Raw genomic sequence first — 269,329 nt, forward strand, 5'->3', positions numbered from 1 at the left:
AGGGGTGATGGAATGTTCCACATCTCGATCGCTGCAGGGGACTGTATACAGACGGAAGAGATGATTGGAGGTTCCACATCTCGATCAGGACAGGGGTGGGAGGGTGTATACAGACATGTACCTTTGTCAAAACCTACTCAACAGGACAGGTAAGGCTATGCATTTTATTGCAGATAAAGTATACAAGTTGAGATTTTTTTAAAAAAGAAGATTCCAGCAGACGGACAAAGGCAAGGAGATTTTGCCCTGCAGTAAGGAGGAGCGTAAGGTGTAGTAGAATATAGAAAGCAGGGCTGAGCCCTGGCTGGGGTTTGGGGAAAGCTTCTCACAGTCCTTGATACGTGAACTGAGCCTTGAAGAATAAATATGTTGGAAATAAAACTGCCACACACGAATGAAAAAGACAGGAACTCTAATTTTCGTTTGGCTCATTGCATTAACAAGTTCAAACACATCTATTGCAATGCATTTTAAGGCGTTATACAAATAAACACAAGTGTATTCTTATAAAAGAGACAGCATCCAACCATGTGGAAGAACTTGGGCTTTGGAATGGGACAGTTCTTGGGGCTTTTTGTTGGTTGTGTTGCACTGGGCAAGTTATGTAATTTTTCTGAGTACATACGCTAACATCTGTATTATCTGGTAATATCCATATTATCTGGTGTTTGCAAGATTACGTGAATCAATGAATGTGAGGTTCTTAGTTCACAGTACGTGTCCCTAAGTGTAAAGTCATGATTTTATTACATAACAATGGCGTATGTTTAGTATTAAAATAACTGCTAAACTAACATGCTAAATGATGGTTGTATAGTTATATGCTTTTTCTCTCCAAATATCTGAGGTCTGAATGTTTTAAGGTTGGTTTTCTCACCTGTGAACCCCTGAGAACCTCTTGAATTTAATTCAGGACTCTCTGAAGTGTCTTAAGTTAACTCCCAGGGTGTTAAACATTCATGGTATGTCTAAAACAGAAAACATTCTGACCACACGTGCGGGGTGCACGTGCGCGTCGTGTGTGCTGGGGGCCTGCTTTTGCCTCTTCAGCTAAAAGAACACACACAGAGATCACGCGTGTCCCCGCCGCGTGTGTGGGAGGCAGAGAATCATGCTGCGGCTTCCAGAGACCTGGCCCTGTGGCGGGGTCTGGAGGCCAAGGACATCACAAACATGAGGATCTGGTAGTTTAAAACATTTCTTCTAGAAGCGATGAAGCCCCTGACTTATCTCGCTAAAGGTGCGGCCCACGTTCACGTGTCCCCAACCCAATCTCGTGGACCAAGGACGTCGTCTGTCACTCTGTGCCGGGACCACTTAACCACTGCAGCTCCCACGTGACACGTCCCGGGGACTTGCGCCCGGCATCTGTCGCCCTCCCAGGGAGCTGTGCCTGACTCCGCTTGCCAGAGCATCCCAGGGAGAGAGAAGCCAACGGTGGGCACGGATCCAAGTGACAAAGGAAGGGCTGTCAAAACTACGGGATATTTACAACAGTCCGCCTCCCTCCCCAGCCTCAGCTTCCAGAATCCTTGCAGAGACGGTCGGGTTTCCGCGTTACTACGGGTGGGCATTGGTTTACTAGCATAAAATTATAAAAAGCCTACAGGGTGTTTTTACCTTTCTCGTGGGGGTGGGGGTGGGGGTGGGGGTGGGGAAGGCGGTGGCTTCGAGTTTCCTTACAGTCTGTTACTGACTGCAATGATGAGAAGTGTCTCATAAGTGGAAATCACACGTATCCCCGAGAGCTAACGAGGGGCGGATTTCCCTCACTGAAGTGAAGGCCAGACTGGAATGGAACACAGAGCCTGAGCATCTTATTTGAGGCAACGCAGGTGAGTGGAATCAGAACTATTTCTGCGTCTAGGAAGCAGCGCTGTCGAGAGGAGACGCGTGTGTCAGGCTGGAGCTATTTCCCACTGCAGACTGGGAGGCAACCTGCAGAAGGAGGTGTTCTGGAGGAAGTCATTATGTCTTCCCCTGGAGACAGCCTGGAAGTGTCACAATCCTGTGACTAACCTTGGCTCCTAGGGCTTCAGCATCTTGAGCCAGTATAACCTCTCAAGATGCCTTGTCTATCTCAGACCCACCATGCACTGGCTACGCAGCACCCGGCATTCCGCTCCTCTTACCAGCCCCCGAGTCTCATCCGCGCTCAGGCGGCAGCGCAGCGCGACTCCTCTGGATTAGGGGTCAGTCCAAACTTCAGCTCTGCCATTTAGTACAGGGTGACATCTCTAGTACCACAGAAAGGCTGAGTATTCATTATCGATTGCTGCGTGTTAAACCATTCTGAAATGTAGTGGCTTAAAACCCATAATCATGTATTCCATCTCACAATTTCTTTGGGCCAGGATGCAGACAGGGTGCAGAAGGAATGGCATCCTTGATGTGTAATATCTAGAGCTTCAGCTGGAGGACTTAATACTGGGGATGAAAGCATATGAAGGTTCGGCTGGGTGGGAGGATTCACATTCAAGGAGGCTCACTCACACGGCCAGCAAGTCGGTGTTGGCTGTTAGAGGGAGGCCCCCGTTCCCTTCCCTGTGGGCCTCTCCGCAGGGCTACTTCCCCCAGCGGCCGTGTGCCAGGCAGGGCTGACTCATCACTCAGGACAGCCTGCTCCCTCTCTGTCCCTCCTGCTTTCTCACTTAGTCCAGAATTAACCAACTGGCTCCCTCCGTCTCTTTTAGAGACAGCCCACTTGCTACCCAGAAAATAGAAAACATCGGGGGTTGCAGGGGTTTCAGCCAGTGGCCATGACAGAAAAGAAACAGATAGGGCAAGAGGAAAAGCAGGTAACAGGAAGTGGGGAAGAGGTCCGGCCAGAAGAAAAGGGAGGCAAAACAGACACAGGGAACAGGCACGAACCGCTGCAGCGGAAGGAGCGGCAAAGGCTCGTGGCAGGAATCACAGCCGACCGCATTTGACAGCGGGAAGACGGGGAAGCTAAACGAGCGCACAGGGATCCAGATGGAATTTTCATTCCCACAGACTTTCCCAACGAGTGCTACAAGGAGAAAATAAAAAAGAGAATGGAGACAGAAGTTCAACTATCAATTCGTGTGGAAATTAGCATGCGCCCCGGGTCCCAGGCATGGGAATTTGCCTTTGCGCGATATTCCTAAAATGTTTGCCTGGCTTCTCAACTCAAGGAACAAAAGACCAAGGTCTGAAGAGGGGATCCTTTTAAGGATGCATGTTAACGAGGCCAAATGTATCAGCCTGGAGGAGCCTTCGTTGCAAACAATGTGACTTAGTTCTGGCCAGTCTAAACAGAAAATGCATTTATTAAGGAATCATAAGTAGTTCCCAGAATCTCCATATGTCAGCCGTGGAGCAAACAAGGCCAGGAAGGATGCCGAAACGTCCCAAAACAGCTCCAGCATTACCAGACTGACGGCAAACGTAGAAATGAGACCACGGCTTGACCTTGACTAAGAGAGTAGGTACAGGAAAGAGAGTCCATTTCCAGGTAAGGGATGGTGTAGGGCTGCATAGCTTGATGTCCATCCTCCTGTCCTGCTCTAGCAGCGGTTCTCAACCTGGAGCAGTTTTACCCCCGGGGGACATCTGGCAACGTCTGGAGACATTTTGCCTGTCACGCGTAGGAGGCGGGATGCTGCTGGCACCTGGTGGGTAGAGGCCAGGAAGGCGGCTACACGCCCCGCAAGGCACGGGACAGTGCTGTGAAACAAGGAGGCATCCTGACCACACTGTCAGTGGTGCTGTGTTGAGAAACCCTTGTCTGCAGGAATAAAGCCTGCAGTTCTTCGTGGCGTCCCTGGCCACCCAGCATGCATATCACGTCCCGCAGCCTCATTTGCAGCTATGTGTGTCCGCGGGCCACGGACGGAAATGATGTGCGCAGAGGAAAGGGGCGGGCCCTGCGATCTTCATCGGCTCAGGCTGCTAAAGCAAACCACCATGGCATGGGGGCCTGGACAACAGACATTTATTTCTCCCAGTTCTGCAGGCTGCGAAGTCCAAGATCAAGGTGCCGGCAGGTCCACCGTCTGCTGAGGGCTCACCCAGAGGTTCACGGACAGCTGTCTTCACGCTGCGCCCTCCCTGGTGGAGAGCAGAGAGAGGAAGCGAGATCCCTGGTGTCTCTTGCTGCATCCTTGCTACAAAGGCCACCTGGACTAGGGGGGACAGAGGCTGCCTGGTGCACGAAGCCTGATGTATTCACAACCTGGCCCTTGACAGAATGACTCTACTGACTCCTGTCCTATACCATAAAAACCTTCAAAAGTCAGCAAGTCCCAGGTTGTACATATTAATAGTTAATATCTTAGGACTTAATTAACTCTCTCTGGAAACAGTAGCACAAGTCTTGATACCATATCCAGTGAGCAGGGCCAGCTCCACAGGCAGCTTCACGGGTCGGTGCAGCTGCACGGGCCGTGGCACACTCAGGGGACAGCTCGGTGGGTGTGCCAGGGGTGAGCCTCTCACCCTCTCCGATTCAGGCACCTCACACTTTTTCCTGCTTTTGGAACAAGAGACCCTGCATTTGTGTTCTGCACTGGACTACAATCACGTAGACAGCAGTGCCAATAAATATTCGTATTTTTCATTCCTGATTATTGAAAGGTGCTCCAGTTGTACCTCCCTCCATGTCATTCTTCAGTCGGTCATCATTGTCTTGAAAGAACCACAGGGGTATTTCTTTCTTAGGGCTTCTGTGTGAGTAGCCGGCTAGTGCTGTGTAGTGGCTCAGGCTGCTGGGGCCCGTCCGTGTTTCCTCGCCGCTCACCTTGGCACACCAAGGGGCACGCCTGGCCCGCGTGCTGAAGAGCTGGGCGCCTGGGAGCAGGACTCGACCAGTGACTCCTGGGAGTGCGTGTGTGAGTACCCAGCTCCCTCCCTGCTCCGGTGGAAGACTCCGAGGCATGTTCTACACTGTCTGCTCTGGTCCCCGGGGAGATTGGGCCCCAGATGCCCACTGTGGCCACAGGCCTGGTGATTCCCAGTCCCCGTCTCCCTTCCCCAGCTCCCCATGCGTCTCCTGGGATTAGCTGGCCCAGCAGACCTGCCTTGAGTCTGCTTTCGGGAAAACCCAAATCCAGACAGTTACCTAACTTAGAGCCCAGCTAAGACATGAGGGGAACTTGGATCAGTTAATATTTTAAAATAATGGTAATTCCACAAGACCGAGCACAGGCGGGCTTTTTGCTCATTGCTGTGGGAGTTAATAGACTCTTCTCCCCCATGGTCTGAAAAGAGGGTGCAGCTTTGACAAGCACAGAGCAGCTCTAGGCAGCAAAATCCAGGCGTCAAATTAGATATATTTAAGGTGTGTATTTTTCCCTCTATGGTTCATAAGTGTAACATGTGAAAACTAAATCAATTGCTCTACAAAACAGAAATTTGACCCTTCTGAACATAGCATCTTTGTGGAAAAGAAAGAGCCACAGGAGAAGGGAGCCAGCATGGGAGGGCACATGACAGTGTCGACGACCCGGCAGCCTGGTCAGAGGTCTCGAGCAGAAGAGATCAGTACTGATCCTCAGCAGGGCAGGGAGGGAAACGCACCTGTATGTCTCTGCCCCCTTCCCTGCCCCTGTGTCTCTGTCCCCTGTATGGGGGGAATTTTCCACTCACCCTCCGTGTCCATGACAACTCTCCACCTCTTACAGGATAAATGATTTCTGGAAAAACCATCTCACTGAGATCATTTGCCCTAATTGACACCGAAAAAAATGATCACAGCCCCCCCTGCAGAGAAAATATATCTTTAGGTAAGTGCAAATGAAATCCGAATGTCAGAATTATTAGCTGTTAGCATTAAAACTTAATGCACATGTTCAGAGTTGAAATGACTCTTTTATGATCTCTCGTAGTCTTGGGCGGACTTTGTTTTTTAAAAATGATTTGTTTCTATTGTAACAGATGGGGAAGCTGGTATTATATATAATTGATAAATGATAAAAACAAAATCAGCTAGATTTAAAAAGGTACTTCGAAAATCTGCTTCTCATCATGCCTTTCTTCTGAGCATTGAGGCAGATAATTTCCATTTTGAGCAAGGACACACATCTGTTTCCTGCTATAACTTCTTCAGCTATGAAATAGGCCATGGTGGCTCATCTCAGCCGTTTGAATCTTTCTATTCCTTTCCACTCAGTGGTTGTCAAACCCTAGTCCACATTCACACTAAAGATGATTCCATTGAGGTTTGGAGTGATGTTTTCAGCATCCTCAGATGCTTCTGCAAGCACGTTAGCTCGTGGCGTGGATTTCCGCAGGGACTGTTTTGCATATTTGCAGAAGTGTACCGAGCTTGCTTTTCTGCTAATCACAAATTCCAACGAGGACAAAGCAGCTAACATTTGCTATTAGGAGACTTTCCAAGCTTACTTCAGAGAAGAAGGCAAGTTGAAAACGGATTACTTTTCAAGGCAGAAAGTATGGGGTTTGGGGAGGCCCATGAAGTGAACTTCCTGCTTTCTGCCTTTTACTCAAGCCTATTTGGGATTATAAGATAGTTTGTATCCTTCTTGAAAATAAAAGATAATCCAGAACCTTGGCTTTTTATTGGGTGCCTGGCTGCTGCTAACAGCACGCTTGGGTAACTCAGTCTGCATGAGGAGGAAAGCAAGTGCTAGTGCACAACTGAGCCCAGCCAAGACACGAAGAACCGCCTGGCTGAGCCCTGGCTCAAACTGCAGACCCACAGAACCACAAGCTCATCAAATGGTGGTTGTTTTACACCATAAAATTTTGGAACCATTTGTCAAAACAGCAAAAGCTGACTGATACAAATACTTCAAAAGATTCTAATCTTCTTTAGTGAACATCCAAGAGTGGTGATCTGAAAATGATTTCCCAGCTACTCAAAACCAGTAGCATTTTTAATGATTAGGAAAATTTAATTCTTAAAAACAATTTTTTAAAAAAATGAAATGATCATAGAGTAGAAAAAGAGAGGAATACCACCATATAGCACCATCTAAAACATTGTCACAGACCCCGAAGCCTTAAATTGCTTCATCCTTTAACCATAGGAAACTAGGTATTTATATAAATTGTCCTCTTATTTTTTTGGTGGCTGTGAATAAAACTGCTATGAACACGCCTGCCCTAGGCTTTTGTAGCCATATACTTTCATTTCTCTTTACCTAGGGGTGACATTTTGGGGCATACAACTGATGTGTGTTAAACATCTTAACATACCACCAGTTTTCCAACGCGTTTGCACCTTTTAAATTCCCGCCAACTGTGTGTGTGAATTCTGCTTGGACGACATCTTTGCCCTCGTTTGACACGGTCAATAACAGCAGCCAGACTCGCTCACATGTGGTGGTATTTCCCTATGCTCTAAAAGGCTCCTTTTTAAAGTTTTGTTTGCGGACAAGGGTTGAACAACACTCATTTCATGAAACAATAATGTGGATAAATAATTTTCATTATAGAGGTGGCTAGTTCAGCACTTTGAAAAGTCTGAAGTGATAGGAATCTAATTCTTAACATAAGTACTCATCTAACCACATCCCATTTCTAAGTAGTTATGTACCAAACCAGTGCACCTTATTTTGGTCAAACACGGCTTCTATGTGACAGATTAACTATAATAAGGTTGAGCACCATTGGGACAGGTGTAAACAATAAAGAAACAGAAATAAGCATGTTAGGCCGGGCCCGGTGGCTCACGCCTGTAATCCTAGCACTCTGGGAGGCCGAGGCGGGTGGATCACTTGAGGTCAGGAGTTCAAGACCAGCTGAGCGAGACCCCATCTCTACTAAAAATAGAAATAAAAATTATCTGGACAACTAAAAATATATATAGAAAAAATTAGCCAGGCATGGTGGCTCATGCCTGTAGTCCCAGCTACTCGGGAGGCTGAGGTAGGAGGATCGCTTCAGCCCAGGAGTTTGAGGTTGCTGTGAGCTAGGCTGACGCCACGGCACTCACTCTAGCCTGGGCAACAAAGTGAGACTCTGTCTCAAAAAAATAAAAAAAGAAAGAAGCATGTTGGAGGGAGGAGGTCATGTCAGAAACTAGGCCACCGATACCAGGACTGAGTGTGTGTGAAGCCTCTTAATCACCTTTGACTGCCTTGCTTTAGTCACGGGCTGATGGTTGCACCTGGCGATTGAATCCATTCAAACATGTCCGGAGCCCCTACCTCGTGTTAGGAATTGGGTGCAGGGTGACTAACAAGAACAGGGACTGTTCCTGCCCTCATGGAGCTTACAGTTTAGTGGGGGAAACCAGGCAAAGAGTAAGGAATCCCAGGACAGTGCAGGGGGCTAGGATCAGGGCTGCACACAAGAGGGACCCTTCTGGAACGAGAGGGGGTCGGGAAGGCTGCCCAGAGAAAGTCAGAGAGGGAGAGGGGTATAGACAGGGGCGCAGACCCGGTGTCCCAGAGGAGAGAGCAGCGTGTACGCCGAGTAAGAGCACGTGGAGAGAAAGCGGCACAGTCATGCACCGCATAGTGACGTTTCAGTCAATGACAACCGCGTAGACCATCTGGGGGCAATAGGCCATTCCAGGCAGCCCCGGCGTGTGGCAGGCTGCACCACCTAGGTTTGTGTCAGTGCACTCTGTGACGTTCACACGGTGACGGTATCGCCTAATGACAAATTTCTCAGCATCTAGCCTCCTCATTAAGTGACGCATGGCTGTGTTGTACCAGGAGCAAGGAGCACCATCTCTGGGGCCGGGGAGGTGGCAGGGGCAGGTCTCCAAGCTCGTGTTGGCCATGTTAAAAATACGGACATCGCCTGGCGGGCACTGGGAGGCCACAGTTTGGATTTACAAAAGAGTGTCAGTGGGACCATCAAATGGTGCAGCCGCTGGGGAGAACAGTGTGGCGGGTCCTCAATGACTTAAACACAGAATAACCCTAGGGCCTGGCAAGTCCACCCCTGGGTATACATGAAGAGCACTGAACACAGGCGCTCAAACAAATACATACACACAAATGTCCACAGCACCACTATTTATAGAAGCCAAAAAGTTGGAAACAACCCAAATGTCCATCAACAGATAAACAAAAAAATCGATATTATAATGGAACATTATTCTGGTATAAAAAGGAATTAAGTACTGACATACCCTACAGTGTGGATGCACCTCAAAAATATTGTGCTAAGCAGAAGCCAGACACAAACACCTGTGTGGTTCCACTTATACGAACTGCCCAGAGTCGGCAAACCCACAGAGAGGGCCAGTAGGGTCAGGCTGCCAGGGGCTGGGGGGATGCGGATAGGGAGGGACTGCCTGCTGGGAAGGGTGTTTGCCTTGGGGGTGATGGGAATATTCTGGAAGTGGGTAATTGATGGCTGCACACAGTGTGAATGCACTAACTGTCACTAACGGTCAGTTTCATGTGTATTTTACTGTAAGTTTTAATGGGGTTTGTGTTCCAGATCACTCTTGTGCTGTGAGTTGGAGGATGAAAGACGAGAGTCAGGGAGCGTGGGCAGGACCATCTGATTCTGGAGGAAAGTGGTGGCGTGGTGTCGGGGTGGGAGGAAGTTCCCGACAGAGGCAGTATCTGGAAGTTAAGAGAGGGAGGGAGGGAGAAGTTGGGATGGAGCGTGGGTTTCTGGTCTGGGCCCCAAGGTCACCAGGGGTCAATAACATTTCAGAAGTGATTTTGCTTTTTTCACATTTCTCTGTCCCTTCTTTAAACCTGCAAGCGTCTGATGTACTATTGGGCAGCACAGATTTCCATTTTACACTTCCCTTTGTTTCCCCCGAAGCACTCTGGCTTTCTGCGGTGGAGCGAGGGCTACATCCACATGGAAAAACCAGGATCAGCCAGGGCCACGTCTGCACACGCTGAGCTCTCCCAGGTACGCAGATGTTTAGGACTGTAACTCTGGGTCTGGAGGAAACAATCGCTCTCGTGACACAGCGAGCCGAAGTGTCCGACTACTCACGGTGCGGCAGGCGCCATGAGATGCGCTGTACTCCAGGTATCACATAGGACCTGTAATAATCATCGCAGAGCAGAGAATTGCTATTTTTCATCAGTTCAGACACACCCGCAGCCAACAAGAGCCAGGGCGGGGATTTGAACCTACTTCTAACTCCAAGGCTCATATTCATCCATCCCCTCCTTGCTCAACTGGGCAGAAGACAGGCTAGACCCGACTGAGTCGGAGGAGCTGAGTTCTGCGCAATCAGACCCTAATCTCACATATTCAAAGGCCCAGAGCCAGAAGGGATTATCTGCTTTTGCTTCTTGTCTTTATTTGTCTTCCTTCCCTCCCCTCCTTAAGGTAAACAGAGCAGTCAGAAGAAGCCGCCTTCAACTGAGAGGTTCCACAATGCTACTGTCCTTTTGCCACTGAGTGATCGGATGTCACCGAGGTGACAGCCTGGCCAGAGGCTGCTCAGTGATGTTCCACTCAACAATGCCCCAGCCCTCCTCCAAGCAGAGGAGAAGAAAGGAAAATCATCCAACAAATTAATTCTTTGGTCCCCAGCAATTATACCAGCCAGAACTACTGAATTATTTAAAACTAAAAATTAATTATTCAGTGAGAGTTCACCAGAAGCATTTCTGGCCATACAAGCACAGAGAAAAGCAGGACAAGCTGCCAGGTCAGGATTCAGATGCAGTCGAGCAAGGGTCTGAGCTCCCGCCTGCCGGGTGGGCCTGGGAAGGAACCCGGGGAGGGAGGCACACTCAGCCCGGCGGGGTAGACAGGATATCCACCAGCTGTCTGAATGCCAGTGCCCCTTGCTGTTAGCAGACTAAGACTCTGAGGGCTAAAGCCTCTTTCGTTTTTGTTTTTCCTCTGTATCAGTGGCTGCTTCAGGAGAATATAATTTTTAGACAAAGCTGTGTTAGGCACTAGCTTCTCTTAACATGACCTTGCCAAGTCTTTTTCTGATAAGCTGGGCGGAGCAGAACATGATAATCATTCATTGCCAGGTGAATGTTTTGCAAGGCATACGAATGAATTTATTCAATAAATCTCTTAATGATTTGCTTAGGAGTCAATATTTTTTCACCAAATTAAAAAAAAAATTTTAATGTTCTTTAGAGATAGGGTCTCACTCTGTCACCCAGGTTGGCACAATCATAGCTTGCTGCACCCTCAGACTCCTGGGCTCCAGTGATCCTCCTGCCTCAGCCTCCTGACTACAGGCACATGCCACCACACCCAGCTAATTTTTTAATCTGTGGTAGAGATGGGGTCTTGCTATGTTGCCCAGGCTGGTCTCAAACTCCCAGCCTCAAGCAATCCTCCTGCTTCAGTGACCCAAAGTGCTGGCATTAGAGGCATGAGCCACCATGCCAGGCCTCCGCCAAATTTGTAAAAACATTTTATTTTGAAGTAATTATAGACTCACAGGAAGTTGCAAAAAATAGTACAGAGAAGCTGCTGCTTCTTTTTTTTTAACACTTATTTTACTTCAAAGTATTACAGGACAGAGAAGCTTCTTGTGCCCGTCACCACCTTCCTCCAGTGGTAACTTACATAGCTATAGAGCTTGCAGAAACCAGGAAATCAACACAGGCACAACACGATTACTGACTCTACATGGATTTCTCATTTTTCACGCACTCACAGTATTGGTGTGTCTTTTTTTTTTTTTTTTTTTTGAAACAGAGTCTTGCTTCTTTGGTCTGGTAAAGTGCCATGGTGTCATCATAGCTCACTGCAACTGCTAACTCCTGGGCTCAAGCAATCCTCCTGCCTCAGCATCCCACGTAGCTGGGACTACAGGTGCATGCCACCATGCCTGGCTAATTTTTCTTTTTTTTTTTTTTTTTTTTTAGTAGAGACTGGGGTCTTGCTCTTGCTCCGGCTAGTCTCAAACTTCTGGCTCAAATGATCCTCCTGCCCGGGCCTCCCAGAGTGCTAGGATTTCAGGCGTGAGCCACCATGCCCAGCCCATGGCTATGTCTTTGTGTATAACTCTATGAAATTGTGCTGCATGTATAGAGTCATATTATCGCCACTACTGTCAAGACATGCAACAATTTCATAACCACAAGGGATGTCCCCAGCCACCCCTTTATGGTCACATCTTCCTTCTCCTCCCCCACCCCAGGCAGCCAATGATCTGTTCTCTGCTATCATTTTGTTATTTCAAGGATGTTCTTTAAATGGAATCATACAATGTATAACCTTTGGAGACTGGCTTTTTACCCTCGGTGTAATTCTCTGGAGACTGATCCAAGTTGTGTGTATCAACAATGGATATGTTCCTTTTTGTCACTGAGTCATATTCCATTTCTTGGACTTATGACCACTCACCCCTTGAAGGACATCAGGGCTGGTGGCAGTGTTTGCCTACTACAAAGCCTCCTGCTATGGACGTCTGTGGACAGGAGTTCATGGGAACCTAAGTTTTCATTTCTCTGCAATACATGCCCAGGTGTACTGCAGGGTCACGTGGTTAGTGTTGTTTTCCAGATTTCCAGAGAAGATCCAACGAACTTTTAACCATTTTATTTTTGTTCCCCTCTTGAGGTCCAAAGAGAACCATGTTTGCACACCAACTATTTGGGCTCCTAGTGAGATCTATCATTCGCCTCAAAAATCTTAAACCGTCTTGGCTTCAGTGATTGAGCACCACCCAATCCATTTATGTTGTGCAAGAATCCTGGATTAGAAAGAACAGGTGGCTGGTTCAAAATCTTGCTTTAAGAAAGTGAAAGAAAAATAAAGAGCTTCTAAGAGGTAATTTTTTTTCAAGAGCCAAAGAAGTCCAGAAAACAACGTAAGCTTTCATTTGGCAGAGCCCTCGTGAGCAGGAATTTCCTGGGCAGGCTTGGATAATGTATGGCAGGATCCCACAGGACCTCCTTGCAGTTCCTGCTGGAACCAAGAGTCACTAAAGAAATCAAACATTGGTATAAACAGCCGTGTTTCCTTTCCCACGTCTGCATGCAGGACTCGGGTCTGAGGCCAGCAGCATGGGCCGTGGCATCTGTCGGGACTGCCCGAAGAGCGTGGCACTCTCTCCTACCCCACCCCCACCCTGTGCCACGCAGTCACACTCTCTGGTCATTTCAACATCAACTCTTCTTTCATGATGAGTTGGCAAAAAATGCAGGCACCAGCCTCAAGGTTAATTTTCGCACTACAGTTTGATTGCATTGTTGCTTTTCATTGCCCACAGTAAAAATTTAGCAACAATTTTCACCCTCCAGGGGGAAAACCATGCTGAGTGAGAAAGCATGTTTTCAATGCCTCCCTTCTGGCCAGAAGGAAATATCGTGTCCCCCACTCCTGGAGGCAGGAAGGGGACCAGGCCAGCCCGAGTCACTGATGTATGCATCACCCCAGCAAGAAGTCTGGCGAGGACCAGTGCGGAAACACTCCCATTGCATTCTCCATTTCCCCTGCCCAGTGGGCATAAACATCTGGAGGGCCCGTCTGAAGTGCTGAACGGGCACTGTTTCATTTTCCCCTTAAATGCAGAGAGCAAGGGCTCTGTTTTGTTTATTGATGCAGCCCCATGGACAAGAAACCTGCTGTTCCGTCATAGGTATTCAATAAACATTTGTGGAATGCATTCTTCAGGCATTTGAGAGCTACAACAATACAATAATGTCACAGCTCTGTATTACTCTGTCATTCTTTTTATCAGTATGGCGAAATGGTCATGAGCACAGAACTCAGGAATCAGACTGCCTGGGCTCAAAGACGCCTCCACCGCATACTAGCTATTCAGGCTCTTATGCTAAAACTTCCTAATGGTAAATCAGGATAAAAATAGAACGTTCTGCTGGGTGTGGTGACGCGTGCCTGCAGCCCCAGCTACCTGAGAGGCTGAGGTGGCAGGATCACTTGAGCCCAGCCTGGGCAACGCAGTGAGACCCTACCTCTTAAAAAAAAAAAAACCAAAACTTTCTCCTGTACTGGTTAAGTTGGATCACCCCAAAAAGATATATTCAAGTCCTAATCCCAGTACTTGTAAATGTAACTTTATTTGGAAATAAGGTCTTTGCAGATGGAATCAAGTTATGATGCTGTCATACCAGATTAGGGTGGACCCTGACCCTAGGGCTGATTATCCTTTTAAGAAGAAGGACATTTGGACACAGAAACAGGGGAGACAGACAGACACACACACAGGGAGTGAAGATGGAGGCGGACACTGGAGCTCTGCTGTCACAGGCCGGGGAGCTCCTGGAAACCAGCAGAAGGCAGGAAGAAGCAAGGAAGGATCCTCTCCTAGAGTGTGGCCCTGTCAACGCCTTGATTTGGGACTTCCGGCCCCCAGAACTGTGAGAAAATACATTTCCGGTTTGTGATAACACGTTACTGCAGCCACAGGAAACTAATACATCTTCCCCGTGAGATTACGGGGAGGATGAAAGGAACTGATCTGTGTCAGCTGAGCAGCCCTCCCTGGAGCCCCCAGCTTGCATCTCCCCCAGCAACACCCCACCCCGCTGGAACGCACAAGAGAGGTTCGCCAGAGAAGACTGTGTTGCGTTTCTGTGGCCTTGACACGTATCAAACCATCGCTTCCTCCTCCTCGCCACATTTTCAAGGTAGTATTCACAATCCCTTTACTGCATGTGGACACTGTGTCCCAATTCTTGCATCATTTGTTTCCTAAGGCACAACTGGTTCTGCTGTGACTATCTCCAAGGTGAGGATTAAATTGTGCAGGGTTACATGATCTTGCAAAATGACGGAGCCATGGGGGTAGGCGGGAGGAGGAGGGAGAGGGTGGAGAGAGACAGGCAGAGAGGGAGGGAGGGAGGGGAGAGGGAGCGGGAGAGAGAGGAACTACAAATAGAAGGCCTTAATTCCAGCCATTAAAAATGGTGGTTCTCAAAACCCACCAGACTGTCAGAATCTGCCTTATCACATGTGCTCACATCCACACAGAAAAGACGGCAGGTTTTTTCGAGGTGAATTCATGGCAAATACCGTCAGTGGTGAAACACAAGACGTGAAAACTCTTTCTCTGAAAATATAGCTGGGGGGAAAATCATGCAATTAGGTAGAGAAATAGCTGCCCTGGAAAATGAGTTTCCTGAGTGGAAGAAACACTAGGAGAGGGAAGAGGTCCCCTCGTGTGTCTTTCCCAACTCTGTGTTTATTTTCCAGCCCCGACTGATTCCTGTTAAAATATGCATGCCAAAATTTCATTTTTAACAAATGCTACCCCAAGTATTCATTAGTGTCTTTTCCACGGTCTCCAAAATCACGTACAGTGATATGAATCGCCGGGGAATGGCAGGAGGCCAAAGGCTTTGGAAGGACTCATCACTATGGCGATGAGTGTGTGAGGGGGGGTCCCCGAGGACAGCACCTGGCATCAGCCCCTCAGCAGAGAGAGCAGAACAAAGGTGGCTCACAGCAGCTGCCATCAGCCACTGGCTTGGGATAGCAGTAGCTGGCAAAGGTAGCGTATTTTCGAAATTTCACCTTTCTGTTGTATAAGGAGAAACAGATAATAAAGCTCATTATTCTGGTAAAATTCCATTTAATATAAGGAAGCTCCCATGGTGAGGAGTCACTGTGTGCTTTAAAAAATAGTTATCAAATCAAACTAAAGTGTGCACATCATTAAATCAAAGAGTATTATCAGCTGGGTGCGGTGGCTTACCCCTGTAATCCCAGCACTTTGGGAGGCCAAGGCCGGAGGATTGCTTGAGCTCAGGAGTTCGAGACTGAGTAAGAGCGAGACCTGCTCTCTACAAAGAATAGAAAAATTAGCTGGGTGTGGTGGCACGTGCCTGAAATCCCAGTTACTCTGGAGGCTGAGGCAGGAGGATCACTTGAGCCCAGGAGTTGGAGGTTGCAGTGAGCTCTGACGATGTCACTGCACTCTACCCCGGGTAACAGAGCAAGCCTCTGTCTTGAGGGGGCGGGGGAGGAAACTATTATCAAGGCCCTGTTCCATCTGTCCTCACCCCCACCATCCTCACCACTCACCACAAGGGCAACAACCTTCCACTCTTATCTGTTTCTTCTAGAGTTTTCCTCCATATTTCTAAATAATCTGCGTAAACTGTTATTTCTCAATTTATTGATTTTGGCCATTTTATCAACTTTTGTTGTGATACTGGATGGTTTTTCTGGCCTGATTTGTCCAGTTCACCTGCCCTCGTCCCCTCAACTTAGATACTGTAAATTTTTATAGTCTTTATATTGTTATGGTTTCACGTGTTCTCTGCTGATCTGAGCAACAAGCTATGACCGCATTTCGTTTCTTGTACATCTCTGAATATTTTCTGGAATTAATGTAATTGCTTAGTTTTCTTGATGCTTCCCCAAATCCTTGGACACAGTAAAGAACCTAAGTTGCCCATCCCCCCTCCTTCCCGCAGGGACCAGAGCCAACAGCCCTGACCCTCTGCTCCGAATGCACTGGCTTGATCTTTAAACCCAGCCCGCGGCCGCGTCCTGAAATGCCCCGACCTCTCTCTCTCTCTCTCTCCCTCTCTCTCTCTCTCTCTTTCTCTCCCTCTCTCTCTCTCTCTCTCTCTCTCTTTCTCTCTCTGCCTGGCGTGGGATCTGGCCTCCTGGTTTCCTTGTCCCTCTTGGTTTACTGTTTTATGTTGCTGAGATACATACTCCAGCAGCTCCCGCCGAGAGCGTGCACAGAGGGACGCATGTTTGTGCCCGCACATTCACTGACGTGTTCGCTCTGCCCTCGTTGTTCCAGCTGAGCGAGAGCCGCTGGCGCCGGAGGAACCTGCTGCCCCTGGACTCTCCGCGTGACCTGTTTTCCCCCCTAGAACTTTTTAGCCCAACACTGCCCAAAGTCAGTTTCAGTTTCCTAATAGCCTTAATTCAAAAGGTAAAGAGAAAAGTGAAATTAATTTTCATAGTGTATTTTATTTTAATCCTGTATATCAAAAATGTTATCATTTCAAACCGTAATCACTATGAAAATGATGCGTGTGACACTTGACTTAAGTCTGCGATATCAGGTGTTTGCTGCAGGCTCACAGCACGGCTCGGTGGGGGCCTGCCTCGTGCCACTGGGGCTGATGGCTGCTGCCCGACAGTGCGGTTCTAGCATCTTCTCTCCATCCCTGGAGTCCTGGGGCCCCCACAGTTGTCCTTGTTGGCATCTTTACTCTCTGGCCTTGTCCCTCCAGAGTCACACCTCTTATGCCACCGTTGCCGGAGTGCCCCTGTGCCGCCAGAGGTCCTCCCGGTTGGGTCTGAGGCTTCTTAACGCCGTGGCATTTTGGATTCCTGCGCACACTAGTACCTAAAGCTGCAAATTCCCAGTGCTCAAGTATTTGAGTGGAGAGGACGGTCTTTTAAGGATATGCAGCAGGCCAACCTTAGTAGGTGCTGGTCACACTGGGTCATGCCATTGTCCCAGGACTTCTCAAGTCCCCTGACATGTGGCCTGCAATTTGAGATGTGCTCTTGGGATCCTGTAGGATTTCTTAGGATTTCAACATTTCCTCTTAAAGAGCCAGCAATTCCTGGAAGGGGAGCCTCTTCAGCTCTCACTGAGTAGCAAGCAGAAAGAAACTGGTGTCCAGCCAGCAGGGCAAGACCCGGCCTCAGTGAGTCTCAGGTGTGGAGCGCGGGGCTCGGCCGGGAGATGGAGGGAGGGGCAGAGGGCAAGGAGGGAGGCACGAGGGCAGATCCTGTCTCCTTCCAGTGTTGTTGGAGACCTCAGGGTCTCTAGGTGCGCTCTCCCTCCCACCCTCCCTCCTTTTCTCTCTCCCTCTCTCCCTGTCTTCCCCTCCTTCCCTCCATCCTTCCCCCTCACCACCAATCTCTCTCTCTCTCCCTCTGGTTCCCATGACAGACCGGATCCAGAGGTCCCCACGAGACTTAAACATAACATAATCCCTCTTAGGAGGCAGAAGATTCCTCCCTCATATTGGTCATCGTAAAGCCACAGACAGGAGCGAGCATGCCTCATGATGTACTTGCCAAATACTGTTTACGATCAGCTGGGCACTGTGGTAAACACGTCTACAAATAGGAGCCCACTGAATCCTCATAACAACCCCAAAGGAGGCAGCGTTCCTCTCCCCGTTTTGCAGATGAGAAAACTGAGGCCCAGAGAGGGTCAGTGGGTGGCCTGTGCGTGTCCCCAGGCGGTGGCACCACCCTGCATGCTCTCAGCCATCAGTGGCAGCTCCCTGTCCCTGCGGGGTTACTGTACAGTTGGATGGAGTGGCATACAGGTTTGGGTGTTTTGCCATGAAATGGTTTACTCCAAAAATAAAGCAAGCCCGGGGGTGCTGAACTGAATTTTGCAGAGTGGATTTAAGTGCAGAACTTGAGAGCAAGTACTGAGTTCTAAATGCTCCATCCGGCTTCCACCGTGACGAGAAATGAAAGCCGATGGTGCGACTGACTCCCCCACCCCACCCACCCCACCCTGTCCCGTGATCACCCTGAGTTTAGTTCCCTCCTTCACCCCACTCTGCTGGGACCCCCAGGGAAAGCCAGCCACGTACCTGAATGTCCTTTAGCACCTTTGAATGTGAAACTCCCGCTTAACTATATGCCAACCAAATTTTAGTCCAACTGTGAGCACATTTTTTTTCTTCCTTCCTGCCTTATTCAGCTTTTCTGCTTTCAGGGTTTACAACATGCTCATGAATTGCAAACCCCTGTATGTTTCTTGCGAGGTGCCAGAAAGCTCATAATTAATGAGATCTAAGGAATCCACTAATTTGTATCGTGGGATGATTTTGACGGGAGCTGACAAGATCGAACCTCAACCACACGAAGGAGGGGCTTGCTAATCATTTTAATGGCGTCAACATGGCAGAGACCAGATAAGCATATGTTTCAGGTCATGGAGCTATGACGATTGTCTACATGCATGTAAACAGTTCATGTTGTTTTCTACTTTCTGTTTCGTACACAATATCTGATCTTTGGTTTTCAGGACTCAGTGTAGCTACCCCATCCTTGGATAACACAGTCTTACCTCCTAAAATCCTACAATTTCAGCAGTTCTGCAATGCTAGATCCTTTATGTAAGGACCCACCCCAGGGCAGAGACTGATGAAGGGGGGAACATGTTTTCGGAACCAGTGAGCAGGCCTTGCTGCCCGTTTGCTGAAGAGGGCACAGGCAGGATAAATAAATATCCCAAACTTGGAAAGAGGGACATTCGAGATAAAGCCTCCAGAGCCAGGAATACGTATTCTAGTCTGAAAGAAAGAACTGGTAACTGCTGGTCTGTTCAGGAGCTGCAAGGCCTCCCGTGCCGACCTTTGAAGTAACTGTCAGGAAATAAGAGTACAGAAATGTGATTTTTGAGTCTGAGTATCATTTTTCAACAACCATCTAGGAATAATTAGCTAATTCAGGGCAAGTGTTTTTAAAAGTGTGTTTAAATGGAGCTCTGATAAATTAATTGGCACAGGTTCCCCTTTGTCAAGGCTAATAAATTATTTTTCATGCATTTAGTCAATATTAAAATAACTAGAAATTGAGTTTTTCCTTACTGTGGCCCTGATATTTTTAGCATGCATCCAAAAATGTGACATTAGGTATTCCAAATATATTCCTGGATTCTAGCAGGAAGCCAACACGGTGAGGATACAAGAACGGCAGTGGACGCGGCAGCGCCCAGCAACGGCCCACAGGCGGGGAGAGGGGACGTCCTCTGCTCCCGCCCCGCGCCTGCAGGGCCCAGTCCCGCCCCCTCTGTCCCAGGCCTCCCCGGCTCAGCGGCGGAATTCCGATTTCTCCACGTCCTTGCCAACGCTTGTCACTTTCTGTTTGTTGGTTGGTGGTTGGTTGTTTAATTACAGTCATCCTAGTAGGTGTGAGCAGCAGGGCTGAAGGCCTCCCCTGGGGGCTGTGGAGCCCTGGGCCTGGGTGAGCAGGAAGCCCCGAAGCCCCCGGGATGGAGCCTGCAGAGGAGCATCAAGGGGAGGGTGGGAAGGGCAGTCCCTCGAGTGTCCACAGAGCTGCCCTTAGTGGGCACAAACGCACAGGACAGAGGAGGTGAGCTGGGCGCCGGGTTGATGCTGTCATCAGCCTTGCCGGGATGTGGGGCCTGGCCTGTGTCCCTGAGTCGGGGTCTGCACCCCGACAGGAAGGAATGCACCCTTGCATCTCCTCCCTGTGCAATGACCCGAGCGGAGCAAGAGAGCTCAGAGAGAACGGGGCCAGCTTCTGCTCAACTGACATGAGCCTGTCATGAACTCCAGTCTCTGAGCAATACGGTGGGCCTCGAATTCACTCTCAGTATTGTCCCCACAAATGTGATCAATGTGTAGCCGGAGAGTTGGAGACAGCGGGGGAGCGGGATCAATAGGCCATTACACAGCCACTGCGGAAGGCAACGCGCTGTCCGGCAACACGCCCTCCGAAGAGACATCAGGAGAAAGAAATAGGTGTGTTACACCGCACAGCGTGCAGCCGGCACACGCAGTCACCCACGAGGACGCGCGCCTCTGGTCTTGGTCCTTTGTCACTGTGATAGACAATTAAACCATAAGCAGTTTTAGGTCTTTAAGAGATACAAATAGAGGAAAATCAATGGGATTTGGGTGTTTTTACAGTTACCTTTTTATGTGTGAGGGGGAAAAAGACACAACATGAAATTTACCATCTTAACCGGTTATATTAATAAATGCACAGTTGAGTGGTGCTGAGTATATTCAGAGTGACGTACGACAGATCTCCAAAACTCGTTCATGTGGCAGAACTAAAACTCTGTGCCCATTAAACGACTCCCCTTTCCCTTCCTTAAGCCCCCAGTAGCCACCATTCGTTCCACTTTCTATTCCCATGAATCTGACCACTTCAGATACCCCACGAAAGTGAGTCATCCAGTATTTTTCTATCTGTAACTCGCTTATTTCACTTAGTACAACGTCCTCAGCATTCATCCATGTTGTTGCAGGTGACAGGATTTTCTTCCTTTCAATGGCTACGTAATATGCCATTGTACAGAGGGGCCACATTTGGTTTACCCATTCATCTGTCCATGGACACGTGGGTTGCTTCCACCTCTTGACTGCTGTGAGTAAGATGCCTATGAACACAGGTGTGCAAATACCTCTTCGATGCCCTGTTGTAATTCTTTTGGGTTAATGCCAGGAAGCGGGATAGCTGGATCACCACGGTTATCTTTATGGACTGCAAAACTCAGGAGAGAGGGCATCACCAGACGCAGGAAGCTCTTCCCCTCACTACCTCCCTGACCTCTCACACCGAGATAGACGTTGCCAATCCTCCAAACACAACAGAAACGGAACTGTGCGGCACGTACTCGCATGCCTGGCTCCTCCCATGCAGCATAACCTCTGTGGGACTCATCCTTGTTCCTGCAGGTGGACATGGGTCAGTCACTCTCACTGTTGTACCGTGTTCCGTTCGACCACTGCTGGGTACCTGGGGCATTACTAATAGTGCTGCTATGAACATTGCATAAAGCGTCTTATGGCCGAAAGATAAGGGTGTTTCTGTCGAATATTTACCTAGGAGTTGAATTACTGGGTCATGTTTAGCAATAGTTTCAAGAGAGACCATGCAGCCATCCTCCTGAGTGGTTGTGCGCCCTGAACTCTGTTCCCACCAGCAGCGTGTGAGCGTCCCCGGTGCTCTGCAGGCAGGACCTGCCTTCTGCATGTTGGCCATTCCGCTCCTGTGCAGTGCTGTCTCATTAGGGTTTAACTGCCTTTGCCTGACGACTGATAAGGTCGAAGGCCTTTTGCAATGTTGGGTGGTCACTGGTAGCACTTCTGTGAGGTGCCTGTTCAAATCTTTTGCCCATTTCCCACCTGTGCCATCTGCTTTTTCTTAGCGATTGTTAAGAGTGCGTCCCACGTTCTTGGCAGGCATCCTTGGTCACATGTGGGCTGCAGACAGCTTGCCCTGCTCATGTGCAGACATTGCATTCTGCTGATGGTGCCTTTTGATGAATGGAAGTACTTGATCCTAAGATTACCGAAGCTTTTGAGAAAATCAGTTGAATTTAATTTTGAACATGTAACTGAGCGGCATGAAACTCAGAGACAAGATACTCTGCAGCGATAAGTCCATCCCCCTCATCCACCCATGTCCCCCAGATGCCCAATCCCCCTTCCTAGAGGCTGTCGCCTGAGTTTTTGTGTATCTTTCAAAGATATTTAATGTACTTAAAATACATCTCCCATTTATTTTTTTAATTTTTAAATTTTCATTTATTTATTTATTTATTTGAGACAAGGTCTCACTCTATCACCCAGCCTGGAGAGCAGAGACATGATCATGTTCATTGCAACCTGGAACTACTGGGCTAAAGCGATTCTCCCGTCTCAGCCTCCCAAGTGGCTGGGACCACAGGCATGTACCACTATGCCAGCATAATTTTTTGGTATTACTTTTTGTAGAGATGGGGGTCTTGCTATGTTGCCCAGGCTGGTGGAACTCCTGGCCTCAAGCAATCCTCCCGCCTCGGCCTCCCAAAGTTCTGGGATTGAAGGCATGAGCTACTGTGCCTGGCCTCCCCTTTATTTTTAACAAAAGCTTTGAAAGAATCCTGTCCTCATACATACATGATTAACATTTGTATGCACTGGGAAAGGTCGAGATTTTTCTTAAGTTCACAAATGCTCCAACGCAGGTCAGTTGTGTCGCCAGTCCTGCGCATGGCCCTGTCTTGAGCTCATCTGCTCCAAGTCCCGACCCTGCCGAAGGGCTGTACCCCGTGAGTGGGTCTCCACCCACAGCCTCTAGCAGCAGCACCGCTGCGTGACCACAACAGGCCCAGATGAAGTTGTGAAAAAGCAAAACAAGGAGTCAGCAGAAGCCGCAAGGGGGAGAAAAGATGCACTTAGCAGACAGACCAAGAGCTGGGAGCCAATGCGCAGGAGCAGGGACATGCTGGGGACACTGGGCAGCCCCTGGGGAGGAAGTGGACAGCCTGCAGCTGCCTCAGTCCCTGACCCGGGTCCAGGCTGGGTCCCCCTGCATGGGCAAGACTCACATGCAATCTTCTTTCAGAGTCAGCTTTGGTTCTTGCAGCTAAAAGATCGGAACTGCTCTGCCGTCAATATATTCATGATCTGATTTCTTTGCCTACTAAAACTAAACAAAATTTTAAAATATTAAATTGGGACTGTAGGGCCAGACTGTTGAAATATTGGGAGCTTCTGTTTGTTATTTACACAAGTGAGGCAAGAGGGGAAAGAAGGAAAAAGAATGTAACAAAGGAAAGAAGAAAGCAACCCAAGTTTCGAGATCCAGTCTCTCCAAAGCTGTGTGACTTCAGGCGACTCAGTTGACAGGTGACCTGAGCTTTCAGCTTCCAGGCTCGGAGCACCTCCTGCGCACCCCGCACGGCCAGCTCAGCGCTGTTGTGAGTGCCAAACACAGCACCACGTGGAAGCACTTTATGACTGGCAACGGTGGGACCCTCGTGTTCCCCACTCTTGGTGCACAAGGTCCTTCCTCCCAAGCAGGTCTCTTCGTGTTGCCTTGAATCTCGTGATTTTCTTTCTCTCTGAAAACTCAAAACACTATTCTCACTAAGGTATCAGTGAATGACGATAGTTTACGTATTTCGGGAGGTTATTTACGTGTTTGCAATCCCACAAAGCCTTATATTTTAAAAAATGAAACATGAATTGTTGAATTTTAGCAGGAGGAGAGGAAAGTTAACTTTTAGGAGGAGGGTCTTCCAGAACTCACTCTGCACATCCTCCTGGTGAACAGCCACTATGTGCCCGGTGCCCTGCTAAGCATTTGCATCACATAGGCTGATCCCTATCATGGGAGTATGTGGCCATTTTACAGATGAGAACACTGAGGCCCAAGATGGCATATCTACTGAGTGGCAGAATGGAGCTTGTGTCTCTTTGCCAAACTGCTGACGTAGAAGGCTGGTGCAGAAGTGTTTTAGAAACTTGCTCTTCCACTCCGTCTTAGACCAGAGCAGACAGCAGCCCCTGCATTGCCCACCTGAAACAGCCCTTCCCTCTCTCAATCCTGCAGTCTCCCCTGGAGCTGAATCTGTGCCCTAATGGAAAAAAAAAAAGGTCACAAAAAAAGTGAAACTACCTTTCCAAATTCCATTTCCACTGCAGCCCAAATCCCCCCAGGCCAGGGGTTCTCAACCAGGGTGATGTTGCCCCCAGGGGCCATTGGCAATGTCTGGACACATTGTTGGCTGTCACAGCCAGGAGGGCGCTGCTGGCATCTGGTGGGTGGAGCCCAGGGAAGCTGCTCACCCCGCGACTGTGCACAGGACGGGCCCTCCACACAGCAAAGAATGATCCAGCCCCAAGTGTGAAGAAGCTGGCTCTAAACTCTAAGACCTTTGAGGACATGCGTCTTACCCTCTTTGGCTGTATACCTTCAGAATCCCTGACTGTGCCTGGCATGTAACTGTCTGAAAAGTCAGATGATGGGATGAATCTCAGCAAGGGAAAACTGCTCCAGGCCTCACAGCATCGCCCAGCTATCGGAGTTTATCACAAGGAGGACAAGGGAATGGCCTCTTGGGATTTGGTGTCCTGGGATGTCAGGGCCCGGCTCTGCTGTTTAGGATGGGAATTGTGGTAAAGCTCTGGTCTCCCCATCTATTGGAAGCTTCTGTCGGATTGTGCTGGAGGAGAAAGGAAAGAAAAAGAGAGACAGGATCTCAAAGCCCTCCTTCCCGTCCCTGAGGGAACTGCGCAGCCTGACCTCAAGCAAACAGGAAAACGAGGAGTGATCGATTCGATGCAGCGTGAGGTGAACAGCAGCCCTGCAGCTAGCGAGTCTTTGTGGATCCACGTGGCTCTTTATTTCCACATTTATATTTAACACAATTTCTCAATGTTTCATTGAGCAAGAGGTGTGATCATTCCCCCACCCGTGGATGTGTGTAAACGGAACCGTTTTCTTACAAGGCTCCATAAATAAGGGCAGGAGCCTTTCTGAAGAGCAGCGATTGTCCACACACGTTTATGGCAGGGCCAGACGCCCCTGTGGCGGATCCATGCTCTGCAGTTGCTATTTCCCTCCTTTCATACTGAAGCAGGTGCTACCAAACCCTCCTTTTGGGCTTAGAAGTGAAAATAAGTTCCCTAAAGCATCCCATGTTATGGGAGATGACATTTCAGTTCATGATCTATGGCGTGCTAGTAGCCATGATATTAACATAAGCAGAAATAAAAATAGGACTCCATAAAAATAGCTCAAATTCCTGAGTTGCTAACGAAGAACTTTCACTGACATTTGCTCTTGGATCCTCAGGTAACCAAGTTGGTTTTGGGGGGAAAAGAAAATCTCGTTATCCCCATTTTACAGATAGTCAAAGTGAGACTGGGAGTGGCTAAGTGACTTGTCTAAATTCACACTGTGGGTAAGTACCAGGGCCTGATCTTTAAAAAGATGTCTTGTGTGTGTGGCTAAAAAATCTTAAAATCAACAAGACCAAGAGCTACCTAGGATGTGGAAAAACTAGAACTCTCATATTTAGCTGGTGGGAATGTAAAATGGTACAACTACTTTGCTGTGTTCTTTGATTATTTCACAAAGTTTGTTTCTTAAAAAGTTAAACATACACCTAGAGTAGGATCTAGCCATTCCAATCATAGGTATTTACTCAAAAGAAATAAAAACATAGGCCCATAGAAAAACTTGTGAGCAAACGCTCATAGCAGCTTTATTCATAATAGCCAAAAGCCATAAAAACGATAAGCAAACCAATGCCCATGGGTAGATGGACCGACGGACAAAGCGTGGTGCAACACACAATGGGGCGCTGTTCAGCAACGACAAGGAATCATTGATCGGTACATGGAAGAGCAGGAATGAATCTCAAAATTATCACACCAAGGAATGAAAGAAGCCAGGCAAAAAATAATACAGACTGTCTAACTCCATTTATATAAACTTGAGAAAACATGACAGCAAGCGGATCAGGGGTGACTTGGGAAACTTTTGGAGGGGATGGCTACAGTGGTAGGCAGGATAATGGCCCCCCACAGAATTCCATGTCCTGATTCCCAGAACTTGTGTGTGTGTTACTTTACACGGCAAAGGGGAATTAATGCGGCAGATGGAATTGCGGCTGGATTCTCTGCATGGGCTGATGTAATAACAAGCGTCCTTATACGTGGAAGAGGGAGGCAGAAGAGTCCAGAGTCAGAGGGAGAGATGACTTAGTCCATTGGAGTTGCTATGACAGGAGCAAACGTGTATTGGGATCATGACTCTCATGGCTGGAAAGTCCAAGACTGGACAGTTGCATCTGGTGAGGACCTCAGGTGGCCTCCACTCGTGGTGGGAGGGGGAGGGGGCATGGGTGCTGCAGAGAGATCCTGTGATGAGAGAGGAAGCAAGAGAGAAACCAAAGAAGCCAGACTCTTTGTAAGAAACTGATCCATTTCAGTGAGAGTGAGGGAGGGCATTAATCTATTCATGAGGAATCCCTCCCCATGATCTGAACACCTCCCACTGGGCCCTACCTGCAAACACTGCCACAGTGGAGATTAAATTTCAACATGAGGCCAGCTGCATTGGCTCACACCTCTAATCCCAGCACTCTGGGAAGCTAAGGCGGGAGGATTGCTTCAGGTCAGGAGTTTGAGATCAGCCTGAGCAAGAGCGAGACCCTGTCTCTACTAAAAATAGAAAAAGTTAGCCAGGTGTGGTGGTGCACCTGTAGTCTGAGCTACTTGGGAGGCTGAAGCACGAGGATGGCTTGAGCCCAGGAGTTTGAGGTTGCTGTGAGCTAGGCTGATGCCATGGCACTCTAGCCCAGGTGACAAATAGAGACTCTGACTCAAAAAAATTTTTCAACATAAAGTCAACATGGAACAAACAATGCCCTGCTGTCTCAGTTTTAGCCCTCTGAGATCCATATCAGACTTCTGCCCTCCAGAACTATAGGATGATAAAACCATGTTATTTTAAGTCACTAAATTTGTAGTGATTATAGCAACCATAGGGAACTCTTATGGCTCTCCTCATTATTTCGAATGTGGCAGAGGCTTTGCAGATGTGTACATATGCCAAGACTTATCAGATTGTACCTGTACACATGCACAGTGTCTTTGATGTCAACAAATATCTCAATACAGCTGGTTAAAAAAACACTGTTTACAAAAGGAGCCCTGGCCTATAATCCCAGCACTTTGGGAGGCCAAGGTGGGAGGATTGCTTGAGGCCAGGAGTTTGAGAACAGCCTGGGCAACAGAGCAAGACCTTCATTCTCTACAAAAATAAAGTTTAAAAAAATTAGCTGTGCATGACGGTGTGTACCTGTAGTCCCAGCTACTTGGGAGGCTGAGGCGGGAGGATCGCTTGAGCCCAGGAGTTGGAGGCTGCTGTGAGCTGTGGCTGCACCACTGCACTCCAGCCTGGGTGATTGAGGCACACCCTTTCTCAACAAAAAAGAAAGAAAGAAAAAAAAGAAAGAAAAAGAAAAAACACATTTTACAAAATGGATCTTGGTGGTTCCTTTTTTCACCTGTCATATGCACTGAATACACAGGAAAATCACCCACGTAAATTGCTTTATTGTGAACATTATGTGTTATGTATCATTATACCTTTTAGTCAATGAACTTTACTAATGCTTGTGCCTGAGGGATATTTTAGGCTTGCTCAACACATCTGACCTTGGATTATTTATAAGAAATCGATCTCACAATAGCATAAACTTTTATCTGCATTTTTCTCTCTTCTTTGGCATTAAAATAACTCAACTAATTTACTAAATTGCATCAGAAACTGAACTAGAAATTGTCCTAAAGGTTATAACTGAAACCAAAGATTGTCAACAGCACTAAAAATCTAAGTGCACTTATAGTATAAACAAGAGCTCTCCACAGTGAAAGAATTAATTTCTGTGTGTGCTCGTGCTCATTACGGATATACTTCATTCGAGTAAAGTGGAGGTCTATGTGTAATAAATTGCTAGCTGCATAAATACAGCCTTTGAATGGAGCGTCAAGGCAGCAGGCAGATCCCAACACGCTTTCAGGTGGGATTCGTCCTGGTGTATCAGCTAGGGTCCCCGCAGGAAACAGATGGCATCCACAGAGGGGTCAGCGGAGAATTAAATGAGAGCTATTTACAGAGAAAGGTGGGTGGAGTTAAGGGAGCCCAGCTAGAAGCTGGATGTGGAAGGTTGCACTGTTTGTTCTCGATTAACCCATTCTTGCCAGCCATGTCATGTGCCCCTGCAGAATATGCTCCCCCGCCCTTTGACCTTGAGCTTGGCCATATGACTTGCTGTGGCCGGTGGAATGCAAGGAGATGTGGCAAACACCACACCTAAGCCGCAGCTGTAGATGCACTGCTGTGGTTGGCCTGTGCTCGAGTGCCTGCTCTTGGCCTTGAGAAGAGCAGGCGCCAGGTAGGATCTGGCTGCAGGTGTGGGAAGGGTACGTGGAGCTGAGCCCAGTCTAGTCTGGTGGGAACCAGCGAGGTCAGAGCTGATGCGCAGCCCCCACGCCTGCGAGCAAGAGCTGAGTGTCGGCTGCAGGTGCAAAAGCTCGCCTACAGGGACCAGCCTCCGCAGCACACAGTGGGCAAGGAAGGGCCGAGAACAGGCGTGGGGGCGATCAGAGAAGAAGCGCTGCAGGAAAGCATGGCAGGAGAACAGGGAGATTTATTTTCTTGAGGAGCTGACAGCAAGAGACTTGAAGCTCTGTGGACGAGGCAGATGCCTCGGGCTGGATGAGGGGAGGCCGGTGAGGACAGGGCTCTGAGCACAGACAGCGCCATGCTGACACTAGAATTTGTCTCCCGGTCATGTTTTTCACTGGATCCATGTTCAAGTGCTATGAGGAGAGGGGAAGGGATCCCACGAAATATGCAGAGATACCCTGGAATACCCTGTGAAGCGGTGGGCACGTGGCACCCTTTGAGCAGAGGGTCACACTTGCAAGGCCACCCTCAGCTCTGACCTGTGGGGGCTGGCAGTACACCTGGGGCAGTGCCAGGGGAGAGGGCAGCACAGGGGTGCCCTGCATGATGCAGTGGTGCCTCCAGGAGGCTGAGGACATTCCCCGACCCCTCTGCGAACTTCTTAAAGTCAGGAACACACCCTTGCCCCTCTCTGTAGACACTGGCAGTGCAAACTTTAATAAATGTGCACTAGTAAATACTTATGGCCTTGCATGTGAACCTCCCCGTGCAAGAGATGTAACAAAGACATGAGATACAGGGGGAGGTGGGGAGGGTAACTTGGGCCTTTGCCAGGCAAGGTCACGTACCCGTCCGCTCACTGGATTCTCTGCATAGTTTATGCAGGAAAGAGGTAAGAAAAAGGATTTTCTCCTTTGTCTTGGTGCCAGTCCGGCCTCATCTTTGCTTGCCCTTGGAGATAAAATCTTCTGGAGGAATTGGATTTTCTGACATTTTAAATTAGGATCTTATACAGGCTCAATAATATAAATAAAATAATAATAAAGACAGAGATTAGGATCCTACACCGGAGCAGTGCGGAGTCTTAAACAGGAGGGCCTGGACTAGCAGGCAGAGTGCGGCAGGCTGTGCAGCAGAGGCGGCGCGAAAGGCGAGGGCTCACGGGCTGGCCCCGTCCCAGGGCGCGGGAGGGAATGGGCACGCATAATTCCGAGGCAATCAGCACCTGGATCATTCGCAGGTCTCTTCCCCCCAATTTTTTTATAGCTGCTTTATTTCATATTTTGCACTGAATTCTGCAAAGTCATATCATTAATATTGTGTCTGCTCACCTTTGTACTAATTGCTCGAGAGACATATTTCAGTGGAACCCTCAGAGCTTCAATTCATTGAGCACTTACTGTCTACTAAGCACAGTGCTGAATACATACACTACCTTGCCCTCGCATTTGCCCTGTCAGAGGCGATGTTGGCCCCACGTTTTAGAGGCAGAATATGGAGCACAGCTGTTTAAGTCACTTGCGCACGTTCCCATAGCCGGTCATGCTAGACTCAGAGCCAAGACGTCTCGCTCCAAAATTGGTGCTTGTAACCCCAGACTAAATAGTCTCAGAACCTTAGACTCTGTCATATAAAAGGCACCAACTCATTATGGCCTCCAAATATTTTGCAACAAAAAGCAGCCTGACGGAGCTAACACAAAGTGCCGCCGGTCCGGGTTGGAAGAGCATCACACGGGTTCCTTCCCGTGGCATTGTTTAACCATGAGGTGTGTTTTTTCTGCAAGCTTGTTTGCAGAGATTTTTTTTATTTTATTTTATTTTTGTTCTGGGGAAGCCTGACGCCTCTTTAAGGAACAGAGCTGAACATGCCAAATGCAATTCAAGACGTCCTTATTGGAGTCAATCTGGCGCCCTGTGGAAGTCTCCTCGCCACCTAGCTGGTCCTTGCCACCCTCTCCCACTGGTCCCCTCCCCCGGGGTCTCCAAGCTGACCCTTCTCCTCCACTCTGGCGTCCACAGCGTTTGGGGCACTCACCAACCGTCCGTCTGGCATTGCCTGTGGCGCCACGATTACATTTGGGTGTCGTGGTGTCGTTAAGCAAACCCCAGCACAAACACTGGCCGTCCCCTCCTGCCCTCTGGGCCTCTCAGCCATCACTGAGAGGAGCTGTAACCGGGTGCCTGAGCACCATGGAAAGAGGAAGAAGCATGATGCCACCACCATGCTCGGGGGCTGGGGAGGCCTTCACCCACTTCCATTTTCAGGATTCCCCTAATAAAATGGAGAAGCAAAGCTATCACTCTTCACCATATTATTTCCAGAACAAGGAGGGTAGTTACTGGTGGGTGGGGGAGAGCGAGGGATGGGATCAGTCAGCAGACAGAATTCATTTCCCGGGGACTGCAGGACTCAGGGCCCTGGCGTCCTTCCCTCGGGCTGCTGGCCGCAGGCTTCCCGGGGCTGCCTTGGCTCCTTGCCACACGAGGGAGCCTCTCTGCAGGGGTGGCACCTGCTCTCCTCTGCATGCTCTCCCGCAGAGAAGCCAGTCACAGGTCCTGCCCACACGCGAGGGGTAGGCATCTTGCAAAGGGAAGGGGTCATAAAGACCCCCTAGAGTCTGTCCCGCACACCTGGTCGGTGGCAGAAGTAAGGGAAGAAACAGTTACTAAGCAAGGAGGGAATTTTGTTTCTTCATGAGTTTGCCCGAGGTCGGCCCATGTTCCATCACCAAACCTCCGAGATATCTAGGCAGCCCTTCACCCCCAGCAAGCTGGCGCAGTAACTGGTTTCCAAGCACCTTAGATGAAGACTGTAATAAACCAAGATCAAGGGACAGATTGGTTTTAAGTATCACTTAGTCATCTTCCTTCACCTGCAATTTTCAGCCCCAAAATAACTTGGAGAGGGAAAAAAATCACAGGGTATTTACATTTACTATTTTTAACCACCTTTCTGTTTAAAACATTTAGTATCTTCTGAAGTCCTCCTAGAGCCCATTTAACCTGTAGCAAGATATCGTATTTATTTTTGCAGCTATTTTCATCTGCTCAGAGAACTTTTTGTTTCCATTTGAGCTTTTAGAAGGAAGTTAAGCAAGGTCAACATGCCTGGCCCACTTGTCAACTGGTTGTGCTGGGTTCTTAATAAGAAAATGGAGCTAAATTCAGAGCTACTTATCAGGCATCCCCTTTTTTTTTTTTTTTTTTTGAGACAGAGTCTCACTCTGTTGCCTGGGCTGGAGTGCTGTGGTGTCAGCCTAGCTCACAGCAACCTCAAACTCCTGGGCTCAAGCGATCCTTCTGCCTCAGCCTCCCGAGTAGCTGGGACTACAGCCATGCACCACCATGCCCGGCTAATTTTTTCTATATATATATTTAGTTGTCCATATAATTTCTTTCGAGTTTTACTAGAGAGGGGTTTCGCTCTTGCTCAGGCTGGCCTCGAACTGCTGAGCTCAAACGATCTACCCACCTTGGCCTCCCAGAGTGCCAGGCGTGAGCCACCACTCCCAGCCCAAGCATCTCTTTTTATGTGGCTCAATTTTTCCATTACTTGAAGTTCCCAAACACTAATGTGCCCTAATGCACTATTTTTGGTGGGAATGAATGCATTATGCTTTTCAAAGTTGGTGTTTTTGCGTAACTAGATAATGTAACTAGATAATGTTCTGCAAGAGGGAGGAGAATCGCTCCTTGTAGAGCACACAGCAGTTGGATTTTTCCCTGCTGATCCGGAGCTGCTGAAGCAGGGAATGGGGGAGGTGGGAGAAAGGGGAGCTGGGCAAACAGGAAAATCGCCTACAGATTCTGTTCACGTCTTCTACCTTACACTCTTTGGGCTGTAGGTTCTTTTTGCATTGTTTATTTTGCAGCCACAGAGCATTCATTTTCAAGTGGTTTCAATGAAAAATGTGTTTAGAAGAGAACAAAATGACTCTATAAGAGAATACATTTGTTATTCTTTCAGCCACAGTTAGCATAAACATTTGACCCTGGAGACAACTTAGTCATGCGAAACCAAAAGCCTTCATTAAAATCGGAACTAAAACAGATTTATTAGCAGACTTATGTGGAAATATCAATGAGGGGTGGGGGAAGGGAGATAGAGGCCCTTCTAGAATGTTCCATGTTTTGATGTTCATGAGTTATGCAGGTGTATGCAAGCTAGTAATATGCAGATTATTTCTGCATTGAATTTAAAGACAAAAATGCAGCCTAGCCAAACCCAAGGCTGGTACCTTAGACACTGCAACAGAATGTGAAATCAGTGACTAAAAGCCAACAAGAACTATGCAGAAGACCTATGATCTGGAATATTCTGTTTCACCCTCTTCCTCCTCCTCTTTCTCACCCCTCCATACCTTTGGCCTCTAAGACTTATTTTTGTTGTATGTTACTTTATTCCTTTCCAACCAGCTTTGGCACAAAGATGCATCTTCAGAGTTTAATATCAGATTATTTATATTTCCCTCCTGGCTGTTTTGTAATTCCATTCTTCAGTGTTAGACAAGGAAACACAAACTGTATCTCTACTTTGGTCTTGTTCAGCAGGTGCTTGTTGCCAGTGGCTGCTGACCTGAATTTCTGTGGATGGTGAAACCTGTAGGTCAATGCAGTTTTTATTATGTTACAAAAAAAATCTGGTGTTGTTTATGGTTTCCCTGTTAGCTAAGTTGTTATCATTTACTGTTTCTGTGAAGGAAGAAAATAGTTTTTTGCGTATGAAGCTCAAGCAATCAGCATCCCGGTTTCAGAGCAGACAGCTGAGGAATCAGTTCTGGGCACCATCTAAACCTACGTGAATATGCATATTTGCAGCGGGTTCTCATTTCAGGTTGTGGTTCTCTTTGCTACTTCTGGAATGGAACCTTGGCCAAACAACAAGTGGAAGAGGTTTTTGTGCTCTTGCAGTCCTGTGGGGAAATGGTTTCTTATTACTTTTTCAAATATTTAATTACTTTTATTTTTTAAAAAAGTTTTATATTTTAGTAACTTTAATAGAATTTTTCTCTGCCTTTTTTTCAGTTGATATGAAATTCACATAACATAAAATTAACTACTTTACAGCGTACAATTCAGTGGCATTTAGTACGTTCGCACAGTCGTGCAACCTTCTTCACCTCTATCTGGAGCCAAAACGTTTTCACCAGCCCCCCAAAAAACCCATACCCATGGAGCAGTCTCTCCCCATCCCATTCTCCCCTCCTTCCAGCCCCTCACAACCACTCATCTCATCTACTTTCTGTCTGAATGGATTTACCTACTCTGGACATTTCGTGTAATAAAATCGTGAGATATCTGATCTTTTGTGTCTGGCTTCTTTCTCTCAGCCTAACGTTTTTGACATTCTTCCACATTGTAGCATATGTCAGTAATCCACTACATTTATTTTGAAATGAAAATATAATATCTGAGGGCACTTTCCTGTGTCCATCTACTTCCCGAGCACCTGCTACGTGCTATGTGCAAGGGACTGCACCGTAGGTAGCATGACATAAGAAGTGGCTTCTCTCTAAACTAAGCCTGGCCTGCTAATTGCAGGGCAAAAGCATAGGAGTGCCCCACCCCCATGCCTCTGTCTCTGCCATAAAACTACCGGAGGTGGCAGGTTTCCAAATCAGCCAAATCTTTGTGACTCACACGCTTTCTCACCTTTGGGGATTTATTCCCCCTCCTCTTTCACTTTTCCTCAGAGCAAGCTCCATTTCCCCCAAAACCACACATGCCTTTGGAATTGTTTTAGCTCAGATATGTCGATGAACAGAAAACATAGCAGTGGGACTGCCACAAAGCAGAGTCAGCCCTCAGGAGACCCACCAGCTTGCAGGGGAGAAACACAACATGCAGACAGCAGTGGAACCGGGGACACAGGCTGCCTGGCTGTCTCCAGTTCAGTGGGTGGCCCCCAGGGCTCAGGCCTGTGAAAGGCCCCACGGCCTCACAGGAAGAGTCAGACTTGAAGGAAAGGGGCCGGGGCCTTGGAGAGACAGGGCGATGGCCTTCATGGCCAAAGGGAAGATTAAGACAAAGACTTGGTTGCTAGAATAAGCGTGGCCTTTTTAAAGATAGGCACAAACCATTTTGTTTAGAGTCAAAGATTTCTCTGGAAATGAGCCTGCCCTGGATGTCAAAATGCGTCCACACAAAGGGGAAGCCACAGGGAAAATAACACGTCTCACGTTCCTTCCTTCGCCTTCCCTGTAGGCCTGCCTAGGGCCTGCCGGCTACAGCTCAGGAACCATCACAGCAGCCCGCCCAGGGCTCTTCCTGCCTCCAGGCTCCCTGCTCCAAGCTGTCTTCTGCTGCGCTGCTCCACAAACACAAACCCGGATGCCCTCAGACCTTGCACAAAAGGACCCACTGGGAGAAGGTGTCTCAGCATGGACTCCAAAGCTTGTGGCATCCCAATGTGCCTCCAAAGGAGTTTCCCACAATGCTTCTCTTCCAAAATAATTTCCCATCATCCTTCTCTCCTAAAGCAGTCTACCATCATGCCTCTCTTCCAAAGCAGTTTCCCATCATGCCTCTTTCCCAAAGCAGTTTCCCACAATGCCTCTCTTCCAAAGGCGTTTCCCATTATGCCTCTCTTCCAAAGCAGTTTCCCATAATGCCTCTCTCCCAGAGGAGTTTCCCATCATGCCTCTCTTCCCATCCTGCCCTAATGGGGCCCAGATGGTTCCCTCAACAGGCCTTGTGTTAGAGACCTTGTTGTGGGTGTTTTCTTCTCTTTCACACTTGTACTGTCTCCCCTCTCTCCTCTCTCTTCAAGACCCATCTCTCCACCTCTGAAGCAGAGCTGCCCTCTCTGTCATATCCTGAGTGTATCATACTCTTGGAATAACCACTCAGCCAATCAAAGAAAACATATTTTTCTCCACCCAAGTATACTTTGGGCATCTCAAATGTTGAGGGGGGGTGCTTCATGGACCTTCCGACTCAGCCAGAGAAGGAGGTGTAAAGTGAAAGCCTCAGTGGGGCCCCAAGGCAGGTTATGGTAACTTCCCACGGTTCTTAGAGACCCTAGGCACTCCCGATATTCGCAGAGAAGATAGAAACAACTGGGCACAACTGGGAAAGGAGGTGGCAAATGAAGTAGGTGAGAAGAGCAGGAGGCCAGGCCAGACACAGGGGCCATCTGAGAGGACAAGGACATGCTACTCGAGGCTGGAGGCAGAGGTAATTCAGGGGCTGTTGTAGAGTGCAGTTGTGAGGAACAAGGTCCTGAGTCGGGCAGCGGGAGTGGGAAGAAAGGCAGGCAGTGACAAGCACCAAAGTCTGGGGGCTTGGGATGGGCAGCTTGATTGGATGTGTTGGGGGTCACTGGGAAGGGAAGTAGTCACTGAAGGAGTCAAGGGTAAGCTTTGGGTAACTAGGAGAATGTTGTTATGTGACAAAAATTGGAAATTCAGAAACGAGAACAGAGTTTCTGTTGGGTGAATGGTGTGATGGGGAGTCCATAGACACAGCCCCAAGGCCCTCAGGGTGAGTTTTCCTCCCTTAGCACTGGGAAAGAAGGCAGCAACAGGATGCACAGGCAAACAGTGGCTGCTCCTAGGTAGGAAGCAGGACACCTGTCACATTTGCTTATGGAATGTTTAGCTCTCTGAGGCTCCCAGAGACTGAAGCCTGTGCCTCCCGACACACCCCAGGATGCTGCCCCATTTCTATAGACAGGCTAAATGAAGCATTTGCTTCAATAGTGGAAATGGCGTCTAACTGCTAATGCCCCATGCTGTGCACAGACCTGGCAGGCTTCTCGGCAAGGCCATAGTCTCTCAGGATGTCATTGGTGGCCATGGCAGTGGGGAGGAAGAAGTGAGCTCTGTCATTCTTGGCCCTCCCCGGCACCCTCTCCAACCCAACAGCTAGAAGTGTCTTATCCCTGCTTTTGTTCCACAGGGACTGAGTAAGTTCTGATAGACAGTGAGCACACACCAGACCCCCCACGGAACCTCCCAGAAAGCCAGCCAGCCCATGAAAGCAGGTAGAAGGAGCAGAAGCCATAGAGAGAAACATTCCCTGTCATGGGACAGGCGTGTGCTGCTTTTGAGTTCCTCATGCCTGCACTGCAATAGGGACTGTGGAATTTGCTGGCTTCAACATTTTGGTGAACACGGTGACTTCAGTTATCCAGAATGGATAAAATTATAAATAGAGCAATTTCAAAAAGAAAGGAATATAGAATAGCAAGCTTTTAGAACACCCACCAGGCAAAGTCCAAACTTAGAAAAAAAAGATAAATAAACCTTTATGAGATAATTAACCTTCTCCACACCACACACACATTGGTTTCTACCATTTATCATTCACAACTTTTGTTAGAGTTTAGAGTTTGTCTCCTAAAAGAGTGTAAGTTTCTAGAAGGTAGGGTTAGGACTTATTGCTTTATCTTTTCCCCCCACAGATCCATAAAATACACTCAGTAAATGTTTGTGTGAACAGAATTAAATTTACATTAGTAAAATGGTTTCTGTTTTCTGCTTGTTTATTTTGCTAGAGGAGCCACTGAATTGCTATTTTAAGAACAGTTTTGAATCATTGCTTATGAAGTCATAATTGCATTAAATAAAGTAATAACTAAAAACTTCCTGGTCCATTTAGAAATTATAACTAATGCAATTTGAAAAGACAGTTGGGTCATTCATTTCATAAAAGTCTCAGATTTCAATGACTTTAGTGTAAATGTACCTTGAGAAAAATTATTACCTGTTTTCTAATTAATTTACCTCGTGGTGTTTCCTCTCTAAAGTATTTTTCATGGCAAATAAAATACACAACTTTGTGCTTGTAACTCTGTTTCTGTCCTATTTATATAAATTCTGAAATTTGCACATAGGTTCTGGCGAAAGTTGTTTTTTTCACATCAAGTGAACTGACAGTTAAAACAATCTGAAGCATTTAAACCTGAAGGATCTCCCAAAGGAGGAAAAATCCCTTACCTTATGTACAGTCTCTTTCACAAATACATAATTTAGAGAGGATGTATATAAATTGCCTCATGCATATCTTTGATCTAAATTAATTTTGCATATAATGTCTAATGCAGTTATTTCATGAAAGTGAGAAGGCATTATTATTACTATTATTATTATCATCGTTTCCCTATTTACAAACAGCAAATCTTGGAATTCAGAAAGGTTAGGTTGCATGATTCGCTCCATCCAACCAGCTACTGAGTGGCAAAGCCAGGTTAAAAAGCTCCAACCTCCATGGTCCGGTCCAGTGTAAAATATTTAAACCTGGATCCTTCACAAGCCTGCAAGTGCTTTATTGAGGAGAGCAGAGGAGAAAAGGAGAGAAGAAGAGAGAAGGGGAGAGAGCTGTCATCCCAGCTGTGCAGAGAGGGTCCGTCGGCCCGCTGAGCACAGCCTGGGTGTCTGAGCGCCATCCTCCGAGTTCCCTGCCCATGGGGACCTCACACACGCTCCGCACTGAATTCTCTCTTTGCACCAAGGGGAGAGAACGTGCTGACCAGTCGCCGTGATCAGCAGACGCCTGACTGCGATTTCCTCCCTGTCGATAATGAAGTTGGCTTCCGGCACCAAGCAGACAGGTCCAGGGGCCCGCTCAGCCTGGCGGCCTGCGCACCCTGGACCTCGGCCCTGCACAGCACAGCTCAGCTCAGGGACCATATTGGTCTCTACCAGGAGGAAGTCAGGCGTCAAAGGATGCCCAGTTGGCCACAGCCTGCAACACACACACATACACACACACCCTCATCTCCTGGGGCCACTCAGGAGGCAGGCAGAACCCCCGGAGGCCCTCAGCAGCCAGTGCACTCCAGCGGAAAGGTGCCCAGGGGCCCGTGCCCCTGGGACAAGGGCCACAGGGACTCAGGAAGCCTCAGTTGGCCTGGATTTGGGGGTCATCCTTCGATATTGCAGTCTAAGCAAACTCTGACCCCATTTGAGTGGCCCCTGTGGCCTCTGTGTCTGGCACCCCTCTCCAGCCATCCCTCACTCTCCTCATTGTTACCGCCTCTCATCAACCACCTTCTTTGGAAAAGCACTGGTTCCCGGCCTTTACTGCCAACCAGTCCCAACAGCCACCCACATCTTTGGCCAGCTCCAGGAAAATCCTAAAAACAATACCAAATTGGAACCAAGACTCTGATGTGATTGTTTTAAGATGGTAGTTTATAAGTGATCTGAATCTAGAGGCTCAGAAACACGTTATGGCATTTGTAAGTGTTTTTCGTTTTTAAACTTTTACACCTTGAAGGTTATTTATTTGTGATTTTTCTTTATGCATAGTTTGGTACCTTTTTTTTTTTTTTTTTTTTTGAGAAATAGTCTCACTCTGTTGCCTAGGCTAGAGTACCTTGGCATCAGCCTAGTTCACAGCAACCTCAAACTCATGGGCTCAATCAATCCTCCTGCCTCAGCCTCTTGAGTAGCTGGGACTCAGGCATGTGCCACCACGCCCGGCTAATTTTTTTATATATATTTTTTTTAGCTGTCCAGATCATTTCTTTCTATTTTCAGTAGAGACAGGGTCTTGCTCTTGCTCAGGCTGGTCTCGAACTCCTGACCTTGAGCCATCCTCCCGTCTCGGCCTCCCAGAGGGCTAGGATTACAGGTGTAAGCCACCACTCCCGGCCCTACGTGGTTTGGTATTTTCATCCACAGTATTCTGGGTTCTACTAAAGGCACGTTGTAAACATTTTCATACAACTTGCTGTTACAAATAATTTTTAAAATTCTACTTTGTGATCCTGTGTGTGTATCTCTGAGAAATTCAAGGCAATTCTCCAATCCTGATGTACCAGTCAGTATTCAATCAGAGAAATGGAACTAGTAGAAGACATGTGCCAAGACATTTATTGCAAGGAACTGGCTGATGCCACTGGGGTACTAGCCAGGGAAGCCCAAAGTCTGTTGGGCAGGCAGTTAGCAAGGGCAGGCTGGAACTGTCTTGCACATTGACTGACTCCAGGAGGGATTTCTTCTTCTTCAGGAAACCTCAGCCTTGCTATGAAGGCCTTTCACCCAATTATTCAGGATAATCTCTCCTCTGGCTTAAAGTCAACTGACTATGGACCATAGTCATAGCTACAAAACACCCTCACAGCAACACCTAGATTAGTTTTTGTAGTGAATTAAATTGTGTCCCTAAAAAGGATAAAGTACAGGCTGGGTGGGGTGGCTCACGCCTATAATCTCAGCACTTTGGGAGGCTGATGTGGGAGGATCACTTCAGGCCAGGAGTTTGAGACTAGCCTGGGCAACACAGCAAGACCCCATGTCTACAAACACACACACACACACACACACACACACACACACACACAAAAGATAAAGTAGCTATGAATGGGAATTTATTTGGAAGTGGGATCTTTGTAGATGTGATCAAGTTAAAACAAGATCATACTGAATTACAGGGGGCCCTAAATCCAGTAAGTGGCATCTTTATAAGAGAAAGCAGAGGGAAATTCAGATACGCGCGCGCGCACACACACACACACACAGACACACACACACAGACACACACAAACATATACATGGAGATGAGTATGTGAACATGGTAGCAGAGATGGGGATGATGCAGCGTCAAACCAAGGGGCACCAAGGACTGCCAGCTGCCACTAGAAGGTGGAAGAGACATGGATGGATGAGCCTTCAGAGGGAACACGGCCCTGCCATCTCCTTTCTTTCAGACTGCTGGCCTTCAGAACTAGGAGAGAATAAATGCACGTTGTTTTGAGCCATCCATTTGTGGTTCTTCATTGGGCAGCCCTGGAAAATAAACTTGGTGTTTGATGGAATAACTGGGGACGATGGCTGGGCACATGGACACAACCAAAGACCATTGCACCAGCATTCCTTTCCCTGCCCTCCACCCCAAGGGGGCATATGGCCTCCCCTGAGCTCATATTCTAGGTGGCAGAACACACAATTAAAATGGATGAGCAAATGAGCATGAACCTGTTGGTCCATGAGAGAAAAAGTGCCCCAAAGAGGGAGAAGTAGGCCCCCATCTGAGCAGAGACCCAAATCTGTGGACAGGCCTGGGGTCCCTGCAGGAAGAAGGGGAGTGGATGGGCCGGGACAAAGGCAGGCAGGAAAATGGGGGAGATAGAATCTCCTACCCCTTGTTGATTTTTAATTTGTCTCTAAATATGCAAGAAATACATGCATGTATACATCCTCTGTCTGTCTTGTTGTGTTTTTTTTATATATAAAGCTTTTCTTGTGCCAGCCCAAGACCTTCTCTCCCTGCCCAGAGTGCACCATTTTTATCAAGTTGCTCTGGTTTCTTAAAAAATGCAATCATGTATGTGTGTGCACATAGAAATGTTTTATATTTTAAAATAATTATTTTTCAAGTCAACTGCAATGGAGTATTCTAATTTTTTTAAGCAAACTTGTGAGCTTTTAGAGTAGTTTCAGAGTTACAGCGAGAGGACTGAGCGTGCCCGTGTATCCCAAGCTCAGATCCCGCATGGTGAAAGCCGCACATCACCGCGGTGTTCTGTTCCATCTGTGAAGATGCCTTTGGTACACGGCTATCAACTAAATGCCCTGCTTGCCCGTGAATGTCCTTTTTCTGCCCCAAGACCCATCCGGGATCCCATGTTGCATTTATTCATCGTACCGCAGTGGGCTGCTCTGGGCTGCGGCTGGTTCTCCAACCTTCTTTGTCTTTGATGCCCTTGATAGTTTTGAGGCGCACTGGTCAGGTATTTTGCAGAATGTCCTTCCGTTTTCTCATGTGAGGGCTGGGGTTATGGGTTTTTGGACATTCTTAGGTTTTTATTGACAACATTTCATGGCATACCTAATCTTTCAACAAACAGTCTATCTCAGAAATAGAATCATACATTTAATGCAGTCACTGTCGTGTCTATCTTTGTCTCCTTTATATAAAAATACAAAGAAACTGGGCTCGTACGTGAAACTTTCCATTTTAAACTTCTGGGAAGATCTTTAACATTAAAAATTCAAACCACTTTGGAATTATCTGGTCAACTGGAAAAGTTTATTTTAGTCATCCAAAGGGATCTACACAAAGGAAAACTTCCTTTTGGGGAGCATCCTTCTTGTCTTCCCATCCCAGAAAGCATCCTTACTGAGGACTCTGACCACTGCTGAGACCAGCCCTTGGAAAGCCTCTCCCCATGAATCAACCCAGCCAGTACCAATACCCATGCGACTGCATAGCTGTGCGCTGGTGCGGGCTCTTGTGGGTGTCGGGGGCGGGGGGGGGGTATTTGAAATAGTTATTTCTGGAAATGTGACCAATTCTCATTATTATCTCAAAAATACACTCAAAAGTATGATAAAATGTTCTTTCCCTTTCTGTTTCCTTAGGGACATTTCTTGAATTGTATAGGACATGTATCTGGTCTTATCAAATGACTGTGATCTAGTGAGAATAACAACAAACCACAAAGACTTCCTCACACAGGGACCAGAGAAAAGGCCAGCGTTCAGAATCCACTTAGCTTTAGAGTGCTTTTCTCAAACCTGCTGGCTTTTCAATCAATTTCTTCCTTCCTTCCCTCCCTCCCTCCCTTCCTCCCTCCCCCTCTCTCTCTCCTTCTTTCTTTCCTTTGAGGCATAGCTTATATCCAGTAAAATTCACAGTTTTAGAGTAGCATACAGTTGGCCCTCCATATCCACGGGTTTCATATCCATGGATTAAACCAACCTCAGGTGTGCAGCCCTGATCCTATCAAGTGGCGATAGATAGATAGATAGATAGATAGATAGATAGATAGATAGATGATAGATAGATAGATAGATAGATAGATTTCCGTAAAAGCAACATCGTCAAAGAGGTTTTATGACAAAGGCACTGGGGAAAATGCAACACTCCTGTCCTCTTGAGTTCCACCCGTGCTTTTCATGAAGGATTTTCTTTGTCAATGTGGTGTCAAGCTTGACTGTGTGGGAGATGATTTTTGTGCAAGAACTATTTATAAAATCATCCTGTTTCTCATGCTCGTTCTCTACCGTGAGTGTTAAACATGAAATGCAGAAGTGGAAACAAAGGGGGAAAAAGCACATAACTTCTTATAATAAAATATGGTCATCAAAAGAAAGAGGGGAGGGGGGTGGACTTTTGAAATGATAATCTTCTGTTATGTTGTAGCTGTAACAGCCACGTGTTATTTGGGGAGAATTGGAATGCTTTTCCTGTGTGCACTTTGAGTAAACACAGGCAGCATTGTTTATCTATTTATTTTTTGGTTTGTTTTTGGTATTGGTGAAAGGGTAGGCTCTGAATTTATTTACAGCTTTAGAGGCACCATGGCTGGTGTTACATAGGCCACAGGTTTTGGAACCAGAGGAGCTGGATTTGTGTGTGTTCTGCTTCCTTTAGTGGGAGATATTCTACAAGGCCACTGTGGAAGGCAAAATGTGGTCCCCTGAATATGTCCGTGTCCTGACCCCTTGAAACCTGTGAATATCACCTTCCATGGCAAAAGGTTTGGCTTTGCAGATGTGACTAAATGAAGAACCTTGCAATGGAGAGATTATACTGGATTATAGAGACTATACGCCCTGGGCTGTACAGGATCTTTAAATTTAGAAAAGGGAGGCAGAAGAGGAGGTCAGAATACTGTGATGTGAGAAGGACTTGACCTTCTGTTGCTGGCTTTGAAGATGGAGAAAGGAGGTCATGTGCCAAGGAATGCCATAGCCTCTCAACACTGCATAAGGTAGGGAAACAGATTCTCTTCTAGAGCCTTGGAAGGAACATGGTTCATCTGACACCTTGATATTGGCCCAGCGCGTTAGTGTTTTCCAGAGAAACAAAATGAATATGATATATATAAAGAGATTTAATATTGAGGGTTAGGCATGGTGGCTCATGCATGTAATCCCAGCACTTTGAGAGGCTGAGGCAGGAGGACAGCTCGAGCCCAGGAATTTGAGACCAGCCTGGGCAACATAGCAAAACCCCATCTCTACAATAAATAGAAAAATTAGCCAGGCATGGTGGCATGCATCTGTAGTCCCAGCTACTTGGGAGGCTAAGGCAGGAGGATCCCTTGAGCCCAGGAGTTGGAGGTTGCAGTGAGCTGTGATTGTGCCACTGCACTCCAGCTTGGGTGACAGAGTGAGACCCTGTCTCTAAAAAAATAAAAAATAAAAACAATGAAGAGGTTTGTTATTATGGTATTGGCTCATGAGATTATGGAGGCTGAGAAGTTCCATGATCTCCTTTCTGTAAGCTGGAGCCCTAGGAAGGCTAGTGGTGTAGGCTGAAGATCCGAGAGCCAGAGAGATGGTGATGTAGACTCCAGTGTGGGGCTGAAGGCCTGAGCACCAGGAGCATGGATGGCAGGAGATCCATGTCCCAGCACCAGCGGTCAGGCAGAGGGCAGGTGAATGAACCTTCCTCTGTGTTTCTGTTCTACTCAGGCCCTTAGTGGGCCAGAGGAGCCTCCCCACGGTGGGGAGGCCGGTCTGCTTAACTCAGTCCACCAATTCCAAAGCCAGCTCTCATCGGGACACACCCTCCAAGACACACCCAGAGATAATGTCTAATCAGATATCTGGGCATCCTGTGGCCCAGTCATAAGATTAACGTTATACCCAGTGACACCCACTTGGGACTTCTGATCCCGAGAACTGTCAGATAATAAACACATGCTATTTTACACCACAAGGTGTAATTTGTCACAGCAGCAGTGGGAAGCCAACCCAGCCACTAACCCCTCTGAAAATAGCTCTTCCCTTTTGTAAACTGAAAATGATCATGAAAATATCACCCAACCTCTTCCTACATTACTACAACAATCAGTGAGAGAGTGTTGGAAGATGTTGTGAAAACTATAAAAACTTTGCTAGATGAAAAAAAAGTCTGCAGCTCCCTTTGATGGAGCACTTTTCCTCCCACCCCAGTTCCTCCTTGGCTCCTCTCCAGGGCATCCCCTCTCTGAACATGGCCAGACCCAAGTCACTGGCCATTTCTGCTCTTTAGACGCCATCACCATCAGCAAACAGAATGGGCTGTGTCAAACATTTTCATATTTTTGTTCATGATGGAGTTTTTGCATGAATTTTGAGTTTTAAGCCATGGCATTATAATATCATTTATCTTGATGACTGTGTTTTTGGCACCTCCTTAAGCCCCCTTCACCCTAGTGTCCTGTCCCATGGGAGGGGGTACGCGGTGGTGGGATTAATGAATCCAGGTGCATATGCGGGCAATAGAGGACCAATTCCAGCTTGCACTTTTCCCCGGGGCAGGAAAGGTCCTGGGAGAGATTTTGGGAGTCTGTGAACTTGCACAGGGAAAAAGTTTGCAGCTGTCTGGTTGTGAACCACTAACTGAAACTTGGCGTTTCTGGTAAACATAACCACAAAGGGCAACGACAGGAGCCTTTACAGTATTTGTACTTTGTTACCAATTTGCACCAATAGAAATAGAATGTGTGTTCACAGCAGGGTGCAGTAGCAGCAGACTTTGTTTAGGCTCACAGCTACTTGGAAACAGAAGTTATCAGAACCACCTCTAGAACTTGCAATCCAATGTACTGAAAAAGAAACACATATGTTACCATATTAGAATTCTCAAAAATATTGGATGACAGTATTTTAATATAATTAAGTGGCTTTGTAATCTTATGTACGATTGGATATATTTATGCACCATTTTATGCCTATAGAAACGGTATCCACTAGATTGCTGAAGAAGGCCTGAGGTATAGAAATGGCTACAAACTCTTCCCTCAAGCCTTAACCTCTTGAGTCTGGTTGTTTCCTCTGGATATTGAAGATAAAAATCTCCGACCTCCAGAGAGGATCAAATATGATACAGTACACAAATACCTGCATGCCAAATGGAAAGTGTCCTCAGTATTCAAATGATAAGAACTGAATACAAAATTCTAAATGGAAAAAAATAGTAAAAACTCACGCACATTAGTTTTCTGGGGCTGCTGTAACAGAGCATCCCAGACTGGGCGGCTTAAACCACAAATTTATGTATTTTCACAATTCTGGAGGATAGAAGTCCGAGGTAAAGGTGTCAGCAGGGTTGGGTTCTTCTGAGCCGTCTCTCTGTGGCTTGCAGATGGCTGTCTTCTGCCTGTGTCCTCATGTAGTCATCCCTTCGTGGGCGCCTGTGTCCTAATCTCTTCTTAAAAGGACTCCAGTCGGACTGGATTAGGGCCAACCCTAATGACCCATTTTAACTTAATTACCTCTTTAAAGACTCTGTCTCCAAATACAGTCACATTCTAAGGTGCTGGGGGTCAGACTTCAACATATGAATTTTGGTAGGGACACAATTCATCCCATAACATCAGATTAAAAAAAAAAAGTACTGGTGCCAACCCAGGTCGAGGATGCAACTGTCTTCCTATTCCTTTCTTTATTTAAAAAATATACTATTTTTTAAAGAAAGGTTTTAGATTTACAGAATAATTGAGCAGGTAGTACAGTTACTATATCCATTCCCCCACCCCCCAGCTGCCAGTGTTATTTACATCTTAAGTTAGTGTGGTATATTTGCTACAATTAATGAACCAATATAGATACATTATTATTAATTAAAGTTCAGAGTTTACATTAGGATTTACTCTGTGTTGTACATTCTATGAATCTGGACAAATATATAATGACATGTATCCACCATTACAGTATCATATAGAATAGTTTCATTGCCCTAAACATCCCTGAGCTCCACTTACTCATCCCTTCCTCCTCCTCAAAACCTTGGCAACCACTGATGCTTTTACTGTCTGTGTGGTTTTTCCTTTTCCAGGATGTCCTGTAGCTGGAACCACACATATGTAGCCTTTTCAAGCTGGCTGCTTTTATTTAGCAATACACAGTTAAAGTCCCTCCATTTTTTGTTGTTGTTGTAGTTATTTATTTATTTATTTTGCTGACTTGATAGCTCCTTCTTCATTGTATGGATATGCCATAGTTTGTTTATCCATTCAGTTACTGAAGAACGTTTAAGTTGCTTCCAGTGTTTGGTGATTATGAATAAAGCTGCTATGAATATCTGTGTGCAGGTTTTTCCGTGGACATAGTTTTCAACTTAATTGGGTAAATACTTAGGATCTTGATTGCTAGATCGTATGGTACCACTATGTTTGGGTTTGTAGGAAACTGCTAAGCTGTCTTCTGCAGTAGCTGTATAGTTTTACATTCCCACCAGCAACAAATGAGAGCCTCTGTTGCTCTGCATCCTGTCGGCATTTGGTATTCTCTGTTTTTTGGACTTTAGCCATTCTTTTTTTTTTTTTTTAATTTTTTTTTTTTTTGAGACAGTGTCTCACTTTGTTGCCCGGGCTAGAGTGAGTGCTGTGGCATCAGCCTAGCTCACAGCAACCTCAAACTCCTGGGCTCAAGCGATCCTCCTGCCTCAGCCTCCCAAGTAGCTGGGACTACAGGCACATGCCACCACGCCCAGCTCATTTTTTTTTGTCTATATATTTTTAGTTGGCCAGACAATTTCTTTCTATTTTTAGTAGAGACAGGGTCTCGCTCAGGCTAGTCTGGAACTCCTGACCTCGAGCGATCCACCCGCCTCGGCCTCCCAGAGTGCTAGGATTACAGGCGTGAGCCACAGTGCCTGGCCATAGCCATTCTAATGTATCTAGTGGTATCTCATTGTTATTTTAATTTGCTATTCCTCAATGATAGATGATATTCAGCATCTTTTCATATGCTTGTTTGCCATCTGTATATCTCTTTAACCTTTTTTTTCTGATCTTTTGCCCATTGTTTAATTGGGTTATTTATTTTCTTATTGTGGAGTTTTAAGAATTCTTTGTATATTCTGAATACAATCCTTTACCAGACAGGGATTTTGCAAACATTTTCTCTCAGTGTGTGACTTGTCTTTTCATTCTCTTCACAGTGTCTTTTGCACATTTTAAAATTTTAATGATACCCAACTTGTCATTTTTTTCTTTCATGCATCATGTTTTTGGCATCGTATCTAGCAGTCATCACCAAACCCAAGAGCATCTAGATTTTCTCCTGTGTTATCTTCTGAGAGTTTTATAGTTTTGTCTATTACAGTTAGATCTATGGCCTATATTAAGTTAACTTTTGTTTTTTATAAAAGGTGTAAAGTCTATGTCTAGATTTTTTTTCCTTGACACGTGGATATTCAGTTGTTCCAGCACCATTTGTTAAAAAGGATGAATTGCCCTTGTTCCTTTGTCAAAGAGTAGCTAAGGACATCTGTGTGCAATCTGAATGCAATCTGACTGCCCTTTAATGAAAATTTTGAGTACTGTTTATGGGGAGTGCTAATAGCATTTGTTGCAAGCGATTCTTGTTTTCTCCCTGTTTCCTCAGTAGCTGGAAATAATATGAAATAAAGTACAGTGAGTGGAAATCATTGTTCCTCTCTGTTTGCATTTAGTTTTCTCAGAATACACCTACTCCTGCCAGCTCTACTTTATTTCCTCGTTTTTTCTCCATTACAGGACTGCACTTTTGAAAAAATCACCAAAACAGAGTAAATAACCCTCTAATTTACCAGCTACCTACCAGCCATCTAGCATTTTGAAAGAATTTTGGTGATTTCATGATAAACCTAGACAGTCTCTTTTCACGCCTTAGGTCTCGAACTGTCCCTTGGGGCCTGTGAGTCTAAGTTAAAAGCGCCTGACTCCTTAACAGCAAGATCTGTGGGTTTATCCGGAAATATCAAGCAGGCAAGATGGATCCTGAGCTCTTGCATTGTTGGTTACCAGAGATCATCCGCAAAACCCGGCCACACTGGGCTCCCGTTTGAGAGCGAGGATTTCCACCACTTTCCCACACTTTACATGATTGGCATCTGTCAGGTAATCCGAACATACAAAGAGGCCTTTTAACCAAGTTCAGTTTGGAATTTCCAACTGCTAAGGACGAGCTGGGCTGGCAGGCCAGGGCGCCAGTTTTGCTGCGCGGCTACTCGAGAGTGTGCGGTAGCCGAGGGCCGCGTCCCCCAAAAGCTGAGAGCTGTAATGAGTCAACTTGTTGTTTACTTTCCAAATCTGAATGACTGAGCTAGGCGAAAGAAGAATCAATCAACCACAATGTGACCCTACAGGCGGAAAAAACGCAGCGCTCCCACCAGCAGGCGGTGGGGGAAGGGAAGCACGTGTAACCAGGGCAGAGTTGCATCAGGAGCTCACTCGGGTTTTCTATTGCACCCTTCGTTTTTCGATTGCATGTAATACCTCAGCATCAGTCTGCACGAGCCCAGGGAGCCCGGGAGCAACGCAGGGCAGGCTCAAGGCAAGGCCCCACCAAGTTCTTTTGGGGGGCCTTAAAAGGCTCCTGATACATAATAAGGCACAAATGTATTCTGCTGATTCACAATTATGGAGACTGTGTAAGTGTATTTTTTATTGATGTGCTCTAATAATGGTGTAGCAGCAGTCGTTTTACATCACTGATGTTTTACAGCAATATTTTTGGGTCCACCTTTTTGATGGCGGACCGGCCCCTTAAAAACTCACCTCGGGTCCCCCCTGCCCCAACAAGCAGAAGAACAAATGGTCTAGTGTTCCAGGAAGGAGCAAATGAGGTTATAGTTTAAATTGCTGAGTGTACTGGGCTCTGAGCACGAATTTCATTAGATACCAAAGGGAGGGGCGAACTGATTTAAAAAATTTTCAACGAGGCAGACACCAAAGGTGCTGGGGAGGAGAAGCGGATATTTGTCTAATTGAATTAAGACCGCGAGTGGTGGGAAGCCGTCACCGACGTGGAGGGGAGGAAGGAGAGCTGGGACTTGGGTGCACCAGGGCTGGGCCCTATAAGCCATTGCAACAGAAAACACTTTGCAAAAGCCCGAGGTCCGAAGCCTGGGGGTGGGGATGGGGGTGGGGTGAGGAGGTTCGAGGGCTCAGGTTCCCCCAAACCCTCCCCACAAGCCCCCACACCCGAGTTGCTGGTGCCTACCCCTTCCTCTCTAAGCATTTCTGGCTCTTCCCAGGAGGTGTTAGGTGTTTTGCAAAGATCGAGGCTCCGCCTGAGCCCCCACTTTTTGAAGTGGGGGAAGACAACTGTGGTGTCTTCTAAATCCCGGGTTTTGAGGGAGGTACACCCTCGGACAGATTGCCGGGGCTACGGTAGGGCCAACTGGGCAGCTGGGGGAAGGTAACACTTTAGCAGTGTCCTGGATTCCCCTTCTCCTTAGAGTCCGCGGGGGTGGCCCGAGTTTCAGTCCCCTCCAGGCAGTGGTGGAAAGCTTGGGTTTGGGACTGGGTGGGATTAGGCCTGGGTTCTTCTGTCCCCACAGAGGCCACGGGGAAGGGGCAGAGATCGGAACAAGTAGGGAGAAGCCCGGGTTCCCCACACCCACTCGGCGGGGGGGTGGGCTTGGCGCGAGGGACTGTAGGGACGCAGGTCCCCAGCCGTGGGGGAGGGGCAGGGCTGAAGTCCCTACTTTCTGCGGGGGAGGGGCTGGTTTGGGACGCGGCCCCCCCCAGGGCGCAGGGGAGGGGCCGTTGGGACGCGGGTTCTCCTCCCCCCAGGGGTTGGGGAGGGGCGGCCCGTGGTGCCTGGGCACCCCCAGCAATCCTCCCGGCCCGGGTCGGAGTGCTCGCGGCCGCTCCCCGGAGGTCACTGCCCGTGCCGGTCCGTCCCGTCGTCCCGCCCTCTCCCGCCGCCGCCACTCCCGCACCAGCCTGCCAGCGCTCGCGAGCGAGGAGCCGCCGCCGCCGCCGCCCCGCCGCCGCCGTGCCCTCCGGCCGCCATTCGGCACCGAAACTTTCCAGCGCCCGCGCCCTCTCGGGGACTCGCGCGGCGGGGCGGGGGCGGCCCGGGGGCGGCGCTCGGCTGCTCCGGGGCGCCGGGCCCTGCTCGGCCGCGGCACGGCCCCGGCTCGGCGACGCCCGGCCGCAGGGAGGCGCGGAGCGCGGCCGGGCGCGGCGGCGCCACCACAAGTTGCGCTGCTCGCGGCGAGGTGAGTGCGCGGGGCTGGGCGCGCCGGGCGCGGGGCCGGGGGGCGCGCAAACTTCTGTGGCGAGCGGGGCTCGGCGTCACCCCGGGGTCCGGCGGCGGATCGGGGCGCCCGGACGCTCCGCCCGCCCCCGGGGTTCCTGGAGGGGCAGGTCCCCCACTGTCCCCGCGGCGCTCGGGCCGGGGTGCGGTGCGCTCCCTGGAGGCTGAACAATACCCCGTTGCGGTCGCTCCCCAAAGTGCGGGCGCGGCGGGTGCAGACGGAGGCTGGCGGGGGGCGCCTTTGTTTTGGGGAGGGGGAGGCGGCCGGTAAGTTTGGGGAAGCGCTCGGTCTCCTCCACCCCCGGTGCTCCTTTGTCTGCCGATCCTGGGGCTCGCTGGGCAAACCTGCGCCCCCGCGGGCTGGGGGGCCGAGGCGGGATTTCCCCCTGGGGGAGGGGAGCCCCGGTCTTCCGGGGCGCGGGCCGGCCCCGAACCGGGTGGCGGCTCTGCCGCGCGGAGAGGAGTGAGGCGGGCGAGGCGGCGCGGGCCCCGCGTCTGCTCAGTTTCGGAGGCGCGGAAACTGTCAAGGAAGTCGGAAGCCCCCTCCCCCCGCCACTCCCTGCCCAAGCGCGGGGACCGGGCTGGGGGCGCCCCTGGTCTTCGAGCATCTGCAGAGCCGCCCGGTGCAGACCTGTTGCTCCCGGGTTCTGGCGGCGGGGGGTTGGGGGGTGTCCCCCAGATCCGCGGTCCTGGCCCTGGGGGGACCTTCCCTAACGGAGGGGCCGGTGCTCAGAATGGGGGGTGCGCCTTCGGGTGTCGGTGATCGCTGGGTTGGTAGCAACTTTGGGTCGCTGGAGGCCTGCCGCTCTGGGATAGGGCCTGGAGCTCACGTGCGTCGCTTGTGCGCGGTCAGGCCGAGGGCCCCGGCTTGCTCAGTGCTCGGCCTCTTGTTCTTCGACCAACTGCGTCGGACAAACACAAAGTTAGGGTAGGACGGGTTTCTTTTCCAGCCGGTGATGTTCTGGAGCAAAACCGAAAAGGAAACAAAAACCCACCTCCTATTGTATCTACAACTGCTTCTGCTTTGCATTGTCATGTGTGGCTTGACCTGCCTTCTGGGTGTTTTCCTCTCTGACACGCCGCGCGAGTCCCGGGTTTAAGCTGGGAGGGGAGGGCCGGGACTCGAGAGGGGGAGGGGGAGGGGACGGGAGTGGGGGAGGGGAGAGGAGCTCCGGTTAAGGTCCCAGGCGGTGGCTTAGCTGTAGGAAATGGCTCTTGACGATTTTATGAAAAGTTTACAAGAAGTCATTTCTAGAAAAGAAGCAATTAGATAAAAAAAAAAAAAGAATGTTGAGCATGACGCTTTTGGCAGATTTTTGTGGAAAACCACCAAGCAGTGTTGCTAATACGGGGATAAAAGATGAAATTCATCCCTTGATTCAATTATTAAAATGGCCCCTTAAGGCGATTGCAGGCTTTAAAGGAACGCACACCTGAGGGACAAAAATGGAGACTTTTGGTGTAGTGCTGTGGTCCTCACTCCTTCATCTCTGCATTTTCCTCCCTTATTGGACTCAAGAGAAGTACACACTGACAAGAAAGAGTAGGACAAAAAATAATTGTTATCGTAGACACACTTAGAAGTTAATGTATCAAAATCTGGAGTTTTTTCATTAATTATGACTGTACCACTGGTTCTGTACAGGAGTGTCTTAGAAGATACATTTCTCCTTTATGGTCATGGACAAATATTCATTCGAAAATATACTGAGCTGCTGCTAGAGGCCAGGTCCTCTGCTAGGCCCAGGAGACCCAAGAGCAAGGCAGAGGCCCCCCTGTTGGACATTTAGAGTGGGGGTGGGGTGAGGAGGTGGCCCGCTCACCGACGGCAGGGTGTGCTACTAGGATCCTTGGGTATTCTCGGTTCTTATTCTTCTTTTATCCAAGGCTTGGTCGGTCCAGAAATTATGAACATCTCCCTTCAGTTTTCACACATTGATCCCTAAATCTCCCAGATCTTTTCACTGCTCCTGAAAGTTTGGGCTTTTTCATGAACTGTATAGGGATATTTTGTGATGTGCGACTCTGGAATTGCATTTGGTTTTGAATTCCACTTTTATGTAGCAGAGCCTCGGTTTTCTCATCTGTATGATGGCATCATGAAACTGCCTCGGTGGGCTGGTAGGACAGTTTAAATGGGCTTGAGAGCTGACGGTGGTGAATAGAGCTCCCTGAGTTCATCTCCACAATGGCAGGTAGCATCATGACAGGTAATGTTCCTTGAGAAAAGCTGCCCCATTTGGCCTGAACTTGTAAAAAGGCCACCATGCTTGTGCTCTGCCATTGACCAGTTACGTAACCTTGAACTCCTGCAGCTTTTCTGAACAGCATTTCCTATGCGTAAAAATAAAATCGTCCTACTGGATAGTTGAAGGAGCTAAAGAGAATGCACGTGGAAGTTTTTTAAAAACATAAAATCTCTTGCAAATTTTAGTTGTTGCTCTTGTGCAAATAGAATAATTGCTTGTATATTACTCAAATGCCCTGCACTGAGGCTTTTGTAGGCATTTAATGCCCTATGGGTGGCAATTATTGTTTCCCTTTTGCAGCGGAGGACACCAGTACTCATAGATATTAAGTAACTTGCTAATACTGTACCTAGTGGAGGGAAGATTGTCTGATTCCCAAAGCCCAGCACTTAAGCTTGGTGATATTTTGCCTTTTTGTCCATCTAGTGTGGATTTTCTCACTTGGAGACAAAAGATGGACCAATTGTACACACATACATATCCAAGAGAATCTACGTTGGTTATGTTCAGAGAGATCTATGTATTATGTATAGACATATCTCAACAGAATCACTGAAGGTTGACCACAGTGGAGTGATTGTTTTCTTCTACAGCTTTGTCATTGCATATGGCAGCCACTTGCCACATATGCGTATTTAGACTTAACTGAAAATAACAGTTCTGTTCCATCAGTTCCACCAGCCATACTTCGCTTAGTCCATAGCTGCATGTGGCTGAGTGGCCACCATATTGGACAGCACAGAACTTGCAGGAAGTTCTGTTGGAGAGTGCTACTCTAGTTACTGCAGTGAAGCCTTACTGAAGAAGACAGTCAAGAGAATTGGTGTGCTTTGCGGGGGTGGGGGGAGGAGGGGGTGGGGGAGTGGCGGGTAATGGAGAGCTTGATAAAGTTTGAAATAACTTACAGATAGACTTTTTTTTTTTTTTTTGAAAGACCCATTTCAGCCAGCGCTTTGCCCAGGAGACTGGTTTCTGCAGAGGGATTCTGAACCTGAAATTGACAGGTGTGAACTCTAGATTGAGGTGCTTTGGGCCAATTTAGAGTTAGAAAACCAGAGTGCCAAGCTTGAGTTCCCCGACTGGGTGTTGTACTTTGGGCAAGGCGTTCAGCTGCTCTGTGTCTCGGTTTCCCCATCTGAAAAATGGCACTGCCAGTTTCCACGCTGCCTGCCGGAGTCCTTGGGATGGTGTAGGTGGAGGCTCATGCCAGGCAGAAGGTTCCCGCCAGTGAGCGTCCTGTGCCGAGGACCTGTAGTGCTAAACCGCGTCTGATATTGTCAAGCCCTTGCTTGTCCTGGGTGCCTCGGGCTCCCCTGTCTCCTCCTTGGAGTTTAAGTCCTAAGTATTAAGGTTGAATCTCTTGAGGTCAAAATCTTCCCTATTGAAAGGCCGATAAGGAATCCTTCCCCCAAGGTGAGATTCCACAATAGTCAAAGTATTAAAAAAAGAAAACAAAACATGGCCGAGTGTTAGCTGTTTCCTGCGCATGAGACCCTGAGTCAGAGTGCTATTTTTATTTCTTTAGTGGATGTGAGGTTTGCATAGTTCTTTGTAGAAATTTTATTTGCTAATGAGGCTGGGGGAGACCCCCAGCTCTGTGGGAGAGGTGACTTCCCAGAAGTGTCCTGCCATGAGCCTCTCACTTTGGCTGCTTGTCAGGATCTGGTGCATCCTGCCAGCCTTTGGCTGAAAGGACGCACACACCTGGGTACCCAAGGTTCTTCTCCAGTGGCAGGACAAGGATCCCTCCAGGGGGAGGCCGTCTGCAGTGGGCCCCGAATGTCAGGAATGCAGATACTTGGCCCGTTACCTGCTGGGTAGGCGAACACCTCAGCTAAAACTTGGGGCCGTCTCTTTCCAAGTTTCCCGACAGGCTGTGTACACAGCTGCACTGTGCCCTCGCATGGCCCTGTGGCCCTCCGGCCTAGCAGGTGATCATAGTTTCTCTGCCCAGCGGGATAAGACCGTCCCTGCCCTGCTTTCCTGATACCTTGCATTGGCCCTTTCTTTATTCCCCCTGCTTAAAAACAAAAAGTAGTACGCTCCATCCAATGCGTTGTTAATCTTTCACCACCAGATACATTTAAAAAATAGCTTCAATCAGGAAGCAAGACTAAGGGCATTTTGTAAGCACTTTTTTTAAGTTGTAAAGATAAACCTTTTTTCCCCCCATAATTATTTCCAGTGTGAAGGAAGTACCTGACCTCTTGAGCCGGAGACTGGGGCGAGTTTTCCCTTGGGGTCTCGGCCCCCTCTCCCTCCGGCCCACCCTTTCCATGTGCTGGCCAAACTGGTGAACCTGAAACCCACCGGGACCAACATAGAAGCTGGATGTTGGGAGGGATGGAAAAAATCAACGTGTTTGTAAAGGGCAGTGAGCACCTTGCCTGAGAAAAGGACTTTGAAATCTCGAGGGAGAAATGCAGTTATTAAGGAGTCACTCCCCGGCTGCTGCGTGGCGGCCAGCGGGGACCTGACTTCAGAGGACCCGTGCTGGCACCCTCCGGCGGCGCCCTTCTGTGCTTTATCTTTACCGTCAAATATTTATGGAGAATCCCCAGTGTGCCTGAAGGTTAAGAAATGGAATTGGAGCACATTTCAAGTTAAGACAGGAGAGAATATGTTTATTGTGCAAAGGAAGTTGCGTACCATTTCCTTTGCTTGCTTAGGTTTATTCTTGCCAGTGGGATCAGAGTGGTCGAGATGGTTAAAGAGAAAAGGAATCATTCCTTAGAATTAAAGATAGAGAAGAAGGTTGTTTATGGGAGTGGTGTCTTCAACGTGGAGCTTCAGAATGTTGCAGCCAAGTAATGGTTCTCATTCGGGGCAATTTTGTCCCCATTGTCAAAGGGCATCTGCCAATGTCTGGAGACATTTTGAGTGGTCACAGCTGGGGATAGGGATGCTCCTGCTATCTAGTGGGCAGAGGCCAGGGACGCTGCTCAACACCCTGCGGTGCACGGGACAGCCCCACCACAGAGAATGACTTGACCCCAAATGCCAATGGTGCCTGGGTGGAGAAACCCTGAATTGTATGGTCAGCCATGCAATTATATGTATCAAGTTCTATAGTTGTCAAGGCACACACGTTTTAGGGAAACTTTATGTTAGGGAATAAGCTACAATAGCTGCTGATGGATTCAGTAAGAGTTTCAGGTGCTCATAGGAGAGAGAGAAGGGGGTGGTGGGAAGTGGACTTTCAAGAATGATTTTGAATAAGGCCTGTGAGTGTTGGCAGGACGGGGCTGCTCATCGCCCAAGCTCTGCCTCAATGCCAGTGTCTTAAAGCCCCGGGTGCAAGTACACCCTGAGTGCATAGTTCTGTTTCTTCCTTTTGGTTTTACTCATGTCATCACAGACTTCCTAGGTCTTACTTTGGGTCAGCTTCTTGGTGCTCTTGGAAGTGCCAGTAGGAGAAAGGCATCCAGGGTGTGGTCCTGCTGCGGCCGGTTGTCCTGAGCCAATCCCTGGCCCCCACATCCGCATGAGCCCCAAAGGAGCTCCAGGCCCTACCCGGTCGGGGGGATTCTGGGCTCCTGATGGACCCGGGAGCTGGGGACAGTTGTGAGGGAAACCTGGTGTGCAGCTAGCTCGCCATGCAGACGGGACTACATCTCTGAGCAAATCGGTGAACTCTAGCCGGAGCTTTCTCATTGAGAGAGGAGAAAGAAGAGAATGAGAGAATAAAATCTATTTCTCAGGCTTGTATTAAAAGAGAGAAAATTATTATAATGGTTGGAGCCCCATGTGCTTATATTTTCCTTTTTTTCAAAGTTGGGCACTGGGTCTGGCAATGTCTCTTTATCAGTTAGGATGGTCTCTAGTAGTTTGCTGCTTTTTTTTCTTATCTTTCTTTTCCTTTTTGAATTTCAGGGCTAGTTATATATATATAAAATCCATATAATTATATCTGTATAATTTTATTTTAAATCACCATATGGTAACATTGGCTGTTTTTCTCCTTGGGTGTACAGTTTTCTGTGTGTAGATTGGTGTGAGCACCACGGTAGTCGGGATGGAGAACGAGTCCCTCACCTCCCTCAGTGGGGAGACGTTGGTGCAGCCACCCCGCCCCAGCCCCTAACCTGGGGCGCCCGCCCGCCCGGCTGCTCTGCTGCCCAGGTCTCCGGGATCCTGTTTTGTTTAACACATGAGGAAATGCCTTGTGTGAGTCCCTCTGCTCATCCAGCACCTTCCCAGACCCTTCCCTCTGGTGACAGGTGAACTTCATGCCTTTGTGCGCTTGGCCACCCGGCGTTCCTCAGGACAGCAGGTTTTGTACTGTGGATGTTATCAAAAGCAAGGACAAAGAGCTCATTGCTTCTTACTGTGTGTGAGAAAGTATGAGGGGGTTTGCTGAGGCTGCTAAAGATCTGCTGTTTGTTCTGTGCCAGGGAGTTGTTGCAGCTGTGGTGGTAGAGAAGGGACGGTGTGGGATGTGCTTTCAGAGGGCACACGGTACTGCCAAAAGACACTGTGTGTGTAGAATGTATCAGAAGGTTAAAGACCTGGTTTAGTTTCACACCCAGGACTCATGTTTGTTAAGAGCCCTTTCAGTTTTCCCAGTGGGTTAATCATGTAAATACAAAATAGGCTAAACATATTAGATGAATTCCTGCATTTGTGCTTCTGTGTAGCTGCTGTCTACATTTTACATTGGGCCATCATTTCGCTTTTTGTGATCTCAAAGGAAGTGGCATGTTTTCTAGAAGAACCCTTGTCGTGGCCTTCCTCCGGTGGTTTGCCGGGCTGTGTGAAGTCGCAGAATCTGTGCACGTCCTCCCGGGTAGGGTGAAAGGGCTGGATGAGCGGCTTCAAGGCTTCTGCCAGGTGTGAAGATTTTAATGTGGGAGCGGGAGCCTACTTCAAGGTCGGGAGGCCACTGTTTTTCTAGACTGGTTAAGGATGATGGTGGTTTTATGTTAACTAAATGTTAGGGTACACTGACAGTTATTTATGTCCTCTGCCTAGACCATTGTTTTTCCCACGATTGAAATAAGCAATGTTTTGGTGAACATTGATAAGTTGTGTATTTTTGTTAAAAAACAAAACAAAACCAACAACAATTGAGAAGACGGTTTGGTTGGGTGCCTCTGGATAATTCTTGGGAGTATTAGAGTTTTCGGTCTCAGGAGACACTGTAAAATAAGCACAAACAACACGGCAAAACTCACAGTGTTTATTCTTGACCAGGGTGTCTGCCTTGAATTCTTGTCATTTTTTCCTTTCGTGGTGGATGTAGCTGGAATGTTGAAAAGAAAACATGAGAGTTTTCTTTGCTTGTTTCCCTTAAGGCTGGAACCTAGAATGTGACCCCAGATAGCCTGCGCCGAGCTTTTTCCACCCGCGCCCGCACGCCGGTGCAGAAGCAGCCTCGTGCCCGCCCCAGCTCTCCAAGAAGTGGAAAGCTTTTCTCAGGTCTGTGGAGGACTGGATCCCCAGCCCCATCCGTGTCATTCAGGGGGCACTTCTCCCCTTCTGGGTAGCGTGACTCTTCCCGTTACCGACTTAACCTGTCGTCATGAGGCCTAAGTCTGTGTGAGCGTGTGGCATTGTTCAATTATGTTTGAATGTCCTGGTGGATGGGAGTTTGGACAAAAGGAAGCTTACTGTATGCGGTACCATTTTTATTTCTTAAATCAATAATAACAAATGCTTTATTATGGCCAGACCATATAAGGTCATTTTAAGAACTGGAGAAAAATTGAGCACAGCTGAGCCGTGATTTCCATTTTTAGTTGTGTTGTGGGTAATTCTCAGTCTCGACCTGAACAGTTCTGCTCCTGCAGCCGTCCTTAATATCTTGACATCCACATGAAGATGAGAAATGAAGTTGAGTGGAGGTCTGTCACCAAAAAAGATCAGTAGTGCCAATATGCAAACGTAATTCCCGGCATCCAGAAACATCCAGGTGTCTTCATGGGTTCAGATTGTACTTCAGAAAAGAATCGATGTCCCACTGCTTGGTTCATTTCAGGGACGGAATAACCTTGGGCTCCTGCCTTAAATTCTTTTTTCAACAGAGAATTATCAGGCATTTTAATCCTACTCGACTTTAATGCCAACTCTATGTTGGTAAAAACTCAAGAATTCAAAATTATAAACTTGAAAATGGTAATTGCCAATTTCTGACAGTTGCAGGTCAGTCTGACACATGGTTTGGCTTAACTCCCAGCTTAATTATGAAAGAAATGTCACATTTGGTTTGCATTTCTAAGTCACTGCTGATTCTATGCCAGCTCCAACCACTTCCAGTGATCTGTATCGTGATGTTTCAAAAAGGCTAGCCAGAAGAAGCAACCTTTGATGTGCACCCAATGATACAATGAAATGGGTGAAAATAAGATACAATGAAATAAGATACAATGAAAATTAGATACAATGAAATGGATGAAAATAAGAAAGAATAATCTCATATGTGTCCAGTTCTTCACAGAAATTATTTAGACCACATGGAGAAGCTTGTGGAAGCTAGAGTTACTTTTACATTTCATGGGACGCTCATAAATTTTGTGGGACCCTGAGTATGTTTTCTTTAAATTAGTAGTTTCCAAATTTGGGGGAGGGGGACAGAAATGATGGGTCTCAGGTTTATTTCCCAAAAGGGCCTCCCAGGTGAGTTTCATGCCCTCTGGCTAGGTACACAACGAGATTTATTGGAGTGCAGGAAGAAACTATGAAAATGTCTATTAAAAATTAATGCTTATATCTATTTTTATCTGTGAAAATGCATTTAATGTTTTGTGTATATTTAATAAATAAATTTCATGAGTTGGGGGCACATGCTCAATATTTTTTCACTGATACGAATATGCAGTGAAAAACATTTTGAGATCACTGATTTAGGTCTGTAGAGGCTAGACGCAGGAGTAATAAAAGGCCCTGGATGTAGACAGGACACAGTTGTACTGCACTTTTCTTCCAGCTCCAGCTGCCAACGTGTGTGTGCCTGAAGTAACTCTGAGATCCACCAGCTTGAAGGTTGGACATCACTCCAGAGATACAGATATTGGTGATTTGACTTAGGGATAAGGAAGAAGGAACATGCAACAAGAGGATGTTGTGCACATTTTAGATCTAGTGGATTTTGTATGTTGTTTTTAAAGTTGAAAAATATTTATGTTTTAGAACTAGGTGACAGTATCTCGGTTGCAGGTGCACGAGGAAGCCTTGGAACAACCTGTGCTTTTTAAGCATTTTATGACTCTGCATTGTTTTCATAATCACTTAATTCTGTTTATAAATCAGCTCCTTCCATTGAGGATGCCCTCGGGGCTCTGGAGAATTTGGTGCTTTTGTTGAAGAATTGGTTCAGATTTGGGTTGTGGTAAAAATTGATGGGTGCCTTAAATTTGGCTGTTTGTTTGTTGTTTTGTTTTCAGAGATATTTCATCCATCATGGTTGTTATTAAATCCCTTTTTATATTTTGGATTTCATATTACAGGTTTTTTTTTTTTTAAGAGAAAACTCACTTTAGTTGATGCTACATTACTGGTGTAGTGGTAATGTATGTGTGAATAAACGTAAAAATTATATACATGACTCAGACCACATTGTGGAGGTGAGAAGTAGGACTCACCTCCAAAGGTAAGGTCTTTTGTCTGAGTTTATTTGCTGAGAATAGCTAAAGGTTTGGTTTTTGTCAGACTGGAAATGCCAACCTCAAATAGTGGCAGGTTTCCAGACCAGGTTTTTTGTTTGTTTAACTTGAGGGGATTGACTTGTCAGCTTGTGTGTGTGTGTGTGTGTGTGTGTGTGTGTGTGTAATTTTTGGTGTTTGCCTCTGTTTTCCCCATTGTGAATATTGAATTTACAGTATAACTTTGCATATAAAATGATGATCAGATACTTGCCTAGTGCATTAAAAAGCCTATGGGGAACAATACTTGTAGATTGGTAGATTTTTATATACCGACAGGACACCTTATGCCAAATGTCATTAACACTTGTCAGGATCTATGTAGACATTTCATGTGAACTTTGGTAACTGAAATTTTTATGTCTGCTTAAAAAACCCTGTTGCTTCTCTTTATAGTAATATTCACAAGGCACTCACCGTAAAGAGAGGAGAAACAGGAAGTAGAATTTTTTGCGCTCTGGATTTATGCACCTGTGTCTGCTCTCCAGAGGTCAATACATTGACGCTCCAGTGAGAACTTGCATTATGATGAAGTGTAAAGCAGAGGAAAAGGTGTATTTGGGAATGTGCCATATCTGCCCCCATTGTCCAGCCCCTGTAAGAGGAGAGAGAAATGACACAGAGTATTTTGCTGTTAGCCAGACGCCTTGCCCCTTAGACAGGTGGTCTTGACTTCATGTTGGAAGCAGGTCAGCTGGTCAGCACTGAATTGCCACAGCTCTGCACTGGAATCCTCTGTGTCTTTGTTGTTGAGTGATGATGCTAATAATTATTTGTTTGATTATTTCCCAGCCAGATCATCTGATATTATATTTCAGAATGTGTCTCCGAAAATGGCCCTAAACACACTGTTCTCTGAAGCCTGCACCAGAGTTGATTTTATTTCCTAAGTGCACACTTCATGCACCTGTCAAGTGCATCCATCTAGGTGTAGTTTCTGGGAGTGTGAGGTAGAGGTATATGGAGTTGGAGTGTAGGGGACTGGTAAGGACAAATGGTAAAACCCCAGGGACGTGAAATCTATGAGTACGCTAACCTTCAAGAGAGACTATAAAAAGAAATTAGTTTATAGTGTTGTTGAAGTGCCGTTTACATAATTTACAGCAAGGAAAGCGGTTACTTCTCATCAGGAAGAATGGGGTTATTAAAATTAGCTATCTTTATCTTTCCACAGAAATAAAAATCAAATGAATTTTAGTTCAAGTAATTATATGTGAAGCTTTATAATTGGAAATTTGAAGTTAGCGAAATTATATAATGTTCATTAATTACATTAGTGTACTCAAACTAAATATAAAATAAGATTAGGTCATGCAAACATTTCATTTTTATCTCAGTCAGTACAGTTCACATCCACCCAGTAGTTAGTTTCCAGTTACATTTCATAATTTTTTTAACATCCTGGCCATGTTTTCAGAAAAGATAGTTGAAACAAGAGACTGTGTGTATTAATGATTTCCCAAGTCATTTTTAAGTGTAAACAACACAGGGTAAATTGTCCTTTTTGAATTTTCTTTCCTTTATTATATGCCTGGCAGGGGAGAGAAGCAAGTGAGGGTCATTAATCCCATTTTCCTTCGTGGCGTTTGTTTTAAGGGAGACTTGGGCTCAATTCATAGTTTGCTATCTAAAAGTAAATGTTCAGCCTTCTCTCATTTCCTGTTGTGTTTGCTTTTCCATTCAGTGTTGTATATTTGGACAACAAATGTATTTTTCTTATGGGTTTCTGGTAACCCAGATGCTCACTGGAGTGGATTTCTTTCTGTCCACGCCTCTGGGTTGGGCAGTTGCGAGTGTTTGGCTTTCTGTACCTCGTAGAGTTGAGTTAAATAGAGATGTTGTCCATTCCGGTTGGATAATAATTCCCTTTGTAAGCTACCCGGTGCTCCGTTCCATTTGGGTTTGCTGTAGATGTTTGCGTTGCCTTCGGGTTGCCAAGATGTCAGCTTTATGGTGATGTTTGCTTTAACACAGAACTCTTAAGTCTGGCTTAAAATTCAGTTGGTTTTCTTAAACAAGGTTATTGAGGTATGAATACATACCATAAAAAATGCCCCTTTTTAAGTGGTATAATTCAGTGATTTGTCTTAAACTTACCGAGTTGTGTAAACATCACCATAGTGCAGTTTTAGAACATTTCATTCCACAGTTAGGTCAGGACAGGAGGTCGGGGTGTCGTCAACCTCTGCTCCCACCTTCCAGCCACGCGCTACAACTAATCTCCTTTCTGTCTCTATACAGTCCCCTTCTGTGGATATTTCAGAGTTACATTTCCGAGAATGAGTATCTCTGTGCTCGGCTGGACGTTCTGGGTGGTGAGACCTGCCTCCTGCGCCCCTCCCGGGGAGGGGTGGGTGGGAGAGGGCAATGAGGGTGAGTATGACGGTGTAAGCTGCCTCCTGCCTTCGTTCCCTCACCTGGAAGATCAGAATGACAGTGGATTTGTGGCAGGCTGTAAATGTGAAACCTTGTGGGAAGTAATTAGCTGGCACACAGGAGGAGCTCGTTGTATGTGTTGGTGTGAACAGTGGGGAAAAGTGCATAAGGGGCCCTGTTTGACAGGCAGGGGACCAGGAAATGGTGGGCTGAGGACACGACCACAGGGCAGACACCCCCTTGTGCATCCGCCTTGAAAGCACCTGCGTGTGTCTTGCAGGCATCGAGCCTCAGGCTTTCAGGGAAGTTGGACATTGGCCCAGGGTTACCGCAGCTTGGTCCTCAACCAGGGGCAGTTTTGCTCCCAGGGGACATTTGTGATTGTTATACATGAGGGAGGGCTGAACTGGCATCTAGTGTGTAGAGGCCAGGGGGCCTGCTGCAGTGCAGAGGATGGTCCCCTCCGCCAGCAAACACCTGTCCAGCCCACAGGGTCAGCCGTGCCAAGGTAAGAAACGCTGCCTTTGGTAGTGTTGCACCTGCTGGTCGTTGTAAGCGAGGTACTGAGATCCTCCAAAAAGACTTAATGAAGTTGAAGAAATAAAAAGCCCATCCGGCTTACAAAAGAAATATAAGCTTCTTAATCAGTCTTATACAGATATTTAGAAAAAATAGGGATTTTTTTTCCCTAAAGCAAAAAGGATAAACAAGACTTTGGAGCTCAGTTTAGAAGGAAAAAAAATGACTTTCAAATCCTTTGGAAGTATTCGTTTACAAGTGAACAGTGAAATGACAGTGTAGACAGAGCCACGGGGGCGCTGCTTGGCTTTGATCTGGTGGTCATGTCTAACCTGTGTCTGGGTCCCTACACCTGCCTTCCTGCCTTACCTTAGCGCCTGTCCCAGCGCTGACCCTCCTCTGTTCCTGCCTGGGGGCCTTTTCCTCCCCACCCCACCCCTGTCTGCCTCTGCTTCCCACCTCTTAAGAAACTCCTTTTCCTGATTCTTTGGTTCTTTTGGCCTGTCTCTAACCTCATTCCCCCCCAGGTAATCCGTGATTATATGCTAGTTGCAAAGAATCCAAGCAGTGTGGGGTCCTGGTTCTTCCTCCCCCACTCGCAGAATCAACAGTCTTCGCAGTTTAGAGTGCAGCATTGCAGGTCTTTTTCTAGGAGTTTCAGTTGTCCAGACACAAGTGTGCAATCTTACGTTTCATCTAAATGTGCTCATGTTATACTTGCTCCCGCTCCATCTGCTTTCCTTATTTTTACAACGTTATTGAGGTATAGTGAAGTACAGTAAACGAGGCATGTAAAAAGTGTGTGGTTTAATAACTTTTCCGTACGCACACACATATTTGGAGCACCAGTGCCACAATCAAAATAATAAAGCGTATTCTGCCACTCCCCAAAGTTTCCTTGTGCCTTCTTGTGATCTCTCTCTGCCACCGCGGATGTGCTTTCCATTCCCATTGGGTAGTTTGCGTGTGTTTCCTAGCATTTTATGTCAGGGAGGTCATACAGCATGCGCTCACCATTTGCCCGACATTCACTGGCACCGTGCTTTTGGGGCTTCGTCCCTGTTGTTGCACGTGTCATTCATTCATTCCTCTCTGCTGCTGGGTAGGATTCCATCCTGTGTGGACGCACTGAGTTCATTTATCCATTCGCTAGTGGTTGGGCGTTTGGGTGGTTTCCATTCTTTTGGACTATTACGAATAACGCCACTATAAATATTTATGTGGTCCTACCAGGTTCTCACGCTTCATCATGCATCAGAACCACCTGGAGAGCTTGTTAGAACACAGCGCCCAGCCCCATCCCCAGAATTTCTGAAACAGTGGGTCTGGGTGGGAACTAAGACTTGGCCTTTCTGACAGGTTCCCAGCGATGCTGGTCCGAGGACCACACACACTTTGGGGACAGCTCCCTTAAAAAGGAACTCTTCACACATTGTGATAGTTGCTCCTTTGTTAGTTCCAAATATTTCTCTTGGACCATTTCTTGTCTTGTAATGTTGCTTGTGGTTTGAATCATCAGCACACCACCCCCCCACCGCCCGCCGCCCCTTTCATTGGAGACTGGGTCTTGGTTCTGTTGTCTAGGCTGGGCTACAGTGGTGTGATCATAGCTCACTGCAGCCTCAAACTCCTGGGACTCAAGTGATCCTCCTGTCTCAGCCTCCTGAGTAGCCGGGAATACAGGTGGGCACCACCACACCTAAATAATTTTTTATTTTTTGTGGTGACAGGGTCTTGCTATGTTGCCCAGGCTGGTCTCAAACTCCTGGCCTCAAGTGATCCTCCCACCTTGGCCTCACAAAGTGCTGGCGTGAGACACTGGGCTCAGCCCAGGCTCCTCCTTTTTGTGTGGTTGAGTGTCAGTCTTGTCTTTGGGCTTCTGGGCTTGGCTTTCTTATGGCAAGGGGCTGACACCGAGAACTGCTCAGGGCATGTAGGTCGCTGCTGATGTTGCGAAAACATCAGCTGTGATTTACCCCAAAAGGCGAGTTTGCCTTCACTGGGGACCTAACGTGTGCCCTCACTCTGTCTCTCTCTGTTGCTGATCGCTGGGGTCCCCTTCTGATGGAATGGCCAGGCCATGCTGTCAGCACCCACCTGTGTGGGGTGGGCTTGTAGCCATTCTGTGCTAAGGACTCCATGGTGCTGCTGTGCCCCTGGGACTTTAGGGTGAAGTGGGTCACACAAAAATCTATCCTTTGTCCATCCACTCCCAGCCCCCTAAAACAACCAGTCCCAAACCAGTCAGTGAAAGGGGCCCACTGGCCTTTCCGGAGTCTGATCTAACAAGCCAGCCATGTGGCAGCAGCTAGAAGTTATCGCTCTTGCGCTCTCTCTCTCTCTCTCTCTCTCTCTCTCTCTCTCTCTTCATCTTCTCTCTTTCTTTCTTTTTCTTTTTTTTTTTTTTGTGAGACAGGATCTCATACTGTTGCCCAGGCTGGAGTGCAGCAGTGCAGTAATAGTTCAATGCGAACTCAAACTCCTGGGCCCAAGTGATCCTCCTGCCTCGGCCTCCCAAGTAGCTGGGACTACAGGTGCATGCCACCACACCCAGCTAAGTTTTCTATTTTTTATTTTTTGTAGAGATGGAGTCTCATTATGTTGCCCAGGCTGGTCCCAGAGTGCTGGTCTCAAGTGATCCTCCCACCTCGGCCTCCCAAAGAGCTGGAATAAGAGCTGGGATTATAGCCAGGAGACACTGTGCCTGGCCTTCTCTTTTTTTTTTAATGACAGCTTTCTTGAACACACATGTAGCTCATTCTTCTAAAGTCTATAACTCAGGAATTTCCTAGTATGTTTACAAAGTTCTGCAACAATCAAACCATCACCACTATGTAATTCTAGAATGTTTTCATCACCCCTGAAATAGACCCTGTACCCATTAAGACATCACTGCAGATCCCCCCACCCCCAGCCTCCTGGCACCCCCTGAATCTACCTTCTGGCTCTGTGGACTTGCAGTAGATACTGTAGAGAAACAGAATCGTGTGATACGTGGCCGTTTGTGTCTGGCTTCTTTCACTTCGTATTTTTGAGTTTCGTCCATGTCGTGGCACGTGTTGTTCTGGTTCCTTGGCAGCGTTCTCTGGCAGAACCCCGGTGATCACGGAAGGGCTGTGCTGCAGGCTGGGCGTTGAGGTGGAGGAATGTTACTGGGTGAGTCAGCCGGGGACGCAGGCTGCTGCTCTCTCCGATTACATTTAAAATGTGAACTCCTTCACAGATGGAACATTGTTCATAAGACTGTTTATAGTTCAGCCTCCAGTCTAGCACAGACTGGAATTTTCTCCCTTCCCTTTCTCTTCAGTTCCTCCACACGTCTCCCACTTCCCTGTACCTGAAGGTCAGCACAGAACACCACCTCGGGCCATCGGAGCTGTGCGTGCTGATGTCTCTCTCCTGCTGTGTAGTTTTAGGAAGTCCTTTCTTGGGGACAGTTAAGAAGGTCGTCCCAAGGGGGCTGTGGGATGTTCCTCCTGGCACCGAGGTCGTGGGATTCCTAGCAGCAAGAGTTTGGCTGTTTTCTGGGGCGTCTCCGAAGCTGCAACCGTGACTGACTCAGTAACGGAATCATAGAATTGTTTACTTTTCTGAATTTACCAACCTTTTGTCTGTGTATGACCAGAATGACTGCTCCTGGGTTGGGTTGGAGAATATGGAGGCTGACTTTCTCAAACCATCCGTGGGACATGACTGGGCCATCCGTGCTTGCAACAGAGGGCTTACTGATAAGGCTGAAGGCCGTGGGTATTTTCCTGGTTGATGTTGTAATTGACTATATTAGTTTCCTGTTGCTGCCGGGGCAGATGACCCCAACTTACTGGCTTAAACAACACCTATTTAGTATCTTACAGTTTTAGAGGTCAGAAGTCTGAAAGGGGTCTCACTGTGCTAAAATCAAGGTTTCAGTGGGGCCACTTCTTTTCTGGAGGCTCTAGGGGAGCATCTGTTTCCTTGCCTCTCCAGAGGACATTCTAGATGCTGCCCCATCCCTGGGCTGGGTCCCTTCTTCCATCTTCAGAGGAGCAGGTGGCATGTCTCTGACTACTCTGTAGGCACACCTCTCTCTGACCATAGCCTGCAAAGGTTCTCCACTTCGGAAGGCTCATGTGTTGACACTGGGCCCACCTGGATAATGCAGAATAATCTCCCCATTCTAACATCCTTAATTTAATCACATCTGCGAAGTCTCTTTTGCCATAGAAGGAAACATATCCACAGGTCCCAGGAATTTGGGCGTGGGCATCTTTGCGGGCCAATATTCTGCCTACTACATGATTGGTCTTCAAAGAGAGACTAATTTCCTTTGTTTCTGTGTCTTAATTTGCTCCCCGGAAGCCTGCAGGACTTGTGTATTTATTTAGTATTCATTTTTTGTCTCTGGAATAATTCAGACATCTGGGGCTGTTGGACCATTTTATTGGTGTGTCTCCTCACTCACTGAGTCTTGATTTGCCTCTAAGCAGAGCCAGGGTTTCACTTGCCATCTTGGAAAGCCCTGAGGTTGTTGGTGCAGCTTGGGGACACACTGTTCCCAAGCGTGCCTGGACCCTCTTTCCCTCCCAAGAGCCCCACACTCAGGGCCCCGCTGCCCTTGGCTTGGGGCTTTATCAGGGACTGCCAGAGCCACTTCCCTGGACTTTGAGTCTCAGAGTCTGTATCAGCTCTGGATAAGGGACCAGACTGCCATGGTGCTTGCAAACAGAGGTAGCAGGTGGTGCCCAGCCCCCAGGACTTTGTAGATGCCGTGTGTCTACTTCTGGGTCTAAATCAATAGCCTCTGGGCTTGTATCTCCACAAAATGGTTGAGGGGGACAGGTGGCATAAGGGACAGAAGGCTTGTAATAGCATGGGCTCATTAATCAGCATTTTGGCTCAACTATATTTTGGGAGTGTATTGGTTAGCTTTCTGTCATGCTAATGTTACATAACAAACAGCCCCCAAAGTCAGAGGATTAAACCATTTCTCTATTGTTCCCTAGTCAGTGATTAGCTGTGGCTCTCCTGGGCTTAGCTGGGAACAGGAAGGCCTGGTCAGGTTCTTGGCTGGGTTTAGGGCTGAGGTGATGTACCTTCCTCATTCTGGGGCATGTCTTTGTGTTTCTCCCGATAGATATAAGAAGCCAAGCTAAACCATGCAGGCACAATGAGGTCCAGCGTCCACAGGGTGGGGAGGGCTCTTCCTGCAGAGACACAGGAAGGAGCAGACGTGAACTTCCATTATGGGGACGGAGCAGCCAGCTGGGGTTGTGATGCCTTCTGCCACAGTCGTGGGTGGGAGGGCAGTTTGTGGACACATCCAGTCGTAGCGTGGGAAATCAGCTCTGCAGGTGGATGGTAGAAGCCTTGGGTGCTTGTTAAATATGTAGCTTCCTCGGTTCCATCTTAGAACTGTGTTCTTAACGGGGGCGGGGAGGGGGGCGGCACTTGTGCCTCTCAGGGACTTTCTGCAGTGTCTGGAAACATTTTTTTGTCACAACTGGGTGGGGTGCTGCTGGCATCTGTTGGGTTGGAGCCCGGGGCGGGGGGAGGCTGCACAGGACGCCCCCACAACGAGAAATTACCTGGCCCAAATGTCAGTAGTGCTCAGGCCAAGAAAGCCTGCAGAAACAGACAATTTCCAGGTGATTCTCATGCACTCTGGAGTGTGAGAACAGTGCCTTGCAAGATTGTCCCAGTGGGGAAGAGGAATTAGTGATCCTTTCCATAGAGAGACCTACTGAGCAGGAAGAGTTTTTACTTCCTCGCTGACAGCTGTGGCGAGAGACAAATTAAAACCCAAGGGCTTGGCCAGGTCTTTATTATTTCTGTGATTTTTAAAATCTTTTGCTGTATACTCTACTAATTCCTTAACTTTTATTAATTACATGCTGTTGTTCAGCTTACTAAAGGGACCATTTATTTTGTGTGGAAAAATCTGTTTCTTGGCCGGGCTAGGTGGCTCACGCCTGTAATCCTAGCATTCTGGGAGGCTGAGGCGGGAGGATCGCTCAAGGTCAGGAGTTCGAGACCAGCCTGAGCAAGAGCGAGACCCTGTCTCTACTAGAAATAGAAAGAAATGATCTGGACAGCCAAAAATATATAGAAAAAAATTAGCTGGGCATGGTGATACATGCCTGTAGTCCCAACTACTTGGGAGGCTGAGGCAGGAGGATTGCTTGAGCTCAGGAGTTTGAGGTTGCTGTGAGCTAGGCTGATGCCACTGCACTCTAGCCCAGGCAACAGAGCCAGACTGTGTCTCAAAAAAAAAAAAAAAAAAAAAAAAAAAAAAATCTGTTTCTTTAGGAGATTTTCACTACGAGCTTAATTTTTTTCTCTCGAGGTGGCCTTTTGCTACCTGCTTCTTTTATCCATATATTTCTTTTTTCCTCACCAGCAAGATTGTAAATTCTGTTTTTTGTTTGTTTTTTTCCCCTGAAACTTGCTCTGTCACCCTGGGTAGAGTGCAGTGTTGTGATCATAGCTCACAGCAACCTCCAACTCCTGACCTCAAGTGATCCTCCTTCCTCAGCCTCCCAGAGTGCTAGGATTACAGGCGTGAGCCATCGTGCTAGGTGTAAGTTCCTGATAGCAATGATCATGCCTTAGGTTTTATTTCTGCTCTGCACAGCAGTCGGCATACAGAAATGGTCAGTCAGTTGCTAAGGGTTTTGACTGCAATGTGAGTGGCACTCTGTGGTTAAGATGTGTTTCTCAAGTGTCCGTGGACCAGCCTTTTCTATTACCCTTGCCAGACATCCTGTCTCCAGGCTTTAGGAGCTGACGTGAGTTGATGTGAGTTGATGTTCGATTGCTGTGCTGCAATTAGGGGAAGAGGGACAGCTGCCTTCCTCCTCCTGCCCTCAGGTTGTTTTATTTTGGTGATTGAAATGTTTCAGGTGTGAAAAAAAAAATCAGAGGAATTACTTGCTGATTGGATCACTGAAGCACAACGTGGTGAGTTAAAGCCTCTCCGTCCCCCACCTTCGCTGCTCATGGCAAACGAATGCAGGCTTCTTTTCAGAAGGCCAGTCAGGGAAGCGTTTCTGCAGAGGATGCTGTGTCGCCTGGAGTTTGCTACGATTCAGTCAGCCAGGTATTGCCTCTGGGGGCTACCCGCACGTTATAAACATAACTTTTCTGTAAAATACTTTTTCTTTTTCTTTTAGTTTAGTAATTGTGCATTGAAATGTTTGTGTATATCTGCAGTATGGCAGTTGTGAGAGCAAGGCTGCTGTCCTTCCTGGTTCCCCGCGTGGGAAAGACACTTAATGGTTCGTGGAATGCAGGGGAGGGTCAGGGTCCATGCAGGTGGCTTCATCCATTCACTTGCTCTGTGGTTGGTTTTTGGTTTTTTTTTTTCACCATTCTCCTTTTATCTCCTTGGCCGCCAAGACACCAAGTCGGTGTGTCTGACAAGCGGATGACCTAGAAATTCCCATGTAGTAAAAGAGAAGATGAAAATAGAAGTATGTGAACTAAATCAGGAGGAGGACTTGGCTTCATTAAAAAAATAGAAAGCCACCTTGTACGTATTTTACCTGCAGCTTTTCTGAGTGTGGGGCTAGCAATTTCAGATGTCATTATGCTACCAGTCTTGGAAATTTCCAGTAGTTATTTTGTCTAGAAAAAAATTTACGTTAAAATAAGCAAATCTCTTTAAAGTCATAATTTATCTGTCGGAAAACTAATGTCAGTTTTTGGGAGAGGAACCCTGACCTCAGTCGACGTGACCTTCTCAAAGGGGCCTGGAATGTTTGTGACTTGTGCCAAAGGACTTGAGCCAGAAGAGACCTAGGAGGAGGTCTAACTTCTCTTTCTGTTTTGCACGTGTGTGTCAAGACATTCTGAGGATTAATTCATGGCACAGCGATAGAAGGTCCCTGGTGTCAGATACAGCGAGTGGAATGTTGTTGAGATTGGGACGAGGGGTGCGTGTGTGTGTGTGTGTGTGTGTGTGTGTGTGTGTGTATGAAGGGGAGGAAGGAATGGAAGGTGAAGCCATTTGATAATATGTTGGAAGGCATGCCTTTAGGACAAGCAATACGATTTCGGCATTGGGCTGGGTTTCTGAGCCGGTGATGGATGTAAACGTGGCGTTTTTCTGTGACTCAGTGTGATGGAGAGAGATTGTGCCGGTCAGTTACCTCCACCATCTTATCAGTGCCATGGGGCAGTGTCTCAGCGCAGCTTGCCAGAATGCTTTCCAGGAACTCCCTATGCTTGACAGAGATGGTATTTTCCCGCTTGCTTCACTCTGCTTTAAGGAACTAGGAACTGGCATTATCAGATAAGCCATCTCTAAGTCCCTTTGAAGAGTGTCTCATTTATCAAGGGGGAGATGGCCATGATTTTCCTGCCCAACTTTTCCAGGAAGTCTAACTTCTTGCAGGGCACCTGCCGTCAAGCTGCACCTGGTAGCACCAACGAGAGCAAATGAAGCTTTCTGGGGATTAGTTGATTCTCCTGTTTGGAATTTGATGTTATTTGAGGCCAGTTTGAGTTCCTGGTCTCTTCTGTGATTTACTGGTCTGAATAAAAGAAGACCCCTGTCATTGTGTTTTTTTGCCTTCCAGTATACAGACTGATGTTTCTCTGCAGAGTCCTTGAACATGTACGGAATTACTGAATTTAGTCCTGATGCTGTCCCTAACCACCCATGTGACACTGGCCCCACGAGAATATAGGAATTGTCTCGCTTCTTCTGTTAGCTCAGGACTTGGGCCAAGCGCTCTCTGAGGTCATTCCAGCACTGCAATGTGATCCACCTTTGAGACTGTTCACAGCCCCTGGTTTGAATTTGTGGAATCGTGCAGGTTCACTCTGCTACTCACAGTGGTGACAGTGGCATATAGTGCAGCCCAGAGGCTAGAAAGCTGTTTTGGGTGTCTTCACTTTGGCACCATGGGGGACATCATGTAATTATTGTGTTCACTGGAATTTATAGTGACTGAATTGCCTTGAACATGAACCAAGAAGGAAAAGGGCCAAATTCCAGAAGGGAATTTGCTGAAACCTTCCAGCAAATTCCATTCTCCAGGGTTGTTTTATAGAGCATTTCCTGATTATTTGGCCATGTGGGTCTGACATAATTAAAAGCCGATTTGGACTCTATCAGAGAAAATCAAGTTCAGACACTTAGTCTAAATAGAAGTAAGGAATACGATTACCTTTATCTTGTTATCTTAGTTGTCTTTGGAAGATATACAGGCTTGTACCATGGTGACAAGTGTCACATATAGAGGATTTTTTTTCTTCTTTTCTTGTGAAGTCCTTGGAGAATCAACTTAGTCTTCAACTTTAGAAAAAAGGTATTTTTTGTATTATTGAAATGTTTAGTCTGAGAATCTTCATTGAAAGTGGGTAATCTTTGTGAGTTTAACACATTGACTACCACACTAGAAAAGAATTTTTTTCCTTGAGGCCACAGTGTTTTATTATGAAAATAGAATAAAAACTTGAAAAACAAAACGATCCTTTCTAGTTTAATGAAAAATTTGTTATGTTTTATTGTTTTCTGTGTGTGAGTTATATGCAGTTCAATTGTGGATATTAATTGTAACAATAAGAACATCAACAAGTAAGATTCACCAACAAATGTGCTTACATATGCTTCTTGAGGCTGTGGGCTCAAAACTACTACGAATACAAGTCTCACAGCAGTTAACGTGTTAAGCAGGCTTTGGTACTTTTTAAATTAAAAAGATTCTTTCCTGCTTGGCATACTTGATCCTTTCAGAATTTGGGCCAGCACAATTCTCTGTGAAAACAGACGTGTTAAACTATTTGGCTCGCTGTTAGGATCGCTCATATTACAAAAGAAATTTCTGTCTTGAGCCCTAGTTTTTGCTTGTTTGCTTTCTTGGAAACGTTTTCACATCTTGTCTTAGAGGAGTTGTAAAACAGGACGGAGGAGTTGACCTACTGTGTTTTGTAACCAGCATTCACTTCTTGCCCTGGATACTACATTTTTTCCATCCGTTTCCCACTTAAAGAATGGAGACAAACAGCCGAGCTGCTCTTGAGAGATGCTGAGTCATAGGCAGGGACCAGCCAGTAGGGCCTCAAGAGCCATCAGTCCATGGAGGGACAGGGTCTGTCTCTGCCCCTGGCTCTGCAATTTCTCTTCCTTGGCTTTGACCTTTTCCATTCTCAGCTGCCCTTGATGTTCATTTTAACCAAGTTGCAATATATGAAGGACTGTGGCAGGGAGGCATGTGTGGGGCATCTCGTAGCTAATTACTGTGCAGCCGTGATTTAGTGGAGAAGAGACAGGAACGATCCAGGACGGAGAACAGGGGAGATGGGCGGAAGTGGGGGGGATGGGGACGTGCCATTCAGGGACAGCTGTGGAATACTGAAAACATGCCGGGATGGTTGTAGGTTTCTTTCTTTTCTTTCCTTCTTTCTTTTTTCGAATATGAAAACATGCCAGGATGGTTGTAGATCTCTTTTTCTGTTTCTTTTTCTCCTCTCTTTTCTTTCTTTCCTTCTTTCTTTTTCTTTCCTGTCTTTTGCAATTAAACTAGACCCAGTACTTTTATCTGTAGAGTTCTCAAATCAAAAGTAACAAATAATTATATATCAGGATTGTTAGGAATATCAAATGTTATTTCACAACTGCCACTGTGTGTTTCTTCTTCCCTGACGCTTTCTTTTTATTTAATTTAATTAATTAATTAATTTATTTATTTTTGAGACAGAGTCTCACTCTCTTGCCGGGGCTAGAGTGCCGTGGCGTCAGCCTATCTTACAGCAACCTCAAACTCCTGAGCTTAAGCAATCTTCCTGCCTCAGCCTCCCTAGTAGCTGGGACTACATGGTGGGCATGCGCCACCATGCCCTGCTAATTTTTTTCTATATAGTTTTAGTTGTCCAGCTAATTTCTTTCTATTTTTAGTAGAGACGGGGTCCTGCCCTTGTTCAGGTTGGTCTCAAACTCCTGAGCTCAAATGATCCACCTGCCTCGGCCTCCCAGAGTGCTAGGATTACACCTGACTCTTTTTAGAGACACAGTCTCACTCTGTCGCCCCAACTAGAGTGCAGTGCTGTCATCATGGCTTCCTGCAACCTCCAACTCCTGGGCTCAAGCGATCCTTCTGCCTCAGCTGCTTGAGTAGGTGGGACTACAGGCTCACACCAACACACCTAACTAATTTTTTAAAATTTTTGTTGAGATGGGGGTCTCACCGTGGTTGCCCAGGCTAGTCTTGAGCTCCTGGCCTCAAGTGATCCTCCCGCCTTGGCTTCCCAAAGTGCTAGGATTACAGGCGTAAGCTACTGTGCCCAGCCAAAATTTATTTTTTTAGCTCCAGTGGGGATTACTGGGATGGCTACACCTTCTTATTGTGCTTGTGGATTCCATTATTCTTGGGAGCCTTGCCCCAGGGTAAATAGAGGGTGAGACTCTTGCAAGCCTCTGGCCACAGGTTTGTTGGCAACCAGTCAGTTCATGACTTTGTTGTACATGTTTCTGTTTAATGTACGCATGTTTCAGTTGATTCCTTCCCACTGAATTCACTGCCAATAGCAGTGTGACTCATACCTGGGTGTACCTCATCTAACTCACATGTTTTCCCTGTAAGATGGATCCTGGCCTTCTTGTGCCTGGGGGACACTAGACAGCACTTCCGCACTATGCTTGGGGGCCATTTTAAACAGCAAAACCACCCACAAGAAAGCACAAAAATTCAAAAAACTGGCACTGCATGGACCGAGAAAAAGACACTTGTTGACAGAGTGAGAGCTTTGTTTGACCTCAGCTGCAAACGTGTATGTTGGGTGACATTTTTAGCTGCTCTGTGTGTTCTCAAGTGACTATGAAAGTGCCTCAGGTACTGAGTTTGGGGCTACAAATAAATATTAGCCAGTGGGCAAATTCACAAACACGAAGTCCGGGAATAATGAGGACCAGATGTGTATATATACCCAGGATAGTGTTGGTGCATGTATATAGACACATACACATTTATATCTTGAGGATGATTTTTAGCAACTCAAAAGAAGTCACCGTTAAAGCTGCCCTGTCTGGCCCTCCGAATGCACATGGTGTGAGGGCGTCAGGGTGCAAGTGTTTCACCTGGGGAGATGGCTGAGAAGATGAAAGGGAGGTGATAGCCGGGGCCCCGGGGTACCTGATGAAGGCCTGGTCTACCCCCTTGAGCTCTGGAGCTCAGATTGCCCCTCAGGTAGAAGTGGCCTTGCTGAGTCCTTGCCTGGGGCAGCTCGGGCAGGGCAGGGTGGATTTAGCCTTTAGCCAGGCTGGCTTCCGAAGTCAGTTCTTTCTTGAAAGGAGATGAGAGTTTTGCTCTCTTCCCCGAGAGGGCTGCCACCGTTGTACACCAGACTTTTGATTTTACTTTTACATACAGATTGTTTTGCACCCACATGAGGTTGCACCTAAGTTGCCAGGGTTTTTTTGTTTTTGATCAAAAGCTGTCAAATACTGGCAGCCTGTTGTGGTTCAGCTCTGTAGAATGTTTTAAAGGTATGATAATGCTGTTTGAAATGAGGATAAGCCTGTGTCTTGTTTGCTTGTTGAGAAAAATCCACTCTCCCCCATCTGAAACGTGGTTTGGCCCACAATCGTGATCACGATGATTCCGGGCTGGTTGATTGGATCAGGACGCCTCCCTGTCCCAAATAGGATGGAAAGGGACTAAGCGATTAAACAGAGCACTTAGTTTATGAGTAGGCGTTGGTCATGTGTATGTGTTTAAGGTTGTTTTAATCCACGAGAATGAGCTTTTCCTAGACAGCAACTTTCTTTTCCTTCTGGTTTGTGAGTGCTAAAAACTCAAGTCCTGTATTGTAAGGTTCTATCTTTGAAAAAAAAGTTTCCAGGATAGACAGCAAACTTACAATTATAGTTTCTGAAATGATGGGAATATTAAATAACATTTGCGTAACGAGTGACCACCACTGCCACAAAGTAAATAACCCCTCAACTTGGTCCTAAAAGCAAACAAACGCAGTTCATGTCATTAAAAGTATCCAACAGATAAGTGTTTGGTGGCTTTTCACGGTAATAGGGTCAATTTATAGAAATTGGGGGAAAAAAATTCCTCATTCTTATTTAGAGTTCATATAAGCAATTTGATTTTTTAAAAAAATTTCAGGCTTGGCATGGTGGCCGCCACTTGTATTCCTAACACTCTGGGAGGCCAAGGCTGGAGGCTGACTTGAGCTCGGGAGATCAAGACCAGCCTGAGCAAGAGGGAGACCCTGTCTCTACTTAAAATGGGAAAATTAGCTGGGTGCGGTGGCACATACCTGTAGTCCCAGCCACTCGAGAGGCTGAGGCAAGAGGATTGCTTGAGCCCAGGAGTTGGAGGTTGCTGTGAGCTATGATGATGACACTGCACTCTACTCAGGGCAATAGAGTGAGACTGGCTCAAAAAAAAAAAAAAAAAATTCAGGTGAAACACGTTTTGTCATGCAGTTGTGTTTATCTGCTGTCATTGGTGTGGCCAGTGTCCTTTAGCTGGTGACCACCAGGAACACGTGCACCTGTGGTTGGACAAGGTTGGGCTTGTGTGCAGTGATTTGGGGAGGGCTTAAGGAATCCGGGCCTCGCCTGAGGTTGGCAGTCTGTGAAGTTGTGCATATTCAACACGAGAACAGCACAGCCTGTCTGTGAGTGCCCGCCAGTGCCCGGGGACACACTGAGCGAGGCCTGGATGATCGGGCTAGACCAGCTCCCAGCTGACAGGGGCTGCTTTACTGTTTCCGTGGCTGTGTTTTTGATTGACAGAAGAGGTGGGTGATCGATTGAATGGATGAGGGTTTAAACTTCAGAAATGTGCGTGCAAATCAGAGAATCCTTCTAAGAGGACTTAATGATCACCCATTTACAAAGTAATACTTTGGAACAACTGTGTGGGCCCTGGTGTCCTCTACTGGTCCCTGTGATGCAAAAGGAAGGCCACCTTGTCTCCCACAGACCCCCACGAATACCGAGGCGGAGTGGGAGTCAGGGTCACGGGAGCTTGAGGCGCCATGATGCCACTTGTTTGCGGCTCATGTTTACAGCATTGGATGTATTCTTACTGATGGTCTCGAGAACGGGTTGTTTTCTTACCTTGGCTTTCAGACCGTTCGTTGCTACTACACAGAGATACAGGTTTTCGCATTTTGAATAGAGTTTACTTTTTAGAGCAATTTTAGGTTCACAGCAGCATTGAGCAAAAAGAACAGGGAGTTCCCCTGTACCTCCCTGTCCCCACACATGCACAGCCTCCCCCACTACCAACATCCCTCACCGGAGTGGGGCATTTGTGACAGTTGGCAGACCTGCATTGACACACCGTTGTCTCCTAGAGTCCGTAGTTCACACGAGGGCGCACTCTTGGTGCTGTACGTTGTGTGGGTTTGGACAAACGTATGGTGACGTGTATCCGCCAGTACAGTGTCGTGCAGAGCAGCTTCACTGCCCTGAAGATCCTCTGTTCCCCCTCCTTGGATCTGTACGTCGCTGCTAGAAATAGGACGTTTCCGTTATTTCATTAGTGAGAAAATGGGGGCCTGGCTGGGGCCAGTGATTCTCGGGAGGTTTCCCGGCCTGTGTCCCCAGGAAGTGACAGCCTGGCCTGTTTCCACATCCAGGCTTCCTGCACACGGCTGCTGCTGGCTTGCTTTCCCTTTCCTCCTCCCCCTTCCTGGATAATGCCCTTCTGAAACTTGGCTAAAATTAATTTTTCTGTTTTCATCTTTTATTCAAATGATTTGATTTCTAGTCTCTGTTGGGGTCATTTCAACAACTTGGGCACTTACAGAAGTTGTACCAATAGTGGTCATTGACATAGTGTGTTTGGGAGCAAAGGGGTAAGGTCCTCTTTTAAGCTTATGTGTTATTCCTCTTCTGATGAGGCAAAGAGGAGAAGGACGGCATCCTGTGTTTAGGTTGGTGTTCAGTGAGTCCCACTGAGAGGGCAGCGGCGTGCACTGAATTCCAGGCGGAAAGAGGGTTTGTAGATTGCCCCCGACCCCAACCTCGAGCACCACTGTGGAGAGAGGAGGAGGCTACTATGTGCCCCGTAGCCTGGTGGGGAGGCCTGGCCCCTGCAGCCGGGCGCTGTTCACTTCCTGGTGGGTGGTGCCTTCGCGTCTTCTCAGGTTGAACCTCCCGTGCTCCCTGATGCTCCTGGACGAGACTCAAATGACACGACGTACATGCAGACCCCACAGCCCTACGCAGGGCAACGTCAGCTCGCCTCCGTGGCTACCTGGCCCGGGAGGCTGAGCGTGCTGGGGCCCCTGGGCATTTCCATCCGGACTGAGTGCTGCAGCGGGCGGTCATGGAGCCCGTGCCTTCCTCTTGGGCTCCTCACGAGTCCGCAGAGATGGCAGGAGCCTGGCTGCCCCTTTAGCCCACCTCTCTTTGAGCACTCGCTTGGGGGGTTGACATGCCCGCCGACTCTAGTGCCAACAGGGGATTTGTAATGAGGGCTTGCACGCCGTCCACCTGCCGGGTTGCTCCTTTGGGCTACACATCTCTGCAATTCCAGTGAAAGGCAGTTGGAAAGTTAGATTAGAGATGGCTTTGCAGTATTTGTCACGTGCCAGCACTGCTTTGCCCGGCGAGATGCCCCCGTCCTTTTTGGGAGCTTGGGCTTGGGTTGGGGTTCCGGAATGCCCGCCCTCCAGCGGCTCTGCCTCCTGGGCTCCACGTGTTGCCCAAGGCAGAGAGCAGCGTGGGGGCTTTGTTGAGAAACACACCAGATTTCAAAGACTTAGTTCAAAAAGAGAGACTGTAAACTATCTCGCCAATCATGTGATACGGTTTGTGTGCTGAAATGATCACTTGCATGCATTGAGTATGATAAAATATATTATTCAAAGTAACTTCACCTGTTTTCTTTTGACTTTTTCTTGTGGCTACTGGACAGTTTATAGACAGAGGTGTCTTCCTCACACGTGCTTCTCTTGCTCAAGGCCAGCCTGCCTTCCCATTGGCTGGTAAATCAAATACCCGTTCCGTCTCTTCCGGTTTAAGCTGTCCGTCGTGGGGTCACCCATTATGTGTCCAGTGTCACCGCTCAGTGCGGGCACAGGCAACTGGGGTTCCTGTCTGCCCTCCTGCCCAGCCCGCCTCCTGCTGCCTGTCTTGAGTGCAGCCTGCCGAGCTCCTCGCCTTTCTTCCCGTGCACGTGGGAGCTGTCCTTCAGGGACATCGGGTACTTAACTTCCCCTGCATGTGAGATTTCTCCTTCAGGGACATCGGGCACTTCCTTCCCCTGCGCGTGGGACCTCTCCTTCAGGGGCATCGGGTACTTACTTGCCAGCTGGTGAGACCTGTCCTTCAGGGACATCGGGCACTTTCTTCCTGTGTGCATGGGACCTCTCCTTCAGGGACATCGGGTACTTACTTACCAGCTGGTGAGATCTGTCCTTCAGGGACATCGGGTCCTTTCTTCCTGTGTGCATGGGGCCTCTCCTTCAGGGGCATCGGGTACTTACTTACCAGCTGGTGAGATCTGTCCTTCAGGGACATCGGGTCCTTTCTTCCTGTGTGCATGGGGCCTCTCCTTCAGGGGCATCGGGTACTTAGCAGCTGGTGAGACCTCTCCTTCAGGGACATCGGGCACTTTCTTCCTGTGTGCATGGGACTTCTCCTTCAGGGGCATCGGGTACTTAGCAGCTGGTGAGACCTGTCCTTCAGGGGCATCGGGCACTTTCTTCCTGTGTGCATGGGACCTCTCCTTCAGGGGCATCGGGTACTTAGCAGCTGGTGAGCAGCAGAGCTGCACTTCACGTCCATTTGTGTCTTGCTCCAAGCCCATGTTCATAACCAGTAGACTACTCTAATTGTTTTGTGGATATAAACAGATAGTAAGCTCCCGGAGGGCATTTTTATTTCTCACATCTCTGCTGTTTAAGACCTTTCTAAAGCTTTTTTGAGAGAATCAAGATTTCTAGAAGATCACCTAAAAGGATGCCCGGATGAGGTCAGACAGACAAGTTGGGTGGGACCCCGGACGGCATCATTTGTACGCATAGAATCACTTCCGCTGGATGAGTTTTTGCTGTTGCTGTTACAGGTGAGCATTTCCTAGATGATTAGAGCGGGCCTGCATGCTGGGAGGCCGTGCTGTGACTGTATTGCTATGTTTGTGGAGTGCTCGAAAGAGCTGTCCCTACCATAACGTGTGTTTTGTTAATACCATGGGTGCCGTGAGTTGCCTTCTAGAGAGTTAGACCCACAGTCTGGTCAGCAAGTAAAGGTCCCGGACCTGACAGCATTCCCTCTAGCTGTGATTGAGGCATAATTTACATACCCTAAAATTCTCTTGTTCGACTTTTGGCAACATCTGGAGTTTTTGGTTGTCACAGCTGACGGGGGGCTGCTCTGGGCACCGAGTGGGTAAAGGCAGGAATGCTGCTCAGCACCCCACGCTGCACAGGAAATCCCCTGCCCCCGAATTACCCAGCCCTGATGTCCGCAGTGAGTACCAGAGTCGAGACAGCCCCGCTGTAGGGTAGATGGATTTGACAGGAGTGGAGAAACCGGATCCTGGGGTGAGTGGGATTTTGATTGCAGTGAGTGCAGAGCCTGTTTGTGGAAGGCCTTGGTCACTGACAAAGCTAGGAAATGTGGTGGGTAGGAGGGGGCTTTTTCTTTAGGTCCTGGGAGCCATTAAAAGCCTTTGAACAAGTGACAAAGGCCACAGTTTGTGAACTGGTGTCAGCTTCAGAGAGCCACGGAAGACCCCCCCATATCGGAGACCGAGGGTACAGCCAGGTGCACGGGCTGGCGCGTGCGGAGGCGTGAGGCGGGGGCGGGTGGGGAGCGGTGGAGCTGGGCCCTGCGTGGACAGTTTCCCGGTCAGCCGCATCCCCGTGCGCTCTGTGCGGTGCCAGTGGGACGTACGTGCCAAGGTGCTGGCCCTTTTCCTGCTCCACATTCATTGTTCTGATGGTTGTCTGTCCTTGCGCCTAGACCGGGGAGCCCACACGTGAGGGAGGTGCCCTCATTCTGCCTTGTCTGTGCTGCGCAGAGCACGCGTCCCCCCAGACACGGCACTAGCCGTGGTTGAGACGCACAATGCCACGCCGTGCGCTTGCCTCCGTGGGGTGTACTACTGCTGCGTTTTCATGGGCATTTTGCAGTTCAGTTATCTTGTGGGCTTCAAAAGGCCTTGTCCAGGCCAGCTGTGTTTCTACCAGCAATGTTTCCAGGAGAAGAACATTTCCGAGGGAGAAACACGTGAAGACTTGGCCTTGTGTCCCATTGTAGTTCAGAGACTGTCCCATTTCCAGAGTTCTTCTTTCCGCCTGTTTCCATTCTGATGTGCGTAGTAGGGAGACAAGGTGTCTTTATACGTCAGCCATGGTGTTTTCAGTGAGGGGCTTCCTCCCCTTGCATTTCTTCCGTTTCCGTTTTTTTCCTCCTTTGCGAAGCATCTAGCCAGCCTCCCACACGCTTCTGGTGGGGGATTGCAAGGGAGGGGGGCTGGGAAGAGAAGGAACAGGGATAAAAATTATTGAGTATTCAAAAGCCACAGTGACAGCCCAGATAATTTTTCGTGCTAACCTACTTTAAAAGCTGCCAGAACAATTGTAGAGTGGGAAATCTCTCCTTTCTGCTGCCCTGCTCTGACAAGAGCTAAAAATAACTGGGCGAGAGATGGGCGCCTGGCCCTTTGATCTCCTGGCCTGGAGTATTTCTTGGTGGGAGCAGAGCTCGCAGGAACTCGGTGTTCTTCAGAGAGTGTGCTGGCTGCTGGGGTGTGGCTGGGACCGGTTACTCTAATCTCCCTTCACCGTCCAGCCACTCTGCCCGTGCCTGGTCTCCGTGCCTGGTCTCCGTTACTGCTTCCCTAAATGCTCTCTCTCCACACCTTCCTTTTATGGGACACAATCGGGAACACGCGTGCGGAAGACCCGAGTGAGACAGATCACACTTCATCGAGAACCACTGGGCTGGCTTCAGCAGCTTTTTCTTGAGCGCCTGCCGTTCCAGGATAAGTAGAGCCAACCTCTGAGCCCCAGAGGGACGGTGGGCTAGTTGGACAGCACATCTGATAGCAGAAAGCTATCAGGTAGCGAAAGGGGCAGGCAGCTCCGGAGGTAGGAATTTGAAATGGTGGAGAGTGATGAGGTAGCCTGGGGCCAGAGGCCAGGGAGGTTGGGGGAGCAGAAGTCCCCTGGGAAGGGAACCTTAAAGGGATGTGGCCCTAAGAGATCCTGAAGAGGGACAGGAGAGTGGCAAGAGAGCAGGAGGGAAATGTAGCCTTACCGGAGTTGCAGAGCTAGAACTTGGCACATAGAGGCCCTCGATGACTTTTGGGAGTGCATGTTGGTTTTTGGGGTAGGGCAGTGTGTCTGCAGCGGGCTGAGGAAGGAGTAAATGGGCTGATGAGTGAAAGTTGGGGTGGTGGGTGCACACTGCTCCTTGGAGAGGGCCGGCCTTGCAGGTGAGAGGAGACTGGTGGGGAAGGATGTTTGAGTAGGGGAGACTTGCGGTTGGGCAAAAGAGGTTTGCGAGATAAAATTAAGGATGGGGGCAGGGGGTGCATTTTTTGCAGGAGGAACATTTTGTGGGAAAATGTGCAGCAGTGACAGAAAGTGGCAAACATGAAGACTCTCTGGAAGCAGAAGGAAGATGATGATTCTTTTTAAGGTTTTGCCAAGAGATGTCCTGTTGCAAAGGTCTTGGTTTTCTGAGGAGAAGGGAGTGCTGACTCAAAGAAAGCCGGAGGTGGTGCAACCAGCTGGGGTGGGAGACAACGGGGGCTTTCAGATCGTGCCTGGGGAGCGGAGGGCGCGTGCTTGGGGATGGGGTGGCTGGTGGCCAGGGCTGACTTCCCTCCTCCCCCTCACCACCAGTGCTCACAGTGGGCGCAGGCCTCATGCCGTCTGCTGTAGGCCATTCAGACCAGGCCTGCTGTTCAAGAGCTTATCCCAACTCAGTACAGTTGTCCCTTGGTATCCTGAGGGCATTGGCCCCAGGACTGAGTGGGGATGCCAACATCCACGCACACTCCAGCCCTGCGGTCTGCCCCGCACAGTCCGTGGATATGGAAAGTTGGTCCTCTATGCACACAGGTTTCGCATCCCTTGGAAAACACTGTGTTTCCCATCCGATTTGGTTGTGAATACAGAACTTGCCAGTATGGAGGGCCGACTGTATTTATTGGGAAAAATCATGTATAAGTGGCCCCACATAGTTCAAACCCGTGTTGTTTAAGGGCAACTATAGATTGACCTACAAAAAAAAAAACAAAACAAAACACCACCACCACCACAAAAAACGCAAAAAGCCCACAATATCCCAAATGTTTAAAAAACCAGTGGACTGGGGCATAAAGCAGGTGGACTGAGGAAGGCCTGCACGAAGATGGTGTAACTCGGCACAGCCCAGCAGAACTTTCCACCACTGTGAGTACGCTGTCGCTGCACTGCATAGTCTGGGAGCCACATCTGGCAGTGAAGCCACATTGGGTTGCTTCCACCTTTTGACTGTTATGAATAACAGCTGCTACGAAACTGAGTGCACAAACACCCCTTCAGCATCCTGCTTTCAGTTCTTTCAAGTGTGCTTTTTTAAACATTTTCAGTGGCACACAGTGTCTTAACTGCTACCATTGTTTCCAAGTAGTGATGCATGTCGGAGACATTTTAAAGTACCTGAAACCTCTGTAGGATGATATGAAAAGGTCTGTGATTTCTATTGCTGAAAATCTCAGGGGGCTGCTAATTCATGCAGGGGTTTGCCTAGGTTTGGGATGGAATTCGGTGAACAGTTAGTGAAAATAAAACTGCTGCCATCTCCCCGCATCTGAGTTTGAGAACATGGGCCTGCATGTACCCCCTGGCCAAGCTGAAGACTGACTTCCCCCGACTACGCATGGAGCTTCCTGCTTCTCCTTTACCTTCAGCTGAAATCCCACCCTCCGAAAATGCTCGCTTGGTCAGCGGCTCCCCCCTCCATTTGTTCATTCAGCAGATGTTTGATCGACACAGTGTGATCAGCTCTGCCCTGGTACTCGTGATACAGCATGAGCAGGACGGAGTGATGTGTGTTGCCCCGGCGAGTGCGCACCCGCAGCAGGGGGAAGGAGTAGCAACTATGTTCGCACACACGGTATTGGGTTACAGCGGGGCAGAGTCTCGCCGGGAAATCCAGGCGGCTTGACGGTCTCTGGGAAGAGCATCTGAATCAGTCACTGAGGCGCGGACACTTAAGATGGGGCCTGAGGGGTGAGCGGGCGGGGAGGGAGTACGTTGGCTTAGCGTGCGCAGAGGCCCGGAAGTGGGAAGAGGAGCAGAGGCAGAGAGAGATGGACCAGGGCCCATTCCCAGGAGTTCCTTGGGGAGAGTGGCTCGTGCCATGGGGCATTGGGCAGTGCTCGTGAAGGTGGCCCTGGCCGCTCGGTGCAGAATGACTAAGAGGGTGTCCGCAGGGGAAGTGGGTTGACCGCTGGAGCCCACTGGAATATTCCGGAGGGATGGTTCCTTGGACCAGAGGGTGGCCCAGGAGCTGGAGAGAGGGGGATCACTTGCAGACAGGACGCTGGGATTTATTGGGGTTCTTGGTTTCCCTCTGTTGTGGGAAATTCCGCTTTCTTCCCTCAACCCAGAACACCCCGGGTCCCTCGTTGGCATTTGTACTCCAGTCTTGGAGAGCAGCTGCATTGGCCTCTTTCTACATTCCTGTGAGGCTTGAGGTCAGAGCCTCACTGTATTTGTTTTGAATATTTAGAGTATTTTACCTAATGGCTGAATTAAAATGTATGTCTTTTTCTTTTTCAACATTGCTAGATTTGGACAAATTTCTCAGCAGGAGGAGTGAAAGCATAACTCTAACTCGTGACAGCAATTCCTGCAGGGAGCACTATGAGCCACTTACGCTCCCGTTAAGATATTATTAGGCCTTCCCTGGAGTATCCAAATGGTCTGTCATTGCTTAATAAGGAGACATTTATGCCGAGATTTACATTATAGAGGTTTGCTTTTTACAAAGAAATTATCCAGATTTGAATGGAGTGATCGCATAGTCTCCCAGCTGTTGTTTCGCCTTTGATTCTGTGCTGCTGGAGAACTGATTGTGAACAGAAGAAAATGACTCATTTCAGCTGTAATGTAAATGTGCAAGTTGCTGTTATGTATATGTGACATGTAAAACAATACCAATTTGGCCAGCCTTTAAATCGTTATGTAAATCACGTCTTTGGACATGCACACCCCTTTCTGCAGATTTCCTGATTTGTTTGCATAGATAAAATAATTTTTCCCAAAGAGATTTTGTGTTAAAACAATCCCCGATAGCTGTTGGAAGTGTGAGATAACTTAGATTTGGTTTTTCGTTTTTTTAGCCTAAGACGGTTGAGTCCTTAAGCATCTACTGATGTTTGCGTGTGGGGGGACTTTCCTGCCCAATTTTCCTTCTAGTCCTATTTCCTGTGTCAGAAATAAGACTAATGGGTGCACCTGCACACACAGCTCAAAATGAAGGGGTGTGCATGAGAGAGAGAGAAAGAGAGAGGGAGAATGTGCGAGAGAGAGAATAGAAGAGAGAGAATGTGTGTGTGAGAGAGAGAGAACGCAGGAACACAGTGTCTCTGCAGTACCCAGCGGACTCCGTGCAGTCTGCCTCTCTGAACTTCCTGTACGAAACTCCTCCTTACTCACTTTGGGCCTGGAGGTGGAGATGCATTCAAAATAAGCAAACACAATTTGCTTGTCACTAAACGAGGAGAACAGATTGTACGTAAGCTTTTGTAGATTAAGCCTACATTTTCCCCCATTCTGTTCTCGAATCCTCTCGGAGTAAGGTAGATTTCAGAGTGAATCACAGTATTAAGGTGAGAGAAATGACAATGACTCTGGTATGCTTTTTTATTTTCGTAGAAGTGGAAGCTACGGGACCTGCCTAGGGTCCCTGGGAGGCAGAGCTTGTGCCAGGATGTCACTTAAGGGTTCCGAGGCCTGTGGTCTCATCCAGGACAGGGTATCCCACGGATTCCATGGGATTCCAGGAATACTTGGTGAGCATTTTCTTTAAAGGGCCAGACAGTTTGTGTTGTAGGTGTTGAGGGCCAGTCCCCGCCACTGCTCACCTCTGCTCACCGCCGCCCCCCCCCCGCCCCACGTTATGTGAACTAACGCGCGTGTCTGGCTCCTGTTAGGGCCACTGAAATGTGAATTTCTTAGAATTTTCATGTCTCGTGAAATATTATTCCTCTTTCAATTCTCCCCGCCCCCAGCCACTTACAAAACGTAAAAGCCATTCTTGGCTCTTGGCTGTATGAAGCAGGCTGTGGCCCTCGGGCCGTAGCTCCCCCACCACTGTCCTGTGTCCTGTTGACGGTACAGCTGTGTTCTCAGTATCTGCTGTGCTTGGAGCGCTTTATTTCCCAGAGCAGTCTTTCCTCGTTTCCTGATGTGCTTGCGGCTCCCCGTCCTTGCTCAAAGGCGATGCTGCATTTGTTGCTGGGCGGGTTCTGGAAGGAAATTTTGCTCCATTTCCGTGGGATTCCTGGCTTGCTCTATCCGTGCCCTGGTTCGTTGGATGCATTGGTTGTTTATTCAGTAGGTACTTGCTGGTGGCCCTGTCTGTGCAAGCCTATGCTCGGAGTTAGTGAGGCCCGGAGAGTTGTTTTCTGCCCTCCTGGAGTCGACAGACTCGGGGAGGCAGATTTGGAAGACAGGGAGTCCTGTGTCCTGGGGGGCCGCCCTGCTACCCTTTAGGAAGGCGTGGCGTGGAGGTTGCTGGGGCTTGACCAGGGCCAGGAGTGGGCGAGGGGATGCAGGGGTAGAGGGTCCTGTCCGTCCCCAGCCGCACGCTTCCCTTCCCCCTGCTGGCACTTGCAGAGGGGCCTGTGTCTGAGGAATGGCCTTGGCTGCAGCAGCACAGCACTCTGGGACAAGCTGCCATCTCCACTCCTGTCACAGCAGTTTGTTTTTAATAGTGATCAAGGTAGATTATTCAGCGAAAAGGCTAACAGACACGTTTGCTGCACAGAGTGAAATTACTGTTCAGAGTTGTTGCATTAATTGCAGTGTGACTTCTTTTTGTTTTTTAAAAGCAATTCACCATAATCCCTGTAGGCTATATTTATCACTGACCTTAAATGTGCATTTAAAAAGTTCTTGGATATTTTGTTTTAGTTTTGTCTCAGGCGCCAGCAAACCTTTTTTATGTCAAGGGCCAGATGATAAATATATTTGTTTTGTTAAGCCCCATGGTGTCTGGGTTTCATAGCAGTTGACAGTATGGAAAGGAAGGGGTGTGGTTGTGTTCCAATAAAACTTTCTTTATGGACCAGCACCGAGATGCTCTGATCCCATATTCACACTGTTCTGCAACCATCGCAGCCATCTGTAACCCTGGAAATTTTTGGTCATCCCGAACTGAAACTCTGTGCCCTTGAAACCCTAGCCCCCCCTCCCCCCAGCCCCAGCCGCTGGCACCCACTGTGCTACTTTCTGTGCCTGTGGGTTTGACTCCTCTAAGGCACCTCGCACAGATGGGCTCCTGCAGCGTCCGCCTCTGTGTCTGGCCTCCCTCCCTGAGCGTGTCCTCGAGCCTCATCCACGTTGTAGCCTGTGTCAGCATTTCCTTCCTTTTGAAGGCTGAACCGTAGTCCACCGTATGGGTAGACCACTAAATATGCGTTGCGAACACATTTTATCTTTGACTTAAGATAAAATCATTTTTAGCTCCTTGTCATTTCCCAGGAATTGTCATAACAGAAGGAGATCTAAGGAACACGTGAAGTCTCATTTCCCATTTGAAGAGTGAGGAGTTGGAACACGCAACGCAGTATAAACTGTAAGGCGCTGGCATCCTGAGTGAGGGGAGGTGTGTCTGACTGCTGTCAGACTGAGAGGGAGAACCCAGGGTGGGACCTGCTCGTTCCTTCCTTCTCCCCCCATCTCTAGTTCCCACTCCGGGCCCCGGAGGAGGAGCCCGCTGCGGCTGGTGGGGTTTCCTGGGAAGCAGGCTAGAGGGGTCGGTGTGCAGGAAGTTCCTGGGGCAGTGTGGGAGCTGCAGCTTTGGGGATCAGGAAGAGCTGGGCTGTGATGGGGTCACAGATCCCCAGCCGACCCCAGGGTGCTCTGGGGCTGGGCCTGATTCCAGTCAGGGGGGCCAGGCCTTCTGAGCCCCCGCATGGACCATTCCGTGGGGCATGACTTTGGGTGAAGGCGGTTCCTGGCATTTGTGGGCAGACGGAAACCCTGAAAGGGGACCTTGGCTGCCCACTAGAGCATCCATGAGACCGTGTAAAATCCTGTAGGTTGCTGGCCGTTCCTCGGAAACCAGCGCTGAAAAATATTCAGTGGAAAAGTCTTCTGATTTTTGTTGTTGTTGTTGATTTGTTTGTTTATTGGAAAACGATTTCAAGTTTGAGTGATTGAATCTGTTAAAGTTAAATCACCAAGGTCATGTCCACGGTCGGATTTTGGTCATGCTGTGTCCTCGAGAAGTACTTCTGTGGCTCCTATATGCAACTCTCATGTAATCGGGACACAGCCATGCCCATTTGTTTCTGTGTTCTCTGTGGCCGCTTTGGCGTGACAAGGGCAGAGTTGGGTTGTGGCAGCAGAGACTGCATAGCCTGAAAAGTCAGCTGTTTACTCTCTGGCTCACTTGTCACTCTGATCGTCGTGCTGGTCACGGTTTTCTTGGATCCAGAAGTCAAAGGTAGCCAGTCGCCTGGGGGGTGATGGCCTTACCTTCGAGTTTGCCTGGAGTACTGGGTTCCGGGCTTGTGCAGGGAGAGGTCCCCGTCATCGCGCCTGATGCTGTCAGACCACGGCGGGTGGAGGGTACGGGACGGCAGCCTGGGCTGCTGTCAAGCGTGTGCCACACTGTCCACGGCACCGCCGGACGGAGACTGTGGTTTGGAGGGCTGAACTGCCTTCAGTAGCCAGACGCCTTGTTTCCGAGTAACAATAACGTGGACGTAGGGGGTCATGAGATTCAGGGTGAAACTTTTAGGAAACCTCCGTTCTACATGCTGTCCCTTCTCAAAGCGCAGAGGCATGGGTTAATGTCTAGGGACAGGCGGCAGCGAGGCATAAACAAAACCTGCAAAAGAATAGAAAACCTCTTGAATGTGGGGAAAGCATTTATGAATTCCTCTAGTCTTAGAAGATTTAAAAAGGCAATTTTAAAGCCAAACAGGAGAAGATTCCTTTTCACTGTGAACATCTTCCAAAGTGAACGAGCACTTATAAGCCAAGTGTTAGTTTAATGTCACGCGGGGGGATCTTTCCTCTCATCTGTCTCCTTCGCTTTTGTTGAAGTCGGTAGCTTCTGGGTCTGCTTGACATTGTGGAGGACACCAAGTCCAGAAAACTTCGTTGTATTATGATGATTTGATTTTTTTCCCCTTACTGTATTCCAGTGTGCCTGCTTCCAATAAATCGGCAGGAATGAAGAGCTTTCTCAAATTTTGCCAGCACCATTTAAAAGCAATTAAAGCAAATTTAGTTATTAAATTTGAAGTCATTGTCTGGGTAAATGATAGTTTAAAATTCAATTTATACTGGCACTTACACTTTAATGAATAGACCACATCACACATTTTTATGTTCTTAAACTATCTGTGGCCTTAAAACTGTAAAAACATGCTGATTTTAAAAAGTACTGCATGTTTCTCCTTTCGTTTGTACTTCCTCAAAAATATTTACATTTTTCTTCCAACGTAAGGTGAGAAAATTCCCTTAGCCTCTCAAATTTAGGGAATTATTTTTCTGTCACAAATGTTCATTCATCTGTGTTGGAGTCAACCTGTTAAATCTTGAAATATAATGGGAGGAAGATGTTTCTGGATTTTTTTTTCCTAAAATGCATATATTTTAAAATGGCACATTTTATGTATTGACCTTAATTCTTCCCTCCCCCGTTATATTTTTAGGTGTGTTCAATTAGAAATAGGTACCCCCCGCAAATGGACCAGGTTTTGTGAGGACGCCACTGCAAAAGCGTCTTACCTGTGCTGCTTGTGCAGCCCTGCGTCAGTGGCGGGTCATCCCTGGCGGGGTGTGTGCAGGGCTCTCCGCTTAAGCAGAGCTCAGGGTCCCGGCGAGGCCGTGCCTCTGCCGTGCTCTTCCCTTGCCCTGCTCAGCAGCTCTGCCTAGATGCCCATGGCAGGTGTCCATGTCCTTCAGGCCTGCCCGGCCCTCTGGGGGTGATGTGTCAGCTCTCAGGATGCCGGTCACTCTGCTGGGTGCTGGAGCCTTGTCACCTGCTGTCCTGGAACGTCCCTGCTGGGGCATCCATTGGGCTCAGCTCACCTAAAACCCTTTTTCCTCCCTTCCTATCCACTGCCACAGCTGCACCTGCTGTTCTAAATTTGGGCATCATAGTGGCAGGGACTGAACAAGGGCGTTGTGAAGGCCCAGGTCAAAAACCTTTGGACACTCACAGAGTTACCCACTCTGCGCTCCAGCTCCATGCCTGTCTCTGTCCTGCTGTGACTTCAGCCCTCTGATCCTGACCGTTCTGTGCCTTCCGTCTGCCGTGCCTTTGCAGAGGATGCTACTCCTCCTACCCTGGGGTTGCCGCGCTACCAGGCTGCTTTTCTGGACTCCTGGGAACTTTACAGATTTTTTGATTCCCACCTCCAGAGAGTCGAGTTTAATTTGTCTGGGATGCTGCGCATCTCCCGGTTTCAAAGATGTTAATGTTTATCATGCCCTGCAGCAGGCCAGGAGCTTCGTGAGGCACCACACGTTTGAAGCACAGGTGCACCGAGCCGGCCCACAGAGAACAGAGGGGCAGGTGTCTGGGCCGCAAGTTGAACCTTGGCCTCCTTCTGTTCCTGCTCTTGACCCCTGCCTTCCAGCACCCCTCACGCTGCCTGCAAACCTTTAGTGATGAGTATTTGAGGACCCTGTCTCCTGGCTTGGATTTCTTTTTATCAGTACTTTTGAAAATTATTTTTAATTTTTTTTTTTGGAGACAGGGTCTCGCTCTGTCACCTGGGCTGGAGTGCAGTGACACAAGCACAGTTCACCGCAGCCTCAAACTCCTGGACTCAAGCATCCTCCTGCCTCAGTCTCCTGAGTAGCTGGGACTACAGATGCCACCATGCCTGGCTAATTTTTATCAGGATTTTAAAAAGCTCTGTGGGTGATGCTACTGTATAGCCAGGGCTGTAAGCCCTGGGCCTAGGACAGGGTCCTTTCTTTCCTGCTGACTGCTGATCTTCTAGACTGGCTCAGAGCCCACAGGCCCTGCACCCCGTGCAGGGGAGTGAGAGTGTCAGAAAAGGCTGCCTGCGGTCAGCACCTTTGGTGCAGAGGTGGGAAGTATTGGCAGGGGGAGGACAGGATGGCGTTCTGGGTGCGCTCCAATCCCCAGCACCCCCTGAGGCGAATTACGAAACCTGAACAGCAAATGCACCAGACAGAGGGCAAAGGGAGGGAGAGAAAGAGGAGGGAGAGCTCCTTTTATTCATGACATGGTGGACTTTGAATGTTTCAGAACAATTTACATTTTTCTTTATTTCTGGATACTTTTTTGAACTCATAAGAACCTGGAGAGAGAGAGTGTGTGTTGTTACTGTTTTTTCCCAATAGCTGGTAAATATTTTTTGGTTGATTAAATGTCAATAATCTCTCACTTCTGGTGAGCAAAGCTGTTACCTGGTTCTTTAAGACTTTTATAAGTATACCCACTTATTTAAGAAGAGTAGATCTGGCCTTGCTAGAAGATTCTTGAAGCGGCCTCCTGGCATGTGTGCGGATAAGAGTGAGTCTAAGGTGACCGAGTCCCTGGAAGCACCTGCAGTTCTTGTTCTCAGGAGCCTTGTGTGGGTGTTGGCTGTGTGTGTGCCTGTCCACACCTGCACAGGGAGCCCCTCGCCAGTGAGCTTAGGCTGTATTTATTTTATGCCAGTTAACTGATTTCTGTGTCTCCCCCCTCCCCAGGGGCATCGGAGCATTAGTTGATCAGTAAGGGAGGAAAGAGAAAAGGAGTAAGTCACAATTCTAGATCTTAATGTCATGGGTGAAGAATTAAACCCTAGAGGAATTATATCCAAACCCATTTTCAAAAAAATGTAATAAGGGAACCAGGGCCAGGGTGAGGGGACAAGAGCATGCACCTTCTGTTTGTCCTGTCCAGGAACTGGAGAGAGAGTCATTTTGCTCAGCATTCCTGCGCCTTCCCCGGGCCTGGCACCGGGCCCGGCAGAGCAGGCAGAGCGTGCATGAGTCGACTGAGGGTGCCGTAGCAGAGCACCACAGGCTGGGCAGCTTCGGCAGCAGAAGTGTGTTGTCTCACAGTCTGCAGGCTGGAAATCCATGATCAAGGTGTCTCAGGGCTGGTTCCCGGTGAAGCCTCTGTCCTTGGCGTGTAGATGCCGTCTTCTCCGTGTCGTCCCTGTGTGTGTGTCTGTGTCCTCATCTCTTCTCATGAAGATTCCAGTCTTCTTGCATTAGGGCCCACCCCAGTGACTTCATTTTACCTTAATCACTTCTTTAAAGACTCTCTCTCCAAAAACAGCCACATTCTGAGGGATTAGGGGTTAAGGCTTCAACATAAGAGTTGGGGGAGGGGACACGATCCCTTCTGTAACATGTGGAGTACCTAGAGCATGCAAGTCCTTAGAGAAAGAAACCAGATTCATGGCTGCCTGGGGCTGGAGGATGGGGAATCAGAGTGCCTGCTGATGGGGACAGGGTTTCTTTTTGAAGTGATAAAAATGTTCTGGAATTAGTGGTTGACAACTCTGCATGTACTAAAAAACACTGAATTGTCCTCTTTGAAAGGGCAAATTTCATGGTATCTGAACTATATCTCAATAAAGCCATTGTAAATAAAAACCATGAGGGAAAGAGGTAGACAGTGGCATCAGGACATTCTCCCACGAAAGAGTGTGACTCCTTAGCGTAGCTGCGTATTGAAGACACGAACGTGCGCTTCCTTTCTGCACCCTTTGGTGCAGTTGCTCTGCTTTCTAATCATACATTCTCTTCCCTCTCCTTCTCACCAGCTTTTCAAAATGTTTCTTCCAGCCCATAACTGTGTCTCGATAAAATTCCGTAAACAGAAATGCTCCAGTTCGGAGAAGTGGTCTGATGTCAGGGAAATAATCTAGAAAAACACTGCAAGTGCCGGGAAGCTTTGGTTTCCTCCTGAGTGAAAACCCTCCACGGAAGGGCCGCTTCTGTTTTTCAGGTGTGGAGAAGATGCAGTTTGCAAATGCTCCTGGGACATCCTCGGCTGCTGCTTGTGGGAGAGCTGCACACAGGACGATTTACAAGGCAAACATGGACTGTATAGCATGCAGCGGACCCGGAATTAAGACACACTGAGGGTTGGTGTCCGTGCACGAGTTTGGAAACGTGAAGGTCAGGGATGGATACTGAGTTACCAGGCACCAGGCCAGCATGGCCACAACACCAGAAATGAAGACAGGGTACCCGCTCTGCTGTGGTTGCTCCTTTGAAAGGGGGAACAGCCGGCAGACTTCCTGGGCTATGGTTGTCTGCATCGAGCATGATGACCGCTATATGTGGAAGGGCTTTGCTTTGTGTGCCATGCATGTGACGTTGTTGTTGTTGGGGAGATGGGGAGGAACCTTCCAGTCCTCTGTTAGGAAATGAAGTCATCCCACACCAATGTAGGTCTGTTGACAGGGCACGAGGTGGAATGTGTGTAGCTTGCAGCTGGGCTTGGGAATGCGCAGGGCCATGTGCACTTTGCCTCCAGAATTTTAACTGGAAACAAATCTGAATTCCCCCTCCTGTGCACACTTGGTAACACAGGTCTCTAGGTACGTAAACAAACACAGCCTTCCTTGTGTGGACTCAGCACAGGCTTGTGAAGACGCAGTGATAAATTCTATGGGAGAAATAATTGTGGCTTTGTGAAAACAACCATGTACTCTTTAAGTATGCCCAAATGATAGAACCTGGCTTTGATTTCTTGTCAAAATTAATACTAAAGGACAGTGTCTTTCATATTTTGCTTGTTTGAGTGTAAACACCCTCACCTTTGAAGTTTAGTATCTATGAGTACCTCTCCACTGGATGACTGTAAAGAACGGATAGAGCAAGATTTTTAAGTGGGATGAGTGGGCATATAGCACTCAAAGTGGTATAATTCGAGTCACATTTCACAAACGAGGAACTGGTAATGTTGGTGGCAAGGACTGGTGAAACTAGGGGGTGAGCGGGAGGGAAATGAGGGTCTGAGGTCACACATCATGTATTCCCTAGGCGTTTTCGAATGATTCACCCTTTACATCAGATTCATGCTTCACACCTGTGGTCCCCAACCCCTGGGCTGTGGACCAGTACCCGTCCGGGGACTGTTAGGAACTGGGCCGCCCAACAGGTGGTGAGCGTTGGGCGAGGGAAGCTTCATCTGTATTTATAGCCGCTCCCCATCACTCGCATCGCCACATAAGCTCCGCCTCCTGTCAGGTTAGTGGTGGCATTAGATGTTCATAGAAGCAAGAACCCTACCGTAAACTGCACAATCGGGAGATGCTCTTTATGAGAATCTGATGCCTGATGAGCTAGGTAGGGCTGAGGCAGTGATGCCAGCGCCGGGGAGTGGCAACAAATACAGATTATCATCAGCAGAGAGGTTTGACTGCACAGTAAATGTAATGCGCTTGAATCATCCCAAACCACCCGCCACCTCCCCGCAACCCCCTGCTCTGGAAAAATTGTCTCCCATGAAACCGGTCCCTGGTGCCCAAAACATTGGGGACTGCAGCTTTACAGCATTCTGATTTGAAATCCATCAGCCTGAACCAGCTAATGTGGGCTTTAGCACAGAGATTGTCATACTGAAAACACACAGTCGAGCTGTGCTTTTAATGACCTCTGCCACTGGAAGTGAGCAGTAGCAGGCAGTCTCCTGTCCTATGATAACTAAGTACACGTCCTTTATGTTTTTTTAAGTACCTTATGAGCTACAGTATTGCGGTAGTTATTATGGGGCCATTACGTAAAGCTATTGAATTGTGAGTGAACTGAGCGCTTTTATCGCGTGGTCTTAGTGTCTTGTTGGCAATGCCCTGCAAAGTTACGTAACTTCTATTTGTTGTGCGCAGGTAACGATTACGAAATAATTTCCATGGGATCCGAGTGCCCACCGGCAGCCTGTCTGACTTAGTGATATGGAAGCAGAGGTAATCCTAACGAGGCCGGGACACACGTTACTCCCAACGTGGGCCGCCTCCCCCCTTCTTCGTGCCTGTCACCTCCCAGAAAGGGAACGGGGCCACAGAGTGTAGTGACCTGGAGGTCAAAGACTGCTGATTGAATTTTTATGATAGGAGAAAGTTGTTTTCCTCTGTTGGATCAGGGCAGTGGCTTTAATTTCTCTTCCAGTGGCAAGACAAGAAACTGAAGTGCAGTATCTGTTTACTGAAGACTTTCTTTTAATTTTGAATATTCCTAGAAAGGTTTTGAGGTTGTAAGTGACCAATCCTTCTCTTTCAGTCTCGAAGCAGTTACCGTAAGGTCAGTGCACTGATTCCTTCGGGGTCCCCAAAGACTTCATGCAATCACGGGGAACTCGGTGGGTGCGGCCAGTATCTACTGAGCTGAGCACAGAGCCGGGGGCGGGGTGGGCCTCTGCAGGGATCCTTCCCCGTGAGGCACTTACGGTCTTGAGTAATCTACATGTGTTAGTGATGAACATGTCCTGGCATCCTTGTTTGGGCATATTGAAGAACTAGGTAGGTTACCCCCCACCCCAGCCAATTTTTTTTTATTGTGGTAAAATACATGCCACACAAAATTCACCATCTTCACCATTTTTGAGAGTACAGTTAGTTCAGTGGCATTAAATATATTCATGACATTGTGCAACCGTCACCACCATCCATCTCCAGAACTTTTTCATCATCCCAAATAGAAACTGTCCCCATTCAACAATAACTCCTGTTTCCCCCTGCGCCCAGCCCCTGGCTTCCACCATCCTTTCTGTCTCTGCGATTTTGACCACTCTAGAGACCTCACATAAGTGGGATCATACAGCGTTTGTCCTTTTGTGACTGGCTTCCTTCACGTGGCACAGCGTCCTCAAGGCTTATCTGTGTTGCAGCATGCAGCGGCCTTTCCTTCCTTTTCAAAGATGACTTGTGGATGGACCACACTTTGTTTATCCAGTCCTCCGTCCAAGGATGCGTGAATTGCTGTCACCTTGGGGCCGTTGTGAGTAGTGCTGCTGTGGGCCTTGGTGTGTAGTTACTTCTAATGAATGTAAGTTTACATAGCTACCACATGGGACAGGCAGCCCTAGGCCTGAGGTCCCTGGGGACGCAGTTGGGAGGGAAGGCAGGGAAGGCCTGCAGCGAGGTGCTGGTCCGGGACTGTGGGCTTTGGTGAGAGCCCGACCTGGGTTTTCAGGCCACTCGAGGGAGAAGGGGGTGGCATGGTGGGAAGGTGAGGTCTGAAAGGAGAATTTCAGAGTTGAAGGCTAAGGAAATAATGTAATTCTCTACGACTGTGACCAGACCTTAGGTGAGACCCTTTGAGGTGGCCAGAGTGCGTCTGAGTCAGGGTCATCGGCGTGCGTGCCTGGTGGGGAAGGCAGCTCAAGGTGTCGGCGAAGTGCTCGCTGCGGGGACATCTGCGCTCTGTCTGCTGTCTGACGTTTGGTTAATAATTTAAAAATAGTGATTATGGGGCCTGGAGATGAGATTTAATCTGTCTGAATTGCCCTCCCCCAGCCTTCTTCAAAGTCCCGGGTCTTAGTCGTAATCATGCCAGTCTCCATTTTAATCACTGCAGCCTGGTGTAAGTTGCTCGATCGCAAAAAGCGGAGGTCAGATTTCCGTGGGACCCCCCCGGCCGTGTGCTTGCACACCCCCCTTCTCACCGGGAGCGATCGGATGGGGACAGGGATTTCTCCAAAGGCGCCGACCATGAATGTCAGTTTACCAAAGACAAATTGAGTAAAATGAAAATTTTTATGTCTGCTGTCCTTTAACTAAGGAAACTGAGACGGATCCGTTGAACTATCAGGATGTGCCCAGCCTCCCCGCCTCTGCTGAACCTTAGCACTGTGCATACTCAGATATCTCGGTGCTGTTTGGGACCTGATTAGCCTCACACTTCCTGGCTTATAAGACTGCTCCCCTCTCTCTGGCTCAAAGCTGCTCTTGTAGCGAAGGGTGGGTGGGAGGTTCCGGCTCTGCCTTCCCTGTCAGTTTCCTGGGTGACATTTGTTTTTGTACTTTTTGCTGTTGGGGAGGGTGTTACGTGTTCACAGCCCAGAGGGTGTTTCCTCTTCGCTTGTGAGCCCAACGTCTACACGCTAGGCCTCCGGTAGGCAAAGATGGCGGGGCAAAGGTTGCTGGGTGCCGAGGTGCGTGTCCCTCTTCGCACGAGAGAAGGCCTCAGGGCGGTGCAGCAGACGGACGGCTTAGTTGTCCTTGTGCGCAAAAGCTGCCGGGAACACAGTGCTCAGAGAACAGGATCGAGAAGTGGCGGGTTAGGGTGAAGGTGGTGGGAGATGCTGCGAAGAAGGGATGACAATCTTGGTTTCTGTTCCCTTTGTGGATCTTTCAGTGGCCAAGATGAGAAAAGGATAGATCATGTTTGAGGGTGACAGGGAGCACTTAGGTACATTGAGTACATGTTTAAATGTACAGAGACCTTCCTGTGACCTTCATCTCCGTATTGCTGTTCCATGAAAGCTGTAGATGTAATAGAAATGGCATTGGTCTGGGAGTGACTCAGACTACGATGGATTGTGGCACCACCGTTGAAGACCTGTGCCCCCTTGTCAAGTTGACCTGTTTCTGAATCAGCAGAGTAGAGCTGGCAATATCTGCTCACACGGCTGTTGTGTGAGTTCAGTGAGATCACACAGGGGAAATCTTGGTGCATGGGCACTTGGTAAAGATTAGTCTCGGTTATAAATTTGGTGTAGTCTGTGATGGTTGCTTCTCCCTCTTTCTCCTCGTGGCTTTTGCTTTTTATTTATTTATTTATTTTTGAGACAGAGTCTCACTCTGTTGCCCGGGCTAGAGTGCCGTGGTGCCAGCCTAGCTCACAGCAACCTCAAACCCCTGGGCTCAAGTGATCCTCCTGCCTCACCCTCCCAAGTATGTGGGACTACAGGCATGCGCCACCATGCCCGGCTAATTTTTCTATGTATTTTTAGTTATTCAGATAATTTTTTCCTATTTCTTTGGTAGAGACAGGGTCTCGCTCTTGCTCAGGTTGGTCTCGAACTCCTGAGCTCAAACTGTCTGCCCACCTTGGCCTTCCAGAGTGCTAGGATTACAGGCGTGAGCACCTGGCCAGCTCTTGCTTTGTTTAAAGACTTGGCTCAGGTATCATTTCCTCCGGGAAGCCCCTGTCTCCTGCCCAGGTAACTTGTGCTACTCACCAATGTGTGATAATAATGTTGAGAGTATTTTGTTACAGCACTTCTGTATGATTTTGTAATAGTGTTTTCACATATCTGTGTCCTCACCAAACTGTCCTCACCGCCATGGCTGGGGCCATGTCATCGTCATCTTTGTAGCTGTGCACCGGGCACATAGTAGTCACTCAGTAAAACAGGTGAAGACTGGGTCATTGAGTCTTCCCATCCCACCCCCTTCACCATCAAGTCATGGGCAGGGCATACCCCATCAATTGCAGGTAATCCTCTTGGACTGTAGACTGAGACGTGGAACTAGACTGACCAGTGGACTCCTGGTTGGCTCTGGGTAGGGTCTTAGGAGACATCAAGTTGCAGGCAGAACAGAACACGCAGAGACTATCAAGAATACGCTCAGGATAACCTGGGAGAAGACAGCAGGTGGTAGTTACATAGTGCAGGAAGAATTTGGTGCAAGAAGTGGGATCATTTAAGATGAAGTCATGGGCCCTTTCCACACTGTGGACGGAGGTCATAATAACTAATCGTCATCATCGTCACTGTCCCAGTGTCAGAGGTAACACTTATTGGGCTCTTACTGTATGCCAGCCAGGGTCCTGGAGGCTCTGGTGTGCTAGGTGGGTTACCAGGACAAAGAAGCAGCCATGGGCACAGCTGCCGCGTAGGAACAAGGCCTGCAGGAGCCTGGTCGTTCCAGAGGACGTGGACAGAGCAAGGCAGCCCACGGCCTTTCCGGTGCCCTCCGCTGTGGAGGTATTTGTTTTTGTACCGGAGAGGCCAAGTCAGCCGGTGAGGGTCAAGGCAGGCCAGAAACTGTGAACTGGAAAGGCCGACCTCTGACACTAAGAATGAAGTCTGCCTGCTCTGTTTTGCTTTTTATACAGTGAACCATTTTACAAGGGAGGTTAGATTAAAAACTCTGGGCTCGTTAGCATAAGCTAACAAAGTCACTGAGGGAAGTGACGCCAAAGGCAATTGTTGGTCTTTCCTTCAAATATGCTGACTTAGGAATAGCAAAATGTTTCATATTTACAGTTGACAGAAGGCTAAGTCTTTCATCACAAACAAGTCTAATTCGGTGGTTTGATCAGGATTACATTTTCCTATGTTTTTAAATAAGATGCTGATGTATTCACTAATGTTTTGGGTGTTCTTTGGAAAACCCTCACATTTAGTGACAAGCCCCAAGGAATATTACTGTTAATTGGTTCAACATCCTATACAGTTTGTGGATGCTTCTTTTATTGTCTTTTAAAGGGCATAGAAATGCTTTTTCTGTCGCCATAATCAAGTAAGGAGGCAGCATTAATTTTCCCCCAGTTTCTAACTCAGCCTCTCCTTTCTAGTTGAAAACAAAGTCAGAAGTACTTTTTGCATGAGGCGTTAAGTAGTGAACAATTAAAGAGAACCTCACTCACCAGGGGAAGGACCAGAGCCTGAGAATCAAGCGATATGAAAGCACAACCAAACAAAAACACACAAGTGTTGTTGGGTACAATTTAACTATAATTAATGGTGCTAATTTAACATTGTAGAAACGAATGCTCACCAAGCCATGGTGGTGCAATCCATGTGTTCATGCATGTTTCATTCATTGAGTGTTAGGCACCTGCTGTGGGAAAAACCAGTATGTTGGGCTTTCACGCTACCAGGGCTCGGTTTGGCCAGTTCACTTCTGTTTGTCCAAGGAGAGGGAGAGCTTTGTGTCTTGCTCATGGAAACACTGCGTGGTTAGACTGAATTTAGCCCGCAGGTGGAGACTGGCCCGAGACAGCTATTGTCAGAGGGCATTGCCATAGCAGGAGGGGAAAAAAGATTCACACGGTGAAGGGTTTATTTAGTTGAAATTTAAAAATTGGAACAGGACTGAAGGGCGTAAGAAGTAAAAGCCTCTTTCTCCCTCTTAATCCCACATCCAGAGTAACCACCGTCAGTAGTATTTTGTGTATTTTGCCAGCAGTTTTACATGAATCATAAGGGGGTGTGTGTGTATTTTACAGCTTGGTTCTGTTTCTCTCATTGTGTCTTGGGTGTATTGGTCTGCGAGGAGACACAATATCCCCGTGCAGACCCAGCCAGTCCCTGTCAGGCTTCTTGGTGTTGAACAACAGAAACGGTTTCTGGCTAAGCTCGGCTGACAGGGTTTATTAGAATTGTTGGAACCTTTGGGAGTTGATGGGGGACAGGGAGCCAGGCTTGGGGTGCAGCAGGAATCGAGGGGCTTTGCAGAGCTGAGAAGCAGGAAGCAGGGAACACGGCCGCTGTTGCTGTGGCAGGCGCAACATAGCCTGGACACCATTGCATCCGTACAAGAAAATCCAAACACATCTCTGTCCTGCTGTTGTTACCTCAGGATTCAGGGTGCGTGCGTGTGAGTGTGTGTGCGCAAGTGCCTAGCAGCTAGTTGGTTGTGCTGCGGTTCACGTGCCCATCTCAGGGCCAGACCGCAAGACAGGTTGTGCAAGGATTCGGTCACCCCTCATTGCCGTATTTCCACAAGGAATTGCCCTCTCTTGCTTTTCAGGGGCCCAAAGCAGCCAATTACAAGTTTTAAAAAGTTGGCAGCTATGACAAACATAGTCTGGGAAGGTGTTTGTGAATTGATTGCATGGTACACCGCTGTATCTTTTTTCTCGTGTGTGTGTGTGTGTGTGTGTGTGTGTGTGTGTGTGTACATGTGAAGCTGTGTAGTTTTAGATCATCGTGTCAGTGGTTTTGCAATAGCATTTTCAGTAGAGAAAGTAGAAAGATCTGTACAAAGCTTTCTTAGAGGAAAAACAAAACAGAGAAAGTAGAAAGATACCCCGGGTTTCCTGTAGCGGGGTGACTGACCAGTTTCATCATTGCTGTTCTTACGGGGGTTCACAGCTTGTTCCTGGTGACGGCGTGTTGACTTTTGGCTTGCTCGGTTTTGGGAGCTCGCCTGTAATTCAGTCGATAAACGGTAAACACTGAGGGTGCTGTGCTACGTGGTAGTGCTGCGGGAGAATCTTCTATCAGCCCCTTGGCTGTGATTCTTCCCAGCCTCAGCTGTCCTGCTCCCCTCCTGCCGTTCATACCGTGACATGCTGTCTGGCCCCGCTCACGCGTGTCCTGACACCAGGTCATTTATTTTCGAATGAAGTGTTCCTGGAAGCCGTTCCTACACCATTACAGCTGGCGGTAGCGCCGCTGTTGGGCGATACTCGCAGGCCACGTAGATACAGCCTGCCAAAGCGGAATGGAACATTTCCATAACTCACTGCCCCGTCATTTTCTTCAGAGTGGGGGAGCCGGAGCTGAAGGAGAAGGGGTCTTAGCTCATAACTGTGGTGCATGTGTCTTTCTTTTGTGAATTTCTATCATCATATGAGCTTGTGAGCGCTCTGCTTGGACCCCTCCTGATACCTTGGGGGAGACTGGAGCAAGAGTGGGCGGAATTTCTTTAGCTCCGTGGTAGATTCTCCTCTGTCCTCAGCAGCATCTGTAAGGCAGGGCAGAACAGAGAGTTCCCCCAGAAGAAACTGGGCTACTCTTAGGCAGGGGGTGGCCCGGGGCAGTTAGAACCTAATAAACGTCCGTGTGCTGGACTGTCTTAGCCTGCACCTGGGTTATGATGCAATTCTCCAGGACTGTGGTGTTGCTCAGAAGAGCCCTGCATCATGTTGAGTGCAGTTGCCCTAGAAGCTGCGGTGCACTGAGAAGCGGTCACCTACCAGTCCTGGGAAAGCACAGCCACTTGGTCCCGGGACCCCTGCTTCGCAGGGGCGTGCGGTGCCAGCCCGAGCCGTCTCCCCCCTGCCCTGCTCATGTGCCCTGCAGTTCCCACATGCCTTCGTCTCCCCTGACCTCGTGTGTGCCTGTGAGATAGGTGGGACGGGCACCGTCGTCCTGCTTGGTGAACAGGCAGAGAGCAACGTGCCACGCGTAGCCTGGCCTGCCCCACGGCCGTGCAGTTACAGAAGGCAGGGACCCGACACTTGAATCCGAGCGGTGGGAGGCTGGCGTGTGCCTGCTGGGCACCCTCAGTGCAAACCTGGCTTCGATTTTGTGACTCTTCTGGGTGCACGTGTGAATGTGCTGTCTGTGCGTCTGCTGAGGGGTGGAGCAGGAAATGGGCCGTCCTTATCTTGGCCAGATCTAAGCCCTATGTGAATCTTGCTTTGCAAGGCAGCAGAAATGCCAGGGGACTCTGAAATCAGATGTGTCTTTTCCTGATTCTGAGAGACTTGGCCTCCTCCTCCTCCTCCTCCCCCCCTCCCCCTCCTCCCCCTCCTCCCCCTCCTCCCCCTCCCCCTCCCGCTTTCTTGCTGGCTCCCATAGTGAGTGGGCCTGCGAGCCCACCTGCCCGGGGGCTGGGGGCGGGCCTGGGAGGCCAGGAGCAGGGAAAGCAGAGCCTGTGCTGCCCTCATCCCGGGGTGTGCAGGTGACCGCCCCGCCCCTGGGCGGCTGCCCTGGTGTATCAGTGGTGCAGAGAAGATCGCCTGTGCCTCACAGATCTACCCCCATCCCCACCCCTGGCTGCACATACATCCTGGCAGGGTTTTTGCAAGGAGTTGGGGCTTTTTATTCCAGTAGATGCCCTCACCCAGCATGCCAAGAAATGTGTGTAAATGCCTCCCTCCATGGATTATTTAAAAATATTCCAAACTGCCACTGATTATTAGGTCTTTGGTCAGTTAGGAGCAGCAGAAATGCACCATGACTACCCCAAGGCATATGTGAAACTGTGGCCCGTCTTGTTGGAGACTTTGGGAGGGCATGGCGTCCAGAAAGCAGGCTCCACTGGAAATTCCGGCTCTCTTCTCACTCTGACACACTGCAGCTCCCCTGAATAATGCCAGGCCTGCCTGAGTGTGCAAAGGTGAGGGGGGTCTCACACCTGGCCAGCTCACCCAGCTCGTGTCATGTCTGGGAGACTGCAGAGGAGAGGTATGAAAGCGTGCTGTTACCTAGACAGCCAGACAGAAATGAAAAGTGAGTGGGGGTTTTTAGAACGACTGTGAACTTTTGCAATATTTTATTCAATATTAAGACTGATGTAACTAGGTATTTTGTTGAAGGAATTAGTAGCAAAGTGGACCTGGTATGAAGGAGCAGAATAACTCGGTTAAATCCAAGGTTCATGCAATTCTTTTCCCCCCAACTTTTTTTTTCCTTGAGATGGGGTTGGGGTCTTGCTGTGTTGCTCAGGCTGGTCTCGAACATCTGGACTCAAGTGATCCTCCCACCTCGGCCTCCCAAAGTGCTGGGACTGCAGGCTTGCGCCACTACCTGACATCTCCCTCAACTTTATATTTTGAAAAATTGCAAACCCTCAGAAAAGCTTGAAGAAAGGATTCATCAGTTATTGACAGTTTGCCAAATTTGTTTTCTCTCTCACTACTGAAATTCTTCTCCCCTCTCCCTTCCTTTTGCTTTATTAGTGTGTAGGACTTTCTCCTACAAAAGCCCTGTACTTAAATTCTTGAGGTTGTCACCCCTCAAAAATTAAACCCATGATGGCATTATTTAATACGCTGTCATGTGGGAATTGTTCCAGTTGTTTGGCCCAGGTTGTAATCAGGGATCGTGGGTGGCATTTGGTTTTATGTCTCTTTAGTCCCCTGTGTTTTACAGGAGTCTCCCAGCTCTTCTTCATTGTCATTGCTTTTGTCTTTTCTGTGTTCCTTTTGGCATCTACTTGGTGCTTTTAAATCTCCCCTTTAACTATCTATTGGTAATTCTTACAAATATGGCAGCAAGAATGTCACCACCTTAAGTAGGCTTTTGTGACCAAAATGCCAATTATTATTGAACCGGGAAAATTGTGAAAGTCGGCTGAGACCATCCAGGGAGTTTTCATCATGGTGGTCTTTGTATTCGGAATTATAATGCAGGGCATTTGTACATGGGGACCAATTATTTTGAGAATTGGTCAGAAACCATGACGACTGCCAGTGAAATATACTTTATTTTACCAAATATCTGCACAGGACATCCCATTTGTCTCCTGGAAGTGGATATCTCCTGGAAGTCAATATCTAACACATGGATGCATCATGTTTCAAGGTCAAATGCTTTAAGGTTTAGTAAGCTTGGCTTGTAGGATTTTGAGCACTCTTGGAAATAGAAGGTTTTCTCCAATAACATGGTAAGAAGAGGTACAACTGAGATCTTTCGTGATTACGTGATATCCACATTCATGCCGTGTGCAACACAGGAATTGTCAGGAACCAGCCATGCTAATCTTGATTTATTTACATGCAAACTGAGGAACAAAAAGCGTGGTGAGAAGTTAAGTGGTAAGCATTATCACCCACAGAAACAATGCACTATGTACAGTATGCTGCTTCTCGTGCTGGAAGGTATCAGCTGTTCGTTCACTTAAATCTCTCAGCGTAAACAACTTCCAAAGAAAGTGCTCTGTGACTTTCCATCCTTTCTCTGTTGTCTTTGCCTGTTGCTGCCTGGACCCCATCCTGTCTCTCCCTGGCCAGGGGGCAGGTTCTGCTGCCAGGAGGTGGCGTCCACCTGTGCACCTCAGTGGCTGCAGCTGCCAACTGCAGCCCTCGGGCCAGGCTCAGGCCCCGGCCCCATTTGATACAGCCTTCGAACTTGATCTCGTTGCTGCCCCTCTGCTGGTACCCTGACAGCAGCGTGAAGGACCACTGCCCTGAAGTTCAGCCTTTACCCTGGAGGAGAAGCTAGGGAGGGTGGGGACCAAACCCAGACCAAACCCTCCGAATATGCGGGGCAGAGTGCACGGTGTGAGATGGCATCACTCACTGTGTCTGCCCTGCATTGTTAGTCTTGTTTCTGAGAGCTCCTTTGCCTCTGATCCTAGCTGTTTGTTTGTTTATTTATTTATGTATTTATTTTTGAGACAGGGTCTTGCTCTGTGCTCCAGGCTTGAGTGCAGTGGCATAATCATACCTCACTGCAGCCTCAAACTCCTGGGCTCAAGCGATCCTCCTCCTTTGGCCTCCCAGGTAGTTAGGAGTATAGGCCTGTGTCACCACACCCAGCTGATTTTTCTATTTTTTGCAGAGATAGGGTTTCACTCTTGCTCAGGCTGGTCTGGAACTCCTGGCCTCACGTGATCCTCTCAGCTTGGGCTCCTAAAGTGCTGGGATTACAGGTGTGAGCCACCGCACTGGGCAACTTAGCTGTTTTAAAAAGGAGATTGGTCCTGGCATCCCAGAAATAGTCTTCTGTGGTTCTGCAACAAGACTTTCTACCAGAATTGTGGGTGAGGGGGTGGAGAGAAGGAGGCAGATGACGAAGCATGGAAATCCTTCTTGGAGTCATAATTAAAAGGATAAAATAAGAGCTTCAATGTAGACTGTATTTCCAGGAACCCATTTTATTTTTTGTCCCCAAGCCGAAAGAAAATAAACAGTCATTCAAAAGTAATATTTATGTAACCTACAGAAATCTTGGTCAACTGAGGAAAAGATGGAACGTGGGTGAATGCAGGACCATCTCCAGAGTTTTCTTCTTGATTGCGGGCTTCGGTGTAAAGCCAATGGAAGAAAACAGTTTCGATTTTTGTGAGACTCTTCAAAATCATTTTGGTAAAATATTGACCTGTGTGTGTGTGTGTGTGTGTGTGTGTGTGTGTGTGTGTGTGTATACATGGAAAAATGACTTCTACAGATTCCCTTTATAAGAGCTTTGCATTTTGGTCATTTTAATGGAATGTGGGACAAAAAAAAAGGTAATGCAGAATTTATTGCATTTTTAATACCTCTCCAGAAAGATAACTCTAAGTCATAATAATCTAGGAAGCAGAGTGTTCTAGTTTAAAGGACTGTGTGTGCTTTAAATAATCCCAGGCTGCTCTCAGACTTCAGAACTTTTGGTTTAGAGCAGTGGTTCTCAGCCAGGAGCGCTTGTATCCCTCAGGGGCAATCTGGCAGTCTACCTGAGGAAGGCGGGGGTGCCCCGACATTTATGGGTGGGGGCCCAGATGCTCTGCTACTCAGCACCCTGCAGTGCACAGGGCAGCCCCACCTCCAAGAGTGATTAGCCCCGGGTGTTAAAAGTGCCAAGGTTGAGAAACTCGTGGGAGAGTGTCTTGGAGCCTCATTTATGGATGTTTTATTGGAAAAAATAGATACATACATATACATACGTGTACACACGCACGAGTGTAGATGACTCTGCTGCACACAGAGCATGCAGTGCGGATGCCTCCCGGGATCTGCTTATAAAATGCATGTCCAGCTTCTGCCCAGGGGGTCCTGGTTTCCTTTGTGCCGCTACACTGACCGAGTCTGTATGGGTGGTAGTCGGTTATGACAAAGCTTTTTCAGCCAGCCTGGGAGAAATCCTGCTGCCTGGCCAGGATCCAGTGTCCAGTCATGGTCTTCGTAGCGCTAGTCGAGGTGGTGAGCATGCAGTTTGGGTGATGGTGGTGATGCTGATGTTAAGATCAAAGCTGTGGTAGGTGGCGCAGTGCCCCTCAGAATATGTCCCCGTCCTACTCCTGGAACCTGTGAATATGTAACCCCATATATTCTAGCAGGTTTCATCTTCCCCCAATTCTGTTGTGACTGTAACAAGACACATTTTATGCATTTCAGTTTTCATCACAAACCAGCTAAAAATTGTATTACGTACAAATATGACTTGATTCGATAAAGTTTATTGTTTGGGTATAATTTGATCAGAAAGCCATGCTCTGTGCCTCTTACAACTTATATGACGCTGTTGTGCTTTTGACATGGCAAGAGGGACTTTGCAGATGTGGTTTAAGGATCTTGAGATGGGGAGATTGTCCAATTGGGCCCCCAAAATCACTGAGGTGCTTCTCAGTGGAATAGGGAAGCAGGAGGAACAGAGTCCCAGAGGAGGAGGGCCTGGTGCAGTGGCTCTCTTCTGTAATCCCAGACTTTGGGAGCCAAGGCAGGGGGATCACTTGAGGCCAGAAGTTTGAGACGAGCCTGGGCACGATAGCTAGATCCGGTCTCTACAAAAAATAAGAAAAAGAGACTACAGGTGGTGGCATGCACCTGTAGTCTCAGCTATTCAGGAGGCTGAGGCAGGAGGATCGCATGGACCCAGGAGTTTGAGGCTGCAGTAAGCTATGATGATGCCACCACATTCCAGCCTGGACAACAGAGCAAGACCCTATCTCACAAAACAACAACAACAAATCCCAGAGATGTGAGGGCATATGCAGAGGCTGGAAGGGATGAGAGCAGTCTCTAGGAGCTGCACAAGGTAAGGAAATGGATTCTCCCTGGGTCCTCCAAAAGGGGACACAGCCTGTGACCCACGTAGACCCCTCGTGTCCAGAACTGTACGAGAATGAGTCTGTGTTGCTTGAGGCAGCTGAGTTTGAGGTCGTTTGTTACAGCAGCAGTCGGAAACTAGCATAGTGGGTCAACAGGCCAGATGTTAGAGTCAAGCGCTCAGTACGCTGGGACGGGGAGGGGCAGCTGGTCACGGGCAGGAGATCAGGGCCTGGGACTTCTGAAGCTGGCTCTGTGTGTGGCTTCCTGCTCCCTCTTGCAGTGGGAAATGCCAGCTGGTGGTGAGGTCTGTAGCTGTGAATTGTCGTTTTCACCGATCCCATGCTCCCAGTGCGATTGATGTTGCTAAGCATAAATGACTGAATTTGACCCCCCTTTTTTTTAAAACATAGGAAGATAAACCCAGAAACTTCTGATTTTATAATGATGGTTCAATCCAAGATAGAGGAATTCACAGCAATTAGCTGAAATGAAAGTGCATGAGTTATATATACATATATTTTTAGCAGTGCTGGTCCTAACAGAGTCTGGAAAAAGCTGTACAACTTGTCAGTTTAAAAAATATATTTAAATAGTATATTTACTTTCATTATTCAAGCTTTTTCATGTGCAACGACAGAAAATTGAATTTCTTAATCCACTTACACTGAATTATAAATCCACTTGGGAAACCAGGCTTCAGGTATTAGAATTCTTAACTCGTAATAAGCTAATATTCTAGCGGGTTTCATCTTCCTGGATTGTGTTGTGACTGTAACAAGACACATTTTATGCATTTCAGTTTTCATCACAAACCAGCTAAAAATCATGTTATGTACAAATATGACTTGATTCAATAAAGTTTATTGTTTGGGTATAGTTTGAATTGGAAAGCCATGCTCTGTGCCTCTTACCAACTTGTGTGACGCTATTGTGCTTTTGACATTAGAGGAAATGCACTTATTTAAAATCCCCTTGTATCCCAGAGCAAATGAAGCATTTTCATGCTTTTAAAAATTGGAAGTAGTCCCTAGTTTTTTATTGCACAATAGCAATGTAACTATATATTGCATTTAATATTTATATACAAGTGCATAGATACTATCTTTGCTTCAAGGATCTTGGAGAACTTTTAATAAAACTGGCTTTATTGAGGTATTATTTACATACCACAAATTTCACCTCTTATAAGTGTACAATTCAATGATTTTTAGTAAATTTACAGAGTTGTACAGCCATCAACGCGGTACAATTTTAGAACATTGTTGTCACCCCTGCAGAAATCCCTGTACCCATCAGCAGTCACCCCAGCCCCTGGCAACCACTGGTCTATTTTGTGTCTCCATGGATTTGTGTATTCTGGACATTTCATACAAATGGCATCATACAATATGTGGTCTTTAGTGTCTGGACTCTTTCATTTAGTTTTCAAGGTTCATCCATGTGGTAAGATGAATTGACAATTTGCTCTTTCTTATTGTTGAATAATATCCCAGTGTTATAAATATGCCACATTTTGTTTACTCATTCATTAGTTGATGGACATTTGGTTGTTTCTATATTTTGGATATTATGAATAAACCTGTGAACAGGCACGGTGGCTCATGTCTGTAATCCTAGCACTCTGGGAGGCCGAGGCAGGAGGATCTCTTGAGCTCAGGAGTTCAAGACCATCCTGAGGAGCAAGAGCGAGACCCCGTCTGTACTAAAAATAGAAAAGTTAGCCAGGCATCGTGGCACACGCCTGTAGTCCCACCTACTCAATTGCCGAGGCAGGAGGATCGCTTAAGCCCAGGAGTTGAGGTTGCTGTGAGCTAGGCTGATGCCACGGCACTCCAGCCCGTGCTGGGCCCTTCTGTTTATGTGAGTGTAATGGCCTGGATGGACAGAGAATAAAGGAACCGATGAATGATTTCCAACATAAAGGAATTGTGAGGTACTGATTTGCCCAAGGCCCTGCCGAGACTCCGGGCTTGGGCCTGAGGGATAAGCGAGTACTTCCCCATCCTAGTTCTGTGCCGTTCAGCGCAGGGACGGAAGCTCCCAGATAGAGTGCAGTTCCTTTCCCAGGCATTGCTCTGCATTCTCCACTTCCACTGCCCTGACTAGAATGAAGACTAACTTTGGTTTTTAAGGCCCAGGCTGAAGTTTGCAGCATTGGGAGTGAGAATGGAGGTTTTCAGAGCAGGAGTCTAAGGGAGGGAGTAAGAGGACACTGCACCAGGGCACAAAGTATGAAATGGGAAGTGCCCCAAGGGAAGCTTGAGCAAAATTCTAAGGAAGAGGAGCGCAGAGCCCAACTAAGGTGAGCTGAGTGAGGGCTGAGGGGTCTCACTCACCCTCATCCCCCTCTGGCCCCGAGTGACAGATCTCATTCATTCATTCAAGTAATGGATGGCAATTTTGCAGCTTCTCGTTTGAGATGCTATCAGAGACTACATGTGGGTTGAAGTTCAGAACTATATCCTAAGAGTGGTTATAAGGTGCACAAAATGCAAAGTGGTGTTCAGTGCTGTAAAGTGGTATGAAGAGAGTACAATGGGAGCTCAGTGGTAAGAACAAAGATGTAGAATATTAGTTTCCTGTGGCTGCTGTAACCAGCTACCACAAACTTAGATGCTTAAACAACACAGATTTACTCCCTTAACAGTTCTGGACATCATGAGTTCAAAATGGGTGTCCTTGGGCTAAAAATCGAGGTGTCTGCAAGGCTCGAGGGGGGAATGTCTGGTTGGTTTGTTTCTGTTCTAGAGGCTGCCTTGTGCCCCTTAGCTACTGACCCCTCCTCCAGCAGTCCCACCCTGCACTGGTGGCCAAGTTGGTCTCATGCTCCATCCCTCTTCCTCATTCATAGGACTCTCTTGATACATTGGAACCAATTTTTTCATCCAGGATAATTTCCCTTTTTTTGAGGCCAGCTGATTAACAACCTGAATTCCATCTGCAGCTATCACTGCCCCTTGCCATGTAACCTCACGTATTCACGGTTCGCAGGGATTAGAATGTGGACAACTTAGGGGGGAGGTGTTATTCTGCCTACCACAGGTGGTGCCTGGGCAAAGCGTGATGCATAATTTGTTCTTGAAAATAGCCTGTATCATTTCAAGGCAGCAGGTGGAGGAAGCTTCCTTGACGATTCTCATGGTTCTAACCTAGGGCCGTTTTCACTTACTTTGCCATGTTAGGACCACCAGGTTGAATAACTCCCAGCTTGTTTTTGTAGGAACCTATGTCTTCTGGGACCTTGACATTCCTAGCTTCTCATTCTGGAGCCTACACCACCTCGACTGTTGACCAAGATGTCAGTACTACCGACAGTGTCTTATAATCTATTGTCCAAACTGGAACACTTCTGAAAGAGAAAGGGGCACTGTTAATAACCCTGAGACAACAGGGGTCCAGTGGCATCGTCTCGAGCAGCAGCCCTACTAAGGCAGTGCTTTGGATTAGTCACCAGTCTGATAAGCCAGCATTCTCTAGTAGAGATGACTTGTTTTGGGGTCTCTGAGGCTAACTTCCCAGCAGAGTAAAGAGAAGCTGATTTTTAGTTCTAAGAGTAACCAGTCTTTAAACTTGTGGAATACTACGTGTATGTGTTTTTTTGTTTTGTTTTGTTTTGTTTTGAGACAGAGTCTTACTTTGTTGCCCAGGCTAGAGTGAGTGCCGTGGCGTCAGCCTAGCTCACAGCAACCTCAAACTCCTGGGCTCAAGCAATCCTCCTGCCTCAGCCTCCCTAGTAGCTGGGACTACAGGCATGCGCCACCATGCCCAGCTAATTTTTTCTATATATACTTTTAGTTGTGCAGATAATTTATTTCTATTTTTAGTAGAGACGGGGTCTCGCTTAGGCTGGTCTCGAACTCCTGACCTCGAGCGATCCATCCGCCTCGGCCTCCCAGAGTGCTAGCATTACAGGTGTGAGCCACCATGCCCAGCCCGTGTATGTTTTTTTTAACTAAACTTGGTGATGACGTTTCAGATAGGTGCACACGTGCTGGCGGACTGCTCTTTGTGTGCCACACACTTGAGGGACAGTGGGGAGCAAAACAGATCGGCACCTACCATCATGGGTCTTACTGTTTAGGAAAAAGGAAAGATAGTAAATAAATTCTTAGCTAAAAATTATTTATTAATAAACAACTGATTTTAGATTTCTGAACTCCAAAACTGTAAGAGAGTAAATGTGTTTTGTTTTTCTCCAAAAGAAAAATTAGTTAAATGAATTTAATTCTGCGCGGGGGAACCATGGAGACATTTAAGTGTTAGTTACTGCTGTGTAGCAAACTTGGCAGCTTAGAACAATACACATTTATTAAGGTTTTTGTGGGCGAGGAATTCAGACACGCCACAGCTGATGATCTCTCGCCAGGCCGAAGGCAGACTGTGTCTGACCGGTCTCATCGGAAGGCTCAGCTGGGGAAGAGGGTGCTTCCCAGCTCACTCACGCGGTCGTGGCAGGACGCCGTGCCTCCCGGGCTGCTGGACTGGAGACCAGCCTCGGTTCCTGGCCACGTGGGCCTCTCCAGCACGGAAATGTGCTTTACCCAAATTCGCAAGCCAGGAAGGCGGAAATAGAGAATGAGTTTGCTAGCAAGAAAGAAGTCACATAGCTAAAAACAAGTCGCTAGGTTCACAACCAAGCGGAAGGGATGTTGGATTAGGTGCTGCGGTTCCGGCCAGAGCTGGAGGGCTCAGGGAAGGCCTCTCCAAGGCAGTGGGGTTAAACTCAGCCCCGGGACCGTGGGGGCGAGGGCTCGTGTGGTGCCCTGATGCACGTACATCCCCGGTGGGCTAATGGGGACACTGGGACACAGTAGCAGTGCGGTGCCTCTGGTCCTTGGGTTTCACTGAATATGTTGCTGTCCTGATTAGCGTGTTAAGTTTTTTTCTGAAATTCTCACTCAGATTTGTGAAGAAATTTTAATGCTGTATGTTTTATAATTATTTCCCAGGAAATCTGGAAATTTGTCCACACACACACACACACACACACACACACACGCACACGCACACACACCCCAGGCATTGTTTATGGACTTAAAGTCAGTTGTTGCATGTGTACTACTATTTTGCAAATACCTGTAGCCCCTCGAGTGACTAAAAGAAACACAAATTATTTTAAAGCCATCTCTGAACTAACTGCCATTATGTAGTCTTGCCGTCATTAGGTATTTTTTTCTGAAACATGAGGTAATAAAAGTGCAGCTTTCTTTTTTTATGGAGATGACCTGTGAAATTTTTTGACACTCAAAAAGTGGTGCTTGTTGTTTGCTGCGGCGTCGCTTTCAGTAGCGTGGAGTTGAGCGCAGTGGCGAAAGATTGCATAATGAGGCAGGATCTAGCCATACGATGGGTTACTAGGCAACCGTTAAAAATAGTACTGTAGAAGTGGTATATTTATTGGCACCAAAATGTGTTTACAATATAATGCAGCAGTGTTTCTGTAACCCTGAGGGAGTGGGGACTCTGAGTGCTTCTAAAATGTTTTCTCGGAGTAAGCCAGGCTGCAGGGAGGTCTGCACACTTCTGCAGCATTGTTTATCCACTTGTAAGTTTGATTTACTTAGCTGTGCTTTAGTGCTGTGCAGTTACCCTACACTGAGGGGTATTTTAAGCAGTGTGCCAATGAACTATCCCCCACGTTTACTGAGGCTGGTGAAGTGTTGTACATAGTCCACTACTTCCCCTTTCTCGGACCCATGGGAGAAATTGTGTACATGTCTCAGAATTGTAGAAGCTGTATTTCTGATACACGTGCCTTTATTTTTTGTATACTGTGAATCAACATCTCATCATGTTTCCTTCTTTGAGGAGATGTCTAGGAAACTCAGAATCAGATGCCTGGTTCCTTCTGACTGACAGAAGGTCGCATGCCATGGCAAACTTGGGTGACGCCTTCCCCTCTGGACTCTGTCTCGTTTCCCCTGCCGTGATCTTCTCTGTGTGCCCTGGTTCACCCAGTTCATTATTTTATTTTTGCTATTTTGTATGTGCTTTTGGAAGCCACACCAAGGTTTTTCTCTTCCTTTCTTTTCCCGGGTGGGGAATTAGAAGTATTTCAGTGAATGAGAACACTATAGCTTCTTGGAGGTTGTTGGCTCACAGTAGCTTTTGAATTCTGATGTGTTAGCGGCATCTTATTTTAATCTAGCCGCTTCCTGTTGAAGTATAATACCTCAGGACAGAGTATACTTCTAAATTTAGTATGGTGAATACTGTATCAAAAGCAGCTGGTGCTCAGACCCTAGGTAAACTTTCGAGGTCATTCAGGTCTGAATGTTAAAGTTCTTTAAAATCAATGTAGAAAAGAAAGGTTCATAATGATTAACAGAGCTCCTACATCACTGAATTTTACTGGAATTAAAAACAATAAATTCTTGGGCTTAAAGGTACATGGAATGGGAGTGGAAATTCTTTTCTGTCCCTGTAACTCTTGTGTAGCAGTTTCCTCTAAACTCCACTGAAAACTGGACCTCATAGCCGTGAGTATACTTCATAACATTTGTTGAAAAGCAGGAAATGAAAATGAGGTATTGGAAGTGAAAGTTCTTACATGTCTCCCAGGAAATGAGTCTAAGGGAGATTACTGCAGAAAGGACAGGTAATTTGTTGATCGAATGATAAGAGGGAAAGGTTTGGAGCCACTCTGTGCCATCATTTCAGCGCCTGCGTTCTCTGTTGATCCCAGCTAACAATGATGCCCTCCAGGTGATAGTTTTGATGAGGCAGGAGCTATGCCATGTGTTTGACGTTATAATATCTGTGTCCCTCCCAGCAGCCACGTAACCTAGGTGTCCTTCATCCCATTTTTACAAGGCTCACAAGTTCTTGTCTGGAGCCACACAGCTAGTAATTGACAGGGCTGTAAGCCAGTTCCATCACCGCGGAGTTCAATGACAAAGCAACTGTAGGCAGTATTTATATGGTGCTCCCCGTGTGCCAGGGAGGGTTCTATGCTCCTTCTGGGTATGAGTGGCAGCATGTACTCCTAACATTGTTGGGGGTTCAGTTAGTTATCCCCTTTGTGCAGATGAGGACCAGGAGGCTCCAAGGACACCTAGTCCAAGGATACTGTGGCTGGCAAGGGCTGGAGGGTGGTTCTGTCCCAGCCCCTCTGGCCCTGGCATCCATGCTGGTCATTGCCAGACCAGCTGCATCCCAGATAAGAGTGTGGCATCTGTCTGCGTCACAACCAGACAAGGCTCTGAGACCAGGCTCCCTGCCTTGCATCTCACTTTCATTCTGGAATCAAAGGTGCAAGGACAGGCTGGGCCCGATGAGAGAGCTTGCAGAGAGGGTGAGGCCACTGAAGCAGAGAGGGGGGTTAAGAGTTGGACACCTGGGCTCTCAAAGGAGGCAAGCTGGGGAACAGGAAGCCAGTTAGGAGACCTTGCTAATAGCCCGGATGAAAGATGGGGGGTAGGTCCAGGCAGACTCCGTGGTGTTCCTGAAGCACGTGCAGACAGATCGCAGAGGTATTCATGAAGCTGACTTGCCAGGGCTTGTTTGCCATGGAAAAGCCCTCCCGCCTGCTCTTGTCCTCAGATGACACCTGCACGGACAGGGTCCTCTGAGTCCGGCACCCAGAGTGACATGCACACCTCCTGTAGAATTGCGTTGTTCTTACTGAAGCGGCCATTGGAGGGTGCCAGGAACGTTTCCCACCCGCAGCTGTGGCAGCCTGAAATGTCTCCAGGCACTGCCTAAATGTGTCTTGGTAGGAGCACAGTCATTCCCCAGTTGAGGACACTGGTCTGAAGGCTTGGGGCCAGGGCGACCCTCAGTGTGAACTAGAGCAGAATTCCCAAGGGCTCCCACCTCCCCATTCCTCCCCCCGCCCCCCCCCCCCCCCCCGACTTTGAACAGTTTCCGCTTTAGGAAGAGGCTGGGGCTTAAAAGTCATCTTGAAGGCACTCATTTCCAAAGGGGTAAGAATCAGAAAGTTGGGTAGTTTGGGTCTCTGCCTTACACGGGTGTGATAGTTTCTTACAGTGAAACTCCCGTATTTGTAGGAGTGTCGGGTGGTGGTGGTTGTTTTGTTAAGGGGGGGATAATGAGGAAAGAGAGAATTGGGGAACTGTTTCCCACAATCCAGCCAGGTTGCAGGGAAGAGCATGAGGGGACTTTACTACGACAAAAACACAGGTGCCAAGGCCAGAGGAGCCACCTCCGGGTTGAATGGCAGAAAGCCCTGTGTGCCACCTTGAACAGGGTGTGTGATTAGTTGAGTTGTCATTCCCTTTAGACGTCTGTTTTCAAAATGAATTCTCTTCAAGTTCTAATCCCTTCTGTTGTGATGAGCATAGAAACATGTTCTTTGGGGTGAAAGAGAAGCCTTGTGAAATTGGTGCATAGGAAGTGTCAGTAGCACCTCTTCCTGATGTCCTCAGTACGGAGGTGGCCACGGAAGCAGCAGTTTGGTTTGGGAATGGGAATGTGTGTGTGCACGTGTGCACACTTTAATGCCCAGTTCTTGAGTTGGCTGATACTTTTTTTTTCTTCCTGTAGAGATTGGTGTCCTAGGTTTCGAGGTACTTACGTAAATGAATAGTCGAATTTGGTGACTGGCAGAGGGAAATTGTCATTGTATTTAATTGCTTTCCAAAAGGGATTTGCTGGCTGTTCTGTTAAATGAAACTGAAGACAGCACAATTGACCTTTCCAGGTGAGGAGGGAGTCAGATGTGTTTCGCGAATGATGGAAACTGAAACATGAATACCAGGACCATATGGTATTGAGCAACTTTTATCATAATTCCAGTGAATAAATAAAGTGCTTGACAATTACATTCAAAATTGAGCTTAGTGCTCATTACAAAATGTGGAGACAGTGCTTTGGGAGATGAGGCAAAGATTAATTAGGATTCTCTTCTACTTTGTGATGCACTGTGCCACCTCTAAACAGAAACCTGATTAGTTTATGTGATGATTACCTTTATAAAATTTGGAGTTGTATCTGTGGGAAGAGATTTGAATTGCTGTTGATTGGCAGTTTGCTGAATTTGCAACATCATATTATCCTAACACTCTTTTTTTTTTTTTTTTTTTTTGAGACAGAGTCTCGCTCTGTTGCCCAGCTAGAGTGAGTGCCGTGGCATCAGCCCAGCTCACAGCAACCTCAAACTCCTGGGCTCAAGCGATCCTCCTGCCTCAGCCTCCCTGGTAGCTGGGACTACAGGCATGCGCCACCATGCCCGGCTAATTTTTTCTCTATATATTTTTAGTTGCCCAGATAATTTCTTTCTATTTTTAGTAGAGACGGGGATCTCGCTCTTGCTCACGCTGGTCTCGAACTCCTGAGCTCAAACAATCCACCCGCCTCGGCCTCCCAGAGTGTTAGGATTACAGGCGTGAGCCACTGCACCCAGCCCCTAACACTGTTATATATCATCTTTAAATGGGATTCCTTTTCTCTCGCTAAAGATTAGTTTCAACCACTAAATAAAATTTAATCTATCATTGTAATTTAAATAATAATAAATACTTAGAAACAAATATTATGCGACTGATAGCTTATTAAAGTTTCCCGTGGGTTTGTGTTTTGTTTCAAAGTATTGATTTTGCTGGTGGTGCATGTATGAAATATTTGTTATTAAGACTCACAGACTTTAAAGAGGAAATCATTGGTGTGTTTTTTTCCCTCCTTTTTCAAATAGCTCATAATTTTACACAGATCTTGTAAAACCTACATGCATGATAAAATTTCATATTTTGTGGAAACTAATGGACGTTAAATGATATATCAGGAGTAGACTAAGAAAATAATGTTTCTCCATTGATCCTTGAAAAGAAAATGAACAATTTTCCCTGAACGTTTATTTCCCTGTATATACAGCACTAGTATGTCTTTCTTCAAAGTTAGTTAAAGAAACATTAGTGACCTTCTTTTGGTTTTGATGCTGCCCTGTGTTTGTTTTATATACGCACCTATCACATGCCTGCTGTATGTTGTATTCAGGGCACTAAGCTTTAATGAAAACTGATTGCCAGTAATTCAGATGGAACACCAGGCTAGTGTGCTTTGGAGCAGGTAGATAGAACTTTTGCAGTTTGGTTTTGTTCTATTTGCTACCTAAGTCATTGTCACCGGAGTGCCTGGACAACGATTTATTACATTTGTGGCATTTATGGAGTGAAGGGATTACACGTGCATGCATGGAGAATGCCCTGCGAGCTCATTGCAGCCTTGAACTCCTGGGCCCGGCTGATTTTTCTTATTTTTTGTAGGGACAGGGTCTCACTGTGTTGCCCAGGCTGGTCTCAAACTCCTGGCCTCAAATGATCCTTCCTCCTTGACCTCCCAAAGTGCTGGGATTGCAGGTGCAAGCCACTGCGCCCTAGCCTAGAATTGGCATTTCTTACCAAAGCATGCCATTAGTTGTCTTGTTTATTTTAGGGTTTTTTTGTTTGTTTTTAATGCTTGCTTCCATTATAATACATGTTACTATTTCGTGAGGTACTTTTATAGCTTCCCTCTTTATACTTTGGGGGCAATAATAATAACACCCATCCATATGCACAAAGGGATGCTTCTTGTGGATAACCATTCTAAAAGGTTTCTGTGTAAAATTACAGAAATTTTAGCATAGTTTACAGCAGGCTCTCTCTGCCTTGGCAACGTTGACATTTGGGTCAAATAATTCTTTGTTAGGAGGGCATGTCCTGTGCATTGTAGGATGTTCAGCAGCATCCCTGACCTCTACCCTCTAGATGCCAGTGCCACTCCTCCCCCAGTCCAGACAACTGAAAATGTCTCCAGACTTTGCCCGGTGTCCCCTGGAGGCAGAATCACCTGTTTGAGAACCACCGATTTGAAGGATTTTAAAATCTGTTGTTGAATAAATCTACTTAATATATATAAATGCTGTTCGATGTTGATAATACAGGAAACAAGAGCTTTATGACATAGACCTTGAACCCCATGGCAAATGAAGTGGTTCAGAATCCTCTGGCACTGTAGCGTCCCCGATGCTTGTGCCGGTGCCATGTGAGTTAGCACCTGGCCCTTGGCCTGGGTACAGTCAGGGCTTGCTTAAAAAAAAAGAGGAATCGGGGAAGCTGCAGATTCTCTGTTATGCTTAGTGGCTTCTGAAAACATTTTTTAGATTTTTCACGTTGTTGTTATCACAGTCCAACTTGAATTTCTCTGGAGTTGAAATGTTAATCATTATGGCAAAAATATTGCGCTCCTTGGATGTGTCCCAGTGCTGCTGGCTGGGACACACACACACACACACACACACACACACACACACACACATCCTCCTCCTCCACCCTGTAATTCTTTTGCAAGTTCTTAGTTAAGTTCTTTGTAAGCGTTTTCTCCTGGAGTTGACAAAGGAAGTCAACGGGAAAATGGCCCCTCACATTTTTTGATGTGGATGAAACCTTATAAATAATTTAAAACCCTCATTTCACAGCTGAGGAAACTCTGGTCCAGAGAGGGTTTCTTACAATTTATTAGGAGCAGAATGGGGCCTATGCCTCCCTCCTCCTCCTCCTCCTCCTCTTCTTTCTTTTTCCTCCTCCTTTCTTCTTCTTCCTCCTTCCTCCTCTTCCTCCTTCCTCTTCCTTTCTCCTCCTCCTTCCTCTTCCTTCCTCCTCTTCCTCCTCCTCCTCTTCCCCTCCCTCCTCCTCCTCCTCCTCCTTTTCCTCTTTTCCTTTCTAACGTAACGCATACGCCCAGTCATGCTGGAGAAGGCCGATGGAACGGACGGGGGAACGGCCCAGGCACCTGGCAGTGCGTGGGAGTTAGTCAGGATTTTCTCACCGTTAGAAGTCCTAAGTGTCACCTGCCAGGGGTGTGCACCCTTGGTGAGCTTACAGAATACATAAAAGAGGGGAGAGGCAGGAGATGTAGTCCCTGTGGTTGTTCCGTGAGGTGCTCCTTTACCCCAGTTCCTGATGACCCGGACTGGGCGGGGGCTTAGGGGTGCATGAGCTCCTCCGAGAGGAAAGCTCTGGGCTGACTCTTGTCACCAGGGCGGCTGCGGAGCCGGCAGGTGCACCTGCCGCAGCTGTTCTTAAACCAGTGGCCAAAAGAATGTAATTGGTCCCTACCGGTCAGGTGCGGAGCTCCCTGTCTGAGTCCCTGCATCCTGACTGCCTGTCCCCTCCCCCAGGGTTGGCTTCCACCCTCCTGGGGTTCAGCAGATGAAGGGTTCATGTGTGGCCCAGCTAGGGAGCCCTGGCTTCCCGCCCAAGCGGGTTGTCAGTATTTTGGGGTTGTGCCATCTGCAGAGCCGTCTTGCCCAGGAAGCCCCTTCTTTCCTCAGCTGGACAGGGCACCGCTCACCTGTCTGGTACCCTGCCATCTGCATCCTCTTTCCCGAGCACTGTGAGGGCATCACCCCACATTTTCAGAAACCTCAGTGCTCCTGGCTTGCTCCCTTCTGTTGCCTTTTAACACCACTCAAATTATGGCCCCTTTCTCTTTTTCTCACCTGAGTTCTCGGGCCAACTCGAGCGCCACCTCCTCCATGAAGCCCCTGGAGGTTTCCTCCACTCAGACCAGAGCCCACAGAGAGGAAAACACGATTCTCGTCAATGAAAATGTGCAGAGCAGACGCACATTTTGCTGCTGTCCTGTACAAGGTGGGGGACACGCCTGCGTGGTTCAGGAACAGCCTCTGCACCTTCGCTCCCTGGTCCGTTGTCAGCTGGGGTCGCTGTAGGGATTACAGTCACTGTTGTCATTGGCATGTCTCTCCAGGCGGCCTTTGCCCTGGTCCAGGACGCAAGCTCTTTCCATCTTGGCATGCTCCAGTGGTCAGTACTCGGTCCTTTTTGAGTGATGTCTGTCACCAGAAGCCAGGGACATGGCACCGTTGTGGATTTCCTCCTGCCTTGCAGACACGCCTTCTCTCTCCTTGGCCAGCTCCTCTTCCTGTCGGGGTTTGGTCCTCGGTTTATGGCTTTAGACTGGTGGTTCCCAACAGGGAGGTTGTGCCCTCCTGGGGACAATTTTGGCTGTCACAGCTGGAGAGGCAAGGGCTACTGGCGTTGCGTGGGCAGCGCCTAGGGTTGCTGCGCGACATCCTAAGGTGCACGGAACAGCTCCCCCCGCCCCCGCCCCATCCCTGAGAATGGTCTGGTCAACAGCGTCAGGGCTGTGGAGGTCGAGAGAGCTGCTGTAGGTGCCCCCACACGGGCCGCAGCTTTGAAGATGGCGGTCACCCGAAGACCACCCCGGGCATGCCGCGGTAAATGTGACCCACACTTGTCTGTTTACCCAGTTGACACTCCCCTGTGAGGTCGAATGGGCATTGCAGAGTTAACGTACACACAGGCATCTCCTCAGCCTTTCTGCAGCCCAGAGCATGGTGCCACTTTCCGAGTTGCTACCCTCTCCCCAAACTTGGGAGCCCTCCTTGGCTGTCCCTGACCCTGCCATCCTCGGCTCCCCTTGCTCTCACCGAGCGCCACAGGCCCTGTGCATGTCTGTCCATCTCTCTGCTATGCGCTGTTGTGTCTCCACTGAGCAAAAGCCTTGCTGGGCCTGCTGCAAATGCAGTGGGAAGCCCCTGTAGGCTTCGTAGGTGAAAGGGTGATCAGATTTCCTTTTTTAGTGAAGTGAGCTGATGGGGGTATGGTTTGGCGTGCGTAGGATCTGACTCCTTTCCATGGCTGCGGCGTCCTCTGGGACCTGGGGCCCCGCTGTCCCTTTCTTCTGCTGTCCTGCCTGGGCCTCCCTCCCTCAGACCCAGTTCATTCCTGCCACAGGACATTTGCACCTGTCGTGTCCACAGCCCGGCCTCTCTTGCCCCATTCAAGGGCCCCTTCCTTAGACAGCTCCACCCGGGCCCCCACATGAAGTAAACTCCCCATCTCTGGGTCACCGTCTGTTCCGCCGCCCAGCGTGACCCCCGAGATTTCTCTCACCTCAGGTTCTCTTGTGCATTTGTGTGCTAGCTGATCTTCTCTGCCCTGCCCTTGCCGAGTTGCACCGCACTTCCGTCTTCCGCAAGACCCAGCACGTGGTTCTCGGTGGTGAAAATTTGTTGGGTTGTGTTGACACTAGAAATGCCTGTATTTTCATTTCGTGTGCTTTAGGACGGCAGAGAACACTGTGCCTGTCGTTAGAGTAGATTTTTCAGCTGCTGAAATTGCCTGGCAATGTTGTGATCACGATCAGGTCTGAGATAGCGGCGAGTTGTGAGCAGGCTGGTGCGAAGCGTCTCACCGCGTGCTGTAAACAGAGGCTTATGCCTGAGATTCTCCAGGGGGGCCGTCTGCCCTCTGACGCGGCGTCGTTCGCACAGCTTGGTAGTGCTGCTCACTAAGTCAGACATCTGCCCTGTTGGGAGCGACCGTGAATATGCCTCAGGATGTGTTCATTGATGTTTTTGCCTTAACTTGGGGTATTTTTCATTAACAGGTAATTGAAGGTAGAAGAGAGGCCGGAAACTAAACCCTCAAAGGAAGAAGGGATCTGCCTGCCTTTGGCTCTGAGTAAGTGACGTTGTGAAGTGGATTTCTTACTGCATGATGAATTAACTGTCAACGGCTTCATACTTTCGGTGCTTAAAAAATAAATAAGACTGTATTGGCTTTGTGTAGCGGAAACAGTGATTTCTCAAGATTTCTGGTAATAGGTGATTATGCTAGCAGAGGAAAATGCTGAGTATCCTTATTAACACTTCATAGCAAACAGTTTTATGTAGCTTCTGAAAGTCAGATAAGAATTTTGAGAAAGAAAAATGGAGACTGTTATTAAGATGTGTGTGCTTTTGAGTTGAAACGTAGTTTCTGATCTTTTTTCCGATTCACATTTGAGGCGCTTGTTTTATTTCACCCACGTTACAGTGGGGCCCGTGGGGCCCGTGCTCCCTGAATCAAGAGCATCCTTTTCAGACCATTTCGCATGAAAGCTCTGTTACTTCTGGAGCGTTGCGGAGTATACAGAGATATGCTTGCCCCTTTTTTTGTTTGTCTGGATAACGCATTATAGGGCATGCGTGGGTGCTGTACGGGCCGTGGCGTGGGTGTGTCCCCTTGACGGGGCTGCACGCGCCGTGGTGTGGGTGTGAGCTCTGAGTTGTGCGTGTTGATGGCTCATTCCTTTTGATTGCTGAGTAGTATTCCGTGGCACAGATGTACCAGGGTTCATGCATCCATTCACTTGTTGAAGGGCGTTGGGGTGGTTTCCCGCGTGGGGCTGTTACAGGTAGAGCTGATGTAAACATTGGGTGCGGGTTTGGGTGCGAGCCCGTCGCTGCCGTGGTCCTGTTTCCTTCCCCCTGCGGCCCCGTGAGCTGGGGAGCGGGCTGCCCCAGCTGCGCTCTCAGCCCGTCCTGCACCCGAGGGAGGGTTCCGGCCCAGCAGACTGCAGCCAGAGGGCCCAGTGGCCCATCTGCTGGGGTTCCATTCCTTTCTTGGACCTCAGTGACGGGGGAGCAAAAAGGAATACTCTGCAGAAGGAACAGAGCTGTTGTCCTGTTCAGAGCTGCTGTGCTTGCCGGGAAGATGAGTCGAGTTAAGGAATGCTCCTGCCCCAGCTGGGACATCCGGAGCCCTGGAGCTTTCGGAGGGTACAAGCCAAACCCCAGAAGCCTTCAGGCAGGTAGCACTGCCTGGTGGCCCTCCCTAGAGGCCGGCTGCGTCTCCACACTGTCCCCAGGAGCTGCCTGCAGGGAGCCCCTGTGGGGTGGGGTTAGCTGCTCATGAAGCAGTGCAGGTTGGAGCTCCCTTTGTTCCAGCACCACCGTCACATAAATGCAACTTGGTGTGTGCCTTGGAATCACCAGGGCCAGGGACACGTCAGACAGCTCTCCCTTCATGTCCGTTCTGGTCACCCAGGCCCTCTGGGACTTCTGGGAAGTAGGTTAAATCCTCTGAGCCTCTGTCTCCTGTACGATGGGGCGAATGGGCCGAACCTCATAGTGTATTCACGAGCACGTTGTAGCTGCCGAGTCAGTGCGTGTTCCTTGCCACTCTCCCAGTCCTCTGTCCCCTGCCCGCTCCCTGTTAACAGCCTGGAAGTGGGTGGAAGGTTTCTGGGGGTAGGGGAGGGTATCTTGACCCCAAGGGCACCACTCATTGCCTCTGGGCTTTGTCCTGTTTGTGGGAGGTGTTGTGTGTGTGTTGCATCCCCTGGGCGTTTGCCTTCTGCGGTCTCTCTTGTGTGACTCTGATTACTGTCCTTTCTGAGGTCTAAGTGATGGGGATGGGTGGCCAATTCTCGCCCATTCTCTTTTATCCATAAAACCCAAGAGGGGCACAAATAATCCAGGCAGTCATAATCGAAGCGATCCATGACCTAAAGAGAAGCCGTGCCCTGCAGCCCTGGACTTTCCTGGTGGCATGGATGAGAACTGGAAATCCCCGTAAGGACACAACGGGGGCTCTGGTGGGGTTTTCCCTGCTCAGGTGGTAAGGGTGGTGCTCCACAGAGGTTGCCGGGCAGGCCCCGCGTGGGGTGGGGTGTGCTGCCAACCTATCTTGCCGAAACCCTGAGGCTTCCTAGGCACCCTTGGAAGCACGGCTCGCTGACGTCGAGGTTCGTGAGCCGACAGAACAGTGCATTCTGTGGTCCCTGGCTGATGAAAAGTCCCGATGAAGTGCCGTTTGATCAACCTTTTCCACTCCTTTCCCTTCCCTTCCAGTCTGTGGTTCTCGTTTGCACTGTGTCGTTTCTCTCGAACAGCATTTGTCCTCTGGCTTGCACACGTGGCCGGACCACACACGCGGTGCGGCACGCGCTCCCCGCACACCTGCTTTCTCCGGCAAAGCTGGGCACACTCCTTTGCCCTCGGGCCCGCCAGACCCTTCCTGCGAGGCGGATTGCCACCCCGGCTAGTGGGTGGCAAGCCCAGCGGCTTTCTTCCTGACGGAATTTGAATCAAATGGACGTTAATTAAAATAGTAAATTCTTGAAATTGGCTCTAGATTCTGGTTGTATTAATAAAATGGCCTTGAAGGGGTCTGAAAATGAAGAATTCTTCTGTTTCCGACATGTTCCTTTTTTCTGCCTCTCATCCCAAATCAGAAGATGTTATTTTTCTTAGTGTCTCCTTTTTGTTTTCTTTATAAACAAGGACAGTTCCCAAGTATCTCTTTTTCAGTTGAGGACAGTGGTTCTCTTCTGGGGGGCAATTTTCCCCATCCAGGGGACCTGTGGCCCTGTCTGGAGACATTTTTGCTTGTCGCGGCCTGGGGCTGTGTGTGTGAGATGCTGGCATTGAGAGGGTGGAGGCCAGGGACACTGCTCAGCGCCCTCCACCCCACCACAGGGTGCTCTGGCCCCAGATGTCAGTGGCGACAGGGCCGGCCGGTGTGGGACATGGCAAAGAGCTTTGTGTTCACAGAATATTGCCCTCCGTCTCCTTTCGCAGCAGTTTAGCAACTTGGGTATGAAGCACCACCACGGTAAGCAGTTATACACGTTTGGATCCCCTAAAAGTGACTCTTGAACTCGATGTAACTACACTTTTGGAAAACAATAAGGATACTGTATTAGTCTGCCCGTATTAGTCTGCAGTAACAAAATAGCACAGGTGGGTGGCTTAAACAATAGAAATTTGTTTTCTCACAGTTCTGGAGGCTGGAAGCCCAAGATCAAGGTGCCAGGAAATTGAGTTTCTGGTGAGGCCTGTCTTCCTGGCGTGCAGACGCTGCCTTGTCGCTGTCCTCACATGGCCTTTCTTCTGTGCCTGGTTGGGAGGGCGCTTGTGCCCTGTGTCCCTTCCTCTTCTAAGGCTGCCAGTCTTATCAGACTAGTGCCCCACCTATGAGCTCATTTAACCCTAATTACTTTCCTAAAGACCCTGTGTCCAGATAAAGTCACCTTGGGACTTATGGCTTCAAATCTTGGGGGGTTACACACTCCAGTGCACAAGAGATATAGACCTGACCTTATCCACCTAAGTCGTGTTTTTCTTTGTATTAAGAAAATACATTTTTAGCAAGGGATCGTATATCATAGGAATCAGTTTAATTTAACTTCATTTGTAGTCTATTAAAAAGAAAAATAATCTGCACAATTTGATCTTTTTCCTAGCTGGTAGTTCTGAATCTAATTATTTAGAATAATTCTACAATTCTCCAAATTTCCCATCTTAAGACATCCATGTGCACAATTAGTAATTGTTTAATGGAACCTCCCATGTGAAAATAGTTCCCGAAGAAAAGACTGTAACTAAAAGATCTTGGCCTTTACGTAAGTCCAGGTATAAAAAGAACTATTACTGTTGTGATAAGATATGCATAAAATTTACCATCTTACACAGTTCAGTCGTACAGCCCGGTGGCATTCGGTCCATTCACACTGTTGTGCAGCCACCTCCACCACCCGTCTCCAGAACCGTTGTCCTCTTCCCCACCTGAAATTCTGTCCCCAGTAAACTCAAATTCCTCTGCCCCTTCTCTCTTCAGCCCCTGGCACCTCTGCTTTCTGTCTCTGCGAATCTGACGACTCTGGACACCTCATGGGAGTGGAATGCTACATACAGGCTTGTCCTTTCGTGACTGGCTTCTTTCACTTGGCATAATGACCTCAAGCTTTATCCATGTTGTAGCATGGGACAGAATTTTCTTCCTTTTTAAGGCTGAATAATAATCCGTTGTTTGTATAGGCCACAGTTTGTTTATCCTGCCATCCATCGATGCGCAGTTGGGTTGTTTACAAAAAATTATTTTGAAGTAGGGTTCATTATGTCTGGCTCATGACTACTCTTTAGACATAGAAAGCGATTCCAGGTGGTGCGTGGTGAAATCACATTGTGTCCACACAGAAAACACCAGAGCTTTCCTTGTAAACGTTCTCCTGTGCCCTGTCCACAGCTCTCTGCTGTGTCAGGAGCTGCTCTTCTGAGATCAGCGTGCGCACACACTCACCCCACCTGCCCTTCCGATCCCTGCAGCTTGCAAAGGAAAGAGTAGAGGAGATGCAACAACAGCCGTGGAAGTGTCCCAGGGCATGCCAGCCCACTTCCCACTGGGGTCTCTCGCGGGAGCTCACTTTCCAGCCACGATCCTCTGTAACAAAGACGTGTGGCAGTTCCCCACCAGCCTTCACTCTGTCCCGGAATTGGCTTTCCTCTTTTCACTCCCTGTAACTTTACTTTCCTGCAAAAGCATAAACTTTCGCTCCGTGTATATAAACTTTAGAGACGCTTCGCAATCAGCGTGATGAAGTTGGATCTTTATGTGAAAAGATTCTTGATGATGATTCTGAAATGTGGTGTCTGTAACTTAAACATCCTCTACAGAAATCACCGCTCTATATTTGGATCTGAGTTTGCTCCAGCATGTTGTCACAGTACTCCATCCCAGAGCAACTGCTGTTTGCTTACCAAGGGGATCTTTCTACTCAGATGAGTTTATAACTTTATTTACATGGAATGATCAAGATGGAGTTCGCTGACATTTGGTGCAAAGTAGGACAACAGAAGTGATATTTAATTATCTGTTCATTTGTTCAGCAGATAATAAATGCCTCCTGGATGCAGGTGCTGCGGTTAGAGCAGGATATTAGTTTGCTAGGGTTGCCATAGCAAAGATGTGATTTGATTTTTAGTTGGGAATGGAAAATGTATAGGAGGCGAGTGTGGAGCTTGAAGCAAGCTTGTTGAAATAATTAAAAACTGGTTACAGAATCTCCATTACCTGTAGCAATTCACATATCTCAAATGTCACCTTTTCACATGGCTCCTTTTCACAGGGTTTATTTACATGAAACGTTGTCATTTTGCACTCTGCAGCAATTTGTCTTGGTCAGCAGATGCAGGTAGAATATTAATGTTGTATGAAATTCGGGTAAGCAGAGAACAGACGGCTTTCTGGCTCTTGAAATCTCTATACTCTGCAGCTGTGGCAAGTTGTTCAACTGTGAATAAAGACATTCTGGACAGTGGCAGGCAAGGGCTGGCACGACCCCATTTACCACAAAATCCCTTGTTTTGTCAGGAAGTATTTCTTGCCATGGGCCTCCTCTGGTTTGGTCTTAATGCCATGGGACCATACGGTCCAGCCAGGCTCCCTTTGACAACCTCTTCCCGGGGAGAGTCCAGGGCGATGTGTGTGGACAGCCGGGTGTGCATGGCCAGGGGACTTTGTGTCTCAAGGACGCTTTGGGGGTCCCAGTGGTAAACGCAGGTGTTTGGCCCTGTTTAGTCTCTGGAGGCTGAGGGTGGCCCCAACCCTGTGTCAGCCAGGCCGGGGGCCAGGGGAGAGGGGATTATCGCCCTGCCAGGCATCTTATGAAATGCAGCCCACCACATTCAATGCTGTCATCATTACTTGGAGAAGGGGTGTGGTGTGTGCACCAGGAAGTGGGCTGCATCGGGCCATGCAGGGATTCTGAAAATGGTGGTTAGATCGATGCAATTTGAGTCACTGAGGCCTCAGGATGCTATTCTGTGTGCTGTGTCTATGTGTTTATTTGGGTAGATGCCAGGACTGTTGTAGGTGGCACAACATCTGGGGACAGGTTTACAGATAGACCCGGACAATTCCAGAATACAAACTGGGCACCACACCCATCAGAAGAGACTGAATTGTATGACGAGACGAAGCAGATCATTGAGACGGCTCCAGATATCTTTCTGGGATGCACAATTGGAGTCTGCATCAACCATCTTCCTTTTCCCCAAGTCCGTAATTCTAGGCTGATCTCACTATTTTTCAGGTTTGTACTTTTTCATTACTTGCATGTAAATTTGGGATGAATGCCTTCTATCTTGACTTCTTGGTTTTTTTTTTTTAAATTATAGTTTTTAAAAATATAAGCTTGTCCAAGATTGAGTGGTCAGTTTGTAGAAAATGCAGTTTTTTCAATCTTTGGAAAGTACTCCATTAAAAAAAAAAAGAGTTATCCTTATTTTCTCAAGCCTAGAATGTCAGTGGTGCCTGGGATTCATTTAAATTTGCCCACCAGTTAGTCTTTTTGAGAAGTCTTAGAGAAGTGCTGGTGCCGTTACAACAGTCTGGAACATCTTGGGTGACCTGGAGTGGCAGCCCCAGGGCCCACCCTGTGGACAGGGAGCTGTTCACATCTGCGTGGTCCAGGCCAGCACCCGCCGGCCACACACACAGCTCGTGAGCACTCGACTTGTGGCCAGTGTGACTGAGGCACTGAATATCATTTTGCTTTAAGATGTGAACAGCGGCTGCCCGCAGTGGACAGAGCAGACAGATCAGCAGCCGTGCTTGGTGGGTGAGCTCACTGAGTTCCAGCATGCTGGTGCGAGATGCAGGGAGCCGGTCAGAGAGCCAGGCTAACCGGGACTGTGTTTTGGTGGACCGCGGGAAACCAGGGGAGACCTAATCCCTTGAGAAGAGAGTGGCTCTCAAAGGAGGTGATTTTTGCATCCTCTCTGCCCACGCCCTGGGACATCTGATGATGTCTGGCAGTCACAGTGCGGGAGGGTGCTCGTGGCATCTGGTTGGCAGAAGCCAGGGATGCTGCCCAGCGTCCCACGGCGCACGGACGTTCCGCGTTACAGAGAACTTCCCAGCCCCAAATGTGCTGTGGCTGAGAAACCCTGCTTTGTATTCACAAGGCTGGCGTGGCCCTGAGATACGACGCGGACAGCTGCAGACCCAGTTTGATAAATGAAGAGATGCAGCCTGAACATGGGCTCGACCCCCGGGCAGTGCCAAGGCCAGGCTTCGCACTTGCACGTGGCTTCTTGGGCTTCTCCTCCTTGCCGTTCTAACTTACATGAGGACAACAATAGGGAGTTCGTGTTCATCTTAAGTCAAAATGGTGACATAGCAGTGGCCTTTTGTGCCTTGGCCCAGTAGCTTTATTGTTAAAAGACAGAAACAACTTGTATCTGCAGCTTTCTGTCAGATGGAATTTGGGTACACCTGACCGTAGATCATACATGTCCACCAGCACTGCTGTGGGCTCAACTAATGGGAGGGTGACAAGGAATGGGGGGTGGCTAAGCTGCAAGGATGTGTCCTCCTCACTTTCAGGTTTATTTAACCCTCCGTGATGATTAGAAAGCATTCACAATGTTCCTGTTTTGCAAACCAGTCTTGGCACTATCTGCCAAAACAGAAACACTTAATTAAATAATTGCAAAGGAACTTCCACTTCTTGTTAAGTGCTGTGATGAAATCTTAAAAAATGCTGGCCAGGAGTGGTGGCTCATGCCTGTAATCCTAGCACTCTGGAAGCCTAAGGCAGGAGGATCGCTTGAGATCAGGAGTTTGAGACCAGCCTGAGCAAGAGCAAGACACCATCTCTACTAAAAATTAGCCAGACGTGGTGGCACACACCTGTAGTCCCAGCTACTCGGGAGGCTGAGGCAGGAGGATCGCTTGAGCCCAAGAGTTTGAGGTTGCAGTGAGCTATGATGATGCCACTGCACTCCAGCACAGGTGACAAGAGTGAGACTCTGTCTCAAAAAAAAAAAAAAAAAAAAGAAAGAAAGAAAGAAAGGAAAAAATTCTTTAAAAATGCTAACAGTAATCCCTCCCACATTGTCACTGATATTAAAGCATAAGTTGTGAGTGTCACAATTAGTAACTCGCTCGCACGTGCACACACGTGGTTGAGTGTTGAAATTGCAAACCCAAGTGTGCCAAGCTGGAGCAGGCAGAAGGGAACACAGAGATGGGAGCTGAAGTAGAGCTCTGTGGATGGCGCTGGGTAGAACTGGGTGCCGCAGTCAAACAAGCGTCCCCTGTGCTCCAGCACAAATGGGTCGCCTGTGGCAGGATGCAGGGGCGGCTTTGGCAGGGAGAACGGACGCTCCTGGCATAATGGAATGGAGTCGGCCATTTCTTTTAAAGGTACTGCAAATTGTTGCAGCATTTATCATCCTAAAGAAGCCTGGACAGCTTGCCAAACAGATAATATTGATGATAATAATGAAAAGGAAACCATGATGGCGCTAGTAAATGGAAATCATTTTTATCCTATTTGCAAAAACCATAGAAATAAGTAGGACAGATGTGTCGGCAGCTTACTAAGACAAGTTACCCAAGGAGTTAAATTGAAATCGTTCACAAAAAATAAGCTCCCTGGCAAGCCCCAAGCCCCAGGGGAATTTGGATCTTATTTTATTTAAAATTTCTTGAAGCAAAGACCTAATAGGCATTATGTTGCTTATGGTTGCAGGCAATTTTATTGTTTTTTTTTTCCCTAAATATTTGTGAGTGTGTGGATTACCCTGTGTGCCAAAGATGGAAAGTAAAACCACAGAAAGGGGGCAGGAGGTGTCATAAATTCCTTTTCAGCAGAGAATTGAAGCCTCTTGTTATAACAGCCTCGCTCCACAGCAGCGTGATGCAAGACGCTCTAACAGAGCTGAAATGTGCCGCATGTGTGTCCTCCATCCATGCACCGGGCAGCCCCCTCCAAGGCGTCATCACAAGTGCTGAACTAAAATCTGCTGTGACGGGATCTTTAGGCCACCCCACTGTGGGGTAGCACATGCACGGTGTCTAGGAGTTCTGTTTGTAGCACTTTTAGGGACTTATCTTCCCATTTCTTGCATCAGCGCCTTACTGATAGAGCTGGAAAGTGGAACCAAAATAATTAGATTGGCTGTCTGCATCCCTTATGTGCGCTGAGAAGGTATTTGAAAGCAGGCCCTGTTTTCTTCTTGAAAGGCTGAGGGGGAGTGATCAGGAAGCGAATTGCTAGGATGTGGCTGTCGTTTTCCTCTGCACAGCACAGGACACCCTCTGCACTTCGGGATCCCCGCTTTGGCGGGTTTGATGTCAGGAGCCCCATGTGTCTACTCTAAGGAAAATTCTTTGTTTTCCCCGGACTCCGCGGGAGACAGCACTGCCCGTTCTGTGGTTCAGGGATGAATGAGTGCGATTTTACAACTGCACTCCTCAACACAGCAGCCTTTTAATTTCAGCATGCAGTGCAAAGCTGCCCCACCCCATGGTGGATTTGGGGTGTTCTTCAAACACTGTGACTGACAGCAAGTGGAAGAAGGAAGAGGGGAAGGTGGAGACAACTAAGGGAATCTGTAAATGGGGTCCCTGGCTTTGACAGGAGCTAAAATCATCCATGTGCCTGAACCACTGTCATTAGTGCTGCTGTTATGGCTGTTGATGCTCTCGGGAGACCAAGGACTGTAAGAAGGTGATGGCACCACCCATCCTGTGTCCCTAGAAAGTGCACATAGTTACACAAAAACTTCACACACCCCTTTCTCATGGGGCCCAACTCTGTAATTATTCCTAAATGATTTTATTTTGCCTTCCTGAAAGCCATCTGAGTGTGTCCGGTTAAACGTGCATGCGTGCACATTGTTTTCTTGGGGTCTCTTTGTTTTTCCGTTTTTTGCCCACCAGGCTGAATGAAAAGAAGGAAGAGTTTATACTTTGCCACACGTGTATCAGAACGTTCCAGTGTTTGGGCATGGCTGTCCAGTAAGGAGCTTTCTAAGGCTCTGATTCTCCTGATGGGGGGACGCTTGGCAATGTCTGGAGACATTTTGGGTTGTCACAGTGGGAAGTGGGGGCTGCTCCTGGCACCTAGTGGGTGGAGCCCAGGGATGCTGCTGAAGATCCTACTATGCACAGGACAGCTGCCCTCGACCGAGAGTGGCCAACCAAATGTCACAGTGCTGACCCAAGAAGCCCTGTTCTAGGCTAGTTTTCACTTGCTCAGTGCTGCGAGAAGGTTTACCTGCCAAAGGATCGTTTCCGCGGAAAGGACTGAGAGCCTGCACTGGCCAGGCAGGCAGGCATCGGGAGTCTGAAAGGACGTTGGAAACGTGGTCAGGTCAAAGGACAGCGCTGCACGCAGAGCAACCGAGAGACCCCGGAGAGCTGGCGGAGCCTGGCCGCCCGGTCTGCTGAGCTCCGACTGTGTCTCCTGTCGGTTTTCATTTAGGTTCCGCCGAGGTTTCTCCTGAAAGATGCTGACTCAAGGCTGCCGCCCCTCTTATTTCATTTCTTTCCAGGGCAATTTAGGTGAAGCTGGAGCAGAATGTTCCCCGAGGAGGCATTATGAGAATCAGGTCCAGCGTTTGCTAAATAAATGTATCAAGAAACTTCATCATCTTTCCAAGGAGGAGGATAAGCATCTGGCGGAGCCTGGTGCTTTGTGGCAGGGTGGGGCAGGGCCGGCAGCAATGCATGCGGCTGCGTTCTGGTGCACAGTTGCAAAGATTCCCAGCCGGTGCGGTCACACCCTGAATTATTGCCTCAAAGCTGCAAGTTAATGTTTGAAAGGTGTTTTCCTAGTAGCTTGAAGTGCGATTCCCCAGAATACGGCCCGATCCGTGGCCTCAGCCCGTGTTGTATCAGTTGGGTCTCTATCAGCAGAGCACTCCCTTGCGGGCCCGCGCTGATGCTGCCGTGCGTGGGAATTCCCAGACGGGATCTGCTTCCGGCGGCAGGCACCTTAGGAAACGCTCATTTACACATGTTGATTATGTCGCTTGCATTTCTGTTCGTGTGCTACTTGTGTAGTGCGTATAAGAAAGCCTCCCTTATTTTTATCCAAGTGCAGGTGTGTCCTTTCAGCTCGTGCTGTGATGTATCTGGTCAAGCATACAGGAAGATGAGGTTATGAATTTAAGATTCATTTCAGGAACCTCAGCCCCATGGTTGCTCCCCGTAAGTGAGCGTGTGCATTGGCAGCTTTAATGAACTCGGTTCAGTGTCGTGTTATTGTTTGGAAGAGGGCAGTGAACAACACTGGATATTAAAGTGAATTGCATTGTGTAGAGCTTGGGACAGATGTCACCAATGTAGTTCAGACGCTTGCCTGGTAGGCCCCGATGTGTACACACTCAGCTTGTCAATACGGAAATCCCCAAACTTACTCCGAAGTGCACAGACTGTTTCAGGATATCCCCGGTGCTCTTCCCCCACCTTCAGCCGGTCAGCATGTCACGAGCTTGTCTCACCGTCCCCTCGGTGTGCGTCTTCTTTTGAGTAGTTTAAAGCAGATCTCAGACATCACGTCATTTCACCCATAAATATTTCAGGTTGTGTCTCTAACACAGAAGGATTTTTAAAGTGCCGTGATACCGTTACCATCCTGTATTCGTTTCCGAGGGCTGCCACAACCAATTACCGTGGACTGGGTGGCTTAAAAGAACCGACGTGTGTTCTCTCAGTGATGAGGAGGTCGGAAGTCGGAAATCCAGGTGTCGGGGGCTCTGCGGGGAAACTGCCCCCGCCTCTCTTCCCGCCGCGCCCCAGTGGCTGCGGGTGTTCCGTGGCTCGTGGCTGCGTCCCTCCAGTCTCTGCCTCCGTCTTCACATGGCCTTCCCTGTGTCTCGCCTTCTCTTCTGTCTCTCAGGAGGACACTTGTCATTGGGTTTAGGGCCACCGAGGCAATAATCCAGAACAGTCTCATCTCGGGACTCTTAATTTAATCCCATCTGCAGCGTCCTTTTTTAAGAAAATGAGGTCACGGTCTTTTGCCATATAAGGTAATATTCACCAGTTCTGGGGACAGGCTGTGGTCTTGTCCTTCTTCCTTTTTGTTTCTTTCATGCTCCTGGGAATGTGTGAGTTAGGGGAAGACAGATTAGCTTTGTGTCCTGGGGTTTCCTTAAGGTTGTGATGAGTTATTGAGGAAGAGCACTCATGGCATATAAAGGAAGGCGTCGCCGCTAAATGTGGGGGGAAAGTGAATGCACGTTTTACAGGCCAAATGGATGCTTGCAGAAACCAGTGTCTTAGATTAAAATTATATGTGACCCTCCGGTCTCTTCATCTGTAAAATAAGGAGAGCAATGAATTACCTCACAGATTGTTGTAAAGATTAAAGATAAAAATGGATACAGTAGGAACACAGTATGTAAATGCTAAGCATTTAATGTATGTAGTTCATCTCTTCTCCCTTGAGGCTCAAAGTCAAACCAAGAAAGTAATGCCAGCCACACATAATGCTAAGGGCTGATTCCTGTAATATATGACGAACTCCTGTAAGCCCCTAAGGAAAATGACCAACAGCAGCCCATGAGAAAAATGAGCAAAAGAAATGAACAGTTTTCCTTCTTTATTTTTGAGACAGGGTCTTGCTCTGTTGCCTGGGCTGGAGTGCCGTGGTGCCATCATAGCTCACAGCAACCTCAAACTTCTGGGCTCAAAAGATCCTCCTGCCTCAGCCTCCCGAGTAACTGGGACTACAGGTGTGTGCCATCACACCAGCTAATATTTTCCTTTTTGTAGAGTTACCCAGGCTGGTCTTGAACTCCTGGCCTCAAGTGATCCTCCTGCCTCGACCTTCCAAAGTGCCGGGATGGCAGGCACAAACCACTATGCTCAGCCAGAATGGTTTTCTTGGACGGAAATAACAAATAGCTCTCAAACAAAATGTTTGGAGAGATGCTCGGTCTCACTCATTATGTGGGGAATGCAGGTGAAAAGTGTAAGATACCATGTCACCTGTCCTGTTAGCAGAAGTCGACAGCTTGACCCCGTGTTCTGTTGGCGGGGGCTCACAGTGGAACAGGCACCTGTGCTGCCCGGCGTTGCTGGAGGAACAACAGAGGGCAGGTTGGCAAAATACATCAAGATTTAAGAGACACTTACCCTGTGACCTAGAATTGGCACTCCTTGGGATCTATCTCACGGAGGTATTATAAATGTCTGCAAGGCAGTACTTACATGACATTCATCAGAGGCGTTGTTTGTAAAAGCGCTATTGATGGAAGCTACTATTGATAATGAACTTGTCAAATTGTGATAAGTACAGGCATAGAATTGGTCAAACAACGGGAAAAAGGTTAATTCTTTATGAGGAATGGACTCTGAATGACTCTTGCAGTGAGCAAAGCAGGGTCCCCAGTAGCGGGTAGAGTTTATCACACGTTGCGTGTCGAAGCTCAAGGAGGTATACGTAGAACACGTCTGGAAGGAAATACCAAGAACCAGACCTCTTGGGAGGGGCGTGGGGTGAGGCGGGAGGGAGACCTTTCAGCACGTTTGCATTTTGACCCTCTGCATATATTAGCTAATTCAAAATATACCATAAGAAAAGACTCTAGGTCTTATTTTATCCCCATATCATATGAGGTGTTTTCTGTGATCTAGCACAGAAGTCGGCATACTTTTTCTGTAAAAGGCAGGACCGGAAATATTTTTGGCTTTGTGATCTTTGGGGCTCTCTGTCAGGCCTGCCCAACACTGTGGTTGGAAGCAGCCCTAGATAGTAAGCAGGAAAAGGATTGGGGGTGAGCTCCCGTTGAACCTGATTTACACAAGCGGGCAGAGGCCCACTGTGCCCAAGGGCCATCATTCGCTAACCCCATCTGATCTAATGGATCTGATTAGTGTATGTCTCAACTCGAGATTAAAATGTACATATTTCAATGCCCTTGATACTGTAAGTTGGGGTTTTTCCTTATTGTTTCCATAAGTTCATCTTTCCTGATCCCACCACTCCTCACACTGCTGTTCTGATCCCACCTCTGCTCACATCGGTCCGTTTCTTTCTTTGGACTTTTGGCTTAAAATATGTTGTCTCCAGGAAGATATCCTGATTTCATCTGCTCCAGTCATATTTACTATTTTCTTCTAGATGTTAGAGAAGACTTTAAGTGGGCTCCCTGGTTACTTGGCACAGTGGGGACCCAGGTGTGGTAGTTAAATTCATTTTCTGGTTGGCTGGGGATGATCTAAAACTTGTGTTTTAACCCTTTTCACTTCTGTTCTAACCTTTTTTGTTGACTGTCTTTTGAAAATTTCTCTGCCCGAATTACTGTCTTTGTAAGTGTAATGTAGTTGAGTAAAGAGAGAAACCTGGGCTTTGGGATTTGGTGCATTTGGCCTCTGTGCAGGAAACAGTTAACACGTGGGCCTGAGACCACTCTCCTGAGGAGGGCCTGCTGCCGTGTTGGGGACTTAGGTTATTTTGCCATCTGAGTGTGTTCAGTTAAACACGCATGCATGAGTATCCACACATTCTTTTCTCGGGGTCTCTGTTTTTCCATTTTTTGCCCACCAGGCTGAATGAAAAGAAGGAAGCATTTACACTTTGCTGCAGGTGTATCAGAACGTTCCAGTGTTTGGGGATGGCTCTCCAGTAAGGAGCTTTCTAAGGCTCTGATTCTCCTGATGGGGGGACGCTTGGCAATGTCTGGAGACATTTTGAGTTGTCACAATGGGAAGTAGGGGGTGCTCCTGGCACCTAGTGGGTGGAGGGAACCCTGTTTCCAAACAAGGTCATGTCCACAGATACTGGGGATGGGCAATAGAACACAGTTCAACCTGCTACAGTGGCTGCAGTCTTACTGTCCTCAACCAGTTACACTGACTTGTTAATGGTTGGTTAATGGACAAGTTCCCCTAATCTTTGTGGACTGTGGTGGGTTAATTACACAAATGGTTACCAATGGTGAAGTGCTTTAATCTGCCTATGGGAGGGAAGTGAGTGTGTTTGCTCAGGGGCACACAGCTTGTGAGCAGTGGGGCTGCAAATGAACCAGTGTCTGCCTGGATCCAGGGAAACAGACCCTGGTTTACGGCTCAGGTTCACGAGAAATGTTTTCTTCCATGAACTTTAGCAGCACAGACTGCACGTGTTCTATTGCCGACGGCCCTGTATCCTTATTCTTCCTCCGTTTATTTCCATTTGCCCACTCCCTTTACTGCCAAGTTGTTGATGTTTTTTCCAGGCACTTACTGAATGGCGTTTTAGAGAAGCGATGCCACGTCACAGCATTGACATGGTGGCATCTCACGCTTGGGGCTTCTTACCGCCTTGGTTGTTGGTAGGTAGGAACATCCTAACCCTTGGGTCATTACTTCTATAGCAGTCAAAGAAATTATCAAATTATTACTAAACTGTCATGTCTGGTTACATATTCTATTCTGCATTTTTATTGTGGTAAAATATACATAACATAATGCATTCATAAGTGTACAGCTCAGTGGCATTAAGTATATTCATGGTGTTGTAACTATCACCGCTACAGGGTGTCCCAAAGGTCACCTTATGTACAGAAAGTGGGGAATTGTAGCTAAATGTATCTTTATTTACAAAATATTTGTTGCAAAATTTTTCCTTTGTAGTCTCCATACAACTTTTCCTTTCCATATAAAGGAAAAATTTTGTAACGAATATTTTGTAAATAAAAATGCATTTAGCTACAATTTCCCACTTTCCCTACATATGGTGACTTTTGGGAAACTTTGTACGTATAATTTGTATTATATGTACAAATCTTTCATTGTCCTTCCTCATTTAACAACAACTTGCCTTTCCACCCTACCTTCCCACACACTCAGTCCCTGGTGACTTCTGTTCTACTTTCTATCTCTATTTGTTCATATTAGTGGAATGTCTGGCTTATGTCCTAAGCATAATGTTTTCAAGGTCAATCCATGTTGGAATATATATCAAAATGTCATCCCTTTTTATGGCCGAATAGTACTCCTTTGTATAGTGTTTTGTTGTTGTGGGTTTTTTGTTTGTTTGTTTGTTTTTAAAGAATAGCAGTAAGTACCTGCCCAGACTGCTGCCAGGGAGGTCACAGCGCTCACGGGTCTGCATGTATCATGAGCTTCATGGAAACGATGTTTCTTCTGTGAGCTTTTGTGTGTGCTGCTGGTTTTCACATCTGGCTTTGAGAGAGATGGTCACAGGGATGAGGTTCTTTGTCTCTTTGATGCTGTGGTAAGGGAATTGGTCCCTCTGGCTGAATCAGACCCAAATAACAGCCATCCACCCATCTCCCCATCCATCCATCTACCCATCTACCCACCTGTTATCCACCAAACCACCCATTATCAATCCATCCATCTGTCCATCCACCCACCCATTATCCATCCATCCATCCATCCACCCACCCATTATCCACCCACCCACCAAGCCATTATCCATCCATCGACCCACCCATTATCCATCCATCCACCCATCCACCCTCCCTTTATCCATTCATCTATCCATCCATCCATCCTTACAAGCAACATTTACAGAGCATTGAGTCAAGTACTGTCATCAATGATGGATATAGACTAAAGTAACTGACTAGTACTGGGACCAGTATCTTGATGTGGATTTGTTGCTTCATGGTATTTAATTCAGCTGAATGATATTCACATCTTCCACGTATAAATCTGTGTCTTTCCTCCGTTAAGGAATTTTTAGACTTTTTATTTTCAGGTAAAGTGGTTTTATATTTGTGTCCGCATATGTTATCAAGTGCCTTTTTAAACCCATGTTTCCCATTTCATATTTGAAATGAGAATAGTCACAGCCATGAAAAAGATCAATTTAAAAGTGATTCATCGCCACCATTTGTAACTGATTTCTAAGTAGGATGTTTCTGCCTCTCTGGTTTGCCATGTGATAATCACAGTGAAATAACATAAGTCCTCTCTCCTTGAGTGAAAAAACAAATGCCTGTGTTGTGGTGGGCGGTGAGTATCATTTTGATTTCTGAGAGTCTGTGGCTGCCCCATTCTGGTGTTTGCAGATCACTAGGAAATGAAGGTACATCAGTAGGAAGTTCGTCAAGAATTGAGATGTGGTTTTCTACATTCTTTGTTGTAAAGAAATTGGGCATATTTTCGTGCTTTAAATGGAGAATGAATAGAAAACACGATGGTAAGTGAAGGCCCAACTATTGACCAGTGAGAGCAGGTTCCCTTCCAGTCTTGATGCCATCCAAACCCCTGCCCACCAATTCTGTAAATGCAAACCACACCTCTGTGAGGTCCATGCATAGTTTAGCCTCGTCTTCTGCCCCTAAATGCAATGAAGCCCTCTCGAATGAACATCAAGGAGTATATCCAGGTATATTCTGCTTAGGAGATATCCCATGCCTCTGAGAGCTAGCTGGGTGAGGCCTAACCTAAGGCCAGGTGGGGCCCGGGGAAAGGCATGCCCTTGGGTCTGGCCTGTGGGGGGCTGTTTCCCTCTCCTCTCCTCCATCCACCCAGTGCCCTCTCACCTTTCCTTCCCAGTCCCATGCCATCCTCTGGGTGCTCCCACCCTCCCTTCTGTCTACCTGCACCCCTCCGTTTCCATGCCCATTCCCCCTCCCTCCCAAGCCCCGCCCTAGGCTTCCCCACCCTCCCCTCCTTCCCCCAAGTGGGTGCCCTGCCTGGAGCCTCTCTCTCCCCTACAACTGCTCTGGACCCCCAGGCCCCTGGCCACACCCTGCACCCCAGGGGGCAGAAGGGCTGTGCTGCTGCGTGGATGGTCCTCGCCCCACCTGGCTGTGTCCTGGGAAATTCCCACCAGCTCTCTTGGCACACTGATGATGGAGCTGAAACTGCACCCAACCTGGGGTCCCTGGCCCAGGCTTAGCACAGGAAGTAGGTTTAAAACCAGGTGCAGAGAGGGACGCCAGGGAGCATGGTTATCCGAGGAAATGCATCTCTTCAGATACAGCTTTCAAAAAGGTGCTGTTGTGCATCACACAGAGGTCCAGACGCACCAGAGAGAATTACGGCTATGTTTATAAAGTAGGGCACTCTGCCAGCATTAACTTATTTCAGATTCCCAGGGAAACACCTTAAACAATTGTTTATATCGGTACATAATATTATAATAACTTTTCCAGTTCTAGGCATCTTTATTTTAAAAGGAAAATAATTGTGTGCAAACAGAGTTTTAGGTGGAGAATAATATGTTTTAGTCCCTAGGAATTTCCAGAAGGATACGCAGGCAGTAACTTGACTGATTGGTATGAATACTACCGGATCTTGGGCACGTTTCTCTATGAAAACTTTCCACATAGACGTTGCTCGCTCCCATGCTGGTGTTGTGCTCTTTCTTCATCCCAACTGTACCTTATAGGAACTTACCCCTTGGCCATCTCTGTTGGCCTCTTTCTTGTCCAGATACAGGGAGAATCATTTTGGAAACCAAGTTCTTGAGAACCCACAAAGACATGGGTTTTAACCTGGGAGTCTGGCATTGTTTTCTGTGACATAAGAGTGTCTAGCAGACACACACACACACAAAAAAAATCTGGAGCCAAATATTTTAGGGAAGAGAAGTGGCTGATGAGTCAAATTGTTGTTTTAAACAGTTTTCATTCCCCTCAACCTGATTTAGAAAAGACCTCCTTAGAATCAGTAGGTAGTGGTACCTTGAATGGGTTTATTTTATTTTTCTCTCTTGAATAATATTAAATTAGCATATACTTGTATCTTTTTTGGTTTCTCCCTCATTCCCATCCCTCCAAATGCCACGACTTACATTTAATCGGCTTGGTAGCATAACCCCTAATGTAGTGATCTTTGAGGTCTCACAACTTACATTTTATTTTCCTCACTGTATCAGCTACAGTCTGGAAATGTCAGGGTTCCAGAGATTTCTAAAGTAAAGTTACAGTAAAATCCAATAGGACACCAGGGACGTCTGCTCTGGTGGAGCCAGCCCTCTGGCAGCTTGGCGCCGTGGTGAGGGGTTTCTGCTGCTCTGGGGAGGGCAGGCCTGCAGCTGGCAAGGTGGTCCCCAGAACGCTGCCGGGGGCTCTTCCCCCTGCCCTCGGAGAGAGGGGGACGCAGATTCCTAGCCCTGTCGGACAGAGGAAGAAGACGCTGTCAAAAATGTGGCTTGCATGAGGCCATATGCAGCTGGGACATGGTCTAGGAACTCAAATAGCAAAGATGTTCCAGCCAATAATCAGGTTAAATCAGTGTATTCCGTGTTGGTTCCATTTGGTTGCCTGGTGGCTCGCCACCCTGCTGGTAAGGGGGCACTGATTGTGGCATGTCTGAAATGTAAATACCTCTTTGCCTGAATGTCAATCTCCTTTCAGTTTCTCAATTGAGAGGGTTCACGTAATAAATGATTCCCTTCGGGGTCACTGCATGCCTGGCTCCTTGGAGCAGCACGTTGGGGTCCTTCTTTTCAATGTCGCGCTGGCTGTTAGAAAAACACAGACCAAGATGAAAGGAAATCCTTAAGCACGACTTGAATCCTTAGGACGCCTTAAGAATTAGAAGCCCCTGTCCAAACCAGCGCAGCTTGGAAGTTGAAGTTATTTTTCTTTTTAAGCGGACCAGTACCCAAATGGGTTTGTCACCAGCAAAACAGTTTAAAACAGTGCCTCATTTCCACAGCTGAGATTTTGGCAATGGTATCATGTAATTCCGAATGGGTGGAATAAAATTGAGCTTTGATCTGTGATATATTTAAAATAATAATACCATGAATCACGCAGTAAGTGTTGGGAATATTGTTCTTGAAGTTTTAGGTAATTTAATTTTTTGTTTCCATGAAAGTGTTCTCTTCCACTTAAGCAGAACAAAAAATCAGATATACAGAAACTCTGTAAAGTGGGACTCCCCTTCCCCTTAGACTTGATGACATTTCACCTTTCTCCTGGGCTAATCAAAATAAAACCGCAAGGAGACTGACTAACCTCCCTGTGGGACCAAACTGTTGCATTAGCTGATGTGGCAGAATATTGTAAACAGTTGCATGGCTCCATCAATGAAGAATAGATGTGAAGTGTTTTAAAAATACACCAATATGTTGAACTAAAGATGGTTCAGATGTGGATCCTTCCCTCAAGTTCCTTAAGTCTAGCAGGCAAGATAAGAAATGTTCGTTGTTAATACTGACATGGGCCAGCCCTCCTAAATGTGTGCATCCATGGAAAACCAGAGGTCAGCACAAGTGGCCATTTGCCTCGACTGGCAGGTTGGGTGGGTCTCAACCAGGGACAGTTTTGCTCCCCGGGAGACATATGGTAGTGTCTAGAGACGTTTTTGGTGTCACAACTCAAGGGAGGGGCAACGGGAGGGTAGAGGGTAGAGGCCAGGGATGCTACTCAGTGCACTGGTCAGTCCCCCACGGCAAAGGATGACCCACACAGTATATGCCGGGAACATCCCCCTGTCCATTTGTGACAGCCCAGAATGTCTCCACATATTGCCTCATGCCCCGCACGGGGTGTAATCACCCCAGGTTGGGAACCCCTGCCCTAAACTCTAAGGGTCTGCAGTCAACCATTCAGTCCCCTTCCCCCTGAGCTCAGACAGTTAGGTGGCTCCTCCGAGCTGTCCCGGCTTCTTGCAGGGGGGGAGGCCGAGCCCTGTGCCTCTCAGACCTCCCTGGACACCGAGTTTTGTGGTGGTCTCCGGAAGCCCAAGAGTGGGGATCCTGGGGTGGCCTTTCTGGGTCGTGCTAATTTTATGTTAGTTGCTGATTTACAGTCATTAAGGTGCTGGTGGATGTGTGGCGTGCCCATGCGGGAGAGCTCGGAAGGAAGAAGCGTCGGAGAGCCAGCCCGGTGTAAACCCAAGCCCAGGCCTGGCACAGATGTGCACCCCAGGGAGAGAGCGCTGATAGAAATACTCAGTGTCTCCGTGTACGGTCATTTCACCCGCCCTCTCTGGGGAAGACCTAGGGCTAAGCTGGAGGCCCGAAGCCTCATGGTTTCCTGTAACACTAACCCCATCTGGAGTATCTAGTTATAAATAATTGGGCCGAGGCTATAAATTTTTGACATTGGTTCTCAGTATTCATAAGAAAAAGGTCATGAACGTGACTAATTGTGAAGGAAGAGAGCTCAGACTTAAATGGATAGAAGTCTCAGGAAAAAGCAGGTTAGAATAAGATTCAACGCCACTGAAAAAGGAGAAAATGGGTTAAAAAGACTTGGACTTTAACCTAAGGCTGAAGAAGTAGAGAAAAGACCAGATGTTGAGGAAAGACTCGAGCACTGCAGAGAAAAGGCGGCAGGGCATTTCCGTGCCTGCTACTTACCTTAAACCCGGGATGCTTTTTGTGGCTCTATTTTAGAAAGTGAGTTTAGTGATCTGTTCTGGAAGACTCAAGTCTACACCGCCTCTGCTGCTGAGGTTCTTTATGACCCTGCAGACTTTTTGCCTGTCATTTCCTCTCTGAAATTCTGCGAGCATTTTTCCTCCCAAAGGCATGAATTTGGAACAGCGCCGAGTGCCTACTCGCTCACGATCCTTCGGCCCCACACACATAGCCGACTGCCCACTGGCCAGAGCATATGCTGAGTGCCACAAGTCACAGGCATTGACAGAATGCCTTCTAAAAGAAAGAAATGCATGAAATGCCCAGCATTTAGGGAAAATGTTTAGATCCGGCAGTCCTCCAGCCAAATGTGTCCTTTAGGAATGGTGCTGTAGCACAGCCCTTGGCGTGGCTTGCTGCCTGCTGGTGCAGGCGCCGATGTTGTACTGAAGCCCAGGCCGAAGAAAGGAAGTACGAGGCAGCCCTGAATCCCGTCTCTGATGCTGTGAACTTATCGACACTGATCAGGCTGTATAAATTAATCAGTGTCGCCGTTTGTTATGGATTGAATTGTGTCCCATCAAAAGAGATGTTTTAGACTGGGCACAGTAGCCCACACCTGTAATCCTAGTGCTCTGGGAGGCCGTGCGTGGCTGGAGGATCATTTCAGGCCAGGAATTCAAGACCAGCCTCAGCGAGAGCAAGACCCTGTCTCTACTAAAAATAGAAGAAATTAGCCGGGCATGGTGGCATTCGCCTGTAGTCCCAGCTACTCGGGAGGCTGAGGCAGGACGATCGCTTGAGCCCAGGAGTTGGAGGTTGCTGTGAGCTATGATGACACCACGGCACTCACACAGTTTGGGCAACAGAGCAAGACGGTGTCTCTCAATACCTAAGTAAGTAAGTAAGATGTTTTGGAGTCCAAACCCGCAGCACCTCGGAATGTGACCTTACTTAGAGGTAGGATCTTCGCCCACTTAAAGTGAGGTCGGGCCCTAGTCCGGTGGGACTAGTGTGAAATCTGGGCACAGACACGCATCCAGGGCAAATGTCATGTGAACGCGAAGATAGCCACCTACAGCCAAGGAGAGCGCCTGGGGCAGACTGTCCCTCACAGCCCTCAGAAGGAGCCGCCCCTGCCCCACACCTGGGTCTTAGAAGTCTGCGCTCCTCCGCTGCGACACGGTACGTTTCTGTCGGCTTGTGGCACTTTGTGCAGTAGCCCTGCAAGACTGTCGGACTGTTACTGGTCTTCCCAGTATGTCCCAGTCTACGAAGCATACCCAGGGCTTGTGCAGTTGCTGCTCAGCATATGGAAGTGGAGAGGGAGAAGAATGTCGTGATTCAGCTCATTTTCTCACGAACCTTAAAAAGAACCTGGTCTTCCCCACACTTCAGGGTTATCTTTTTAAAACGCCAGAGCCCATACGCTGCGCGGGTGCATGCAGGGTGTGCTTGCCACCCTGGGCCTCCCCTCTCCCTGCCCAGCTGGGGCCGGGCAAGGCCAGGGCTGGCCAGGGCTGCATGGGTGCCGTAGCTAGCTCATACTCTTTCTGGTCGGTACAGAGGAGGCCGTGGTATTGGTTTGCTGGGGCTGCTCTAACAGGGGGCCACAAACTGGGAGGCCCCAACAACAGAAATTTATCGTCTCACGGTCCTGGAGGCCAGCAGTCTGCAATCAAGGTGGCGGCAGGGCTGGCTCCTTCCGGGGGCTGTGATGGGGACTGGGTCCCATGCCCCTCTCCCAGCTTCTGAAGGTTTGCCCGCAGTCCCCAGCGTCCCTCGCCTTGTAGGTGCATCACCCTGAGCCCTGCCTTCGCGTTCACACGGCCTTCTCCCTGCGTGCATCTCTGTGTCCAAATCTCCCCTTTCACGCAGTCGAACCCAGAACACCATGAATTAGAAGGTCGTGCTTTCTCAGCAGGGCAGGGTCGTTGCGATGAAAAGGAGAGAGAAACAGGCACCATAGCAGATGGATCCCTTGTCAGAGGGGCTCAGCCTCGAATCTCTGAGTTTTTATGGAGAGTTCAGTTATTACTCTCAGAAATGTCCTCTTTGAAGTCTCTAGTCTTCTCTCTCATTTCCTTATGTAAAGCTCGGGCCATATAACTGCTTCAGCACAATTAATTGAACGGTTTGGTTGTACTCAGAATTTACTTTCATATATAGGGCTCCCCAAAGCCAAAAAAAAAAATTGGTTACCCATGAAAGTTACAAACTTTGCACGTAGGTAAGACTGTGATTTACAAACAAAATGTGACTGGAAAATGAAATACATCATATATTAAAATGCACAGAAGAAACTTCTATTCTAGGGGAGCCTTTATGAAACAAAGCGGTGCTCCTGCCCCTGGGACTGTCGATGGGCACACGGACCCCCCCGCAGCTGCGGAGACAGTGGGATAACCAGTCAGAGATGGACATATTGAACCCAAACCCAGGATGGGAAATCAATGTTTGGCAGTGCTACGTTTCTTTCAGTTGGATCAGTAATGCTCGCTAGGACTTTGCTCTTAACTGCCTGTGATGAAAACCTAGCAGGAGGTCCTAGTCCATTCGGGCTGCTGTAACAGAATACCATAGACAGGCTGTCTTGTAAACAACAATTTATTTCCCACAGTCCTGGAGGCTGGAAGTCCAAGGTCCCGGCGTGGCAGAGGCTGTGTCTGGTGGGGACTCACTTCCTGCTTCATAGATGGTGCCTTCTCGCTGTGTCCTCACATGGTGGAAGGGGCGAGTGGAGCTTTCTGGAGTCTCTTGTATAAGGACACTAATCCCATTCATGAGGCTCCACCCTCATGGCCTCCCAAGGCCCCACCTTCTGCCATCACCTTGGGGGTTAGGTTTCAGCATAAGAATTGGTGGCGGGGAGACGTAAACATTCAGACGATGGCACGAGGACATGACTTGGAAAAAGTACCAGAGAGCATAATGACATTCCTTTCTAACAGAAAAATGCTCACCTCTCAACTTAGCTGAGCCACATTGACCCCAGTTTATTCAATGGAAATATTTGTGGACAGACAAAATCGAAGAGGTCCGTGCTTGCCTGCTCTGTGTCCACATCCATGGAAAGCCGTGTCATTTCAGTGTAATATCTGAGTTTACGCTGATGTAGCCAGTGCTGGCTGAGTACGTCTTGTGTATCACGCACGGTGCTGGGCACAGGATTAGTCTAGTGGTAAGTGAACGTTTTTAATAGCCTGATTGGGTAGGACAGGCCTGAACACAGCCCAAGCCCTCACTGCAACACGGTCACTTTGATACATGTGTGAACGCGGCGTCGTGGGAGCAAAGAGAAGCGTCTCTTTCTGTTCCAGAGGATGAAGGCAGCTTAAGGATAGTGCCAAGATGTCAGCTGGGGCTTTGAGGAGAAGTGGAATTTTATCCACTGGAGAAGTCAGAGGATCTTCCTGGAACAGAGAGAACAAATGAGTCAGGGCTTGCAGACTGGGTTACAGGTGCTCTGGGGACCGCTGCAATTTCTGCTGTACAGAGAATGATGCAATAAGTCAGTGTTTTAGGGGTTACCTTGGGCTGTGGCGGGCTCTGAGCCTCTGGGGTGAGCAAACCAGTGTGCCGACTGTGGCAGAACTGCAGGGGAGAGTCCAGGGCCGGGAGGGTGGACGCCACACCACCACCATTGTCCTTCCCCAGCTATTCTGTGTCCTCACAGTGGGCCGGTGTGAACATCTGGGCCGTGCAGGGATGGATTATGGTGGCTCCATGTGATCTCTAGGGAGGTCTTCGGGAAGGGTTGGGGGGTGAGGGTTGGTGTCTTGTGGCAAGAATGTGCTCCCTAGGCATCCTGGGTTTTTTGTTTGTTTGTTTTTTGTTTTTGATCCCATAAATTGCCAAGATACAGGGACAGCGGTTCAGGAGCTCTCGGCAGCTGCTTTAAGGACAAAATGGGTCTTTGCTTATGTACTTGTGGAAGTGAGTTGCTGAGGCAGACTTGGGAATGATTATAGTTCAAGGACATGAGGCAGAGTGGTGTCTTTCTTCAGCACCCCCCATTCCATTATTTCTGGAACCCCCTTTCCACTCTTGCTCTGCTCTGGGCTCTCTTCCGCCCCTCTGGCTACTCAGGTGAGAAGGAGCCAGGTCCCAGGAGGGCAGGAAGGAATCCCAGCGAGTGAGGCTCTTGGAATTGCCACCCTGGCCTATTAACTGAGTGTTTGCTTTAGATGGAAATATTGACTGTGTCTGCCAGACGTCAAAGGCATAATTGCAGCATGTTTAGTTTTTCTTCTTCCCCTTATTATTTCATGCAAGTGCTGTCTTTGAGAGAAGTGGTTACGAGCATGGCGGTATTCATGCTGTGTACAGTTCTCATGTATAGAACTGTCTAGAATGGCTCATATTACTGCTGAAGCTCAGTTAGTGGCTTCAAGGTTATGAAGCATAAAATGAATGATTGTTAAGGACAAATCCTGGCTGGGTCTTCCAAGCTCGCTCCCTCCCTCCCTTCCTTCCTTCATAATTTTCAGCCACACTTTATATCCCTTAGAAGCCATTCTTAATTCTCAGATACAAGGCTCAGAAAGCTTTGTCGTGGGAGGTTATGAATTAGGAAATGTGAAATCAAATCAATAACAGTGGCTGGTCCTGCCTTGAGTGGCTTTGAAGTTGAATATCTATCTATCTATCTATATTTTTTAAATGGCAGTTGCTTAATTAGGTAAAGTGAAGAGGTGGTTTCTTTTGCACTAAATGAATGATGAGTATTGGATAGAGTTGACTAAAAGTTCTCAATCTTTTCCCCATATACGCACTCATTGAATTTCAATTCTTGTAAGACACATGCTATTTCCTTTGGGAAACGTGAGGAAAGTCTCAATGATTTTAAGTATCTTACATGTTGTGATAATTGATCCTGGTTACCTTGGCCATGGCACAATGGAATCCAGAAGTTCTAAAGTCAAATTCAGTTCTTGATTGAATATGAAATGTTTGTCTTCACCTACCTTGGAGTCGTGGAGAAGTCCAAGTGCATGTCGAAATCTTGGAGTAAATGCAGATTCATTTGCTTGTCAGACATCGCAAAAAGTGGGCATCAGAGCAAGTGAGTTGCGCGCTCCTAGATGTGAACTGCTTATTCATCCTCTCTGTAAGGGTGTCCTTCTCCTTTAAGAGAAGCCATTTCAGGATTTTTAATTAATTCTTCCAGAGGACTCATTACTGGGAGTGGAGAAAGAGCTCATTATGGTAATGGCTTCTCATCCGTTGTGTGGTTTGGTGCCGTGGTCCCTGGGGGCCAAGCGAGGCTGCGGTTCCAGGATCTCTTCTATTGATCTGAAACCCGTTCACCACCTTTGTTTTTAGAATAATCATCCAGTGATGTCAAACACAATACAAATTGCGCTGTTTTAGAAGACCTGTAAATGCATGTACGGAGGTGTGTATAGATACCAGTCGCATAAAAAAAGTGCATATTTATTTGTGTACTTTTGTGGACATGTTCTAAATCCCTAAAATATCGAATCCGTAATTTTGGATCATGGACATTGTCCTTCTCCACCCTCCCCAGCACACGGCGGGACGGTGGAGGCACGCCTGACCACAGCAGAGCGAGGACAGCCCCCGGGAGGGGAGGGAGGGGAACTGCTGGGCCCCAAACCGGGGACCAGAGCCTGGTGGAGGGGCCTTTTTACCTGCGGATTCCTTGGAAGAGGGGTTGAGGCTTACTGTGTCAGTGCTCGCTTTGTACCACTAACTGGGTGGCTTAAAACATGTGCTGTCTCCTAGTTCTGGAGGCCAGAGGTCAAAACTCAAGCGGGGCCACGCTCCCTCCGAAGCCCATAGGGGAGGGTCCTTCCTCGCCTCTTCTGGTTTCTGACGGTCGCTGGCACTCCTTGGTGTTCTTGGCTTGTTGACGCATCACTCCTGTCTCTGCCTGGGTCATCACATGACCTTCATGGATGTCTCTGTCTTCCCCTGGCTGTCTTCTTATAGGGACACCAGTCAGATTAGGGGGCTCATCCTATGCTAATCTGACCGCATCTTCGTTCAGCTAACTACGTTGGTGATAACCCTTTTTCCAAATAAGGTCACATTCCGAGGTGCCGTAGATTAGGACTTCTGCATGTCATTCCTGGGGGCTTGCTTCACCCCACAGCAGTGGTGGTGCCTCGCCTCATTCCGTCTTCCCTTCCCCCGGGCCCCCCGGGGGGAATACCACAGTGGCTACATGGCCACGTGCAACCTGTGCCCACTGGTCCTTAGACACGTTCGCAGGCCAGCCGACGACATACGAAGAGTTCACAGTTTTTGTCCTTAGTAAAATTAATGTGTGAGTACAGCCCAGCTCCGAGGGCAGTGTTCCATAAAAGGTCCGTGTAACTGTCGTTTTGATGAACAGAAGCCTCTTTAAGCAATGAGGTCAAAAGCCGGGCACAGAAGTCGGCATTAACTCAGTGAGTTTTCAATTTCACTTTTTTTTGAGGAGGAGGGTCCAGTGGGCTGCTTTTTTGAGTAAGTGAAGCATGACTCGATCTGGGTTATCATAAAATGTCTCTCCCTCGGGAGGCAATTCCTTGTGTTTGTCACATCAGAGGTGCAGGGAGACTTTTCTGATATGTAGATGTCACATTTGGGGCATGAGCTGGGTTTTGGTCTGAGAACCTTCTCTTGCCACTCGGTGCGGGAGGGGCTTTTCCAAGCGGCTGAACAGGAGGAATGTTCTGGTCAGGATGTCAGCTCAGTGCCCCTTGCCTCTGTCCCCTGCAGTCTTCTCTGATTCAGCCGTGCAGCGTTAACCCTGTGAGGTCTGCAGCCACGGAGAGAGGTGGCTGTCGGAGCCTGGCACTGCTAAGCACAGCCCACCTCTGCCCTAGCTGCAGGGGGCAGGAAGAGAAGCACTTTTGTCTTTGGGTTTTTGGTGCCTGGGATCTAAAGTCCCTTCCGTGGAGTCCTGTGCAGTTTTTTTGGAAAGAAATTGTCCTCTGGGCAAGTCCTGGGTGCAAAGGTAGACATCTTTCAAGACTCTTTGGCTCTTCTCAGGGAAGCATTAAGCCAACCCAAGGTCAGCACAGAAACGTTCTGTCTTTGGAAGTCTCGGTGCGGTAGGTGAAGTCTTGACCCTGGCATTTCCTGCCTTGGCGGCGGTGGCTTCACACGGTAAACAGGAGGTGACCTGGGTGTCCTGTCACCAAGTTCAGCCCTTGGAGACAGGCTTGGGGCCCTGCAGGATCAGCTTCCAGTAGCAGTTGTGACGGTAGAGAATACAATTTCGCATCCTAATTAGAGCCCCCGGACACGATCCAGCTTCCTAATTAGCGTCCCAGGTAATGAACATGTACGCGTTCACTGGTTCCGTTTATTTTGGGGATAATGGCAGACTCATAAACAAGCTAACCAAACAGAGACTGGAATTTTACTTTGGAGGGAAAAAGAGTCTAAATTCTGTTCCATGAGATAATATAAGTAATTACAAGCCACAAAGAGTCCCTTTCTTTCAAGTAAATCTACTCTTTTGTGCTAATGCAATATGATAGGGCAGCTTTTTGTGTGTTTATGTGAAGAATTTGCTAAAGTAAATCCTACAAGTTTAGGATGTACCTCATAGTAAACCAAGAACTTAAGCAGGGACTTTTCTTCTAATCTAATTTTTAAAAACACCATTTATACCATTTGGACATGGAAGTGCTTAGCTGAGTGGAGCAAGTTATTCACTGGGGATTTATAAAAAATATGTCAGTCTGGTTTCTAAGACTGCATGAATCCGGGAGGTAAGTGATTAACCCAGTAGACTCAGAGTTTATTAAAAGTGAAATAATTTATGGTGGCAAGATAGATCCATTCTGTTTGCCGGGTGTTCTGTCTGTTTGGTTTTGTTTACACGCTCGCTTGAAGGCAAACAAGTCAGATTAAATAGTAATTATTGGCTTGCAGGGGGAGCAGATGGACTGGGTTAATTTCTGCACCGCATTTTCTCATGTCCACCAGTGCACTCCTGTTGTAGCCCCTGTATTAGTCATCTGTCAATTGCTGTGTAACAAATGACCCCAGAACTCAGCAGGGGAAAACTGCAAACACTGATGATCCTGGGAGTCAGCATCCAGGCGCAGCTTGGCCGGAGGTGCTGCCCCAGGGTCTCTCGTGCAGGCACCATCGTTTGCTCCATATTCTGTTGGTCAGATGGACCAAGCCTGGTGAATATGGGACAAGACTAGACCAGGGTGTGATACCAGGAGGCCGGGCTCATGGGTGCCGGGTAAGACGCTGCCTGTCACATCCCCTTTATCCATAAATGGGCATCATGGTTAGAAAACTCCGGAGTCCATGATCATCTCTTGGAAAGTGCTGGAAAAATGACTTGTGTGTTTAGCCTGTGTGTGACCTAACCTTTGGAGCCGTTAAAGCCTATGTATAAAGACTCTCGCTTGACTTAGGGTATTACATATGTATTCTTTGCTCTTATTCTCGAACAGAAAAATAGTTTTCCTTGCAATCGAGTGAAAGCCATTATTGAGGCCATCACAGATGAGTCTCCACAGCTCCTACCGGCTCCACAAACTCGTGTTAGCCTTCCACGTGATTTGAAACCACCACCACCTCTCCACGCCCTTCCTCTGCCCCAACACATCTGGAGGACGTTGGCCTTTCCCTTCTCAAAATAATGAAACAATCGAATTTTGCACCTTCTGTGCAAAATTAACTAAAAAAAAAAAGTTAATGACAATTTTTTCTCCAAATGTATATTCACAGAATTTACAACATTTTATCCCATACTCATGTTTTCAAAGGCCGTAGCAGTTTTCTTACTCTTGGCCCTCACGGCACTAAAATTCTTCGTTCCTTCATTCATGCGGCAGATGTTTGTTGAACATCTCTGTGTGCCCTGCATTGGGCCATGAAGATGGAAGAGCCAACGATTTTTTAACAGTAATTTGAGGCCCATCAGATTTGAACAAATGACTTTGGTGAGCGCAAATTCCATCTTGCAAATTCTAGACGCTCAGGGTGACGTAATGAACATTTTGTAGGATCCTAAGTTTCTAGAGTTAAGAGGGAATCGTCCAGATTCTCTTGCAGCTCTCGTATTTTCTAGAAAGACAGCTGGAGTCCAGAGAAGGGGTTGGTTTCCTCAAGTGGAGAGCCGGAGGTGGTGGTGTGACTCCCAGGCTGTGGTGGGCCTCACCTGGGTGCCTGTGGCAGCTGCAGAAGGCAGGCCCCACCGCAGCGCACGCAGTCCGAAGCCTCCAGGTGGCTCATCCACGTGCTGGAGCTGGCCGCTCTCCCCTTGCACGGTGCTGCCGGGGCTTTGGCGTGAAGCCCGGTGGCAGCAGGGGGTTTCTAGCTTGACAGCTCATGGTCTTGTCCTTGAGACCCGAGGCTTGCACGGCACCCCCGTTCTTGTTTTAACTTCTCTGTGAAGACTTCTCACCTTCCCTGCGATGGGCGACCAAAATTTCCCAAGGGAGGAAACAGCTGAAAGTGTAAAATAGTCATAGAATAGTAAAGAGGATGGCATTTTGCATGGTGGTAACCAACGTGTTTGTAAAGCTTGGCAACATGATAGAATTGTGTTTGTGTTTTCTCCAGGGTTGCCAAGACTAAGGATTTCTGATGTGGTGAAGACTTGCTGTGAGGAAAAGTCCTGACTGTGAAATACAGTTATTTGGTGGCTGTGCCCCCGTAACGGCTGCTGGCCCAGGCTGGGCTGGCTTGTCCCAGGCGACCCGCAGCTAAGCTGAGCGTGTCGCTGTGGTCCCCGGGGCAGCGCACCACGCGGATTGCGGTGCCTCTGCTTCCACGTGGCCTCTCGTCCTAGTCTGGCATCTTACCTGCAGGACTGACACCCATGGATGGTCGGTTCTTCAGAAAGAGTTGGGAAAAACAGGGAATCATAAGAAATGGTACACATAGGCATTGCTTTGTAACTTTCTATTACTCGCTACCTTTCAGACTTTTTCAGATTTCACCCATTTTCCCATAAATGCCCTTTTTTCCATCCTGTGATCCTATCCAGGACTCTAGGTTGCCTTTAGTCATCATGTCACCTTGTTGAGTCATCGTGTGTCCTCTGGCCTGTGACAGTGTTTCAGACTTGCCTTATGTTTGATGACCTTGACAGTTTTGAGGAGGCCTGGACAGGTGTTTTGTAGGATTTTCCAGTTAGGGTGGTGGGTTTCAGGGAGGAAGCCGCCAGTGAGAGGTGAATGGCGTCTCACTACACCATGTCAAGGGTAGGCGCTCAGCGTGACTTACTACTGTTGACTAGGTCACTTGGTTAAGGTCGTGGGTGCTGGGTTTCTGCACTTTGAGGTCATTTATCTGTGTCCATACGCTATTCTCTCAAAGTACACATGCTTGGGGGTGGGGTAAGAATGAGAGAGCCTCTCTTCCTAGAGGTTGTTTGTTTCCTTTTTATGTTAAACTACATCACTCATCTCTTGATAGGGAGAATGGGGTTTTTCTTGGAATGTGGGTCCTTTAATCCTCATTTTGAGTCAACTTTCCTGAGAAACCATTTCCATGGTGCACCTCCTGCAGTGTTGGTCTCTGTGAAGCAGAGTGGGAATTTAGAGATTTGTGAAACCATCTCAGAGTACAGTCCGTGTAGAGTTTTCTTTTCCCAAATCTCTTGGCTGCTGTCCACTCTGCAACCAATTTGACAGCACAGTTTTGTTGGGCACTTTCTTGGTTAAGTGTATAATAAAGCATTCAATGTGGTTTTTTTAGAAAAAAAAAAATTTTTTTTTTTGCATTCTTAGTTCATCAGTTTATGTGCTATTTAATTACTCTTCATAAATGCAATAGCAAGTCCAACTGGCATCTGCAGGTTTGAACCAGCCGACAGTCTGGATGTTTATTAAGTCCCAGGAAACCAGCTCGGGCAGAAGCAGATCCCAGCCCGGCAGGCTCAGGGCAGAGAGAGCTTCAGTTAATTCAGTAAGAAGGTTAAGTGCAGGCCTTGTTAAGAGAGTTTCCTCCTCCAAGTATTTTTAGAAGCAGCAGATATCAACCATAAATATTTAATGTTATGTTTATAGACTTTAGTGTCATAAAAAGATGAAAAGGTGACTCCAGGGGAGGGAGTCAGTCAGTATAAACCTTGGGGAGAAAAGAACTTCCTCACCACACCACACTGTGTGAGGAAAACCATCCCACACGCTCTTAGAAAAGAAGTAAATAGGTAAATAGCTGTCATTTAATCTTATTAATACTCACCAGATGAAATGTTCATAATTATTCTTTGCTTGCCAAGGTTTTCATAACTCTTTTCTCATTATGAAGATAATGTGTCGTGAGCAATTTGAAAAATAAAATTAAGCATGAAAAGAAAAGAAACAACTGTAAGCCCACCCCTAGAAGGTCCCACCAGTGTTTCGCTGTGTTTCTTCCACATGTTTCTATGTGCACGTGTGCAGTGTGCTGTGTAGTGAGCTCTGGTGTGCACCTTCCGCCTGACCTTACGGAGGAAGCATTAGATCATCCACGAGGATCAATCCAGAATATTTGTGTGCATCTTTCCATCAAGTGCATGTTCTGTAATTTATTTAATGCATGTTGTTGGAGATTTAGATTGCTTCCAATTTTTGCTTTAGGATAGGTTGCTGGAAATAGAACTGTAGGGCTCTTGAGACCGATTACCAAATTGCTATCCTGAAAGGCTGTACAGTAATGAGGAGGGCTGGGGTGGCGGGGAGTGGGGTGCAGCCCTCTCAGTTCACACGATCATGGTCAGCTGAGCTGGGAATGTGTGGCATCTTTTTCTCCCCTGCCCCCTTGCATTTTCTTACTTTCTAATGAGGTGGAATATTTTATCATGTTTGTCAGCCATTTGCATTTCTTCTTCCGTGAATTGAACATAAACCCCTTGAAAAGGTGTAACTCAGGTTCCTTTCCTACAGTACACTTTTGGGATTTCACTGGGATCCCGGTTATTTTGAGGATCACAGTGTTGGAGTTTCAGCTAAATGGGCCGTTTCTGACGTTTGCCTGCACGATCGTCTCCTGACTTGAACCCAGCTGTGAGTCTACACGTTAGAGCTGCATAGTAAACAGAAGCAAAGTCCAGAAAGCAAGAAGAAGGAACTAGCAAATCAGTTTAAGGAGACTGGAGGTGCATATGCACGTGTGTTGGTGGCTGCTCTAGCGCGTCCTTAGGCCTTCCCTGCGCTGCAGTCGGGAACGCTTGTGAGCCAGAGCCGTGTGTTGGGAGGGTGGGCTGCCTGTCTGCCGTCTCCTAGCATGCTCATCAAAAGATGGTGTTTTTATAGAATGACAGTTGGAGGAAAAGCACAGATTCTTACGTTAGCCAATAAAGATTATTTTTTAATGTCATCATAAATCGGCAAGCTTGCCAATTTGTTTGTACTTGTCATTAGCCAAAGTTCAGTGTTTCCCAAGGAAATATGTCAGTGTGTGTATGTGTGTGGCATCTGTTTTATTGTGCACATGAATTAATTGAGTATCTATTATGTGGCAAGCTTCGTGCTGCCTGGGAAGCGTTGCGCTGTCTTGCAGCACGCTCAGGGCGAGGAGAGAATGGTTTGTTCTCAGTATTTCCCCGAAGTCATTATTCAAATTCCTGTGCACGTTTTAGGACCACACAGTTAGGAAGCTTACCTAACATCAGTTCCAGTTCTTCCTTTTGTGGTCTTTTTTTAAGCATCGTTTCTATTTTTTTCCTCCAAAGAAAGCTTCTGGAACTTTGAAATGAATGAAAGGAAAGGAAAAAGATGATTCAGAAATTATTAATAGATTGCTAAAAACAAGTGCCGTGATAATTTTGGGTTGGAGTGTCTGTCGTTTTACAACATAACGTATTTAGCTTCTCAATGATGTTTGTATGTTTTTGCTCAAAAGGAGATTGAGTAGGTCTGAATCCAGCAGGGCCTCGAGCGAGTCATTTCCTACCAACTTCAATAGGTGGAGCCAATCCACAGAGAAAGGGCTGCATCTCCCTAACTCTGGCCTCCTCTCAGGGCTCGAGATTGCATTTTCTCTCGGTACTTTGCCCCTGCAGGCTGTGACTTCTCTTCGTGCTACAGGGTGCAGTATGCACAGAAATTGTGAGTGGAGAAGCCGCAGCTCTCACTCCACAGTTCCTTTCGGAAGGTGGCTCCAGGTTGACGACTTGCACTTTGGACTCTGTCACAGGGCATGTGTGTGCCCACGCGTGACGACAGTGTCAACTCTGGACAGATGAAACCCATGTTCTCTCCACCAAAATACACATACCAGCAAAAAGCTCTCTCCTGATGCGGCATAACTTCCATCCCATAAAATGAATTACGCTTCATTAATGCTGTCCTGTCTTATGGGTGGCTGTTAGTTAGTTCAAAAGAGAGCTCAGCGTGGCCATAGGGTTCCTCTTGCTAAAACAAGGACAGCTGAGCGTTCGATTGTCGCTGTGAGTACGATGCGGGCAGGTACCCGGTGCTCCACGCCCAGCACCTGCTGGCGCCCGTTCTCCAGCGCTGTCTCCGCAGCGCTTATAACGGGCAGGACTTAATTAGATCGTAAAGTGACAGCTGAAAACTTAAGGGGCAGGATGTCATATCTAAAAGGGGATTTATTATAACAATAGTAACAGCGGTAACTAAGAGTAATCCTGGCTCAGCCGTTTCGTTGGGGTCACCTGGTGTCAATTAGCAGCGCTGTGGGACTGGAGCTGTGCTGTTGCCCAAAAAGCCTGTCAGTGGCAGCGTTGCCTACTGCTTTCCAGGGCAGTCTGTCAGGGAGGGCGGCACAGGGGTTGGCGTGGTCCTCCCTGTTTTATACGTGCGGGAACCTCACCCAGGTCCTTGCCTGGGTGCTCTGCGGGGAGCCCTGTGAGCTCATAGCTCTCTGTGCGGCCTGCCACGCCAGGGGCCCCCAAATCGAGGGGTATAGGGCACCAAGCTGCGAGGTGGGTGGTTGGCCTGCCACACGAGCCACCTGCAGGTCACCTAGGCAATCCAAGGCCCACAAGCTTTCACCTGGACCTTGGTTGGGTGTCTGACGGAACTTACAATAATTCACTCTATTAAAAATAGCTTCAGAGAAAATTGTGCTTTTGTTCCTAGAGAAAGCTAGTCTTCAACTAGAACTATTTGTGATTATTAACTATTTCATATTGATCACGGGAAAAAAGATATTATAGGCATATAATTTAAAATTTGCTGGCAGACAGAATTAAAAGAGGGATTGTGTACCCTAAAAAAAACTCCATACGCCTCTTCATCTTGCCAACTACAATCAACAAAATTTCAGAGCCTGGAGACACTATAGAAGCCATCTAGATTTGCTCTGTCTGGTAGGAATAGCATGTGAGCCACGGATGTAATTATGTTTGTTTAGTGGCACAGAGAGGTTAAGTTATTTACTGGAGGATGCACAGCCTCACTCTAGGATCATGCTGCTTCTCAAGAGAATGTGCTGGCTTGTGTTGTTAGAGAGACACAAGTGTAGTTTCTGGAAAACAAGGCCACACTGTAGTACAGAGGAGAGAAAGGTGACTTAGACTGGGCAGAGTGTGACTGAGACACATAAGCAAAGCACAGGCAACAGTTTGGTCTTTGAGGAAAATGCAAACTAGGAGAATGGCGAGTTGCATTTTTTTGGTGTGTATGTGTGTTTGATTATTGTTTTTATCTTTTATTTTTAAGAGTCTCCTAAAAGTACCATTTTAAGATAGGTCATGTGGTGTAATGGGAAGCTGATGGGGTTTAGGATCAGGCGACCTGGGATCACTGCTAGGTTCTGACCTGCCTGGTGATGTCCTTGAGAAGTCCCCTCATCTTTGAGGTGTCAGAGGGTGGGGATGCTGTGGGGTCCGAGCTTCAGGGGAGACTGAATTCACGTAATGTGAAGCATGGCACGAATGCTGCGTGTGTCCCGTGTACGACGACACACTTTGGCATTCGTATTCCTGACCTGGTAAGATGAGATTCCCTGTACTTTACATGACTGCAGCATCCCACGCCCAGATTCTGAAGTCAAAGAAGCTTTTAGTAGTCTGGAAATTCTGAGAACAGCAGGCAGAGATATTTGGCTCTAGGAAATTTTTTTAAATTTTGAGTTCGTGGCCCCACACAGGCTGTTGTTACTTCTGTAAGGTATGTTATCTTTCTGTGTCCTGTGTGGTTAGTCTATAGAGATCAGCAACACCTGCCTGCCTCACAGGATTTACATCCAAGTGCTTCATTGTGGAAAAATGGTTTTTAATTAAATGACAGATTTCTTGGTCTTGCTTCAAGTGAAATATCTGAAGTATTTGTTTTCGCAGTGATTTCATGGTGTCACACATGAGCATAAACTGGTGTGCTTGCTATTGAGGCATAGAAGGAAACCTATTTAGCTATCATGTCCCAGAGCCAAACTGCATGTCCTTCTGGGCCCTGCTTTGTAGTGGGGGACCAAATGTCACCCACACATTGAATCTATGCTGGTTAGCAGCATAAGATGGTAGGGAAGGGCACTGAGGAATCAGAATCCTCATAAGGGTAGCAACATTTATTTTACGAATTGAAAAATATTCCTATTCGGTAGATACTGTCCCATGAAATTAGGCCCGACGTAAGATTCCACACTTTTTAAAAAGATTTAACTGTGATTTTACAGTCATTTATATGAGTAACAGTTGTTGCTTGTGGTTTTGCAAATGTCCAGCAGCTGTGATGGAACTAGGGCAGCATTTACATTTTGAAAGCAGGATCGATCCGTACAGTGAGGGTTTTAACAGGAATTAGGGTATCTGGGAATTGCAGTTTTATTCCCAAAGAGTTAACTGAATTCCATGGCTCAAAAATGAAATTCTTTCACTCAGCCGACCTTGCACTCCGCTGCTTTCTTGGTGAGGAGAGTGACCCACTTGGTCTTCCCAACTTGGGCCTCATCTGTAGATAAGATACTCAGTTGATCTAAGACTCTGCGAGTGTGAACTTTACGGAGTGGGAGAGATGCACGCGTGGGTGAAACGCAGAGCCCTGCGGGGGCCACTCCTGCTGCAGCTACGATGCTGTAGACAGTGCGGACTAACTGATAGGAAAAAATTATCTGAGTCAGGAAAAAGTGTCACAGAAAACCCAAGTTAATTGAATGCAGTTGTTTGTGGGTACAGTGCAGATGACTAAATGTATTTCAGACCAACTAAAAGTGTTTCAGATTATCCAAATGAAGCAGTTAGAATGATTCGTGATGGGTGTGTTCAGTATCTGCAAATTGATTATTCAAAGTGTTTGGAAGACTTGCCCCATAAATTATGTATCACTTGCCAGATGTCTAGTTATTCTTTCATTTTGCAAAAGTGAGTTACTACCTACCTTCAATCGAAGTTAGTGTAAGTTGTGAACTGCTTTGGTCTGAAATAATAAGAGCGTTCTCGGTGAAGCCAGAACTTGGGTTTCAGATCCTACCACTTACCAGCTGTGAGACATCACTCACTTAAACTCTTCAGAACTCAGTCTTTTTATCTACAAAGTGGGAACAACAGATGGGGCTGCTGTGCTAGTTAATTTTATATAACGGACATAAGGGAACTTTATAAAATGGACCTTTCTTTGCCAGTGGGAAGAGTTACTAATAGAAGAGGACACAACCAGCTTTGCTGTTCAGGAATTTTAGTGATGAAAACAATCGATCTGTTCTCATGATGAAGTTAAAAAACTATAGTTAGCATGATACGTTTGTGTTAGAACTAAGAACACACGAGTAGAAAACTTTGGGAAGATTACAGAAGAAGCTTGGACCAGGCTGCCTCTTTATAAGAGAGAGAGAAGCCTCCCTTGACATCAGGATTTCTCCGCCATGGCACTGTGGGCATTGGGGCTGGAGAGTTCCCGGGGGGGGGGGAGGGGGGGCACCAGTGCACTGCAGGAGGTTTAGCAGCATCCCTAGGTACTACCCACTAGATGCCAGTAGCGTCCTCCCCGAATCATGGCCACCAAAAATGTCCCCAGACATTCCCCATTATCCCCTGTGGGGCAAAATTACCTCTGACTAAAAACGACTTTAATTTCCCTGACAAACCTGTATTACTCCTATAGTTTTAATAGCATCTTAAAAAACAATTAAAGGTGTCATTTCCAGAACGATGGGGTTGGTCTGTCCAATGGCACACATTTAGGATTCGGAAGAGTTGGAAGTTTTTATGAGGCATTTTGCACTCATGTTCTGAAGACATCATCTTAAGTCAGGTTTGCACAACTGTCCCCGGGACTCTCGATGGCAGCCCCATGAGCCCCAGGGACCACAAAACTTGCTAAGGTCCACCCTACGTGCCTGTGGCCCTGTTCAATGTGGCTGTTGTCAGCAACCACGCACATACCTGCATTACTTGTGGGATAAAACACTTCTTCTTTGCAAGTTAGTTGTCCAAAGTCAGCCTGATGGTATTAGTAGGTTATCTATCAGTAGTGCATTACGAGTGCACAGCTTAATCAATCTAATGCGATGTTGCTCCAATGCAGGGCTCAGCAAACTACTGCCCGGAGGCCATCCATGCCCACAGCCTGTTTTTGTAGATAAAGTTTCACTGGAACACACCCAGCCCCGTCTGTTTAGATTGTCAGTGACTGCCAGGCAGAGTTGAGTAGTGTGACTGCGAAGTCCCAGGCACTTGCTCTTTGCCCCTTTAGAGAAAACATGTGCTTACCCCTGCTCTGTGGTTCCAGAGCTTTCCTCCCTTCTGCTGCCATATCTGGATACTCCTCCCACCTGTTAAGCTCAGTTTCAGAAAGGGGAGAAGGACAGTAAACAGCGTAGCCAAATGAGACAAATTAGGATTCAAGCACCGGGAACATTTCGTCTTTATTCGGTGTTTTGGTGAGTTCTTGTGTGTTTCTCTGCATGTCAGATGCATGTAATATGATACCACTGTGTATTTATTAAAATCCCTGGCTCAAGTACTTGCTCGTGAAAGATGTAAAACACCATCATTTTCTTTGATTAAAAAAACAACACACTAGTGGCATTCATAATGGAAGTATTTGATAGAATGTGGCAGTTGTGTGGGGGATATTGGACCAAGCATGCTGTCGAGGTCTGTGTTTTAAGAGAGTCCTCAAGAAACAGCCTCTTTTTATTTTGAGACAGGGTATCACTCTCCTGCCTTGGCTAAAATGCAGTGGCATCATTATAGCTCACTGCAGCCTCAAATTCTTGGGCTCAAGCAATCCTCCTGCCTCAGCCTCCCGAGTAGCTGGGACTACAGGTGCACACCACCATGCCCTGCTAATTCTTCTGTTTTTTTGTAGAGATGGGGTCTTGTTATATTGCTCAGGCTGGTCTTGAATTCCTGGCCTCAAGACCTGGCCCCAAGGGATCCTCCCACCCTGGCCTCCCAAAGTGCTGGGATTACAGGCATGAACCACTGTGCCCAGCCAACAAATAGACTGCCAAAACTAAAGTTTACATAGGAAATGAGCTGAGGCTTGCCTCAGGATCACTGGCTGTGTGGGAGTGGGGAGCAGGATGGGGCCAAGGAGGGGAGCCTTCTGGGAGGCCAGTCACCCTTCTGTCTCTGTCTACTGCATATATCTAAGCATTGCCCTCGCCTCTAGCATATCTTCAGGTGCAAGAGCCATGACTTCCCGATATTGTCTTCTGCAGAATTTGATGTAAGGTTCGGTGTATTGGTGAATCCCGTAAAGGTGTTTTTTAGTGAACAACTGAACAGAACCCTCAAGTCAATAATGCTGAGACTCTGAAGGGGCCTCATGGTCTGGGCTCTCTGCAGTCTCCTTCCGGAAGGCCAGTTATGCTCACCCTCGAATCCCTTACAAAGGCATATTGAGTCCGAAGGCCAGGAAGCCCTCCATGTCTCCTTTCCTCTTTCATGTTTTCTTCACTGCTAAAATGTCTTCCCCAGACCCCCCAAGGAGGTAAGAAATGGAATAGGTCGCAAAGGATGAGAATGATGAGTTGAATAGAATACAGTCATCCCTCGGTATCCATGGGGCATTGGTTCCAAGACCCCCAAGGACACCAAAACCCAGGGATGCTCACGAATGGGGGAGTACTTGCATATAACCTGCGCATGTCCTCCTGTGCCCTTTAAATTATCCCTTGGTTACTTAATACCAAATACAATGTAAATGCTGTATAAATAATTGCTATACTGTATTGTTTTTAATTTTTGTGTTGTTTTTTATTGTACTGTTATTTTTTATTCATTTATTTTTAAAAATATTTTTGATCTGCAGATACAGAACTTACAAGTATGGAGGACGTCAACTGTGCGTATATTCAAAGACAATGCACGTAAAAGATTTATAACCAATATATATAACATATATGAGATATATCAGTGTGTATATATATGTTCAATAACAGAATGGACATATATTCAACATGGGTTTGTTGTAATAGCATAGAGGTGAGTCTGGCTTCTTAAATCTTTTTAAATTTAAGTCTCAGCCTTTTAATCAGAGTAGCTATCCCATTTACCACTGGGTAGTTGTGTGTTATTAATATTTGAACATTTTTTCTGTTTCTGCATACTTTTGCATAAATTGAGGCTTTTAATAACTGTGATTAGCTTATTAGCTGCAACTGAGTGCTTTATTTTTTAGGGGGTTGCCCTAGTGTTTAGGGAATTCATCTTTAACTTACTGCCGTCTGCATTTGAAAGGCATTTTACCACGTCCCGTGTAAGAGTCTTACCACAGTGGCTTCCGTTCTCCTAGCATTTCCCGTTTTCTGTGCTGCATTTGCGAGACTTTTTACTTTCATACATGTTATAAACACCACAATACATAGTTATTAATTTTGCATTAGGCAGTCGATTGTCTGTAAAAGATTTTTTCAGAGGAAAAGAAAATATTTTTATATTCACTCCTACAGTTACTATTTCTGCCACTCATCATTTTTTTTGTAGGAATTCACATTTTCATCTTAGGTCATTCTTCTGCTTAAAGGACTTCCTTTAATGTGACCTGTAGGGCAGGTCTACGAGTGTGCAATTTTAGATTGATACATCCTTCAGCTCTTTAAAGATTTCTTGCCATTGTCTTCTGGCTTGCATAGTTTTTGATAAGAAGTTTGTGGTGTTTATTTTCTTTTTTCCTCTAGATAGGATTTGTGTGTTTTCGCTGGCTGCTTTTGAAATTTCTCTTATCACTGATTTTCAAGAAATTGTATCTTGTCGGGATTTCCTGTGGTGTTTTTCCTGCTTGGGGTTTGTTTAGATTTTGAATCATTTTTACCTTCCTTAAGTGAATTTCCCAACTTTATTTAATCTTGAAATCCTTGTTTTAAGTAATACGTGTTATCTTCTATAGAACTAATGTTTTATGAATGAACACTACACCCGGTGTGGGAAACGATGATGAAATCAGTGTAGCTCCACATGGCTCCCTTGGCCCTTATAGAATCGGGTCACCCAGCAAGCTCATGGGCGTTTGCCTGGCATTATGTACAGTGGTACCCAAGCATTACTAGTTTGTGGAAGAGGTATGAGAAATAATTGCCTGGGTAACTGTCAGCTTTGTGGACTCACACATTTTGTACAGTGATGACCCAGTGACATACTAAAGGAAAACCAATGGCAACCCCAAGATTACATTCTACAGCTGACGTTACTGAAATGTCAATTCCAAAATATTCAAACTCCTATGTTTTTCTATAGACACAGAAGGGCAATTTTTATTATTTAATCAGGCAGACTGTTTTTAAAAGAAAAATCTTTTAAGATGTTCCTTCATTATAGTTTATAGGTTTCTGGTTTCCTTATGACATATATGCTTATTTGCACCCAGCTAATTTTTATTTTTATGGTTTTTAGAGACGGGGGATCTGGCTATGTTGCCCAGGCTGGCCTCGAAATGCTGGCCTCAAACAGCCCTCCCACTGCAACCTCCCAAGTAGCTGGGATTATAGTTGGGAGCGACTCTGCTGTCTTTGGAATTTGTGTACAACATTAGAGTCATTAGTTGCTGAGAAAATAATACAAAACATTTTTTCTGTGTCATAAATATAACTTTCAAAGGAAGGCGTCTCTTGTGTTGCCACTCAGGAATATATATGAACAGAAGGGCCTATGTTTGCTATAGTGGCAAAAATTATCTAAAGAGTGTTCCAAAAGTGAATTTTTTTTAAGAAATGAAATAATTAGCATGTTATGACTTTTCACCTCACCGTACCTATTGTCACAGTTTGGTGAGTGAGAGGAGAAATGAGGATGGTAGGCTGATTTTAATTCCCAGTGGACGGAGGCTCATGCAGGACTGCCCCTCTTCTTGGCACTATTATTATAGTGAAAGTAACATGCATCTTTATGAGTCATTACCAACCTGGCGCACTCACATTCATTTTAGTCAAGTACTGTCATCCTTAGACTTCAAGCTTCCAAAGTCTTAAGGCAAAATGCACATTGATTTTATGTTTCTCTTGGAGAACATATATAGTCTTCCAACAGTAAAATCTTAACTTATTGGAATGTTTAGTGGCTGGTATATGCCAAGTCAATCAAAAAATGGTCTTTAAAATATCAACATGTTGAAAAGTCTTTCACAGAGAGATCTGGGGCAGTTGGGCAAACCGTAGCGCATGAAGCATGGAGCAGCCTTATCCGTGTGGATGCGGAGCAGTCCCTGAGCGGTAAGGCTGGATGGAGGCGACGGTGCACAGAACACGTGCCACCGACTGCCCAGAGCAGGGAGGAAATCCTGAGGGTCCAGTCGTCTATTTATTGTGCACACACGTGAGCGGCTGGTCCCACACTGTTGCTGTAGTTGCCTGGGGTACGTCAGTGAACACACATGGTGACATTGTGGCAGGTGGGACTCATCGGAAATCCTGAATTCTTTATCTCTGTCCTTGCACCGCACAGTACACAATAGCGCGTCAGAGCTTGAAGCAAATCCTCCAGTAAATAAAAAGGTGGCAGCACCTGCCGGTTGTACAAGTGCAGACTTCCTAGCCAGGGACTTGGGCAGCCACCTGCATCTCAGCGCTTCCATTTCCTCGTCTATGAAAGTGGGATAATAACAGCCCTAGCTTGTAGGGTGCTGTAGAAATGGTGACCGTCACTTCCGTTGGGCGTAATACATGTTATATAAGGACTTAGTGTTCTAAGCACTTTAAGTATTTTAAGTCATTTACTAGAAGAACTAAAAAAGTTCAAAGCACTTACAAGAGAGCCAAGGCATACAATAGGTGCAATATATGTGTTGGCTATTATTACTTTTTAACTTTAACCAAGTGTCACAGAGCCTTTTGGATCGTGGAGCTGTTTCCAGGTGACGCACCCTATCCCCCTCTACTAAATAACCTGAGAAACGTCACTCTGAAGAAAGTACTTTGGCAAACACTCCTCTACTTATTCTTAGCCTCCAGTTGATTGGCTTCCAAGTTCATTTGGTTCTTTCTAGGTTTTCCTGGCAGCAACCCTGCAAATCATCGTTCCTGTTTTATGAGGCACCTGCTGGAAGGCCCCTTTCCCAGGTGTGTCTCCCACCTGCCGTCCACAGGGTGCTAGATTCTCAAAGTCAGGAATGCTGATGTGACTTAGCTGGCTGATCCTGGCTTGGGGTCTGTCTTGAAGTTGCAGGCAAGACACCAGCCGGGGCTGCAGTCATCTGAAGGTGTGACGGGGGCTGGAGGATCCGCGTCCGCAGTGCTCCCTCACATAGCTGGTTTTGGTGCTGTTGGCGGGAGGCCTCGGGTCAGCTCCATGTTGGCCTTTCCACAGGCAACCGAAGGGATTTTTCATACAAATTGAATGCCATGTTATCAAGAGAAGCCAGTAGCACCTACACCTCCAGTTGGGACATTCAAAAATATCTCCAGACATTGCCTGGGGAGTAGGGAGGAACAGTCACTTCTGCTTGAGAAGCACCGTATTAAAATATGGAAACATCACGATAATCCCATGCCTGTACTTGGGATTACATATGTAATCAGCATTGCATGCGGCTTTGTTTACTCCAAGCAGAAAACTCGTGCATAGAGGAGTGCTCAGTCTGCAGCAGCAGCCAGGAAGTGAGTGTGCGCAGCCCTGCACACAGCGCGGGCTTGTCACCAGGCAGGGCTCTGGCTTGCGGTCGTTGCCCGCTGTAGCTCTCGTGCTGACAAGTTCCTGCGTTCCTTCTTGTGGGTCTGTCCCTGCTGGAGCTAGACCGTCTGCTCCCCTACCCGGTTCCGGTGCGCTCCAGCTCGGCCTCCCTTTGCCTGTTCTGTGCATCGTTGATTCCTGGGGAGGAGGAGACTCAGGTGAAGGAGGGTAAAAGCAGAGCTGCGTGGGGCAGTCCCTCTGTCAGGCACATCCCCCAAGGAACGGAAGACAGGGACTCGAACCAGACTCCGCCCGTCAGTGCCAAATGGACAAACAGAATGTGGTCTGGCCACACAATGGAAGAGTATTCAGCCATAAAAGAGGGGGCGAAGCACTGATAACGGGCTATAGCACGAGTGAACCCTGAAAATATGCTCGGTGAAAAGAACCAGGCACAGAAGGCCACCTATTGTATGATTCCATTTATGTGAAATGTCCTCAATAGGCAAATCCGAGAGACAGAAAGCAGATGGGTGTTTGCCAGCCTGGGGAGGGGAGAACAATGGGAGTGAGAAGAGTCCCTCATTGCTTTGCACCATCATTTGCTGTATTCAAGTGAGAAATTCCTTAACCGTGGTTTTACGGATCTGCAGGTGTTCCCAAAGCACAGTTGGAAAGCAATGTATAGGATTTGTAATTGAAAGGGAACAAAACCAGCTGATTTGCGTTTAGGATGGAATTTAGCTGATGTGCTGTTGAGTTTGGACAATACTTGGCTAGGCCTTTGTAACTTTTCAGCTTCATGAATCAATCATTGTGTGAAGGAATGAAAAGGCAGACGATTAACGGTAGGTGACTGGCTCACGTATGCTGAGGTCTGTTTCCCACCACAGTCAACGCTGCCAGCTCACGGAAGTACAAGGACTGCCCGCTTACAAGCACAGATACCGATATGATGGTAACTGGTGCTTGTACTTGGAAATGTAGAATTAAAAAAAACAACAGGAAAACAATAGCAGGCCTTGCTGTGTCCATTTCTTTAAAGCGATCCCTTGATATTTTTGTGCTTCCCCCAAGGTCATCTTCAACGATGTCAGTAAAAATACCTCCAAAGAACTCTTTCTGAATTCCAATGTCCGTGTGAAAATGCTGCATTTTCCCCCTATTTTGCAATAAAATTAAAGCAGACACCATAAAGAAATGAATGTGGCAGAGGGATTCTGAAATCTGCTATATTAAAAAGTGTATAATCAGCTACTGTAATGCCCTGATTGATTATATATCTGGTACGTCATTCATTCATTCTCACATTCATTCATTAAGGTGCGTTTATTAGGTGTGCAGTATGTGTCAAGCCTAGACTGCAGAAACCAACTTGAGGAAGGTTGTGATGCCTGTTATGGGTGGTATGACAGAAGGAAGCACAGGATACAAGGAAAACAGAGTGCATCCCCCAGGGACTCTGTATTCTACTTAGGGAATAGGCCAGACAGTAAACTGCAGTGGTTCGAAGGAGAAAATGCGTTCTCTCTCATACAGCAGCCCAAAGGTGGGCAGTAGCCCGAGAAGGGCGTGTAATAAATCTCCAAGGGCATTGGGGGACGCAGCTTCCTGCAGTCCTGCTAGTCTGCCATTCCTAAGGGTCAGAACTGGCTCTCAGCAACTCACAGGACCGGTGTTAAGGCAAAACCCAGAAGTTTTATGTCTCCTTACATACCATTGGCAAGAACTCAGTAGTGGAACTCTGGAGTCTCTCTGCAAGGTGTGCTTGTGTGACTGAAAGATAGATAAGTCGGTTGGGGAAAGAAGGCTGGTGAATTAGCAGTGTCTAAATTATTTTATATTTTATTTGATTACAGTGTTCAAGTTTAATTCTTTCAAGAAATACAGGTAGCACCACTAATGCTATTCTAACCCACTTTCTATGGCGAGCACGTACATGCTCCCCCGTTGTGTGAGCTTACAGAACACTTTCAGGGACTACACCTCCTGCATGGGAGGACTGTCAGCATACCTGTACACTGTGCCATGCTGTGCCATGCCAGGAGCTGAGGACTAACAGAAAAGTAGGACGCCTTTTATATTTATCCAATTTTGGCATTTACTTTTAAAAATAATGTATTGCATTTGTTAAAATCATTTGTATTTCACACATTTTGCAATATATAAACTCTCTTGCCAGCACTGTTTACTAATAATGGGTTTATTTGTGTGTGTATTAATGGAAAGTCAGTCATGACAAGGTATTGGAAGGTCTGATTTCTTGTTTTAATTTATTGTTTCTAGCAATAAACTAGTTTTGACATGTTGCGTAACCAGAAGAATGTTATTAACTCAAGTCATAATTTCCATTTCTTTGTGTTGATCACACACAGATGATAAGTTAATTATAGTTACTGAGTTTAACAACATATATAAAAGATAATCTTGCAAGACTCTAATTTGTGAGTTACCATCTGTTTTGGACCAAAGAATAGGAATTTGACTCTAAAGCTTTTTTCTGAACAGCTTGTAGTAAGAGCTGTTTGTATATTAATTACTTACTGAATTATTATGGATTTTAATGTTTTGATTTACAGGCAGTTTGGGGCTTATTGTGGTGACATCTGCTCATATTTTGATACTTCTTGGTATTTAGCAATTTCATCATAAGGCTTTTTTCCCCCTGGTAATTTACAACCCAGTCCTCAAAAATAGTAATTTGCTTCGGCTTACTCTAGGGGGTACTGTCCTGTTTCATCTCCACTGCAGAAGTTTTCTCATAATCAAATGTACTTTTATTTTATAAGCAAAATCAACATTCCCTTTGTGCCTACTTCATCCTGGTGCCTTTTAATTTCTATTCAAAGAGTTATAGATGAATTTTGTTTAATTCTCTTTCTTCAGTGGTGAATTTTTAAAAAATTGCCTTGGTTACTTTTATCTTCCATATCCTTATTTGTTTTAAAGTACTGTAATGAGACTTACGTACCTGTAGAATTCACTTAATCTCTTTCTTTTAAGTAGCATAACTATAAACATGACTCAGTGGGAACAATTTACTTAAATTTCCTTAAAACACTCAGGAGGTTCTGAATAAATTCACTCATAAAGAAACTTTCACTCACTGCTTGCTTGTGGATTTGAATTATATTAAACCTGGCACATTTTTATTATCACTTAAAACTACTGAATAAGAAGATAGAGAAAGTGGCAGACATTTGATTTCCTTAGTTCTCAAGTTTGTAGATGAAAGCGGATAATTTAAACCCTCTAGGAGGCTGGATTCATTCACAACCAAAGAAATTTTTTATAAGGAAGAAGGTAAATATCATTAAGTGCTGGTTGGCTGATTAGTGTTTATAGTGCCTGAAAAATAAAGACAATTTTTGTTACAAAGCATTATTTTATGAGATACAAACCCAGCTAGGTTTGAGCAAATGGAACCCCTGTGGAATTGAAATGTCTGAGAACAGTAATTGAAAAGTTGAGATGTATTAGTTGGTGCTTTTGTTTTTCTTTATTTTGGCAGAGCCAAAGAGAAAAATATTCTAACTTGTTTCTTTGTCTTTATGAGCATAGTACATGAGGGTGGGCATATGCACACAAGTGTGCTGGCCGGGGTTGTTGGAAACTCAGCCCAAGCAGTGTGTGAAGTTTCACTAAAGAGTGTTGCCTTCTCCTGATGGTGTTTACATGTTAACTTATCAGTTGCACGAGGCACTGTCCCGAAAACAAAGATATTTCAAGGGAACGTTATTTTATCATTAAACAATAACAGTAGCAATGTCTGAGCTAATACTGATTTTTGTCTCTTCTGAGACTCTGTCAGAATTTCTACAAGCAAAATAATGCCTATCTGATCATTTTAATTTCTCCTTTTTTTTACTTTGTGAACAGTATCTTACAGTCTCTGCTGAGGACTAAGACAGAAAGGATGAGCCAATAAAATATGTTAAGTTTGAGTTAGGAGGAAAGAGAAACCTAAAGGAATGGGAGGGGCGAGAGGTGAACCTAAGTCTTTTATTTTTTCAAATCTTCCCGTTTCTCCCTAGGCTGGTTGCCGCAGACTGGTCGCCGTTTCTATGATTGGATGCTGGGAAGCCCACTGGTCCCAAGGTCTACACATGAAGTCACCGTAAAGGTGAGCAGCCGCATGTGCCGTTGGAGCCTTGTCTTTTTACCTGAAATCCAGTTGAGAAGCAGAACTGCATTTTGCCAAAACTGAACCTCCTGCTTTAAATGATTTTTTTTTTTCAGGAGGAAGTTGCAGGTCTTCCTCCTTGCTGAAATTGAAGGCAGTAGGTAGAGCATCATTAAATCATTATGAGCTGTATTGTTAATTCTAAATGAGGAATTAGCCTTTCACTACCTTCTAAGAATTTTGGATCCTGAATGAGCTACAACAAACTTCTGGGTTGGGTCTTACCGGGCAAGGACGACACCTTTGAAAATCAACCTCTCTTGTCAATGTTATGAATTATAATTATGCAGAAAAGTTAATTATAATTGGGCACATGAGTAGAGATTTTATTTGACTCCTGTGTCTTAATTCTATGCTTTATTAGTTTCTGCAAATTGATTTGCTAGTTAACCTTGAAACTTATTAGAAAATCATGTAGATTACTATGTATAAATCCGGTGAGACACTAAGGTTTCCAGAATAGCAAACCATTGTTTGGGCACAGATGTCAAGGGTTGAAGCCCACGTCTAAAACTGAAACGGATACCCTACTGTCCAAAAGTTCTGTAAAAGTTACCTGTTATCTCTTGGTACATGGGATATTAGAGTTTTATTTTATTTACTTGTTATTGGATTTTCTGGTTCTTTCTTAAATTTTTTTTTAGTAAAAACCAAAACAAAACCCTGTAGAACTTTGGTAATTTGAAAATATTAAAGATGGAAATTTAGGGAAGATTTTTCTTTACTGTTTGAAGAGAACCAACTGCAACTAAAATAATAGACTTAAATTTAACTAATATAAGAACCTTGTTGTTTGAGGTACTTTTGTTTAATACCAGACATACATAAGTTGTTTTAACAAGTTAAATACATGTATTTCAGTATTGACTTAAATATTTGGAAATTGTAGCTTACTAATAAAAACAAAAGTTTACAATATTAAGTTGAACGTTGTGACTGGCCTCTTTCACTCAGTAGAAGATTTTCAAAGTTCACCTGTGTTGTAGCCTATCGTGCCTTTTTATGGCGGAAGAATATTCCATCGTGTGAATATACCGTAGGTAGACACATTTGTCTGTCCATTTGTCAGTTGGTGGACATTTGTATTTACCTTTTGGCTGTTATGAATACCGATGTTATAAACAATCACATACAGGTTTTTATGTGGACGTATGTTTCATTTCTCTGTGGCGTATTCTTCGGAGTGGAATTGCTGGGTCACATGGTAACTACATTTAACGTTTTGAGGAACTGTCAGACTTTTCTAAGTGTCTGCCTGATTAGTCAATATTTTTTGCAATGCCATTGAACTGTAGTCTTAAATGTCAGAGGGAAGATGAGAGAGGGGATCTGTTTCTCACTCGTGTTTTCACTGGGTATTAATTGAGCACTTAGGGAATATAAGTTTTGATTTAATTAAATTGGGCATGCACTGATCAAATTCCTATTGTGCGTGAAGTGTTTGTGTTTGGCCTTGTTAGTGACTTTGAGTGTTTTTGTAGCCTTTGGGAACTCATGGTCCAATGTATGCGTGCAGATGGTCACTTGGGATTACACACCTTGGGCCACTCTGCTGCTGAGTTCGGCAATAGCGGTGGGAGTGGTCTGTAAAGTGCAAGCTCTTCCTGTCTGTCTTGGGTACTGTGCATCAGGAAGTGAAGGCTTGTAAATATTTCCCTTAGATTTGTAGGGTTTCAGTGCATGCCCTCCTTTCAAAGCCATCTACAGCAGACCTCAGTGGTCCTATTTTCTTGTATCTTGGTCTTAAGGGGGTTGGTATGTTTATAAGGAGCGTTCACATTTAGGGATTGCACCATTCAGGTTCTCGGGAAGGAAGATTTCAAGCCAAGAAGGGGTGAGGCAGTTGTTCCCTGATGCAGGAGTGGGAAAATCTGCAGCAGAGCCGGAAAGACGGAGAGCACGGGTCAGCAGGCGTGTTCCGGGCCGGGCCAGGTGGTGCGGAGCTCAGACTTTGTGGGCCAGGCGGCCCCTGCTGCAGCTGCTGCTTAGCTCTGCCGTGGTAGGGCGAAAGCAGCGTGGACCATACCTGAGCGAGCGAATATGGCTGAGTGCCAGTAAGACTTTATTTACAGACTGATATCAGGTGTTTATGGCCCTAACCTAGAGGATCACAACTGTTTTCTTTCCACCTCTCCTAACTGTGGCCTTTTGAGTTGGAGGTGAGGCTCCAAGAGGCCCACACGGGGCCATGACATGGTTAAGACAGAACCCAAACTGTGGTCACTTTAGCAAAAGCACTGCAGATATTGGAGGAGTCGCGCTTTTACACGAGGAAGTTATCTAACTACCCAAACTCGGGTTCTCACCCCAGGGGAATCCCCCCTTCCAGAGGCTACTCGGGAATGCTGGAGACATTCCTGCTGTCACAGCTGGGGCAGGGATACTGCCACAGGGATACTGCGGGGCACAGGACAGCCCCCCATCCCAGGAGGAGACTGGGGAGCCCTGCTCGCTGCTGCCGCTGCCAGGCTGTCCTTCCGTGCTGTCAGTGTCAGCAGCCGTGCGGCTGTGGAATTTTAAGCTACTGAGCACTTAATTACAAAACTTAAGCTCCTGTGTTTGCCGACATAAACATGAGGATGCTGGGACTCCCATCTAATATTTGAGTTCATGGTGCTTTCAGTTTTTTTCCTTTTTAAAAGAGTCCTTTGTGATTCATTTAAATGGAAGCATCAAAAGCAGATATAACACCAAGATTTATAGGCGATCCAGGCCATCTTAGGGGTTGAGGCACCGCCTGCCTTTATGTCTGCAGAGAAAGCCACAGGATTTATTTTTCACAACTGTGCAGGTCACGTCGAATGAATAGGTGGCCCCACTTATGACGCCACCTACCGCAGGAAAGGGATGCGTCCTGGACAAAATCAGATGCTTCGTATTTAGGTGGAAAATCACAGTGTTGTAGAAGTTTCATAGCCAGACTGTGTATTCCTGAAATTGGGTTGAAAGCCCAGTGCATATTATGTAAAATCTGTGTTCACTCTCTCTGCCTGCAAGATAACTACAATCTGCAGGTTAATTTCTGGCTAGAAAATAGGTCATAATTGATCTAGACATCAGAAGTGTTAGCTTAAAAAAACCAAAGTTGTTAGTAAAACAGGACAGACTCCTCTTGTGCGGAAGCAGAAGCTGTCAGTGTCTCTCTACGCAGTCTGCGTTGAAATCTGGGTACGTGAACTGGCATTTAACTGTGGAGAGGGGAGAGTATTACAGGAAATCATGCAGGTCTGCTTGTGTGCATTGCTTGGCTCATGTGATGTGGACTTTCCTAGGAGTGGTTTGCTGTTGCTAGGTTGAGCATTTTCAAGGGGGCTTCCTTTGGAGCCTGCCTCCCGGATGCCTTCCCTGTCCCTACAGCATCTGCGGTTGACGTGCAGGTGGGGTTTGGATGGAAGCTCCAGCCAGGCTTTAATTAGTCCAGAAGCGGGGTGAGGGACAGACAGGATCCTTCTGAGTGTCTCACTGTGGGGTGGTTTTATTCCGTAGAGAGCGGCATTCTGTTTCTAACACAGCCTCTCCTCCACTCGCCCAACCCTGGAGCCTCATCTCCTACTTGGTCATTCTCATACTGATCATTTCAGAAGACATTGCCAGGTTTTAATCATATTTTAATAAATATGAAGTCAGTTCATGTTCACTGGAGGAAATATGCAAACTGTAGAAAAGCACACAGAGAGACACAGATATAAATCCAGCGTAATCCCACACCTGGAGAGAGGTGCAAGTGCGTTTTGGAGGGCATCTTCCATTTGTATGTGTGTGTGCACGTGTGTGTGTGTGTGTGTGTGTGTGTACAACAGCATAATCCCACACCTGGAGACAGGTGCAAGTGCATTGTGGAGGGCATCATCCATTTGTATGTGTGTGTGCACGTGTGTGTGTACAACAGCATAATCCCACACCTGGAGACAGGTGCAAGTGCATTTTGGAGGGCATCTTCCGTTTGTTGTGCGTGTGTGTGTGTGTGTGTGTGTGTTTGTGTATGTCTGTGTCTGTGTACAACAACATAATCCCACACCTGGAGGCAAGTGCCAGTACATTTTAGAGGGCATCTTCCATTTGTGTGGGTGTGCGTGTGTGCATGTGTACAACAGCATAATGCCACACCTGGAGACAGGTGCAAGTGCATTTTGGAGGGCGTCTTCCATTTGTGCATGTGTGTGCATGTGTACAAAACAAAGCTTTGCATCGTGCATATTCCACAGTGCTTTATGGAAACCTGCTTTTTCCATACAGTCTATGTCATAGACGTTTTCCTTGGTCATGAAATGCTGTTTTAATGACTGTGTCTTATTCAACGTGTTTATTGTCATATTTAAATGGAGGTGCTGCCAGGCATTTAAATTCTGGTAAAAAAAAGTAGTTGTTTGATTATATTCACCATTGTGGACCATTTAACTCCAGGTAAATATAATGGTAAAGTTAATGAGAACTGTTTTCTTATTATAAAATAATATATATATGCTTATTGCTGAATGAAGATAAGTATCTGAAAGAAAACATAAAATGTTTTCGTGTATTTCTCCCTGAGCTTTTCCTATCTATATATTTTCCCACAAGTGGGGTCACACTATTAACCAGGTTGGCCTTCTTTTCAGTTTTGTGGTTGCCCCCATGCAATTTGGGGTGCTTCCAGAAACATCTTTCCATTACGTAGCTTCAAAAACTTTAACTCACACCGTCAGAGCACAGTGTTTAACGTCAGGCAACTTAACTTTAAATCCTGGCTCCTCTGGGATTTAAGTTGGTTATCTTCTCTGAGGCTTCATTTCTTAACCTCTAAAAGGGTAATTGTAGCAGTAATGGTCATATTTTCTCTCAGAATGATCATGTGTGAGGTCAGTCACATCAAGCCTTCAGCACATATGCCTCATACCTAGCTAGCTTGCAATACATACAGTATATTGCTTTCTAAAATCATTTTAATAATAACGGTGGCCTGGTACTGCCCACGTGTTTCACACAGTTTACTTAATCACGCTGTCGTTGGGCGGTGAGATGTTTCCAGAGCTGCATGGTGGCTTCTTCACAGTTACGCAGGAGGAAAACGTGCCACATGGTATAACAAGCCTGTGTCATCCCCCGGATAAGCAGTTTTAGAAAAGGTGCATTAGGATTTATATGTAGGTGTTTAGAATATACACATTAAAAATTTCATCTTCGACTGGCTACTGGTTGTGAAATGAAAATGAACTCGGGTTACGTCTGGATAGAGAAAAACATCGTGCTGGAAGCAAGCGGGGAGCGAAGGCCACACTGCCTCCACGTGGGCAGGGAACTCGGTCGTTTCCATGGAGACATGCAGAGACAGAAGTGCCCTGTGGATGATGAGGTCATTTTGAGCAGCTTTTCCGGCCGCCCTGGCTCTGGGTCCGGCGTCCAGCCTGCGTGGAGACGAGGCGGAGGCCTGGGCCTCGCACAGACCAGCACTTCCAGCAACGGGCTCTTCGGTGTAGACGCCAACAGGGTGTTAGCAGGACTGAGACTCACTTTCTCAGGTCCCGTTGGAAACAAAGGGCTGCTTTAGAAAACCTTAAAAGATCTTTTCAGAATGGAGCAAATGGTTGAAAGAGAAACCTTGCCCTCAAATGATGTCAGAGTAGCTCCATATATCGCCCTTGTAAAATGTGAGCGCTCCCTTCCATCAGCGTGTGCTCAGCTCGCCATTTCAGAGCAAGGTGGTCCTCCCTTGGCAGGAAACGAGCTTGCCCCTTCTGTCCTTTGCTGCCAGCGCCAGCTCTCCAGCGGGGCCTCCTGTGATGCTACTTTTTAAAATAATGAAATAGCAATTCAGATTTTGTTGTTTGGGGACAATCCTCTGCCTTCCCAGAGAACAATGGCATATTAAATGCTGTGAGTACGTACAAAATAAACTGAAACTCTTAAACAGCATTTCTCTTGGGACTGAATTTTGAACTGTTTTGTGAAGGGAACTGCAAATTAATAGAAGCTTTTACCACCTTGACATTAAGACTTAAAAAGAAGAAATACTATAAATAATTTTCCCCCTGGTTCCTTGACGACTCTAACCCCAAATTATTACTTATGTTGAATTACTTACCTTTAGCAAAGAAACTCCAGAAATGTCATCAGCCTGTGCTAGTTTTTTCTCCTTTCTCTTCTTTAAGCAGCAGAGTGAGAGAAGTTGTGGCTTTAACTCACAGTGGAAGGCGGCCGTTTCCTTTTTGCGCAATCACAACTCCAAAGACCTCACCTCAACCTAATTGGAGGTGTCTTTAATCAAAACTGGGTCAGGCAAGAAAATAAACACAATTGCTCTAATTAAGAGCTCCCCCTCTCCTCCCCCCTTCTGTTCAGGGCCAAGGAGGATCAGTGAATGCCACAAAAACTCTCCTTTATTTTAGAGCTGGGGAAGTTGGAAAACATCCGCAGGAGTGCTCAGAACTCGAAGGCTGGGAGCGGGTGCCGTTCCGGATACGGGAGAGGTGTCGAGACGCGAGTTGGGTCTCCAACGATACCTACTAGAAGAAAGAACGCCCCAACACGGGCCTCTGGTGACAGTTCTTTCTTTCGTGGGCTTTGGAAGTGCCGCCTGGCCTGGTTGACAATCACCGATGAGCTCTTACGAGGAAAGGGGCCCTGAGCCATCATGGGGCGAGGGTGCACTGTTTCCCTGACCCACTCCTGATGCCCTCTCAGGTCGCTCCAGGGGAGTCTGGGAGTTGGCTGAGTAGGATTCCTAGCTGTACGTCGTGCATGTTTACTGTGCGATGGGCCCTGCTCCGAGGATGTGTGTAAAAACACTGAATCCTCACAACCTCCCCTGGATATGGGGTTTTATCCTCAATTGCGAGAAGAGGAAACTGAGCCGCAGCGTTCACCCTCCACCCCCACATCTGGATGGAGCCCAGTTAGAAACCAGGCCATCTGGCTCTGCCGTAACTAGCGTGGGCATTCCAAGCTCCCTGCGATTTGTCCGCAGACGTCGTTCTTGGTGGAGAGGACAAAGGCAGACTTCACAGATGTCGACGGTGCTTTGCTTTGAACCTCACTGCACAGGTGGTTTTCAAGGGGTTCATGTGGCACATCATTCAAAGTCAAAAATAATGTTTATAAAGCAGCCCTCCCACCCCACAACACACACACACACACACACACACACACACACACACACACACACACGCACACACAGCTACCGGGCTGCTTTCTTCTTTGTCTAACTTCTTTCCTCCAAAATCATGAGTCTTATCTCCATCAGTCAAGAATTTAGTTTCTCTTCATAGCAGCACAATTGACAGTTACAAAGATGTGGAAACAACCCAAGTGCCCATCAATACATGAGTGGAGGCCAGGCACGGTGGCTCACGCCTGTAATCCTAGCACTCTGGCAGGCCAAGGTGGGAGGATCGCTTGAGCTCAGGAGTTCAAGACCAGCCTGAGCAAGAGTGAGACCCCATCTCTGCTAAAAATAGAAAGAAATTAGCTGGACAACTAAAAATACATAGAAAAAATTAGCCGGGCATGGTGATGCATGGCTGTAGTCCTGGCTACTCGGGAGGCTGAGGCAGAAGGATCGCTTGAGCCCAGGAGTTTGAGGTTGCTGTGAGCTAGGCTGACACCACAGCACTCTAGCCCAGGCAACAGAGTGAGACTCTGTCTCAAAAAAAAAAAAAAAAAAAAAAAAAAATCCATGAGTGGATTAATAAAATGTGGTATACGTACACCATGGAGTTGTACTCAGCCAGAAAAAACAATGGTGATCTAGCACCTCTTGTATTATCCTGGATGGAGCTGGAGCCCATTCTACTAAGTGAAGCATCCCAAGAATGGAAAAACAAGCACCACATGTACTCACCATCAAATTGGAACTAATCGATCAACAATTATGTGCACATGTAGTAGTAACATTCATGGGGTGGGCAGCTAGGAGGAGGAGGGGATGGGTATTTCCATACCTAATGGGTGCGATGTGCACACTGCCTGTGGGATGGGCATACTTGTAGCTCTGACTTGGGTGGTGCAAAGGCAATTTATGTGACCAAAGTGTTTGTATCACCACAATGTTCTGAAATAAAAAATAAAATAAAGAATTTAGTTTCTCTTTCCTCTAAAACTTCCCTCCTCTTCCATGAAGGAAGGTGCTTATGGAGTAGCCTTAGGTAGCCTCAGGAAATGGCCCCCAGACAGGACATGCATTCAGTGCTGTCACTCAACCTGGAACTTTGTGCACAGTGGGAAGGCCTGTCTCTGAGAGTTGTGCTGAACTTTGGGTACCACTGTGATACACATATTTGCATAAAATAAGCCAACCAAGCCCTGGGGGAGGGTGTCCTTAATTTCACATCTTTCTGTGAAATTTATTTCTGGTCTTAGAAAAAAGAGGGTAGGTAATTTGTATTTCCCAGCCTCATGTTTGAGTGAGGTGTGTCTAGAACAGTACTTGTCGCACAGGAATATTGGCCAATTCACTCACTTAAAAAAAAAAAGTAATTGGCAAACTTAACTCCACGCTCTAGTTCAGTGAGTTTTTGGGCAAAATTCTTTAGCTAGAGGTTAAGATGCTGAAGATTTGGTTTTTATCTATGTAATGAATCATGGGATGTCAGGGCCGGAAGGGAATGGTCAGATCAGGTGACCCAAGGAAAGGTAAGCACAGTTATTTCCATATTTGTGTAATAGATGCCTCAGAATTAATTTCAGAAGTCCTTATTTAGCATCTTTCAAAAATGTGCATGTAGGCTCTTGGTAATGACCACACGGTGCATTTGTTCCAGGATTTGTAGCTGCAAGCTATTTTTCAAGTCCATTCTTTTTGGCCTTCCTAGTAACCCTGTGTAGCAACTGCCCTTCCATTAGTTGGTCATCAGAAGTTGATGATGTAAAACCAGAGGTTTCCAGCTTTGCAGGATATAGAGAGAAACTAAAACTCTAAAATTTGTCATCGGAGCCAAGTTGTCACCATTACTACAGCACGCATCATCACCAAAGTGTGCTTAGAGCTATGACATTTTGTTAGATAATACTTTTTGTTGTTTTCCTTAACTAATTTTTTTTCATTAGGTTATGCTCTGATTTCATGGGTTCTTATTTAGTCTGTAATCTTTTCTTCTTCTTCTTCTTTTTTTTTTTTTGAGACAGAGTGTCACTCTGTTGCCTGGGCTAGAGTGCCGTAGCGTCAGCCTAGCTCACAGCAACCTCAAACTCCTGGGCTCGAGCGATCCTCCTGCCTCAGCCTCCCAAGTAGCTGGAACTACAGGCATGCACCACCATGCCTGGCTAATTTTTTTCTATATATATTTTAGCTGTCCCTATAATTTCTTTCTATTTTTAGTAGAGATGGGGTCTCGCTCTTGCTTATGCTGGTCTCGAACTCCTGAGCTCAAACGATCCACCCACCTCAGCCTCCCAGAGGGCTAGGATTACAGGGATGAGCCACCGGGCCAGCCTCTGTAATATTTTCTTCTTTTTCTTTTTCTTTTTTGAGACAGAGTCTCACTGTGATGCCTGGGCTGGAGTGCCATGGCATCACCCTAGCTCACAGCATACTTTCTTCTTAATGCTGTCTTATGAGTGCACTGCCCAGAGTTCAAGCACAAATCTCAGGGCAGATTTGTATTTTGACTGTCAAATTTTCTTTGCTGTCTGTGCAAAAGTACAGAAATGTCACCAAATTAAGCAAAGAAGATAAGCGTTTTTGAGGGGCAAATTTCTGACCACTGTAAAATAAAACCCTGTTGAGAGTGCAGAGTGAGAAGTGCAGTGACCTTCTCAGGCAGCTGTAGTACCTGCTGCTGCATCGCAAACCCTTGCAAATCTAGCTGCCTGGAACAACACAGTTAGGCCCCGCTGTTTCTGTGGGTTAGCAGTTGGGGTGCAAGCCGGGCTGCCTTCTCATTTGAAGCTTGGGGGTTTCCTTCCAAGTTCAGATTGTTGGCAGGATTCGGTTCCTGTGGTTGTAGGACTGAGGCCCTCGGCTTCCCGCAGGCTGCCTGCCAGTCCCCGGACAGATCACGTGATGGCGGTTTGTGTTTCACGGCCAGCGGAAGGTCTCTCCTTCCAGTCTGCGAAGACAGAGTCTTGTAGGATGCGACATACATCTGGTCAGCCTTGCCGTATGATGTAACCTAACCTAGGAAAGTGCACCCCATCTCCTCCGACATACTATGTGGGGCACAAGCGAGTCACAGGTCGCGCCCGTACTCAAGGGGAGGGGATTATACCAGGGCAGGACTTGTTTGGCTCAGGTGTGTCCCTGACAGCAACCTTTAGTTGGAGTGCTCTCGTTAAATGTAAGTTCCAACTTGAATGCACACTTTGCCCTTTTGTCTTTTGCTAAACAAACACAAACTTAATCCTCATTCAACAATAAAAGTTTTGCTGCCCATAAAGATACCTGAAGACGTGTGACATGGACACCGAGACAGCTCCCAAACCGCCTACATGTATCTAGGTTTGGTGACATAATTGAAATAAGTCGTGGTGGCCTTTGTAGGCCACCGCTGTTTGGAGGGAACAGCTCTTACTGACGTGTAAATTGTGGTTTATCCGTGTGCAAGGGTTCCATTGCTCGATGGTTCTCTCCGGGCTGCTTTGTTCTCATGTCTAACTAGGATGGTTTTGAGGAAAACCACACTTCCTGGCTGCCCTGGACACAAGGCCCCTGCGATGTTCACAGGCCCCAGCCCACCGCCTCGGGTCTCCACCTGCCTCCTGGCGCCGGAGGTCTCAGCCAGACTGATGGCATCCAGGGACTCAGCTACCCATGGGTGCTCCTGCTCAGGCCGCGTGCACCCGTAGGGGGGCTGACCACACAGCTCATCACTTAAACTTCCAACCGTTTAAACTTCTGTGAGTGAAAGGTGTTGCGAGCAACCGTTTCTCCAGGACCTTGTGGTTACTACTCTTCCCAGGGGTGTGGACAAGTGAACATGACTCATTCTGCCCTATCTCTCTGCAGAGGGCTTCCCGTCTAATCCGGCCGCTCCTGCCCGAGCGGGCACCAGGGCTCTGTCCACGCCGGTCTCAAGTGCGCTGTGGGTCGTGCACGGGCTTGGCGCAGTACAGAGCCCGTCGTCGTTTCCATGCTCCGTTGCCCTGGATTTGGCTTCACTGGTGTGGTTTATACCCCGCTCTACCCCAATCTTATAAAATAAGCCAACTCTTCTTTTTCTGGAAAATACTTTGCCTGGGTGTGTGTGTGTGTGTGTGTGTGTGTGTATAATTAAGAAATGCTTATATAGTCGCAGAGTTATAAAAACAGAACACAAATCAGATATTAATTACCGTCATGTGTCAGCGTAGGTATTATTTTCTTCAATCGTTTCAAAAAGGGTGCAGCAAAAAAAATAAATAAAGGCAACGTTCCAAACACTCTCTTTCTGCTTTTTTTCTAACAGAGGGTGGCTCCCGCTTCGTAAAGACCTCATCGCCGCGAGGTGAGGCTAAGATGAGCATAACCAGTGACGAGGTGAACTTTCTGGTGTATCGGTATCTCCAGGAGTCAGGTAAGGGGCTTGGTTTTCTGTCTTAAGAAATTCATCTCCAACACACTGAGAGCAGAATGATCAGCCACTGATGGAAAGTCAGGCCATGGAGTAGAAAGCACTACGGGCTTTCTCAGTAAGAGCGTCAGAGGGAGTAGAGAGGGCGCTGGGGCCGTCCCGTGTCCGGGGCGGAATGAGAGATTGTGTTCTTTCTCCCCTTGACACTTCTGTTCCCATGAAATCAGACTGAAATTAACGTGGAGAGCCAGTGTGGTGGGCATGGGCGTGCACAGTTTGATGCTCTTGTCCTCTGCCACGGCGAGGGCATTTATGGGCTGGGGTATGCACTTGAGCCTCGTAGATTTTGCAGTAGAGGTTTATGGAGCTTCCAAATTGCCTATCCAGCAAACGGGCCCTAGGCAATGTTCTCAGACTTAAGAACCATTCTAGTTTCTTCCGATATTTTTGATCATGCCCAAGACATTCCTTTATGGTAAGTAATTAAAAGGCCAAACACACGTGTTCTGTGTTGACAGCGTGGACCTGTGCTCAGCAGCTGCCACGCAAGGACAGCGTGGACGGAAGCCCAGAGCCCGAGGCCAGGGTCAGGCCTGGCTCTGTGACAGACCAGTGAGATTCCTCTGGCGAGTCTTTGGAGCTCTGAAGTGAAAATGGTTTTGAACTTTTAAAACTTAAAGATATTTAGCTTAAGACCTACAAAAATGGCATTAATGGGAAAAACATCCTGGTACCCACCTACCCATTCAACTTAAGGAGCAAACTGTTTCAAGGGGGACCCCCCCCCCGTGTCTGCCTCCCTGGTGGCATGTGCAGACCCTCTCCCCACCCCACGCCATGGCAACCACCCGCCTGGACTGGCTGTTTATCATCCACGTGCATTTGGTCCACACGATGTTTTCCCAAGTGATATAAAGTATAGGCGTATTAGTTTTATAGGGCTGCTGTAACACAGCACCACAGCTACGATGGCTTAAGAAGAAATACATTGTCTTGTAGTTCCTGAGGACAGAAGTCCAAGATCAAGGTGTCAGCTGGTTGGTTCCTCCTTAGGGTGAATCTGTTACGTGTGTCTCTTCTAGCTTCTGGTGGTTTCCTGGCAAGCTTTGGCATTCTGTGGCTCCCCACTCTCTGTGTCCAAACGTGTCCGTATTTCCCTGTTGTAAAGATGCACTCGTATTGGATTAGGGGCTCACCATACTCCAGTGTAACTTCATCTTAATCAATTACGTCTGCAGTGACCCTGTTTCCAAATAGAGTCACATTCTGAAGTGTACTGCTGGTTAGCACTTGAACATACGAATTTGGGACACAATTCAAACAGTAACAATTGGTTTGGGGCATATGTAAGCTTTGTGCCCTTGACACACACTGTATATATTCTGGAATGGCAGCCCCAATTCCTTGGCCCCACCTCCCAGAGACACACGTACTAGGTTTGAGGGAAAACGAGTTTAGGAGCCCCCGGGCCTCGGCCCTCTCAGAGCTGGCACGGAAGGGGAGGTGGAGGCAGCAGAGCCAGACAGAGTGGTTGAAGTTCTGATCCTTGAATAAGTCGTTTACCCCACCTGAGCCTCAGTTTCCCTGCCCAGGCAAAAGTGCTCAAGTCTGTTGGGTGCATAGCACCTTATGAATAAGCACCCTCCCCATCCGGGCCTGGAGCTGCCACTTGGGCTCCCAGCCAGCATTGCTCATGGAAACGCACATTCTTTCTGTATGTATGTTAGATCATTCGGATTAGCTGTTGCCAGGACACAGGATAAGGAACTGGCATAGAGAACAAAATATGTACTGTCTCGGCCCTGGAAATCAGGGAAGTAACACCCGCCGCTCTGATGCCCCAACCCTGGGCCCTTACGGGAACCGCCCACCGGGAGCGCAGGTATTTTCCCGCAGAGCAGGGCTTCCCAGAGATGCTTGCCTTGCCGGCCGAAATCCCTCACACCACACCCTGCTCCCCTGCTGACACTTAGCGTGGAATTCGAGATTCTTTCCACTTAACAAACGCCTCTGCCCAAGGGCACAAGAGCAGTCAGAGATAGTCAGAATGTGTGAGCAAAGCACAAACTGGAAGTGGCACTGGGTGTGGAAGACCAAGTTCTCTGTAACCTGCAGACAGAGCTGTGCTGGTGGCTGGTCCCCGGGGCCCTGGAGCGCAAGCTTTGCTGGCCTCTCGGAATAAACACAGAGCTCTCCACCCCTCCCCAGAAAGGTCGGCTTCCCGAGTTCCCGTGTTTGTTTACAAAGCTTCGTAACTAGGCAGCAGGGAGGGAGCGCTGGGACACAACAATGTATAGACGGTCACAAATGTCCATTTTGTGCAACATCTCGCCAGCTCCTTTCCCTAATTTGTCAGCGCCGTGGAAGTAACGTCCCATGGGCAGAGTTGGCGTTGAGAGAGAGAGCACTGTGTTTTCTTCAAGTCCGTGTGTGCTGTCGGGGGTACCCCAGAGGAATGTCTTCAAGGAAGAAGAGAGAGAAGGGGTGCCTCATGTTGAAGTGCTCATTCTGGGGTGGTTTTCCATGCTCATGTCAAGTCCTAACGTTTTGGGTAGGCCGCCATTTATGGAGCCTCCAGGTCCAAAGAGCATCTTCTCCTCAGCCTATTCCTGGCTCCCTTCCGTCTTAAAAAAAAGAGGAAAACATTTCCCTGATCATGCTTCCTCCTGCCTGTACTCTCGCTCCTGATGCACCAGCAAACTGAATACAATCAAGTTCTGCCTCCCGGGAAACGATTCTTTCCTCAACTCCTCCCCGCCGGGCTTTCTCCTCTGGAAGGAAGTGGCCAGTAAGTTCTGGGTGGCACTTCCTAATGCTCGTGCTTCAGCCATCGCTGCTCTGTGCCTGTGTCGGGCAGGAGGTGGGTGTGGGGAGGCCTGTCCGTCTCTCCATCCCCTCCACTGTCCCCTCTCTTCCTCCCAAGCCTGGTGTCCGAGGTGGCAGTTAGGATGCTTCAGGCCACAAGGAAGGGAATGCTTCAGCAGGGCACTGGCGGCCTTGGTGGCAGGAAGGTAGGGTGGGAGACGGCATGTCCTGGCAGTGTTATGAGGGTCTGGGACACATCTCTTCAGAGTTGGGAAGGAGCCTCAAAAATGGGTATGTCGTATTCTTCTGCCCCCCGCCCCCGCCAACAGGCAGAAGTCAGGTCATCTGGCTCTTACCAAACGGTATGTTTCCACCCAGTATGGAAGAGTAGATTTTCATCGTTCGCCTTGTGTCCAAAGCAAGGGCCTTGCCCATCAAGGGTACTCGATAGGTGGTATTGATTTGTGACATCTCACAGCAGCAGATTTGCGGCAGTCTGAAAGATGAGAATGGTTAGGAAGCAGGACTTTGGATTAAGCAGCAGGAAACGTGCATCCCCAGCCCTGGTGATAAATGGCGTCCTTTTCTGGGTGCATGAGTTCCAGTAGTCCAGCTTTGACGTTGGCCTCTGTCTTCTGGGGTCCACTGCATGGTCACTTGTGCAGTCTGGGCAGGTTTTAAGAAGCAGATGGTGGCAGCGTGCCTTTCCCGCAAGCTCACGTTACCATCCCAGGAAGAGGGAAGCAAGGGAGTGATCCCCGTCAATGCGTGCAGCCCGTGTGGTCTGGCGGGCAGCTCCCTGAATGCTGGGTGAACTGTGGGCTGTCTTCCCTGCTTGTTTCTAAATGCAGCAAGAAACGTGCAAGTCCATTTCCAACTCAGTATGGAAAGACAGAAAATTCAGCACGTGAATCCCGTAAACATACTAAGTATTTCCTCTGGGGCTTCATCCCAAAATCCAAATTATAAAGAAAATAAGTTCTCCCAGATCCACAGTTTTAGCATAAATCAAGTAGTTCACACAAACCTGAAAGGCGTTGTGAGGCGTGCAGTGGGACAGAACTGCAGATTCCAATTGCAGGTAGCTGGGCAGGAGCTGCCCACCAGATGGTGATCTAAAGTCCAGGGGAGGGGAGATATGTAGGAAAAGACTAGGTAGCCAGCTGTGAATGTAGCCCAGGTCCACTGAGTGACAGAGCTTCCTTGTTCGGGGACCTGCATAAAAATAGAAAACTCCGCAGCCTGGTCGGCCCTCCGGTGGATAAGGCCACGTGTCTGAGCAGGACAGAGGCCTTTCCGTTCAGACTTGCGGGTGACAGGATTCCCACAGGTCGGGCCCTGGGGCCGGCACAGCAGCTTTCTGTGCATTTGCTCACAGACACTGGCGTCAAAGTCACCGAAACCCAGTGGAGCCCTTTCCACTCCCAGCGTCGTGACTTACGTCAGCACACAGCACACCGCCAGGAACAGGCAGGCGAGGAATAGCAACCACGTGATAATGCGGCCGTGGTGACAATACCAGAGAAGAAGAAACACAAGTGAGAAATCGAGTTTCGCTAGTGTTTTGCCTGGCGCAGGGACATTGCCAGGTTCTGTGTCCCTGGCTGCTGTAATTGTAAACATTTTAGCTGCTAACAGGAGCTTGTCATTATGACAGATGGTGAAAATTCATCTGTTGTGGATGCTACATGGCCAGGATGATGAACTTCTTTCTTCACTGTGAAGACGTAAAGACCCTCAAGTGTGACTGAAAACTCCTTGTTCACTGCACTTACTTTCTGACTTGTCCTGATTTGCAGCTAAAAGCCCGATGTATTATGCACATTTATTGCCTCCATTATCCTCACCACACACTGGTTATTCAGAGCCTCACAGGTGGTTATGAAAAGTGAGCGTCTAAGGAAAAAAAAAAAACAGTGAACATCTGCTAGGCCGGTGCCATTTTCCTAAAGAGCCAGTTTGTACACACACGTGACTATCTAGGTAGAATTAGGCATGTCTCTTTACATAATGTATACATGGTTGCATGCTATATATCATCCTTGCTCCCAAGGGGGTCAGTTGATAGGGTCTGAATGTTTGGTGTCCCCCCAGATTTGTATGTTGGGGCCCTCAGCCCACACGTGGTGGTGTTGGGCGGGGATGAGGCCATGATGGTGCAGCCTCAGGGGTGGGATCAGTGTCCTTGAAAGAGGCCCAAGAGAGACCTCTTACCCCTCCACCATGTGAGGACACGGCCAGAAGTCGCCATCTGTGAGCCAGGACGCAAGTTTCCCCAGACACCGAGCGTGCTTGTGCCTCGAGCTCAGACCTCGGCCTCCAGAAGCGCGAGGAACAAATGCCTGTCATGTAGGAGCCGCCCGGGGCCGTGGTCATTTGTTACAGTAGCCCAGACAGATGACGATAATAGTGAGATATCGTGTCCACATGCCCGGACTTTCCAGGTTGTGAATGTAACTCAGGTGACACTGTCACGCGTTTTATGAATTTCCATGCCAAGAAAATCATGAACAAGACAGACTCCTCCACCGCGTGGTTCACTGTGCCACGGGGCTCCGCTGGTGCCGGCCCTGCAGGTGCCGTGGCAGAAGAGGAAGAGTGAGACTTTGGTGGCCTTTTCTTTCTGCAGCTGAGCCCCAGCACAGAGCTAAAGGGTTGTTTGTGCTCTGAGCACACAGCGAGGTTTTCTTTCCCCACAGATTACCTGGCAGGTCACCTGGCTAGTTCACAGTGGGTGAAGTGGCGTGGGTCCTTGTTAGGGTGGGGACAGGGACGAATGGGAAGGCTCCCTGATTTCCAAGGGGCCACCGTTGCCCTCTGGCACCTTCCACAGAAACATTAGGTGGTGAGGGTGACACGGTCCCCTCTGACACAGCCACAGGTGACTTGGGGCCTGTGTAGAGGGACGAGTCACAGCTCATGCTCTGCGAAATGGAGTGCTGTTTAAATCCAGCCAGTCTGCACGCAAGAGGGTTCCTGGGAGCTTCAGTCCGTCCCTGGATCCGTGTGTTCCTCAGCGCTTTGTGCCCAGTGGGCTCTGAGCAGGGGCTGTCAGTCACTCGGGACAGTGCCGTAGCTGCCCTCACCTCCTGCCGGCCTCGAGCTAGTCGTGCTGCAGATCCTGCCTGGCCGGACACTGCCCTCATCCGCTCACGTCGGGGAGCTGTTGTGTCGGGAGGGTGGGTTGCAGAGGACCAAACGGAAAGACGTGCTCCCACCTTCCAAGGTCGACCTCACTCTTTAGGGAGCAGTACCATGTCTTTTAACAAAATCTGAAGGGAAGCAACCCAGATGTCTGTCGACGGATGAACAGATAAAATGTGTTCTACCTATACAGTGCAATGTTACTCAGTGTTAAAAAGGAAGGAAATTCTAACACAAGCCACACCATAGGTAAACCTCGAAGACATTATGCCAAGTGAAATAAGCCAGTCCACTTACAAGAAGTACGTAGAAGCTGGGCGCGGTGGCTCACACCTGTAATCCTAGCACTCTGGGAGGCCAACGTGAGAGGATCGCTTGAGCTCAGGAGTTCGAGACCAGCCTGAGCAAGAGACCCCATGTCTACTAAAAACAGAAAAAATTAGCTGGGTGTGGTGGTGCATGCCTGTAGTCCCAGCTACATGGGAGGCTGAAGCAAAAGGATCAATTGCTTGACCCGAGAAGTTTGAGGTGGCTATGAGCTTGATCTTTAAAAAAAAAAAAGAACCATTAAAAAAATAAAAGAAAAGAAGTATGTAGAGGAGTCTCATTGCTAGAGACAGACAGTGGAGTGGTGGCTGCCAGGGGCTAAGGGAGGAAGGGATGAGGAGTTGCTGTTTAATGGGGACAGAATTTCAGTTTTGCAGGATGAATAAAGTCATGGAGATGGATGGTGGTGATGGTTGCACAATAATGTGAATGTACTTAATGCCACTGAACTGTGCACTGAAAAATGGTGAAGGTGGTAATTTTATGCTTTGTCTATTTTGACACAGTGTTAAGGTGAGAAGGTTGGTGTGTGGATTGTTCCAAGAGTTTGGAAAGTTAGTCTCAAAAGGAAGAGAAGGAATCACTTGAATTCCACAATGTAACATTATTACATTATAAGGAGTTTTCCAAAGACCTGCTCAGTGTTTGGGGCAAGTCCTTGGCACATACTGTATCCTTACGTGTCTGATGAAAACTGGTAATTAAAAAAAAAAAGCCACTTTATCCATAATAGCAGTGTTCTGGAAACACTGCCAGTGTCCTTCAGTGGGTGGGTTAAGCACCTCGTGGTACTGCTCAGCAGTCGGGGGGGAGCGCGCTACCGACACCGCAGCCAGCTGGGTGCCCCCCGCCCCGGAGAAAAGTGCTGGGTAGGACAAGCCCACGTCCAGAGATCGCACACTGTGTGTTTCTGTTTATGTCACAACTGCAGAGATGCAGACCACCAGGTCATTGGGCTCCAGGGCTCAGGAGTGGGGCGGGAGCTGACTGCAGAGGGTGGGTCTGGGGGAGTTCTGTGCTGACGGAAGAGCAGGGTACCTTGACTGCGCATGCGTAGATGGAGCGCGTAGGATGGAACCGTGTAGCGCGCGCGCCGCACGCACGCACGCGCACGCACGCACGCACACGCACACACACGCGCGCACACACACACGCGCACACACACACGCACACACACACACGCACGCACACACACACACACACACACACACCCCCCCCCCCCCCCCCGAGTAAGGCTTGTCTCCTAGCGGATGGCCCCGTCCTGGTGCCGACATGGTGGTTTCAGTGCTGTGCTACAGCAACATAAGATGTCACCATCGGAGAGGGCAGGGTGAAGGGTACCAGGACTTCCCTAGTTTTGCGGCTTCCCCTGAGTCCATAGTAATTGCAAAATTATTCCTTTTTAAAAGACAAAACCGAAAACATAATTTTACGCTTCCGTTGTCGGCAGAGCTTTGCGTGTGAGAGAGAAAGGCGGCGGTCACTAACGCAAAGGCGGCTGCGACATTTTAATTAGGTTTTGCAGGTCGTTAGCCGCATTGCGGGCCTAGGTTTGGAGGGGGGTGTTCTTTTCTGTAATGGATTCAAGTAGCCGCCCTATGAACTGAGAAATAGGTGGCCGCACAAACCTCCTGAAACGTTTGGAAACAGAAGAATCATGAAATACCAGCGGCTGTTGTGTGGATGTGGCTTGAGTGCTTGTGACCTCGGGAACCCGGCAGACTCTGCCCTGCCCGCCTGGCTGGCTGCCCCTCGGTTTGATCGCGGGAAGCCCTTCTGCGCTGGGGTGGGGCGCGGGGTCTCTGGGTGGGCTGTGTGTATCCTGGGGGGAACATCTACGTGTGGCTTCTGTCCTACACCCTTACCCCCCGGCGAGTCTTAGAATGTTTTTACAGTACCCCATGCAACCTCCGGCTGGGAGGATTCTGTTACATAGACGTGTTCAGCCTGAGAGAAGTGGGCAGACTTGGGGGTCTTGGCCTCTGGAGTTACCGAGAGCGGCCACACGTCGTATCCGCCAAAGGTTTTCAGCCCATGCATTAAGATCGGGGTTGCTCAAGCTGGCACTGTGGGTGTTTGGAGCTGGCTCGTTCCTTGCCTTGCGGGGACTGTCCCGAGCATTATGGGATGTTCAGCAGCTGCCCTGGCACCTGCCCACTCCCTCCCCTCCATTGGGACAACCAAGTGTCTTTGGACATTGCCAGACACCCCCTGGTGGGTACAACCCCCACCCTTTAAGAACCACTGATTTAAATCCTTTAGTTGTGGGATTTTTTTTTTTTCCTTCTAACCAGTCTTTACTGGTCAGTAGAATTTTAATGGGACTCTTCTTTCGCCGCCCTTCATCTTATCTTCTCCTGGGGCTGCATTCTGATTTCTGCAGCTGCAGTACTTGAATAGACTTTCACAGCGAGCAAAACCCGGTCCTCGTCTTTATTAAATTTTTTCCAGGGTATTTTTGCCCTTGAGGAAGGGGAAAGTCTGCCAAAAGCATCCTCTGGCAGATAATAAAATAATTAGGAGTAGCAGGCTTTCTAACTGGGATTTTTTTTTTTTTTTCACTTACTGAGTAGGTTAGATAACCAGGAAAAGGGTGTTACTCTGAATACTGGTGAAGAATTGCATCTACAAAATGATTAAGTGGGGTTGCCCACTGTAACCCCAGCAGCTGACAGATTGCCCCGTGGGCCCCGCTGTGTTTCCTGGGCTGTGGAATGCCATCTCACGCAAGACGCGTTGCCATGGATTCAGGAAATCATCCTAGAGGTTCAGCTATCTTAATTTAAACAAAAGTTCAGGGCTTATTGTTCAGCTGAGCCTCTAAAAAAATTTCTTGACTGCGGTGGCTCTTTTCCATTGCTAATGTGCGTCCCTGTTTAAAAAAAAGAATCTTTATGAAACAGCATAGGCAAGCATTTTTTTGAGGTGACAGCAGTCTTTGCTTTAGAAATAATAAAGGAAAACGTTAGTTTCACCAAATAATAAATAAGGAAGACCTGAATAAACGTCCACATTACTTGAGGCTGAGAGTACCTTGGAAACCGTGGAAAGCAGTAACGGCTCATGCCTTGAGGGGCTCCTGTAGGAGTGAGCAGCACACAGTGGCGGTGTTGCCGGGGGACCCCGCGACCACCCTCAGGGTCACTGATTTGCTGGGAGGACGCACAGGACTCAGTAGCTGTCACACTCGTGTTTTATTACAATGAGAGGATACAGATTAAACTCAGCAAAGGGAAATGGTGTAGGGCACGAAGTCCAGGAGAACCCGGGCACAACCTCCCAGGTGTCCCCTCCCAGTGCGAGTTACACAGAGGCAGTTAATTCTCCCAGCAGCAGTGTGTGACGGCGCATGTGAAGTGTGGCCCACCGGGAAGCTCACACGAGCCTCGGTGTCCAGGGTTTTTATTGGGGTCAGTCTCGTGGGTGTGCAGCACATGCTGGGGGGTCAGAGGGAAACTAGGAGAGCAGGTGACAGTCCAAACTGCCATTGTCCCGGTCCTCATTTAAATCTGGGCTGTGGTGGTTTATCTGTTGTTTGTGCATTTGTATGTATGTTAAATGCCAGCATTTTAAAATAACTTTAAAAGGTGTGTGTGTGTGTGTGTGTGTGTGTGTGTGTGTGTGCTGGGGGCTAAGTAGCTGGAGAATGTGATACCCATGCCTTTCATACAGGAAAAAAATAGAACAGCACCCTAGCTAGCTGTGTGGCATCAATAATTTATACGCCTCCACCAAGTGCATCCATCCTTCCTTTGCAGAATGCAGTTGGGGGGGTTGCAGATTCCCCCCACTCACGTGGGACGTTATGCAGGAGCCTATATCAAATGCTAATTGTTCAATTACAAGCCCTCTTGTAATGGTGCTAGTTGCAAACGAACTTTTTGTGTGAAAAGACTGTTTTCCTAAACTGTTCTTTTGCTTTGATTATAGCTACTTACAGTAGCAAAATGCAAGAATCCAGAAGTTGCTGTTTCATATATTCCAGATGTTGATAACCACGCAACTACCCTGGTTCCCATGGAATCTCATTTGTGTGATGTTTTCTAAATTTGTATGTTTATGAAAGCTAAGATTCTGCCCCCTCTTGCTCCCCATCCATTTTAACCAATTCTTTTAAATTTGTCAGAATAGAGAAAGCTCCGTTTCCACTAAGCTCATAAAGGGAGAATTTTTTTTAAGTGTAACTAGCTAAAGTTATAAATTGAGACTTGCCATTCTTGTGCTCATTAATTTGTTACAAGGGGAAAAGGCAATTAGAATGAAAATCAGTTGAGTGCTTATAAATTACTGTCGTTTAAATATGTGTCTTGCTCAGTATAGCCAAAAGTTTCCCGTTGGTATAAACACTAAAAAAAAAGGTGGAGGGTAGATGCTGTTGAAGATGTATTTAAGGCTTAAATTGTCACTTTCCAGTTTAAAAATTGGTGATGATGTGGCAAAGTGTAAGACAGTTCAAGTTTCCTGTTTACATAAGATGAAATAGCCACTGACCAAGGTGCCCGTCTTGAAAGTTTATTCACCATTACATTTAAGACCTGCCTGCTCTGAAATTCTAATGTGACCTTAAAAGCATCCAACATGGATATACTTTATTTCCTGCCAAATTCCATTCCCTTTCTTCCTTTGCAGACCGAATAGCAAGCAAGTCGTCTGGCCTGTCCGACGCAGCATTGTCCCTTTTCCCTCGGTGTCCGCACGGCACGGCACTGCGCTGCTGCCTGCCCTGCGTGCACTTCCCACGTACCACTGTGCCCAGGGTGGTGACCTTTACTTCCCTCCCACACCTGTGTGTAGCCAGTGTGTCGGGAGCACCCCCCAGTCTGGGCGCACACCACAGTCTCCCCAGTGACCCCCCAGTCTGGGCACACACCACAGTCTCCCCAGTGACCCCCCCAGTCTGGGCGCACACCACAGTCTCCCCAGTGACCCCTCAGTCTGGGCGCACACCACAGTCTCCCCAGTGATCCCCTAGTCTGGGCGCACACCACAGTCTCCCCAGTGACCCCCCAGTCTGGGCGCACACCACAGTCTCCCCAGTGACCCCCCAGTCTGGGCGCACACCACAGTCTCCCCAGTGACCCCCCCCCAGTCTGGGCGTACACCACAGTCTCCCCAGTGACCCCCCAGTCTGGGCGCACACCACAGTCTCCGCAGTGACCCCCCAGTCTGGGCGTACACCACAGTCTCCCCAGTGACCCCCCAGTCTGGGCGCACACCACAGTCTCCCCAGTGACCCCCCCAGTCTGGGCACACACCACAGTCTCCCCAGTGACCCCCCAGTCTGGGCACACACCACAGTCTCCCCAGTGACCCCCCAGTCTGGGTGTCCACCCTCGGTGTCTGTAGTGATGTCCATAGTAGTATTGGGACAGCGTTTTCTCAGGCATTCCTTACTATGATCCCACACTTGCTAACATCACCATTTCCCTACCACTATCCCTTTGCTCCAAAGAAAAGCTTCCTCTGATCTGTATCACTGTTGGTTTTAGTCTATTCGAGCTGCTCTAACAAAATACCACGGACCTGGTGGCTTATAAACAGCAGATGTTTATTTCTCACAGTTCTGGAGACTGGAAGTCCAAGATCAAGGTGTGGCAGAGTCTGTGTCTGGTGAGGGTGGTGCTGGTTCATAGACGGCACCTTCTTACTGTGTCCTCACGTGGTGGAAGGGGCGGGGACCTCCTTTGGTCCCTTTTCTAAGGACACTGGTCCCACTCATGAGGGCTCTACCCTCATGACCTCATCACCACCCAAATGCCCCACCTCCAGATGCCATCACCGTAGGGTGAGGGTTTCAAGTATGAATTTGGGAGGGGACACACACGTTCAGACCATAGCACTGTCTCATATAAAAACCCCACGATTGTGTTGACACGTACCTTTTTCATAGTATCTTTCCCTCATCTTCACTGCCCTCACCCCACACCTTGTCAGCCAGGTATTCCCACCCTGGTCAGTGTTAGCTCTGACTTCATCGCTGCCACTTTGTTATAGTGACAATAGCTTACGTTTACTGGGCACTTACTGTGTGCCTGGCATGGTTCTAAGTACTTGACAGGTAAAACTATTTATTCCTACCAACCCCCTAGGGAGTAGAAATAGCTCCATCCCTCATTTACAGGTGAGACGCCCAAGGTACTGAGAAGGGAGAAGTCCTGATTGCCCAAGTCACACTGTCAGGAGGTCACAGGGCTAGGATTCAGAACATTGTCCATCTGCCTCCGGAATCTTCCTCATTTAGTCTTTCATTCAATGACAAGTAAAAATTATACATACACACACTCTTATTTATTTATTTATCGTGTGCTACGTGACGCTTTGAAATACAGCTAGCTGGCCCTCCACTCCTGTGAGCTCCTCATCCTCAAATTCGACCCACTGTGGCTGAAAAATAATTTGGGGGGAAAAACTAAAAATAACAAAGCAACAATGAAAATAATACAAATTTTAAAAACAATACAGTATAAAAACAATTTACATAGTATTTACATCATATTAGGTATTCTAAGTAATCTAGAGATGGTTTAAATTATGCACTAGAATGTTTGTGCGTTATTTGCAAATACCACATCATTGTAGAGAAGGGACTCGAGCATCCGTGGACTTGAGTGTCTGCAGGGGTCCTGGAGCCAGTCCCCCTGGGTACCGAGGGAGAACTGTATGTACACATGGGGGAGTGGCTCATTAACGCTCATTAACATATGCGTTACCTCGCGTATGTATCTTCTTTTGTGGTAACACTTAAACTCTACTCTCTTAGTCATTTTCAATAACATTCTTATTGAGGAGAGTCACCAGGGTGACCGACGTGTCCCCCAGACCCCAGCCCCTGGCAACCACCGTTCTTCTCTCCACTTCCACGAGTTCAACGTGCTTACACTCCGCATGCCAGTGAGACCACGTGGAATTCGTCTTTCTGTGCCTGGCTTCTTTTTAAAGGCTGAATAGTATTCCATCATGTACACACGGCGTATTTGTTTCACCTGTTCATGTGCTGGTGGGCACTTAGGGTGGTTGCGAATCGCGGCAGTTGTGAGCAGCACTGCAGTGAGCGTGGGGGTGCGGGCATCCCTCCAACAGACTGATCTCAGACCTGGGGGTGCACCCAGTGGGGCTGCTGGAGCGTAGGTAGTTCTATTTGTAAGTTTTCAAGGCACCCCATAGTTTTCCACAGTGACCTTTACATCCCCGCCGACGGTGCACAAGGGTTCCCTTTTCTCTACCTCCTGGCCGACACTTATTTTTCATCATGTTGGAAATAGCTCTTCTAATAAATGTGATGTGATATCTCATTGTGGTTTTAATGTGTATCTCTCTCATGATTAGCGATGTTGAGCATTTTTTATGTGCTTGTTGGCAGACTCTTCCTCTTCTAAATGATTTTTCTGGATTCCGTTAATGTGGTGAGATAGTTAGTTGCTTTGTTTTCTGACATCAAACCCTGCTTTGCTAGAACAAACCCCACCTGGCCAGGACACTTTTCCCTTTTTATATATTGCTGAATTCAGTTTGTTAGTACTTTGCCTGGTGTATTTGCATTTATCTTACTGAGAAAAACTGGGCTCCGATGTTCCTTTTTGAGTGTCCTTGTCAGGTTTGGGTGTTAGGCTTATGCTGGCCTCGTAAAACAAGCTGGGCGTTCAGAAACTGCTTTCCTAAGGACTGCTGGCCCCGTCTGCTAGTCCTGGTCTCCACTAGATTGGGTTTAGGAACCTTTCTATACAGAACCAGATAGTAAATATTTTAGTCTCTGTCACAACCCTTCATCTTTGTCTTTGCAGTGCAAAATCAGCCATTGCAAGTATGTAAACAAATCAGAGTAGCTGTGGTCCAATAAAACTTTATTTACAAAACAGGCAAGGGGCCGGATTTGTGTCACAGGCTGTATTTACCACCCTGCCCAGGAGTATTAATGGAATCCAGGAGTGTCTTCCCCTCCGGGTCTCAGTGTGTGTATGTCCTCTGCTTCCTTCCCCCTTTGCAAGCTCCTGCAGCCCCCACTGTCTAAACTGGTATTTCCCAACCTCAGTTCTTTGCTCACCATCTGGATTTTCACCATATTTGCATACGCCTGGTGTATTTCGTTAATATTTATTATTTTTTCTTAAATTGAAGCAGCTACTTTTTCTTAAATATAGCAGTGCTCATTAGTATACTAGTTTTCTTTCATTGGGTTCTGTTTGCATAGCACACATTAAAATAAAGTAAGTATTAAATTTCCAACATTTGTTACTATGGTACTTCAGCTTACTCTGAATACTGTCAGAGCTACGAGTGCCACCACAGAGTCCTTGCTGTCCAGAAATATAGCAGTTGTCGTGATTTTTAATTCCACTGAGTGATGGCGCCGTCCTCGGTGCTAGGGCTGGAAGGACAGATGAGAAGTCTTTTTTTTCTCCCTGACTAGGGAGGATCACAGGTATTTGCAGAGTCATCTGTCCCAGAGGCTGATAAATGCAGTGTCAGAAGTGTGCGCTGAGTGTGTACAAAGAGACCAGGAGCCTGGGAAAGGGCACACAGAGGAGGAGGCATCTGAGCTGCGTCTCAAGCTAGAATTTTTCAGGCGAAGGATGAAGAGCATTTCAAGGAAAACCAGGGGGCTGAGTTAAGGCCCTGTGGCGCAGCACAGCCCAGCGTCTTTAAGGAGAAGGAACTGTGTTGCTGACGTGAACCCAGGGGACATGGTGGCAGGGAGCAGGAAAAGATGCTGGCAAATCGGGTTGGCGGCACATTGACACCAGCTGAGACGTTGGAACCTGTGCAGTGAAAGCTAAACCTAGAGGTGCTGAGAGTAAAGGATGCCGTGTCTACTCCGTGGAGATTAATAACCAAACAGCAGCGATCGAGACCACTTGGCAACCTGGGAAGATGCTCACAGTGTGTTCTGTGAAAAAGAACAGGGATACTGTATTTGGTGACCATGAAGATAATGTGCCAAAATTAATATGCACAGAGAAAAGGGACTGGAAGAAATTCCCCAATGTGAGAACAGGAGTTCCGTTGATTGTATAATAATGTGAGCTCTTTGCTCAATCTACCAAATTGCTTTCTCTGTTACTTGCAAAGTCATACGGTAATTTTTGTTTAATCGTGATTTTTAGTGGTGCTATCCATTGTAAATCTTCGACGTGGCATTCGTGCTGTTTTCCAGTTTCCAAATATCAAATGCAAAATTCATGAGAGTTCAAAACCTTTGGGCACCAGGCTGCCGTGCTGGAGGACACAGCTGTGTCTGAGCCTGGCAGTCCTGAGAGGCTGGCTGGAGGCAGGGGCTGGGGCCTCCCTCGGCTGTGGTGCTCTGTGAGCACTTCAGGAAAGCGGCCTCCCCGCCGGGGCCCCCAGGGGTAGTGTCCTCTGGAGCCCAGCCAGGCTTTGGCCTGGGAGGAAGTAGCAACCTGGGTTTATAACTGAGTGATGCTTTTCCCTACTGGATGGTCCTGTGCTCAGAGGATATTAAAATAGTGCTGGCAAGGGTGCTTGGTCTGCGCGAGTCAGGCCCGAGCGGTGCTTGGCCGCCACCCTTGGGGGCCAGGCCAGATGTTATAAGCGAAACCCTATTTTAACAAGATCCTTCTGGTGTTTCTTTTGGACGCCATCCAAGGCCATTCCATTTTGCACCAAATCTGTGTTACAGCGGGTCATGTTGAGCAGGTCTGCAGCACGTAAAGACATCGTCTCTGCAGCCCACTTTGGGTGGCATAGCACTGCCAGAGATGCAGGGTAGGGGTCGAGGACCGGGACTTCAGGATTCTCTTTTATATATACACACATTAAAATGTAAAGCCGATGCGAACGTGCTCAGTGATTTAGACCACAAACCATCATCTCCCTACTTTTTACCATGGATTAAACTGGAGTTTGCATATGATAAAAATTGCTTCTTGGGCAGGAAATATAATCCTCTGATGAGACTAATCCACCCCGTTGAAAATAAGGGAACCTATAATAAATTAGATGAGGATGTGATTTCTAACTCTCTTGTCTTTTCTGTTGACTGTTCCCGATTCTATGTGCGTGGGTGAGTGTGGGCGTGTGTTTTCCACCGTTTGGTTTATTCCACCCAGCTCCTACTTCCTGTCCCTTGGCTTCTCTCCCGCTTTTTGTCAGCATCCTCCCCTCCCCTGCCACCTTGAGTCACCTCTGCCCTGAGCGGAAGGCGGCAGCTTTCCAGGCAGCTGCAGCCCTGCTGGAGAGCCCGCTCTGATCCAGGGAATGTGGACCAGGGAGGAGCTGAGCTGGCCCCACTATGAGCAGGGATGATAGAGAAGGGTCAGTATTCGCAGAAGCAGAAGGAAGTGCTACCTGCAGATGAGCAGCCCCCCGCTCGGGTTTCATTATGACTCCGCTGTAAAGTCCCCCCTCTTTAGCCCTTTAGGTTGGATGGGCGTTAACCAGGGGCTGTTTGGCTGCTGGCCCCGTCACCACGCAGCTTTTGCAGGCGCACCAGAATCAAATCAGGAAACTCCCAACCACACACTCTAGTGTGCGTGTTTTCACTTCCTGCCCAGCAAGGGGTGTCCCCACCCCCTTAGTCCCCTACCACCACAGTCGAAAAGGCGCGGTCCCCGTCCACCCTCTTCCTGTCTCGGCTTCTTGTCCCTGTATGTGAGCAGGTTCCCGTGGCCCTGTGTGGCGTGGCGTGGCACACCCGGCGTTCACCCATCTCTTAGGAGCTGTGAGTAATACGTCCTTCTTTCGATGGCATTAACCTATTTGTGTTGTCACTCAGTCGGTCACCTCCATAAATTAACGTCCCTTGGGTTTGGTTGGGATAGGACAGTGAGGTAATTTTTTCTCTGCAAGGAATTTTACAATTGAAAGGGACCTTGTAGATCATTGAACTCCACCTGTTCTTGGTCCGAAAAGCAAGTGAGGGAAGCTCATGAGGGCAGAGGCCTTGAAGCACCTGAGTAAGTGTACTCTGCCCGTAAACAAAAAGAAATCGTACCAAAGTCTCCCATCACTGCATCTGACTTTGTTTGGGTGCTGTCTCTTATTTTTAATTTAGCCGTCTTCATGTGAGCATCTTCGAAACATGCAATTTATCTCTGTTTGCTTTTTGTAATACAGAAAGCATTCAGCCTCACCGTCACAATGTACACCTAGTTTGCAAATTACTTTGCTGAACAATGTAAGACAAATGGTGTTACTGATTAAATGGCTTCCTTCTTCTTTTCAGAGGATGCCATTTTTAACCATTGTGTGGTGTGTGGATTCAGGAGTCAGAGGGCTGCTTGCTGGCTGTGTGCCCGCGTGGAAATCACCTAACCACTGCGTGACTCAGTTTCCTCTTCTGCAGTATGGATTTAAGTGGGCTAAGTCATAGGTTGTTGCCACGTCTCCCTGGGTTAATTCATGGAAAGGGCTGATACACTGAGTAAGCACTTGGTGGTGTTAGCTTTATTTTGGTATTCTCAAATAATATAATGGAGATTTTTATTCAGGTATATATTAATGCATGTGGCTGAGAGCCCGTGGGAGTTTTGAGACTGTCCTTTGTATGGCAGCCATCTGTGCCTGAAAACTTAGCTTTATTTCTGTCGTGCTGTCGTGCCTAAATCCTTAATTCTTGTTCTTTTAAAGCCCTTTATTCTAAAAACATCGAGGGCTCTGTTTTACTCTGTTGCTTACTGCCCTTCGTTGACATCAGCGTCACCAATTTCTCTTAGTCACCCATCAGGTGTGTTTTCAGCACATCCATCTTGAGCAGCGGCTGCCGTAGCGAGGACGGGAGCTCTGTGTGTCACAAAGTGAAGTAAGATGGGCCTCCTTCCTGCAGACAGCGTCGGTCTCCGCAGGGGCCAGGAGAGGCACGTGGGCCGTGGAACGCTGCAGGTGACGCGGCAGGAAGACCCCGGGCTGGGGCGGAGTGCTGAGGCAGCTTGGGGGAGAGAGCAGGCACTTCTGCCGAGAGGACGAGCTGCCGTGCGGGAGGATGCCCGGTGGAGAAGGCGGCAGCCTGCGGAAAAGGGAATTCCGGAGCAGGGCTTCGCAGCCTTGGCGCTGTGTCGTTTGGGGCGGATCATTTTTGTTGCGGTGGACTGTCTTGCGAATGGTAGGGTGTTCAGCAGCGTCCCCGGTCTGCACCTGTGCTGTTCATGCCTGTAGTTCATACACACACCCCCAGTGTGGCAGCCAAAAATGTTTTCAGATATTGCCAGTGTCTTCTCCTAGGGGACAAAGCAAGCCTTGCTTGAGAACTGCTGTCCAGACCGAGAGACCAGAATGTGCAAGGTCGTCCTGAGGGGAAGCAGGCATGTGCTTGGAGCAGCGGCGCAGAGAGAGGCGACCCCGTTTAGATCGGGGCCTGGGAGGCTGCGCTGGGCGCGGCTCGCCTGGGCCTGCCGGCCCTCGCTGCTCTGCAGCAGAGCCATGGGCTGCTTCTGGGGGACCCGCGAAGTTGCCGCGATGGTTTTGTGCGGCGTGGTGCTGTGCGTGCAGAGCTCATAGGCTGTTGCCGATGCCAAGGACGTGCTCTCGCAAGGCCAGCTGCTGTCGTTATTGGCAAGCACGTGACACAGGGGAGGGGAGAAGGGCTGGGGGATGTGAGGGTCCCGGATCAGAGCAGTAGCAAAGGGAAACGATGGGTGGGTCGCAGAGACACAGGGAGAAGGGAGGCAGGACACGTGGGAGGCCATGGTGTCTGCTTAGTGATGCTGTATGTATACAGAAGGCCCTCAGTATCCAAGGGGGATTGGTTCTAGGACCTCCAACGATACCAAAATCCACAGGTGCTCAAGTCCTTTCTATGAAATGGCATTGTATAGGTTTGCACCTAACCTATTTATGTCCTCCTATACATTGAAACCATCTCTACATTACTTATAACACCTAATACAATGTAAAACTCTATGTGTGTTATGCTCTGTTGGTTTTTTGTTTGTATTATTTTTGATTGTCATATTGATTTTTGATTTTAAGAGACAGGGTCTCACTCTGTCACCCAGGCTGGAGTGCAGTGGCGTGATCATAGCTCACTGCAGCCTCAAACTCCTGGGCTCAGATAAGCCTCCTATCTCAGCCTCCTGAGTAGCCGGGACTACAGGGGCATGCCACCACGCACACCTGAGTAATGTTCAAAATTTTTTGTAGACATGGGATTTCACGATGTTGCCCAGGCTGGTCTCGAACTGCTGGCCTCAAGCAGTCCTCCTGCCTCAGCCTCTCAAACTGCTGAGACTATAGGTGTGAGCCACCACACCCAGCTTCTATTATTTCTTACTCCTTTTTTTTTTTCCCCCATATATTTTTGATCTGCAGTTAGTTGAATCCGAGGATGTGGAACCTGTAGGTACAGAGGGCTGGCTGTATATCAACTTGGATCAGCATACGTTTCCTGTAGAGAAGTAGATGTAAATCTCTTCAGCTTTATGGGCCTTTTGGTTTCTGTTGTAACTACTCAACTCACCATTGTAGCGTGAAAATAGCCATAGACCAGACGTCAACTCTTGGGTGTGGTTGTGTCCCAGTAAAACTTTATTTACAAACACAGGCAGTGGGCCAGACTCAGCCCGAGGGCCTCAATTTGCCAACCCTGATCTGGACAATTTAAAAATAAACACACTGCACCCATCGGCTTTGGGTAGCAGTCAGTATTCTGAGTTTCTACGTCTGTTAAATACTTAATAAAGATTCTGGTTTGAATGCCACACATCGGTGCCCTTGCTGTTTGTTTCCGCTGAAGACGCAAAACCAGCCCCACAGCTGCCCGAGTATTAAATGTCTGCTTTTCTCTGCCACATAAGCAGAATTTCTACGGGCCAGCAAGTGACAATGTAGCAGGTTTTGCTGATGAATCGGGCCAACATTAACTGGGCATAATGGCTCACTGTATAACTCGAATGGCTTGTGAAGCCATTGTGAGAGGTGTGGCTTCGCAGTGTCGTAATTGCAAGAAAACAAAGCATGTACTTGGTTTGTTGTAAATCTGTCTTTGTGGCCTAGCTAGGTGAGATAGATCCTCTCGTGACACTGTAGCACCTTCCACTCCAGATGGACAGGACTTTACTTTGGAGACCCTACCATCTTTTAATAAAATGTGGTCCTTCTTTTAAGTTTCTGAGTTTGTCATGATTGTTCCCTTTTTTCTGCTTGGGAATAATTGTACCTCATCTGATTTTTCTCAGCTGCTGTGTGCGATCTGAAGTGTATGATCAGTTGCACGTAGAGAGTGGCTTGCTCTTCAGTGGCAACAACCCAGAAATGAGCAGAAATGTGAGGACAGCACAGCTACAGATAGTGACCTTTAGGGCATCAGTTCCTCTAGTCACTGTTCCTTACTGGAGGCAGGGGTCGATTGGACAATACCTGGAGACACGTTTGGCTGTGCCAGGGGGAGTGTGTGCTCCTGGCCCCTAGTGGGTGGATCCTGCAATGCATGGGACAGCCCCACCCAGCAAAGGATGGCCCTTCCCGATGGAAGCCGTGCGACGGCTGAGAAACGCTGCCGTCAGCAGGTTCAGGGGGATACTCTTCCCAGGCAGGTGGCAAGCCCCCTGGCTTCGGGAGTGCCTCCAGGCTAGCCCAGGGGGAACACCAAGGACACTAACCTACCGCCCTCACTGTCACCATTCATCGGTACCGCCAGGCTCCTTGTCTCCTCCCTTTAAACTGCTTTGGCACTTGCCGCTTGAGTGAAGGGGCTGGGGAGCTCACTCGAGCCTCTATCGTAAGGGCGCTAATGCCATCTGTGAGGGTGGAACCCTCATAACTTCGTCACTTCCCAGAGGCCCCACCTCTCAATGCTATCACATTGGGTATTCGTTTCCAAACTATGAATTTTCGGGGGATGCAGACATTCCGACCATGGCGGGCATCTTCCTGTCTTGGAGCACTCTTACACTGATGGTGGGACTGCAAATTAGCACAACCCCTGTGGAAAGTAATTTGGAGATACCCCAAAGAGCTAAAAATAGAAATACCATTTGATCCAGCAATCCCACTACTAGGCATCTACCCAAAGGAAAAAAAGACATTGTATAAAAAAGACATCTTCACTCTAATGTTTATAGCAGCACAATTCACAATTCCAAAGATGTGGCAACAACCCAAGTGCCCATCAATGCATGAGTGGATTAATAAAATGTAGTCTATGTATACCATGGAATACTACTCAGCTGCAAAACACAATGGTGATCTAGCACCTCTTACATTATCCTGGATAGAGCTTGAGCCCATCCTCTGAAGTGAGGTATCACAAGAATGGAGAAACATGCACCACATGTACTCGCCATCAGATTGGTACTAACTGATCAACACTAAGGTACTCACGTTGTAGTAATACTCACCGGGTGCTGGTCAGGTGGGGCAGGTTGGGGAGTAAACTCACAAGTAATGGAGGCAGAGTGCACTGTATGGGGGAAGGGCATGCTTGTAGCCCTGACTTGGGAGAATCAAATGCATTACATGTAACCAAAATGTTTGTACCCCCATAATATCCTGAATTAAAAAAAAATAGTATGGCAGCTAAATAAATTCAGTCTAAAAGGGTTCATTAAAAAAAGACTGGAAAGTATCCTAGTGGCCCTTTCATCTAATGTCCTCATGGTACCAACAAGAAGAGGTGGCAAGTGCCCTTTCCACGTGTTCCTGGTCTTCTCTCTTGACTCAGACAGGTCTGGGGTCTGGCTGCTCTCAAGTCAGTTTCTCACATCAGGTTGCTGAGGTACTTCTTGTCCACCCACTGCAGAAGAGGAAAGAGGCCCAGCCACATGAGGTGACATGTCCCAGGCACCCGATGGCAGAACAGGGACAGAAGCCAACCGTCTTGACATCTCCCCTGTGTAGCCTTCCTGCCTGGCCTCATGAAATAACCTGGGCCTGAAGTCAGTAAGAAAGTCTTGCAGGCAATTGGACGGAAAAGCCATTGATCTAGAGCTCATGTAGAGATCTGTCCCACTAAGGTCAACATAAGCAGGTCGGAGGACTTGTTATCAGTGACACACAACATGCACACAGCAAGTCCTCATGCAGGTGCCTGATCTCCTGTCATGACTACCTGCCTTCCTCAGTAGAGGACCCAAGCTAATCTGATGTGCAAGGTGAGGGTGCTCAGCATAGGTTTCTCCTGTTTATTCCTCATTGTGTGTCTGTATGGGGAAGGTGCCTTCCAGCAGACTGTCAGCTCTCCTTTCCAGAAGCTGCAGGCTTCTCCATACCCTCAGTCCATCTTAATGGCTCTGTCCCTGTCCCCTTGTTTCAACAAGCCTTGTCTGATTACTGTCGCCCACGAGGCCTAGAAAAGGAATGCATGTTGAAGGGCATGACCACGAAGGGAGATACAAAAGTTATGCTGCCAGACCACATTCTCCCACCCTTACAAACCCAGTTAAAGAAATGAGCACACTGAAGCCTATGGTTGGAAATGGGCCTTGCACCCTGTTCTCTACGTGCTGCCTGAGCTGCACTGTGGTGCCACTGCACAGAGCTGCAGGTGGTCCGGCTGGGCAGCCAGACATATCTGTGTCCACCTGGAGAATTCCAGAATTTTGATTCCTGTGTCTGTAGGTCTTAGAGTGCAAGGTAAAAAGATGAATCTTGGAGTCACATAGTGTAGGGTTTAGATTATAGTTCAGTGTCCTATCACATGTGTGAACTGTGTATAAGTTACCTAATTTCTTAATATTCGTCCCTCCTATGTGTGAATCAGAAACAGCACTGACTCAGAGAAGCTGCTACAGAGATGAGAGTGGGTGCAAGAGCCCAGGTTTGCTTAGGGGTGGTGATGCAGTCACGCTCGGCCTGTGGAACTTAATGTGCTGTAAGTGTCAGAGTCCTGTGTCCCAGTGGTGCTTGACAGGATGAATGAATGAGTGAGTGAATGAATGACACATGCCAAAAGTTTGACTTCTCTTCCATGATTGCTCCATTGGTCACGGAGCTGTGTCTGTTGAGAGCCCTCATTGGTGCCTAATGCTGTGCTCTGGTGCATGCAAGGGATGTTTCCAGGTGGTGTTAAATGGTTGCTGAGGGTAGGAACCCGCTGCCCAGGCTGGGGTCTCAGCCCCACCCTTGCAAGCTGAGAACACAGTCCTGTCTGTCACCCTGGAAAGACCTGGGGACCTAATCCAAAAGGCAGGAGGGGCAGTGAGGGAATGACCCCTAGTGTGTGTAAGTGGATTTGTCTAAAGCCATGTGTGAGTGGGAGCTGGGGGTGGCTCTCACCAGCCAGGAGAGTTGTGAATTCATGTGAGAGGGAAATCCCTGTGGCTCAGAGCAGATAGGGAGGATGCCACGCCATGGGGAGCACATAGGGCGAATTCCACGTGATGGATTCCAGTGTGGTCCTGCTGTATCCATTGACTAGGATTTTTCTAGTCCACGTGTTGCTGGAAACCTGAAGGATAAAGGCTCCTTGTAGCGAGGTGGAGAATGAGGTCATTGGTGAGCACAGGTGTGTTTTGTGTTGTGGGAGTGGGTAGGGGCTGGGAAGGTGGCCAGAGAGAGAAAGCAAGTTAGGAGGAAACGGTGAGGTGGGTGGTAAAAGGGCCTTTGCTCACACCCTCCGGTGTGGAGCACAGAGGCTCCCTTGCCACCCATGCAGGTGGTCAGAGATCTGTAAGGAAACGTGCAAGGCTCTTGCAACTGATGGTGAAATGGACAGCGGCTGCCCTATTAATCTGTTAGATACGTGGAAGGTACGCATTCTGCATGCTCCTTGTGACAGGCGGCGGGGCAGGAGCAGCGGGTGGATTGAGGCGACGCGGGTTAGCGGCAGTGCAGGCACGGCGGCCCCTGTCGTGGAGGAACACTCCCACCTGGTGGGCGTTTCGTGCGTTGCAGGGTCGGTTTGTGTTGGGCTAAGGGTGCTGCGTGCGATCTGAGGGGGCGGCTGCCCCCCTGTGGCCAACCGAAAGAAGGCAGAAGGGAAGCAGGCGCCCCGCAAGGTTGCAGCTAGTTTTAGCCAGCAGAGCGTCCCAACAAGGGAGTTGGGTGGGCACTTTCAGAACTCCTGCTCCCTGCTCATTCGTCTGATGCGTGGAAAATATAAACAACACGGGATCACAAAGCCCTGGGATGGGAAGGGCCCTGGCACTCCTCACGCCCCGCAAGCCAGGGAGCCGAGCGCTGGGGGCCCCCATTACTCACACGGGCCCCCGGGGCCCCCTCCGTCTCTCCCTCCCGAGGATTCCGAGCTCCCGCGCATCCCAGGCTTGCCGGTGTAAGAAAATAGCTGCAGCTGTGTAGACACCCCCCCCCCCCCACCCGACAACCTCCCCAGGAGTAAGACACCGCCTTCCTCTGCTTGGGGAAGGGCTGGTGCAGCTTCCCCAGCGCCCACCCCACGCCCTGTGCCGTTGAAACCCGCATTCTCCACAGGGGCCAGGCGCGGCTTTCTGTGTGCAGTAACAGTCCAGACTCTAATCCCCACATCTTCATGCAACAGCCTGCATCCAGCGCGCATCTAAAAGCACCTTGAAGTTGCCACGTGTTGCGTTCATCAGCAGCTTCCGAGGAGGCAGTGAAAGGACGCACTGGGGTGGGGAAAGGGAGAGGCCAGCCCCTCCTGCAAAGTTGTGAGAAAACTGCCCGTCAGTGCGCACGGCCGTTTCCTCTGGTTCAGGCTGGGGTTGTGGGATGGCTTGCCCCGAGTGTCCGTGAGCCTCCGAGCTCAGCACTCGCCGCCCCTCATCTCGGGCTGAGGAAGGCGCCCTGTGTGTATTGCAGCTGGGGACACAGAGAGGCTTCAGCGGGAGCCTCTGCGGAGAGTGACACAAACCGGGAGTCGGGGGGAGCCAAACGCCCAATTTCTGCAGCAGGACCATCCGACCGGGGCACGCAGGGCAGACTCCATCCTCTGTTCTCTGTTTTGCTTCTTAATAACGCTGAAAGGTTCTACCCCTAAAGGCCATTTTTGCATCACATTCCCACACGGATCTTCCCAGGTCTCCAGTGTCTTCCTCTCTCCCTGCCCTTCCCTGCCTGCGCACCCCCAGGTCAGAAGCACCGCTGGGCATCCCGCAGCAGCGCCCACCCCCTGGCGAAGTGCGTTTGCGGTCCGCGGCCGCCCTCCGTCTCGGTGGCCGTGCCTGCCCCTCCCGTCCGCGGCCCGCCCAGCCTTGGCCTCCCTCTCTCGCTGCAGGTTTTTCCCACTCGGCTTTCACGTTCGGGATCGAGAGCCACATCAGCCAGTCCAACATCAATGGGACGCTAGTGCCACCAGCTGCCCTCATCTCCATCCTGCAGAAGGGGCTGCAGTATGTGGAAGCTGAGATCAGCATCAATGAGGTACGTGGGCCCCATCACAGCCCTGGGAGGCCCGGGAAGCAGGTCGCAGCCTAACGTGCATCCCCGGTACTGGAGGGTCAGTCCGGACTTTCTTCCCCGCTTCGTGCTACTGGTTTATTCGATGAGGAGACGGTGGTTCTGCGGACACGCCAGTAGCGAGCGTTTGAGGCCCTTCCGCATGGGTCTGTGTTTTTCGCAGAAAGCCCCAGAATCGCCGCTGCTGGTGCGTGGCCACGCCTGAAAGGGACGCGCCCCTGCGCCTGGGCCGGGCGCTCCCGCCGCGGTCCCCGGGGCCAGTGCGCAGAGGGGGACACCCCCCACGGGCGAGCAGAATCGGTGTGTTGTGGGAACGCGACCACAGGCACGGCCAGAGCGAGCGTCGGGGCAGGGAGGGCCGCGTGTCGAGGAGGAGCTCGGGGGACGGTCTCCCCACGGCGCCGGCTGCACGTAGCGCCGGCGTGAGCGCACGCGGCAGTGACCGCGGACGCAGTGTCCCGCCCTGCGCGGTCGCCGGGGCCAGTGAGCGGCCGTGCCAGTCCTGTACCAGTCTCGACACTCGGGTGCCTGGGTTTTAAGCACAGCCCCTCCCCCTCGCGCCGCCTTCCGCCCTGCTCTGCAGATTCTGCAGTGAAATCCCCTCGATCCCTGGGACCCGCCACCTTCCTCGCTGTCTCCACCCGAGTCCACTTCTGGCGCCACACTTGCCAGCGCCCTCCTGCCTCTCTTTCCCCTGCTCTGACCCAGGGACTCCGCCCGGCTCCCCCACACCCACCGCGGCCCGCGTCTGTGGGGGCCTCCGCCCTCCTTCCTGGGAGCTCCCCGCCCCTGCGGACCTCCCCTTCGCAGCCGGGGGCACCGCTTTCTCTGTAGCTTTCCAAGAAAGCTCTTTCAGAAATTAATACCCTGTTTTCTGCTTTGCTCTTTTCTGTGCCATTCACTCAAATCCGAGCCTTTGAGAACCCTGGCGTTTGTGCCTCTCCTGTGCCCTTGGCAGCAGCCAGCTCCTGTCTCCCTTTTGTCACTCTGGATGCCCAGGGTTTTCCACTGACGCCTTCCGGCCGCGTCTCGTCTCTCTGTCCACAAACTGTGGCAGGGGTACACGCCCCAGAGGCCCCCGCCAGCCCTCAGACCTCAGGGTGCCACGTGTGACTCTGTTTCCCCCACTGGTGGGGTCCCGCCCCTCCTCTGCCAAGAGCCTTTCATAACCTCTCTTCCCTGGCACTCCACATCCCAGCACGTCTACAGGCAAATAGAAGACCATGTCATTTGTCACTGACTTGTCACAACGGTTTCTAGTCCTTAAAAAGTGAGACAGCGTGCCCTTAGAGTTTACTTGGAGAGGTGCTTCTGTTACCTCGGGCAGTCACTTCTCGCCCGTTTGGGGCATGAGTGGAGGAAGGGTGTGCAGTGGCCCGGCCAGTCAGCGGTGCCCACTGCGTGGCCAGAATCGGGGCAGCGGTGGCTGAGGGGGTGGTGGGTTGTATTTGGCACCATTTTTCTTTATCTCAAATATTGTCACGTAATCAGAAACGAGCTAGGGTGATGTTTTGTTTAGACGGTCTTCAGCCGAAACCCGTGTCTTTCAATTCTCCCTCGTTTCCAAAGCAATTCAAGTTCAGAGGATATATTATACAAATGGGTTTGCACAGCCTCCAGACACAACCCTGAGGCATACTGAGTTTCATGTGTTCGAATATTTGGAGTGCATCATGAGGAAAGAACTTCCTCCTGTATTTTATTTATTAATTATGTTTTTGAGACAGGATCTTACTCTGTCACCCAAGCTGGAGTGCAGTGGCATCATCATAGCTCACTGCAACCTCAAACTCTTGGGCTCAAGTGATCTCCTGCCTCGGCCTCCTGTGGTGGCACAAACCACAGGCGTGTGCCACCACACCCGACTATTTTTTCTATCTTTTGTAGAGACAGGGTCTTGCTATGTTGCCCAGGCTGTTCTCAAACTCCTTGCCTCAAGCGATCCTCCCTGCTCAGCGTCCCGGAGTACTGGGATTAGAGTGTGAGCCACCACACCCAGCCACTTCCTCCTGTATTTTTAAATGTGCATGGAAATTTTTTCATGGTAGCTGGAAACCATAGAATCAAAGGACATTCAAAAAAACATGAATTATTACTAATGATATTGTTGTCGATTATGTCATGGCTATATTCAGTCCACACCCTGAGCCCAAGGAGTCATTTCAAGTAGCAGCAAGTTGCCTGTTTTATTAAGTCAGGTGGACAAAGGTACCAGGAATCGAATCCTGAATGGTGCAGGCTTCTCTGAATTGGATTTGATGCTTCCAAAGTGCTGACCCCTCCCGCGTGAGTGGGTAGTTACTTGCGATAGCATCTGGGCAGGTTTCTCAACCTCAGCTCGAGGTGTCTGGGGCTGGACGGCTCTCTGCGGTGGGGCGTTGAGCAGCGTCCCTGGGCTCCACCCACCACGTGCCAGTAGCACCCCGTTCTCCCCCAGTTGTGACAACCAAAAATATCTCCAGACTTTGCCTAATGTGCCCCCAAGGAGGCAGAATCAGCCCCGTTGGGAACTGACGCATTAGGATTAGCACTTTCTGTCGTGGAATAAAGCGGGCGTCCTCGGTGCCCCAGTGCAGTTTGACACTGGGAACAACCACTGTACCTGGTTCTTCATCGGTGGTACCCGAGTCCACCTGTCCCCACCCCTGCCCACCGGGATCCCTTCGCCCCATACTCCTGGGCACCCAGCCAAAGTCGGCTCCTCCTGGGCCCTGTCACTGCTGGTGCCAGCTGTTTACACTCCGTGTCCCTGCACCTCCCTTGCCGGGAGAGGAGAGGCCCGCCGTTCTGGGTGAGCTGACGGCTGTCCCCTTGGCTTGCTTTCCCAGGATGGCACAGTATTTGATGGCCGCCCCATAGAGTCCCTGTCCCTGATCGATGCTGTGATGCCCGATGTGGTGCAGACACGGCAGCAGGCGTTCCGGGAGAAGCTCGCCCAGCAGCAGGCCAGTGTGGCGGCCACGGCGGCGGCGGCGGCAGCGGCAGTGGCAGCAGCAGCAGCGACAGCAACGATGGCGACAGCAGCTGTTTCCCAGCAAAATCCACCAAAGAACGGAGAGGCCACGGTGAATGGGGAGGAGAACGGAACACATGCAATAAGTGAGTGCCCGGCAATAAGTGAGTGCCTGGCCCTAGCGGTTCTCTGGGCGTCCGGGGGTTTATTGTTTTCTACTGACTCTGGGCAAATGCCAACAACTTCCTAAAAAACCTACTACCGCTGTAGATTTCTTACCCGTTGCTCTCTAGTTTTCGCTTACTGCCTGGCCAGGAGAGCTTCACGTTCCAGTTATGTCATCAAAGTCCTCACACCTGTTACTCTTCACTCACACATCCTCAATTGTAGGAAATCCTGCCCTGCTGCTGCCCTGAGACTTCAGTACCACGAGGGGAAGTGCCAGGTGGTTACTGTGCGCCGGGAACAGATGTGTTTCATTCGCGGAAACCTTTGGCCCCAGCCTCCAGCTTTCCGTGTTGACGCTTTCCAGCCAAGTTACGGTAGAATGGTTGAGCTCTGTCACTGTCAGAGCACCAGGCCTCAGATTTGGTCTTTGCAAAACCCCAGGAGGTCAGTCCCCGTTAGATAATTGCCTAAGAGCATGCGGCAAATAAGTCAGAGAGCCCAAGTTTGCACGCGGAAAACCCACCTCCCCTTGGACACACTGCTTTATAAACTCACAGGGGCTCTGTTTCAGGGTCTGAGTTCATGGCATGCAGACGTGCCTACGTGTGGTGCACGTGTGTGTGTGTGTGCATGTGTGTATTCTTCCTTTCTTGAAAGTCACTTCCCACATGCAGCCCAGCAGTCCTTGAAGCTCGAGCGATGACGCTGGCATCTTACCGTGTAGGTCCTGGCCCCGCAGCCTCCACCCGTGCAGGGGTCCGGCTGGGCCACCTGTGACGCCACTGCAGCCCACAGCCAAGCCCTGTGGCAAGTCAGAGGCACCAGCGAACGAATTCTTGAGGTCTCTCTTGGGCTCAAGAACCAGATCTAGCATTTAATGGCAAGGCTGGCAGGCGGCCTGCAGGCCATCTGGCTTGCATAAACGAGCAGCCCTCCCCCGAGGGCTCCAGGTTCTCTAAGGATGAGGCCGGGGCTTAGACAGGGAAAGACGGATAAGAAAACACCTGGCCTATACCGAAGAGTGTTTATCGACTGTCCAGCGACACAGAATACAACCTCGAACTCTCAAACATAAAAAAAATTGGTATAATTGGCTTTGTAATCCTACATCACGAAAGTAATTTGTAATTGGTGACCCTAGAGAGACTGGTGCCTGCCGAGGAAGAAATTTGCCCGCGTTTAAACTGCGCCACCAGTCTCCTTAAATCTCAAGTAACTCTGGTGTGGGGTCTGTGTGGGCCCCACGTGGGACAGGATGGAGACAGCAGCGTGACTTCAGCCGCGCTGGCTTTCCTTAGGCAAGTATGGGCAGGTCAGCCTTCATACTCGGAGGGGCGTCGCCCATGGGCCACCACTGCCACCCCATCCACAGCCGCCTTCCCGCAGGCAGGCCCGGTTCTAGGCTCGGTGCGACCTGCAGGCTGCCCTCTCTCACGCTCCCGTGCGTCCCCCGCTGCTTGTATGTCCAAACAGGCTGAGGCCACACCTGAAGTCAGATTTCATCCCGACCTTCCAGAACTTTTCCTTCTGCCACTCGGGAGGAAAGCGACCACTTTCCACACTGTTTCTCTTGAGGGTGGCATTTGGCATGGCTCGCCTGCACCGCCAGTGACCTACCCGGGACCAGAGAACCAAGGCCCCGTGGCCCTGCCAGGGCAGGCGTGGTCGGCTAGAAGCCCTGGCGTGCTGCTCCAATGGCGAAGGCTGACGCGTGGGCCGGGCCCAGAAGAAGACAGCACTGGAGCCCCAGAACTCGGGGGCACTGGGAGGCGGGGGCTTGCCGAAAGCATGATGGTGCTTACCGGTGGGAGTGTCCCAGGTGCAGAGCTGAGACCACAGGCAGGTGATCCCCAGTAAAACGTTTGTCTCGTCACGGGAACAGGAACCTTCGGGCTGGTCCCTGTCACCCGCGGCCACCCATTCGCCTGATTGCCGTAGGTGAGGCGTCTGCTGAGGTGGCCTCCGTAGAATGTGCCGTCCACGATGAGAATACGGAAGGGAAGCAGCGGTCGGGTCACTCAGCAGGTGTGCACCAGCCTTCTCCTCGGCAGCACGTGCGGGAGGACCTCGGGGACGCTCCGTGCCGTGTGAACACAAGTATTGGATGTTTTTTCCTTTTCACGGCCAAGCAGTTACATAATAAAAATTGCTCAGACCTGGTGGGTCTCGGTGAAGCAACTCCCGCGTCAGAAAGGCCACCTAAAACCAGAGCAGGCACAAAAGAGGCCCTGTCCCGGGACCCGCAGTCAGAATGCACTTTGCGGAGAGATGCAGGTGTCCCGTCGTGAACCTGAGCCAGTCGCTGGGCCTTGGTCCAAGGTCGGCCCCTTAGTGCCCCCTCCCTGGCCTGTGCCCCTGGAGGCCGGCTCCCCGCCGTGGCCGTGGGCGCTCTGGGCTTTGCCTGCTTCTGCCCACACCGGGTCTGTGCGCCAAGCCCCGCCCCGCCCCGCGCACCGGCCTCCTCCTCACCTGTGCACCCTGGCTGGGCGCTCTGGGGCCTGAGTCACTGCCCAGGCTGAAACTCCGGGGCAGCCACCCCGACCCCCTTCTCAGCCCCAGCACCCCGTGCCTGTCGAGGCAGAGTGCGCCCCGGCTGTGTGGTGATGAGCGTGTGCACACTGGCTTCCAGGCCTCCTTGGAGATGCGAGGCCCCACCGCCGTGTGGCTAGCTAGGACACCTGCCCACCTCTGCCATTGCCAGGGACGAATCTGCCAAACCTGGAAAGACGTTTTTCTTCTCTCCCAATACCTCAGCCAGCTGGATGAGACCTTCAGAAGTGTGAAGGAAACACCCGCTTTGAGGAGTCCCATTGTTATTACTTGAATATTTTGTATCAGCCTTCTTGATCCAAGCAGGACCTCCAGGCGTCTTTGCGTTGTTTTTACATGTTGAAACAGAAGCAGTGCGGCCTCAGGTTGCCTGCTGTGGAGTAAGAAGCGAGTCCTTTTCCTCCCAGGGCTTCCACCAAAACACCTCTATGAAAGACGTGACAAAGCACACACAGTTTTCGACTGTGCTATGAAACTGTCGTTTGATCAGACGATACCTTGCTGCTGTCCCATCAGCAGGAAGCAGGGGCTGGCAAACCCTCTAAAGGGACAGGGACTGTCTCAGGCTGCGAGGGTCACACAGTCTCTCTCAGCTACTCAGCTGTGCCACTGCACTGCACGTGCAGCTGTGCCCGTCTGCTCTGGCCGCCGTAACAAGGCACCACAGACCCTGCAGCGTCAGCAACAGAAGTTGCTCTCACGGTCCTGGAGGCTGGAAGTCTGAGATCCAGGTGTCAGCAGGGCTGCTTCCTCCTGAGGCCTCTCTCCTTGGCGTGTAGACGCTGCCCTCTCCCTGTGTCCTCACGTGGTCGTCCCTCTGTGCGTGTCTGTATCCTCATCTCCTCTCCCTACCAGGACAGCAGTCCTGTTGGATCAGGGCCCACCCTAGTGACGTCATTCTACCTTAATCACCTCTTTAAAGACTCAGTCTCCAAATATAATAACATTCTGGGGTACTGCGGGTTAGGACTTCAGCGTGAATTTTGAGGGGGACACGATTCTGGCTGTCACAGCAGCCGTAGGCAGTGCGAAAGCATGGGCTGACCGTGCACCAGTCAAACTTTATTATGCAGCTGGGCGGCCGAGGGCTGGTCTGGTCTACAGGCCATAGTTGGTTGGCCCCAGTTATGAAGAATAATCAAATTTAGAGATGGTCCAGATATAAAGTATTTACTAAATCACACAAAAGCCACGATTTTGTTACAATTATCAGAGGTAATATTACTTAGTGCATAGAAATAACGTGTTTCTAAAACAAAAGTGTCCTGAAAATGCGTTTCTCTCGTATCGGTAAGCCTCGTGTCTCTTTGTGTTTCCCACAACAGATAATCACTCAAAACCAATGGAAATAGACGGAGATGTTGAGATTCCACCCAACAAAGCCACAGTCCTTCGGGGCCACGAGTCCGAGGTGTTCATTTGTGCCTGGAACCCTGTCAGCGATCTGCTGGCTTCCGGGTAAGGCTGTCAGGGGACACCAGCGGCTCGCTCTTCTCGGGAGCTCTGCCCCAGGGGACAGGCGCTGCCCTGTGACCCCCGGTGTGTGCAGGCCCAGGAGCGGGCGGCTCTGTGCTGTGCTTCTCCGTGTGCCTTGCGCTGTGGGGCAGCCATCGTTCCGAGCCGTCTTCTCTGTGGGCCGGGAGCAATGCAAAGACACCAAAGATGACTAAGCACAGAGGCGGTGGGGGGACACAGTGATCGAGAGGTCTGGAAAGGACACTGTGTTTCTATTCTGCAGATCCGGAGACTCCACGGCGAGGATATGGAACCTGAATGAGAACAGCAGCGGGGGCTCCACGCAGCTCGTGCTGAGGCACTGTATCCGGGAAGGGGGCCACGATGTCCCCAGTAACAAAGACGTCACCTCGCTGGACTGGAACGTAAGCACCTTCCACCCTCGGCGCTTGGCAACAGGAATGTCTGCCGGCCGCCTGCCAAGGGCCCGGCGGGAAGGCCCTGTGCACACACGGAGGCGGGCGGGCCCTGTGCTCAGCCCGAGGGGGGTCCTGGCCATCGGGGCCCTCCATTTCTGAGAGCTCTGAGCAAGGCCGTGTGGGGCAGACCACGAGCCGGGAGTCCCATAGCCCTGTCTTTCCATCGTGAACGAGCCTTTGCAGGATGATCACAGTGGCACTGTTAGAGCCGGTCCCCTTCGGCCCTGGGAACAGAAAGACGGAGTCACTGAGGCTGCAAAAGGCAAAGGAGTTTTATTGACTAGCTCGAGCTAGGGTCCAAGCCCCGAGCACCAACGCAGTGGTCTCTGTACGAACCAGGACCCCGCCCTGGGGTGAAAACAAAGCTTTTATACTTATTTTTTGCTGGAGTCTATTGCTAGTTATTTTCGATAAGAGATGCTTTCCCAGGAGATTCCTTCCCAGGAGATTTTTTTTCCCCAAGGACATTTGCCCTGCACAGCTGATCTCTTTATCAGGAAGTTACTTGTGGTTGTTTTTTTTTCTTTTTTTTTTTTTTTTAACTGCATTTGAGCATGGTTTTAGCTCTTTATCATAACCAAGCAATAAGCAAGCAAGCAAGCTTTGTGTACAGAAGCGGAATTTGGCTGTTAGCTAAGAGCAAAAACAAGTCACCATCAAACAAACTAAAATATTGTTTTAGTCCTACTCTACATTCCCCCCCTTTTTCTTGTTCTTATGAGCACTCTTGCTCGTGCATGGGATTTCCTATTTTATGAGCCTTCTATGTCCCTCATTTTTAAGCCCTAGTACTGCTGTCATAAGACCAGTAATTGCACGGCGCTGACTCGGTCTCTGACAAAGTTAACCAGCTTATTTAAAACACACGGTCTAAATGTGAGAATGAGTAAGAGCACAAGCAAAGGCCTTAACAAGGTGGAGAGCAAAGTAGTCAGCCAAGGAGAGCTATTGAACCATGACTCAAACCAGCCTTTTCTTTGTTCACGCTCCCGTTTGGCTGTCTGATAAAAAGCTCGGAGCGCAGGCCAAATCTGGCCCTCAACTCGCTGCAGAGCCTGTACAGCCTGTAGCACCTCTTTTGGGGTTTTAGGCACAGCCCCAGAAGTTATTTTTGGCACTACTGGTGGAGGAACACCGTATATAATCTCAAAGGGGGTTAGGCCTAGGTGATAGGGGGTGTTCCGAGCTTGGAACAGGGTGAAGGGAAGGAGGGTCACCCAGTCTCCGCCAGTCTCCAGGGCCAATTTAGTCAAAGTCTCTTTTAGGGTTCTGTTTATTTTTTTTACCTGCCCCGAGCTCTGGGGATTATATGCACAATGTAATTTCCAATCTGTCCCTAGCGCCCGGGCTAGTCCCTGACTAACTTGACTTGTGAAGGCTGGTCCATTGTCAGACCCTATGCTCTCTGGCAGCCCATACCTGGGAACTATTTCCTCTAATATTTTCTTGGCCACTATTAAAGCAGTTTCTCCTTTAGTAGGAAAGGCTTCTACCCACCCTGAGAAGGTATCTACCATGACCAGTAAATATTTGTACCTATATTTTCCTGGCCTTACCTCTGTAAAATCTATTTCCCAAAACAACCCAGGTTGCCTCCCCCGTTCCCCGGTACCTGTATGGGTCCCTCTGACCTTCCCCGGCTGCATAACCTGGCAGACACGGCAGTTTTTGACAATGTCCTCTGCCGTCTTCTCTTGTGATTTGAATCTGAGTCGTGCCGTGGCCAGCAGCTGTAACATCTTCTTCTTGCCAAGATGCGTTGTCTGGTGCAAGTGCCCTAGTAGGTGATTCCCTAAGGCCTCTGGGACTATCAGGCGATGTTCTCCGTCTTGGAACCAGCCGTCCTTGTTCGGCGTCGCCTGCAGCTTTTCTGTGGCCCACCTTATGTCCGTGCTGGAGTAGTCCGGTTGGGGGGGCATCTTCCCCATCCCAGGGGGCGGCAAGCTCAGATGCAAAACATCGGTTAGTACCGGCCCTTCCGCAGCCCTTTATGCCTCAATGTCCGAGGCCCGGTTGCCCCTGGCCTCAAGGGAGGCCCCCCTCTGGTGTCCCGGGGTATGGACCACAGCCACTGCCTTGGATAGCAGGATGGCTTCCAGTAATTGGAGTATCTCCGATTTGTGCTTAATCTCCTTGCCTTCAGCTGTAACGAAGCCCCTTTCTCTGTAGAGGGCTCCGTGTATATGCACTGTCCCGAAGGCATAGCGGCTGTCAGTATACACCGTCAGCCTCTTCCCCTGGGCCCGGCGAAGGGCTTCTGTCAATGCGATCAGTTCAGCCTTCTGGGCCGAGGTCCCCTGTGGAAGGCGCGTGGCCCAGATAAGCCTGCCTTGTTCATCTACTATGGCCGCCCCTGCATACCTGTGTCCGTCCCGGACGAAGCTGCTCCCATCTGTGAACCAGGTCAGGTCGCTGTTCGTGAGGGGGTGGTCTTGCAGGTCACTCTGGGCTATCTGGGTCTCGGCCAGGATCTCAAGGCAGCTATGTTCAGGCGTTGCCGGCACCGGATCTGGCAGAAGCGTGGCTGGGTTCAGGATGGCAGGAGTCTGGAACTCGATGCGAGGGGCATCCAATAGAGGTCCCTGGTAGTGAGTCAGCCTCGCGTTTGTGATCCACCATCCTGGCAGCTGTTTCAGGATCCCCTCTATGGCATGAGGGGTGGTGATGTGCAGACGCTGGCCCAGGGTGAGCGTGTCTGCGTCTTTGACCAGCAAAGCAGTAGCTGCAATGATGCGCTGGCACGCCGGCCATCCTGCTGCTACCGGGTCCAACTTTTTGGACAGGTACTGTACTGGCCGCCTCCAAGGTCCCAGCATCTGCGTGAACACCCCCAGTGTCTACCAGGAAACTGACTGGGCTCTCTTTTATATCTAAGTATTCTGGGCTTGGGGAGGGGGTCCGAACCCTGTCTTTCCTATTTATTTATTTTTTTTTTGCCCCGCTAGTAAGACTCTCTTAGGTGATGCTCTCCTCCCTGGGCCCCCCTTTTCCTTGGGACATTCTCTAGCCCAATGTCCGTGCTCCTTGTAGTGGGTGCACTGATCCTTGCCTAGTTTTTCCTTCCGGGGTCGTTCTCGGCCATTTGTCCTTAACTGATGCCCCCCCTCCCATGGCTGCAGGTAGGATCTTTGCCATCTCTTTATTTGCCTTACGTGCCTTATCTGCCTGCAATTTTTTATCTTCCTGCCTCATTCTCTGCATCCTTTTTTCCGGCGTCTCCCTATTGTTATAGACTTTTTCTGCTATTTTTAGCAGATTTTTTAAAGTTATTTTTTTATTTAACCTCTCTATTTTCTGCACCTTACGCCTAATGTCTGGGGCTGCCTGGTTAACAGGCAGTAGGATCTATGGGAGTATACTGTCTGAAAGCCTCCATAATCCTTTCTAGATATGCCACTGGATTCTCCTCGGGCCCCTGCTGAACATCCCCTACCTTAGCCAAATTGGTCGGCTTTCCTGCCGCCGCCCAGAGACCGGCCATCAGAGTCTGGCGGTAGACCCGGAGACGCTCCCTACCTTCAGCCTCATTGTAGTCCCAGGGGGGTCGTTCGAGTGGAAACGCTTGGTCTGTGATCCCTGGGTTAGCGGTGGGTCTGCCATCATCTCCTGGAACCAGTTTTTGTGCTTCCCCCTCTATTCTTTTTCCCTCTTCAGTGGTGAAGAGAACTTTTAGTAGTTGCTGACAGTCGTCCCAGGTGGGCTCTTTGGTAACTAGCCTTTTGTCTTTTTTCTTGACGCTGGCAGGAGGGTCTTTAGCCAAAGTGGCAGATCCTGGACCAAGTCCTGCCAGACTATAATATAGGGGACTTGGTCCGGATGGTCGTGAGGACCAAAGACTATCTCTTTTATTTTATCTTCTCAATAAGCTCAGCATCAAATGCCCCTTCCCGTGGCCATCCCACCCCAAAGGTCGGCCACTCCACCTCACACAGGGTGATGAATTTCTTTTTCTTTACTTTTAGGGAAAGGCTGTGCGCCCTTCCCTTAACATCCTTAAAATGGCCCACAAAAATGGACAGGGGAGTCGGTGGTGTCTGTCCCATGTCTGCGCAGCACTCCTGCAAGGAAACAGACACCGTTAGTTGGTCTGCTTTGGTGTCACCAGCCAATCTGGCGTCACCGGCGAGTTCCTGCTGCCCGCTCTTGTTGCCCACTGGTTTTTTCTGGTTCCTTGCACAAAATGGGCAGCAGGTCTTGGCCTTGGTCAGACCCTGTTTTAGTTTTATTTTTTTTCACGGTGGGGCCTCAGAGGACGCCCCATCCTCCTGAGTCACGTGAGGAGAAAAAGGGTTATTAATCAAAAGGGGGCAATGAAAACATTTAAAAGACACGGCATGACACAAAGCCACTAGAAAGGGGGGGCAGTTTGCAGCCACACAAGGAGTCCCACCAAGAGCCAGTAGAGAAGTGTGAAGGCAGCCTTCTTTAGAGGTCCCCAGGATTGAGGGGTCACAGCGTACAAGCCAATACCAAGTAGTAGCGCCAACAGGGAAGGGAGCCCCCAAAGAACAAGCTGTAACCAGGAGATTGTAAATCCAGAGATTGAGAGGGCATAGAAAAAGGAGAAGCTGTTGGGCTGCTCCACTCAGCAGCACCTCGGCTCAGCAGACTCACCCACAGATCTCATTCACCATTAGTTGCACTTACAGACACTCCACACAGTAAGTATTAATTTTAATCACACGCCTGACCTAAGAGTCCGGACTCGTTTTTTTTTTTTTACATCAGCTGCACCATTTCTGAATTTCCGCCCAGTGGCCCCCACTCGGGGTTGCGTCCCACTGTTTGGAAAAACCCTTTTCAGATGGACGTTACCGGCCCACACCAAAAACCTATCAGGGGGTGAGGGATGTCTCCCTTCGCTCCCGACCAGCGGCTTTCCAACAGCGCATCCGCCTAGGCCTTTTGCTGGTCACCATACGGATTCCACGTTGTACGGAATTTTCTGAGCACCTGAGCCGTACAGATTCCACGTCATACGGAATTTCTTACTGCCCGAGACCCAGCTGGCTGACAGACCTCCACCCAGCGGCAGCGGCCCCCTCTCGGGGTTGCGTCCCGCTGGCTGGAACACAGAAGACAGACAAAGCAACAACAAACAACAGACAAGGGGGTGACGGACGTCTCCTGTCACTCCTGACCGGCGACCCAGCAGTGCGTCCGCCTAAGTCTTCTGCCAGTCACTTCCCAGGGCCCAGTTACCTACACCGTATGGATTTTCAGCACTTCAACTCCTCCTCGGATCCGGATTCTGTTCCGGGGGGTTTTGAGGATCCCGGATGAGCCCCCAAAATGTTAGAGCCGGTTTCCCTTGGCCCCGGGAACAGAAAGACGGAGTCACTGAGGCTGCAAAGGCAAAGGAGTTTTATTGACTAGGTCGAGCTAGGGTCCACGTCCCAGAGCACCAACCCAGTGGTCTCTGTACGAACCAGGACCCCGCCCTGGGGTAAAAACAAAGCTTTTATACTTTTTTTTTGCTGGAGTCTGTTGCTAGTTATTTTCGATAAGAGACTCTTTCCCAAGAGATTCCTTCCCAGGAGATTTTTTTTCCCCAAGGACATTCGCCCTGCACAGCCGGCCTCCCTATCAGGAAGTTACTTGCGGTTGGTTTTTTTTTTCTTTTTTTTTTTTTTTAACTGCATTTGAGCATGGTTTTAGCTCTTTATCGTAACCAAGCAATAAGCAAGCAAGCTTTGTGTACAGAAGCGGAATTTGGCTGTTAGCTAAGAGCAAAAACAAGTCACCATCAAACAAACTGAAATATTGTTTTAGTCCTACTCTACAGCACCACAAAGGGAGCCCCCCGGGGGAAGCCGGGCCGATGAGAGGGTGGCTGCTGGGGAGGCGGGAGGGGCGGCCCAGGGACGTGGCTTTGCGCCGTGATACTCAGCGCCACGTGTACGTGCACTGACACGTGGGGCACCTACGGGTCATCTTTTTACTCTCTGCAAAGACTTGGGATCCTTTCTGCGTGGTGTTTTTAATTCTGTCACTAATTAGAGACCACACCCCAGTGAGCGGTTCCCCTGCGTTCTTGTGGCTGCCTCGCGTCTAGTCTGAGGGCCGTGCGTGCTGGCGTCACGTCGCCAGGGGTGACAGACAGTCTCTTAAGCGTGGCACTGATGATTGACTTGAGAATATTCTGGGCTTGGGATCCTGGGACAGGCTCTCCGGGCTTTTCCAGTGCTGCCAACACTCAGCTACTTTGTGGGTCTGTGTCTTTTTCTGGCCCTCAGAGCGACGGAACGCTATTGGCTACAGGTTCGTACGACGGTTTTGCAAGAATATGGACGGAAGATGGTAAGTCCTGGGGGAGAGGTGCTTCCGTGTGTAATCCTTGAGTGAACAGAACACAACTTTGAAGTCAACACATTTGTTCAATTTTTTTTTTTTTTACTAACAGGTAACCTGGCCAGCACCTTAGGCCAACACAAAGGCCCCATCTTTGCCTTGAAATGGAACAAAAAGGGGAATTACATTTTGAGTGCTGGTGTAGACAAAGTGAGTATTCACTTAATAACTCTCTTTGATCTACAGATGTTTATTTTTAATCTCAAAATAACATTGTGATTCCTTTGAATTCTTCTGCTTTCTGCTTCCACTTAAGAAATCAAAAGAACTTGTTTGGGTTTTATTTGTTTTTGTGGTTTTGATCTAACTGTTAATTTATAACACATCATCTCTTAATATATTCTGCCATGCTACCGACCTTTGTGCAAAGCTTCCTCTTTTTCTTTGAGGTACTCAGTTCAGTGATGGAAAGAGGAAAGTCTCCAGCTTGCGTTTGTCAATTGCTGGAAGGAGCCAAGTGAAGTAGGGTGTGCCCTGCGTAAACTTTCACCCACTCGGGGACTTCAGTGGCACAAACTGTCTTCTGTCCCATGGGCTTCTGCTCTCATATGATAAACTGCTGCTTCCCACTGCAGACTGCAAGAAGTGTTTTCCAGAATTAAAAAAAACCAAACAGGTGTTTTCACATCAGTTTGTGCTCTACAAATAGAAACCGTGCCTGAATACTACATGATACATGGGCCTCCACAGGGCTTTGCATTTCATCATAATTACAGGATTATTTGGAAACTTTATTAGCTTGCACTTCATTGAAGTTCTAAAAGTCAATGTAAAATGGTAGACTTGACCTATAAATGTAGTCACGCTCTGGGAGAAGTCATAGTCCCATCTGGCAAACCATGGCCCACACCAGCCAAGTCTGGCCCCTCACCAGTTTATTTAAATAAAGTTTTGTTGGCACACAGCCACACCCATTTGCTCAGAATTGTCCATGGCCACTTTCACAATACAGTGGTGGAGTTGAGCAGCTGCAACAAAGACTGTATGGCTCCCAAAGCCTAAACTATTTACTGTCTGGCCATTAACAGAAAAAGTTTGCTGACCCCTGCACTAGGCTCTAACTCTCAAGATCAGTGAATCATTCGTTCCTTATCTCCTCTCTCTCTTTTAAGCCAGGAAACCCTTCATTCATACTTGGTACCCTAATATATAATATTAAAAAAATCGGAACTGCTATGGTTGACACACACTAAATGTTCCTGTGTAACTATCATCAAATTTTTACCAAGATGTTCTAACTCAGGCGATACACAGCACTTGTTCTGTATTCAATAGGCCACCACTAACTGGTGGTTGAATTACTAAAATAGTTCAAATGATAGCACTTCTATTTATCAGGCACTTGACCACTACGTGTGTTCACCCACCCAGTACTCCCAGGATAAGAGGCAGGCATGAGTGTGATCGCTCCCACGTGACAGAGGAGGAGCTAGAGCCCCCAGAGAGGTTTGTTAATTTGCCTAAGGACACACAGAGTGGAGGGGGGGGTGGCAACTCAGGCCCTGGGGCACCAGTAACTGCTGCCCTTTGACTTCTGTAGAATTCCAAATAGTTGTTTCCTGGCCTTCTTCCTTCCTGGAGACTCTTTTTAACGTTCGTTTGTGTTCTTCTCACTGATTATCAATCCTGACTCTACAAGGTGAACCATGTGACCAGTGAAAATGCGTGTTTGGAATTATATATATCTTTCGGGCCATGTGCTGTCCACCATTATGGCTTAGTCAACCGTGGCAGGAATGCTAACAATGCCCTTGTACATAACACCCAGAGAGAAAGTGTCATTTGCAGGATGCTGGCGTGGTCCTGCCTCGAATGCTCAACCCAAAGTGACTGAGATACGTGTCAAATTCTTTAGAATTTCTCTATAGTGTTTCCTTTTCTCTAATGTATATTTAACGCAAACATCAACTAAAATGATCCAGTTACCGATGTGGCATGTGAGATCGTATCAGAGAATTGTGGAATAGGTTATAGATTCTCTGCACTGCTGGACTTGGTTGTGGGGGACTAAATTAAGAACAGTTCTACCCAACAAACACACAAATGTTAATTGGGCTAGAGCGGACCCCAAACCTCGGAGTACCATGTTTCAAAGGTATCACTGTTCTGAGTGTTGCCTCTGACAGTTTCCACAATCGCCACGAAGTATAGCTAGTTCTTCTTAAAGCAAAATCTTTATTAAGCGACATTGACAGAGAGATGTAAAGTTTCCAATGTGAAGTTGAAAATTCCAGTTGATGAAGACTTAATTCCAGTGTCCTCACTGAGCTCCCTTTGGCTGCCATCTGTGTATGTCCCAGTGCCAGTAAGTTCGTGAGAATTCATCACTCACGTGTCTGCAAGGCAGAGGCCATCTTTCTCCGCATGGTGCCTGTGCCAGGCAACCCCGTGGCTGCGCTGGGACGCGGCCCCCAGTTCATGGGATCACGGGCACAGGAATTTCCAGAAACACCTATTCCCGCAGGCCTTCCTTTGGAAAAATGCCCAAAAAGAGGTGTAGACATGCTTTGTTACACGTATTTTCACAGTTTTCTGTTTTGGGATGAGCAGGAATCCCCACCATTCTGGTGGTTTTCCCAAGTGCTGGTTAAGGCTGCCCTGTCCCTCCACAAGCCGATGGCCCGTGCGGCCCTGCGGTGCTCCGTGTGATGCACCCCTCCACGCCGGGCTTCGGAGAGCTGGGGTGGGAGAGAAACGCCACATGCTTCAGTGAGATTCTGATACGGATCACGTGTTGAAATGACAATATTTTGGCTATATCAGAGTGAAATAAAATATATTCTTTCTTTCTTTTTTTTTTTTTTTTTGACAGAGTCTCACTCTGTTGCCCAGGCTAGAGTGAGTGCCGTGGCGTCAGCCTAGCTCACAGCAACCTCAAACTCCTGGGCTCAAGCGATCCTCCTGCCTCAGCCTCCCAAGTAGCTGCGACTACAGGCATGCACCACCATGCCCAGCTAATTTTTTCTACATATATATATATTTTTTAGCTGTCCATATAGTTTCTTTCTCTTTTTAATAGAGATGGGGTCTCACTCTTGTTCAGGCTGGTCTCAAACTCCAGAGCTCAAACAATCTGCCTGCCTCGGCCTCCCAAAGTGCTAGGATTATAGGCGTGAGCCACTCCGCCTGGCCTAAAATATAGTCATAACGAATTTCATCAGTTTCTCTTTTCCTTTCAATGTAGATGCTAGAAAATTACAAATAACCCATGTTGCTCACACCCTCTGTCGGGCAGTGCCATCTTGCAAGGAGAGGGGCTCGCCTCTGTTCCTGCACAAGACGCTTTTCTAGAGAAAACTGGGTGAGGAGAATGGTCACTAACTGTTTCCTTTGTTTGCGGAGCACAGACAACAATAATTTGGGACGCCCACACAGGAGAAGCCAAACAACAGTTCCCGTTTCATTCAGGTGAGTTGTTTTTGTTTTGCATGAAATTCAAAAATCATAATTCCGATGGAGCTGAGCCTGTGGGAAGGGAGCCCATTGCACGGCAGGCGTTGCCCTTCACGCTTGCAAGGTACGGCGTGCTCAACACCCGCCTGCCCGTGTTTGGAAACACGACAGGGAACCAGCCACAGAACCGGCTCAGGCTCCTTCCCCCTGCTGTCCCTGGAAGGATGCTGTGTTGGGGGTCCCCGCGAGCACCCCCAGGTCTGGCAGCTTGCCGCGAGCACTCACAGGACTCGGCATGCTGGCAGCTGAGGTTTCTTACAGCAGGAGGGTGCAAGGTGACGTCGGCAACGGGAAAGGCGCACGTGGGCAGTGCAGGGCTTCCACGACTCTCCTCCCAGTGGAGTCACACAGGACGTGCTTAATTCTTCCAGAAACATGGAGTGTTTCCTGCCAGGGATGTTCCTTAGAGACTCGGTAGCCAGGGTTTTTCTTGGGGGCTGGTCACGTAGGCACCGCTGCTCAGCACAGGACGGAACAGCAGGCTCCCAGAGGAGAGCGGGCGATCCGCACACACACTCCGATTCTCAGGCAGTGTCGGGCAGACTCCACCCGCCTGTCCATTTTCTGTCCTCTGTGTGCACAGACACACGGCCACCCCCAGCATCAGGAGGCTGGCGTAGATGCCACTTCCCTGAGCAGCACACGTCTGTTCCACGTTGAGGGCATCTCTGAGTGTGTGGGGCAGAAGTTTACTATTTTGTCACAAGTCCCGGAGGTGCTGTCTGGGAGGGGATCAGGGTGGACACGGTGTGCTTGGATGGGGGAGCCGACCCCAAGGACTGCCCCCAGTGGCACAGCCTGCCTTGGTGCCCAGGGACGGCTGCAGGCAGGGGCCAGGGTCCTACAGGAAGCACCATGAGCCGAGGGTCCAGTCGGTGGGCCTGTGCCAGGTGCGCAGATGCCCACGACTGTCCCTCACGTAGTGCCTCAGCAGGGGCCCCTCGGACAGTGAGGGAGGCCCGGGAAGGCACCGTTGATGCTCTGCCGCTTTGGAGAGGCCGGGTCCTCGCTCTGTGGCCCTGCTCCACAGATGGGTCCACACCCACTGCACCTCTCAGGGCAGCCGGTGACACTCAGGACTGTGTTGCTTGAGTGGAACAGCATCGGCGGGGTGGGCGGTGCTCAGCGTACTGGACACAAACGGCCCCAGATGCAGGCAGCGGGGGTCCCAGTCAGCACCTCCACCCGCCAGTTGCAGGACGTGTCCATCACCCCACAAGGAAACCCCGTACCCATCGAGCAGACTCCCCGTCCCTTCCTCCCCCAGCCCCTGGCAGCCCAGCCCGCGCCCTGCTCTGCGTGCACCACCCCTGCGCCACGCGCCCGCCGCTCTCCGCTCAAGCCTGTGCGGATGTAAGCAGGTAGCGAGGGAGAGCGCTGTCCCGGGTGGATTTCTGTTGCATTTGGCTGAGATGCCAAAACCACCCTTTGTTTTGGAAAGGATGCAGTGACAGGTTCACAGCCCCCGCAGACCAGGACGGCGAGTGTCTGACGTGGAAAGCTCTGGCTTCTGTTTTCCAGAGAAAAATACGCCCGACGTAAACATCAGCAAGGTTCTTCTAGTGCTGTTATCCTAGGAGTCTGTAAAGTGCTTTGGCAGAAAATCGTATTTCCCAGGGTGTCCGCAGGGCTCCGTGGAGGGCTTTCCATGTGGCTGGCCCAAGAAGACCACACACCACATGGTTCTGGTCTGAGCGAGCTGCCCACCTGCGATGTCACTGCCCACGAGGTACAACTCTGTCCCATCACCGGGTCAGAAACTTCCCGCTGGTACATGCCCCCTTTCCCATGCCAGCCAGTGTGCTAGAGGCTGTTAAAAAGAAGCTGGCTCTTCTGAGTGACACGCACAGTAGGAGCCGTGTCCCGTAGCTTTCGAGGGCTCACGTGACAAATGGCCTTGCCCCGTTAGATGTTCCCCACGGAGGCCTGTAGGGGGCGCCCTCGTCCCCGTCGGCAGCAAGCGTCAGCTCAGAGCCTGACCGTGGGACGGGCGTCGATGCACGACAGCCTGGCGAGATCTCAGGGTGCTTTGCTGCGTGAGGAAGGCCAGTCTCAGAAGGTCACGTTCGGTACAGGTACACTCATGTAACATTCCCGCGATGACACAATCGCAGAAAAGGAGAGCAGATCAGTGGTGCCGGGGTTTAGGAACGGAGGCTGTGAGCACAGTAGCCACAGGGAGCTCTGGACCTTGCCTGCGGAGTTGTAGGTCCACCCCGGTCATCAAGACAGCGCAGGGTGTGCACACACTGGTACCAGCGCCGGCTTCCTGGTCTCGATACAGCGCTGCGGGTACATAAAACAGAGCGCTTGGGGACCCCACGGAAGGATGCACAGGACCTCTCTGTGTTAGCTTAGCAGCTTCCTGTGACTCTAAGTATAACATTTTGAAAGAAAACTCTGGCTGGGCCTAGAAGGGTGGTGGGTGTGGAACTTCCGTGGCCCATGCATGGCAGGAGGGCACAGGCACCCCCGGAGTAGCTCAGCCTGTTAGTGGCCGCTCACCCGCCCGGCCCGAGGGTGCTGGCTGCAGGAGCCGGCTCAGGGTGGGGCCGGCCGCCTCCGTCCAGAGGTCCCCTCCTTAGATGGAAGTGGGGGGCGGCCTGTGTGGGCGGCACAAAGCAGTGCTGCCCTGGCACTGATGTTAGAGGTGGTCCAGGAGTGCTAGTGGTCGAGCCTCAAAGCACTCTGCATTGCTGCTGAAGACGTTGCTTCGTTCAGTTAGCAGGAACCCTGTGATGAGAGGGACGCTTCTCTTTTTGATTTTTGTTTGTTTATTTATTTAGATAGGATCTCGCTCTGTCGCCCAGACTGAAGCGCAGTGTTGTAGCTCACTGCAGCCTCTAACTCCTGGGCTCACATGATCCTCCTGCTTCAGCCTCCCGAGTAGTAGCTGGGACTACAGGCGTGCACCACCATACATGGATAATTTTTGAATTTTTTTGCAGAGACAGGGTGTCGCTGTGTCGCCCAGGCTGGTTTCCCAACTCCTGGGCTCAGACGACCCTCCCACCTGGGCCTTCCAGAGTGCTGGGATTACGGGCGTGAGACACCACGCCCATCTCGTCTTCTCTGTTTTACACGTATCCGGTGCAGTGCTTTTCCCAGCCCTGAGTCACTCCCTCTGGCTGTGAACCCGGGACAGGCTCCAGAGGTTCCCCCACACAAGGGACAGCCCCAATCCCTAACAGGAGGGTGGAAGAGGGGCTGGCTGGCCTTTCCCCTGGGCTGGGCCTGCCTTGTCAGTCCTCACGTGCCGAGGGACTGCGTCTAGGGAGTGTGCTGTGGGAAGGCTCTCAGTGGGGAGGCGGGGCCTGAGCACAGTGTGGCCTGGCGGCCCCCAGAAGTGGCAGGTGGCCACTCGAGCCTGTGGACACCTGAGAGAAGGTAGAACAGCCACTCTCAGCATCAGACCTGTTCTATGCTGCAGGACAGGAGTGAGGATCAAAGACACACTGCCCCAGAAGCACAGAGGGGGACGGGAGTCCGCAGTCACAGCTGCCACGTGAACTGTCACACCTTGAGAACCTCTCTGGGACCCAGGCACTCTGCTGTCCCCGAGGACGCTTCCCCTGGCCCGGTGCTCACCCCTGCCTCAGGGCTGCTCGCAACAGCCCCCTGGCAGTGAGGCTCTGGCCTTTGCCCTGCCTGAGGCTGCACGTCAGTAAAGAGGCGGAGAAGGACGAGGCCCCGGCTGCACCGGCCTCAGCGCCCTGGCTCTGACCGTGCGTCCAGGGTCCCTCCGAGCAGGGTCCACATCTGTGCAGTCCAGAGCTCTGGGGACAGGACCAGGGCCGGGTTTTTAACTCAGGCTCCGGCAGTTTTGGTGCATTGGAAAGTTGCTGGGTTTCCTGCTCCCATCCCCGAAATCAGAAGGTGGAGAATGAGACCCACCACTAGACTGTGAGATCAGTTAGGCTTTGTGTTGTTTCTGTCCTTGTCACCAGGCATTGGGGAGGGTGCTCCCCTCCCATCCCACACCACACGCCCGGGCTTCTCCCCACAGGGTTCCTGTGGCTTATCTTCCAGTGCATGGGGCGCGCTGATGTGCCGCAGGGGACGTTTTTAAACTGGGGGATCTTGAACATAGGGTGTGAAACCTCCTTCCTTTCCTTTTTTCTCCTCCCTGTCTAAAAATGAGTCCGATCACCCACCACAGTGCTGCTGCAGGCGGAGCGGCCCCATCTCCCTTCCCCGTGCAGGAGAGCGAGACGTCTGCGCCCCTCAGGGCACGGGTGGCGGGGGGTCGCGGAGACTCTCGCCAGAGCTATATTGTTGTCCCTGCAAATGTGGAAGGAGAGGGTCTGTAAGGTCTTTGAAGGAAAGAGAGTGTGTTCGTGCTGGGAATATTTTTATCACGTTACCAAGCGAGGCTTCTAGCCTGTGCTCTTCCTTGTTCTAACGCTGTGGAGCTCTGCACGATGAATAACCACAGTGTCCCTTCTGTCCCCTGCTCCGCAGCGCCCGCTCTCGACGTGGACTGGCAGAACAACACTACCTTCGCCTCCTGTAGCACGGACATGTGCATTCACATCTGCCGGCTCGGCTGCGACCGCCCAGTCAAGACCTTCCAAGGACACACGGTAAGCGGGAGTTCCGACCCCCGGCTCGCATTCCTGAGAGTGTGATGTGAGAGCTGCTTCTCCCATTCCTGGATTAAAACATGGAGTGACAGCAGACCAGTTCCCCGACAGCCCTTCGCTGCTAGAGCCGGTGTGGCTACCCCTGGCAGTGGATCAACCCAGTTGTGGGTAGGCAGTGAGAACAACTGACCCCAAGTGACCTCAGTGTTGGATGTTGCAGCAAAGACGTTAAAGCAGCTATGAGAAAAGTGTACGAGGACATAAAGAAAAAGGTGCTCATAGTAAGTGCGTGGGTGGGGACTGTCAGCAGAGAATGGAGAGCTGAGTCCTTAAAAATAAATGTAATCCCAGCACTCCGGGAGGCCCAGGTGGGTGGATCGTTTGAGCTCAGGAGTTCGGGAGCAGCCTGAGCAAGAGCGAGACCCTGTTTATACTAAAAATAGAAAGAAATTAGCTGGACAACAAAAAATACATAGAGAAAAAATTAGCCGGGGATGGTGGCGCATGCCTGTAGTCCCAGCTACTCGGGAGGCTGAGGCAGGAGGATCGCTTGAGCCCAGGAGTTTGAGGTTGCTGTGAGCTGGGCTGACACCACGGCACTCACTCTAGCCCGAGCAACAGAGTGAGACTCTGTCTCAAAAAAAAATTAAAATTAAAAAAAATAAAAACAAATGGAAATTTGAAAGCTGAGATAGTATAATGTCTGAAATGAGAATTTAATAGAGGGGGTTGACAGCAGATTGGAGATGGCAGAAGTAGGGTTAGTGAAGCTGAGGGGAGAGCCTAGAAATTGGTGAGTTTGAAGAACAGGTGGAAGATTGAAAATGTGAACAGAGGCTTAATGAGCTACGTAGCAGTGCCAGGCGCTCTGAGCATACATGTGATGGGGCAAGAAGGAACAGAATGGAACAGAAAAGTTATGTGAAGCAGTAATGGCCAAGTTTTCTAAAATTTGGTATAAAACGTCAACATTTAATCCAAGAAGTTCATCACATCCCAAGCAGAGTAAGTATGGAGAGAACCACACCTAACACCTAGGAGTGTGCCCAGCAGACGCTGAAGTCGATGATAAGAGAAAATCACAGACACAACCAGAGGCTGAAAAGTGCCACCTTATACACCGGGTGCAACAGTGTGAGCGGCAGCTGGTTTCAATTCCTTAGCATGGCACGTGAGACTCTTCCCGTCTGTCCCCAGGTCTCTCTGGTATCCAAAGTCCTCTGTGCTCGGGCCCCTGAGACCTGTGTGCCTGAGCCCCTCACCCGCGCTAAGCCCTGCCAGGAACACGCCCCACCTTATACTCACAGCACCCCTCGGCCTGGCACAGGGTCCTCCCCGTCGTCCCAGGCCCCCTGCCGCCCTCTGGGCCCCTGGGCCCCAGGTGAAGCCCCACACCGGGCTGGCCGTGGCCTGGCAGCTGCCTCCCGCAGAAACGGAGAGTGAATCAGGAGCAGGCCCGGGGCTGCTTGCTGTTTTCTGTCCAGCACCCAGAGCATCGTTCTGTGTTTAGGGCCCCTGTTAAAGCAGTGGGGGGTGATCAGAGTCCCCAGAGAGCTGCCATCGTGCCTCTAACTGATGGGAATTCCCTCGTCCTGCCTGCTCTTCTCCCCAGTGTGCACCTCGCCCCGCCCCTGGCCCGGGGTCCCTGCTTCCAAAGGAGGTGCTATTACAGCACGGGCGTCCATCGTCCTGTTAACATCTCCTGCCTATAAATGACCCTGTCTTTGTTTTTCTGGTCTCAGCGTGTTTCCCCTGTAACCCTAGACAATCCACAACCTTTTACCAGGGCTGCCCACAGTCCCGTGGTTTCCAGCTTCCCTGCTTAGGACAGTGCCCCCGGCACACCCTTGGCTTTAAGGGGGTCTCACTGTGCCTAATCGTTCTGAGCAAAGCTCCAGCCAAATACGCTGGAGTGGACATCTACGAGCCCATTCTGCATGCTGCCTAGAAATCCTCACTTGGATTGGGGCTGGGGGTCCATTCCCAGGAGGGAATTTGTTCCTTTCTGGAGGATTGAAGCTGGGCTCAGCTGGGGACTGGCATGGTGACTGGCTCCACATTCCCTATGAGACCTGCCTGTGGGTCCTCTCAGCAGCTGTGGCCAGAGCCCCCCCCCACCCCGACCTGCTCTGGCACACGCAGGCACACGCTCTCACACACACCCTTCTCCAATCTGCCCCCTGCGCCCTGCCCTGGCTTGCACCGCAGGCTGCTCCTTGCACTCGGGCTTCCTTCCTCCCTGTCCGGGGCCATGCGCCACCCGAGCCGCATGGCAAACACATGTGGCCTTGTCACTTCCCCGCTTCACACCCTTCATAACTCAGTGTCCTCGGAAAGCAGCGTGATCGGGTAATTTATCATCCAAACCAGAGCACTTAGGAGTGTGAAATTGCTTAGGCGATTAATCATGAGTGTGACATTAATTAATTGTTACGCCAGGGCAACAGGCATCGCATAGTGGGGCTGTGCTGGGCAGGTGGGGCCCTACAGACAGCCCCCGGGGAGCGCCTCGCTGGTGCACCCTGCCCCACCGCAAGACCTTGCCATGGTGGTTCCTGTTTGCATGTGTCTCCGGTGTGTCCCCTTCTCTTGGCTGTTTGGGCTGGATGGCGAGTCCCCGGCGGGGGTTTGGCCTCTCCTGTGTGTGTTCCTGACGCTCATCACTTGCGTCTGACTCCCTCGCACGTCTGTGTCTGCCTGTGTGCATTTGTGCACGTGGCTTGCACCGTCTTCCGCCCGGGCCAGCCCTTGCCCTGCGTGGAACCGCACAGAGCACGGAGCTTCACCCCTGCAATCACCCCCTCCCCGGCCCTCGCCAAGAAAGAAGCGCCTTGCAGCCACGGAGACAGAGCGAGTAGCTGTCATATGAAAGATGCATAGGAAAGCGATTCTCAAAGTCCATTTTTTTTTTCACTTTTAAAATTTTTTCCCACTTTTAAAAAATAACTATTGATTTTATTTGCTATGTTTTATTGTATGTGAATTCTCTTCGTTTGGCTTCCTCCTGGTAGGGATTTTTTTTTTTTTTTTTTTTTTTTTCTTCTTAGAGAAACATGGATGGGGGTGGCTGGTTACGTGTGGTGCGTGGCTGTGCTTGTATATAAATGCAAAAGGCCAAGTGAGAAAAGAAAAATGCAAGGGCTCCTGCATTGTGCTGACATCCAGGGCACAGCCAGAGAGGCCCGGCCCGGGCAGCACGCTCCTGCCCCCTGGTGGAAGGCGGCGGCACCTCGGCCAGCCCTGATGTCTGTTTCAAACCCTGTGGTCTCTTGCAGAACGAGGTCAACGCCATTAAGTGGGATCCCTCGGGAATGCTGCTGGCGTCCTGCTCAGATGACATGACATTGAAGGTGATGTCTAGAGGGGCAGGCTCTTTGCTCCCCGACAGCCCTGGTTTCTTTGGGGGTTGTATGTTATTGGGCACATTCCCTTTCGCTGTCGTTCTAGGAGGTCCTGTTTATCAGCCAGGGTCCTGCTGAGATGTCCTAGCCTCCCGTGGCCTTGCTCCCCACCCGGCGCCCCCCAGGCCTCCTGCAGCAAATGGGCCAGTCCCCTACTGAACGACACGGAATTGTCCCCGGGGGAGGAGCAGCATTTGCTCATACTGTTCCCAATGTGTTCCCTAGATCTGGAGTATGAAGCAGGACACGTGTGTCCACGACCTTCAAGCCCACAGCAAGGAGATCTACACCATCAAGTGGAGCCCCACCGGGCCAGCCACCAGCAGCCCAAACTCCAACATCATGCTGGCGAGGTGAGGGGACGGCGGCTGCACAGCCCGGGCTCGGGGTCTCGAGCGGCCTTGCTCGCCACGGCCGAGTTAGCCACACAGCCAGTAAAAGTCACTCGCACACGGAGGGGTCAGGAAATTTTGCCAAAGTGTGGTGCCGGTATGTTAAGGTCCTTCCAAGCTAAACGAGGTGGCAGCTCACTTTGAAGGGGCCGAGATAGAATTATCAAGTGACGCTTGACTTTGCAGTAAGGATCGTTTTGACCGTGAGGCTGGTATGAGAGATGTGCTCTATGTCCAGGCTTCGAGCACTTGGCTTTGGTGAAGCTTTTTGTTCAGACACAGAAAGGAAATGGGAAGAGTTCAGCTTGGACCTTGGGCTTGGTTTACTTGGCTTAAGCCAGAGATGGCTGTGTTGGGCATTTCAAGTGATGATAAAAGATTCCTGGACCCTCTCCAGATCTGACCTGACCATGTATACCGTGAATCCCCCACGACACCAATGTGGGGAGTGGGGTGGAGTGGCCAGGCAGTCACATGCCAGAGGAAGAGACTGTAGGGCTGGACGCCACCATGGCGGGGTCTGGAATCCGTGATGTGGATCCAAGGGGTTTGGGTCCATGAGACATGGATGTTCTCTGGCCTAGAGAAGACGAGGAATGTTTGGTGACCAGGCAGCAGCGGGGACTTGATTCTGCGTAGCTCAGAGAGGAGGGTGGTGGGGAGCAGCGAATGGTGGGCACGGTTCTGCTGTAGAGGAGGAAGCACCCACCCCTGCATGCCCCAGCCGGGCAGGGAGGGCTTCTGTTGTGGGCAGTGCTGGACCCACGTCTGTCTCTTGGAAAAGATGACGTAATTCCTGCATCAACTGAGTGGCTGAACCAAGGAACAAAGAACACAGAGGCCGTAACTCTTGTATTTCAAGTCCTAAAATCCACTTAAGTTGTCATGATGTAGTACTACACGCTATAATCATTTTTTGATGATTTGGAAGGTACTTTTGTGTCATGTGGTACCCAGCAGGGAGCACAAATTATCCTTTTAGCAAGTATAGAAGGCACATACCAGTGCCTAGCGGGGCCCTGCTGAGGGAAAACAAGCCAGATAACAAGGCCGGCACAGTGGCTCCCGCCTACAATCCCAGCACTATTGGGAGGCCCAGGCGGGAGGATCACTTGAGGCCAGGTGTTAGAGACCAGCCTGGGCAACGTAGCGAGACCCCACCTCTACAAAAAATACAATTAGCCGGGCATCGTGGCGAGTACCTATAATGCCAGCTGCTCAGGAGGTTGAGGCAGGAGGATTGCTAAGCCCAGGAGTTGGAGGCTGTGGTGAGCTATGATCACACCACTGCACACCAGCCTGGGCAACAGAGTGAGATCCTGTCTCTAAAAAAATTAATTAATTACAAATAGTTTTTAAAAAGAGGCCGGGCATGGTGGCTCACGCCTGTAATCCTAGGACTCCGGGAGGCCGAGGTGGGAGGATCGCTTGAGGTCAGGAGTTCGAGACCAGCCTGAGCAAGAGCAAGACGCCATCTCTACTAAAAATACAAAGAAATTATATGGAAAACTAAAAATATGTAAAAAAAATTAGCCAGGCATGGTGGCGCATGCCTGTAGTCCCAGCTACTCGGGAGGCTGAGGCAGGAGGATTGCTTGAGCCCAGGAGTTTGAGGTTGCTGTGAGCTAGGCTGACGCCACGGCACTCTAGCCAGGGTGACAGAGCAGGACCCTGTTTCAAAAAAAAGGAAGAGAAAAGGCTCACTAGTTCATTGTCTTTCGAAATGTAAACACTGAGAAAGTCAACCCCTCCTAGGTCCAATACGTACTGCGGAGACATTTAAACACCGGCACATTGACGCGGTTGTGTTTTCTCTCCCGTCCTCCCAGCGCTTCGTTCGATTCTACGGTCCGGCTGTGGGACGTCGAGCGAGGCGTCTGCATCCACACGCTGACCAAACATCAGGAGCCCGTCTACAGTGTAGCTTTTAGCCCCGATGGGAAGTACCTGGCCAGCGGCTCCTTCGACAAGTGTGTCCACATCTGGAACACTCAGGTAACCGCCTGGCCCTGCGGCGGACCCTTGCCCAAGCAGTGCGCGAGCAGTCACGCTTCCAGGGGCCAGGTCGGACTGTGCCCAAGGACAGCTAGAGCACCTCCTGCAAGCACTGTCCTCCTGGCACCCGTGGGTTTCAGCATAGTCCCCTGCGAGACACCTCGGGCAGCCGCCCTGCCCCGGGAAGGTGTCAGCTTCTGGGGTCCACAGGGCTCCTGGCCGTGTGACTCAGAGCCCAAGCTCCAAGCTCGTCATCTTGCAAAATATTCTTCCTTGGAGCAGGAGCCGCCACATTCTGTTTACTTTTTCTGAGTCTGTGGCGCGAGACCTGCCACCCGCTTGGTCTTCCTCTTGGCCGCCATGGCATCTGGGGGCCGAGGGAGCCAGTTCTCCCATCGCTGCAAGTGCTGCCCTCCGGGTGCCAAGGCTGGGGGTAGGGGCAGCACCTTTCCATCCAGGCTCCCCGGGCCAGGCCAGCCCTGCCGCCTCTGACCCACAGCGGCTCCTGCAGCCCGCCGGGGAGCAACCGGGGAATGCCAAAAGGTGTGTGTTTGCTGTTGTCACACCCTGAGACTCTCTAAATGGAAATGTTTTATGTCTTAGTAGCACAGGGTGTGTCAATACTGGGTTGTCCTCTTACCCAAGGACTCAAAGGAGACGGGATCTGAGTACATGTGACTACTGTGGGTACCTGTGGCCATACCTGGGGACAGGAGCATCCCGAATAGAAAGGGTAGAAGTGGGCAGGAACTAGTGCTGTGCCGTGTGCAGGGCTGCGTGGGGCAGCTGGCTCTTCATTCTCATTCTAATGGAAAAGAGAAATGGGGCGATGGTGGGGGCCACGGATCATAATCAAGGATCCGGTTGGTTGGGTCCCAGGATGGATCAGATGCCCCCCCCCTTTAATCTGATCCACTGTCTCAAATCCTTTTGGCTTCATTGACATTGAGGTGGATTTGCACTCTCTGGTTCATGCCCCCTTGTGGCAGGAGGAGGGGGAGCCATGTGCACTGGCAAGGGGTCCACTCAGATCACGGGCTTCCCAAGAATGTGCCTCACGTGAACGATGTCCTGTCAGGGGAGGGAAGGAAATGGTGGACCCTATGTAGAACCAGCCTGATGCCAGGCCCAGCACCACAGCCCTAGATGGGCCTTCCGGGAAACATGCATCTCAGGGCCAATGTGCAAGGGTCTCTACTCATGGAGTGCTTGCTACAAATAGTGACGGAGGGATTTGTGAAGTGGTGTCATCGAAAAATGACATGATCAGGCTGGACATGGTAGCTCACACCTCTAACCCCAGCACTGTGGAAGGCCCAGTAGGGAGGATCCCTGGAGCCCAGGAGTTTGAGACTAGCCTGTGCAACATAGTGAGACCCCGTCTCTACAAAAATATAAAAATTAGGCAGGTGTGATAGCACACCTGCAGTCCCAGCTGCTCAGGAGGCTGAGGCAGGAGGGTAGTTGGAGCCCAGCAATTTGAGGCTGCAGTGATTGCACCAGTGCATCCCAGCCTGGGCAACAGCAAGACTCCATCTCTAAAAAAAAAAGAGTGCCGTATCAAGTAGATACTGCCTACCATCAAGAACTCATTGAATCATTTCAACCCTTTTTTATAAATCCGAAAATTTTTTTCATCTTTCTCTAAATACGAAAATAAAATATGGACTACTGTTGACTCTGTCTCTCCCGGTCCACAGAACACCACCCTTTGAAGGGTCCATTTGAGCCAAGGTTCCGTGAGAACTCTCCTGGTCTCGACCTTCCGATTTCCTTGCCCGTCACCCTTAGTGGAGGATCCCAAGTGAAGGTTTATCGGGTGCTCCCAACGCCTCTCCTTCCCTCCTCTTACACTTGTCACATTAGTGCTGTTTTAAACCAGAAGCCGATGGTCTGCAGTGTTTTCTGTTACACGTGCGTTATGCCTTTGCTCTTTCAAGCTAATTGTCCAAAAAGTGTTTGGGTTTGAACTTCGTGACATACTGATACATTTAATCAATAATTAGTCATCAGATAGCCGTTTTCATTGCTACAGGGCGAGGGGGCTGTTGTGTTCGTTCGGGTCCTCCAGGAAACGGCAGGATGAGATAGGCCAGAGGCTTACGGGGGACCCCGTGGCAGCAGTGGGGCGAGAGGGGTACCGTGTAAGTGACGACTGCCTTGCTTTGCAGAGTGGGAGTCTCGTCCACAGCTACCGAGGCACCGGTGGCATCTTCGAGGTGTGCTGGAATGCCCGAGGTGACAAAGTGGGTGCCAGCGCGTCTGATGGCTCTGTAAGCAGCACCGCTGGTTTGCCGGGGGGCACGGTGGGGTGCGGGCGGGGACAGTGGCCCCGCGCTGGGTTCCCGGGGCGCGTGTGGTGTCTGTGTCCTGGGGGGCCCTGGCACGCAGAAGGGACTCGGCCAGCGTGCCATGTGGGAAGGAAACTTCCAGGCTGGATGCCGCCTGGGCTGGCACCTCATCTGGGAGTGGCCTTCTCCTTGTCCCTTGCGGAATGTCATTCTAGTCAGCATTTCTTGGTTAAGTCAGTGGTTCTCAACCCCGGCCATTCGCCCCCTCTGAGGACATTAAACCATGTCTGGAGGTACTTGGGATGGTCACTGCAGTCACGCGTCGCTTAACGACGAGGCTGCAGTCTGAGCAACGCACCATTCGGTGACGCCGCCCTTGAGTGACATCCTGGCACGCACTGGCGCAAACTGGGAGGGCACGCCCCCTGCACGCCTCCTGCACGCCTGGGCGGGCCTGTCGCCTGGGCCACAGTCGCAGGGCCCGCGGCTGCCCTGAGCCTGCAGGCGGCGTCGCACAGCAAGCCTGTGTGCACAGGAACGCGCCCACACACAGGAAAGGCTCGGGAAAACGCAGGTTAGAACGCGGGAGCCGCCGCCGTCTGTGCGGTGCATCACCCACGGAGACGTCGTTGTGCGGCGCGTGACTGTAGTGTGGTCAGGGCTGGGGCTCCTGGCGTCTCATGAGTGAACCCGGGGACGCTGCGCAGCCTCCTCCCGTGCCCAGGATGGGCCCCCACAGCCAGGAGTGTGTGGCCCCCGGTGTCACCGGTGCCGACACAGAGAGGCTTCCTCCCCTCACACCCACATTTGAGCCCACAGACCGTGTCTCGCTGGTGCAAGACGTGGCCTCCCGTTCTGCCAGCCTGCTGGGCCCCGTGGGTCGTCTACATTTCCGATTTGCCCCTGGACTTAGGGTTGCCCTGATCTCTAAGGCCAAGGGCCTTCTGGCCAGCCAGTGGCAGTGGGGCCCCCAAATGTTCTCAAAGTCCAGTGCTTAGGCTCACATTGCCATCTGTGTCACCGTCGTGGGCATCTGGCCTGTGACTCTGGCCCGTGGTCACTGCCGCTCAGGTCCCAACCCCCTCCGTGAGCTGGCCTCCCTCGTGTGGTTTGCCGGCGTTTGTCCATGAGCCACGCAGACGCCAGCCAGCCCAGCCCGCTCTCAAGGCGTCTTGGTGTGGGCTCTCAGGGTAACAGGCGCTTTGTCTTTCCTTCCAGGTGTGTGTTTTAGATCTGCGGAAGTGACCACAAAACGTTACAGAAAAAAGAGAAAAGGAAGTCTAATGGACCAGCAAGGACTGTGTGAGGTTGCAGCACTCTCAGACCAATTCCGCCAGCCCCCGCACTGTCCGAACTGACTTTTGTGTTAGCGTGTGCTCCGAAATCAGCTCATCCCTGGCCACAGGAGTCTGTATCTTCTTTGTAATCTTCATCGAGAAGTTAAAAAAAAAAAAGCAAACAAAAGAAAAAGCAAACACAGTGTCATATCAAGGGGGGAAGGGACGGTTCCCACCGGGGACATGCAGCCTGGGGAACACGGAGCCACCGGCTGGATGCGCCCAGTTTGGTTTCCATCTGCAACAGGCTCTGTGAGGGCTGAACAGAACAGAAAACAATTTTTAAAAGCTGTGCTAAAAAAAAAAAAAAAAGAAAAGAAAAACGCTGTGATAAACCTACCGAAAGGGGAAGAACGACAGAAAAAAAACCTCCTCCTTGCTGTGGCGTTTTTTTGTTTTGCTTTGTTTCCCCTGACAATTTGGACACTACAGTTGCTCTCGCAGAGGATGTTCAGAGACCAGTTTGTACTGATGAAACGCGCAGCTTTGTAATCCCAACGCTTTCTATTTTCTAGAATCTTCTTTGTTGGGTGGTTTTTCCGTCAGCTGGAAATCTGTTGCGGGGGGGGGGGCGGTCCTGCGGTCTGAGATGGAAACTGTTTTGGGTCTGTCGCGCCTTCCCTCCGTCGCACACCGCCTCTCCCCTTTGTCTGGTGAGGTCTGGCTTTCCCGTGCACCCTCCGTAGGCACAGCCACAGGGACAGACGACAAAATCTCTGGGGGACAGCTTCCCCCAGCTCCACCCTCCCGCCCCACCGCCCCCTGCGTGCCCTCCCTCCCTCCCTCCCCCTTTCACATAGTTGCTTCAGATCTGAGGTCTCAAGGGCACTTTGGGTGCATAATAAGTGCTTTATGTAAGAAGGCAGGGCCAGGGAACTTTTTACTGGAGAAAAAAAAATGACTTATAAGAGAAAGAGCCTGGAGTATTTTTGGAAAAAAAAAAATATTTTTATGTTAAAACAATTTTAAAATCCTAAAATGGCCATCAGACAGAGAGAGCTTTGTGTGATTCGTATTTTTAAAAGAATTTAAGAAGACACAGGTAGGGTCTACGGAAGCTTTTCCCTCCCCCCTCAGCTTTGTGAAAGGTGGTCCGGAAAGCGCTGGGTGGAGGTGGCCCTGGGTGACAGCGTGCCCGTCCCGCAGCCAGGGAGGACCACCCCAGCCCCTGGGGTGGGAAGAACGGTGTGTGTTTGCCGTGGCAGCCGGCAGGACGGCAGTGACAACACTGTGCGTTCGCACCACGAGGATGCATCTCCCCAAGCAGAAGGTCTTGGAGAACCATCTAAGCCGACAGCTCGCCGGTTCCACCCGCCAGCCACGCCTCGTCCACAGCAGGGCAGCCACCGTGGTCGCTCCACCGAGAGCATGCTCGGCCAGTCCTTGCGCGTCCCACGTAAAGGCCCCAGCATGTCATGGCACTTGGTCTAATGATGACAAAAATGAGCGAGGAAGGAAGATTTTGCAGTCCTGAAGGTGAATTCCGTAGCTAGAACGTCACTAAAAATTTCTGCCGTGTTTATAATTTCTTTCTCTCACAAGAGACTAGGAGAAAGATTCTTTTTTCTAAATAATGAATCTTTTTACTGTTTTTGAAAAAAATTAAACAAGGTTTTGTGTTCCTAGAAGAGCTTCCTTTCATTGGATCAGGTGACCTTTGTACTCTCGTCATAACCCCACACTGACTTATTTTTTTTAAATTAGCAACCAGGGAACAGTCCAAAGACAGGCTGTCTTCTCCCGTGGGCTGTCCTGCGGGCCGAGGAGGGGCCGGGAGGTTGGCCAGGCGCGTGGGGGCTGCTGAGTCGGCGGGCAGTGGGTAGGGTTCAGTCGGTGTGTGTTCTGGCGGCAAAACAGGGTGTTATCAGAGGGTGGCATCCATCCACAGAGCTGAAAACCAGCCGTCGGGGAAGGGCCAGGGCTTCCTGCGGGACTAGGAGTGTGCCGGGACCAGCTACAAAAGCCAGGGTGCGTTGATCGTTCTTAGATAACCCATTGGCCTCCACTTGGGTATGTGAATTCTTCCAGCCCCAAAAGACCAAAAAGCTGCTCTGTTTCCGAGATGAGTATTTTATTCAGGCTGTTTCCCAAACACTTAGCAAAGAAAGCCAAAGTCACATGGCGTTGCCGTGCCCACCTTTGAGGATAGCAGGCATCCCCGGAGGAGTTGACAACTTCCTGCCCCGAGGACTCAGTAGGTTTGGGGGGTACAGTTTATGGGGTCCCAGGTGAATACCATCTTTACCCCTCCCCAAATAAAAGTGCATTCATCTCTACTGAGTGTCAGCTCTCAGAGGTCAGCCCATTTTGGGGGGCACGGCTCGTGTGTCACCAACCAGGACACTGCGGGATGGTGCTGGTCGTCACATGCACCGTGAGGGTTCACCAGACAATCTGCGCACGAGTGTCGGTCGCCAGGGTCTCCCCGGAGTGTTGGCTTTAGCGTTTGCAATGTGAGCCACATCGGAACTGTCAGGTCGGTGCCTGGGGCTGGGAGACTTTGGACCCCGGGCTCAATCCCTGTGCCCAGGAGGGACCCTCAGAAAGACGAAGGGAGACGGTCTGCATCCCGCCTTCCCACCTGCCACTGGGCCGCAAGGGGGGCCGAGTGACAACGCAGCCAGCGCCCCTCAAAGCCACCCGCACTCGGCAAAAGCCGATCCCAGAGTGTCCGGCGTCTACACACCCTCCTCCACCCTCGCAGCTGCCAGAACGTTGGCTGACTCATCTTTGTCACCAAGGGGGTGGCCTGTCTGGAATGTTTTTGTTCAACGTTCACCTTAAAAATTGGCAAGGAGAGCTTGAGTGTTAGTGACCAAACTTAACCTGGAAAGCAGGCGTAACGCGACTGTCCTTGCCGCAGTCTCTGGTCGGCTTTGAAGTGGCCGAGAGCTGCATGCGGCACACACCTGGGAAAGGGCTGCTGCCCGGGGACCAGACGGCCGGACGTGACGGGGCGCAGCCCTCTGACCCCACGACCCCATAGGGCCGGACTTTGTTCTGTCTTTCTAGAACTAGATCCTGGAGCCAAGTGAAGTGGACTTTGTCAAATGTTAGGTTCTGCTTCGTTCCTCATTGTTTTTCTCTTTTAACCTTTGGTCCCACCTTTTTTTTGTTTTAATCGTGTTTCTTGTCCGATGCAGAAATGTACCTTCCGCCACTCGCTGAAGTTTTGAATTCTGGCTTCTGTGGTTTTTATTGTCTGTGTCAGACGTACAGCCAGACGTGGTCTCTGTCAGCGTTTTCCAGATTCTGTTCAAACGACATCGACCCCATTGCGGTCTCCCCTCCACTCGTGCTCACCCTCATGCTCTTTGGGAAAAAGAAAATCACCTTGTGTGTTGTAGCTCATTTGTTTCAAGAGAGAATCAACAGATCATATTCCGTGTCTTGAATAAATTGCTTTATTTTGATACTAGAGAACGTGGTGGGTGTGCCTCCTTCCTGCTGCGCCTCCTTCCGTGGTGGCTCTGCTAACGGGGCGAGGGGCCCCAACACGGCCCCGTGGCCATCGCCGCAGCTGTTCTGAAAGGTGGGTTTCCTTTTCATTCTTGTATTGCAGCCTGGCTGTTTTTAAAAGGCAACGCAAGTGAACTTTCATCAGCGGGTTGGTTTGCTGGGAGTTTGGATTCAAGGACTCGCCCTGAGTAATTTGAAGAACTTAACAGTTACACGACAGGGTGACATCCGATGTTACTTCTGCTCAGTGCAAACTAACATGTGGCAAACACGAGCTGACGTTTTCCCTGCCGGGCTCTGCCGTGTGTTTCCATTGATGCCACCTGAGTTAATCGGTGAGTATTACATGATGCAGTTACTTGGTGGAGATGGCTGTCCCTGTTCCATGAAGGAGACGGGCTTAGTCTTAGTCCAAGATTTCACTGTGAAGGTGAGTCCCAAACACTGCTGTGTCCCTCTCGTGCTGCTTGGTCTGCTCTGGGCAAAGCAGAGGTCAGGGCCCCCTCTGAGTTCAAGGCTTCTGTGGATAATTGCCTGGGAAATATCCAAGAGTATCTGTGGCCTTCGCAGATGACTCAGGCTCCTGAAGGGTCCAAATCCCAAGTTCAGGTCTTGAATTGGCAACTTTAGACTAACTGTTGGTCAGACACAGTGGTTCACACCTATAATCCCAGCACTCTGGGAGGCCAAGGCAGGAGGATCACTTGAGGCCAGGAGTTTGAGACCACCTGAGCAACATAGAGAGACCCTGTCTCTACAAAATATATTTTTTAAATTAGCCAGGTGTGGAAGTGTGTACCTGTAGTCCCAGCTACTCGGGAGGCTGAGGCAGCGGGGTCTCTTGAGCCCAGGAGTTGGGGGCTGCATTGAGCTATGATTGCACCATTGCACTCTAGCCTACACGACAGAGCGGGACCCTGTCTCAGAAATTTCTTTTTTTAATACTTCTTTATAAGACTAAATGTTAAATGAACAATTTTCACCTTTAGGAAAAAAAAAATCCATTGGAACCCTTCACTGCAGTGATTCTAAACATGTTTTCCTTTGTTCATTGAGGTGCCCACTTAATTTTATTTATTTTGGGAATCTAAGTTTCAACTCACTGAACAGAGACCTCTTTTTTTTTTTTTAATTGCCCCATCTTGATCCTGTTCCAGAGGGTATTTGAGAATGTTCTTGGTGTTGTGGCGGGAACCTGCAAGTCACCGTGTGGGCTGCATGGAAGGGGCGGGCAGGGTGGGGAACAGATTCAAGCCCTGATAAAAGACTCTGAATTTGGCTGGACGGTTTTTTCCAGTCTGAGTGCTTTGTCTCTGCAGTGTTGCATCCACAGCCAGGGAAGCAAGGCAAGAGGACAGGACGATGTTCCGCCTGGAGAACCATGCACGGGTAGGGTCGAGGCAGCGGGGAGGGGAGGGAGAGTGTTCCTCAAAGCACCAGCCTTCCCAGGAAATGAGTGCTCCGCAGGATGGGGCTTCGATTAGGAATCAAGTTATCCTCGAGCAGAAGGTGCTTACTTGGAGCCACTCCACAGGAGCACAGCTGCTGTGTGTCCTGCCGCAGGGACATGGCTGCAGAGGAGCAGGGTGCTGTCTTACTCTGAATGGGGGGATGAGGAGGCTACTGAGAGTTTTTCATGGCGCCACTGATGGACGGAATGGCTGCTAAGCTGGCCAATAAGATAAAGCCAGTGGAAGCGCTCTGAAGGGGGCAGTCTCACCCTTCCTCCCACCCCACCTCCGCCATGGGCGTCCTGCGCCCAGGCTCCTGGCTGTAGGGCCCGGTGCCCTCTCCCCTCTTTGAGAACTTTCCTCCTGCTGTGTCCCTTCCCTCCATCCTCACTGTCTCACTCCCTCCTCATCACTGTCTCCTCACTGCCCAGGTTGACTGGATATGCAACTTCTCTCACGTCCGTTATTCTGTCCCTGACGCCCAGCCCTGCCCCAGGGCCCAGCAAGTAGCCACAAGGAAGCGTCCACTTGCCCTCTCACTCTGCTCAGCCCCCGTCAAAGCCACTGGGCATGCGTGTCAGCTGGTGACGCTTGGTGCCCCGTCTAAGAGTCACCGTCTTAACTGGGCAACCAGATCTTGGGGTACTTACAAACAAGCTCAGGTTAATGTAAGCCAAGAAGAATGATTGAGAAAGATGTCGGGCAGCTTTGAGAATCTTGAGAACCAGGTGTGGGGGCTACACAGAACAGCCGAGGTTAGGCGGCAAGACTGGACCAGTGGAAATGACACAGCAGCAGGTGCTGCCCATGCCCTGGTAGTGGACGCTGGACCAGCCCTGGACACACACCTGGCGCTGCCTCCCCAAGTGGACATGCCTGCTGCCAAGGCCTCTCCAGAGGTGCTTCTCTGCAGCCCACTTGTCTCTGGGGCACCAGCTTTTAACTCGGGAGACGTGCCTGATTGGCCCTGCCAAGTCACATGCCCTCCTCTAGCTGCAAGGGAGGCTGGAAACGCCAGCAGTTGGCCTCTTTGCTTCTAGAATGGGGGTTGGGGCTGTTCCTGGGCAGGTAGCAGGCAATCCTCAACTACAGCAGGGGCCTGTGATGTGGGGTGGGGGGTGCAGACAGAATGCCATCACCCAGACGCCCGTAGAAAACCTACACCTCCTCATGTCTCCTTGACACCTTTGACCAGGGTGGGTGTGGTCTAGCCTAGACCTGTAGGAAGGCGCAGCAGCAGTTATGCAGAGAGCCTGGGGCACCACCTCACGATGTGCTCAAAATCCATGTGCAGCTTTGTGATGCCAGAGGTACAAATGTAGAAGCTTCCTGGACAGCTTTTCTAGAATAAAATGGAGTCCCGGTGTTGATATGAAGGGAGATGTCACATGGCAGAGCTGTCTGCAGTGTCCTGAGAAAACAGCCTGTCTTGCTTCCCTATGCGCACACTGGGCGGCTTGCAATCCCAATGCCTCCTGCAATATTGTTTAAAAGAAAAATGCACAGAAGAGACTTCAAAAAGTTAATGGAAAATATGTATTATGAAAAAGATATGCATGGATTTTAAAGGTTTATTTACACCAAAATAAACTCATACTACCTTATTATAACATGTCTGAGCAGGATCTAGTTTGAGGCACTAAAGACAAGACATCAGTTTGAAAAGAGCCCCTGTCAGAGCAATGTGAATTCTGGTAAAATTGAAACAAGAACAGTCGCTTGAGTGGCAGAATGGTGAAATCATTGGTGCCTCACGAGAAGATTGCAGGGACAGTGCCCCAAAGGATTCAGCAGTTTACAAATAGAGAATTTGTTTTAAGAAGACGCGATGATGTTGAAGTTGAAGCCGGCAGCAGCAGACCCTCCAAATCAATTGTCAAGGAAAACGTTCATCTTGCTCCTGCCCTAATTGAAGAGGACTGGTGATTAATAGCACAAACACCATGCACATCTCAAGTGTTCAGCTTAGCAATTCTGACTGAGAAATTCAAGGTGAGCAAACTCCGCTGGACGGATGCTGACACTACTGCGCCCAGATCGGCTGCAGACAAGACCAGAGCTTCCAGTGGAAACTCGAGACGAATGGGATCCGGATCCTGAGCATTTCTTCCAAGAACTGTAACAGGAGATGAAACACGGCTTCGCCAGCACGACCCTGGAGACAGCACGATCGAAGCAGTGGCTGCCGAGAGGCGGGAGGGTCCGTCCCAGCCAGGGCAGACTGCACAGGAACAGAGGCCACGGCAGGAGTTCTGGGGATCTCAAAGCATTTTGCTTGCTGGCTTTCCAGAGGGTCAAAGAACGACAACATCTGCGTATCACGGGAGTGTCTGGAGAAAGTCAGCTGAAGCTTTGGCAGAAAAACACCCGGGAAAGCTTCAGCGGAGAGCCCTTCCCCACCACGGCGACGTTCCTGCTCATGCCTCTCGTCACACGGGCAGTTTTGTGCGAGTTTGGTGGGCAATCATCAGGCCTCCACCTTCGGTCCTGATGCGGCTCCTTCTGACTTCTTTCTCTTTCCTAATCCTAAAAAATCTGCAAAGGGCACCCATTTTTGTTCAGTTAATGATGTAAAGAAGGCTGCAGTGACGTGGCTAAGTTCCCAGGTCCCTCAGTTTGTAGTGATGGAACAAATGGCTGATGCCATCATTTACAAAAGTGTCTGGACCTTGATGGAGCTTATGTTGAGAAGTTTACGTTTTTTTATTTTATCAATTCCATTTTTCCAGGAACGTTTTGAACCCTCGTACATCTTAACGGATGGGAAGATGGAGACACAGGCAACGATGTGAGCTTGGAGCGCGTCATTGCTCGACTAAGCAAAAGCTCAATTCCCGAGCAAAGCCCCGTTCCCTTCCCACCCGGGGTGCCAGGAGGCCAGGCCCAGCCGCTCCCCAGCCAGCCTGCTGCCTCTCCGCCTTGCTGCTGTTGGCATCGCTGATAACCTCAGTCAAGATCATCTGCTTTAGAAGCCGTACTTTTACTGTGGGCTTTCAGCGTGTGGATGTCTGCGTAAGCGCGCACTCACCACTGTGTTACAGGGGCCTACAGTGTTCAGTGCTGTCACCTGCTGTGCCGCCCGCGAGCAACAGGCGGTGCCACGTGGCGCAGGCACGGTGGGCTCTGCCATCTGGGCGTGCGGGAGGACACTGCGGGGTTCCCACAATGGCGAAACCACCTAATGACATATTCCTCGGAACATGTCCCTGTCGTGAGACGACGCGCCAGTGTGTGTGAGTTTCACTAGAGGAGGTGTTCAGACAGAGCCGAGGCCGGCCGAGAGCTGAGTCACAATCATTTTATTTATGGACTTGCCCACTACTTGGATCCTGCACTCACATTATCCTGCAGCGACCTCATGGTGCCCAAGGGCCGACCCCTTCCCAGCAGCCCCCTTTCATGAGCCTTGCAAGTCCAGGCAGGTTCTGGGGACTCTCCCAGCCCCATGCAGACCTGAGATTTGGATGGAGAGTCACGCACTACATAACGACCTTTCCATCCACGACAGACAACGGTGGTCCCATAAGATTATAGTATCTTTACTGTGCCTTTCCTCTGTTTAGACACACAAACACTTGCCTTTGCTGTTACAACTGCCTGCAGTATTCAGCACAGCCCATGCTGTACAGGGTTGTGGCCCAGGAGCAAGAGGCTGTCCCATACAGCCTCGGTGTGTATAGGCTGTCATCATCGAGGTTTGTGTAAGCTCACTCCATGATGCTCACACAGCCATGCAATCACCTAACACATTCCTCAGAACCTCTCCCCATCGTTAAGCGACACATGATTGTATACTAGTGTCACTTGTGCCCTCAGCGGCCTTTCTCGGATCCCGTGAAAACCCTGAAGCCCTAGAACCAAAACCCCCTCCACTAGGCACCGAGCATGAGCCACAGAAAACAGGACACCTGAGCCAGACTCAAGTCAGGGTGTGGAATTTGACCAGGCAATGCCAGTCGATGGGGCCACCACGATTACGTTCGGGAAGGATAAGTGACAGCGGATCATTATGAGGGCAAAGCTGATCTCCCAGAGCCCCACCTGAGACTCCACCTTACCTGGGCAGGCTGTGGAATGACATCCAATTCTGGGGTAGCATCTCAGGGTGCTGTGTGGAGGACAGGCCGCTGAAAACATCTGCAACTGCATGGTGCTGGGTAAGGGCCCTGCAAGGGGGAGGTGGCTGGTCCAACACGGCTTGCCAGGAAAGGAATTTTGCAGATGCTGGAGGGGGAAGAAAGAAATCAGAAGCAGTGAAAGGAAATGTCCCTGAAGGCAGCCTCAGAGTTCCCCAAAGGCCCCCATTTGAAGCATGGCTCACCCTGTTCCAGAAAGAGGGCCAAGCTTCAGAGATACCCCTGCCTTTCCTACTTTTCTCAATAGCCCACATTTACCTCTAGATCTAAGAACTGGTGGAAACAAGCCCCAACCAGTCAAAAGCAGCCCACTCACTCCCACCCCTTGCTGTGAGCATTGGCATGAATGGAAAGGGCTCCTCCTAAACTGTGAGAGGGGAGGGAGCAGGAGGGCAACGGCTGGGGCCTGTGGTGTTTGCTCTCTTGATAGATGTGCCCTGAGAGAATCCTCATTCGGCTTTGGAAAGCTTTTTTATTTTTTGAATGCCATATTCCGACAAGCCTCTTCTTCAGTAGGTTATTGAAAATCCAGGCGTACACACAGAAAAGGCTAGATGATATGCTTCTAGGCTAGGCTTTCAGCTTTGTCTTCTCAAACTTGATACACAAATAGTTGAATAGAGAATTGTGGGACAATGAAGAAAGAGGGAACTGAGAAACAGACACTGTGGGAAAGATAAAGGATTGTGAGGAAAGAGAGAATTGTGCAAATAATAAGAATTCCAGAGAAAATGGGGAATTGCAGGGGGAAAAGTGAATTTGGGAGGAGGCAGGGGAGCTCTGGGGGAGAATGGACATGCAGAAGGGGTTGAGGAATTGCAGCACCATAAGGAACTGGGGGAGACACGAGGTAATGTGGGGAGGATGGAGTTGTGGGAGAAATAGGGAGTTGGAGGACAGAATAGGAAAGAGTGGGGATATAGGAATTCTGGGGGAATAAGGAATTGTGAGACAAAAGGAAGGTTGGCAAAAGGAAATTTGTAGGGGAGAGAGTCTGGCAAAGAAGGGAGAATTTTAAAAGACAGTGGAGAAAAAGGGAGATAATAAACAAGTGTGGAAGAGAACAGAAAATTTGGAAGAAGGAAGAATTAAGGGAAAGAGCAGAATTGTGGGAAAATGGGAATTCAGGGGAAATAGGGGAGCTATGGGAGAGACAAAGGATTATGGGAGAGAATAGAGAACTGTGAATGGAAATTCTGGAGAAAATGAGGAATTTGAGGGACAGAGAGAATTTGCAGAGGGTCAAGGAAGTATGAGCAATAAATGGAATCATGGGAGAAACCAAAATTGTAGATGAGAACTGAGATTTGCTTTATAAAACAGAGACCTGTGGAACAACAGGGAATTATGGGAAAATGGAAAACTGTGAAACAAAAAATGGTGAGAGATACAAAGAACTATGTAAGGCACAAGGTATTGTGGGTAAGAGACAATTGTGTGAGACCAAGGATTATGGGGGTGAATGTAGAATTACAGGGAAGACATGGAATTGTGGAAAAAAGTGTGGAATTATGAGAACATCAAAATTTGGGAGGGAAGGCTGTATTGTATGAAAAAGGATAAAGATTTGTGGGAGAAACAGAACTATATGGAAGACAAATTGTAGTACAGAACAGAATTATAGATGCAAATCATCTTGTGAAAGAGAACGGAAAAGTGTGAGAGGGTTGGGAATTGTGGGAAAGGCAGAACGTGGGAGACACAAAGGATTATGGGGAAGATAGAGAATTCTGGGAAGAAGATGGAATTGTAAGCAGAGCACAGGATTGTGGGAGAGTGGCAAGGGAAGGAATTATGATGGAGAATTGTAGGGGACAAGATGTAGTTGAGAACAGAATTATAGAAGAAAACAAACTAGTAAAAGAAAATAGAGTGGTGACAGCAGTGAATTATGAGAAAAAATTGTGAAAAATGGCATTGAAAAATAAGGAACCCAAGGACAAATGAATTGTAGGAAAGACAAGAATTGTGGGAGTCAGAGACTTAAGGCATTATAGAAGAAACACAGAGTTGTGGGAGAAGCAAAGAATTGTGGGAGAGCTAAGGTATTACGGAAAAAACAAGGAATTGTGGGACAGCTAAGGCATTATGGGAGACTTAAGGCATCATGGGCCTTACCACCATCAACATAGAAGAGTTCTAATTTCTCCACACCTTTGCTAAACTTATTTTACAACTTTGATCATAGCCATCCTAGTGACAGTGGCTGCTACATTTGAGACTTGATGTAAACAGGACCCAGTCTGCATCAACTGTGGAAAAGGAAATTCTGCCTACAGTACCCTCTGATGGCATTTTTTCATTCTCACATGCTATGACCTGAATGTGTGTGTCCCCTCGAAATTCATGTTGAAATCCTCACCCCAAGGTGATGGCATGAGGAGGTGGGCCCTTTGGGGGGTGATGACATCATGAGGGTGGAGCATCATGGATGGGATTAGTGCCACTATAAAAGGGACCCCAGAGAGCTCCACTCGCCCCTTCCACCATGTGAGGACACAGGGAAAAGGTGCTGTCTGTGAACCAGGAAGTGAGTCCTCCCCAGACACAGCCTCTGCCACGCCGGGATCTTGGACTCCCAGCCTCCAGCACTGGGAGAAATACATGTCCGTTGTTCATACGCCGCCCAGCGTGCGGTGTCTGTTACAGCAGCCTGGCAGACCGAGACACCATCTCACAGGCCAGGTGCTCACGCGGTGCTCCTGCCCACCCTCCACACCTACCCAGCCTCCCCGCTTATTCGGCTACAGCTGCATCCCAGGAAGATGCCCTGAGGCGGAAAAGGTGTCCACGCTGAATCCAAACACCTAGCTGATTACTAGCAGCACTGCCTTGTCCAGACCCGCTGCTCAGAGCCTCGAGGTGCTCTTCCCATCCATGGGCACAATGAAGCCCTCTGTGGCCTGCCTGTGCCGCTTTCTGCCACTTCTGTTGCCCTCCAAGGCAGGCTGGCCTGTAAATTATATCTCAACTGAAAAAGAGCGTAGAGTTCTATCAGGGCAATGTGTCCCACTCAGCATTTATTGGCTGAACGTTTACTGAGCAAGAGACCATGTCTGTGGTAGGCAATGGAAACACCAAGAATAAAACAAAGACCCTGCCCTTGGGGGTGACCACCTGGAGAAGGTGACAAACAAGAAGCAGAGTAATGTCCCCACCCCTCCCATTGTGGTGGGGGGGGCTGGCTGGGGAGAAGATTTTACATTAAATCAACTTCGGAACTGTGATTAATCTAAGACATGAGATTATGTTTGTAAACTAAAGTGGCCAAACACTTGTGACAGTCCCAGTAAGGCCCCCCAAGGATGTCCCGTCCTAATCTCCAGAACTTGTGTGACTACGTTCCCTCATATGGCAAAAGAGACTTTGCAGATGTGGTTAAGGATTTCTGAGATCAGGAGATCACCCCAGATTAACTGGGTGGGCCCCATGGAATCAGCAGAATCCACAAGAGCAGGGAAACTCTGTCAGCCTCGGAGGACCAGGGAAGAGAGAATTTGGGAAGGACGTGACCCACCACGGCTGGCTTCGGAGATGGGGAAAGAGGCCCCGAGTCAAGGAAAGCCGGCTGCTTGTGGCAGCTGGGAGCTCGGTGTGGCGGAGCAGGGAGGCTGGGAGGAGGAAGGGCGGGCAGGAGGGCAGTGCGGTGAGGCCCAGGGCCCAGAACCCTGTGGGCCACAGGACAGTGTCAGTTTTAGTCTAAGTACAACGAGAATCCACTGGTGGACTCTTCATTTTTTCAAGAAGATATTTCAGTAAGATAAATCTTAAAGCTTGAAAAAAACACAACAGAATCTGGATAAAAAGAAAACTCAGTAAAAAAAAAGGTGGTGGGGGGTAGATCTGGGAAGAAATCAGGCAATGACTGTGACTCCAGGGTTTCTGGGGACATGACAGAAAGGGAGGAAAAGGGGCAATTCTTGGTTTTATCTGCTTTCTCTGTAGCGCCTGCTTCTCAGACATGGAAATGGATCCAGAGGGGTCTGCACCAAACCTTGACCTGAACCTGGGGTGCCCCACCAGGAGGTCATGAACCTGACCCAGCTGGGGTCCCTCCTGGGCTGTCTGAGGCCTCCTAAGCACCGGGCTCACCCCATAAGCAAGGAGCTCCCAGCCCAGCCCAGCCCTTCCCGAATGGTCTCCGCACCTAATGGCCAGCGCACCAGTCTGAGAGCTCAGCCCTCACAGGCAGGGGTCTCTCCAGAACCGGGTGGGAACCGGATGGTCCCCGACAGGAAGCGGCTTTCCTTCCTTGCCTTCCTGCCTCCGCAGCCCCGCATAGGGGCGTTCTTGGACCAGCTCTGTCACTCATCTCTACTGCTGTCCAGCCCGCCCTGCTTCCCCAGGGGGTGAGGCGCAGCAGAGCTGTCGGACCGGCCGTCCAGCGCGCGCTGCCTCCTCGGCCCCGCATCCCTCGCCCCTCCACCAGACTCCGGGCACATGCACAACCCCATCCCACTGGGACCTTAACGCCAAAGGTCAGCCGTGTGGACAAAGCGGCCGGTCGGGGCTGCGAGCGAGAAAGGACGGCCTTCTACAGGGAGGGGAGAGAACAGTTGCACACACGGAGCGAGCTTCTGGAGGGCAATAAACATTTTGTGGCCAGCTCTCTCTCCTAAGGAGAGACTCCAGCATACTTAGCCTCCCACATTGTAACCGGTTCCCGGCGTGGCCCTTCCCTGGCCGGGCCGGGCTGGGCTGGGAGTGGGCAGGTGGGGAGGTCCCAGCAATGCAGGCTCTTGCCCAGGACCCGGCACTTTGTGGGACACCCAGATAACCTACGCGGGGCACTCCGAAGGGCACTGGCCTGCTGGAGAGTGCAGCATCGCTCCTTGCAGGCCCAGGCCTTGGGTGGGACGGTGCTCGCAAGCAAGAGCTCTGAGGTGGGAGAGTGACAGCTCCCTGCCCCAGACGGCCCTGCGCGGGGGTGGGGGTGGCAGTCAGGTGCTGCCGGCTGTGCAGGCAGCAGCCACGTGAACCAGTGCGCGACCTCAAGTCCCCGCGGGCCGGAGTCCGCACCCCACCCCAGCAGGCAGCGGCCGCACGCGCTCGTCCTTTGTGCAAACGCCAGGCAGTTTCCACGTCCAGGCACGTGAAGGTCCTCCCGGCCCGCTTTCCTCTCACACTTCCATTTTCACAGAGCAAGTAGTGACTTCGATCCGAGGCCTGTTCCAGGATCCCAGGTGCTTTCTGTTACTGTTTAAAACCTGTATATCCCACACCTGGAACCAGAGTAGTGGTTTCAATTCTAACTTTAACTCTGTCTTAATGACATGTCTTAGGATTCAGATTAAAAGTAAAAATACTCCTGTGCCAAAGAAAACAGCTCAGCACTGAGAGGCTCTAGAAAGGAATGTGGAGCTGAATCCAGCCTTACCTGCAACGCCTCACCCTCTGCCCTGGAATTGGTCAGGACACCCCTGTCCCCACCCTCCAGCTGCAGTCTCTTAATGGCCACCTGCAGACTCAGCTCCACCCACGGCTCTGGAAACAAGCTGCCTCTTAAAAGAGGAGCTACAAAGGCTTTTGAACCCACGCTCTGAGGCCTGGCTCAGCCCATCCAGTGGTGTCCCCTCGAGATCTCACACGCAGCCTCCAGGAAGTGGGACTTGTGCCAGCTAAGAGCTGGGGACCTGGTCTCCATGGCAGCTGAGCACCTGTCCTCCCACTCTGCCCTGTGCCTGTTCCTCTTTGATGGGAGAGCCCACTTCACTCCCCACAGACGGTCGTCCTAGTCCTGGAAACCCGCCCTTGCTCTTGTCCTTGGGAGGCGTCTGGATGCTTCACGTCCTCAGACATTCACCTTTTGCATGATGGTGGGTCCCCGCGGCCACACTCTGCCCAGCATCCTCTGGACTCCAGCACCCCCGGTGTCCTGCCTTCTGAATGCTGAGCTCCAAAATGAATTCCCAAACGCTCTCCTGGGGGTGAGGGAGGCTTCGTGACTGCCTATCCCAGTTTCTACGGCCTCTGCCTGTCCCCTGAGTGCACACAGTTCTTAGACTGCCGCGTCAGATCCCATTCACCACTGCCCACCCCCTCTCCCCACCACAGGTGAGGGTGAAGTGATATTATACATCCTCCTGTGACACCAGGGACAATACTCTTCTCCCAGCTTCCCTGTGGCAGTCTGAGGTCCCTCTTCTCTCCATAACAGGCCATCTAGGAGACCTCCAGTTGTGTTAGAGCTCTGATCCCTCCAACACTGACTGAGGGGTGCACACATCAATGGTGCAGGCTTTAGGGCCAAGGCCTTCTTAAGGGCAAAGGCTGCTCGTTGCCTACCCAAAGGCATTCTCCCTTTTTCCCTCAGTAACATAATATCCATGTCACACAGAGCTGCAGCTCACAGACTATATTTGCTATCTCCTCTAGCAGATAAGTGTAGTATGAAGCTAAGTTCTGGCCAATAATATATAGGTGGCATTATGCAAAACTCCCAGGTACACTATTTAAGACTGGCTCAGGGGAAAACAGGCCACTTTTGCCTTGCTGTCTTCCTCCTTCTTGTTGCCTGGAATGCAGGTCTGATGGCTGGAGCACCAGCAGCTATATTTGGCCATGACATCTTGCCAATGGAAGTCACATGATAGGATGGTGAAACAGGAAGACAGAAGGAACCTGCGTATCTGACGTCCATCATTAGAGTCCTAGATTATCTACCTCTGCACTTCTTTAGCATGAAAGACAAGCTCCTATCTTCTGCAAGTCACTATTATTACATGTATTTTATGTAGCCAAAACTAATCCTCACTGACACGCCTGGTTGGCTGACTTTGGGCTTAACTATCTTCCCTAGAGAATTTTCATGACAAGGCATACCCAGGTTCTGTACTGATGCATAAGAGTTCGGGAGCTGTAGTAAAAAGGTGGAAGGAACAAGAACAAAGAAATGAAGTAAACACTAAACTTCAGGCCAAAGATACCAAAGTTTATGACAACATGATAAACATAAGGAATGTCAATAATTTTAGAGTAGGGATCTACTAAGATTGCCCAATCTATTCTATAACTTGCATATGATCTCTACTTGTTTATTGATACTGGTTTTAACAGTGAATTTGTTCAACAAGTGGTGCTGGGACAACAGGGTACCCACATGCAAAAGAGTAAAGATGGACCCCTTCCTCATCTACACACAGAACCTAATTCAAAATGGACCTAAATAAACCTAAATGTAAGCATTCAAAACATAAGAAAACATAGGTATAGATCATGGGTAGACAACTTGTGGTCTTCTACATCCTTAAGTACAGTCTTTTGACTGAATCCAAATTTTACAAATACTTTTATTTTTATTAATACATTTTTGTTCATCACTTATATTTTTATTTTTAAAATGAATGCATTTAAAATACCATGGAATAAAATAAGTATCGACAAAATAATCCTCCCAGAACTGGTAAAATTAGAACATTAATAAGCCATAAGGGCTAAAGTGACGGCTGCTATGCTCATGATTTAGTTCTAACTTCCCCTGGCTGACTGGTGCCACTACTGCAGGAGGCTGGTTGGTGAGAATTTATGGTGGTCGAGTATGCCAGTCTGTTATTAGCTTTTGAAAGTGGTGCCCTGTGTTTCTGTTTGAAGTGGAATTTGTGAATAGTTGCAGAGCTCAACAGTATTTTTTAAATCTGTCTGCTTAGCAGCCCATCATGTCAAAGAAGACCAAGAGAACGCTGAAGGAAGAAAACAGATTTCTTAACAATGATTTGGAACTCCAGCATTATCTTGTTTCTGCTAAAGGTAAGATGATTTGCTTGCTTTGTGAAACTGCAGTACCAACATTAAGGAAATTCAATGCTCATCAGCATTTTAACATTTATAAGGACCACACATATTTTAAATTAGAGGGAGAGGCAGGAAATGTTGTATTGCAGAAATTATAAGATGAAAGGCAAAAGCAAAGACAATTCTTTCAAGCAGCAATAAGACCTGGAAATAATGCCACTGAAGCAACTTATAAAGTAGCTTATATACTTGAGAAAAAAGGGAAGCCATTCAATGATGTAGAAATTGTGAAAAAATGTATTCTCTATGTTGTAAGGATGCTTAGACCCTGATAACATTTCAAAGTACAAACAACTGCCTCTTTCAAGGAGAACCACAACTGATTAGCACCATGAATTAGCCTTCAACTTAACAGAATAACTTCATGCAGTACTTCAAAGGAAAAATATACGTTATTCAATTGCTTGGGATGAATCAACTGATAATACTGACTCAGCACAGGTTTGTTTTATAATTCATTTGGGTCATAACAGAAGATTTTCTTTGCTATGAAGAGTTATTTGCTTTGGTCACTCTTGGGAACAGAACACGGGGAATAGATATCTTCAACAAATTTCAAGATAAATTTTGTGAAGTTGGACTGATTTGGTAAATTTAGTGAGTGCATGTACAGACGGTGCACCTTCCATGACAGCCAATATGAAGGGTTTATTGCACAGATAAAAAAGTATTAACAGATCCAGATGCTCTCATTTCTTTTCATTGTATCTTCTGTTAGCAAAATCTCTCTGCTAAAGCTACTATTTTAAGTGGCACTTGGCAACAAGTTGCAAGTATTGTTAAATATATTCACACAAATGCAACACGGCATTGTCAGCTTTGTAACATGCTAAAGTGGAATGATGACGTATTCAGTGTGCTTTTGCCGCATCATGTGACTATCACAGGGACAGGTGTTAGCCAAAATTTTATCTCTATGAAAACAGTTAAATTTTATGAAGAACAGAATCAGCAATGTGAATTATTAAGAAAATTTCTATAGGAATCCGGCAATTCTGTGTGATATGTCAAATCAAAATGATCTGAATATTTCTTTGCAAGGTAAAACTAAGTCTATACATGATATGTGGCAAAAAAATCTGAGCATTTCAAAAAAAAGCTACTTTTTTTCAAAACACTTCTTCAAAAGGAATGTTTGGATGAACATTTTACCCAGGTAGCAAAGGTCATTGATGAGCAGGACAATGTATGGGAATCATTTGAAGAATAGGCAGCTGTTATAGACTTATTAATTGGAAAATACAGAGAAAGGTTCACTGACTTTGAGAATCATGACATCACACTCAAATTAGCATTTCAGCCTTACCTAGTTGATATTATCAAGGCACTTAACTACAGATGGAATTGACTGAACTCTCAGTAGATGACTTTAAAGTCATTGTTTAATGTTAAGAAAGATCCAGCTGAAACATGGAAAAATGCAGTAGAACACCCACATGTTCAACAACATGCCTGAAAAATACATTCTTGCTTTTCAGCTACTTACTGCTGTGAATCTACCTTCTCCTACCTAACCCAAATCAAGATGCCCCTAAGGTCACAAATGACTAATACCCATCTGGAGGATCAACTGAAACTGCAGACCTCCATACTGCAACCAAATATTCAAATGCATTCCAACAAAAAGCAGGCACAAAAAAGTCATTAAAAGGTTAATTAACTTTAAAATTAACAAGTAGTTTTCAGTTTTTGAAATAATATTAAGTACACAGTAGATTTTTACAAAATGTACATTTTTTAAGCATATCTAATTGAAGTTTCTTGAATGAGGCCTTATTTGATTATAGCTAAATTAATGCGGCCTTCCAACATGAAAAGGTTCCCCACCCCTGGTAAAAATCTTTGTGACCCTGGGTTAGGCAATGACTTCACAGAAAAGAAAGGAAAAGCATAAGAAAGCAAAGAAAGAAACAGAAAAAATTGGACTTCATCAAAATAAAAAAACTTTTATGTTTCGAAAGATATCACCAAGTAAGTGTAAAAACAGCCCACAGAATGGGATAAAATATTTGTGAACTACATAAGGTACTTGTATCTAGACTATATAAAGAACTCGTACAACTCAATAATAAAAAACAAATAGCCCAATTAAGCAATGGGCAAAGGAGTTGAACAGACATTTCTCCAAGAAGGTATACAAATGGCCAATAAGCACACAAAAGGATGCTCAACATCCTTAGCCATCAGTGAAATCAAAAGCACAATGAGTTACCACTTCACACACACTAGGTTGGCCAAAATTAAAACAAACAGATAATAACAAGCGTTGATGAGGATGTGGAGCAATTGGAACCCTCATACATTGCTGGTGAGAATGTAAAACGTCGCCCCCACTTTGGAAAACAGTTTAGCAGTTTCTTACAAGGTTATACCCAGAGATGCAACATGGCCCAGCAATTTCATACCTAGGTACATACTCAGGAATATATGATGAAACCTGTGTCCACACAAACACTAAAACGTTCATTGTGGCATTATTCCTAATAGCCAAGACAATGGAAACATCCTAAATGTCCAATGACTGATAAATGGATAAACAAAATATAGTATATCCATACAATCAATTATTATTCAACAATGAAAAGGAATTGTCTTAGTCTGTTCAGGCTGCTACAACAAAATACATGTCGGGCGTGGTGGCTCACGCCTGCAATCCAAGCACTTTGGGAGGTCAAGGTGGGAGGATCGCTTGAAGCCAGGAATTTGAAACCAGCCTGGGCAACATAGTGAGACCCTATCTTTACAAAAAATAATAAATAGGCTGGCACGGTGGCTGGCGCCTATAGTCTCAGCTACTCAGGAGGCTGGGGCGGGAAGATCACCTGACCCCAGCAGTTCAAGGCTGCAGCTGCAGTGAGCTATCACTGAGCCACTGCACTCCAGCCTGGGTGACAGAGTGAGACCCTATCTCTTAAAAAGAATACCATAGACTGGGTATCTTATAAATAACAGAAATTTATTTCTCACAGTTCTGGAGGACGGCAAGTGCAAGATCAAGGCGCTGGCAAATTTGGTGTCTGCTGAGGACCTACTTCCTGGTTCATAGACAGCACCTCCTCGCTGTGTCCTCACATGGTGAAAGGGGCAAGGGAGCTCTCTGGGGCCTCTTCCATAAGGGCACGAATCCCACTTATGACCTAATCACTGCCCAAAAGGCCCCACCTCCTAGTACCATCACCTTTGGGGTTACGATTTCAACATATGAGTTTTGAGGGGACACAAACATTCAGACCACAGCAGGAATAAGTACTGGCACATGCTGCAACATGGGCAAACCTTGAAAATGTTATGCATGCTGAGTTTAAAAAGCCAAGCACATAGGGTCATATATCGTATGATTCCACTGATATGAAATGTCCAGAATAAGTAAGTCCCTAGAGACAGAAAGTAGACTTATGGTTGCCAGGGGCCACGGGGAGGAGGAAATGAGGGTAAGTAACCAATAACTGGCTGAGATTTTGGGGGCATAACTAAAATGTCACAATATTGGATGATGGTTATAGTTGCACAATTCTGTGGGTATAGTAAAAACCACCCCATTTTACACTTTTAAACAGGTGAACTTTGTAAAGCTGTTAAAAAAAAAAAAAAAGCAAGCAAAGGCTCCAACCAAAGAGGACCTGATTCAAGTGGACCATGAACTTGGTGGGGGGGGGGGGCAAATGCCTCCTGGACTTGGAGCCCTGCCCTGCCACCGTCCAGCTTCTCTTTGTCCGTTAAGCTCTCTGTGTTGCTGTTTCCTCAACACATGCGCACATACAACTACAGTAACAGCTGACATCTATCGAGAGCCTCGACAGCCAGGCACTGTGCTTAACCATTCACAGGGACTATCACGTTTATGCCTCCCGGTGACCTCACGCAGTGGGTACCATGTTACAGCTGAGGTCCAGAGAGGTTAAACAACTTGCCAACAGTTACATGGCTCACGAGTGACTGGGCTGGAGTTCAAACACACCGGCACACAAGTTACTAACGCTGAGTCATTCCCTGCCAAGCAGCCCCCTTCCGCTCCAGCACTCTTGGGCCCCAGACTTAGCACAAACCATCAATACATACTTAGAACATTTTTCCTTGAACCTTTGTATGCAATGAAAACTTGTTCACATTCACGCCAATTCTTTTTTAGTATTTCTCTAGTCCCAAATTTATTGAATTACTTGTTTTTAAGGTTTTTAAATCCTCATGTTTTGAAACTGACTTTGGCCGCTTACACAAATTGAGCTTCAGTGGATAGTTCTAGACAGAGGGGCCAGCTGGCAGAGTCTGATGGACGGTGCCTGCCCTACTGCAAAATACTTGGCTCAGCGGTATCTCCAAATTCTCCTCATAAAATAGAACCGGGCCGAAATCCCTGCTTGTTTCCTGGGTGAAGACCTCAGCCCCGCTGATCTCCGGATCACCAGGTAGGCGTCGACTGCATAGCAAAACAGCCACCAGAAGCAGGCGCTGTACAACAGCTGGATCCACATCTGCAATCAACAAGAGCCCAGCATCAAAGCACCACGCGCTGCCCAGCCCACCCGTGGAATAAAGCAGCTGACATCAGCAAGCAGCCCAGGAAAGCTCTCGGGACACGTGTGGGCGCAGAGCCCGGAACCCAGGGGAAGACGTGGCCTGGGTGTGTGTGCTTGTCCTGTCTCCTCAGCCAGATTTGACTAACGAACTCCACCTTCTGGCCCACTTGTACGCTCGGCAGGTGAAGGTTAAGATGTGCGGTTTAAACTGGTAAGAAGGCTCACGGGGGGTTTGAACTGGAAGCTGTTTTTCTGAGAACGAATTAGTACGGGCAGGAAAGACTCAGAACGCGCTTTCAAGTAGAAGGCGAAGGGGGTGTTCGAAACAAGATCAAGATGCCTCATTATCACGGGCTGAAACAGATACTCCATGGTCAGGGAGGGAGGCAAGGAAGGTGGCCACTCTGCCACGGAGCAGGCAGTCACCACCGCATCAGTGTGCGTAGGCACGCACTTCGCGTCACTCCCTTGAGCATCACATAACATATGTGTGTGTCTGTGTGCAGGTATAATGTATACTTATTTATTTAATGATTTGTTTATATGTTTGCATACTCTATTTAAATATATATTTCATTAAGCGAAATACATCCAATACATTGATAACTTTTTTTTTTTGCCAGCTGGTTTTGACTGTGGCTCTATTTCAGGCCAGGTGCACGTGTGTGCTGAGGGGTGGAGGTGGGGGAACAGCACCTGAGTGCGCGGCAGCAGCCCCTGGAAGGTTTGTTAAAACCCAGATGGTTGGCTGCGTTCCTGATCAGTAGGGCTGGGGCAGGGCCTCAGGATCTGCATTTCCTACAGACTCCCTGAGGTTGGTGCTACTGGGCTTTGAGGCCCACAGCTCACACCTTGAGCACAGGTAGGGGGGAGGGCGGACAAAGGGGGGTGGGCTTACCGCACTCCCCACGCAGAAAGCAGCAGGCCAAATGTCTGTTCCGTTCACATCGGAGATGCTGTCAACGAAATCTGGGCATGCTAACCACACCGTAGACCGGATTACAATACCTGAGAGACAGTTAGATGGTACTTTATGTCTGATCTTAATTCAAATCTAAAGCTGACTTGTTGCTTCGTAAAAATGATTGATAGGTAGATAGATAGTAAGGAGGTAGGAGGAATGAATGAAGCAAGAAAGAAAGGAAGGAAGGAAGAAAGGGAGGGAGGAAGGGAAAAAGAACAGAAGAAGAAAAGAAAGAGGGAGGGAGGAGGGAAAAAAGAAAGAATACGTACATTGGTGTGTGCAGAGAGAGAACAAAAGAAGACTGCGTTACTCAGAAAGTAACTCCTACAGCAGCAAAGCAAACCTGGGCACTTTGATTTTGACTTAAACCACTGTTAGTCACAGTCTCATCCCCAATTTCTTTGTTTACTTGGCATTACAAAACCACTATGCGACTAGCAATCTATTTCTCAGCTGCATTTTTAATGTCCATGTTAATTATTCCTCATATAAAAAAGAATGATTCAAAAAGCACAATTCAGAAGTTTTAATATATAGTTCCTTCATTCTTTTTAAAAATACATTTAAGATTTTCACAAATTAGGTCTCAATAATTTGCTTCTAACATTTATTATTTGTGAGTTCCCCTTGCTATTAGACACAAATATCTAACACTCAAAACAGTACACCCACTCATGGAATATATTATGGTACTTTGTTAGGTAATGCAATACTCTGTTTAAACTTGTACTATGTAACATACTGCTAAAGGAAAACTGTAAACAATACAAAGCTACACACTATATATTAGTGTGTATCGGTGTACATGTAACACACTACTTGACACGCACTATGCAATACACTATTGAACACACACCATGTGCACACCATGTGTACACTGCTGAACACATACTGTGTAATATAGTACTAAACACACACTGTGCAATACACTACTGAACAGGTACTAGGTAATACACTGCCAAACACTATGTAATACACTGAGCAATACGCCACCAAACACACACTATGCAATATACTACCGAACACACACTATGCAATACACTACTAAACACATACTGTGTGATACACTATTAAACATAAACTGTGTAATACACTACTAAACATACACTATGTAACACACTACTGAACACACACTATGCAATACATTACTGAACACATTATGTAATACACTACTGAACACATATTGTGTAACATACTACTAAAAAGACACTATGGAATACACTACTGAACTCATTATATAGTACACCACTAATAATATACTATGTAATACCCTACTAAACACAAAGGATTTACTACACTCCTGAACACATACTATGTAATATGCCACTAAAGGACAACTGTGGACACTAAAAGCTTAAGATAAATCTTCTCATTATCAAGCCACTGCTAACAAAAAAATTCCTTTCTTCTGTACAGCACCTTAAAATTTTCAGCATATAGCACTCCTTTGAGCTTAAGGAAAGCCCAATGCAGTACGCATTCAAATTTCTTATTTTTCGGTAAGGGGTCCCGACCACACAGCCCTCTCCTGACTTCCACTTCTGCCCATTTGCCACAATGTCATCACTTCCTTTCTAAGGCTAAAGGATATGCAAGTATTATTCGGTAACCATTAAAAGATATTTAGGTACATCTTATTTCCAGACATTCAAGTTATAGAAACTAAATTACTATGAAGACGCTTTTCAAAGTGATTTAGTGGAACCAGGAAAAAAACCAATTTTGATTGACTTGTCCTGTGCCAAAATGATTTTATCCCTAATGGAAAGGGAATGTTGCTTCCTCGTCTCGTTCCTCACATCTGAGAAAGCAACTTGAGGTTGCACAGCATTATTTGAAGTCAAGGTTCTTGAGTGTCTCCAGTCAAATCTTTGTCACTTTGGGCATAGAACAGGACAGGACTGGGCCCTGGGACACATAGCCACCTGTGCCCAGACACCTGCTCAAGGTGCCATACAAAGGACAGTTAACACATACTTAACAGCCTTTGCTTCAAGGACAAACATTACTGGAAAATACATTTTCAAAATGGTCAGCACCCATCAGCCAATTGCAAAGGGTGGACAGTATTTGGATCCTGATTTGAACAAACCAACTGTAAAATAACCTTTTTGAGACAAATGGACATACACTGATAATATTAAGGAATTGGTTTTAATTACTTGAAAGTGATAATGATATTAGAGATATATATGTTTAAAGTTCTTATGTTTTAGAGCTCTATACTGAGATCCAAATGGACAAAATGATACAAAGCCTGGGATTTGCTTCAAATTAATCCAGTGAGGAGGGTGACGAGGGATGTGGGTGAAGCTGGGTGATGGGTACAGGGAAATTCACTACACTTGCTTCTATATAATATACTACATTTATGTATATTGGAAATTTTCCAAAATGAAAAGTTAAAATGGCAAAATCTAGCTTAGAGGTCTGTAAAAAATGTCATGCTATAGTTTAAAGCAGATGTTGGCAAACTTGTTCTGTAAAGGACCAGACAGTAAATATTTTCAGCTTTGTGGGCCATACTTTCTCCGTCCAACGTTCAGTCTGCCCTCCTAGGGCAAAAGCAGGCCTAGACAATGCATAAGTGCACGTGCATGGCATAGCTTCGTACCCATGAAACTTTATTTATGGTCACTAATATTTAAATTTCGTGTATAGTCCCATGCCAGCAAATATCCTTCTTATTCTGATTCTTAAAAACGTCTTAAAATGCTTGTAATCCTAGCATTTTTGGAGGCCAAGGTGGGAGGATCACCTGAGGTCAGGAGATGAAAACCAGCCTGAGCAAGAGTGAAAGCCCGCTCCACAAAACATAGAAAAATTAGCGGGGGTTGGGGAGGGTGCCTGTAGTCTCAGCTACTGGGAGGCTGAGGGAGGAGGATCGCTTGAGCCCAGGAGCTTGAGGCTGCAGTGAGCTATGATCAGACCACTGCACTGTAGCCAGGGCGACAGGATGAGACCCTGTCTCAAAAAAAAAAAAAAAACTTAAAATCTAAAACTATTCTTAACTCATGTAGAGGAGTGGCAGCAGGATTTGACCTGGGCGCTGCAGTTTGCACGCATGTGTTGTGCAAACCAAACCTAAAAGGCCTGGACAGGGAAGGGGTTCAGGTTAAAAAACACTCTGGAAAGACTATACAGTGCAAAATAGAAAGGCGCGCGCGCGCACACACACACACACACACAGTGTGTTAACTGTTAGGCTCTCGGTGCAGTTAAGCAAAACCCACTGCTTAACTGCGCTGTCTGAAGTTTCCCTCTATCAAACACAATAAACTTATCTTTAAAAACTCAACGTCCCTTGGACATGAATTTTTCCGACCATCTCGCTTTGCAGAATCACCTGGTCGTCCGGTCGGATCCCTAGAGAACCGCCTCCAGCTTCCAGCGTAGGATCCCTGCCCCACCCCAGGGCTGTGCCCTCCCGGGAGGCCCGTCACTTCTCGACCCCCGGGCCGCGCGCCCTCCCCGGACACCCGCAGGTCCAGCCCCGCGGGCCGGCGCCCTTACCCAGGCAGCCGAGCACGTCGCAGACGGCGGCGGAGCGCAGGATGCGGACCGAGGCCGGCGGGGAGCTGGCGGGGGCCCCGGGACCCACGGGCCGGCGCCGGGGCAGCAGCTGCAGGAGGCTCAGCGCCAGGCCGAGCGCGCCGCTGCCCAGACACAGCGCGTGGAACGCCCGCGGCTGGAAGCGCAGCACGAGCTGCGTGGCCGCGTCCCGGGTGGGGCAGCAGAAAGTCCCCAGGCGAGGAGAGGCCATGGCCCTGCTGGGGGAAGCGGCGCGGGAATGCCAGGACCCCGCCGGCCCGCCTGGGTCATGTGCTGGGCGGGCCGGGGGCATCACGCGCCCTGCTCTCCCCCTCCACCCCAACCCCCCGCGCTTGCAGAAAAGGCGCCAGGCGCGGTGGGGGCCCGTGCCCTCCGCAAACGCCACGAGGCTTCACGAGGGTGATGCTTGGGCGGTGGAGGAGGGGGAGAGGAGGAGGGGGAGAGGAGGAGGAGGGAGAGGAGGGGGAGGGGGAGGGGGGCGATCTGTAAGGTCAGCTTTCTCCCCATTCACCAAGGCTTCCTGGTGGTTTCATGCTCCAGCGTCTAGAGCCCCAAACCTGCCGTCTCCTCTTAACTGGTCTTACTAGAAACACAGGCCTCACGAGGCAGATCTTTCCTATTTAGGATTTTGACCTCCTGATCTTGATGCCTTTCAGGCACCAGAACATGTGCACACACTGTGTCGGATGCCTACAAATGCCTGTAAGTAGCGACTGTTGTTAAAATAGCGCAGTGCTTGTTTATAGCCCCTCTCATTTGTGGAAACAACTCCACAGAGGTAGGATTTTCCTTTAAAGTTAACAAAAGAACCACTAAAATCAATTTTAATTTTTAAATTTAATCAATCAATTAATTTTTTGGAGACAGGTTCTTGCTCTGTTGCCCAAGCTAGAGTGCAGTGGTGTCATCATAGCTCACTGCAGCCTCAGCCTCCCAAAGTGCTAGGATTACAGGCGTGAGCCACTGAGCCCAGCGAGATCAATCTGAAAGAAAGGAAAAACTGCTTAACACACACACACACACACACACACACACACACACACACACACACACATTTTGCACCTTAGCTTTCAGTTCTGTTCCATTTTTACTCAGCTGCAACACAGAAAAGTTTCTGACACTCTAAATTAGCTTTCAGAAGCAATCCTCTGTAAAAAAAAAAAAAAGCTATGCAAGTTTATTCAGATTTTTCATAAGTGTGTTAATTTTTCTGTTTTCTTACACATTGAAAATCTTGCTTTATTCTATACACATGAGTTTCAAAATAATATCAGTATTAATGATAACAATAAGCATACTGAGTGATGTTTAAAAAAAGTTCTTCAAGGCTGAAAATACAAATGCCCCTCTAGATTATGGCCTTTATTTTTTATAAAAAGAAAAAAATCTTGGGTCTATAATATTTATCATCATCCGTAAACCTAATAGGCTCATTTTCGACCACAAAAGAGACATCTTTCCTCCTACTCTACCCCAGTAAAATGGGCCCCTCTCCAGGTTTTTTTCAATCAGCCAAAGCTAAGGTGTCCCCATTGTTTCCATGGGCTCTTCTCCCTGCCTTCCCACCAGGGCGGCTGAGCTAAACTTCCGCCAGCAGTCCTGCATTTTTAAGGAAGGCAAAGTGTGTGCTCAGTGTTATGCCGTCTTCCTCTGGGGATCCCAGGACTGGGCTTCCATTGGGACCCCGCGGAGGGCAGACTGGAGGCTCCAGTACCAGACAGGAAGCAGAGCTGTCTTTAACAATGGGCTGCAAATGCCACCACTTCAAAGGAATGGAGACCTGGCACGTCTATAAATGCAGCCTGTTCACACTGCGTCTGCCCTGACAGAAGTCAGAACAGACCAACATTTTCAAAAACCTTAACAGCTCTTCTGCGTTACACATTCAGTTGTCAAAACAGTAGAAAGCACCCTAGAACTACTTCCCAAATGTTGACATTGTAAAGCATGAATCCTGATATCTAATTTGGACAGTTGATCTTCTCTCTTGGTAAGCAGAGGCTGCTTCTGGAGGTTCTTGTAAAGGAATGTGCTTTACAGGATAAAAATGGAAAAGGAGTGTCTGTACGCTTGCCCAAATGCCAGGGGCTTGGGTGGCCAATGCACTCAAACGGGTGGTGCATTCCAACTCAGTTTTATGTCCACCTCTCTGCTTCCCACCTGCAAACCTGGGGGTGCTCGCCAGGGGCTCTGGCTGGCTCCAGTGCAAGTGTTCAAGGACCTGCCTCCCACAGGGGTCAGTAGTCAGAATCTGCTTGGGGAGGAAATTGCTACAAATGCAGATTCCTAGGCCCACGTTGGCAGTTGACTATGCTAAAGGTGGGCCCCCCAAGCAAACGTGCAGAAGCATGGATATAAGACTAAATTTTTAAAAATCTGTCATCAAAGTAAGAAGGAACTTGAAATTAGCATGAGAAATAAAACGGAGGTGGTGACAGAAACTTTTCATGAAACAGGACAGCTACAAATACAAGAAAAATAGATGAGTTACAGCAAGCACACACAGGCACACATGCATACACACACACACAGTTAGGAGGCAGAAACACCTGGAAGTGTTGTAGGTGGGAGAAACATTATACAAAGAAGGTGCTGCTGAGCGTATTTGTGCAGTGACAGTCGGTCTCCAAGTCCATGAACGTGCATCCGTTTGCCCACCACTCTCGCCTGAGCAGATGCACCAGTTGCTGGAAGGTGCTCAGTGGGGTTCTCTTCCAGGCAGCTTATTTTTCACAGCCGAAAGGACTGAGTTCATGGTGAAAATCTCAGGTATCCTACAGAGTCCCGTAGATGAAGTGACTGGGACAGACAAGGGTTGCCACAGCCTAAGTGAGGAGACTGTTAATCTGAATTTAAATAATAAAATAATTTATGGAGCGTGGGCAGGCACTACGCTCTGAAGTTTACATTTTGTATTTGGAAGGAGCCATACAGGTGGGTTTTACTAATACTTAAACTGATGTAAACTATACATAAGTGAATGGGTATGGCTGTGTTCCAATAAAACTTTATTTACAAAATAGGCAAAGGGCCGTAGGGTAGGTTGTAGCTCCTATAAGACTACCAACTGAGGCTCTGGCTTACCTAGCAGCTGCTCCAAAGGGCTGGGCAGCTAACTGGGAATTGCAGGGGGGTTAACACCTAATGGGGCAGGCAAACGGAATCCAGTGAGAGAGTGGAAGCAGGAAGTTGCTGGCAGATAAATTGCCCGTCCTTCCTTCCTCTGTATGGACCTGTGGGAGGAGCGGTTCCCGACCACCAGCTCAGCTTCTTGGGAACCTTGTGGCCAGTTCATAAATACGCTGCTCCCATGTGCTTTCCTCCTTCCCTGACTCACTTCCCTTTGTCTTCAGTCTTGTAGTCCTGGGACCTGACCCCAATAAAGCTTTGGCACAGTGTGCCTTAGGCTCTGTGCGCTAAGCAGCCCAGGCTCAGACAGCCGCCTTCTTGATAAAGGATTTGAACTGCTTGGGCCACAACCTCCTTCCCGTCCATCGGAGGACCAGCAGCATCTTTGCTTTTCAATTCAGTTCAATTCTGCAGAAATGTGTTGGGTACCATATGCAAGCTGATTGAGCATCAATCAAGAGACAATCTGTGATCAATAAAGGGAGTGTTACCAGACCTTAACGAAGAAGAACACCAAAAGAGCAAAGGCATTGCCAACCCCAAATAAACTAACCAATCATAATTATGAGAAAAGTGGACAGGGTGAAAAAAGGTAGGGAATGAGTATGGTTTAAAATTAAATTGTATTATACATTTTAAAAATAGGGAGACACCTGAAATGACATCAGGCCTGAGAACAGTACTTGTCAAGCTTTGTTGTGCATTCACTTGCAGATCTTGTGAAAAGGTGGGTCTGATGCAGGATGTCTGGGGTGGGGCCCAAGGCTCTGCATTTCTAACCGCCTCCCAGGAGACCTGGTGGCTGTTGGCCTGTGGCTCCTACTTGGACTAGCAAGGCCCTAGGGCTTGTATCTCACTCTGAAGCACAAAGGGCACTCCCAGGTCAGATTTGAATTTGGGGAGGGCTTGGTTCAAAATTGATGCAGAAAAATTGATTAGCACCCAACTAAGCCAAGGCGCATTCCCAAAGCAAAGGATGAGTCAGGAAGGGAGGCGGCGATCTGCGAATGACAAGCAGCCGCCTTCCTCTTGGGGTCTGAGTGAGAAATGCTTGGGACTAACCCGAGACAGAGTCAGGATGCTGGCAGGAAAAGGGAGCAAAGGGAAGAGGAGGATGACAGATAAGGGCTGGGAGCGACAAACACAAATGACTTGTGTCAGAAACAGAGGATGTCCTGACAATTTTCTCAGGTTGAAAGTTATGGGAGAACTTCCATCCTAGTCTAGATAAAACAGGAAGCCGGCATTGTGTGAGCTCCCGGAGAAGCTCTTCCTGCTCTGGTGAGCAGTTCCCTGCCCTCCGTGGACCAAGCCTATCGCTCACCATCCCAGCTCCTCACACACCAGTTTAAATGCTTTCTCAGTGAATGTCAGCTGGCCAGTTGTCAACTGCGAGAATAAAGCTCAAATGAAAGGCAAGACAGGCGTTGTCTCTCAGCGATTCAATTTTCAACTCACAGCCAAAGTTCCTGGAACACACTCCGTCCCTTCCATAGGAATGAATGATTGGTAACAGTCAGATGAAGCAAATGTACCAAGAGTAACAGTTTTCGTATAGCTCAGAGCTGAAACTGGCATTAGTGATGGAATAAACACCAAGTAGAAAGAAAAGGAAACAAAATATATTAAAAGTTGATTGTGATATGAGTAGCGAATGCTATTATTTAAAATGTTTAACAACTAAGAGAATAGTGCCACAAATAAACAGACAAGCAGAAACTATTAAAGACAGTTCAGTGTTTACTTAAGTTACTGCCAAATGAAGTATTTTTACA

General features: G+C 48.6%; 1 protein-coding gene across 3 annotated transcripts; it reads left to right on the top strand.

The window, feature by feature from the left end:
* The first annotated feature begins 50,033 nt into the window (after positions 1-50,033).
* Positions 50,034-241,975, top strand: LOC123629094 (F-box-like/WD repeat-containing protein TBL1X). 3 transcript variants are annotated; one of them, XM_045539053.1, is made up of 18 exons: positions 50,058-50,117; positions 57,699-57,822; positions 121,806-121,879; positions 169,998-170,086; positions 181,504-181,611; positions 206,966-207,111; positions 209,976-210,246; positions 214,144-214,276; positions 214,557-214,698; positions 220,989-221,052; positions 221,156-221,253; positions 224,451-224,511; positions 229,018-229,139; positions 232,415-232,489; positions 232,766-232,893; positions 234,762-234,927; positions 237,099-237,200; positions 238,437-241,975. In XM_045539053.1, exons 5-18 carry the CDS (start codon positions 181,554-181,556, stop codon positions 238,461-238,463), a joined length of 1,593 nt encoding a protein of 530 aa, XP_045395009.1. In that variant the 5' UTR covers positions 50,058-50,117; positions 57,699-57,822; positions 121,806-121,879; positions 169,998-170,086; positions 181,504-181,553; the 3' UTR covers positions 238,464-241,975. The 3 variants fall into 3 exon arrangements, with proteins under 3 accessions (XP_045395010.1, XP_045395009.1, XP_045395011.1); XM_045539054.1 differs by lacking the exon at positions 57,699-57,822 and having other exon boundaries at positions 50,034-50,117; XM_045539055.1 differs by lacking the exon at positions 169,998-170,086.
* Positions 241,976-269,329: the final 27,354 nt, after the last annotated feature.

The sequence above is a fragment of the Lemur catta genome, chromosome Y, assembly GCF_020740605.2.
Source record: "Lemur catta isolate mLemCat1 chromosome Y, mLemCat1.pri, whole genome shotgun sequence".
Lineage (NCBI taxonomy): Eukaryota > Metazoa > Chordata > Mammalia > Primates > Lemuridae > Lemur > Lemur catta.

Coding starts and splice junctions, on each gene's coding strand:
- LOC123629094 (XM_045539054.1), top strand. CDS start 181,554: ATGAGCATAACCAGTGACGAGGTGAACTTTCTGGTGTATCGGTATCTC. Junction 214,277..214,556: donor AGCGATCTGCTGGCTTCCGG/GTAAGGCTGTCA, acceptor TCTATTCTGCAG/ATCCGGAGACTCCACGGCGA. Junction 224,512..229,017: donor ACAGTTCCCGTTTCATTCAG/GTGAGTTGTTTT, acceptor CCTGCTCCGCAG/CGCCCGCTCTCGACGTGGAC.